This window comes from Corvus hawaiiensis, chromosome 3, assembly GCF_020740725.1.
Source record: "Corvus hawaiiensis isolate bCorHaw1 chromosome 3, bCorHaw1.pri.cur, whole genome shotgun sequence".
NCBI lineage: Eukaryota > Metazoa > Chordata > Aves > Passeriformes > Corvidae > Corvus > Corvus hawaiiensis.
The window spans coordinates 32,803,480-33,091,837 of record NC_063215.1 but is presented as its reverse complement, the minus strand read 5'-3'; the positions used below and the strand labels follow the sequence as shown (position 1 = coordinate 33,091,837).

At 39.1% G+C, this 288,358-nt stretch overlaps 5 protein-coding genes and 1 long non-coding RNA gene across 12 annotated transcripts in view; 4 read left to right on the top strand and 2 right to left on the bottom strand.

Moving 5' to 3' along the window:
* Window positions 1–28,666, bottom strand: part of MYO6 (myosin VI) — a 104,894-nt gene extending 76,228 nt beyond the window's left edge. The window contains exon 1 of the mRNA XM_048297393.1: window positions 28,555–28,666. The gene's annotated coding sequence lies outside the window, so the exon portion shown is untranslated. The remainder of the gene's footprint in view (window positions 1–28,554) is intronic.
* Window positions 28,667–42,206: 13,540 nt separating this feature from the next.
* SENP6 (SUMO specific peptidase 6) lies at window positions 42,207–113,128 on the bottom strand. Of its 3 annotated transcripts, none has more exons than XM_048296516.1 (24): window positions 112,906–113,128; window positions 96,047–96,140; window positions 89,715–89,778; window positions 89,110–89,252; window positions 83,366–83,467; window positions 77,934–77,954; window positions 73,633–73,703; window positions 71,359–71,498; window positions 68,631–69,033; window positions 67,266–67,498; window positions 64,610–64,780; window positions 63,689–63,731; window positions 61,802–61,981; window positions 59,716–59,942; window positions 59,038–59,144; window positions 58,835–58,951; window positions 57,845–57,967; window positions 57,524–57,616; window positions 53,999–54,432; window positions 50,878–50,981; window positions 49,079–49,167; window positions 46,844–46,912; window positions 46,561–46,711; window positions 42,207–44,208 (listed from the first exon to the last, which is right to left on the bottom strand). In XM_048296516.1, exons 1-24 carry the CDS (start codon window positions 112,952–112,954, stop codon window positions 44,008–44,010), a joined length of 3,429 nt encoding a protein of 1,142 aa, XP_048152473.1. In that variant the 5' UTR covers window positions 112,955–113,128; the 3' UTR covers window positions 42,207–44,007. The 3 variants fall into 3 exon arrangements, with proteins under 3 accessions (XP_048152473.1, XP_048152474.1, XP_048152475.1); XM_048296517.1 differs by lacking the exon at window positions 112,906–113,128 and adding an exon at window positions 112,304–112,355; XM_048296518.1 differs by lacking the exon at window positions 77,934–77,954.
* Window positions 113,129–138,825: 25,697 nt separating this feature from the next.
* On the top strand, window positions 138,826–143,303 carry LOC125324090. The gene is made up of 2 exons (XR_007202796.1): window positions 138,826–140,376; window positions 143,136–143,303. It is a non-coding gene; the product is annotated as an uncharacterized LOC125324090 (long non-coding RNA).
* A 3,754-nt stretch (window positions 143,304–147,057) lies between these two features.
* FILIP1 (filamin A interacting protein 1) lies at window positions 147,058–249,770 on the top strand. 5 transcript variants are annotated; one of them, XM_048297593.1, is made up of 8 exons: window positions 147,058–147,548; window positions 175,424–175,562; window positions 189,399–189,677; window positions 206,985–207,158; window positions 209,239–209,417; window positions 232,044–234,849; window positions 241,059–241,116; window positions 248,969–249,770. In XM_048297593.1, the coding sequence occupies exons 3-8, from the start codon at window positions 189,405–189,407 to the stop codon at window positions 249,007–249,009; spliced, it is 3,531 nt and encodes a 1,176-aa protein (XP_048153550.1). In that variant the 5' UTR covers window positions 147,058–147,548; window positions 175,424–175,562; window positions 189,399–189,404; the 3' UTR covers window positions 249,010–249,770. The 5 variants fall into 5 exon arrangements, with proteins under 5 accessions (XP_048153550.1, XP_048153548.1, XP_048153549.1 ...); XM_048297591.1 differs by having other exon boundaries at window positions 241,059–241,282; XM_048297592.1 differs by lacking the exon at window positions 175,424–175,562 and having other exon boundaries at window positions 241,059–241,282.
* A 4,739-nt stretch (window positions 249,771–254,509) lies between these two features.
* Window positions 254,510–266,691, top strand: TMEM30A (transmembrane protein 30A). Its single transcript, XM_048297660.1, has 7 exons — window positions 254,510–254,801; window positions 260,160–260,276; window positions 260,910–261,017; window positions 261,275–261,362; window positions 261,832–261,975; window positions 263,590–263,796; window positions 264,666–266,691. The coding sequence occupies exons 1-7, from the start codon at window positions 254,529–254,531 to the stop codon at window positions 264,857–264,859; spliced, it is 1,131 nt and encodes a 376-aa protein (XP_048153617.1). The 5' UTR covers window positions 254,510–254,528; the 3' UTR covers window positions 264,860–266,691.
* Window positions 266,692–273,072: 6,381 nt separating this feature from the next.
* LOC125323982 (cytochrome c oxidase subunit 7A2, mitochondrial) lies at window positions 273,073–276,965 on the top strand. The gene is made up of 4 exons (XM_048299434.1): window positions 273,073–273,182; window positions 274,265–274,354; window positions 275,810–275,894; window positions 276,751–276,965. The coding sequence occupies exons 1-4, from the start codon at window positions 273,165–273,167 to the stop codon at window positions 276,807–276,809; spliced, it is 252 nt and encodes an 83-aa protein (XP_048155391.1). The 5' UTR covers window positions 273,073–273,164; the 3' UTR covers window positions 276,810–276,965.
* The last annotated feature ends 11,393 nt before the right edge of the window (window positions 276,966–288,358 follow it).

The window sequence follows — 288,358 nt, the reverse complement described above, 5'->3', positions numbered from 1 at the left end:
AAGGACACTCTTGCCCCTCAGAGGATCTGTCAGCACATGCTGCATGACCTGCTTTTTACTGCCTCCAAGGACAGGTTAGAAAATTTTGAAGAGAAGGAAAAGCCTGCCTGTGATCTCTTTGAGAATGCTGCTGGTCTTAGTTAACAGCAAGCTGTCTTGTTCCTTGGCAACTTTAATGTGAAATTACAGAAAACTTGTGATTTACTTTTCTCCCATGAACAGAGCATATAAACTTCTTTTAACTACACACCAAGTTATGTTCTAAAACCTGCAGTATCACATTTACTTCTGCTTACTTCCAGCATTTTGCCACAGCCCATGAACTCTACGAAACAGCATCTTCATCATATGTTGCCATCACCATATAATAAATCCTGTAAACAACATCTGTATTCACTCACAACTGGCTGTTGGCCATTTTTTCTTTAGTTTATGGCACTGAAAAAGGATTTTTTTTTCCCAGCCAGACCTGACCTCTAGATCCAGCTGCCATCGTGGACATAGTTGCTAAACAGCTGAGTTTATTTCTGGATATAACCAAGCCTTCATTTCTTCACAAACCTATCATTTGCTTTTAAAACGCTAGTTCAAAATAGTAGTTAAGCGATATGTCACACAACCACTAAAAACAAGGCTGTCTTTTACACCCCAAGTAGCATGGTCAGGGCTCCGGACATAAACATGTCACACGAGAAACAAACCCTAAAATTACTGCCAAAATTTCAGCAAAAGTTACAATCCAACCTCCCCAGTTCACATCCAGATGCTTCTGCTTTGTTCACTGACAGGGATTTTTGCATTCCTACATATTCTTAAGGCTACTTCATACTTTATTAATAAATTATAATAGGGAAGCTGAAAAACTCCTCTTGAAGGACAAAGCAGTGATTGAATTCAACCACCACCAGGAAATGCAAGTTTAAGAAAAGTACCTGAGGCTTTGCAAGCATCTAAGAAGCTATTGGGTGAAAGCAATCTAAATACAAGTGAAGAAGTTATTCATGGGACAATTACTCTTAATAAACACAGTCTTCTGGCTGAGTAGTGACATAAAACCAGTTGTAACATTTTGGGTTTGGCACCACTCCATCTCTGTCAGCTGGGACTCTGACAGGGAGCACATTGAAATTGGATACAAAAACCTACCAGGTATTATCTGCTCTATTATTTACACCCCCATCTGATGTTATGTGCCACTGCCTTGAGACAAATGCATGAAGCCTATTCCCCAACAAGCTCTTGAATAGCCAGTTTCCAGACCAGCATTTTACAGTGAAGAGAAACTGTAAGTGGGAACAAACTTTTTCCCAAAATGCATCCATCTAAATCCAGTCTACATGCAGTCCACCATATTGCTAAAAGAGCACACTGTTTCTGAAAGCAATGAAAGCAAAGAGACTCATGCCCAGGCTAAAAGCTCTAAGGCAATAAATTTGATAGCAACAGCACCAAACACAAGGAGTCGCCAGAATGACGCTTCCAAAAAAGGAGACCAAAGAAGTTATCTCCCACATTCGTATTTGTATATATGCACTCAACATATTTTAAAGTAATTGATTTTAAGCTGCTAGATCATTTTGGTCTCCACAATTAAGATATCTCCAAAATGAAGAAGAGAATTCACACAGGTTATGCTTAGAAGTGGGAAGCCAGCTGCCCTTTTCTCTTTCTACAGTCCATAGAAAGACATCAGGAACCTGGTACTGGAGTTTTCCTCTCTGTTGAGCAGGAGAGGGATAGTAATAAAATAAGCCTTTGCCTGAAGCCGGTAAACTTAATAGCTATTCCTTCAAATGTCAGATTTTATTTCCTCATAATTGGTATGCAATAACAGACCTTGCCTTAACTACCAGTAGGAGTACTTAACACATTCAGCACTGGCTAAACACTAGAACTAGTGTTCAAACTACTTGCAAGACAAATCACTGCCCAGATTCCAAGAAAAATACCCACCAATATTTCTGTAACTTTTTTCTGCACTATTATTCCCCTTTTTGGAGAATGTTTAATGACATTATTTCCACAAAAAAATTATCTACATAACGAATTGAGTATATGAAACAACTAAGAATTCCTCAGTTGAAAGTTGACACACTATCCTCCCACTTACGTTTACATAGGTAGTATTGATTTTAAAAGAATGTAATACAACTACATTTGGGTGTTGTAGATTATTCAAAAGGAAATCAAATGCTACCATCTGGTGAAAGAATTCCACAAAGGCAAAGTATGGTAATGCAATTCTAAACTTGTTGCCAGAGCCCAGAGGCAGGCATTTGCATGATCTGATCCTACTTACTATCCTATGAACAGTCTGCTATACCAAGGCACTGTACTGATTGCTCAATTAACTAATTAAAACAAATGAAAAATTAGAGTTCATTAAACAACCAACAGTAACTCACTAGAATGGCTAAGTCCAAGGAAAATAAACTAGTTAGAATAGGTATAGTAGTAAATTATCACAGCAAAACATCTAGGTTGTTTTATACTAAAAATACCTTGCACTTGTGTGTTTAAGAGCTGCTCAAAATTCTGCTGATTACAGCAGGCGCACAAGAATGCTCTGGGAATGCTCCTGTAAACATAAAGAAGAGACCAGACAAAAAAAACCATTCATGCATAGTGGTAGCTTACTGTCAGACAAATTACTTTTGCAACCCTAGTTTACTGATCAACTGAAACTTCTCCAAATCAAAGCTCAAGCAGCATGCAGCACTCTACTGCAGGTGACAGTATTTCAAATGAACTGCAGATATAGCAGAGATTTATTTTTATTTGAGCTCATTACAATCCATTGTTTAAGTGAGTATTAAACTGATTCTGTTTTTATTATTTACTTTTCCAATTCACAACAAAACTCTGCTCTAACACATTCTAGTTTATCCATGTCACACTGCAGCTTTTTCTTACCTAAAATAACATCAGCAAGGTAACTGTCAAGCAGAGACTTCTGCCAAATTGGAAAAGAAGAAACAGACTGGACTACAGCACAGCACAAAAGTACCTTCAAAACCAGCTTGCTTTGAAAATCTCAATCTTGACTTGTTAATTTTCACTACCTTTTGTAGATGTATGCATGTAAAATAAAGAGTAATCATTCCACATCTGAGAACTACTAGATAAAAACTTCTTTTAAAGCTACCTGCTCTGACTGCTTGGGACAACTTGAGCACAACAGCTGAGGAAATTATTCTCATGGCATGCTCATTTTCTTGCGTATTTGCATGTATCAGCATGTTTTCAATAACGAGCAGCCAGAAACTGATTTCTGTAGTATTTCCAGATGAACCACTCTTTTGTATTTGTATTCACTTCTATTTAGCATTCACATTGGAAGTACCTCCTCTGCTGTTGTATTTATTATTCAATAAGAAAAGACAAGACAGTCCCTCATGCTTAAAGCAAAGGAGAAATCTTATTTTCTCTACATTAAACATGGCAATTCCTAATCAGTAAAGCACAACTGCAATATTCCATATAATTTCTGAAAACACCTTTGCCTGGAACATCCATGCTCCTGGAAGAACAAATTTTAAGGAGCAAAAGAAGGGGTGTGGTAAGGACAGGATTAGCCTAAGACCTGTACAGCTTCCTCTAAACCATCTCACCTTCCTGTGTGTTAACTGCTGCTTGAGCCATTTCACCCCAGCTACCCTCCTGGCTTTGCTCCCTGCTCCTGCCTCCTCCCCTGCTGACCATCTTGAGAGGTACTTATACAGGGCAGGAGATGGTCTGAGTAAGACCAAGTACTTTGGAAAAAAACCATACTACTTTATCTGCAAATATTTAAATGGCTGTTGCATCAAAATAAGCTGTTAAAAAGAAGGAATTCAATTAATGGCAGGAAATTTCCACTACAGCAACTGAATGCTTCATGTATATCATCATCATCATCCTGAAAATGAGGTGATACAGGCATTGCTCAAGAGCCATCAGGTTTGAAATACGTTTCATGCTTTTTCAAATGCATCATGTTCAGTCAATCAGCACTTTTGTACGTATATGCACCTTTCATATAACAAAAATGTAGCCCATTAAAAAAACACCTCTTGTAGGAAGCTTATCCAACATAATTTGTACATCAACTGAACAGATTTCTGTACGGCCAAGTGTCTTTCAGGTGTTGTTTACTAAAGTGCTAAATTCTCAGTATTGCTCAAGAAATACAAATAAACCTCACATGGACAAGGAAATCTGCCATTGGAGGTTACAATGAAGCTTCAGGAAATCTAGAGGAAGGAGAGTTTAGGCAAATTTAACAAACACACCAACTCTGCAAGTATGGCAGAAGAAATGAGTCCACAAGAGAGGCTGTACACAGTAAAAGATCACTTGTGGCACACCAGCAGAGGAGAAACAGCAAATATTCCCTGAACTGTACCATGTGAGATGATGACATGGAGTGGGGAAGAAGGAAGATCAAATGAGACTTAGCAAAGGAAGACAACAACATATATGTCATGTTAATCAGCAGATTGATATTGGCTCGTATTAAATCCTGAGGTAATCATGACCACGGTTTGTACCTGACCTGATGGAATGGTGAAGCACCAAGGCATATAGAAAGGGGAAGAAAGAAAAGCTAATTTCTATAAACCTTAAAAAATAAATTGAAAGGAACAAGCAGCTTCCATGTCATCAATGCCAATAGATTTAGCTCTCTGCAAGCTGTAGTATGGAAGCATTAGCTTAGACCATTAAAATAACAAGCCATCATCTTATATGAAGCTTTGTTTAGGGACCCTATAAAAATGTTAACAATAGTTCTGGCTTCAAGAATATCAAATCTACCAAAAGGCAACATCTCACTTTTATTAAGCCTAATCAAAACCACTGGCTGCAAAAGCCTCAGTGGACAGTTTTCCAATCTGCCAAAGATGGGGGCTGCAGGACCAAGTGTTTGTCCACTGGACTCTGCTTAACCAGATTTATTTGGGTTTTTTTTAATGCATTCCTCACCAGACCCCATGAGCAACAAAAATGTTTGTGGCACCTGACCTAACTGTCCCCCATGCACACTTTGCCCACCTGCTCACTCCATGGCAAGTACTGACTGGATTAGTCAAGGTATGGCTTATGCAGTAATATCATACTGCAGCAACAGCTCAAAATGAGAACAAAACAAATAAAAAAAACCCCTAAATTTCATGAAAGCTAAGCTGAAACAGCTCTTAGTTGCAGCAAGGTAGTTCTAACTAAGTTATTAACAAAATTCTAGCTAGTTTTAAAATTTTGGTGGACTTCAGTAGCAAGTATTCGTCCAATTCAATTGCTGTTATACAAGACCAAGATGAATTTTGTACAGCTTGGAAGTTTGTAAAATTCTAACCACAGATGTTGTGGTCTTTTGACTATGATACTGAGAAATTAAAACTCAATTTGTATTAGAATCAGCAAGGTCTGATGATTTCCTCTCTGATTTCTGCTCTTCTGGAAGCTTCTTAAGCTACTCTTCTCTCAAGAACATTGTTCTTATTTTAGTTCCTACTAAGAAAATATCTTTGTCCCATTTGTTCATTAAAATAACCTGAGTGGAGCTTCCTGACAAACCAAGAATTAAGTATGCCAAGGGGATCTGCATAAGCATTTTCAACCAACAGCACTGCCTACTCCAGTAATAGCAACAAGCAGAAAGAGGAAAAGTAGCAAAACACAAAACACAATGTCAAATTTGAGCAGAAAAGCTAAAATTAAAGAAAAAGCTCTTCAGTTATGGTCTGGACACTACTTCAGAAGCAAAACAAAAGAGAAATGAGGACTAGAAAAAACAGAAGAAAATTAACAAGGCCATGAGAGAGATTTTGAAAGAGGTTGTTCAACTTAACTCTTCCAGGCTTTGCAAGTCAGCCCTAGTGAAACCAGCAGGCAGCGAGAGGGGAGAAAAAGGCATACCAAGGCAGAAGTCACCCAACAGCAAAGACATCAAAGCAAAATCAAAAGTATCTTAAGCCGTCTCATGATATATAAAGAACACATAGGATGCACTTTTGCAAATCTAGCTGGAGTAGTTCAGGCAGACAAGGTGAACTCTGGAGTTAACTATCCCTATGGCAGTAGTCATGCTGTGTGATCACTGGCAGCAGTGCTCAAGCACGCTGGCTTGAATCATATTCCATGAACAGCCTCAACAAGGTCAAGTAACTTCAAACCCCTTCAGCTAGCACTTTAACAGTGTATTAGTTTATATCCTCATTTTTTAGGTGAAAAAGGTGCCACTTTTTCCAAGTGTAAACATGAGAAAGAACAAACACTTCTTGAAGATTGAGGATGACTCTCTCTAAGCTAACGAACTTTAAATTCTCCTCTGGTTATGTCATTTTCCAGCCTTCCCCACCCATTCATCTTCTATATCTCATACACTCCTATTGTCAAATTAGAGTGCCCTGTTTCCTCACCCATCGTGTGCTGCTGCCAAGCTATTACTCATCTTCAAGTGACCAGTATAAGAACTGATACGTTTATCCTCTTTTAAGACTGTGCAGCCATCGGTCTCTCTTTGAGCTTCGCATACAAGGTAAAACAAAAGCAACCAATTGGCCTAAGTCTACCAAATACAATGGACCTCGCCTCCAGCATAGAAAGTAGAAAATCTAATATGCAAATGGAAAAAAAAAACCCAGTAAGAAAGTCCTTAATTTGATTCCCAAATACTTAAAAGCAAAATGGATCACTTCTCATAAATACTGGTTATTTATCATAGACATACCAATACCTGGCCACTGGCTTCCATAATCTGAACTGCAGCTATATATACCATAAAGATATATATATATATATCATAAAGCTGCCCATTATGATAAGCAATCAGGACCCCAGAACTTTAATCCTCTGTAGACCACTATCAGTGTTGGCTAAAGCACACGTTGGTGTGGCCAGCAGAGCCTTGTACCAGTTAAAGGAAGCATATATTGCATTTTATACCGGCTTCTGTCTAGCCGATTCAAAAAGAGGCTGAGGTAAATTACTATTTACTGAGGTAAATCCCAGTAATTTATTCTAACTCATATGAACACAGATAAACCCAAAAAAGTTCATATCCTCCATACAAAAAAAATCAGAGGAATAGTCCTAACCACCAATTTAAGGGGGGAAAACCCAAACCAAACAGAAAAAAATAAACCACAAAACAAACCCCATTTTTGAGTGCTTTTGAATTTTTGTTAATTCACCAGCAATTCAAGAACTCTGCACAACTTAAATATTTTTTTACCGAAAAATACTTGAAGTAGAAAGCGTACACTACCTAATGACAATATCATCTGTTTTGTACTTTTATAAGAGTGATGCTAAGCCCTTGACACTCGAGCAGCCTTACAATTCCAACAGAGAAAGTCAAGAGCTGAATCATAAACTAGAGCCTATCAGTAACTTTGCTCTCCCCAGCTGCCCCTGCGAATGCTTCAGAAATACCACAGAGTATATCTGGCCACTTCTCTGAATCCATGTCTTGTCAAGTTTTGAACTTCAGCTATATAACCCTCTTGCTGCAGAATAATCAAATGAAACTAAGTAAATACAGAAATAAGCAAGCAACCAACCTGCACTGAGTTTTATCAGTTTGATAAATTCATACACATAAATAACTGAACAGAGACATATTTGCATGATAATTTGTTTTTTGAAGTGCAACAATAAAAAAACATTGCCAAACTCTTCCTGATATAAACCTGAAAATGGAACTGATATTTTAGAAAAATAAGAATACATACTCAGCCAGGATCCAAGTCAAGTCAAATAAACTAAGCATTGCAGATGGCAGCATCAAAGGCTGCTGGGGTGTGTGCAGGAAACCTCAGTTGCTTGACCTCAGACCAATACAAAGAGCCTGGGCTGGAAAAAAATACATTTGTGCTTTCTGACTTACTACCAGTATAACAAATAGCATGATGTTTTTAAATAGTATTTTGATTTGGCCACTTTATTAGAGGAGAAAATACTAGAAACTAATGACAGTCAGCATCTGCAAATTAAAAGGTATAATCCAGGAGCTGTTTACTGCCATCCCTCTCTGTACAGAATCCGTAACTCTTTCAGAGACAGAATTAGTTCCTAAAAATACTTACATTACCAGTTTCAATCTCCTTTTTCCTCTCTCCATATCAGCTTGTACTTATTACAAAAAGTATGGGTGAAGTTTATAGGCAATGAGCTGAAACAGACAATCCGCTACAGACCAGTGAACTCAGGATAAACTCTCCCTTCAGAAACACGCAACTAAAAAAGGAAGATTCTTGTCAAAAATCTACTCAAATCTTGTCTACGAATAAATCAATAATCCATTAAGTAGAACTACTGCCAAGTTCACACATCTCATTGGTAAAAGTAATTCTGAGGGAGGTGACTGAAAGCTTACTCTTTAACATAAAAGATCGTAAGAGTCATTTAAGACAATTTTAACAGCAAAGACAAGAAAGCTATTTCAAGAAGGGACACAGAACATGTTTTGTCAGCAAATCCATTAGTTTCCTTGGGAAGATGAGTATAGCGAGCCCATTACTATGAGACAAAAAAATAGTAATTACAGCAAAAGATCATTTACACTATCTCAATCTCAAAAAAATTATCTGGAATATATGATTTAGGAATAAAATCCACTTAAAACCCATAAAAATTATCGAAGGTCTAGAACATCTCTCTATATATAAAGAAAGGCTGAGAGGGCTGGGGAAGAGAAGGCTCCAGGAAGACCTTACTGTGGTCTTTCCATAAATGAAGGCAGCCTATAAGAAGGAGAGAGACTTTCTATCAAGGCCCCTAGTAACAAGACAAGGGACAACAGTTTTACACTGAAAAAGGATACATTTAGACTAGATGTAAGAAAGAAATTCTTTACAATGAGATTTGCCTGAAGAAGCTGTGAATGCCCCATCCCTGGAAACCTTTAAGGTCAGGTTGGATGGAGCTTTGAACAACCTAGTGAGGACAGAGGGGTTAGACTTGATCTCTTTAAAGATCCTTTCCAACTCAAACCATTCTGTGACTCTAAAATAACCTTTAATTCTTGTACTGTTCATGAATAGTTTGTATTTTCACAGAAGGCCAAGGACAGTAAAGGCTTGGCATTTGACCAGCAACAAATCAGACAAAATCTGCTATTAGCCCTGACAATCTTGGCAGCAGGGAAAAACTGCAGACCACAACAACTTCCACATTAGCCACATCCTGACCACAGCTCAACCCTCTCATTTTTTGGTAAGACACTACTCTCTCCAAAATTTGAGAAAGTTCTAGGCTTCCCTAAACCTTGGTACACGGTCATGCAGATTATAGACTCTGGACTAATCTTTGCACAGATTTCGCCACAGCCAAAGACAAACAGGCTGTTTTTCTTACTACTGATTCAGTATCTCAGGGAGCCACAGAAATTGACTGATGCAGCTCCCATAGCTCCAATACTTTTATGAATCATGAGTTATAAGAAATCCAGCTCAAGTACATCATGCTCACTTCTTGTTCAGAAAACAGTTAGAAGATTGAGATCAAAATCCAACTGCATTTTACCAACTGATTTTAATACCTCAAATACATTACCTGAATGTTTCTGCCCATCCCCATCATGTACAAAATATTATTTATTAATTTAATATGAATGCTGCAAGAAAGAGCATCCCTGCTCATGATTCTGTTAAAATCAACAATGAGTAAAAATTACCAACCAGCAACACCACAAAAATGGCTATAAATTTTCTGCCCAAGTGTTAAAAGATCTACACAAGAGACCAGGCATAGCTGAATGCATATTTTAGAAAAAATATGGGAGACCTTTAAGGTTTTCAATAGCAGGTGTCATCGTGCAGGCAACAGAGCAAACACACTCTCTCTTCACAGGCAGTAGAACCACCCCTGGGGCTGGGAACTGCACAGTAACCACATGCGCACACAGTCTCAATATATCTGATACAAAAGTAAACAGAAAATAACTCATGCAGAATCATGGCTCCCAGGACCAGCCCTTAAGCATAATTACAAATTCTGTACAGAAGCTCATGCAGAGGACAAACCACCACAGTCACATGCTAAGATCAGACTGCTTATTTTGGCAAAGAACCGAGAAGTGGAGTCAAGAAAAGCTTTTACTCAGGTTGTAAATTCAGAAACAAAATGCAGCTCAGGTGTTTTTAAATTCAAAACTTCCTGAACAATTACAGCTGGAAAAAATTTCTGGGAGAATGAGCACTGTCATGCTGCCACTGCTATTTCCCAGTTGGGGTCAGCAGCTCAAAGGTAAGAGCATTTATTCGTGGCACTTGAGCCTTCATTTCAGACTATGTAAAATGTTTTATATGAAAAATACATCTCCAGAGGCTAGGAATGTCACCTAAGAAATAACACCAGGTCATGAAGTCCTGTCCATGCAGTCTTCATTTAAATCAGCTGCAATGGTTTCAATCTAGATGTCAAGAATTGTCCATCCAGTGATAATCTGATGGTTTAGACATTTTTACAGGGGTAGTGGATCTAAGATTAGACAACAGAGTGAAGTTCTGCTAAATAAAAAGATACTGCAATTATCATGGGCACTTTTTCCTTTTTATCTTTCCATTACACAAATATTTAGTTTCAATTCCATTTTCCTCTCTTTAAAAAATATTCAAGAATTTAACATTGTGGTGAGATTAGGATCATATAACAATAATTTTCACCTCAGGAACAAAATGGTAAATGAAAACACCTACATTATTTTCAACTCTAAGTAACACACTTCTTCCATTTTGTTGCTCTTTAGTCCTTCCTACAATATTTTGAATTAAACTGAATGCATTGTAGGGCAAACAAAGTATTACGCTTTCAAAACCAAAGATACCCTTTAGAAGATGTGAATGGTCAATATAAGACATTCCTGGCTTAGATTTTTTTTTCTTTTTTTCCTAATTGTAAAGATTTTAACAATACTCATTATGCCAATAAAAGGAGAATTTCAGAAACAGAAGGCATATTTATTTACACTTTTTTTTCCAAGTCATTATTTTTCCTGACATAAATCTGAAAGATAAGTTTTAAACTCAAGGGATACATCTCCGTTAGCAAGTAACACGGTACAAAAGGAGTAACTGCGTAACAGTGAAACAGCAGCACTGAGGGACCAGTGCCCATACTATGCACATCTTGAGGGTTTTACTAATTCTAGTTTGTACCACGTATCTCTAGTCTGGTCCCCTTGACTGAATATGAATTTACAGCTGCAGACTATCAGGCATTTTTCTAAGGAGCATCTTCCAGTCTGGTTTCATCCAAACAGGATCCAGTTTGGTACCTGGGCCTGCAGTGCCTTAAATGCAGACAACCAGGAGGTTCAGTACAACAGTAAACTCCTAAGATGAACTAAACACTAATGGAGACACACCTCTACTCATTCTTTATCCAGCTGCTGATGGTTACTGGCATGAGAAAAGACTCTTGTTCTAATATAGTGACAAACCAGGTTACGGTACTTTTTCCCCTTTCTTATCTGCACTTCAACTTCATCATCATTTTAATCTAGGCTTTATTCTTTAATACCAAGCATGAGTGATCATATAATACATAGCTACCAATCATACATCATCATTTAACCAGGAAAAACAGTCTTAAAACAATCCAAAGACAGTTTATGTTTTTTACATTTTTCTTCCTTCTTTCCTCCTCGAGGATAGACTATAGCTACTACAACACAAAAATATTGCCTTAGACCTCCAAAGTTCAATACTTTAAATTTATGCTTCTTAGAGTACAAACACCAGCTAAAAATGAGTTCCACCCTTCAGAGCTTATATAACTGTAGTGATCTCACCCTCTAAACACAAAGTATGATTAAAATTATCTTTAGTTCCACTTCAACTGTCCCAAGATGCTTTAGCAGTCCCCATCCTGTGAGCCCCCAGGAGGCAGCTCTCCCCAGCCCACCCAGGGACACTGCACTCCAAGTGCCCGTCAAGCAGCCCTCACCCCAGCTGTGGAAGGACACACAGAGGTACTGTTGTCTAATCAAACAGGTCTCAAAGTCACTTATATGCTCAGCTGGTAACTCACCCCTAGCTCCTCATCAGATGATACTGTGGACTGGAAATGTGGAAGCAACAGCAACAGGAATGCGAGTAAATCCTGTTCCTGCACGTTTCGACATAACCCTGCTCGACAATCCGAACAAAGGCTTGCGCTTATTCAGCCTACAAATAACTTTAATGACTGTGTTTTGTCTAAAACTGGGGTATGGATTCCTCTCTCCGGAGATTAATCTTCCTGCTGCTTGTCAGACAGGAGAGATTTGAATTAGGGCTTTAAGTCAAAAGCACAGTTAGCATCTACAATCGCGCACACCTAACCATGTATCAAAATTTCTGTTCCTGTTCCAACATCACATTATAAAAAGTAAACTTTTATTTCATTTATGGACAATATATAAAACACCACTCCGAATTGTTTCAAAGACACGCTGAAAAATACTATTAAATGTACCCTCAAGGGAAGTGTAAAAAGCTCACACACAGAAGCTTGAAGTTCCCAAACACAAGATTGCTGCAATGTTAACTCTTCCCTACAAAACCACAGATACCACCACCAAAAAAAACCAAGTAAAGCTCCCTCATCCCTCTGCCAGGACAAGAGGTACCCAGGACAAAAGTCCCATTTCCCATTTCTTGGTACTCTTCTCCCCAGCTCAGGCAGAACCAGTCCCAGCAACAACAGAAAAATACCTCTGCCAATGTGTATTATCTGTACTTCTAAGAAATTCTTTACTGAGAGGGTGGGGAGGTGCTGAAACAGATTGCCCAGAGATCTTGTGGATGCCCCATCCTGGAAGTGTGGCTTTGAACAACAACCTGGTCTAGTAAAACAAGTCCCTGCCCATGGCAGGGGGGTTGGAACTACACGAGCTTTAAGGCTCCTTCCAACCCAAACCATTCTATGATTCTATGTTAAAAATAAACAAGGTAAGTCTGCAAGAACTTTGAATTACGAGTAGACTCAAGGAGCATACAATCCTTTTGTAGACATAAGTTTCCCTTTACTAAAAGCAAAATATTTGATACAGCAGTACAAGAATATCCAAAACATTAAGCATATTTTCACAATGATTCAGGTTTAAAACTCAGACCTTCCCAAACCCAGTGTTTTTTCCATAGCTTGGAAAAAAAATTTTAGCAGCTTTTCTCATCTTCCCAACTGATATTACCTGCAACATTTAAAAAAATTTAAAATTAAAAAAAAAAATCTAAACTACATACAAGCATGGCCTGAATTACTTGGACACAACCTGACTTCAGATCTTCAAAGCCTATCTAGAAAACAGTGACTTTGATCATCAGAAAATATTTTTTTTATTTCAAAAATTATTTTATTTCAAAAAGAAGGATGTACATATTGTATTTACCAAACAACTGTATTTTTTGTTCTTGGGTTTGTGCAACATAAAGGGGAAAAAAAGGAAAATGTAACAGAACCTGCAGTAGCAAACCTTCTGGAACTCAGTACCAGAGTTTCCTTGAGCTATCTCATGTCAAGTATGGTTGACATTCATTGTGTTTCTCCACTATAAAAGTAGGGCACTTTATGTGGATCACAGAATTTGGCCCATATAAACTTTAGGATTTAAATAACACTCCTCTAAGAACAGTTAAAAATAACTGCTGGTTTGGCAGGCCCCAAAAAGGAGATTAAAAAAAAGTAATATTTCAAAGACCTCACACATTAAATTTCTGACAGAAATTCAGCAGAATGGTGCTCAGCAGAAATTTCAGGGGGTCCAGAAATCAAAAAGACTAAACGATTTTTTAATGAGCAAAACTGACATCATAGGTTCAAACCATGTCTCAGCTACATGTCTACATATACCATGGGAGGTCATTATACTCAATAGCAAAACCATCAAGAAAGGCAATCAAATGGATTTGCCTAAATGAGTGAGAATGACCAGAAAGCACAAAACAGGCATTTCTGCTTAGTGCTTTAATTGACATTCTTGAAGAAATTTCTGATTTTCTCAACACTGTTTCCAAGAAACAGGCACAGCCCAATTTAATGCAACCTGCTATACATCATTAGGATTCACCCAGGTGACACAAAAGGAAAACCCCAAACTTAATTAGATAATTTCAGATCAGTTGCTATAAAATCCATGGGTTTTATTTGGCACATTTAAACCTATTATCCAGTTAATCAATTAGAGAAGAGGATAACGTGAAATAGTTCTTAAGCATGCTTCAAAGACAGAAAAAATATAAGAAGATTTAAGTTTTAATTCTAACACCTTCCACGATCAAAAGCAGCATGTTTAAAGCCTTCCTCCAATTCTAGAACAATCTAAATCTATAGTTTCAAAATCCTTCCCACTGAAAATACATTTATTACTAATTTCTAACCTTGAAGACACATCCCTTTGTTCTTCTACGGTTAAGGCAAAACATCATCTTGCACATTTTTACAACCTTCCTCTAAATGCTCAGTACCAGCCACACAGAAATTCCATGAGGTTTTAAACAACTCTTTGCCAAATAAAAAATGGTAAGGGTCATGTAATGACAAGTTAAATATATGTAATATTTACATGGAAAACAAACTACAGAATATTTCACTCTAGCAGAAAAAGCAGTGATACACAGTTGGTGGAGAGAGACCACAGACACTACAAACAGGAACTACTTTGAACACAATTTTGAAAATGTTTTGAAGAATTACTTTTAACCACTACTAGTTCAATATTGCTCTGATTTGCAAGATGTCACACAGACACAGCCAAAAGTAAGCACTAGTGCCTTCTGACTCTTGACACTTGCGAGTCAATTCCTGGCTGGTTTCAGCATTTGCAGATATTCCATGGACTCAGAAATGTTAATGATGTCAATCAAAAAGCCTAGGAGACAGTTCAAAAAGTCACACACAAAGTCCTCATGCTAAAAACATTTAATTGACACATTCCTGATTACAGGCAAGACCCTCACCCTGTTGATTACAGAACAGCAAACCACAAAACAGTCGCTGATTTTCTTTCACGGAAAACTAATACATAACTAGTTTTTAAAAGACGAGGAATACAATGCAGAAGAGACTGTACTGCTGTTGAAGGAAAGACTGTGAGGTCATGTGAGACTTATCATCAGCGGACCCACAACAAGACAACCTGATGACTCTCTTTCTCAGGGCTTTACAAAGCATCCTCTTCAGCTTCCTGGACTTGTGGTCTACAATGCTGCAAGCCAAGTTCACTCAAGCATTCTATTTAGAACTCCAGTCTGGAAGTCTTCAGCACTTCCTACATTCCAGCAAATATATTATTTCAGATATATGGATATATGTATTTCCATATATTTTCTTTCACTCAAAACCTGAGCTCCACGGGAGCTTAAGCTACAATGATCAAGAATTCAACACGAAAGTTAGGTATGGCTAATTCAAATTCCTCCTTGTGAACAGAAATCTTTCAAACCTGCTTTCACGATGGATATTTCTTCACACTGTTGAATGACCTGAGAGTTATCTTGGAGGGGCAGGGGGAAGCTAATAGTGAACTCCTCATAGATTTCTTGTATTTCCTTTCTAGAGTAAAAAAATCCGCCTTGGGAATGAGTTTTTGGGTTTGAATTATTCATGGAAACTAGAAAACTAAAAGCTTTCCAGTTCTCTCACATCATCATATGATTAGAGATCTTCGAAGGTCATCTTAGAAAAAATTCAAAACACAGTATAAAAGAAACAATTGTGGAGAATGTGACTACGACGAAGACCCTGGAGGATTATTACACATCAGGCGCTTCCTCAGGAACCCAGAAAACTCCAGTTGCTTTGCTGCTGAGACAGCAACAATCACATGGGATTCAGCCACCTCCCAGCGACCTATATGAAGTCTTGAGGCAAGATCTCAAGAACAACTGAGTTCAAAAAGAGTAAGATGTAGTACAGAGCAGCCCAACTGATACAACTTTAAACACACTGAACTAAAAAAAAAAGCCAAAACAAAACACAACCAACAGACCTATTTTTCAAAAGGCATCAACATATGAATCAGTACCCTCGTCACACCATGTTAATGGAGACTCCACCTCTCTTTACAAGGAGTCCTGTTCCACCCTCCACAACAGCATACCTGTCTTCAATTACAGGGAAGTATGTGCTTCCTTTTATCGACTAAAGGACACAAAGTATGAAGAATTATCTTATTATTTCTATTAATAAATTAAAAACATGACATTGCATTTTGGTATCAATGCCAGGAAATTCACAGCTTCCAGAGTTTCTGCTTTATTTGGGTGATTAGTAAATAGAACTTGCTGGCTATAATAGTTTACTCTAACTTTAAAAAAAAAAAAAAAAAAAAGCATGCCTCTTGAATAACTCCAGTAACTTGGGAACAATAAAGGAAACAAGATTAATCAAATGCCTTCTCAAATGCCTGCACGTCCAGTTTCCATGCTGCCTTCAGACACAAGGGTGAACCATGCTGGCTAACGACCAGTGAAGAACACAAATCTAAATTTCCTAAAATAAAAATATCACCGCATATCTGTTAAGTAATAATAAACATTTCTCAGAAGTGACAAGTTTGCAAAAATTAATGACATTCAAGTACAAGAGAGAACACAATTATATTTCGAAGGTTATCAAAACAGCATTTGTTTTTTCAGCTTCCACTCTATAAAACTCATTCAAGTTTTACTGGATGCTGTAGTTTACCTAATTTCTTCACGCATCCAGCAGCCTGTGCTGTGTGATGATCCTCCTTTGATACAGAAGCTTTTGACAGCAATCTGGAAACGTGTCCCATAATAACAGCATAGGAAATCCTAATACACCAGGTGTGGCTTTAGAGATGAACACCCAGGAAGTGCTCTAATAACTACAGCAGCCTTCTGTAAGCTTTTGCCACTAAGGGTCTCTTGAACTAGATTTATACTGAAAAGCACCAGGGAGGTAGAGGACAGAGGACTGAATTTTTGCCTGACCTGCTCTTCTATTGTAACAGTTGACTAAAAGATGCGCTTTGATTGTAGTGAATGATTTTCATATTCTTTGATACTTGGCTTCTCCCCGTTCTCTAGGAATCCCTTAGTTTATCTTTTCTCTCAGCCTCAAAATGCCTTTTTTAAGAAAAAAGTTCTTTCTAGAAAGAAACTCTCATTTAGTATTAAAACTATCATCTAAAAAACTCCTTGCAATGTTCTGGAGTGCTTTTTTGTTTTGGGGAACGCAGGAGGCCTGGAGCTGCCCATTCTGCCAGTGGAGCTGTGCTAATCCTGCCCTGTGCCCAGGCTCTGAGCCCAGCCAGTCAGCAAGGCTCTGCCTGGAAGGTGAATCACATCTGCTCAGCCTCCCCTGTCCAGCATGCACCCAGCTCAGCAGCAACTGCTCCAGATCATGCTTTCCTATGTGGCTGCTTCTGCCTACACCACCCTGCTCAACACAGCATTAGTAACTTTGGCCCTCTGGTAGTTACTCCCCTTGTCGAACCCTTCTACTCTAAACTGCCTCCCCCTTACACATTAAGCTGCATCTAAAATTAGCCTGAAAAGCAGATCTTCATCTCAAAGCAACAGTACTCTCTCCACTTCCATTTTTTCAAAACAGGAAGACTGACTGCTACTTTGGTTCAGGAATGTAGTGAATTCACATGCATTTTAGGTGGCAAAAGGCATAGGGCTTTCTCTGTGACAGTGCTCTTGGCACAGTGACAAGGGGCTTTGCTGACCCAGAACAAGCTCAGTGTGTTACCATCTGGTGCAAGGACCACTGTGAAAAGCCAAAGGAATCCCCAGCAGAGCAGCAACTCACAATAGCCTGCAACAACAGAAAGTATTCCTTCCTGCTGACTCGCATGGAGAGCCAGCACGTTCTACTGCAGGGCTTCTCAGGCAGTGCTGGGCACACATATGAGCAAAGCTTGCCGTGAGAGGAATGTTCCCTGCAGCAAATGTGTCCTCCACATCACTCTCCAAACCTCAGCCTGATGAGCAGGGTTAACTGCAGGCTGACAGCTTTCAAGTAATTACAGCCACCCCCAATCCAGTGCTAACTGGTATGACACTGGTCATTCTCAACAAGAGAAGGCAGAAAACAAAGAAGAAAATACGGATTTTGATTAAAACTCTCTTCCCAATCTTCAAATTCTGCTTCTACCAGATGTTCTGTCCTGCATCTCTCCACTACCCTTTTGACTAGACACCAAGCCTGGCTGATAAGTAAAGCAAAACCAGCATCTCTTTCATCCTCAGAAAACCATACTGATGCAGCCAGTTTTACTTGCTCTATTGTACAAACTCCATTTGCAACCTGTCTTGGTATATGCAGCCCACAAAGAGCATGCGAAGCTGCATGCTCATCTGTAGGACTGACGCCATGCAAATCCTTCCCATTGCCAGCAAGTTGTGAAACACAAAAGGCAGGATATCCTGGAAGAAGTAACATAAATGAAAAAAAAAAAAAAAAAGGCATGTGTCCTGGGAATAACTTACACAGGGATTCTTTAAGGGCAGAAGCTGATCCTGAAAAAAAAAGTCTGATCCAGAGGAAGACACGTTGTAAAGCCATCAACAAATATCAGCACATGAAGCACTAGCAAGGATCCAGATTGCAATAGAGTGATCCAGGCAGATGAATGACAGGCAAGACACGGTGCAACCCAGGAAGGCAATCCAGGTGACATGCTAACAACCTACACTGGAGCTTTCATTATGTTCTACATTCTGCTGAACTCCAAATGAATGCTATCCCATGCATCTGGGTCAAAATTAGACTGCCATTACATGCAACAGTGCAAAGAGGTGGTATCACTGAACCAAGGTCTGCATCCCCATTACTTGCTACAGCCTGCAGCACCCAAGCTCCACACCATGCCATTCCTGTCCCAGCTGGGTGGAAGCCCTCGGAAGACAGCCTGGTACCTGAAAAAGGGGAAAAGCTCCTCACCTATGGGAAGACTTTTAGAAATCATTCATTTTCCTCCCACATTTTCTTGTTGTTAGCATTGAAACAAAGACCTTGACAGCAGTGTAATAATAGAGAAGGTACAATTTTTCTTTACTTCCCTGGGTACTATTACAAGCTTTTAGCTTATATTAGAAATACAGCATAGTCTGAACACTTGCAGGAGATGCTTGAGGGAAGTGGTGATTTGTCAGAAAAAAGGAAAAAAAACACCCTTGTTTTTCAACAGTAGCAACTTGAAGTCTGCTAAAACACAAACTTCAAAAATAAATAGCACCCCCACCAATCATTGTTTAAATGCTTGCTAATATTACTAGGCTAATTTCTCACAACATAAAATTGATTTTTTTCTGAAAATATGGCTATTACTTCACATTCAACTCAGTTCTCCTCTGTCTTTGCATGTGTGAGTTACACAGCTTTTCCTTACACAAAGGCCTGAAACAAATAAAATTAAATGTGTGGGAAGAGTCCTCTTTATCACACAGATGTGCCTCCTTCATTGTCAGACTGGAGATTATCGGTTAGTTTTGTGGGTTCGCCTGCCTCTAAGATGTTCCTCACAAAATTAGGCCACGAATTTAAAATGAAGCAGCTGATCAAACTGCACAAAACAAAGGTACAGCAGCCTCACACACAGCTGCATCTTGCCCATTCAAATTTCTCCCTTAAGTATGTACAGTGGAGAAACTAACAGCTCCTTTTGAGAAGGCTCCTGTCTTACCTGGATCCCCTAAAAACTTCTTGGACATTTCCAACAAGATGACCAATGGAAATGAGAGGCTGCTAGAGAGCACATGCTGAGTCCTAGAAAAACATAAGCCAATTAGCTTTCATTAATTACCACTAACCACACCTTTGCACACCTTCAGAAGTCACTCCAAAATCTTTACCTGTCTTGGGGTGAAATACTTTACCCAAATTGCAAGGCCTCATGGCCTTACACCCACAGCAGGCACACCCAGGGTCAGTGCCTGGACATGTACAGGCATCAGGCAGCATCTTCCATTCGATGAGGAAAACATGGCTTCAAAGTCCTGCCCAGGCATGGTAGGAAGGGCAGCCCCTGATGCTAACCAGTTTTACATTAAAGCAGTCAAAATAGCATTTTTCTTCTGCTACAATCTTCAAGTGTTTCCACTTGCTGGGATCCCTTTGGTCCTCTCGGCTCCTCAGACTTTCCCACCTTGGCATCACCCTTCAGCCTTCACTTGTTTTTCAAGTAGCAGCTCACCTCAAAATACTCTTCCTCTTCCCAGTAGTCTCCTGCTCCCCTGGTTCTACCTCCATCCTAGGGCGAAAGCAGCAGAGTCACTCAGTAAACAGCCAGTGACATGAAGTGCCTTTTGTCTGCCCTCTTCTCTCCCAAAGGGATTTGTAAAGAGACCAGGATTAATACTGAAAACAACTCATCTCAAACAGCTGGTTTGGTTTTTTTTAACCATATAAATTTCCACTTCCATCCTATGTACTCAGGCAGTCAGTACTTATTACTCACTTGAAATCCCAAGCTTTTATTAAAAAACAACAAAAAAAAATTAAAAAATCAGGAAGTAATAGAACTGTATTTTTTTAAGGCATAATTTTTTTTTTCCTTCTGAAGAGATCAATAACTGATCCCAGACTAACAGAAGCTGCAAAGGGCAATTTAAAATAAGTCTATGAGCCAACTTTACATATTATAACCCCTCTAGGCTGACTACTACATGAACAGACACAGAACTCTGTAGCAACAAAAACAAAGAAGCTAAACTCCAACACTTGCTAAAATAAGCTATTTTCAGTTCAAAGTTAAAAGAAATCTGATGTAATATTTTACAAAAATACATACATGTATGCAAAACTGGAAAAAGCTGCAAGGATTTAAACTGAAAGAGAATAATCTTTAAGAGTATATGGTCAACACATTATTTATGTTTATCATTGCTGCTTTAGTGTTGAATATATATGATTTAGTGTGTAACCCAGAAATACCCATAGCATCAGATGTCATATCATCAAAAGACTGCATGTTCACTGACAATAGGAAAGATTCCTAAGGCCACAAGAAAAGCAGCTACTTAGACCATTGAACTGTAAAAAACCATGTTCTGTGGGTGTTGACCTTTTGAGCAAGACATGACTTGTACAGCATGATAAAAGACTAAGAAACTTCATGGCTAAGATTCTTCTCCCTGGATTAGTAAGAAATAATCTTTTTCCTTTGAAAGGATGTAGAACTTTACAGCAAAATACAGCAAAACATAAAACAAGATATAAAATTTGTTTCAGATTACCATCAGAGTATGACACAAAAGGTATTTCAAAAAACATCCTTCTCCTAAACAAAACTTAGAATTTTTTTTAGATAATTTATGCAAGAATGAATTTTAAGGTGTAAAACTTTTGAGAAAGTGCATGTCCAAACACCCAAAGAAAAAAAAATTTAATAGAGGACATTCATGCAGTAAACCAAACACTATCTCAAGGTCTAAATAATCCAAGATTGAGTGTCTGACCAGAACTAATTTCAGCTGAGAAGATGGAAGAGTACTGTAATAGGCTGACAACCGAAGACAGAGATCATCCCACCATCTGCAAAACTGCCAGTGTACAGAAGAAACAGGAGTGCTTTGTTCCCAACAGCTCCAATTCAACGCAACAGCCCATCTCTCTTCTAGTTCCCAAGAACTTTGAAATCTGAAGCAATGCTCTTAACCACAGCCAAAAGATCAGCTACTAAAATCTGTAAAAACCATTAGAGGTTCTATTTTGGAAAAAAATCATAAGAGGACTAAAAGGCCCAACAGCACAGCCATTGAAAAGCAAGCCAACAAGTATGAGAGAAGGAGAAACAGCATCATTCCTGGCGTATCCACATAAGTAACACTCCTTGCTGTACAGCAGAGATACGATGCCCTGCAGAATGCCATTTGTGTACACAAGCACCTGCCATAAAGACTGCTTGCATGAACACTGCCACAGCTTTAAAGCAATCAGCAAACACTGACAAAATAACTCAATAGGAGCCTAGAAAATGAGACAATGATTTATATCATCAGTTTTCCTATCTTTTTAAAAGATCCCAGGTAACAAATACCAAAAAAAAAAAAAAAACCCCAAAGCCACAAAATAAACTCATTCTCACCCCCAAAACCACCACATGTACTAAACCCAAGTGTTTTTATCTTTACACAGTAATAAAAGTCCATATTACCCTAGGGCCCTCTGAAGTCCATGATCTTTTACAATCCTCTCCCATCCTACTCTATGGCTCTGTCCTTGTGCGTGACTGCGCCGCGGTGTCCCTGCCCACAGCAGGGGGTTGGAACTAGATCATCTTTAGGGTCTTTTCCGATCCAAGCCATTCTGTGATTCTACAGTTCTATTAAATTCCCTACATATACTCTTTACTTCTATATTTCTCTCTGCAAAGGGTTCTGGAGGTATTTTTCTAACTTTTGGTAGAGGCAATGAAGGTTACACAGGTCTAAGAGACTGCAAAAAATGTGGCTTCCTGAGAGAGGGTGAGCTGAACGGCAATGACTTATCACCCCTCATCTGCCTCCCCTCATCTCTGCTGCTCAACCTCTGTAGCATGGATATGGAAAAAAGAAAGGTGATGGGATTTGTTGCTTTCTGCAGAGCCAGCAGTTTGCACTGGAGTGTGAAGGAGCCCCATGACCATCCACACTGCTGGGAAGGGCGCAGAAGATGCAGCCATTAAGATTTCCTCTTTTCAGGGTCCAGCAGGCAATTACCTCAGACCAACTGCTCACAAAACTGCAGCCCAACAGAATTGTTAAAATTGAAATCATCAAAAATGTTTGTCAGATTCTTCATTCCTGAATGCTCTGCTCCCTGACCTGGAAACTTTGCAGTATGTAAGCAAGGCCAACAGCACAAGAGGTTACCGCATACTGTTAAACCTTGAATTGGATGAGCAGCTACAGAGCATCCCTTCCCCAAAACTCTCCAATGCCTCCCCTAAAACAAGCAGAGTGCCACGACAAGCAGGTTTGGTGTGCCTGCACACAGCGCTCACCCAGACAAGACAAAAGGAGACACAGCAAAACTGTCTATCTTTGGCATGCAGGACTTTGTGAAAGAGTTTTATTGCTATCAATTCCCCCACTACAGAGCAGCTGTGATGGGCTGCACTTGAAGAAATCAGGAAAGAGTGAAGCACAGATGTGAACATAGAAGGGGTGTCCTCCTTCACAAGTCACACCTAAAGACTGGAGAAGGACATGCTGTCCTCCCACAGACAGCTTCTTCCTAAACATGGCTACTGCAGTATCACCTTATAGCTGGCTCCTTTGGATCTGGAACACTGAGAATGCACCTGACATGATCAAAACCTTGCTGAGTGCATGGCAACAAAGACAATATAGCAGATGAGAGGGATGGAGCTCTGGATCATACAAATCACAACCTGAACTTGCTCAAAATGCAAAAAGCAACAATATTTCCATGGCTTCAGCTTAGGCCTGAAGGATCCATAGAAACATTTAGATATAATTCAGAAAGTTGCTGCTATTTTTGTAAAATACAGCCAGAGATCTTGCTAATATTGAAGAGATTTTTGTGAACAACTGGCTTTGTTAAATTCTCTACTTCTCTTTTTTTTTTCCACAAATTTCAAATCAGTGTGCTAAGTCTTGTTAATTACAAGAAAAACAAATTTGCTCGTGAAATATGTAAATAATACTCTTAATTCAATTGTCTACCTACCTTTGCAAAATAAATTCAGCAAGCTCTCTTATAAGATGTTGCTTAAAAAAGAAAAAAAAACGTTTTCTTTTGTGATAAATAAGGCCTTCTGTTGAGCATTTACAAATCCAGGGTTCATTCAGACTTTCAGCTCAAGACTGAGAATTTCTCTTTTAATTTCTCTGATCAAGCCCCAAAAGATGTACATACAGATGTGGCCACCCCAGTTCTGACAGTGCTCATGACACCTCCATTCAGCACCGCCAGGACCAGATCCCAGTTTGGAGACCGGCCACATTCCTCACAGCAGCAGCGCTGCAAGCTGTGCATACAAAAAATGAAGTTTAATACCAGATGCCTCATCCATCTCTCGTTCCCTGGACCAAGCAGAAACTGCCCTTCATCCACACACTTGCAGAGCGAGGAGAAGCATTGACGAAGGTCCCTTGGCTTGACAGAAGTGCTTCAGGAGTGACACAATGCCTGGGTATGACTTGCAGCACAGCCACAGCAGCCAGATACCAACCCACACTTAAGCGTTCATGCATGCCCTGCTACTGACAGTAGCTGCAATTTAGCTCACAGAGCTTGCACACGCCTACAGGAGCTGCAGCCAGCACCGTGTCTGCAGGTTAAATGTCATCTGGCTGCAACTCCCTTTTCAGCAGGAAAAAGCCAGCATGCAGCAGGGAGTCCCAAACCACCTGTGTAAGGCCAGGCTATGCTGTTGCCAGATGGCAACAGGCTTTGCCTTGGAGCGGCAGGACCAAACTGAACAAGTCCTCCTCAGCCTCATCACCCCCTGCTCCATTTCTGTACACAGCTCAACAACAACAAAAAAGCAAGAACTTGCTTTGGCTAAATCAGTTTTTCTGAATAGGCATTCTAAGATGGTCACTTATCAAAAGAGTTTCAGCATGCTCTCCCCAGTTAAATACGTATATTAACTCTGTATGGTCATTACTTACAGACGTCATTCTACCAGAGACTAAAGTGCCCATGGATTTATTGGTCCTTTTCTTGACATCAGAGCCTTCGAAAAATCTACGAAGGCTGCTGATGCTTCACATTCAGCTTTGCAAAACTGCTGGTTTTATTGGGATTTTTTTGGGGGGAGGGGAAGATTTATCCACAGCCATCAGTTCAAAAACTACATTTTTCCTATGTGTTTTTTATATTGATACAGCATCTATCAATACTTCAGAAATACAAGTCACTGTCACTAGTATTTACTACAAACTTAAGACAGTCATTCCAAGAAATAACACAGTAGAAACTTAAACAGATGGCAAGCTATGTTAAAATGTTGCCATTTTAAAATGCCTGTGCATGTTTTAAAAAGCAGAAACAAAATGAGAAACATATGATATTTGGCATTTTTTTTTAGTAAGGACTTTGGAAAGTCCTTTCTAAAAGTGTTTCAGACCCAAAGATGCTGTAACACTAGGACACAAGTTATGAAGCCACACACAGTATATTCTACAGTAGATGATGAATACCTCAGGTTTTATCCCTCTGATTTTCCTGGTTTAAATCACAGTATGGTCCTACACCTACATTTCCTACAGTGTTACAGGCTATACTCCTAAACCACAACATTTTGCTGTCAAATGCAGTAGTTTGCCTCAACACTAATTATTTTAAAACCAAATGCATTAAGCTGTAACATGAGATGACCAGCAACTGAAAGATTCTAGGACTTTATCACAGAAACTGTGCATTGTTTGAAGACTGAAATTACTTTTTTCCACATAAACTCAAGCCCGAATACAAACAGCACCTGAAGAAATCATCAAGCTCAAGCCCCTGCGTGAGAACAAGTAAAACAGTTTTGAGAAATGTTTTTAATATATCTTTAACACAAGGCCTATTTGACTTTCAAAAACCTTCACAGAAATGAGATTGCACAACCTCAGTTTCTTTCAGTTTTCCCTAAGGCATAACAGATTTTAAGAACTTCCATCAAGTCTTTGGTGCAAACTACTTTCATCTTTTTCGATACAGTCACTGACAGAAGAACACAGACCACTTCTCACTAATTTTAAGACTGTAGAATCTTCCTGTCCCATCATCTTACCTCCTCTTTCTGCTGAAAATGAGCTTGTATAGCCTTTGCGGAACACACTTTCCAAACACAGTCTCTGCAGATACGTTTTCCAAAACCTTCCTAAACCCTGATGACCATTTCTGGTAGATGGAAACATTGAACTTATCTTTCTTAACAGGCTGTGGCCAAAACTGGACACATTATTCTGTTAACTTAAGCTGCACTAGTACATAAAGCTAAATTCTGAACTTCAGCAGTACTGCATCCCTATGCTTCTTGTGATCCCACATAACCCTCAGATCTGCTTCCACGGCACTGCTGCCAAGTCAACTTTACCCATCTGCATTATGCTATCTTCTTCCAGAAAACAGTATCTTGTACTCATTTACTGCCTTCAAACTTATCAAAAACCTCTTGTCCTCCAAAGCAGAGCATCAAAAACACAGTCTGAAAGCCCTGCTCAGTCTCCTTTAGATTTTGTGCTAATTCTATTGATCAAAGACATCAATAACAACAAGTACAAAGGTACCAGAACTGCCCTAGGCACCGCTTAAACTGACTTCCAGTTTGATGGTGACTCATAATCATTTCCTGAGAATTATCACCTAGAGTTGCTATCTCTAGATGTGGTCCCTTTGGTTCAGCTGTTCTCAAACACTTACTTCAAATGAACAATTTTCCTAAGAGCAGCCCTACTGGGTCTGCTGTCTGCACTATGTCAGTGCTTGAAATTAATATAAAAATTCGATAAATAATTGACGGTACTTTCCCAGTCTATTGTCCCTGGCTCCATGCTCACCTTGGTGACCCCCTGAGCTACCTGAAGTACCCTGCACAAGTCAGCCTTAGTGGATTTTTCTTCCATTAATTTGTCCCGCTGCTTTTCAAGTCCCTGTAAACTTTCAGTATCCACATGCTCCAGAAAGGATTTCCAAAGCTTAACTAACCACACATTGGGTCAAAACCAAAACCACACCCCTTTCGTTCATTTTGAACCTGCCAGCTTAATCGCATGCTTTCGCATTTTGTACTGATAAAAAGTTAGTCCCTACTCAACTTTGCCACATCACTCATATGACTGTCAAAATTTCTAAAACCTGAAATCTTTCCTCAGACCAGTGTTATCAAATACCACAAAAATACAAAGGCTAGATTGGGTCACAAAGCCTTCTCCACCCTGGCAGACCAGGCACAAGGAAGCGCTATTTCACCTTCCTTATGAGAGCATTATTGTTAATGGGTCAAAATACTGACCCATTATCAAAACAAAGGCACATGGCAATGCCGGAGGCTGAAAGACACAGTACTTAGTGCAGATTACAGAGAAATGCCCACTCTGACTAGAAATAATGGGGGTGGGGAAATTAGTTCAACTTAGAATTTCTGCAAGCTAATACTGACATGGTTTTAATTCAGAAAGCTATTCAGCCTCCCAGGAAAGTTTACTGCCTTTATGTTTGCACTGCTGGCTTTATAGTTTTACAGTCAAAGGCATAACTGTACCTTCACTAAATAGTTTATTAACTTAGACACATCAAAAACACATCCAGTAAAAATACAGTCAAGCTAAATCTTAATTTCTACGTTATTAAAAGGTTTGGAACGTGTTCTCTGATAATTCTGATATTTACTCTCCCACCTCAACAACACTGAGATCTTTCTTTTGCGGTTATTTTATTAACCATACATTTAAGAGTTAACTTGTGTGTTAGCAGTTTTATTATATTTAAACAAATACTGCAAGAGATTTGCTTATACTTTTAAATTTTCAAAACGAAGATTTTAAAAACTAGAAGATTTCCATTTTTGTTAAGCTTTTTTTCACTAAAAAACAAAGTTTAAAAGTGCCGATGACATTTAACTCATGAGTTCATCTCCACCCTGTTAATTTGTCACACTTGCAACAGAAGGAAGACTCAGTCCCTTGGCCAACCTTTGCACTCAGATTGCTGTGAACCAGTCCATAGGCCGTCCTGCAGCCCGGAGATGCCAACTGAACTGTAAGAAATTAGGTCGCCTCAAAGGTCTGTTCCCTCTGGGAGCACGATAGGGCACAAGTCACGACATACTACTTCTCTGTACCTTTGTAAGAACAGGGCTGACAGTCAGCAGCATTCGCTGAAACAACAGATAACAACCATCCTTTTACAGAACCAGTCATCAACTAGTTCAGCTAGATCCATCCTACAGGCCTCTGGTGGCATTTACTAGTTCAGACCCTGAGAACCAAGTACTAGACAAGGACCAACAATATATTTGCTGCACTGCAAGTCGTATTCTAGACCATTAAGGGGACGAACCCTTTTAAGTTTTCCTATTCAGTAATGAATGCAAGTCACAGGAATGGGATATTGGTTTTTAGTTGTACATCACAGTGACACACGCTGCTCTCCAAAACCGCAGCCTGCAAAAGTACTTCAAGCAGAAATACTCCAGAAGATGTTTTTCCACTGAGCTACCAGTCATACTGCGTTCGGCCAGTAAAGGCTGTAAAAATTTTATTTTGTGTGACAAGGACAATCCCACCGGCACAGAAATGTTTCTGAAGCAAGGAAGGGAGCTCAGCTGTAACTCCACAGGGATGGGATTTCACAGAGGACACTAAAAAAGCCCAAACAATCCTAACAAAGGAAAGAATTTCCCACGTCAGTTAATTTAAGGAAGTAAAGCACAGCCCAGAGGGATTCTGACCGCAATTCCCCGGGAAGCCCCGGCTCCGGCAGGTCCGTCCCGCGGTGCGCTGGCGGGAGCGCTCACCCGCCGCGGGCCCGGCCCTTGCCTCGCCCGCCCCGATCGCACCTGCCCGGGCGGGAGGGCGGCGGGGCAGCCGAGGGGCAGCGCCGCGGCCGGGTCGGAGGGCCGGCGCCTCCCGCCGCGGGGAGGAGGGGGCGGCGCAGGCCGAGGGGCCGCGTCGTTACCTGCTGATGGAGGCGGTGGTGCTGCGCTCGGCGCCCCGCTCGCTGCCAGCCCTGCTCCTGCTCCTGCTCCTGCCGCCGCCGCCGCTGCTGCTGCTGCTCCCGCCGCTGCTGCGCTGCTCTGCGCCACCCCCGCTGCCCGGCACGGCACGGCACGGCACGGCCCGGGACGTCACCGCCACAGGGCCGGCCGGGGGCGGGGGCAGCTCCGGCGGGGGCGGTGGCAGCTGGGGAGGCCGGCCCGGCTTTACCTCCGCGCAGGGGCTGCTTGGCCGGGCCGCGCCGGTGCCCCTCGGGCGCGCCGAGCCCGCAGCCCGTGGCCTCCGCAGCAGAGGTGGTGCTGAGGGGCTGGCCCGTGGTTATTTTGTGCGAGTTGGGTCTCTTCCTCTATTTTTTACTAATGGGGTTACATATAGCGATTACAACAATAAAGAGTTATTTTTGGGGACTTTGTCTTTACTGAACATCGTGCCATAAAGAAAGGTGCCGAGCAGGTGGCGGCTCTCCTGCTGCACAAACCTTGGAAGTCTGAAGCTGTTTCAGCCCGGTTGCTCCCCCAGGCTCCCCCTGGCCCTGGCCCTGTGCTGTCCGCGTCGCGTCCCCAGGGTGCTGCCTTGGCGGATGTTACACGGGTGGGAACAGCGATGGTCGTACCCTCTGCTGAATACAGAACAGCACCGTCTGCCCCAGCCATGCGCCCCCTGTACCTCCTGCAAGGCAGCCCAGGGCCAGCCTCGGCTCTGCGGGATTTCCCTGGCATATGCCTACGCCCAGCTATTTGTCCCTGTGGCTGGTGCGCTGCTGTGGCTTGGGGAGAGTGGCCCAACTGGACGGCATTGCATCATGCTCAGCCAGGCTGTCACACCGCTGATGCTACCCCACAACCACCCCTCCCGTGCGGCAGCTTTGCGTCGCTTCCCTGTCCCTTGGCTTTACCACGATTCATTCCTAGCGTCGCCAGCTGGTTTGTCAGCTTTCCCATAGCGCTGTGCTTCTCTCCACACAATAGTTCATGAGTAGCACAATGACCCCGACTGTATGTGCAAAGCCTCCTTGTTCTCCACCTGATGGTTCATTCCTACGTATTTTGCTGACAAACAAACAATACATCAAAATGTTGTGTTTTCCTTGATTTTGCAGCCCTAGCTACCTTTCTTTAAGCAGGGTGTGCTTCACTGCATCCTTTTTGAGTGTTTGGACAACACCAGGGACATTGTGGGTACAGCCATTAGCTAATAAATAATTTACACAAATTTCTTCCAGCCATAGCTGCCCATGTAGATGAGATAGTCATAACAATGCCTTGGCCTCTTTTAGAGGACAAAGAGAAATCCCAGGGGCTTCTCTAGGGAGAACCTAGAGAAACTCAGGGGGTTCTGTCAAGGATAAGAGTGGATGTACACACGGAAGGAAAATGGCAGTACATTAGGTGCATGAGTAATCCTGCATCCTGGGCAGAGCATGGGTGGAGTTAAATCCTGTGTCCACATTAACATTCCTACAACTCCTGAAATGTGCTGTGAGCTTGTTTTGGTTTATAAAACATTCCACATGCCTGCAAAGTGGCAAGGTGACTTTGATGGTTGCATCTTCACTTGGACAAATTAAAACATTGTATAACTTCTAGAGAATGGAAGCTTGTCTTTGGCATTACGTTTCAGCGCAGTACTTTGTACGGTCAGCCTTAGCTTTATTTGTGAGAGAGATAAGGATAATTGTTATCTGGGGGAAAAAAAGTGAATGGACAAGTAAATGAAAATGTAAATTTGGTGACTGGCTAAAACCACCTCTTTAGAAAAACAGGATATAATATCAGGAAATGATCAACAAAATACTTTCAGTGTAAACAATCCAAGCAGTGCTGAGCACTATCCCACCCTCTGATGTGCCTCTCCCTCATCGGAAGAAGCATGTCTATACTCTCTCCCCTCTTTTCTCCCTGGAAAATTTAAAAATAACCCAAGACACAGCAACATCTGTTCTGTGAATCTTCAGGGAAAATACAGGAAAGCTCTCAAGTGAAATCTGAGTGCAAGAACTTCAACCTAAGCAAAGAGGGGGGGAAAGTGGAAAGAGAATACAAGGCAAAACATGTTTTACTGTCCTCCTTGCCTGTATGTAAAGAGCATTTCTGGTTTCATTCCTAGGAAAATTGGATGAACCTCTGTCATTTCAGTCTAACCAAGACTTTTGAGAACACCAGGAACAGTGCAGATGGGTTGGAGCTGCCAACCAGTCTTTGTTTAACAGCTGTATAAGGACAGATGCAGTTTGAGGCTGGGAGGCAGAGCAGAGTGCCTTTGGCATCACCCTGTTCCTCCCACACCTCAGTGCACCAGGCAGGGCGGACAGCAGTGGAGAAGCCTCCTTTGGCAAGTGGCAATGCACGGAGGTGGCGTGTCAGCGCTGCTGAGCTCAGGGCAGGCTCACACTGTGCACACCACAGCAAGGGGGGCTCTTGTGAGGAACTAGAGCTATATTAGCACCATCTTAAATGTGCAAACACCGTGTTCTGGATGGCCTACTGGGAATTCCATGGGCATCCCAAAGGCAGAAAGATCAACAATACAAGGCAGTATGACATTTTGATATTGGACATGCACAGGCACGTCCTGTAGCCCTGCGGCAAAGAACTGACAATACTCCAGATGTGCAAGGAGTCTTCATTCACCCAGATATTAAAATGGAACATTTTAATGTGAATGCATGTTGTTATGGATAGTAAACATCTTTTGTCATTAAAGTTGCCAGATATCTTTTAAAAAGATGTGTTAATTGTAGGAACCACCATATTTTGTCAGAGCTGCTGAATGGTAGTTAGGAAAAATGAGCAGGTAAAGCACCCCAGAGGATTTCTCAGAAAACCCTGAGAGGATATTACATCTGTATTCATAGAATCACAGAATGATTTGGGTTGGAAGGGACCTTAAAGATCATTTAGTTCCAGCCCCACTGCCATGGGCAGAGACACCTGCTTGACCAGGCCGCTCAGAACCCCATCCAGCCTGGCCTTGACAAATGGTAGTTTGAAAGGATGAGCAGGTAAAGGACTCCAGGTGACTTCTCAGAAAACCCCGAGAGGATATTACATATGTTTTCCTTTCAAAGAATATCATACCATGTCCTACTTAAATTTCAATGAAAGTGAATTCTTATGTATAACTCAGTGGATCAAACTTCAGACTATTCAAAAGAAATAGGAAAAGGTAAAGGCTCTCACACCTGCATGATTAGAAATTTCACTCCTGAGATGGTTGTGCTTAAATGTTTAGTATCATGACTGTTCAGTTTCTCTCCCCACATTTTATGATGAAAAATTACATGGAAAAATCAGGTTTGACATTGATTACAAGCCTTTACTGTATGCATCTATCCAGGCTTGTGTTTGAATCATGGTGGTATTAGCTGGCTTTCCCTGTGGATTACACATAGCTACAACTGTTTTACACATCACATGTAATGGGTAAAGTTCTGCCTGTTAAAATGTCCATGGGCACTGACTTAAGTCACAGCCAATGACTTAATATGAAGCCAGAAGTTCATTTACTTTACACAGTTTTCTTGGCAAACTCCAAGTGTATATGGATGTGAGGTAATGACACTGTATCTGTGTTATGTGGTCACAGTAAAATACCTCACAGTTTGCCAGCATCAACTCTTGGCGTTTCCTAACAGCTGAGTATTCTGGTTTAGCACTTAAGATACTCCCCAAAAACTATTTTATAGTTTTACAATCAGTTTCTGATAAAAACTAAAATCACTGGTTATGTAACAGTTTTGGAATTACCCATGCAGAGTTTGCAAATGTGGCTATTGAAGCTGCCAGCACAATTTATCTATTATTTGTCTGGATAAAGAATAGCTTGCTCATATGTTTGCAAAAGAACATTTCTAACTGGCTCAAGGTTTAGCAGCTTATGTTCAGAGACAGAGAAAGAACAAAAAAATTTGCTGGGATTTTAGCAGTAGTAGATGACGTTGCTTCTAGGATCAATCTTTGGTTTCTTTCCAAGCAGGCTTATTCTAGATAAACACCATTCATTTCCTTATCATGTAAATTATTTACTGGAAATAAATGTGTAAGTCTTATTTTATCTGCTCCCTTTCACTTAATGTTATGTGCACATACATAATTCTCCAATTTTAACAGTAGTGAAATGATCTTTTTTTTTTCTCTTTCCTGCAGACTTTACATGAACATCTATTTTGACTACACCCAAATTTTTTTTAATATTCCAACTTTTCCACAGGCCCTCTGTATTTCAACAGCTTCATACAAGTTACAAAAAATTTTAGACATTATGTTTTAAGGTAAGAGTTTCTATTTAAAGTCTTTCTGTTTCATTTCAATTCATGAATAGTTTCTTCTTTGACAGCATGTTAGTTTAGGAAGGTTGATGGTTTTACATTTTCACCCCTAGCAATATGTGACTGGTTGCTGAAGCTGTTTTTTAACTGGGAGTAAGTCTCTTGGACTGGCCCCATCTTTCAATTTCTTCTCCTTAAAGGATAATTCAATTAAGCAAATAGATTATTTTGAATTGTGGGTAGCTCCAGAGAATGAGGCTTGCATAAATAATAGCATGAAGGGACGTAAAGGGAATCCCTGACTTGTGAACTTGCAATCCTTCTGAAGTCCACTGCCTTTTGTTTTACTTTTGTGAGCGGATTCATTCTATAAACACAAATGGTGAGGACAGGAAAATGAGATTACAGTACCCCAGGGTAGCTGGAAGATATTCCTGGAGCCATCCCAGTATTTGAAGACAGATGGATTCCATTCCTGGCACAACATGCCCCATGTCTCTGGGGAAAGAATTTCTTTTGTTTCTGCTGAAGCTTCTCTCCGGCAAAGATATCATGGGCCCGCTCTCATGCATATTTAAAAGGAGAATGGGCCCCACCGGTTTAGATACATCATCTGGAGGACAGGGAGGAGCTCTAGTGTAGGAAAGAGTACCCAGGAAAAGCCACACAGATAACACACAATAGCAATTACCATAGGGTTGGCTTTTTTAAATGTTAGCTTCCTGCCCCCACTCTCCCTTGATGCACTCTGTGATCACCTATATGGAATTCCTTTTTGGTGATGAACAGCAGGTGTCAATAAAATAACCACAGGCTCATCTGAAAAACAAAAGTAGCCTGCAGTAAATAGGTAACCTGTGGATGTCAGGAATTGGGCTGTCCTTCCTTCATGGAGCAGGGGCTACTCACCTGCAGTTAAATGAACTTTACGTATGGATTCAGTACTGAGATCAGGGTACTGAGAGCTTCTCACACTTAGCAAAGGGAATTCTATGGGGTTATTAACTAATTTGTAAATCTTTCTGTAAAAGCCACTGTTCATCTGGTCTGTTCCTGAACAATTATGTTCTGTTAAACATACCTTGAGGACTTTTTTTCCATCCCATTTCAGACTGTTCATGTTAGGCATTTTTAACTTTAGTTTTTGAGCTAGTCTTGGGAAAGAAAAGTTTATGACAGGTAAGTAATCCCCTTGAAATTCTAACACAGCTTTCGGCAGGGACCAGAGGAGGTCTGGCAATAACCTAATTCACAATTCTTAGCTTCACGTTGATGTAAGAAGCAAGAAGAAAAAATATACACGAGAAAAATGCTGAAAAGGAAGATTACTAATGCTGCTGAGGTAGGAATGCAAAGCTCTTGCAGGCACCTCCCTCCTGTCTGGCCTTCACTTATCACTGTGGGGTTATTATACAGAACAGAGAGAGTTTAATTTACATTGCTTGTTGAATAAATCCACTCTCAAAGATGTGAACTCTGTTGTTGCTATCCATCTGGGCAAACCACTCAACAAACTTGCTGGGGGACCACTGATTACTGTATGAAGGAATAATGCTCTTTTGCCAGAAAAATAGGCTGCCAAAGCAGCACATTGTTTAAGCTCTCTCTATTCCTTTGCAGCACAGTTACACATGCACTTGAACACTACCAAAAGCACAGACAGACTCAAGTTGCTTCCCCATACCCTTCCCATATGTGGGATAACTAGATTATCTTAAACCTCATCATGAGTGCTTTCCTGCTGGTGAGCAGCCCTTGAGCTGGGTTTTACACCCACATGTAAATTCCACCCCCAGCTCTTCAACCCCTTCTGGTAGGACTTTAAGTGCAAGATAAGGCAGACTTCACTGAGAACTTAAACACTCACTGTAGCATGATGTTCTCTCCTGGCATGCTTATTTGGCCCAGAGAATGCCAAATTGTCCAGCTCTGACTCAGTTACTTAATGTGCTAAAAATCTGAATCACCTATCTATTCACAAACAGTTCTAGGAATTGCACTACTACTCAAATTATTCCAGAAAAATAGCGGGTATCAAAAACTGCTGCGTTTTGCTTTCAGTTGCTTATAATACCTCCACTAACCTTTGGCTGCCCAGTTTACAGTTTTCCAAATTAGGTATTTGCTGCAAATTGAATGCTAGCTAAAATGGTTCTGCTCACACTGTTAAAGAACAGGAACATGGATTATACTTTCTAATAAAGTTGCCTAGAGACTTGTAGCATACTTTTAAATTTGCCAAGCAAGTTGTGTTTTATGCCAGAGATGTGCCTTTTGCCAACAGTCTTGAAATGCAACCAAATGTAGTGAAGCTGTGAACTTCTGATGAGTGTCAGCTGTGGGCTGGCCTTGACCCTGTAGCTTCATTCTCAGAACAGCACACCTGGAACTGCAGCACTCCCACTGCAGCAGTGTCAGCCAGGTGTCAGACCAAGTACAGGAACTCAGAGCACGCTCACAGAATCACAGAGTGGCCGAAGTCAGAAGGGACCTCTGGAGGTCATCTGGTCCAACCCCCTGCTCAAGCAGGGACACTTAGAGCCAGCTGCCCAGGACCGTGTCCAGACAGCTTTTGAGTATCTCCAAGGATGGAGATTCCACAGCTTCTTGGGGCAATTCATGCCAGTGCTTGGTCATCCTCACAGTAAAAAAGTTTTCTCTGATGCTCAGAGAAAGCCTCTTGTGTTTTGGTTAGTGTCCATTGCCTCTGGTCAGTTTGTTACCAGCCTCCAGCCAGATACTGTACCATGGATCAGATGTTCAGCTCTTACTAAATACATCTCCCTACCTGCTCATCCAGCCCATACTTCCTCAGCTTCTCTGCTGATGAAGTTGGCAACACAGGATCATATAGGGAAAAAGCTAGCAGTGGCCATTTTTATGGAGTGTACATTGAAGAACTGAGCTTAGAGACATGATGAAAGATTAACAGACAGTAAGAGCCAAGAGAGACTGGGAGAAGAACCAGTACACAAGGGATCTCATCAGGGGTTTGGAAGGATGGAAAACAGCAAGGGACAAATGGTGCTTGGGTAAAATCTGTAACAACCACCAGAACAAGTTCTCCCCTCACGCGTTTTCATCTAAGTAAGCAAGAAAATGACAACACACTATGACCGCTTATGGAGTAACAGAAACAAGAACTGTGGAAATAGTTCTGTGTGACCATCATATACTGACAATGGAAGTCAGATAAACCAAAGTGTGCACAATGCAAAATACACATTAAACAAGACAAACATAAGCACAAAGAAGGTAGGAAGCATGCAAAAATTGTTAAATTGTACAAGGAGTCTTAATTTAGTCCACTTTCATGTACAAACTTCTACGTGATTGCATATAATGCTTTCTTCAGATACCAATTCTCTCAACAGATGCTAAGTCAGTATTTAGAGAGCTTAAAATTTCACAGTAAAGACAACTACGAGCTATATGATTCCTATTCATGAGAATGTAATGAAAAAAGTATTTTTTTAATCATCTAAATACTGTTTTTCAAACATGAGTACATGACCTATTGCTACAGGAAAATTATCCATTTGGCAAGTTGCTTACAAATATTTTCCAGCTGTCATTAGCTATGTTCTTATTTTCGGGTCCCCAATGTGAGATGTTTAGGGTCAGATTTGCCAGTTTGCAAACCCAGAGCAGTCAAAAACCAGTTCTGTATAAATACAGTTGAAAGCACTTCACTGTGTAAAGAACAGAACAAAAATTGGAAGACAGAATTAAACACTCACTTCAATGTTGGCTTCGGATAAATCTCAGGTCCATAGAATTTCAGTCTAGGCAAACAGTTCTCCTAACCACAAAACTGGTTTCTTTCAAGTAGCTATGTAAACAGCAAGCATCTTTTTAAGCTTACTTTTCAATGCTCACAAGTGAGAGTAGCTGAAGCATGAATTTCAGCAGTTCAGAGTAGCTTAACTTAGTTAAACTAAAATGCTTTTGACATCTTTCCCTGAACTCCAGCACTCTACTTGCAATATGGAGACAATGACGTGGAGCAACTCTGACTGGACAAAATAAGAGCGAAGCCAGGTTCACCCCACCTAGCATCTAACTGGCCTGAAAAAAATCTCAAAAAACTATTTGTGTTCAACAATGTCCCTATGAAAAAGGGAACCTCCGCTGACTCCACAAACTTACTTGCTTTACACAGACAACCAAGACACAGGGATGCAAGCAAGAAAGCAAGTCAGAAATCAGGCTAACTATACTGCATTCAAATTCATTAACCATGTACGAAAGATAGAAAATAACTGACAGCAGAATGAAAAACTCACAAAAAGACCATACTGTAAGGTGTAGTGCAAAAAATTAGTTAATATATTCTTCATTCACGGAACACTGTCCTTGCAAAACAAAGACCTGGCTTCCACGAAAGAAAAAAAAATAAAAAAAGCTATGTGACATTTTAATTAAATATTGCATCGTAACTGTCCGTGCAAACACATTCAACACATTGTTACAGACATTTGCTTAAAAATGTTTTCTTAATTTGGGAATCTAAACATTCATTTGCAGTCCAAATTTTGTTTGAAGTCTAGAAATTTCAGTGGTTTTATAGGATGGGAGGAAGCTGTGCGACTTCTCATGGCCTTTTAATGCCCTTTTGTAATGTGGAGATATTATTACAATACTGTTTACAAAGCAGATTCAGTTTCAGGATTGAGGAACATTAAGTAAGAAACATACTACATTTGTTTGCATTCCAGTACAATTTATGACTTATTTAGTGCCATTTTCTGTGAGAAAAGTGCCATATTGTAATAGAGCTCTTTTGGTGTTAGCCTGTCTGATTTTTTTGTATTACAGAACTGCCACACTATCTGGCATATTACTGATGTATAGTATAAAATAAATTTTCTGGCCTGAAGATGCAAGTAAGAAATTCTCTGTAACTAAAATAATTACAGTTTTCAGTCTGCTACATAAACAGTGCATTCATCAAGGCCAGGTTGGATGGGTCTCTGAGCTGGTCTAGTGGGAGGTGTCCTTGCCCACAGCAGCAGGGTTGGAACTGATGCCATGAAGATTTTTTGCCTTTTCTTTTATACACCTTTTTATAACTTCTGTATTCTTAGTGTTTTTTAGCCGACATTCTTAGATTTATTTGTAAAGCTGGGAGACTAAACATTTTAGAAGCTTCCTAGCTAGGGATCAGTGTGCCCCAGACCCCAAGGTCCTCTCCAGAACACGTTCTGTAAACTAAGATAGAACCATCCACGAGAAGGCTCCTTGGGGAGGGGGGCTCACTTGAGCCTCTCATTGGGGAATCTTTGATAGATATGCTGATTAGTAAGACCTATAAGGTTATATATATATATACACCCAACCTATCGTGTGTGTGCATTGTGGTGTGCATTTTGGTGCATTCAACCTAGACATGTGCGCCTAAGGATCCTTAAAATAAATACAGAGGTAAAATCCATTCTTCCCTTCTGTGTTTTGATTCTTGATTTTAAGACCAGGAAAAGGCATCAGAACGAGATGATCTTTAAGTGCCTTCCAACCCAAACTATTCCTAAATCTTTAGATCCTAGAAACTTGAAATTCCAAAGTATTTCCTGAGAGTTCCTGTAACGAATGTCATAGGTTTGGTCCAATGTATAGTAATGTCCCTGTCCAGGCTACCACCACCTTTCTTACATACACGTAAAGATATGGGAATGTCCCGAGGTGACGCTATGAAGCCGCTTTATTCCTTAACTCAGTGCCCAAGGACGCTGTGCCTTTAAGATGGACCCGGGTACGGGGCAGTGACGGCTCAGCCCAGCGGCTCGGGGGCTCTGGGGCTCGGCAGGGAGGGCGCCAGGAGCGCTGTGCTGCTCTCTGGGTTTGTGTTATGGCTAGTGGGAGAAAGGTTCTGTTGGTTTTTCTTGGTTTTTTTTCCCTTTCCTTCCCCTTGCCTCACTGCCTCCCTTCCCTCCTCGCCAGTCCACGGAGCCTGTGGGGGTTGCCCCGGCTGGTCTGAGACATGTGGTTGTTCCATCTCTGGGCATTTGTTGTATTTTGAGGGGGTTTTTTTATTCTGTTCTACCCTGATTTGTGTGTTAATAAACAGGTTTTTTTTGGTTTTTTTCCACTTTCACTTCTTATGACCCACTTGTCTTATTGGTGGAGGAAAAGGGGAGGCCCCTTCCCCTTCGGAAGAGACACTCATTCTGGAGTATTTCCTCCTGAAGTTTTGTCTCCAAAACCAAGACAGGGGAACACACTAGTTTTTCAAAATTTGTGTTAGGAAGGAGAAGCCTGATGTAAACAGACACTGCCACAGAGCTTGTTTTAAATAGTTACATCTGGATGACAATGAGGGTAGAGGTTTGCTAACAGTTTGCAAACTACTGCTGTGAGACAGCATCAGTGTCTTTAGTTAAAGTATATTTAGTTGACATCAGTGTATGTGCAAAAGTAAACTAAGTTCCTAAACTTAGGAATATGTTTAAACAGATATAGCTTTTTGTAAATAGTTGCTAAATTTCCATAAGTTACGCCACTGAGGAAATCTAACATTTTTTAATCTCTGGGTGTTTAGGCCAGAGTCTACACAGACTCTACATGCAGGAAGCTCAGGCTGGCCAAAGTGCAGTGCTTTTCCTCTAAGTGGATCTTCACAGCTTATGGGGAACAAATACTCAGCTGAATCAAACTGGTCTGGTTCCCATTACCTTATGCAGCCAGCTTACAGTAGAAGAGAACCTGGTCCTGAAAATGGAACTTTTAAGTATCATCTAAAATTATGACACTGTGCAAATGGACAGATGTACTGTGTGGGTTTGATTATTCTATTAAAATAAACCATCTATTTATAAAGCACATTCAGCCCTACTGCTGCAGATATATGAGAATTTTTTATTTAAAAATTCTTAAGTTTTCTTTCCTCCCACTGCTGAACTACTTACTTGATGATTGCTTGGGTAAAGTCATACCCCAAAGAACTGTAGAGAGTTAGATAATAACCAACAAGCATTAACAACTAAGAAAGGAGGGAAGACAAAAATAAAAAAGGCAGGTAAGTCAAGTCTGTCTCATTTACTCGAAATTGGATACTTTTAAATCCAAATAACCCTCTGTTCACATATATTCATGCATGAACATAGCTTATTTAAGTATCACGCATTGCAAATAGCACTGCTTACTCTCCCTCAGGAACATCAACTATGAGTCTCACAGGAAAAAAAAAACCTAAGGAAAACAAACAAACAAATGGGAAAAAAACCTAGCAAAGAAACAGCCTGGCTGTTTGAATCTAGGTTGTGGCTAGCAATTACTCTCACAACTGAGTAAGGAATCCCTAAGGAATGGTGTACATTACCCAGTTTCCTTTTGCAACCACAGGGCTGCACAACTCCAAATGCAAATTTGTTAAAAACAAGCAAAATCAAGCCTATCTGAAAACTACAACAGACCACAACTTAGAGAACAATTGCCTTCCAGATTACATCCTCCCTTAACCAGACTGGAGCCTACAAAACAGACATCTTTCATCACATCTTTGAGCTGGCATTACTGAGTTAAGCAGAAAGGATTTACTTCAAAAATATGGTGAAAGATAAGTAAAATGGCTGTTGCCTCACTCCTACTGTTTCAAAGAGTGGTTTGTAACATCAGCTCCCCTTTGATTTCCAGACGTAGATGGGGAAAGTAAAAAAACTGGGAGAAGTACCTTTGTGAACCCAAATCAGTGCACAGAGGGTCTTCAGTACTGAGCATGCAGCACTAAGACTGTTGAAAGAAGCGTTGTACCAAAATAAAAACATCTTTATCCAGACTGCAGTACCTCTCATCATTCCCAAGAATCAGAACTGCAAAGAACAAGCATCTTTATACCTACTTCTGTTCATATGCTAAAATACAAGTGTCATGTTATTAACGTAAAGCTTTAACCAGAGACCAAAAATACATTCTATTTAAAAATCTGAAGGGAAAAAAATGAATCACTAAATTAAGGAAATTGCTGTTGCTTGTTTGTAAGCGAAGTCTAGTATTTCAGTTTCCAGAGGTACTATATTAATAGAAATGAAAAGTAATACATATTCTGCTTTACTCATTTGCTATGCAAGACATAAAAAAAAAAAAAAAAAAGAAGACAATCAATAGCATCGTTTCCTCATCTTGCTATAAAGCTCACTTGATTTTTCCCTCTTTACCGAATGTTTGGAAGTCAGATTCTTCCAAGACAAGAATGTAGTGCAACCTCAAAAATCACTTCTGTTTGAAGTCTCTGGTCTTTAAAGAGTGTGCTCAGTTTCTCAGCAGGAAAAATAGAAATGTCACAAGGGACTACTTAGATGTCTCTTTGCTTTTGCAGCTATCCTGCAAATGTGCACAAGTACATGCATTTTTTATGCTAAGTAATCTAAAACCTTAGTAAGAATTCTTAACTGTTATTCTACCCAACCTGAAAAACAATACAAACAGATACATTTAATTAGGTGGCCATCTGATCCCTTACACCGCAGAACGAAGTCAGGCTACTCTTAAAATACTTGTAATCCTAAATGGTCTAAAGAAATATACAACGTATACTTTATCCATAGAGTGCAAGTGTTGTCATGTAATTATTAAATAAACTTATCTAGTCCCCACCCTACTAACTTCCATTGAACAAATCTGATTCAGAAAAGGCACTGGTAAAACTTGTTAAGATTGCAAAACACTGCAGCATTGCCCACCATTATGTTAATAAAAAACACTTACCAAGCACATGCAGTAGTGAGCTTGTTAAACCAAGTCAGGAAGGTTTTAAATAACTCATTCTTAATTCTGTAGGGTTTTTTCTATTAACGTCACATTTTATTAAAAAAATAAGTTTCCTGTATTTAACATGTATATTAGCTTGCTGTATGTGACTGAAGATCTTGAGACCTTGAACACTGAATGATAGTAAATCCAGCACTTTCTTCACAGCTTTGAAAAAGGGGAAAAGGGAGGGGGGATGAAGGGGAGGACAGGAAAGAGAAAGGAAAAGGAGGAAGCACCAGGCTATTCCCAGTAAGAGAACCAAAATAGATCTACAGCATCACAATATGAACCTGCATCACAAATATTAGAAAAAGGAAAACTACTGTATTGATGAAATATGGATATATTCCATATAATTAAAACATACCATTGGGAAAGACTAGACTACAAAGGAATACATTCTATTTGCAATTGTCTCTCCTGTATCCCAAAGAAATTATCTTCCTTCCCTCTCTTGTATAAACTACTATTCCAGTATGACAGTTGCACTAAAGCCAGATCCACAAGACCCTGCATTTCCACAGTCTGGAACTATTTTATCCCTAGTTTTCCCCAACAATGCCAAGAATACTGGATAAAAATTTGAAGGAGGAAACAACTCAGAGGTGTGCACATTACGTATTTAATATGTAGTCCAGGAAATTGCTCCCACATTCTTTCAACCAGAAAACTGCAGGAGTCATCTCTAACAGAACACATATATGTGGCGCTTACATATTCTCCATGGGGCTCAGGGTTTATGCGAGAGAAACCAGGGAATGAACAACTCCCCTAAATCGAACAGGTTATCTGTACAAAAGATTAGCAGCCCACAGCTGTATTGCTCTGTGTGCAACACTGTGCCTTGGTGAGAGAACCCCCCTGTAAACAGAGGGTGTCACAGAGAGTCCTCTGTGCAGGAATGCCCTGGAAGTAATGTCATTAGCAGCCGTGTTTTCAGAGTTTAGAGAGAATGAAAACTCATGGAGGCCATGAAGTACTGGGTTAGACTTGATGTTGTGTACAAAAATAAATCTCAAGGGGCCCAGAGTTCAGCTAATGAACTCTCTCCTGCTTCTCTTTGGGAGAAGGGAATGGTAAATGACATTCCCAGTAGAAAAATCAGGAAAGAAAATATTATCTGCAAGGCGAGATAGAAGATCGCTCTCTACCCCCACAAATTCCTTCCTGGGAAGTGACACTTTCTGGTTCCCTTCAAAGATATCTGTATTAGTAGAAAAATGGAGATATATAATCCTTGCACAAATCTTTTCTTACTTTCCCCACTTCAATGCCAAAGCCTTTCTGTAACAGGGATAAAATGCTACGTTGCAGTGTAAGCAACAATGGCATTTTAGATTGTTGTAAAATCAAAATACACTGGAAATATCCAAGCAAGTCCCTACATTAGTCTGCTGCTACTTAAAGCCAGGAACAAACAAGCAAGCAGTGAACACTGGTATTTTGGTTTTTTTGCATGGATATTAGAAAAAATAGTAATCATACACTTTTTTCTTTTTAAATGTTCATTACTTAGATAAAGCACATATGAATGTAACATTCAGAATTGTAACATAGAAAATGTAATGTGGGCAATCTGCTATTCCAAGTACACTTACCAAAATACAATTTTATAATGAAGAAAGTCTCAAAATACACCTGTACAACAATTGGGATCCACAAAATATGATTTAATAGAGTCACTCAAGATCACTTCATTGAAACCACTTTTTATAATACTGTTTGAAGAGTTACCTCTGGTCAAAGAGCACTCTCCCCCTTTCCCTAGCCTGTCCCACTAAAGCAAGGGTGGAATTGTAATTGCAATGCATAACTTCTAAACCCCCAAATCTGGAGTGGTCCTATGAACTATGACACTGCCTACACTTAGATACTGGGAGGATGGAAATCACCCTCTTGGAGGCCATGGTACATTGAGACACCCATATTATTCTTTTGTAGCGCAAGCAGAATAATCTTGTAAAGGGCAACTAAATAGGGCCAAAATATGAATTAATTATCTCACTATCAAATCATTCCCTATGTGTTACTTAAGCCTGTAACATTAAAACTTAACTGAAAAAGAAAAAGGTAACCATTTCATCCTATATTTTCTTTATTTGCTTTATGTTTAGAAGTTGCTATTTAAGTTCTATTAACAGAAATACATAACAAAAGCTCCCTATCAAGTGGAAAAAAAGTAATTACAAATGCTGAAAAAGTTGGCCTCATTAACATATGTACAGACTCACTTAATACACATCTTTGTGGGAATTAAACCATTTTATGACACACATTTATACAGGCATTAAACATTCCCAAGTAACTTTGAGCAGAGAACACACCAAATCTTTAGTCTGGGCAGACAAAAATGTAGGTTTCAATTTTGATTGTGGAGCTAACATGCAACAGATACAACATTCAGTCTGAGCTGTTGTTGATAAGTTGTTCTGTCTTTTCCTGCAAAATTGAATTTGGGTCTTTCTGTCCCTTCTTGTCCTTGTTCTGCTGTTCCTGGAGTGTCAGGATTATTTTTCGTATTTCTTCTCTTTTGGTTTTCATCCTTGGGCGTGGAAACCAGTCTGTTAAGTTCATTGGTAGCTCAAAACTCAAAATGGGATTCTGAAAAGAAAGGTCATTTGGGTATTACAGTAAGGAGTTACAACCTAAATGACTGAAGAAAACTGGAGTGAGGAAAAGTACATTCTTCCTCACGTCATTCCAGCAGCATGGAAAAAAATTTCTACAATTTCTTCATTTTGTACATGTGTAATTATGGTAAAATCACTCAAGCTTCAGTATGTTACAGAGAAAAATCCATCCAGATCAGTCCTGATTATAAGAATGCCTGAACAATCTACTGTTTGCTACATCTTTTAGACAAAGTGTTTGTCTGCATAAGTGTGTAAACTTATTCTAATAAAAAAAAAAAGTGAGCGAGAGAGAAAACTACTGTATAAATATAGGACATTTTTTAAGAATCACTAACATCAAAATCTAGAGCTGATCAGGAATCTGAAACATCGCTGTTTTTATAAATAACCTTTAGGATCATAACCAACTAGGCAAGTCAGTTTTAGATTTCATCCTAGAAAACAAAGCCCCTGCCTACCACCAACACTTTTTATACTTACATTCTGTTTTCTTGCTAGGTATCATTCATCCAAATAATTAAGATAATTATGAGACATTATCTACACCTCTTCAGTGATACTGTACAACCATTCCACCCTAACCAAATGACAATTTGGAGAACAGTGTTGTCTCAAAGAAATTCCTCCCTTTCTGTACTACAGTTTACATCATCAGGGTTATTTAAGAGTGAATTACATTCATCACTGAGGTAAGATCAGCAAGGCTGCTTGTGAAAAAAAACCTAGTGACATTCTGTACAGGAACATTCTGCCTAATGTTGTACTAGCACCATTTTTTGGTGGCTGTTCAATCGGGGAAGACGAGCAGTGCCGCGGTGCGAGGCCCGCTGTGCTGCGCGCCTGCCCCTCCCTCGCCCTGCAGGCTCTGGGGGCGGGCTGGCGCTGCCCCGCCCGCAGCGGCCCCTGGCGGCCCCCGCGGGCACAGCCGGCTCGGGCCGCTGACAAGGCCCGGCTGGGACAGTCCGCCGGGGCCTCCTCACTGCTCACCCACCCTGACAGGCGAGCCTCTGTTTCAGAAGATACACATCGTGATTTTAGTGCTTAAAATAAATTCACAAAGAACAAACAGTTGTGCCTCAACAGTTCGCAAACATCAGATTAAGCACCTGCCCCCACGTACTCCCCATCAAGTTTGTAGAGCTGGTGCAAAATGAGACTGTGGGCAATTTTCCAAATACAAAGCAGCTGAAATTGTTCGCTAACTTCAAGACAGTCTGCAGCCAGCACAGGTTTTCCTTCCTCACTGAAGTTACTTCTGAGAATATCCTGTGATTTGCTCTCTGACACATGTATGTGCCGTGCCTATTCTCTGGCCAACAAAGCTGCAGCATGCTGCCAGCCTAAGCAGGACAAGGGATTCAGCTCGACATAATCCAGCAATTGATTCGCAAAAAGGAATGGGCTAAGATTAATAAAACTTGGTTGTTCCTCATACTCCCAGTGAACAAAACAGGAAGCACTTGGTTATGGTTTTAAGCTTTCGAGAACTCATCAGTAAAGCAAAAGCTTTTGGCTTCCATTTGCATGAATGCATTCTGCTAAAGTTTTGCTGCTCTCATGTACGTATGAACGGAGGGAGGGTCGAGGAATGGATAAGCTGCCAGCTTTTCCAGGAAAGGGTTAGCTACAGGAGAGTTTAGGAACAATGCTCTAAAGCACCAGGAATTCTAAGGAGAGTTACTGTCCCAAGCAGACAGCATCTCAGTTGACCATCACTTCTCCTCCCGACCTAGACCAGAAGGTGCTAATGCCTCCACTTGTGAAAGGAGCTGTAACTTGAAGACCAAGTCAGCTTGTAAGTAAGCAAGCATTCAAACGATTCCTTCAATGGAAACAAGATTTGGCATTTAGCTGTAATGATTTTACTTACATGTTTTCTTACAAGTTAAAAATACCCCCAGAAGAAACATAAACCCCCTACCTGTGGCACATTTCTGAATTTATTCAGGCACAGTTCTTAGGGGAAAAAGAACAAGCTTTTTGTGGTGCATTTTTAGTTTAGATTTTGAACTCAAGCTCTTACTGGATGATTTCAAAGGGTACACAGCAGAAGAACACAAAGGAAGACTAATGTGTTCTCTTTAGATTCTCTTGGAAAATTTCATGGCTTGTGATTTCTTTTATGCACGTACAACTAAAAAGGATAATTAGTTTATTTTCTAAAAAGTTACTCTGTGTGTTTATGTACAAATTAGTTTGTAACACACAATCTCATAAACAGGTATTGAGCTACGCTAGGAACTTTTTATAATTGTAATAATTTTCACAGCTTATATTTGATTGCTGCAGGAATCAAAACCAGCTTCACAAACATACATACCTCAAAAAAGCTCTCCACATACTGGAGGATGTACACTCCACAATCACTGAAGTTGTTCTGCTGTGGCACTTTTGGGTTGGAACCTTTCATGACATCTTTGGAAAAGCTTCTTTTGCTGCCTTTCCTGACTTCCCATTCCACCTCTAAATATCTACAATAAAAGACCACACAAATTAAAACTTTTTTTTTTTCCCTTGAAGAATTTTCAAAAAATACCCCAAACCAAACTAAAAAAAAACCAAGCAACCCAAACCAAAACCTAAGCACCAGATATGAAACTTACTCCCGTAGTGTTTTCACAACATTTGACCGGGAAGGGCCTCTCAGTGAGTCCATAAGCAAAATGCAGGGCCTAACAGAGAACACAAGTTTTAAGTACACAGTACTTTACAGCAGCTTGAAAAACACAATGTTACACAGTAATAGTTTGTGGGGCAGCCATAACAAAACTAGATCAATACTCTAAAGTTCTGCCAGCACGGCTGTAATCTCCTAATTGGGACAGCTAAAAGGCAGGTTATCTTTATAGTTAACCATATACTAAGGACACTTAAGAATGCACTTAGAAAATACAGTACTGTCAGACAATTTGTTACAGTTGCTTAAAACACCTTCAGGTGTCTGATGCTCTTTTACATGCACAAGGTATCTGGGACACTGGCAAGAGAAAGGCAGAGAGCCCACAAACATCCTGCTAGAGTAGCAGCTCGAGGACAGATGGGACACACCACAGCACACTAGAAGGCACTAGGAAAGCATGTTCAAAAAGTGATTCCAACCTGAATCTGAAATCTAGCTGGTAGTTACACACAAAACACCCACCAAATCTATTTGAAAGACTTTAAAAAATAATGTATCTATAACCAAGTATTTACTAGAGAACCAAGTCTGCTCAAGTCCTCTCCTGCACACTACAAATGCTGATATCCTGTCACTCAATCTAAAGCACGCTACATTTTCAGTAGCCACAAGCACAGCAATCTTATCAGCCACCTTATAAGCAAGTTGGATTTATACATCAAAGCTATCTCATACCAGAGTTCAGAATTTCAGCATTATATGTAGCATGTATTTTGAGGAATAAATAATTTACTTTTCACAAATCTCTGCTTTTTCTTTTCTAACAGTAACACAGATGTATTCAGACAAAGTATCATTTGAAGAAACTTCAAACTCGTAAATTCAGACAAAATATCTGCATGCATTTATGTATCGGTGTGTTCGCATTTATAAACTAATTTACATGTATGCAATTTTTTAGGCATAAGCATATAATAATTTCAATAATGTTTGCTTGTACTTGTTTTAATTTCTGATAAAAGTTAATATTTACATAGGTACTGCTCTTTAAAAAAACATTAAATGCCCTTTAAAATGCTCTTTAAAAATATGTAGTACTTTGGAGGGGGAAGATGTGACAGCCTTTTCAAGGTAATTTTCTATTTTATATAGAAGTCATTTTAAAATAAAGTGCCCTTAATGACTTTTGATACTTAAGTTTCAAAGATGTTATGAAATGTCACACTGAATTAAAATACTGTCTGCTGGGAAGTATTATTGTACAGATAATCTGTCATCAAAACGGGACAAATTTAGCCAAGCTATAATCAGAAGCTCATAAATATTCTTAGAACACACAACACAGATGGACTTTTCCTTGAAAACATATTGTCATATATTCCATAACATCTATAAATCTGTAATTCTATACTGCCTCCTAAGAATGTACTGTGAATGTACTGTGAAAGTCTTCACCTCTCTAGTAAACCTTTATTCACAAGGATGGAAATACAAAAATAGATAAATTATGAAAAAAATACAAAGGAAACTGTCGAGACAGCAATACTAGTAACAATATTTCTGGATTTCAAATCATGCACCTGTCACACCATAATGCAAACAACGACAGTCAATGTTTACTAAGAAATTATTCCTGAGTTTCAAATATTAAAAAAAAAGTTCAAATCCAGAACAGATCAAAAATCTAAAAAAAATGTGGAACACTGTTATTAGAGAAAAAAGAACAGAGACAATAAAAACAGCTACAACACGTTTAGGTAAGAAAAGGGGGCAGTTAAGAATTACTCTCATTTTCCTTTACTAATCTGAGTAGTGATAAAGGTTTTCTTAACTATTAATTTAATTATTTAGTTTAAAAACATTAATCTGTTTTTTTAATATAGGATACATTTGAACATGCTTCTGCACCTTGTTTTTGCAGGAATCCAAGTGCAAAATACCAAAGAACAGCCTTATTGGAAGAAACAATGTTCATTTGCCTGATGCAGTACACAGGCTTAACAGAAATCCAAAAAGCTATTATTTCACTAATAGTTTCATTCAATAAATTTTCTGCCCACTGAAGATGATCATATAAACTATAAAATTCTCTCTCAAACTCTAACAGCATGCTGATTAAAGTATTTAAAGAGTCATGTATGACTACTTCCCATAATTACTGCCTTTTATATTTCAAAAACTTTTATGAAATTTCCATTTTAACTGTTTTAATACTCACTGTTTGCAGATAGTTGGCTTCAGGTACCATTGTCCCATTTCTGAATTACAGTTATCATCTGCAAGGCCACCATCATCACTACTGTCTTCCTACAGAAGCAATGTGGTTACAGGTGTTTAAAAGCTAATATTGTTTTTTCAAACAGATGCAAAGGAAATTATTGTAACACTTACCATTTTCATTCAAGACCAATAACTTAGTTTAATAAAGAAATGGTAGCTTTAATCTGAAATGATTCACTGTTATGTTTACCAACTTTTAGTCACATAGGTTCTGAAATTCATGCCAGAATGACAAGGATTGAATGCTGCTATTTATTTAAGGACTGCTGAAACTAGAACAACGCAACCAACATTTTCAAAGCACTGCTGTCTTAGAAGAGGTGAATCTCCATTATTTGGTTATAATCCAAATTATCAATACTTTTTCTTGCCAGTGAATATTAGAAACTTGCTTGGTGGTTTCATGTATGTTATCTTCTAGGTGAAATGAGACAAGATCTGCAACAAGCTCAGACATAAAACTATTTTTGCTCCAAAATGCAACAACTTGATTCTTAGGGCAAGGAAAATTAAACCACCATGATACACAGGATTATGGATTGCAAAACCAGTCACACCACAAGCCTGGAAATATCCTCTGGCCTTTTGATTTCAGTATTGATTTTTATAAACAATATGGAAGTTTTATGAACAAAAGCACTAAGCTGTATCTAAAACAATCCCAGTGATTCATAGTTTCTTACCCTGCCATTGAATTCAGTATTACTACCACAGATCACTGTGTTACAGGGAAAGAGATGCTTTCCAAAAATGAGAACCCCTGTACCAGCATGATTTGTGAATGTTTTCTGTGAGCATTGTGTACACTTCATTAACACACAGGATGCTGGCACTGAAATCCTCAAGCTATTGCCATGAGCATGTTATCATATAAGAAACTACTGCCTAGTTCCTCATACACTTGTTTTTGTTGCAGCCTCAACTACTTTTTTGGCAGATGAAAAGGTTGGTCCATTCAGCTTGTCATGGTCATTTCTACACTTGATTTGTACATTCTAGAAAATATCAGTGATAGGTTCAGCCTGAGTTAAGTTCTAAGCTACACAGCAACTAAGGAGGTTGGAATTTGGTCCTTCTCTCAAGGAACACATCTGGCCATGTACTTGCTTCCCTGCCTTCATGCCATGTACTTCAGATCTGGAAACTCTTAACTGCTACAAAACAGACAGACAGGCAGTTCCATCAGGCAAAACTCAGAATGTTTGCACAAGGTGGCATGACAGGAGAGGTGGGCTAAGTCCAGCTGAAAAGCACGGTTAGGTTTCAACATCAACCAGAGCTTTTATATGTATGTAAACATATACACAGCTATTTGGAAGTCATTACAGATAGCTGCAGACTGAAAAATAATAGTTTGTTCTGGACTCAGAGGTCCAGAAAAGGTGGGGAGACCCTCCACTCCCATACACAGTGGGAGACAAAAGATAGAAATGTATTGACTTTCAGTGTTCCCACTAAAATCACTGTGATATTGTCATTACGCAAAAGACTCACATAATGAAATGCAGGATCAGTACAGCAGTTTTCTATTAAATAGTTAAATGAACAAATGTATAATCCTCTCTGTCAACTAACCTGCAGATTTTTGTAGGTAACCAGTGCTTTGGATTTTACACTCGTAAAGATAAGCAGCTTTAGACAATGCACATTCACAATGTGTACACTGCTTTTAAGCTGTCCATTTAAAATACAACACAACAGTTCACATTTCCTAAATAAAATTGCTAAATTCTTTACCTGGTTATCTTGGTCTTCAGAAAAATCTATAAGCTCATCTTCATTTAGTTTAGTGCCATCAGCTGAGTCTTCACTATAGTTTAGTCTGATTTTGTGCAATCCATCTGTATCAATCACAGACAGTAGGATATTTAAACATCAAATACTATGGCATCACTGAAGACCAAACTCATTTTATACCTCAGATTTCCTCAGGACTGCTCACAGTAACAGTGATACAGCTAATATAGAGTAATTTGCTCATGCATATGAACAAAAGTGAAAAGCTTCTAAGTAGCACAACAGAAATTATTTCTAATTGTATGAGATGCCTAAAAAAAATTTGAGAGACCTAGACTAAAACCCACTATGAAATTGTCCCATAGTTCCATGAAGCCTTTGTAACAGTCTGAATTGGTACTGCTACCAGAAGAGGCACTCTGATATGCTCTCTAGAATAACTATCTATTCCTACCCCTAGCTGGTTCCTTTCATAACACCAAACACATCCATACACACAGCGGACCAGACTGAAAAAGGTAGTCACAATGTTATTATTTCTTAACTGGAATAATTTCCTCCATCAGTCTGCTGTGCAGTTATGTGAAGACTTGTGTTGGTAAAAGGGAAAAGGCAGCTTGGGAACACACTGGTAGGGAGGGCAGAACGAAGGATCAGCTCTCCTGGGAGCAGCAACTTAGAAATATTTTACAGTTGGTTACATAAAAAGATTATCTGTAGATTCAATCCCAACCACCTCTACGTATTTAGTCACATATTTAGTGGGAAACAGCATCAGAAGAAAAAAAATTATGAATGTTCTAGCTGTACCTGTACAAAAAGCAGATACAGACAGCTATAGGCTCACTAGTCTTAATACTACCATACAGGACTTCAGAACAGATTTTGACAGAAAAAATAGTAAACTGTGGAAATAAATGAAGAATGGTAACTCATGCCAGCAAAACTCAAAATCTTCTAGAAAGGGGCCTGTAATATATCGAAACAAAAACAAAAATAAAAGCATTGGTTGTGGTGTCACTGGAGAACATATTACCTATTAAAGGAAACTAGGACTTCTATAAGAAGAATAAATAGGGCAGTGAACTAACTAGTGGAAATAAAAGCAGAACATCTGTATTTGAGAATATTTCAAAAGAGAAGTTGAGGTAACACTTTGGAAAGAGGTCACCAGTAGAGTTCCACAGAGACAAACTTGGGAATTAGTCTTACTCAGTACCTTTGAAAAGACCTTAGCATAAGAAGTAGGTCATATACTAATGTGACTTATTGCTGACAGATTTCTAAAAAATAAAATGGTATTGAGACAAATCCATCTTGTTCAAAAACGGAGCAATAAAAAGATGATTACGTAAGTAACAAAAATAGATATATTTTGGATAGATATATTCTTCAAAGTTATTTAGGCATGAACTTCTACTGATTCACAAGTTCAACACCAGGATTATTTTGAAATCAAGACATCTCAGTTTAGGCTCCCATGTACAGTTAGCACCTAGGGTCTCAATGTTTGGAAATCATAATCAGAGCACAGGAGCTCCTCAACTGAACAGCCACTCTACATCTGCTTTATGATGAGAAGAGGAAGTCTCTTGGCTTCACTGACTACACTATCAGAGGCATGTGCTGTCTTTCAAGATATCCTTGGATATGCAGGACTTACGGATGGATTTGGCACAGTCAAGATCCACACCCTTCTGGAGCAACAGCTGAAGGCCAGTCAGATAACCCAAGGCAGAATGCCCATTTTCCATCTGGTTGAAATTGAAGTTTAAATACAGTGCATCTAAATTTAGCTGCCTAAACATATCCTTGAGGTCAATCTCACTCTTAAATCAAGACTGTGCCCCCCTGAGAACACCCACTTTAATGAAAGGGTGCATCATCTGCAGTAGTTGAGCAGGAGATTCTAAGCATTTAAGTTAGAAAGAGAATGACCATCAGCCGCCAATACAATGCAGCCATAAAAACCCACAAGAAACGCAATCGTAGCAAAAATCTGTCATAACGCACATTCCAACTTATTACAGACAAGCAACAGTAGCAGCATCCAAGACATGACACCACACCATAGAGCAGCAATATCATGAATGGTAACAATCACACATAAAATGAAAAAATCGACTCAAACAAGAACACATCTATGCACACCCCCAGCAGCCCTCCAAGACCTTCTAGTAACAGTGACAATGTTATCACAAATGAATAAACTTAGAATAGATGTAGTGTTTATACCCACAAAGATACTGAAGTTGTAATGGCCTGCAGTACACAGATGAAACCATATGATTGGTAATATTTTCTGACCTTGTACTGTAAGGTAAATGATTCTTTACTCTGCAAACTAAGTCAGTAGGAATACTACTGGTGGCTAAAGTAAAAGCTTTTTCATAATCAGATGTTTCCTAGTCTATGCCTTAAGGAGAGCCAAACATTGCAGTGAACAGAGAAAACAACCTCTTCCTAATTCCTTCACCTGCCTTTGAAAGTATGCCAGCTCCTTTGTTCACGTGGGTACAAACACTGTTGCAGATTGGTGAGCAGTCTCTCCACGGCAGCGATGCACTGAAAAAGCCTCTCTAAATGTAACACAGTGGTCATGGAGGAAAATTTTTTTTTTTAGAATCATTTTCTTCTTACTCTTTTTACATACCTTCTTATCAGGACATTAAAGAAATGAATAATGTTGAAGGAAAACATCAAATGATAAAAGACATCGATATTAAGGTTGCTCACATAATCTTAGCTCAGTGTTCCCCTGCACATACATTGTAAGAATCCATGGTCAGCTACTACTTTTTCCTTAACAACTGCAATCTTGAGGGATGCAAAGTGGTATCTACAAAATGATTTTGTTTGAAAAAAGATCATAGAACTGAAAAATTAATCTGATTTAGGAAAACAGTATTTTATCTCCAGCCTTTTGTCATGAGAGTTATGTCAATAGCCACAAAAACTTTTTTTAAATGCAATGGCTATGAATTACTTATATTGAAAGCACTTGAAATTCAGCCATATACTGAACTTTAGAAGTATGAAGTTTAAACTATTGCAGAAGTAGTAACAGATCTGAAATCTCCAAATATTTCATTAAAAAGTGCATATTTTTACAATTACATACCCATAGATTGGCTAGCAGCTGTGAATTCACCCTGTATACCATTTTCATCCAGAGTTCTATGGTCTAGTTTATGGCATGCTGATTCCACAGTGTTAGGTTCTTCCACATCACTGTCTATTTGATTCAGTTTTTTGAAAGCACTTTTTCCCCTACAAGGACTTCTTCTACAACACGAAGATTCGCTGTCCTCTGTTTCAGTGTTTGGGTCAATTAAAGCTGTACTGTACTTTTTGGTAAACATCTTCTTTGCTGTGGACTTGGAAGGCGAGTTTTGTGCATCTAATTCATTTGGCAAGGGAGATGGTGTGCTGCTCTCTCCATCTGAAGAGGATGATTTCATAGGCATTGCAGCATTTTCATGATAATGGGGATTTGGTTCATATTTGGGTTTTTCTAAACCAGGAAAACAGATAACAGCCAAAAACCAGTGGGCGCTGCAAAGGAAAAAAAATACATTAAAAACTCACAATTACATTAATGCTCACAGTTAAACCTGAAACTGGTAAAAAACAAACAAAACATGCACACATACAATATAATCCTGCCCCATAATCATTCAAAGATAAACTATACTAGCTGTTCACTTTTCTAACCAAGTTTTACTCAAGCCTTCACAGGCTTCTGTAGAAGTACGATTTCTCCATGCAAATAGTCACCAAGAAATTAATATGATGCAGTTAGTTGAAAACAGGCGCTGTCTTAAATATTTATTTCAATTTGCTCACACTCCATACAATTTTTTCTTTTTCTGAATTGAAGCTTATTTATTTTTTTAACATTTTCTTCATTAATGTGTGAATTAGAGAATGTAAAGTTCATGTTTTATGGCTGTTTGAAGTGTTCTAGTAGTTCAGCACTAGCAACACAAGCAGTCAGATCTAATGGTATGGCTGAATTGCCCATACTCTTCCAGTTTTGAGATCTTCCAATTGTATTTAACACTTTACAGAAATCTTGTCAACAGTGAGCTAAAGGAGGAGAGAAAAAGAGTGCTTGTAATGCCATCACAATGTCTCTGTTGTCTTCCTCACCCTTCACAGAACTGACATTCTAACTTTTCCAAATCAAAAACAGCTATATCCCCCAACACAAAGTGTAAGTTTTCCAACAGTTTCCTCCTATTTCCTTGCTTCTTTAGGCTTCACTGACTTGCCACTCAATCAGAACTAGAGCAGCAGCAAATTCAGGGACTGAGGCATTAGAAGTGGATTTTGATTGTCTAATTTACAAATTTTCTGAGGGATCTTTGTCTACAGCAAATAACAAAACAGAAGCTAGCTATGTATTATACAGCTGAAGTCACATTTCAGTTTGTTCTAGGAAACAAAAGAAAAAGCAGCAGCTAAAAATGCATGTCTAACTGACATACTAAAAAAATAATTAGATGGTTATGAAGCCTAAACTCCATCAAAACTTAATGGCAGTTAAAGTAAGTGGCTGTTGAAAGCAGCATGTGAGGTACGGTTTATCTTGAATGATTCACCACACCTAGCAAATGAACATATTAAGTACTGCCCAACCCTGGAATTTGTGTGTACTCTATTAACAGAGACGTTATGTACCAATTACGTCAACAGACCAGCAAATTAACCTGGATGTAAAAAGAAAACGGCTTGTAACTTTGAACAGAATAAACTGGTTTCATTGGAGACTTGAACAAGAAGGACTGTACAGCCAAAGAACACTGATGCAGTCATGGTTAAATCAAGACACACTGTTCTAAGTTGCTTCTGCCCTAGAGTCAACCTCTCAACCTTCAGTTACTGCAGTTTGACAGCTGGTTAGATGATGAGTCTACATTCCCTACACTAGTGGTTATGAGATATTCTGGAAAAACTTGTTGGAAATAGACACCAAAACCCAGCAACTCCCCATCAAACCATCACTTTCTCATCTCCCTGGCTACTTGATTATTTTTCTGCTCTGCAATATTCTTACTGTACCTACCAGGAAACCACTGTTGCAAATGAATGTCCTATCACCACTTAACAAGCTTCAGCTTATGGTGAAGGGACAGTTCCAAAAAGCGTGAACAGGATTACATCCAGATGACAGATGCACACCATGAGTGTACTTTTCATGCTCTAATCGTGACTGGACGAGTCCATGAGACCAAGCTACTCTAACCCAAAATCACCAACTCACACATGGTGTGAGCATTATGCCTTCAGTACAAACTGTTATGTTCTACTTGCTGAGACAGACATTGCTGTAGTTCTTTATCAGTAAATGAACAAGACAATGAAAACTACTGTGTGTTAAGTTACTAGCAACATAAATAATTCTTATAAAACCACAGAACTATTCATTTTCATTTTCAGGTGACTTTTAGGTCACACTCATTTCTCCTCTGCATAACCCACGTGGATATGTGAATGACATGTGAGAGGATGGTGGGAAGTGAACCATATAAAAAACGCAAAGGCAACTTAAAATTTAAATGACGAACACTTCAAAGTTTTGGTACTTGAAGTTTCATGGGAGAGGGATGGCAAGGATGAAGTCTGCAGTGGACAGGGATCTGCAGTGGACCTTACACCTGAGTCACTTAAATCCCCTAGATCTCGATGTCTTGCGAGAGGTCATGGTATGTCAAAAACGGAAGTTAGTGCTTATGAACTCTTTTTTTTGGGAAAATACAACTTTATTAAAAGGACAGACCTATGTATGGCCAGTTATCTTCTAACTGCCTCTATTCAGCTAGCCTCAGAATTCAGCTGGAGAGAAGGCAGGAACACAAGAAGATTTAGAAATTTTCCTCCCACTGCACAATGGCACAGTACCTAGATAAATCACTTTTTATTAAAAAAATCTCTTTTTTTATTTTTGAAATATCAGCTAGGTATGCCTATGAGACATCAGTTAGAAACTTCATATCTATCTGTCCTTACTTTATTATGTTTTTATTGCATACATTCAAAATACAGTACTTTGACTTTCGTAAATATTCTGGCGTAAGAACTGTTTAGATTATTTCTATGAGATATAGAAATGTGTTTGTGACAACTTGCTCTGATCTTAAGGAAAGCAAGCATCATCGAAGTCCTTAGCAACCATTAGAATGCTAATGGTCTGCTTCCTGACCCTTCACAAGTATCAAGGCAAAAGGATATAAAGAAAAAGAATAAAGTTCTCAAGGCAGTAGTGATTTTCAATTAAGTTTTCTTACAAAACCAGTTTCTTGTAACTAAAGATGATCCCACCTATGCGATCTCATTAGAAAGGACTAAAAAAGGTAAATCCAGAAGTTATGTCAAAAGCTTAGACGAAAGAACACCAGAGATTGAGGTAAAACCTAGGAAAAGTAGTCAGAAAAGTTAATTTTTGCTTAGTCTTTAAATTGTCTGATAATTCTTATACTACAACATTTAAAGGTCTTACGTAACCATTTAATTTTTATCAGCTGGAAAAAGATGTTTAGTCTCTTCATTATTAACTTCAATTCACATTGTAATGGAACTTTCAATTTCAGAATTACGAAATTTAAGCCTTCACCAAATGTGATAAAAAAGTAAGTTCACTTACGCTTCATTAAGGGGAACAAAAATGAAATCTTTCTCAAAAATATCAACATGCCGTGTCCACGTTTTTACTCGCCCATGCCGCTTTTGTTGTATTCTGCAAGAAGAAACCAACATACAATTTGTGGTGTGGCTTATTTTATTTGAGGGAGCACTTTCCAGATATTTTCACCTTGACAGCTTGTTAAGATTTTCAAGGCATATTCTATGTTTCCTACAGGTCTAGATGCTTCCTAGAGTTCTGTTGATATTTCTCTCTGTAAGGCATCTGTTCTTAAGAGTCTTCACCTAGCTCTATGTTAAACTGACTTATCAACAGACTTACGAAAGGTTTGAAGTTTCATGAATATTTCTTCTTTCTCTTTGATTAAGGCGTTTATAGAAGAATGAACTGAACACATGTATTCTATCAGCATCTTCTTTTTTCAGCTTTTCAAGTACCAAATACCTAATCAGTTTAAAAAAAAGGAAAGAAAAATTAATGGAGGTTTTAACTCAAAGTACTCAGCACCAGAGTAAAAACGACAGCCAACAGTTTCTCCCCACCAAATTGTAGCAGCTTCTCACAGAATAGCTATTTGGAGGTGACTATCTACAGGAACTAATTAATGCAAAATTTGTGTAAATATTTCAAGGTATTATTTCTCTGCTCAATCAACAAGCTGTTCTGCTGCTGTTGTATTTATTTATATTTCATGGCAGGAAAACAAATTTTCAAAGAGTTTGTTACATAAAGACCTATCTAGGAGACCTGTGTTTTGTATTTGAGCCACCAGATCACCAAACAGTCCCAAGAGTGACACATTCATTTTCTTTTTACTTCTAAAATACATTAATAGACTAAAAAATATACATACGCACCTTATGTGTAGCATAAAACCAGCAGCATGTAGCAATTTAATACATTTCTAACATCTGTAGCATCAGCGACACCACAAAATTAACTTACATATTACATTAATCAAAACTAATGAAATTCCAAGAAACACAAATACTCTGGAAAGAACAACTGAACTTACAAAAAGCTTTTTTTTCTTTCAGTTAAATTTGCTCTTGAGATGTTAAAAAGTTGCAAAGAACCTTTATCCAAGTCAGAACAATGTCACTGTCAAGTAGGACAGGAGAAGAACCAAAACTTCTTGCAAGATTACAAAACAACCTTTAAAATTATAGCTATACATAATTTAGTATATAAATTATATACTCCATAGTTGGGAGACCAAGTGTTATCAACTGACCTATGAATTTTCAATGTCAGAACTTTTCAAGCTTCAAAGTAAAAGATGACTAAAAACTGATGTGAAATAAAACTTACTTTAAATAAAAATCAATAATAACATCATTTAAAAATTCTCCTTCATTTAGACAATGGAGGTCTTCGTTGGTCACAGAAATACCACCTTTAGCTGGAGAAGGTGGATAAACTATCAACCTGAGAAGAAAAATACATTCAATAAGAAGTATGAAATGCCAAAAAACCCTCAGAGAATTATTACAGGGCAAAGATAAGTATCTTACTTTTCTATAGGACCAATAAATACTGTATGTGGTTCACCAATTTCTTCATCATCATCAAAAAATGGTAACTGTTTATTTCGCTGCTGCATTTTGGACTCAGAAGCAACCTTAAGAGAACAGAGTCAATATTAATTTGCATGCTGTGCTCAATTTTACGAAAACGTAATAAACTTTGCGAAATCCAGCAGTGTAATACCCATTTTTTTGAGGACTTCATGTTTGTGGGTAAAGTCATCTATTATATTAAGGTCTTTGCTCATTTCTTGCAGAGTCACAAAACTTTCTAATTCTTTAGAAAGTAGTTTAATGAAAGCATTAATTAAATGTAACTACAACAGTGCAACTTAATTTCTTGTTTGAAATATTATAATTTTACGAGTTGGAAAAAATTATTTTGTCTGATTATAGTAAAGATTTCTCATCCCTTAATAATTTTTAAATAACAACATTATTTGTGGACCACTGTACAACCTTACAATCAAACTAAACCTCCTAAAAAGTACTGTGAATGCACAGACCATTTCCCATAGTTTCATAATCCACCACGGACCAGTCTGGGAATTTTCACATAAAAGCCAGCTAAAGTTGATGGAATTTTTTTTGGCTAACACACTATCCTTAGTGTATTTGTAACCCACAAAATATAACGACTTTGTTCTAAAACAAAAACACAATTACATTTTTAATTTTGCTTTCTCTGTGAGATGGGCTTCCTTTGGAACTGTCCTCCAAGCACTTAGTAAATGCAACAAGCCTGGCATTGGCTTCTTCAAAGGAAATTTTCACAAAGAAGTCAGAAATATTATTTCTAATACCGATGTCCGTAATTATTTTTTCAAATATTGAATTTGCATGAGGATCAAGACCAGTTTCAAAAATCAAAATTATGTACTGTTCTTCCTGACCTGCAAAAAAAGCAGAGAGAAAATTACTCATTTAGGAATAAAATAAAATAAAGCATGCTGTAATTATAAAGAGATTTTATGGAATTGTTGGCCAACATGAGTACACACTGCTGACATTGTATGTAAGAACTAATACAGACGTGAGCAGACAGACGGAAGGACTAACTGCCAAACCTTTCTTATCTGCATTTGCAAAAAGAGTGCATTCAACTTCTACCTTAATCAAGAAATGTTAAATATTACACCTGATAATTTTTTAAATGACACTAAAGCAAAGCTAGAACATATTTTGAAATAAAATCTTCTTCGCTTACTAAGAGTAGGACTCTGTAACCAATACTTTCTCTTTTTCTTACTGCAGTTTCTATTGTTTCACTACAATTCCAAAAATTATATATTCAGCATAATTTCCTCTCTGATCCTAGAAGCTGGAGAGAATGACTCAGATCAATCAGCTATTATATAAATATCATCCACTTATATGATCTGAAAAATCAAAAAGCAGTAAACTGCACTGAGAGGAATTATTTTACACAGTCAGGAAAAGGAATAGGATTCAGGCTGCAAATCCCAGTCTTACGCTGCCGCCCAACACAGAGCTGCCAGGACCTGTTTTTCTGTAAGAGGAGTGTCAGACACAAGCATAACCATTTCCCTTTGGTCATTCTTAACCCAGCATGCTAACTCTTGTGAAAAATAATTCTTCAGCAGCGTAATTCCCAATTCACTGCACACAGAATTTAGATGTCTAACTGGGACTTGGGTGTTCCTATTTTGGGAGCTAGGCATCCACACACAATTGCTTACACAGCTATGGATACAGGCTTAAATTAATTTCATTGCTTACAAAGCAAAGAGCAACTGTGTTATCACAAAGTGCTCCTAAGTATCAAATGCAATAAAGCAGCTGGATGTAAACTCTCAGTGCCACAGCCTGAGGGAGAAGAGCTGGGTCAGAGCTGGGCGCTGTGGCACTGCTGAGAGCCATGCCAAGGGAGGGACTTCTCACACAGAAGCTTGTTCCTTTTTTGTGAACACCTGTGTCCACCTGGGGTCTAATTCCTGCTCCCAGAATTGTGGTCAGGACCCCTGCATGCTCTCCAATTACTTCTGTAATTATAAGACTCCTTACAACTTCTTATAGGAGGTGGATAAAACTATTACACAGTATTATGGGAGCACTCAATTCTGAGATTGTTGAAAGCATTCTTCCTCTGTTTGAATGCATTAATGTACAAAACAGTGTGTAAATATAAATAATCACAAAATTTAACCTGAAGTAAAGCCTATTGAAGAGGAAGATGACTCAATGTTACATTTGACAGGTGTGCATATTAAGATTCTAGGACCTTGAAAATTATGCAGGAATCAAATTTAATTTTAATATACATGAAGATAATCCACACATTCTCCAAGCAGGTATTTGTATATCTCACAACATCATTACAAGTATGCTGGGGGGAAAAAACCCAAGGCAACCTATGCAACAGTTTCTACTAAACCTAAAGCCTGTCAGCAGAACAACACGGAAAGCAGAAGTATTACAAAAGCTGCCATATAAATGTAAAGTCTCATATACAAAAGCTGAACAAACCAACTTGCTTTCATTCAGTACAAATATTAGTGAAAAATTTATACTAAATTCACTAAATGTTTTAACTAGCATGTTTCTGGACAAAGAGAATGCCCAACTGTTCTGAACTGTACTCTTTCTCAGCCTGGGAAGAAAACAGTGTCTGAAAAAACACTACATCATCCCCAGCCAACGATGGCCCTTTTAGTCTTAATGCACACATTCACGACCCAAAACACGAAAATACAATTTAAAGTGAATAGTAGACTAAAATTGTTTTACTTACTGTCTCCTTTACATTCGTACCAGACATTATCTTTACTCATTTTCAGTTGATCTCTCAGACTACTGCAGGTTGAAGGTACTGTTTGCAGAAAAACTACTGGCAATTTTCGGACACTACACCATTCACATTTAGTAAGCTCGGAAGTTTTCAGGTTAATCTCTCTGATATCACTTTCTGATTCTATGAGAAAATAATGACATTATATTAAAATATAATAAAACCCTCTAAGTTTCCTTTACAATTTCCCCCTTGATTTTAACAAGAAATCAGTATGTGCTCACTAAATTTCTTAATGTCAAAGTTTTAACACATGCAAGAAGTGATGGCTTTTTATATCCTAGAAGGCTAAATTCCAATGTCATCTGTCAAGAAAGGAATCAGAAACAAAATGTTTTCTGCCCACCAACTTTAAACTACTTTTTATTCTACATAAAAAACCCCTTTTTTTAAAAAGTCATTTAAATTTGCACTATTGCTATGACACATTTTACAATAAGTTCGTAAAATTTTCTTTGTACATTTATCTTTGACCAAGTTCCCATATGAAAAATAACTTTAAAAAGAAGAGTATAAACATGCAGAGAAATTATCTGATTGCCTGAGGACACAAAGCACTACTCCTAGCTTATTCCCCCCAAAAACCGTCAGTAACACGGTAAATTTTTAACATTGCATCTGATGCTGCCAATGCCAATGTTGAGTATTTTTCAGGTTTTACTGAATTATAAAATTGGATATAGAGGTGGATATACATGCAAAACTAAAAAAAAAAAAAAAAAAAAAAAACAACCACAAGGGAAAAAAAAAGAAATAGTATAGTGCTAAGTGCTCCAACAGACACAGCATTTAAGAAGTCACCATTTTTATGCTATTGAGGGTTGAGGGATCAGGCGCCATGGAAATAATTTCACCATACAGCTGTTTTAACTAAAACCTGATAGCCATTTTCCACAAATTATAGTAAGCTTTTCAGTGTTTTATTTTTAAAAATACATTCATAGCATGAAAGTTCGTAGTTTCTATGCATCTGTATTTTAGATGCAATACAAACTTAAATACTTGACTGAGCAAAGGCTACACTTTTTTTTACAGGCTGTGAGACACCTTTCTGCATGTAATAATGACAAAATACAATAGTTTTCATTTACAAATCATGACAGCAAAATTCAATAGGACTGGATCTCAAGACTGCAACTTAAGATTACAAAAGGTAACAAAGCTTTCCAGGCCCAGAACAAAACTCTATAAAAGAAAAGAAAGGAAGCAGAGCAGGAGTTGTAACTCACCATTTCCAAATTACATCACTATTTCTTTCAGTGACATGAAATATACAACTTTCAGGCCAGAGAAAAAATTACCAAGAGAGATCTAGACAGGAAAGGTCTAAGATACTAGTGTGGTTTTTACTGCCCACTTAACACAATTGAAATAAAAGAACTAATAAAGTGTTAAAAAGGTAACATTTTACAGGATGGTTACTCTTGCTTTTTATGTTTGTTAATCACTTTCAAGAAGACCTTTACCAGTCATCACCACATTATCTACAGATCTTCAAATGAATGATTAGATCAAGCAGAGTCAGACCAGATGAAGCAGAACAACCCGTCTGTACGCGTGTCACGAATTGTGAACTTTCTGTCAGTAGAAGGCAGAGATAATGCAAAAACATTTTGGATTTTATTCACCAGGCAGTTCAGGTCAAATTTGTACTCTCAATTTTTTTTTTTTTTCTCTTATCTGACTACAGGCACCCACCATAATTTTTTGCATAAATGACAAAATGAGAGTGAACATTCAGTTATGATTCACTTGTTAATACCTTTGACAGAGTTACTTCATTCAAAATAAATATATTGAGTGCTAACAAAAAATGAAAAATGTACTCACCTTCTTGACTCTCTAAGCGTATTTTGATATAATCCAGGCAAAACTGAAAGACAACACAACTGTAAGATTTCGCATCTTCTGCAAACTGAAACTGACTGAAAGCCTTTAAACTGTTAGCAAACACATTTCAATTGACATAGTATTTAAGTAATAAACATTTCAAAATTAATATTTAAAATGCAAGTTTTAAAAAAACCAAATGTACATTTTAGCACAACTCGAGGCAAGCACATTCTTTATTACTCAGTCTCTTTCAGTCATACTGACTGTTTAAACTTTAGATCTCTCTGAAGTACTCCGTTTTCAAAAACATTTACAATACCCTGAAAAATACACACATTCTATTTCTTCAAAAGAAAATGTCATCTATCAGCATTTAGGCAAATCAAACAATAGCGTTATGTAGAGAGATGGAAAGAAAAAGTAACACCTCTCTGCTGTTTCTGTGGTTACCCCAGCAATAAGTATGCATTTTATGTGGCTGACTGCATTACAGCTAACATTCAAGGTCTCCTTGAAAACTTCCATGTAACTTATAAGGGTAACAACAAAAAAAAATTCTGTAGAAGTAAAATTATTCACCTCTAGGACAACGATTCTTCCTCCCACCTATCAATATCAATTTCCTTGTAGCTATTGTTTTCAATTTTCTTAACAAATGCATGCTAACCCATAACCTCTCCCCAACCATGCAAACAAGTTTTTCAAGAGTGCTGCAGCACAGTATTAAGAACCAGAGCTAGACTGCATATGTTCAAAAGCAGTAGTAATCTGAGGTTCTTTGGAAATCACGGCCTCTGATGCTAAGAGACAAATTTACTGTTCTCCAGACAGAGGCAAAACATTGTCTTGTTCAAGTATGAAAATAACAATGCCCATCAAAACCTGAAAGGAGAGCTGTGAAAGAACAAGTTTACTTACAATCACAGGTTCCACCACCATTCTGCGCAGCATTCCTATTCGTATACTTCGGCAGTTCAGAATGACACTTTCACAGGAATTTTGATAATTTAGAGGTGCAGCCTCAGTTACCATCTCTTGAGAAATAACTTTACGACGTTTTATTGGAGTGTTAGACACAATGTTCCCAAACTGAAAAGTAATTTTCAAGGTTTCAGAATGTCTCGCTAAGGTTTATTGCTTAACCAAGCTTGTTAAAACTAATGACTACATTTTCAGCTACTTTTCTGTTGGTCAACAGGATTACTTACTAGAGCATCCATCTCAAACATATACAGAAGGTAGATAAAAGACTTTTTGTAACACCTGAGGATGCTAATATTGCTACATTCAAGAAGAAAATAAAAGGTAAGCTGACACTTGTAGACACTTTGTTGGCATTTCCAAATCACAAATAGGGCTTCTAAATTGCCAATACCAATTTACTTTTATCTTTTGCAAACACTATGCAGTCTAGCAAAACAAAGTTATTTTTAATATATTTCATTTAGATAAAAAAGCATTAATGCTGTAAAACCACCACAATACTGGTGGTTTAATTTTTTCTTTCAGTTTTTGTTAATCCAAGCTTTTGGTGACTAATTTTTGAAGTACACTGCACCACCACATTAGCAGAGTACAGTCTTCAAGAAACATAAATAAATAAGCCAAATCAAACTTCCCCAAGGCCTCTCTACAGAACTACTAAGATGTTTTTATGATAGATTCCAAGGTCAGAATACTAAACACTGAAAGAAGGCCATGTGGTGTTTGGCCCCAGTTCAAGAAGTCTCTGGATACTGACTGAAGCTGTAATCTCAATGAGTATCCTGTTAACCAACAGAACGATCTTAGAAAAAAAATCTACTAAAATGAAATAAAGCCTGCTGACAGCCCACAGATCAATACATTTATTTTCTGTATCGCTTCTATTGCTCAATTCTGCTGAAGGATTTTCTGTACACTAGTCTTTTCTTTGGTATTTATATTGTTTCATAAAGCTGTCCATGAATAAACATTCTTTTTGGTTACAAAATGCAATTAAACTCCCACAGAAGAACATTCTAAGGGATTCAGTATTTCTATTAAGACTAAATCTCAAAAATTATTTCGAAGTCCCAAATCACTAGTCTATCTTGGCAATAATTCAAAATATACTTTTGGATGCTTCCTTAATTTAATACACTGGAGAAGGTAGAGATTCTAAATCCCTGTAATTAAGATGTTTTCCTAGGCCTCTTGTTGAAAAGAGCTTTTCCTTTTTGTCTGTTAGACTGGCTAAATATTATTGAAAGTTCAAAACGAATCACAGGAAAAACAATAAAACAGCAAACACTGAAGTGATGCTATATTCAAGTAGCCTCTTCAGTAAAGAATTAATAAATATCTTGAGGGAAAGCTGAATAAAGCTTTTTCTATAATATTTAACAAAACTGCTGCGATATCTCCAAATCTTGGTAGTTTCATTGAATCAATGCAAAATTTGTGTTATATTTCACAAAAAAGATTTTATTTCCCCCGTTTTCCAAAGTAAGCTCAGAACCTAAAATAATCACAACATACAGTGTTATAACTGGTTCGTAAAGACTAGTGAACAGGAACATACGGATATACAAAAAAAAAGTTCATTTGGGAGAGTTTCAGAAGTCAGACACCAGCGCCTTTACAATGCAATGCTTTCAGTTAATTCAGCACATACTGCCAGGCTATCTTAATTCAAAACTATTTATAATCCAAGCTTTGAGCCTCGCAGCTTTATTGTAGGCAGGAGGTTCACAGCTTCTTATTGACAGTGGTGACTAATTATACCACATATTATAAACATCCATAATTTCATCAACTACAGCACTAGAATGCTGGCTTCTGAATCTCAACATAGCAAGAAGGTTTTGGCATCAGTACTTCAGTGTTCTAACGCATAAAGAATTGGAAATCTGATCAGATTCTCCTGTTGAATCAAACTCACAACAGTGAAACTGGACAAGTGACTCAAGAATTATTTTGATCAGCACTATTAATCCACTACAAATCGCCACGTGGAATTTATTCCTCTAAATGGCTCACTATTGAGATAGCTTTTAACACAGTATGAGAAGTGTCCCCTTTAGCCACATTTAAGGTGTGCTCATGGAGTACTTTTTCTCTTTGCTTATCCAATTCTTACAGTAGTACTCAACTAAAAAACACAAGCACCACCACAAAAGCCCTAAAAGAAGTGCTATTAATTGGGACAGCTGTCAAAGTATTTTAATTTTAAAGGGCCGTTACTGATCCCAGTGTCTCTTTTCATGTTTAACTTCATAAAGTCTCAACAAGCAACAGCTGGTACTGACATTCTGCTGCAAAGTAAGACCTTCAGCTTCATAGAGAATCCCTGTCCAGTCTCACAGAGTAAACATTCAACACAGAAGCATTTACATTAACAGTGTAATTCAAATCATTATAAATGCTTGTAAAAATGTAATGAACACATTTCCTTATGTTTCCAGTTTTAAATATACAGAGATACTACTTGATGAGCTGCTGAATAAGAAAAACAATCAAATATAGTCAACTTCTGACAATGCAAAACAAGCCTTTACGTAATTCCATTTATTATTTGATTCTGGTTTCTTTTAAACAAAGCATTAAATAGTACCTGATCTTTCATTCTTGCTTTTCTTGGTAGTGTGACTGCAATTTCTGTATCTGTTGTTATACTACCTATTCTCTGTTCTATTCCACAACTGTTCTCCTTTAATGCTGCTTCCACCTTTCCTGTAGAAGGAGCTGGGGAGGAGCGGGCTGAATCTGCAGGACGAGGTGAAATGCTTTCCATGCTCCTAGTGCTGCCACTATTCTCGTCCTCATCATCATCACTAGACAAAACAACTAAAAGAAAATATTACATTCTCAACCACTACATTTTTCTGTAACAGAAATTTCTTTTTTCATTCTTGGCTTTTCTTGGTAGTGTGATGGCAATTTCTGTATCTGTTGTTATACTACCTATTCTCTGTTCTATTCCACAACTGTTCTCCTTTAATGCTGCTTCCACCTTTCCTGAAGAAGGAGATAGGGAGGAGCGGGCTGAAACTGCAGGATGAGGTAAAATGCTTTCCATGCTCCTAGTGCTGCCACTATTCTCCTCCTCCTCATCATCACTAGACAAAACAACTAAACAGAAAATATTACATTCTCAACCACTACATTTTTCTGTAACAGAAATTTCTTTTCAAGCAATAACTTAAAAGTAACTTATGTAATTGTCCTGCAGTGCCAAAAAAATTCCACATGTATCATCTTACGGATTTACTAATGTTTATTTGGAATCTGGTTGCAAGCACTCTCTGCCTTGTTTTTGATTTCTCATAACTAACTACACAAAAAATGGGCATCATTAATCCACCTCTAGACAGAAGTGAACTTTTCTTGGTTCAGTCAAGACATGACAGTAAGTAATACAACCTAAAAACTGACAAGAGAAATTATGACTGAAATCGTTCAAACCAGTAGGACGTGTTCTAATCAACTCAGCATAGAACCAGAAACATAATTTCCTTCACTCCAGCCTTCCTGCTTATTAAGTTTACACAGAAAAAGCACAGAAATTAACATTTTACAAATCATGAAATTTAAATAGGTGAATAGCTCAGAAGAAAAAAGGGGGGAAAACACAAAATAAAAATAAAATACTGTCTTTCCTCTGGGGAGAATAAATGATGGAATTCTGCTAAGAATACTTTTTTTTCCCCAAAACCCAAATGTAAATATTTTTTAAAAAACAAACAAACAAAAGAAAAATAGTCACAAAATAATTTTTGTTTTCCCCAATGTTCATCCTTCTTGAAGAGAACCTCTGCATATGAAAAGGAAATTATTAAAAGTTCTGTCCCTATTCCCGAGAACATATACATTAAAAATTCCATGCGACATCAGTTATGTAAACCTGCACATACAGTTCCTTCACTATACAATATCCCAGGCTTCCAGCTAATGGCTGTATTCATAAAAAGGTACTTACTTGGATCATTTAGTTCAGATGGTCTTGTACTCCTCTGTCTTAAGCTTCCTGTAATTTTAGGATTTTTTGTCCCAGTTATAAGACCAACTTTTCCATTCTGTCGTAACATAGAATGTCCTACAACCTCGTTACTCAGTAGAATATCCGCTGGACCTTTTCCAACAGCAGAACTATAAAACTTCTTTGTGCTGAACCCTGTACCTGAAGATTTTTGCCCTGTTGAATTCTGATGTATTGAAGAACGCGATAAAGGTCCCACAGATTCACTTAACGTCACAGTTTGTCTAGAGACTCTTTGCAAATCCTTTAGAGAAGCACTTTCACAATGTCGGCATCTGGTCTGATTTTCATTTGCCCTCCCACAATTTGGGCAATCAGTAGAATAATCAATCTGTTCCAAAAGCTAAAGAAGAAACAAACACACAATCAGTAATTGTTCTGTTCAGAATGAATCATACTATCACTTAGGCTGGAAAAGACCTTTAATATCATCAAGTCCAACCATTAATGTAGAACTGTCAAGTCATCACTAAATCATATCCTCAGACGCCACATCTACATGTCTTTTAAATATCTCCAGGGATGGTGACTCAACCACACCCCTGGGCATCCTCTTCCAATACTTGAGAACCCTTTAGCTGAAGAAATTTTTTGTAATATCCAGTGGAGATTGACAACACTACATTAGCAATTACAGTAAGCAGAGAAAGCAAACATTAAAACACAGATTGTTTAATTTCATTTAAGAAAATGAAAAATGTTTTAAAAGGAACAAACGTCATTTGCGGCAATTTTTTTAAGCGGTTAATGTTGGACAATTCAGATTTTCCTTCTTGCCTTTTCTTCCATAATTGAAACCTTGCACACTGTTCAAATACATATATCCATCAGCAAGACGGTCCAGTTACACCATTTCTGTAAAAACAGTTTCATTGGACAGAAATAAAGTAACCTAAAGATCCACAGTGCATTGCTGGAGAGGATTTGAAGAAACCTTGTAGGTCAAATTTATTTGTCCTTCTGAGATATCTTTTAATAGTCCGGCAAGGCATGCATGCAGGAAAGTTCACTCCTTGAGGGAGATGAAGAAAAGGCCAAGTACATATATTGCTCTAGAGTCCCATGTCACAGAGAAGAAAACAGGACTTGAGGAATAGGAATTCCCCAAGCTTTCAAGAAGCAAGCATGGGCTGCAAGGGAAGATGCGTCCTATCACTGCAAAGACAGGTGTCTTTTGTTTTTCTCACATGTACTAGGTCCCACGTAATTCTGTATTACAAGTGTAGAACTTGGACTTCTAAAGGATTCAATACTAACATATAAACTACAGAATGAATACCAAAGTGAATACGGGACATCTCTAAAGATGAAATTTAGTGCATGTTATTGTCTCCTGGAGCACTGAACTCAAATGGCATAACCACTGTACTGTGAATTACTGAAGATAACAAATACCTACATCCCACCAAAAACTTCCGGAATCTACTTTCAAAACACAGCTTTCACAATTTATACCTCCCCCCACTCCCAGATGTGAACACACTTCCAATAGAGGACTTCCTCAGGTGTGGGAAGTAATTTCAAATCCCAAATTTAAAGACGAAAATCATACAGTGAAAATATGTTATTTTTACAAAATTTATGCAATTTAACGAAGATACACATACTGTAGAGAAACAGAAGCAAAAGCCCCCAAGTGTATTAAATATATCAGACCCTTAAAATCTGAGCTGTGGGATGAGATAGCAAGTGACATGAACACCAGTGTTGTGCCACAGTGCTGTTACAGGATGTAGTTCTTAGAAAGATACTGCTGACATTAAAATATTCAAGAGAAGGTACCAAGAGTACCCGGAAGATCTTAAGTAGAGAGTAATTGCACCCCTTTACTTCAACCACATGCCAAAAATTTTAAACCAGTTTCCTTATTAACATCTTATTAATTAACTAAATAAGCAATGGAAATCCGTAAGAGCAGTACCAAGTGTTTCAAACAAAAGCTAAGCATTTATAAAAATCATACATCTATAATTCTTTTTTTTTTTTGTAACCAACATCTCCTTACAGGAAGTTTTGCTTTGATAGTCAAACAGTGTGACCTGTACGTGGGTACTGTGAAACTTCCATAGTAACCTGGGAGGTTGATAAAAAATACAGAGAGCCTTACAACAATTTCCAAAGTATCTTACATCTGATATTCAAACAAGTTCCCGACAAAAACAATCTGGATGGTGGCATCTGGACCAGAGAATGCCATTTGGACACCTAAGCAGCTACTCTCACTGAAAAAGTAAGCATCTTAATAAAAAAGTACTTGCACCTTTGCAGTGCTTTTATCTTTCAGTAAAGATACTGTTTTGAGTACAGAAAATCATGACACTAAAAAAAAAAATTTAAAATCTGTCAAAAAGCAAAATATTGTTCCTTTATTTCAGCAAGCTAAAATTATCAATGTCTGATTTACCACTCAGCCATTCATTTAAATCACAGATTTTTTTCTTTTCAGTGCAGCATCTCTGTTCAAATCAGAGAAGAAATATTTCACAGCTAGTAGCAATACTAGCACTTAAATATCTCTATCACTGTAACTTTAATTATGTAAACCTTCCTCCCAACTCTAAGGATTTTTAAAACATCAACCTGTTTTACTCCTGAATGTCTGTTTTTAAAATATGCAACAACTTTTAAAGTTCAACAAGAGGTTACAGATTTTTAAAATATAACCCACCTTTGACTGAGTTAAGCATTTTTTTGTAGCTGAAGACAGACTCAAGTCAGATTGATATGAATTGCAATGACCTTTCTGTCGCACCTTTCTCTTAATTTCAGATTCTGATTCTGACTCCTCTGTATTTTCCATTACACTGTCTAGGAGGGAAAAGATGCAAAAACATTAACAAGATATGTCCATTCATATACTGTTATAATTATGATCAACTTACTTCTTTACATACACTAACTTGAACTAAACATAAACACATTTTTAAACCTCAAAAAGAGTAAACTGTTTCAAATGTCTCATGATTTGTATGAATTAAAAAAAATTCCACAAAGTAACTGCAAAAATGTTTTACTAATACTATTGCAATGTCTCTCACTGACAGTTTTTATCTTGTATCTTTGCAAGAGGCTTTAGATTTGCAAATCTCTGCTAACTTCACTGCAAATGGAGGGTCTGCTGCCAAAATCAGGAGGAGATGCTAGACTATGCTGATGCAAATCTTTACTACAGAACTACTTGTGAATGCATTTAGAATAATTGGAAATGTTCTGCATAATTAGGATTTCACATAATCATCATGGTTGGAAGAGACTTTCAAGATCATCTAGTCCAACTATTAACCTGGCACCACTATAATCACTTCTCAACCGTATCTCCAAGTGCCACATCCAGAAGCTTCTTGAACACTTCCAGAGATGGTGACCCTGTCACCACCATGGGCAACTTATTCCAATGCCCAAACACTCTTTCAGTGAAAAGATTTTTTTTCTACTAATCTAAACCTCCCCTGGCACAACGTAAGGCTTTTACCTCTTGTACTTGTAATTAAGACAGAAGGCAGAAGAGACTGACCCCTACCTAGTTACAACATGTTTTCAGGTAGTTCTAGAGAGCAATAAGGTCTCCCCCTAGCCTCCTTTTCTCCAGGCTAAAGTCCCCCAGATCACTCAGCTGCTCATGTTAAGACCTGTGCTCCTGACCCTTCACTAGCTCTGCTGCCCTTCTCTGGACACACTCATGTCCTTCCCTAGTTGAGGGGCCCAACACTCGATACAGCACTCGAGGTGTGGCCTTCATCAGCGGTGAGTACAGAGGGACAATCACTTCCCTGGTTCTGTTGGCCACACTACTATTGATACAGGCTAGGATGCAACTGGCCTCCTTGGCCACCTGGAAACACTGCCAAGTATCAAGCAACAGATTTACTCCTTCAGATTTACTCCTTCGACACAAGACACAGTAGTACAGTGAATTATACTGTCATATCCTGTTTTATACTGGGACATTCATTTAAATACTGTAACAGTATAGAAACACAGAAACCCATGAATTAAATCTCACTCTGTGCATTCTAAGAAGTGGAATGTGTTGTACAAGAGTGCCTTGATTGGTTTCATGTTAAAGTGCTATTTACAGTCCTTTAATCGCAGTCTCCATATTGGAAGTTTTTTTAAGACTGTATTTTTTTTAATAGGTATGAACACTTTTTCAATATACATACAGATAAACATCCCACTCTGAGAAGACATCTCAAAACTAAAGACTGGCTCATTTTCAAAAAATAATTACTAATAGGTGGGGCTTTTTTCTAAGTTAACTTTACTTTAGCGTAGTACTGCTGAAAATCTACTTAACATTAACCTAAAATAGCACAGCAGAACCACTTTGCCAGTACAGGTGACTACACAGCCAAATACAGGTTTACAGACTGTATCTATACTAACAAAGCTTAACAAAACACAGGGTATTTTCTTTTCCAATTTCATAATTTCCACACCTCAAACCAAACTGTGTTTTTTCTACTGCACCTCCATCAGCATACAGCGCTGATGCGGGTTCTTTTTATTAACTCCCTCAGTGTATGAATACACTTCATACCAAGTGCTGGCTACTACATCGCATTTTTGTTGTACCAACACTGTTACAGAAGTTCCTCATCAATAATTCACAAACAAGCTGGAGGTTTGGGCTCAAACTAGTTAACTCCAGAGATCAGCTCCATCTCCAATTTTATGGTTCTAGATTTTCCCTATATATGTGGTTTTTAAAGTAACTGAAGCCTAATTTACAAATATTACATGACTGAACTAGCTGCAGAAATGTCATGAAGGGCAAAGTCCTCCCTTCATGCACAAACTTGTACAAAACTAGAATAACACGATGTAAGGCTGTAAGTATATACACTAAAGGTTATATAAGATTTGGCAACACACCTGCCCAAATCAGGTATTAAAAAAATTATTCTGCTTAGAAGAAATGAGAACTCAAAAGATAACTTACCTACTCCTTGAGACCGTGGTAATCTAATGTGGTCTGCCTCTACCTTCTGAAGCTGAGGTGGGTATTCTTTTCTGGAAAATGAATTAGACGTATGGTTGCTCTTTCAACAGACATCATTAAAATTTAGTCACAATTATATACGAACAAAACAAACCTGAAACGTATCTGAAAGCTATGAATAAGTAGCTTCTCCTATTACATGCTATTTGTACACATAAAAAAGCATTACCAGAATGATAGGAACAGCCACAGTAAATGTTTTGAAGTGTTTCTGATCTAAATCTCCTCTATAATAATGAACAGTTCTGGAGTCTGTCACTTTCAGACCCAAGTCTCCAAATACTGAAGCCTGCATCTTCTCCTCCTCATTCACGAAAAACAAGACAGATACTTTTAAAAGCCAAGAATAGAAACAACTATTATTTTAATATTAAAGTAGATTCCACAAGTCCCGCAACTTAAAAAACAGGAAGAGAAGATGCAAAACAGAGAAAAGAGATCCGATGTCAAAAACTGTTGTGACCAAAAACCAGAAAGAACAAGACAGCAGACATGGTTCCTATATATTTGTTTTTAAAATATTGTGATATAGATAAATTACTGGATAATAAGTCTTTTGTTGGTATAACTTGCATAATATAGATATCACATATTTTTGTGCAAATTAATGCAATATATGGCATTATAGCAAGACTTCGCTGAGCCTCCTGAAAGAAGTTTTCAGTTTACACGTGTGTCAAATCATGCCAATACCAAATTAAGATTCCTGAAGCTCAGCGCATGTGGGTTACTGTTTGCAGCACTTTTCTTTCTCAATGCTTACTCAGCCCTGCAGCTATAGATTACTGTTCTTGTCGTAACAGAGGATGGCACACATCTGAAACACAGCAGACCTTGCCAACAAATTCAGCAGAAACTGGTTTTATTGGAAAATTAAGCATTGGGCTGCAAATGGGTTACACATGTCCCACACTGCTACCTCTGATTACAAGGACATTAATCAACAGCAAGGGGGCAAAGCAAACAGCTGTAGGCAGTAACATCTCCACCAACAGCTAAATTTTGAGGACCCATCTGACAAAAACTCGGCTATGGCTGAAGTAGACTTTAGCTCTAGGTATAAGATTTTATTTCTTTCAGCACAGCATTTCCTAATGCATCAAATTGTAAAACCTTTGGATTTTCTGCATTTCTAGGTAATATTATTAACTAACATCTTTGTAACAAGATTAATCTGCAATGCCCTTTGGGGTATTTCTTACCAAATACCAAACACATTTGACTGTGTTGATGGGCTGCAGCTTTAAAGAAAATTCTGGCAGTAAGAAGGATGGAGAAGCAAGCACGGCTACACAGAATGTAGAGATGTCGTGGTACTTAATCACGACTGCTGGCACACATATCACAGATGACAGATTAGGTAGTTTATTTGTTACTGATTGTGTCAAATGTGTTTCTGAAACAATCCTGCTCCCCAGAAGCTTTTTTAATACCTGCATACACAAAAACTGAACCAAAACTGGAAACTCAGTATGAATATTTATTCATAAATTAAACACAGTATTTTTTTTGATCATTCTCCTTAAAAATCCAAATCATATGGGATTACTTTAAGGCAGAATTAGTGGAAATAAAAGGCAGAGCTCAAACTCATCATTAGGTAATGAGAAGCTGTACTATCAAAACCAATGCTAATGACATTCTAAAGGGTAAAAAACCTGTAACATCATTTTAGATTTGAAAAACATTGCAGTAAGGATGCAGAAGCTGCTGTCTCACGTGTCGTAATTATCTTTCACTAGTATTTCATAACAGTAAATTTTGTTTTGAACATAATTTCAACTAGAAAACAAAGTTGTGCCTCTGAGCACAGTATTTGTTTTAGTTAGTTATTTGCCTGAACAGTTGCAGATCCAGTAACACCTTCTCCAGTAAAATACTTAGTACGCTGAGCCATTTAATTGCGTGTGAGTGAAGAAACAGAAAGGAAACGCGGTTGTTTTTTAAATCAAGCATTACGCCTACCTTTGACTATTTGCAAAAGAAAAAAAATCTTAAATTTAAAAACATACAGCACTTCAAAACAAATGCCTTTTTGCTGTTAAACCCTACCCAAAACTAAGTCTTCCATTTCAATGGGAATAACTGTGGGATCAAACAGCTGAGCTGATCAAGATGCAACATTACCCATATACCATGTCTAACAGTTAAAAAAAACAATGTTCAGAGGTGAAACAATTTTAGGCATCTTGTTTATCTCCTAGATTATAAGCACTTCTAATACTTTTAAGTACAAGAGAAGTAGACAAGTATTTGATAAAAAGCAATCTCAAGAAGTAGTAAAGCATCAAACAGCAAAACATCAATTACAGTAGCAAGAAAGATCAAGCTTTTTCCGCAACACACAGGACTGAAATACTGAGGCAGTCTGGACTGTGCAGCATCATGAACTTTTGTCAGATCTTAACAGCTAAATGCTAAAGTATTCTTGACTAAGTGTGTTTTGCCCAGACAGAACAGTGTCACTGATTTTGTATTTTCAGCAAACATTCATTATTACTGCTATATTCTCTTGCTGATGGAATTGGACCTTAGTATCTTCACACTGGCCTGGCAGACAGACCTTTATGAAACACTCCAGCAGAAGTGACATTTTCACTTAAAATTTCTTCTCTAGGAAAACAAAAAACAGAAAAGTGGTGGGGGGAATGAGGGGAAGGGGCAGGCACGTAACTTCTGGCTATGCCAGAAAACAAACATAAAGAAACACCTGGATCTGAGAATTTGGGAGACAGTGCTACCTATGATTTGGCACAAGCCACACTAAAAAGGCTGCACCAACTCCTAATTTTGTTGAGGTGCAGGCTTACACAAGAGCTGTGTTTAATGCAAAGCCTGGCTCTTTGAGAGGCTGCCTACTATTTGGAGATGTACCACTCCATGTACACTGTTGGTTTCTACATCATTATACAAAAAGAGAGTAAAGCACAATAAGATTGAAGCACAAAGCTGCTGAGGTGAGATTTACCTTCAGCGTGTGTTAGATGAAGAGCAAAGTACAAAAGCCAAAGACTGAAAAGAGAAGCAGCAGCACAGGGAATAGGGTTTTCAGAACACAGGTCAGTAACCCCATTTGGCCCAGAAAGTCAGGAGCTGCCGCTGCACTTATCGTGACAGTAATGATTAAAGCTAAATTTAGCAGCTCCTGCCCACATCATCTTCCCCTGCTAGGACAACAACAAAAAGCAGGCAAAGAAAAAGGAACATATCCAGTAGTACTGGATGAAGAAGCAGCAGGTGTCCCCATGAGAAAATTAAGATCACAAAGCATGGAACTCAAACCTTTTCTTCTATGCCACACGGTGACACTAACTGGCTGGTATCTATTTGATAGCTCTTTTAAGAAGTAACAAAAGACAGTAAAACAGAAAGGCTTGATTTTGGTTCTGAATTTGAAATAAATTTAGAAAATCCTGAATTCACAAAGGACTGTGCTATTTATATCATTATTAGTTATACATTATATATACTTCGTAAACAATGCAACCTGGTATCAAGCTCCTACTGCCAAAAGCCACCTATACAGACAGGAAATTCACAAAAACTCAATTAATTCATTACTATCAAGAGAACATTTCCACTAACACATAAATTTGAGCTATATATGAAGAAAAATAAATGTACTGTATTTCATACTGCTAACAAAATATTACCAGCAGTAAACCAGATGCAAAACAAGTGAGAAATGACCCTGAAATGAGCAATGAAAAACCAGTGTGTCAGGTTTTGCTATACATTTTCGGTTAACTGCTTTAACATATGCACTTCATGAACAAAATATATACAGTAATGCAATAAAAACCTTTAATGCTATTCAAACCAAGCTGAGAAGATAGAGTGAAGGCTGTTAAACAGCCTCCTAAGAGCTTCCGAATCATTTTACTATGATGCTTCAGAACCATTCTATTACGCAAAGTTCGCTGCTCTACAAAAAGAATTAGCAGTCAATTCTTAAAATCCAGAGAATGTTGATGCAATTTTGCATTGGATATAATTTCCAGTGGAAAATTACCCAAAATTCACAGTAACACAGCATTACTTAGAGATGGACGTAAAAGTCCTTTTTCAATAAGAGAGTAAGTGAACCATAAAAATGGAACTAAAAACAATCAACCCCTATCACATATGAGCAGATATGATTGACTGGATTGAATAATCTTTAACTAGCATTAATATAGCACTCAATCAGTTAATTTTCTTAATGTTCATTGCCATGCTCATTTGATCAACAGTAAGCTTACCTTTCCTTTCGGTCCAGATTGCTTAAAATATGAAAAAAGAAAAAAACACATAAGATGTAAAGCCCCACATGTGTTGCACATCACTAAATGCAGAAGTTATTAAACATAAATTTTAACTGTTTCATTGTCTTTTGCACTCACCAGTCTAATTTTCAAACAAGCATTATAATTTTTTCACCACATTTTTTGTCAAAGTAATTAAAAATGCACAAACATTACTTCACAGACAGCAACAGTCAGTGGTCTAAATACGACATTGACTTGACTCTTTTTCAATGTGCAAAATTTGATTAATCCTGAACTTAACCTGGTCATCTCAATTCTCTTGCACAGCAAAAGCCAGTAAGATAGAATTCTAATACATGATTATCAAGCCTCATTTCCAATCACAGAATCATTAAGGTTGGAAAACACTTCAAAGACAGAGGCCAACCATTAAAACAATCCCTTATCACCATGGAAAAGAAAAAATAATTATGTAAGAATTTGTTTCCAACTATTCAAAAAAAAAAAAAAAAAATCTGTTTAAATTGAGAAACAAATTCCAGCATCAGTCCTTAAATGTTTAAGAAACCACATGGAAAGGCTAGAGAAGGATAAATGGGAACTTCCTTCTGAGGTTTAGGTCAAAAAAATCTCCCAAAAGAACCTAGGAACTAGGGCCACTAGTTTTACAAGCATCTCCTTTAACATGAGTTAACATAGAAATGAATGTAGCTGATACTCACAATTCTGGTCCTTTGTATACCAAGACTGATATAAAAATAAATCTAACTAAGCTTACCACACAGACAACTTGAAAATAGCATCTACATGTCTTCTGTCTTTTCAAAATTTGTAATATGGAATGCTGTAAGCTTTTAATCTATTTGACTGTTCCTCCCAAACATCAAAAGCCTAACAAACTTCCGACCTACATGCATTACATTAACTGTATTCTAAAACAGAACAAATTCAAATTGTTTCCTGTTTTACTTCAGCCAAACTAAACAGAGTAATGATATTACACAGTAATAAAAACTCATCCTCCTTTCCTTTTCACAAACAGAACACTCACAAGAATAGAGCAAACTAATTCTCTTGTCACTCAGAAAACAGCAGGAGTGGAAGCAAAGCAGGTAAGAATGTAGTCCTGATAATCCTACAGAGTGCAGTATGAAAGTACATTCCATCTCCATAGTGCTCTGGGAAGAGAGTAAATGGACTTCAAAACTGAATGTGACTGTGGCAACTTAAAACTGGGGCACGAGGTAATGAGCCAGTGCTGTGTGAAGGTGGGGAGAAATTGCTCCTGGCTGGAGCTAGCCTTTACAAACACACACTGCTTTTGTGCAGGTCACATCCCAGTTTATCAATCCAGTCATATCCAAACCATGTCTGTATGGAGCCATATGCAGTAGCTTTGCATTCTTGGCATAGTTAATATGTAACTTGGATTAACTGTTCACAGGTGCTTCGAAGTGTCACCACCCTGTTAGGGAACACATACCCAATGCTAAGGACACTTAAAGGCAGGGAGAAAATTTCCAGAATGCCTGATATTATACACTGTCATTACATTAGATGCCTTACTTGTTTGTTTTAAAATCCCTCAAGAATATAATGCATTTAAAGGAATTCTCACTTTTATACCTCAGGAAGATTAAGAGATGAGAATTCTAGATTGATCACTGTCCCTACTGTTTCATGCAGCTCATGCACAAGATTTGTTAAACATGCAGTACATACATGCTATTTCAGTGTCAAGTGCTGAAGAACAGTCAGCCAAAAGCAAGACAGAACTATGCATCCATTAAATGAAGCAAAATAGTCTGAACCAACTACAACACTAGGCCAAGCTACATCTGAAAATCTGTTGTATCAGACATGAACAAATTTTAATTTAATCCCCAGATGCCACTGAAAAAAACCATGAATGTTTATCATAATATTTTGAAATACCGAATTTTGTTGTGCTAGAAACTTGCACATTACATATGAGAGCAACTATATATATGCATACATATATATATACACACACATATATATGCAACTATACTCAGCCAGACTTTAAATTAACATGCATGTGCAAAAAAGTTGCAGAAGGGGATAAGAAATGCAGTACATACACAAATCATACACAAACTCAACTTGACAGAGATTGTAATTGAGTTCATAGTCAGTTTGCTCCACGTGATACCATCCCCACCCAAAGAACCCTGCATAAGTAAACAGAATCTGTAATGTCAGTGCCAGAGACTAAAACTGCTCAGCTGCTTTAATAATGTTTTTATTTTTGGTTATTCTTTCAAGAATCTAGTATAGATTTAAGTACAATATATTAGGTTAGACAAAATTATTTTCCCCATGTTGTTACTGATTATCACACCATAGAACAATCTACAGATGCAAAAAATTAACAGAACACAACTTTGTGTCACTTGGAAATTAGCATAGGAAAACAAAACCTAACACTTCAGAGCTCAATTTCCATGCTACCCACTCTTTTGTCTGTATATATATACACCAAGAATTTCATTCTTGGTTTGCCCCTCACATTTTCTGCAAATAGTCCTTTTTGAGGAATCACCATCAGCATTTACTTTTAAACTCAACTATTGCCTAATGTCATTAAAGACTAGCCAAAAAAGGATATCAAAAAATTCCCACACAAGGAAAAACACATGACCAAAATATATTACCCACTTCATATGGTCTGGAATTTCATATTATGGTCAGTTTTAAACAGTCCTATTTTAGTTGGCTTTTTTCTGACTATTGCCTTCTCACTCAGAAACCTACCTTTTTAACATCAAGTAGTCCTGAAATCCCTCTTCTTTTATTTATTAAAAAAAGCCTGTCAGGAAGCCACATTTTATTAGTTTTCAATCCTCTAACTCAGAAACAGATTTAGAAGCTTTTAGAAAGCAGTCAGTTGAGTCAGAAGCTACTGGAATTAAACATCATTTGCGAAGTTTCTATGTAAAGCTCACCCTCAGTCAATTAGATCATGCTGGTTCTGATATCCTCCAGTAACAAAGCACTGCTTAGGGTTTTTATGGCTGTTTCCTGCCTCTAAAACTCCAAAAATATTCCTAGCATAAGAGTTAATTGTCTGTTGCTAATGTAAATGAACTACAATAACAATCCTAAAAGAAAACACAGTCAGAACACTCAAGATGACTACTACCCAATTACTTCACACAATATTCAGCTTGCCTATGTTGTGCATTAGTTTCCTTCCTGCACGTCACACATGCCAAGTCACTACCTTTTTTTCTTCTCATTACATTGTAGGCTTATAAAGAAGCAAGTCCCACAAGCACAAAAGGCAAGCAGGCAAATCTAACACCCACTGAAGATAAAGAATCTTTGGAGCAGGTTGAAGGAACCTATGGCACTCAACTTAGTAAAATAAATCCATTTTGACTGGCTGCTTAAAGAACCATCTCGCAACAAAGCTCAATCAAGTACACAAGTATTACCAAAGTCAACATTCAGAGCAATCTTGCATGATTTTGTTTACTTCAAATTATTTTCATTAGCACTGCAGATCAGAATTTTATCCCTCAGAATTACAAAAACCCCCACAAACAAACAACTCCTACCCAAAAAACCCCCACAAATAAACAAAAGCAAGCACAAACACACACACACAAACAAAACCCATCAGAAAGGTAAAGGCATGAATGTTTAGAGAAGCTCCACATTTTTCTCAATGAGACACTGAACAAAAATATTCTAAAAAGGATTTCATGCAAGAAAAAGCACAGCTGATTCAGCCTAAACCACAGTGATAACATAAACCCCCACCCTTCAGCTTAACTCACAGTAAAAACTGCCAATCCTTTTTAGTCATCAGCCTTGTACTAATGGTAAGAAATGTAAAGAAATGTAAAGAATTGAAAAGAGAGCTACCTACTACTGCATCTGCTACTACTACAGGAAAGGAAATGTCCATCCTATATACCATTTAAAGATTATAGTACTGTTTGAAATGAAAAGAGGCAACAACCTAAGTCCTCAAGGACAGGATAAGACAGCAACTATGAGGAAAGGCTGAAAGAGTTGGGGTTGTTCAGCCTGGAGAAGTGAAGATTCCAGGGAGACCTTACTGTGGCCTTTCAGTACTTGAAGGGGGCCTAAAAGATAGAGGGGGACAAACAGTTTAGCAGGGCCTTCTGCAACAGGACAAGGGGTAGTAAAACTAAAAGAGGGCAGATTCAGACTAGATAGAAGAAAGAAGAGTTTTACAACAAGGTGGGGAAACACTGAAACAGGCTGACCCTAGAGGTGTTAGCAGCCCTGTCCCTGCAAACATTCAAGGTCAGGTGGGATGGGGCTCTGAGCAACCCCATCTAGTTGAAGATGTCCCTGCTTATAGCAGGGGGGTTGGACTAGATGACCTTTTAAGTCCCTTCCAACCCAAACTGTTCTATGAGTCTATTATTTTGTGACTAAAAAATTCCTTTTTCAGTCTGTTTATTCAATGTCAGATTACTCTAATACATGTTTGGATTACATAATTCATTCACATTAATATATGGGCTTTGTTTTTCTGAAGTTAGCAAATCTAGCTGAGGGAAGTAGAATGAAAAAAACAAAGGACAATGCCTACATATGATTCCCCCACCCTAAAAAAAATCTATGCTAAAAAACAGAGAAGAAAAAAGGTAGCACAAGAAGGAAAATACAAAATGCAGACAGGATAAAGCACTCATGTGGGATAGTGGAAATCCATGGAGTTCATAAACAAAAAGAATTCTGAATGGATAAACTTTGAAAGAAAATTCCTTAAAACAGCTGGTATCTCATATGTTTGTAAATCATACTGGATGTAAAAAACACCTAGAAACTACCCTGCAATTTACAGAAGTCTGAGGGGCTTTAAGTTTTCAAACCAATGAAGTTCAATTCAGCATATTTCAGTAAGATTCACCGGTTTCCAGTCATCCTTTCTAAAAATTATTCACATAGATGCAAAACCTTGCTTCTGTTAGATGTTCCAATTTATATGTTTTATGCTACATTTACAGACCATATACAATAATCAGATCTATAATTTAATGTTTAGATGGATCTTACACAAGCTGGAGTTGCTGTGACTTAGTACTTGCTGATCATGTTGTCAGTTATGCAAATTTCTACTGCATACTATGTTTGTCTATTTCAAAGTATCGTCTAAAAATATTTATGCTAGCAGGTGCTCTCCTACTACATGCCAGTGTTCTTCAAAATGACTAAATTCTAGTATTATATGATAGTAATTCCTAAATTTTAAGTTTTATGAAACTTTAGTAATTAAGGTCAAAGCTCATAATCAAGAATGCACCCATGTGATTACTTACATTTTCTTAAAACGCTTCATAGCATAAGGAAAACTGTTACATACAAAAACAGAGAGGACTTTTAACAATTGAAACATCTGGAGAAACAAATGTAATTAGTCTTACCTTTGGGCTGCTGTTTTTACTACGGTTGTTTGTGCATGTGCGTGGTGAAAACGTCTGCCATGTACCACAGTTACAGGACCAGATATATTCTGAGCATTTTCACTGCAAACATACAGAAAAACATTTAAGAAAAGACTCTGGTGTGTCTGTACAGTCCTAGGTAAAAAATGTGGTGTCCTAATTTTACAAGGCCAACCACACAACACCAAAAATTAAAGCATTTCTGAACCAATAATACACATTGTTAGGATCCTTTTACAGGCATAAAAACATGCAGCCTTATAATAAAACAGACATACAAGAATATACAAAAGGGTTTTTTTCCTGTAAGAAAAGGTAAAGATTTTTTTACTGAACCCTGTACTGCAAAAAGACACTGCGTTTTTTAATGACTTGTAACCATTTATAATTAATTTTATACTTCCATCTCTCATTTTATTAAGGCGTAATATGAACTTCTTGAATATGACTTAAGGGGAAAAACGTGAACAGACTGAATTCAGGAATATCCCTCACAAAAAAAAAAATAAGCACAGCAAATTTACGGACGCAAGATGACTCGTAACTGAAAAAAATCAACATATTTTCAAAAGAAGAAAGGAAGGATTCTCAGGTACTCATACGTCAACAGGACTCTTATTCACCAATGTATTTTAGCATTTCTTTGGTTTCTTCATTTCTTGCTTTTTTGACTTTTATCTCATTATTATGTAAAACCAGTAATTATGGAAAGATTTCTTACCATTACCCTCTCTAGTAAAAGTTGACGTTAAGATACAGTAGATCAATAATACAGTAGTGCTTCTTCAAAGATCATTAAACTCTAAAAATTATCCTGCACGCTGCTGTGACAGGACACACAATACCATGCTCGGAATGTTCAAACAACACACAACTTTTAAAAAACAGCAGGTTGATTATAGGAAGTGTTTCAAATTATGGAAATACAGTGCTTTTTAAATTGTTTGGAAATTTTAGTTGCACTAGAGAAAATTATGTGAAACAGCATTTCTATTAATAATATTTCTCAGAAATATTATCTTGCCATTTTTCCTGTTATGAGCAATGAAAAGAAACCTAAAGTACCAAAATTCAAAAAAAGCTGACAACCAGCTCCTAACTCTCCTTTACATTCCCCAAAAGAAGAAAATGAGTAAACAGTTAGTTTGCTTTTTAATTTTCAGTTTAGCATTACAAACCCTTTTGGAAGCCTTACATAAGTCAGGATTAGAAGCTTTTGGAGCATTTCTGACTGACCCTAACATAACCATGAATATAACAGAAAAAGATTTATCAAAACCCGAACAGTTAAATGCTCTTTTCTAGAATATGGAATTTAAAAACATCATAAACCACCTGTTAATAGTTCAACTTTCTGAAAATTAATAGTATCCATGCAAACACCAACCTCCTGAAAGTAAACACACTCATCTTATGTGCTTCTAAGACTATGCAACTCCAGCTGGTCAGTCATCATCCAGACAATCCACCTTTGTCTAATTTGCCACTTCAGAAATGAAAAGCTGACAACTACTTGCCCTAAATACTTTAGAATGTCTCAAATGCTCTTTGGCTTCCTGTTTAATGTATTCGAAAAAGATACTAGGAAAAAAAACCAGAAGCAGAGTGCAGGAATGCCTTCTCTAATGCTTCAGACCTAAGGACTTTAAACAAGCAAGCAAGTCTATATATCCCCTGTTTTACCATTGTATCTGCTGGATCTGAACATCGCCAAACTATCATGATTGTGAAACTCTGTCTTGCTCTGTCTTGTGCCCCCACAGCAGAAAAAAACTGTTAAGCAGCACTTTTGCTTTTTGCCTCACACTCATGTATGAAAACTCCAGTAGGTGCTGGAATAGAGTATTGCAGACTGCTCAGGGATCAGATTTGAGTCAAAGCAGACTGTTCTAGATGGCACACTTAAATGGTCCATATGGTGTCAGACATGCTTCCAACCAGGACAGCTGTAAAACACAATCTGCTCTATAATCTTGTTCTCTGAACAGATCATACTCTACACAGACAGAAACACCAGAAAATACAATCATAAAATCCTCCTGAGCTGCAAAACAGGCACATCAGAACTGAAATCTGACTTCGCAAGTCTCAGCACAATTTCTTGAAAATTAGGATAACACACTAAAAGCAGGGTGATGTAATGGTCAGAAAGTTCCTTGAAAGAACAGATGTTCTAAAAAGAACTTACACTATATTAACAATAAATGTTTCATTAATGTTAGCTCAGAAACCGCAGAATGATTTGAAGCCTAGGCTCTGATGAAAACAAGGTTTTACTTTCACATGCTATCAGCTGATCCTAGGAAATTCTTAACACCACATAACCAAGAGGCAAAACAAAAAGTCTCGCACTGGGCCAATGGATGGACCTAGAAGTAAAGTAAGAACATTACAAGAACACACAACATAACTATAGATTACATGAATTCTGCTGTTCATCAAATAACTTTTTAAACAAAACATTATCAAAGAAAATCTAAAAGGACTTTAATACAAGTTATTTAAAGCCAGAAAAGCTAAAGCTATTTGAAGTTAAGACCTCATGGTTAAAAAAATACAACCAAAAGGAATCAGGTTAAGAGTTTGATACTGGATTTGCTTAACCAGGTAACAGATCGTGACTTTTTGGTTGGTTTAAATTTCTCTAACAAGTTCAGTGAAAATTTCTTCTCATTGTCCTTGCATATCCCTTCTTCCCATCTCTTATTCTCTGAATTTTAGGGACTACAGTACTACAATAATACTCATTTGAGTCAAGCCCCATTGATTTGAAATTTTTAATCCCTGTTCTGTAGATAAGATGAGAAAAAAAGACTCCAACACTGTGATAAAAATCACCATGAACAGATGAAGAATATGAAGCATCTGATCTCCTTGTATTTAATCTAGCATCTTAAGTGCATGATCAACTTTCAGAATCTTCTCTAGTTGAAGAGTCTAAATATTGAAAGAGTAACTATCAAGCACCTCCCATTCTGCATAACAAAGTGAACATGCCAGCAATCATCACTAAAGTGACTAGATCACAAACCTTTACTGATACATGTTATGAAAGGTACAACAATATCCCAATGGAGTAATTAAATCAAGATAACCACTTGTAGCATAACCACAAAAAGCAGTGACCAAAATCTGAGAAGCAGTCACAGCGTCCTATATACATTCATTATTCACAAATAAAGTCTTTCATTAATGACAGTTTATTAAGAAGAGGGTGGATGCTTATATTTTTCATTTAAATTCAGTATGCAGCTCTGTACTAGACAAAAGGTGGGTGCCCATTTACATGCAACAGATTTTACTCTTTTAGTTGAATTTTATAAACTCTACTATGCCTTAGGTTTAGATTGTGTTATTTGTCAAGAGAAGGCAGTTCCGATCCAGGTAACAGAATGTCTGAACTACATGCTTAGACCATCTAAAAAATCCTCAGTAACTATTTACCTTAAAACAAAACCTGCATACCCTTCTGGAACTTAATAAAAGCATACATGTGTAATATGTACAAACACACATGTACAGTCAAGTATGACTGCTTTAACAGAAAAGTAAAAAAAATTCCATGGTAAGGTTGGATTTTTCTACAAATTTCACAGCCAGCCAAAGGAAAATTCCAGTTACCAGAGAATTAGAGGAATCTTATTTTAAAGGTACACTCAAAACAAAGAACAAGTATAACACAGATGCACAGGTTCCTTCAATAGTAACACAAAGCAAAGGAGCCCTGACAGATTTGCAATAGTTACTTTTACCTTTATGTCTATGTTCAAGAACAGAATCCTAAAGAATGGAAATGACCAGGATGATTCTGTAAGAACTGGTGAATTTGAAGATGTGCAAGACAGAAATATGGATATAATCTTATAAATATGTTGTGTATACAAAAAAAAAATCTAAAGACAAAACACTATTTGCATAGATAAACGAAGGACAATGAAGTACCATGCGAATTTGTGTAAATGTAAAAATAACCTATAACAAAAAAAGCCCTGTCATTAAAAAATTTTATTTTTAAAAAAACTTTTTTAAGTTCCACATAATAGTCCAGTAGTTTATCTCAAGACATGAGTCTTAAAGACCAGAACAGCAGGAAAGAACACAGAACTTCAAGGATTTATTTTCTCAAGTGACTATGATAAGATGGTCCCACTAACCAACAGTGCTTACAGCATACAAGAACCATGTCCTGATTGCAGAGAGGGGCCGGAGCTTGGACCTCTGTGGGCATGGCTATGTTGCTATTCTATACCTCTCAAATTACTGCTGGGAGTTGTGGTGTCAGGGGGAAGAATAAGGACCATATCCCCAGAAGTGTGCCATTCCTTTCTTCATCAAGGCTGAGTTGCTGGAATCAGCCTTGCAGACCCCATCCTCTGCTGCTGCCACTCGCCACCTTCCCATTCCTCTGAGATGTTGACTCCAGGATGTGGTTCTGAAGAGCAGTGAACACGGCTCTGGGATGTGGCTCTGAAGAAGTGAAGTGTCAGAGCCGTGCAGAACTGAGCCCAGTGGAGTGGTCCAAAGCAGCAGTGGAACTGAGCCTGAACCAAGCCGGGTGCAGCGGGGCAGCGGTGCAGCACAATACAGATGATCTCGTTTCCAGGGTTTTGTCTGGCATTGTTTTCCATTTCCTGTCATTATTTTCCACTGTCTCAGGCTTGAGGATGGGGAGAGCCAGCTGCAGGGAGTGTCCACCATCTTGTCTTTCTCCCAGCAGCCACATGGAACTACGTCAAAGTGGCAAATACCTTTCGTGTGGATAAAGCACCTTCCTTTATTTTTTTATGCTTTTGTTATTAATGCTGCTGCTGTCACTGTGCATTTCTTACTCCACTGCTGTTTGCTTTCAGTAAATGGTTCTCTCAACCCATATTCTCTGCCTTTGTCCCTCTCTTACTGGAGGGGACAAGGAGAAGGGAAGTAGCTTATCTGGAGTTTAGTATCCAGATGGTGATAACCCATCACAGATAAAGACAAGGACATCCCTCATGCAGCTACATACACATTGCATATTTGATAACTAGTCCATCTATAGCTGGGTATCTTATGAACTTTTCCTTCCTGCAAAGGTTACCAAACTGAGTGCGCTTTAGCAAGATGAAACACTCCGTGAGAAAGTTAGGTGAATATATCACTTTTTATTATATACTAAATAATCAGTCTCTTACAAGCTAGGGACAGTAGTAACAAGCAAGTACAACACTGAATGCTTGAAGACACTTCCTGTCAGCTCTAAATACAAGTGACAATCTCAAGCTATCCTATACAAGTATGGCTATTTGCTGAATTCTTTAAAAAAAAGTCTGTGGATCCAAAATCAAATTATATCTTGCAGTAAGAAAAACAGAAAATGCATCCTGACTTAACCTTGGCAATTCAAAGTCACGGAAAGAAGCAAATCTAGATGGGGATGTAAAAAATATTTTCCTACCTGCTACCAATGCATAGAGGACACAAGAACACATGCAGGCAACATGGGTAAGGTACTAACAAATATGCTCGTGAATGCTCTAAATCCATTTTAACAGTCTTCTGGTACTTCACTTATGTGGTGTTAAACATTTTGCAAGAGGAAAGACCTTAACAATCTAGTTGTCCATCTTCACTCAGAAGCACAGTACAGCATAGCTTCTTAAAATGAACAGCAGACAATGTAAATGCACTAGAAGGTTGATTTGTATCAATGATCAAGTAGGCAAGGAAACATAAATTAAATGTATTACCTCAGTTTCTTGCTATTTCCCATCATGTTGAGGCCGATTGCATTCCCTTTAAAAAGTTTGAAGCTTCCAGCTTTGCCTCGCCTTGCATATGCTTTTATGGCATCGCGGCTGGTGCCGATAGTTCCAGGTCGACAACGAACTGACTGTCACAACAGAATTAATACATATTAAAATAATCATATAATTGTGTAGAAGTTAGAAGGAGAAAATTAATGCAAAACATTAATATAAATATTACTTTGGCTTCATTTTTGAACTGCTTTTATACCAAATTTCATGGAAAATACATAGTGTCTACACTCTTACTCAACTGGATTCCTTACTAAACAAAACACAAAACAAAACAAAATATCAATATATTTGATATTTGGTACAGTATTTATGATAATTGTCTAAACTCAAAATTAGTTATTCATGCTCATAATTTCAGAATACTATGCAAATCAAGAGAGGAACAAAAACTTTAAGGGTAGGTAGAGAGACAGCTTGAGTGTATGTTCCTAAAACACCACAAAAACTTTAATTTCTATGGCTACGCAATACGGTTTAAGAACCTAAAAAGCTTTAAAGATACATTTTCACCATGAGATAAACAGATTATTTACCTTTTTTTCTTCATTGGGACTGAAAGGCCCATCACTGTCATCTAAACTGAGCAGATTTGCCTCGCTAGACAGGTGTGGGAGAGAAAAGCACATACATTGTAATCCACCAGAGCACCCACAAAACATTTTAAACTCAAAAGGGTTTTTTTTCCCTTTCCCTCTCTACATTTAAATGCATCATATACACATTGTATAAATATGCACAGAACAACGTGAACATGAAATGAGCAACACAGTGATCATACGCATTATGTGAACCTGCACTTGGAGCATACATCAAATTATTTTGCAAAAAGCAAAGCTAAAATGATTAATTCAAAATAGACAATGCTACTGAACCTTCAATATGGTTACGACAATATTACTGACACTATAAAGATTCTATACTCTCTGCATAAATTCAGTCCAAAACTTCATTAACCTTTAAAACATGATCTTAGTTTGTTTATGCCTATCAGTGTTCAAGTATGTAGTTTAAAACTGCAAACTTCGTAGTACTTTAGGAGAACTTAATGTAACTACATTTTACACCACAGCAATTACTACAAAGTATGTCTTCCTAAAAATAACATATTCAGTTTGATTCTACTGCTTATTAAAATGTGTTTCTTTAGTACTTTCAATGTCTGTAATCCCCAACCACTAGAATGAGGAAGAAGATTAAAAAAAAGAAAGCCACTCCATGATACTCTAAAAACATTCTTTTCAGTAATAGGCAATTATCCTCAAATAATCTTAAGTATTTAAATTGAAACACCAATCACGCATTACATACTGACAGCAGCTAGATTAGGCTAACATATTCTTTTTTCCAGGAGAAGAAACCTGCAGATAACCCCTTCTCATCAATCCTGATAAGACTACTCCTATGTTGGCTACAACAAAACAATACAATTTTAGTCAACTTGCAATTGCATGGTTTGAAAAGTTTTAATGAAGATCATTCAGGCAGAAATTACTTAAAAGAAAAGCTGTTATGCCAGGTGTTTAAAGGCAAGAGCTACACAAGAGAAACAAACATTTCTTAGCTGCGTCAGTATGACACGCTGGCTGCAATACATACAGTGACTTTAGCTCTTCATATATAGTTAGTCACTCAGTGCCCCCTCCCTCAGGTTCCTAACAACTTTTTCCATGCACAAGATTTCCCTTCACATTACAATTTATTCTTCCCTATTAAGCAATATAGATATCCCTAGAGCAAATAAAAATAAAATAAAAACATTGGGTGAGATCTACAGACTCAAGATGGTGCACACAGTTGATTTTGAAATGGGAGGAATCATGTAAATGTGAACACATAGCCAGTGGCACTGTTGTATTTTACTTTCGTTTACAGACCACCGCAATTCTAGGTTCTCAATGGTAAAACAAACAGTGTAGTAAATTCATCACTAATTTCAAACAAAGGCAAAAGAGTTGTACTTCTGTACAGACTACACATGGATATCAAAATTTTTAAATCCTGCAACATTTTTTTAATTCTCTTTCAGAAAAAATTATCCCTTCAAGGGATGCCCACTGAGCCTTCTCAAATATTCATCAGTAAGACAGAGTTTAACAATTTCAGAAATTTTCCACATCCTAAAAAATAAACAAAACCCTGCAGCACAGACATGAACAGCAACCTACAATTCTTGCAGCTCTGGCATTTGCCTACTGTGCTGCCCTAGTCAGATCATTTCACCTCTAGTAACGTTTTCGTTCTTTAGCTTCAGTTCATACAAAAATGATGATTGTTTTCAAAACACCTTTGTACTGTGGCAATACTTCTAGGATTTCAACATGCTGCAATACTGCAACTGTTTTAACAAAGGACATTTGAGGGGGGAGGTAAGAGAAGGTAATACACTGCAAACGACCAAAACACTGAGCCAATGCTTAAATCAAAATGAACAAGAGTAACTCTTATCATGCAACATGACTAGAGAAATATTAGCAAATTGGAAGTTTTAAATGAACCGATATTTAGATCTTAAGGAATGTGAAGTATATGCATCAGAACCAGAAAGGCTGTTTTTTCAGAGAGCAGAATACGTAGCAACCGAGCAATGTCTATTTGCTCATGTATCACATGCTTCCACCAGCTGCCTGCTTCAAAGCTGCAATTTATACAGGCAGGAAAAAACCCAAACCAACCCAAAACAAACACTGTACCACACCCCCAACATACCAGTCAGTAACATTTTTAACATCCCTGAAATGAAACCTCAGCTGCCTTGCTGGGAGGATGCCTCCACACTCGTGTCACTTTTAACCAGGGAACCAATGGGGTTCCTGGTTATTTTCACATTGGAACAATAATTGCTAACTTTTTAATACATTCCTTAAAATTTTATAACAAATGAATGTTAAGTCTTCACTAAAATTAAGGGGGGAAAAAATAGAAGTAATTTACCTAAACAGAGTTCTTTCTAAAGGGGAGTTCATAACTACACATTCAAATTTAGGCACGGAACAAGAAAACAAAAATTTCTGTTTACCTACTTCTAATCATCTGCCATTTGTTTAATGTTTTAAAACATTAAGAACTATGCAATAGTTAGTTAGACAGCTCAGATTAACAGGCTATGTTTTCACTACTATCTACAAGCAACCCAAACTTTAAACCTCTGTTGACCATTGAGGTTACACTCTAATAAGGTGCAAACACATTTCTATCAACTACCAACTGATCCAGTCACATTTCAAACATAATTGAAAATTCTTTCTGAAAACTATTATGCATAAAACCGGTGGGTTTATGTGAGAGTATTTGCCCTCACAGCACACTGTCTACATTCTTTGTTTTAAATTACATGGTGGTAGGCAACACACCTAGTATCAGAGGCACAAGAGAAGTATTATTTAACTCAATTCACAATGCCATTCCATTAAAAATAGCCTTAATTTCAAAACTTCTCATCAATTTAAAGGCTACAGTGCACTACTAAAAGGGTCACAAAAGACATATAAAACATATATATAACTATGGGATGATTTTTTGACAAAGTAATATAAATTTTATAAGCAGTGGAAAAAAGCTCAACATAAATATATAACACTGTACAATGCTGTTCCATTTGTCAATACAAGGAAAAAAGAGGTTTATTCCCCTAAATGGAAGGGGCAAAAAATAAAGCTTTTTGAAAGAAAATGGTAGTTAAGTAAGGACACCATCGTGCAAATAAATTAGACCCATTTATTTGTATTCATTGTTTTTGATAAGGCTACTATTGAACAAATCTCAGTGGAAGGCAGAAATCTAAGACTATTAAGAAAACAGTATGACAGCCAAGAGAAAACTGGGCCCATCCATTTACAAAACCACAGTGGAGCATACTGAAATATTTCAAAAACATTTACACAGATATTACAAAGGAAGTAAATATAAATTATCCAAGACACTTCAGGAGAATAATCTGTAACACCAGAAAGCATCTTATAGCATGTTAATTTCATTAATCACTTGAATATATGACTTCGGCCGTGTTTGCTTAAGTCTGCCATCCTTTCATATTTTCTGCTACACAAGATCAGCTTAATTTCCACCATTTGTTCTGTGGTGGATTACACAGGTTTCAGTGTGCTCAACTGACCACTGTATTTTTTTCTATTGTTCTACATAAAGGTAGATCTCCTATGGGATCTCCAATTACAAAGCAAGGAAAGTCTCACGCCACTTGCTACCATCTTGAGTAGATCAAATCTTCTAGAACATCAGAAATGTTACTTTTACTCTTTCAAGTGGACTGAATATTATCTGTAGGTGTTTACTTTGGGATAAGATACTTGTTAATTACCATTCTTAATTTCCATAACTCTAGTTCCATGCTGAGTATCAACTCTAGCATCATATAGTGTTGGGTGATCATTAACTTTTCCAAAACCTTCTTCAGTTTACAAATATTTTTTTGTCTTTTTGTGTTCATTACTTACCTTAAGCATTTTGACTCACCTCATATACTTCCCAAGTAAGTTAAATGACACCCTTCTTTTAAAATAATCTACCTACTCTAAAGATTGCTGTGGTAGGAGCACATTAACCACATACTTTGTGCTCATCTCACTGAAGAAAAGATAATCCAAGCAGACATTCAGTGCTGACCAACATCATTAGTACAGGTCTCATGGGGTAACACAAGAATACAGCCAGTCCTTTAAGCATTGGGGTGTTATGCCTAGGCTAGCTCAAAACAAACTTACTGTGTGTCTGCCATGAGGAGGGCAAAAAGCTGTGATAAAGTCAGGCATTTTAACACCAGTACCTCCACAACAAGCATGAGATGCATCCAGCCGCTTGCTTCAGACTCACAGCTCTCTCCACAAAGAAATCATGTAAGAGTCAAACGTTGTGGTCAGCATCAACACGCTACAGCGAATACTTACTTACTGCAAAACATACTCAAAATACTGGGAGGGACACTAAGCTTTATGCTGGAACAATTATATGAATTAAAGCTGCTAATCTTTGAAATGTTCTACTAAGAGTAAAGGAAACAAAAAAAGAGAGGAAAATTTACTGTTACTTGTTTTCTAAAGATTCCCTTCTGTCAACGTTTTGTTACATGCAATAAAAATGCATCAGAAAAGCAAAAAACACAAATTATTTCAAAATGCTCAAAGCATGCTATGTCTTTAAGACAAACAAACCCAGGTGTTACCAGAAGTAAATATGTGGGCAGCTTAAAACATGTAGCTGTTTGGAGGGAAAAAGAAATTGCCTCAAATGGTATCAGAGAATGGGTAAGTAAAGAAGACAAGATCTCCGGTTTAAATCAATTTTGAACTACTCTTTTATCTACACTTCCAGATGAGATTCTGCATAATTCACAGATAGAAAAGCAAATGAAAAATTATCTAAGTAGGCAATAAAAATTCAATTCTGGCTATGGGAAAACTGCTTATTGTAGAGAATATTTGAAAGGAATGAAAAACCATCCAGACATACAATCTTAAAATCAGATACAATTACATAAAGCATATGTTTCATAATAATTTTTCTAACTTTTTTTTTTTTAGCATCATTACTCTACACATTTTTCATTCTGTATTCTTAAGTCAACATCAGCTGGAGACAGATGGAAAACAGCAGTAAATTACTAGAAGAAAAAATAGCTGCTATGCTTTCAAATGTGACTTATTTCTGAAGGTGAGTAAAACAGAAATAGTAACTGTATGGCATGTACTGCCCTCATACTGAAAACATATTTGTGTGCACTACAAATGGATGTAAAGTTGCTAGGGAACAACATGAGCTTAATTTTATAAAACTAAAATACTCTCAGTTTGTGAACCCTTTAAAAAGTGCTTCTAACTTGTGATACAGTTCTGTTTTGACACGAGCTCTTAGTGCTTACCTCATACTTTAATGAACTCCTGAACTCATTGTTTAATTACTGAAACTTCACATTTCTTAATGTTTTATTAAGATTACAGCATAGCCTGCTGCTGCAGCCTATGTGGTTATGTGTCTACTTCCTAACTCCCTTCCAATGCATACTATTTGGCAGAATATTAGATGATACAAATTCATATATGAATTATTTTTGTACTTAATCACAGGATTCAGTGTCTTCTTAATAGAGAACCACAGCATAGTTTTTAAATTTGCAGGTCCCACTCTCCAAATATCTAAGAACAACAAATAAACCGACATGAATTCTTTGTGCGTGACACTTGTTGTTCTTTTAACAATTCATTAGTCATTTTGGAAGTGAGTACGTTAATATTGAGAAAACATATTAGTAACAATAAAATGTCACAAGGACAAAGTACACAGTCAAATTATACACATGGGATTTAAGTTTTAGCCAAAATCCAAACATACCAAGTAAAGGAATACATTTTAAGGGAAAAAAAGAGCCTTAACTCTATTCAGTGAAATAAACACAAAGAAAGAAAAACCTATGATCTTTAAGATCGGTTTAACTTGATGGAGGCCTAAAGCTACTGAAGTACTTTAACCATACCTGTCAAGTACTGAGTAGCATTATCATTAAAGGAAAAGCTGAAGCTGCTTGGACACCCTACCTATCAACCTATTCTGCATGTTCACATACTTCTTGTCTGTGTTCCTTAGACTTACACAGAAGCTCCAAGGACAACTGTAGCTCTTGTGAAATGTTCTGTGCCCTGTGTTGTAAGCCCCATGTTCACAATAAAACTTACATTGTAATGAATTCCTATATGGCAACACTATTTAAAATAATAACTTATTTGAAATAATTTTTCTCAATCACTGGAAGTTTAAGATATTATATACTGTTTCTTATTCATAAATTACAAAAAAGAAGTATTTAATTATAAATAGATATTTATACTTTCAATAGCCTAGATAAAAGCATCCTTACTCTTTCTCTGCATCTCCTTCACTTTCTTCTGCATGATCAAAGCTCCAATTACTTTTAAAACCTCCATCTCTCTTGGACTGTGATCTATCCAAAGCTGAAATGAGAACAAGTTAAGATAAGTCTTGATTTCAAGCTGAGTTATTAGTCAACACAAACTAGAGGAGTAAACCAGATGCATGTATTTTCCACAGTATTTATTTTACTGATGCCAGTGTTTAACTACCGTTTGATCAGTAAGTTCATCAATGCAGTAGTGATTATTATTTCCCTAAATAAATAAAAGTATCTGCCAACATCTTATTAATGCAGTAAGTTAGCAAGCTATTAAAAATTATGACCTGAGGTAGTGTAATAACTGTTTTCAACTGTTTTAATGATACCCATAAATTTAAGGGTAGTTTCTCTGATACGAACTATATGCCACATGCAGAAAGGGTCCTAAAATGTATTACTTACATGACTAATAACCAAACATATATTGACAGTTCTGAACTGTCCCAAGAACAATTTCAATATAATATGCTGGATTTTCAATTCAACATCTGATGCTGACCTGAATTGACATATGATGCAAATTGAAGTTTCAGTGATAGCATCAAGTAAGTAAAAACCTGAACTTTCTGTCATACTACATAAAATCTCAGATCTCTCTACTACAGTATCCACCACTATGGAGATTTTCATATAATATAATGTAACGGCATGGGGTATTCTTAAGTGAAGGTGTTCCAGAGCCTGGAGACAGCACTCAATAAAGCAAGGTATTGTTCCCCCCGGGCCCTAATTACTGCAACTAAGAGCTGTCTCATACAAATTCTGTATGACAAAGTACACAGCTGCTTTGATTTCGGTATAATTTAAATGAGTTTCTTCTTACTGAATTTTTCTTTACATTGTTGGAAATGCATTTAGAAATAATGAACGAAACTCACATACTCTGATAGAAAAGAGTAAGAAAATCACAACCAAAACCATATGTCTAGGAGGAAGTATAAACAATGCACATGGAAATATTTATTGCATATTCAATCTCTGCTTCCAACTACTTTCATCTACTGCAGGCTTCCTGAGCCATCGGTGATTATGTTAAACACATATTTTTGTGTTTAACAGCTTTTCCTACCTTTTTCTTCTCCCTGCTTGCTTTTTAATCAAGCCTGCTCTATAGAATCAACAGCATCTTGCAGGAGAAAGTACCTCAGCTTAATTACACGAGTATCTCCTTTTGTTAATTCCGATTCAATTGGGCACCTTTTGCTCTTACTACTCTACTTCTTCAGTCCATGTACTCTGGATGACAGTAGTAAGCAACCCTCCCTATTCCCTCATGACTGCATAGATTCCTGTTGTGTTCTTTCATGGTCTTCCCTTCCCAGGCAGAAAAAGAAAAAAACTGAGTCAGCTTAATTTTTCCTCACATGAAAGCTGTTTCATGCCTTTAAATCCCTCTTGATGCTTCTCTTTGAACCTCTTCTAGTCTACTGTACCCCTTTTGAGATGAGGATACACACACTATGAGGAATATTCAAGATGTGTACATCCCATGAATTTCTATAGAAGCAGAATGTTGTTTCTGTTTTTTGATCCTTTCCTAGGAAATCTTTACACTGGATTTGCTGTTTTCACTGCTAAGGAGAACTGCATTGATCTTTATGTACTAGATAATTCCATCTTTCACTCATGATTGGTTAAGAACCACTTCAGAGTCAATCGTTACCTACAAAAATGCTCTTTTTTTACTTCTCATTCGCTTAGATTACTTGACCTTTACCTACACAGAATTTCATGTATGATTTCAACCCACATAACTCAAAACCTGAGCATTTACAATTTTCTTTAAATAGCTAGTCATTATACTAACCCAAGTAAAGTTTAACATCTACAAACTTTGTCACCTGGCTGTCATACATTTTTTCTTATAACTGTGCACCAATGTTAACACATCCTTGTGCAATTCAATTGGTTACCTCTATTAACAAAACAAACTCTTTTTGCCCCCTCTTTCTATCTCTTGCCAATTGTTTCTTATAAAATTTTCCATTTTATTCAGAGGTAATTTAGCCTCTCCCAAAGCCAAATGACTTTACAGAGGGAACAATGAAACCAATTCTGGTCTCCATTATAATTTCCACAAATTCAGGTTGCATGGTCACAAAGCTCACTGATGTGAAGTTCCTCAAATACCTCCGCTGCCTTTTTAAAATGCTGGTATCATGCTAGCTACCCTCCTTACCTGTAGCAGAAAGATGATGCTAGCCACAAGCAACACACTATAGTCATTAGCTCCTTTATCCCCCAGTTCCTCTTACAACCCTTGGATGAATGCTATTTGATCAATCCTGCCTTGTTCAGACTTTGCTCGATGTACTACAGTTTCTTCCACTGATGCTTCATTTTGAGTTGTACACTCTCTCACATTCCTTATTAAAATATATTCTGGCATGAAGAGCTAAGTGTTGCCAAAGTGAGTACAAGCAATTCCATTATTCAGCTATGACCTTATATACACTCCAGAGCCAGCTTTTACAACTGGGTTGTCTCCTGATCCTCCAGTTACTCATCAAACTTTCCTGCTGAGTTTGAAGAAAAAGTTATCAACTGTTTTCATGTCTGTTGGGAGTTACTAAACAATTTTTCCCCACCTCATTATAATTACAGGTTAAATCCACCAGCTTTTGTTATTATTCTCTGGTTTATTATTCAGATAAAAGATCAGATTCAAGAACTATGATGTTTTATTTCAGATATTATACCTCACCCTGCTGTTTAGCCAGGCCAGCATTTGGGGGTCCATTTGAAATCTACTTAAACAAGCAGCATGCCTCCTATATGGTATCTTTAAATAACTCCCAAGCTGGCTACAAGTATTTTACATTAGAGCTGCATCTTTCCTTTCCATTTCAAAAAGTTTCTTAGTATTTTCTGTAGTCCTTTTTTTAATTAAGCATTTCTGTATTGGACAGTCTGTCCACTGCTACTGATCAGTGCAGTCACCCATGGAAAATGTCTTAGTATCCCAGTTCTGCTCACTCAACTCTGGATCAATTTTCACACTCTCCAGCACTCTTTGTCATAACAAAAATGTAAATCTAGAAGTATACCATCATGTTCGATAGAGTGTTTACCTGAGTTGCTTCATCTGAACGGCCACTTCGTATCTGGGTCTATACAGGATTTTTTAGTTTTTTAAGGGGATAACAAGTAATCGTTACACAGGCTAAGCTGCTGACTATTTTGTACGAAGATTTAAATTTGGAACCTGAGCTGGGGCGATCCCAGATATGAGTACAGACTGGGAGAAGTCACTGAGAGAAGCCCTCTGGAGAATACTTGGGTGTTCTCATGGATGAAAAGCTGGGTATGAGCCAACAGTGTTCACTGGTAGCCCAAAAGGCCAACTGTATCCTGGGCTACATAAAAAGCTGAGTGGCCAGCAAGTCGAGGGAGTTGACTCCACTCCTCTACTCTGCCCTACTGAGACCCCAGCTGGAGTGCTGCATCCTGCTCTGAGGTCCTCAACACAAGACAAGGATCTATTGGAGTGGGTCCAGAGGAGGACCACAAAGACAATCAGAGGGTGAGAGCACCTCTCCTATGAAGACAGGCTGAGAGAGCTGTGATTGTTCAGCATGAAGAGGTGGCTTTGGAAAGATTCTACTGCAGTCTTGCAGTACCTTAAGTGTCTTACAAAAAGGGAGAGGGATTTTTTATATGGACAGACAATGACGAGACAAGGGGCAATGATTTTAAACTGAAAGAGGGCAGGTTTGGATTAGATAGAAATACTATCAAAGAAATACTTTGCTGGGAGGGTGGTGAGGCACTGAAACAGGCTGCCCAGAGAGGCTGTGGATGCCCCATCCCTGAAGTGTTCAAGGCCGGGCTGGATGGGGCCCTGAGCAACCTGATCTAGTGAACAGTATCCCTGTCTACAGAAAGGGGGTTGGAACTAGATGCTCTTTAAGATCACTTTCACGCCTAACCGTTGTATGATTCTATAAAGTCAACTCACCAAAGAAGCCAGATGCATTTACTGTCCACACAAAGATCAACTTTTCTAGAAAAGTTACTTTTTCATATGTATCACTGGTTTGCCAGAATAACTCCCTACCATCCCCTGGAATACAACAGCAGAGACCTTAATATCTCTATTGCACACATAGAAACTTCTATAAATCTTTCATCTGCTGAGATGTCATCTATTTCTGTGTGTACAAGAACCATCCTAAACATGAAATCTAAATCAAGTAAAGGTTTGGTTCAGGACCCAGATGCATTTTCAGGAAGACCTGAAGTTTACATTCTTTTTCCCCAGTTGCTGGTAAAGAGCAAGCCTCATCTTACAAATGATTACAACACTGCAACTGCAACCAACTTATCAGATACTGCAGTGTTCACGCTGAAAATGTAAATTAATTTAAATGTACTCAGAATCATTGCCTTCATCCAGACTCATATTTAAATAAATGAAAAAGAATGCTTCTAAGCTTTCTAATCTGTTGCTCATTTAGAGTCATCAGATATATTGTTAAGAGGATACAAGTACTCATAAAACTCTGACACAGAAATATTTTTTCGTTTACTTTCCCCACTGCTTCATTATTTTTCCAGACAGGCTTCTATGCAAAACAGCTTTTTATCTTCTAACTTTGATACCATCAGCTCTACTATATCAACTGTTTAACCACAGTGAGACTGCATTTTCACAATCTGGAGCAGCACTACATGAACAGTTTTACAGGCCTCTCACTCTTCCTAAGAGCTGCAGATTCTCGCTCCTGTCCTGCACCCTGCATTGGTCAGCACTGACAAAAAAGCTGGGGAAGGAAACTAATTCAGGTAAGAACCCCTTGAGCAGCAAGGGAGGGGAAACGTTATTTTTCAACCACATCAGTTTGCTCCTCCTGTTTAACCACACTAACCCGTGCAGCTGTGACAGCACAGCAGAGGTAAGATCCATCCAGGAACTGAAACTATTTTAAGTACTACAGATACCAAAGAAATTTCCATGGAATTGAAGCCTAATCTACATTTATAGGTATAGATCTAAAGATCTAGTGCTTAAAAGATGCTTTAACTTTCCACTCCCTAAATTAGCTGCAGAGGCGAAAAAACCTGTCAAAGCACCTCCAATAACAAGCAGTAATCATAACCTGATAGTAGCTGAGATACTATGTGAAGCAGAGAGTTCAGTAGCGAAGTTCTATGATACCAATGTAATGGATACTAAGCACGGACATTCCTTTGCACATGAAGGGAATTCAGTTTGTCAGCTGCCTAACAAAAACCCCCACACCCTTTCATGAACTTGATGTCAACAGAAAACCAATGATAGAGAGCATTCACTCCTGGACGAAAGTGTTTATATGCTCCTGAAAAGCAAAAGCATTTACGAAAGTTCTGCACTTCAAAGATGGAAATCATCTGCATATTCCGGTAAATGACTAGGGTTTTTTTCAGAGCTTGCATGAACATTGGGCTGCTTACGTTGCAGGATATTGCACTGATTACAGGACTGAAGAACACAGAACTGTGTAAGTTTGATGATTCTCTGAACAATTTAACATTTTTTAAGTATTAACAAGGAATAATAGAGGAGGATAAGAGGATAGAGCTTTGAAGTATGTTGAACTTTTTCTTTGTGATGCCTTTGAAACTTCTGGTAAGACAGCAGTGATAACCACACAATGGACAACTAATCCTTCTTCACCTTTTCTACTGATTCTCTCAACAGAGCTGCAGAGGCATCCACCCCATCCAAGGAGGCCGCCCTTATGACAGCATTAGAAAACAATGCAGAAGTACTTCAAGAGGCCTTCTTTGTTTACATCAGCAGCAAAAGGAATGCTACAAAAAATTGTGGGCATTTTCTGCTCAGTGAGACAGAAACCTAGGGACAAAAGACATGGAAAAAAAAATTAAGAACTTGATCTTTTTTTTGTCACCCCAGATTTCACTGCTAAGTTCTGTCTTCTGACCTCACAGTTCCTCAACTCTATCAGCAGAATCTGCAGGAATGCAGTATCACCCATTGTCAAGGAAGATGTGATTAAGGAACACTTAAGCTAGTTGTACCCAAAGACTGGAAAAACATCATTGCACTTCAAGAAGGGCAACAAGGATGATCTGGTGAACTACAGGCTAGTCTGCTAAAAACACAACTTATTCTATACCATGTGTGTGCTCAAGAGCGGACCAGATTGACCTGAGAGGCAATAGAGACTGGACAAATCCCTGAGCAACCTGCTCTAACTGGGCCTGGCTTGAACAGGATGTTCCAACCCATATGATTCCAACCAGCTGTCAAGTAAAACCAGTGAGTATTCATAGGTATGAAGCATCTCCTAAGGCAACTGCACATCACAAAAACTGCACATCACAAAAACTTCCAAAAAGAAGTAGCTCAGTCACTTTTCTTCTTTTCCCTCTCTAAGTAAGTCTGACACCCACTCAAACTCTCCACACAAGTAAAATAATTTGAGTAACACCAAAAACAGGAACCAACAATAAACAGGGAAAAAAGGAGAAACAAATAAACAAAAAAGTAATTTTTTCATCTCCAGCATCATGAATTCTTTACTTACCTAAGACCTCTATTGCTAGACTGGAGATATATCAAAAATTCAGAAATTAGGAAGAAAGTTTTGTTGTTTTTATAGGAAAGGTAAGTCTAAGAGAGATTTTATAACATATAATATCTTCCTATTTTATAGATTAAAATAGGGAATAAAAGGTGAGGTTAGGCTAAGAGCAATTTCTGAATTGCCAATTTACTCTCAAAATCCAAAAAAAAATATAAAGCTCACAAGCCATTTCAAGGAAGATGAGAGTTGAACAAGAATTCCAGAATACAATTTCTGTGGTAAATCAGTATGCGATGTTAATCACACATGATCTCAAATTCTGAACACTGGAACAGTTTTAGAAGATGAGCAAAACACAGCAGGAAACTTTATAGTGTATTATGCATGTGATTTGCACACTTCGTTATGCACCATGGGATCCATCTTCATATAAAACCTAAGCTTGTGCAACTGAGAATACAGAAGCACTAAACAACAGCAATCTATTTTAAGAAAGTGCTGAAAGGCAGTTACATACAGAGTAAGATTAATAACCCAGCCAAACTACCTGGAAATTAGGCAACTGACACTTCGAGAAGGTTTCCACGCTTGCTGCAGTAATTGGAACACCAGGCTAAAATAAAGCACTGTATCTACATACCAAAAGGAAGAAGGAAAAAAGAACTTATACTACTTAATACTTCTGGATTTATCCTGTAAAGTTTCATAGATGATGTCAGATAGATACTATCCCCTTTGTAAAAACATACAGAAATTAAAACTCCAGAAAGGTTCCACAATCTCTGCAAGAACTTAACTTGCATCTGCAGGACAGAAGAATCATACTCAGAATGGTTTTGGTTGGAAGGGACCTTAAAGATCATCTAGTTCCAGCCCTGCCACCATGAGCAGGGGGGAGACCTTCCACTGGACCAGGTTGCTCAGAGCCCCATCCAGCCTGGCCTTGAACACTTCCACAAGAAATGTTTCTTCTGTAAGAAGAAACTCTAAATGTAATTAAAGCAGAAAAAAAAGCAAGACACCTCTTTGATGTTGTCAATTGTTCAAAATTCACATGAAATGGACAGCAAAAAAAGTATACAAAGAAAATTATCAACAACCTCAATTAAAAAACCTCAAAAATTTGGTCACATGAAAAAAGTACATTTCAGAAAAAAATTGAGTAGGGAAAGTATGATGAAAGAGTTAGTTAAACTAAGTGGTGAGAAAAATATTTCCATTTGCCTTTCTGTAAAGGCTAAATACCTGGGGTTTTCTCCTATTCTTAGAGACACTGGCACGCTTTCCTACCCATACAAGGCAGCAGTCAGCTCAATTGGATTTCTGATATGGCTGAAAAGTAACAGACTAGCTTCACCAACACTTCTCCCCACCCCAAGGACTAGTTTTCTGTCAGTTCAGCTCCTTCAGCCAACTTGCCATGAAGCCAGTGAAGTGCCAGTATTTATTCCAGCACAGCTGTGAGCGCTGTCTCTGGGAGGGGCAGCAGCTCTGTCCCTCTGAGCAGCACCCAGCAGTGGGCCTGGGTGTGTTGTCAACTGCTGGCACAATTCCTTGTGTGGCCATACAGCATGGCCCCACACACAGGGTCTTGCTATGACTCTGCAAATGCACACACAGTTAAAATCTATGCACATTATGTCTGTTAAAAAAAAAAAAATCAGAGAAATCCAACACAAATATAGGCAACAGCCTTCTGCTCAGACTAGATACACTATATAGCTTAACTCCCTTTGCAATTAGCAATCATCAATGCAGCAAGGTATGAAATAATGCAACTACAGACTGCACTAAGAGCACTGAAGTCTTTGCAATGGAAGTACCAAACTTCCCCAGACCTAACAACGAGTTTAAGGAACGCTGACAACTGCTAACTATGTCACAGTATACTAACATCCATTAAGCAGGCTTTATTTTTTAAAAAGCTAAAAAATCACTTTAACATCCCATGAAAAACAAACATTTTCTCAGTAATTACTCATAAAAACAGCAAAAGTGAAGTACTGTCAATCGACTAATTTTTAGTAAGACATGCCAGCTTGCTAACTGAACCTAGTTATAAAACAACTTTTCAAGAAACAGCACTCAAAAGACAGCTAAATCAAAATATCACACTTGTTAAGCGACCATCCTGCAACCAGAGATGAGGTTCAGCTGCATCCATCCAAACATGAAACTCCTGCTTACCTTGATCTTTAAGTTCTTTCTTCCACCTAATGAGTGACGCCTTTTACATGTAACATAGGCTTTGCTACATGATAAAGAACATTTTACTTTATCAATGACAGATAGTTTCTTGTAGTATTTATCAAGTAAAGATTCAGCTATAACATATTTGCCTTATGGCAGAACTATTAAATCTCCATTGAAGCTTTACTGTCCCAGTGAGAGGTATATGCAATTGCAATAACCTGGGCCAGAGCAGTCCTGAAGTCCACTTTTGAAAGTTTACTCCCAGTTGTAAAGGATCCTTAAATTGTCCCTTAAGCAGTAAGCCTTGGTAGAAATAAAATTACAACAAACTCCAGTAAATGTTTCTAGAAGTGAGCCTCAGAAATTACAAAGGCAATTGTAAATATGAAACCTAACGTCTACTGCATAGTTCAAATTCTCATCTAATGGGGTCTTGAATAATCTTTCTGTTAGACTGTCGTATTAAATTCTGTCATCAGCAGGATATTCATATTTTGCTAAATGAGCCATAAAAATTGGACATGTCAAAGGAATACAACATTATATCCCCTGACATTAATAAAAATACATCAGCAGAATGAATTTTATACAAATGAAACAAGTGTATGGCATTGAATAAAAACACACTCATAAAAATAACAAATATTTTGCAGCTGTTTCTTACAGACATAAATTTCTAAGATTACATATTATTAATCATGTCACATAGTAATATGTTTTACCACACCAGCAGAATATTACTGGTATTTTTCGTTCCTAAAACATTGTTGTGGGAAGTCTTACAATAAAAATAAACAAACAAACAGAATCTCAGGGAGATATGAGCAGGGAGACTTTGTTACAGCTCATATGGTCTGAAAACAAACAAACAAAAAGCCAGGGGGGGCTTAACACAGAGTTTCTGAATCATCACTATTCTTTATCTATAATGTCTCAAGAATAAATCAGAGAAAGATACCACAAAGTCTTTCAAATTCTTCTTTTATAGGAATTACTGGGACACACACGCAGAAGTGTTTCCTTGCCTCATGCAGTGCTTACAGCCCTTGTCTGTTAACAAAAACTTTTTAAAGGCCTGCTGATCAACCTGGGAAGAATAACCACAGCCCGTTAATTTATTCCCTTCAGTCTCCAGCCTTCACTATAATCTCGTTCTTCGCAGAAGGTAACCTGCTATTTAAAATAATTGTGTTTCCTTGCGCAGAATAAAGCTGCTCTTACACTAAAATACCCATTACGAAGTTTAAGTTATGTATTACACCTTAGCCTGACTTAACAGATCACCAGGCAGAGATGAAAGAGGGAATGTTCTATTCTTCTCAAATGTAGAGGCTGTATGTTCTCTCCAATCCAAGCCATTGTCCTGCATCTACCAGTTACCCTTCAGTGAGCAAATTCAACAGAGGTTTGGCAAAGGGCCAACCTGGCAAGATAGAACAGAGCAAGTTCAATCTCTCTGGCAAGAAAGTGGTAAGTCTCCAGGGTGGTGGAGAGTACATGCAGATCTGCTTCCAGAATGGAGTCGCACCCACTAACATGACATTCAGACACCAATTACAGACTTTACTACAGCTTAAGGTCAGTTTAACCTGAAAATATTAGGTATGCTAGGCTGCTGAACACAGAAACAGTAAGTTAAGAACAAATGCTTTTAAAAATTATATGTGTAAGATGAAGCTGCCAACAAATTAAATTCTATACCATGTATAAAAACAGTAATATTTTACTAATGCTTAAATTTTCTTCATAGAAAGTAAGTCCAGAGCATTAGACAGATTTTAACCTATGAAAAAATATCCCTACCTTAAAAAAACCTCCAAACTGAAACCAAGTGCCAAAACATGGGCCAAAAGAAAGGAACTTAACAAATGTGCTCCCCTCACCTCCAATGCAAGTGCCTTTTAGAATAACCAAGTTAAAAGAAGAATTACATTTGTCCTTTTTCTCCAAAACCGTAATTTGCTCCTGTTATCTCTACACTATGCTCCACCACAACAGCTCCATTTCTATGTGTTTTCTCAGCCTCCTGCAGCACCTATCCTGCACACTCTTCCACTCCTTCCTTGGCAACACACAGATGAATGCATATGCTGTCCTGTGCCTGAAGTCCTCTCACTGCTCTGACCCCTTGATTCCTCAGCCACTGAAAGAACACCAGTGAGCAGCAAACTGAATCATGCTCAGGCAACACTGAAACCTTCGCTTCATGGACACTAATTTTGACTTCTCTGCTTAATGGAGTGAGCAAGTTTCACAGAACTTCTGTATTTGTACCTGTGAGATCTTTACACCTCTGCAAATAAAAGGGTTTAAGTTCTGGAAAAATAAAAGTTATGCTACCCGTGTTTGTGACTTGTAATAAAGCACCAGCCAAGGACATTAAGGGCGGTGAGGCACTGGAACAGGTTGCCCAAGGGGGTTGTGGATGCACCAACTCTGGAAGTGTTCAAGGCCAGATTAGATGGGGCCTTCAACAATCTGGTCTAGTGGAAGGTGTCCCTGCCTATGGCAGGCAGGTTGGAAATAGGTGATCCTATTACTGGGATGGAAGGACGCAAAATTATGAGGTGACTCAAAAAACCTTCATATTCTTATAAAGCAATATTTAAAAGTGACAAGTTTGGTGGTTACTCTCACATTTGATGGTTAGTCTCACATTATAGGATATCTGCTACAGCACAAAACACCTTGATGCTCCTCAGTTACATCAAATACGAGACAAAGTTAAAACTACAGACTAGGTGAATTCTGATACTGCACCAAAATCCATGTACAGTCTTCCAGGAACAACAGTAATAAAAGCCAAACTTGCTGTTGAAACCATTAAAATAAATAATCTATTTTATCCTCGTACATAAAACAAGAAGGAAAAGGCTGAAATATCTTAACAGGCTCATATCTGTGCAAGCATGACTTCTGCTAACTGTTGGTTTAATGTTTGCTATCAAACCACATATGAATGTTACTATTTTTGTTATTACTTTTACTTTTTTTATTTATACTTACATAAAGAAGAGTGTAAGAGGGTAAGTGTTCTCTTTTAGGAACATTCTCATTTAATTTTTTTTTTTGCCACTAAAAACCACTAGAAATTCTGTACTTTTTCTGAAGAAAGAGTAGTGCTTTACTACCAAATCCAAGTGCCAAAAAATAGTGGATGAGGCATCCCAAACAAGACAGTTACTCTTACGCCAGGAGCTTTTATGTCCCACTTTGTGAAAACTTAATACAGTAGTAGTTGGTCAGGAAAAACTACCAAATAACAAATGCCTCCACAATGAAAACCAGAAAGTTGCACTCAGATCCTTTACACTTCAGAAAGCTCAGGACAAGCCTGAGCTCCTAGAATCCTATGTCTCAAAATTAAGAAAATGATGATGTGAAAGAGGACTGGAGAACAGGCTTTTACCTTAGAATGTGCTCCCAAGCATATTGCAACACATGTTATAGAGCAGTAAAAGATAAATTAGGTTTATATTTAGTATCTTTCTACATGCTTTAAGAAGCACCCTGTCTTTCTTAATATTTCATGCCACCCATCACCCAAGTTAGTCAGGCATGTATAAAAAATAAGACAGTAAGAAATGTTTTCAGTTTGACTTCGTTGAGGAATAGTCCTCAACAAATGAGTTTCATTCATAGAAAATAACCTGTAATTGAAGTCAGTAACAAGGTTTCCTATTCTCAAAGCCACTGGAAAGGACAGCTGGACGTTCTTCAAGTCTAAGAAGATACATGTGCAGTGCTGGAAAAAAAATTCTGAATGCATCAAAGGACTGGGACATATGAACAAGCCATGTCACAAACTTCGCACTTTCTCATAAAAAACACTCCTAAGAAAAACAGAAGAAACGGAACCTGCCTGGACATTGATGGGACAGATGCAAACCAAAGAATTCAACAGGATTAAGCAGGAGTTCAGATAGACACAGAAGATCAATGATACTTGAAACAACTCTTCCCCACACTTTCAAGCTAATCGTAATCTCCATTAGATCACAAACAAAGCACCAGAGACTGATTAGAGACAACTACAACAATTAATAATTAAATTTCACTGTTAAGAGAAAAATAAATATAAGAGTCTTGCAGGTAGAAAAGTCTGGCAGGTAGAGAACACTCAAGTGTTCTACCTGCATATAAACTCCACTCTACCCCCCTAATTCGTATTACTCCAGTCAGAGATTTCTCAGTATGATTAAAAACAGAAACAAAAAAAGAGAGGAGAGGCTGACCACCACTTCAAAAGGTAAATCTGTTAACTCTAAACTAATACACAAAAGCTGTACGTTTCTGTACCACCCCAGAATCTCAGCTACCTTGAAGAAAATATTTAAGTCTACAACTCCTGCTTTAGTGAAGACAATTCTTTACATGTGAACTGAAAGAACAAAGCAGTCTTCTGGTGTCCTCTGGCAGACAACTGTGAAGTTTATACTGCTGCTGCTAACGGGTAGTTCAGATAGTTTTCTCTATTGTTATTAGGAAACCTGTAGCCAAGAAATAGGAATGAAAATCGAGCAAATTCCTGTCAGGACTGCACTGCAATACCTCAACAAGTCTGAAGCTAGGGACTGGCAACGTTCCTTAGAAAGGAGATCCTCAAAATGAAAATTCAATACTGGTTCCCAGTATCACTACTGTAATCAACAGGAGGCTGAAATAAGAAAATAGGAAAGAATAATACATTTCTCCCTTCTTCTGGAAAATATTTTAAAGTTTACCTATTATCTACTGCATAAACATAGGCAAACGTTAAATTTTGTGCTGGAAAAGAGGAATACAATTTCCTTGCAATTCAGTAATAGTGAAGGAGGCAGAAAACAAGAGTTCCCACAATTTTTCTCCAGGGTAATGATCAACAGTACTGTCCATTCCCACATGTTTAACATGCCTCCTACTTTAAATCCAAATGAATTTGCCTGTAATTTTTTATATTTTAAGTGTGACTATCAATTAAGAAACACAGGAACTTCTCCAGACAGAAATCTCTAATCACTAAACTTCTCCTCCTCCACATCAGGAAAGAATTCCCATGTAAGAGAATTACTTTGTTAGTGTGAATTTCTGCATATTTGGCCATAACTTTGAAACAGCAGTGTAAAAAAGCAAGTTCAGAACAGTTTTAGTAATTTCACTTGCATCTAGATTAAATAACAAAAATAGAGTACTTTTCATACTTCTAACAGTCCTGCCACTGCAAGTGAAGTAATCATGTAGGCCCTGTATATCCACGTGTATGTGATCACTATTAGCACTGCTTCAGAATGGTAACAAATGTAGCTTTAAAGAGTCCATTATAGTCCTAGGGATCTTTTCCACATTTCCATTAAACAGTCTATACAATACAGAACAAAAAATTATGCACATTAGATATACAGAACTGGACAAAAAACATGCACTAGTATGAACCACTATGTTCAAGAATGGTATTATTCAGCAACAAATCAATCATTCAAGGAACACCCTTCCAGAAAGATCATTTTGTTTTCACTGCAGAATAGAATAATAAAAATATTAAGAGGAAGCACTTTTACAGTAGAATGACAGACATTATTTCTTCACAGCAACATCTGTTACACTAAATGAAAGAAAAGCAGTATCTCACTGGACATGTGGAACCAAAACCAAAATTCTGAACAACTATCATATGGAAAAGCAATTTATTTCACTTAACTCTACATTTATCTTAAGTCTGACTGATAGTCAACATAAACAGGAGAGCACCAGAAATATCTGTGTACATGTATGTAAACACACACACACACACATATGAAGGTACATATTTAACCAGCACAGTATCCCTTAGACTGAGTTTAACTGGTGATAGATCTAACATCCACTTCACCCAGACTTCTTCCATTCTGCACATTTAAGGCAGGGATGGACAGGGAGTCCTGGCCCGCCCCTTTGCCAGTCTTTAAGAAAACACTTCTGGAAACATCAGGTAAACAATTTTTGGTTGTTGCTTAACAGCCTTTAAAGGACTCCACAAAATATACACTCTCAGAAAATTATAAATACAGCTCTAGGCTCATGGATTAATAACCATCATCCAGCAATAGAAGTTGCCATATTTCCTACTCTACACACTTTCATCCCCTTTTTTTTCCCCATTATACTTGTTTCACAAATCTGGCATTCTCGTGCTTGTCTAGTTTTTGGATAACAGTGGTTCTAACATATTAGGTTGATACAATATGCTACCTTTCCAGATTACAAAAAACCTCAATTATGTATGTATGTATTTATAGATATTCTATACCTGTACTTTTTTCTATAAACATTTCTAGTAAGTACCTATCAAATAACATATGAAAGCCTTTCCCCTTTGCTTCAAATCAGTACAGATTTTACCAGCTCTTACTAAATCTGCCCCAGTATGACTGTCCCATTTGGACTTGGGCCACCCCCATAAATTTTTGTAACCACCATCTACACTAGATTTTCTTCACACGTGGCTGCATATTCTTAGGGTTTCTACCACATCATCAGTCCTAAAATGAACGTGTCCCCAAACAACGGGGAAATACAAAACCAGCTGGTAACTCAGTTCACCCATCGTGGAACACTGAAGCTTCAAATGGAGATGCTATCCAGTGTTATGTTGCTCCTGCTGTTGGAAAGAGAATTTGTAAGCAAAAAAAGTGTGGATATTGCATATAAAATCCGTCTTTTCTTAGCCACCTGTCCAGCCAGTAAGTACTCAAGATGGACACAGAAGACAGTGACTAGTCATCACCTTGACGCTTTTAGCTGTCCGCACAAAACTCACTTAGGCTGTGGAGAATTCAGGAAAAAAATGGGAGTGTCTGCATTTCATCACCAAATCCTTTAAAGGTGTAAGGGAGGTAACATGACAGCTGTTATTAACCAGAGTTTCTGAACATCAGAATTCCAGATTAATTATTCAAAACAACAAGCAGTATTTTGTTCGCACAGTACATCTATTCCAGAACATCTAGTAATAAAAAGCCAATATCCAACATCCTGCAGCAAAAGAAAATCTGCAAGACCTTATGTTCTGTGCAATACAGGTACTGCAAATCTCCAATGCCAAACTTATCCCTGACTTGAAAAACTCTGCTTATGAGTACATAATTTCATTAATTTTTCTTTGTTATCATCATGGTAATTTGGCAGAATTTAGTAGGCTGCTGGCCTATGCCATCAGGACACATGCTTATAGCAATTTTGCAAGATTACAGTAGTACATTTTTTGATGTATCAATGAAACTGTAAAGGCTCAACAGTTTAAAAATATTCCAATTTCAGGAGGCTTTTTCCATTATAATTAAGAGCTTTATAGTGAAAAAAAAAACCTCAAAACACCAAACCCGTATTAAAAAAAAAAAAAAAAAAGTCAGGGCTTTATAAACGCAAAAGGTTTTTTTCAAACGCTGGTAATAAGATTCATCATCACCTTCGTATCACAATTATAAGCATTATCCCCCTCCCAAAATTAAACTCAGTCCCAAACCTTTAAAGGAGCCTTTTAGGAGCAGGCGAAGACTCATTTTATGGTGGGGCCAAAGAATACGGGCTAGGCCGGAGCCTGGGAGCGGACTGAGGGCAGGGCAATGCAGCCCTGGCCTCCCCTCTCACCCAGCGCTAACCCTGCCCGGCGCCCCCAGCCCACCGCGCGCCGGGCCACGACTGAGTCCTGCCGCTGCACCAAGCCCGGGCTGCTCTCGGCGCTGCCCCGACAAAGGAAAGAAACACCGCACTCCCAACCCCTCGGAACAGTAAAAGAAAGAAAGAAGGTGGGGGGGGGGAAAAAAAAAAAAAAAAAAAAAAAAAAAAAAAAAAAAAAAAAAAAAAAGAACCAAATCGCCCTCACTTAAGCCCTCCCTCAAAAGCAGGTCTCTTTTCACCAGACCTAACCACGGCACCCACCCTTCCCCCACCACGAAACCACCTCTTATTGTCGTCGCACCCAAAGGGGACCCATTACCCCCACCCCCATATGAACTCACACGCCCGCCTCCCCCATTCCCCAGTTTGTGCCGTGCCCCTTTACTGGTCGCCAAAAGGGAAACGCAGCTCAGGGGCCACATTTCCCCGGCACAGCCATGCACGCACCTTCCAGAAACAAGCTGTCTCTGCAGCCGCCGCCGCCGCCACCGGCCATCTTCCCGCTGCCGCGCAGCGCTCCCTCACTCCATCGCCCAGCGCGGCGGCGGGGCCCGGCCCTTCCCCCGGCCTGCCCGCCCCCACTGCGGAAGGCTGGATGGCTGACCCGCAACGGCGGCACTACCGCCGAGGCCCGGCCCTCTGCCGCTGCCGGGCCGCGCTGCCTTCCGGCCCCCGCGCAGGAGGAAGCGGCGGCAGCGCGCCCGCTCCTCCCTCAGCGCGCCCGCCGCCGGCACCCCCGAGCGGCTGCAGCCGGGCCCGGCGCGGTGGCCGCTGTTGGCGCTCGTTGGGGCAGGCGGGCCTGGCCGGACTCCGCCGCACGCGCCGCCGAGAATGCGGGGAGGGCGAGGGGACGGAGCGCGCCGCGCGGCCGGCCCTTCCTCCGGGAACGGCGCTTTCCTGCCCGGACCTGCGGCTCTCCCGCCGCGGGGGCCGCCGGCTTCCCCGGCCCCGGGACGATAAAATGGCCGCAGCAGCGCTGCGCCCCGCAATACCTCGGGCTCTCCCGCTCCCTCCTCGATCAGCCTGGAGGCAGCAGCTTTTGGGAGACGAGGAGGTGGCTCGGATAAGATGAATGAAGTTAGAGGAGTGCGGGAGTCCATTGCGGAGTGCTGAGGCCCGCGCCTCTCACCTCGCTCAAGCTCGGGGGAAAAGGTCTTCGTAAGGATCAAAGATTCCTATCAAATCTTAAAATCTTCTGTGGCCTGATCACGGCATATTTAAATCCAAAAGTTGGATTTTGCAAAACGTACAGCGTTGCTAAACCAACTAAAGTGAAATTGCAAGTCATGGCCTCAGGTACATATGACTTTCAGCCTGTAAGGTTTTACGTTTTAAAAAGCTTTCCCATGTAGCAGAAATACAAAACACATGCATCCTTTAAAAACTATAAGATAGTTTATGATAGTGTACAACTCGGGAAAACCAAATACTCCTTTCTTCATCAGGTTCTTTAATCTGGGATTCTGCTGACTCCCCCTTCCCTCCACTTTACTGCAGAATTGGGGAATTTTAATGTCTAAGGTACCTAGTTCCTAACATTACTAATGCCTGAAAACTGAGCTTCCAAAAATGCTTGAACTGAAGAGTTTGTAGACTGAAGTCCTAAATTAGGTAATTTAAAGCGCCTAGTGCATATGAAGATTAAAGGCTAGAAAGAGGAAAATTGTTTTCCTTTAAGTCTTCTAAATTTGTTATTTTTCTTCCCGAATGTACTGTGTTGATACCAACCATATTCATAAGCCAAGTGTGTTCAAAATACTTTTAAGAGTGCTCACTTTTTGTGCAATCGAGAGGCAAAAGGCGGTCTGGAAGACCACAGGAGGTGTCAGAACGCTCCCCAAGTGCTACGTCACACCACCAGAGCTAGCAAGCAATTAGAAAGAATCCCAAAAGCTCGAACAGTGCTGGCAAACCTACGAATCTCAGTCTTCAAAATCTCCTTAGGAAAAAAAAGGCTTCCTGAAAGAGAGATCACAAACTATCCTTGTTTCATTAGTAATGACATTAACAAGAAACGATTAGGAGGAATCGGTCCCAGCTAATTACAGAGAAGCCAGAAAATCATATGTTCAATAGAAACCTAATAGTTAAAAAAAAAAAAAAAAAAAAAAGGAAATTTAGGATCTAATTTTCAAAAATACCCTATCGTATCTCAGAAGGACATTGTCCAGTTCGAGGGTTTACTGCCAAGGTTACAGCATTACTCCACAAAAAGAAATTCTTATTGACAGTTGAGACTAGACTGATCCAGGTCTATGCAATTCTATGCAATTTTTTAAAAACTAAGGATTAGGAGTTATGATTATGAATTATTTGAATAAATGTTTGGTGCACAGTAGTAGACTTATTGATCAAGGTATCAAATACAGCTTCAGAGTTTTAGTGAACTGAGGTGCAGTATGGATTTAAATATCCTTTTAAAGTAGAAAGGATAAGGAAATACACTATCAATCTAGATGCATGATTGATTTTAGACTTTTTGGTTGATAATTTAACATACACTTTTTTATGGAAAAGAGCTGCCCAAAATTGCATCACATTGCACTGTTCTTTTTTCCTTTATTTTGAAGCTCTTTAAGGATGCAAGAGGATAGAATGTAGTCAAAACTCTTACTAATTAAACTTTTATTAGTAGTCTATTCCCAGCCTTACAGTGGTTTGTTTTTTCATTTGAAAAGTATTTGTGAGGGAATGCAATACCGAGAGCACTCAAGTCTTATAAAATCTTTTCAAATCCTCTTAACTTTCCTTGGAACCGGAGGATTTTCTTCATGTATAAGTAACAGAATGAACAATGAGAAAGAGAAAATTGGTATTCTCCTTCCTGCTGAGGGAAATCATAGAGAATTTACTGAGTTTTCTTTCTCTTCTGAAGGAAAAATTTAATTATGTTTGCAGAATAAGAGCCCAGGGAAGACATGCATCAGATCATTGCTTCCTGGCCTTTAGCATCCTCTTGAAGTTGACTAGTCCCACTGTAGGTAGTCGACAATCACAGGCCACAGTGTAAGATCCAGAATTTACAAACACTTGCCTGTGCACAGCTCTGTTGGCGCAGCTCTGTGTAGGGTGGAAAGCTGATTACTTCATTAGGCAGTGATGAAGAATTTTTGTCTCACGTTAGAAATCTTTTTATTTCCTTCCCACAATGAAAAAGTTATTATTAATGAATGTGGCTTAGATGATTCAGTACTGAAAATACTTTACAGAAACTGAAAAGTATTTATTTTTTTCTTTGTATTTCTGATTCTTTCCAGTTACTTCTTGTTTCCTCTATGTTTCTGTAAGGTTAGCCAACAAAATGGGGGTAGCTATTCCTTAGAAACACTAGTTCCTTACTTAAAGAATAAAATGGAACTCAGATTGCAGTTTTGGAGCTTCTGTTGTGGTAGTGTACATTTCTTAGTTTTCTTTACTGGTATATAAACTGTATATAGACATTTGAGAGAATTTATAGGCACCTTGAATATTTTTTTGTTATTTACAACCCATGAACCTGCTCTATAGACTATAAATAACTTATATTTAACAGTCCCATCTTTCAGGAAGTAAGGGTTCTGGGCTGAAGTTAATTTTCACTGTTTTCCATTGTTGTTGTTTGAATTGTTCCTTGAACATATTAATGAAACACAGTCTGTATTCTCAGTTTTAAAAAAGTAACTGTTTTATTGCTGTCATCATGCCCTGCTGCCTAGTTTTTTCCTCTGCAAAATCAGATTTATTTCTTGCCCTACAATATCTTGTTATTAAAGTTATTGCTTTAATTTTAGGAGTTTTTTTACCTCATATTATTCCAGGATAGCTGACGTAGTGTAGGTAGCTCTTCAGGAATGTTCCCAAAGGGAAGAGTTCCATTCGTCCGCTAGGGCTTGCGGTGATACATCAGGATGTGGAAAAGTTTTTTTTGTTTAATTGTGGTATCAAAGATAGATTGTCAAGTAGGTAGTAAATAACAAGAACTGCTTAAGATCATTGGGGCTTTGTCTAAATTGTTTTCTCAACTCCTTCCTTGAAGGAGACCTGTTTTTGGAATCTGATCAACTTACCTCAAAGCTCAACACTGCTGTTGGAAGGTAACCATAATAAACCAATACCTATTAGGTTTTTGCTACTGTTATAAACATTTTGAAATTTAAAATGGCCATTATTCATTGCTGTGGCTGTTGTTTAAGTATCTTTTGCATTTGGTCATTACTGCATTAGAACTATTCAAAGAGAAACAGTTTTGCTTTAAATCTGCAAGTTCTCTTACTGGACAGTGAGATAAAACAACTGTGTTGGGCTAAAAAACATAACGACTAATTAAACATCAAAGTGAGATATATAGGTATAAAAGAGTGATTGAGGGATATGTCAACATTGTTATCCATAACATAGCATTAGATATTACTTTTGGAAATAAACATTTCTTTTTGCAGGGTTAGGCTACATCTTGGGAGGTCATTTTTTATAGAGAAAAAAAACTTAGAGATTTTGTTGCACAGTCTAGAACCATTACATCATATACCTCTCCTAAATAGAAGAATAATTATGATCATGAGAGAGAATGATTTCAAATATATGCATGAAATGATGCTTTAGAAGAAATAGCCAGTTATAAATCGAATATAAAACATTCTATTGGAAAAATAGGGAATAATCTTATGTATTTTAAATATTCCCTAGTGATGTACATAGGGTAAATGTACATTAAATCTTTGAGGCTAAATCTATCTTTAACAAAACCTAAAATGTTGATAGTTTTCTAAGTGTTAAAAGGGGAGCATATAAAAGGCTCAAGAAAAATACATTAGATTTAAGATATATAGAATATACTTTCCAGTGTGTATTCAAAATATATAACTCACTTTATCATATTTTCTATAAGCTTTCTGTAGCAACACTGTTGTTTATCTGAAATAAACTTTTATTTCTCTCTAGTATTTTTATGGTGATGCTCTAAGGGAAATATGTTTTTGCCTACAGACTTATGAAATACATTTATTGATTGTGTTCCAACTTTCAGATTAGGCAACAGCATAAATTTTTTCTTTGTCTTTCAGTATAACTCTTTCATTATTTTACTGATAAGAGCAGAAGTTCTAACTGATTTAAAGAAGGAAAAATAGAAAATGTTTCATTTGTCTTCATAAATAGTATGGCATAATCACAATAGTCTTTCATCTACTAACAAAAAGATATAAAAAAATGTATCTACAGCTTGAAATGCTAAAATCAAAGACTATGTAATGAGGAAAATAAAATAATAGAAATTTTTACTACAATAAAAGTTAAGCATAAATAACAAAAGCACAGCAAGACTCAGACTGTTACTTAAGGCATGTTAGGCATCCAAAAACATCCAGCATACAAAACATACTATGCATTTATGTACAGGGTCAGATCCTGTCTCTAATCTCTTGCTTTTCAAATCAATGGGAAATATGTCTTACGTCAACTTCCAAAGTATGTTTAAACACATTTGATAGATACTGAAACTTCTTTTGTATGAAGTTATACAGAAGTCATTCTCATGATCACATGTGGAGAGAAATACAGGTTCTTAATTGCCAGCTAAACGAACTTGCAGATGGCCTTTTTTTAAAATGGTCTCTTTCACATTAGAAAGGGACTTTTGTAGCTGAAATCTTTGGCGATTGTATGTCAATAACCATTAGCTTAAAGAACTTTATGTTACCAGAGAAGGCTTGTTTAAAGAAATGCATGTAATAAACAGAAAATATCTAATTGATACTGCTTCAGTAGCCTCACACCTCTTGCAGGAGGATCACCTTTTCCCTTCCTGTCTGTTCCATTAGATGGTTATTTATCTAGAGCTTTAAGAATATTTGTGCTTCAAAGCAATTAAGGCAATCTTTTAGCAAAAGTTGTTAAATGTTTCAAATGGGAAACTTTTGTATGTATTGGAATCATGTTTCTAAAAACAAACTACACCAAGGGCTCATACAGTGGTAAATATTAACCTGTACACGTACAAACAAAAATACATTCCAAAGCAAAGAAAACGGTCAAATTTTCATACCTATGAACATGACCCATGGGTTTGTAGCAATCATAATGAAAGCAGAGGTAAAAAAATCACAGCATCCTCCCTGTTCTCAATTTTCATGACTTACTCCCCTACTGCTGGCGAAGACACCAAGTTTGTTCCTCGTAAATTCCCCTTCTAATCAGAAGAACTTCTGAAACCTGTTTCCTGATACATAGGAGATCAGAGATCTTTCTTGGTACATAGGAGATCAGAGATCTGGACTATGAAGGTGGATGTGATCCTGTCAGTGCACTGTACTGGTTAAGTACTGTAGTGTGCTCTGTCTCGTCTGGGAAGTGGAGCCAGTTAAAGCATATGTAGCAATAACCATACTGCAAATAGTGGAATCCACATAATACAGGATTTGAAACAGGTAAAGGGATAATTTCATTTGTCCTTCTGCCTAGAGTTACGACTTAAAATGTCACTAGTATATGCCTTTAAAAGTCCAGTTTAAGACTGATCTTCAGGCTCCACAGATAGTATGCTAGAATGGGGGGAGTAGGGAGGGTGTCCATATTAACCTGAACAATCTTTTCTAGAAATAGGTTTCTTCTTCTTCAGCTGGAATTCACTGTGCACTTTTTAGTAACCTCTCTATACTGTGAGATTGCTGTTGTGTATCTCAGCCTTTTCTCTTCTACAGGTCCTTCAGTCTTCTTTCATTTATTATTTTCAATCTCCCTGGAGTCTCTTCAACTTGTCTGTATTTAAAGGTGGGGCATTCAAAACAGAATGCAGTACTAATGTAGCTCTCTCCAAAACTGAGTAAAGTGGAATGACTGTCTTCTATTTCTGACATACTGCAATTCCTTAAATATATTTTTAAATATTTTTTGGCAAAACCACAGATCATGGTCAATCTGTAAGCCAGTATCAATCCTCAGTCCTTTTCTGTAGTGTTGTTCCCTAGCAGCTGTACCTCAATTTGTATTATTTCATTTGATTTCTCCATCTAAAATGTCTCATTTTCTACGTTTCTTTGCTGCATATCATCTTGCTGGTTTAGGTAATTTCTTTTAATTCTAATCCTCTCCTTAACCCCTTGTTAGGTGTTTGCACCATTTGTGGTCTGGAAGTGAAAATAATGGTAGAATTACAGCTAGGATAAACCTATGTAGATAAGCCTGTAGAATCAAGTGGCTCTCTCAGACTGTCAGGGGAAGCACACTGAGAGTGCATTTTTCCGGCCTATTTCCTGGTTCAGTTTTAAGAAGTCATATACAACAGTGGTTAATATCTTACTGGAGTCAGTATCACCTGCTTTCTCTCCCTATTGATCCTGCATGCCAGCTATTCCAATGAAGAGCTGTAGCATGACATCAGAGCTTTTCAGTGATTCTCAGGAGACTGGAGTACAAGTCCCAGAGATCTGTAAGAAGACATTCATATCTGTGTAGAAGTCCAGAGTGCTTTGATCTTCTCAATCTTTTTCCTTAAGATGAGAATGGCCTTCTGAGACATTATTTCCCTCTGTTAGAAGGATGTGGATGTCCACTGCTATTTTTGAAGATGTCATTTACATTCTTTAATGGAGTTACATCCTAACAGCACCAGTCCACATGAAATACTTTTATACATGCATTAATTGTCAAATGCCAGAAGGTGTGCTTGGAAGGCTGCGACAAGATGAAATTTTCTCCAGAATTATACAGATAACTCAATTAACCCCTGTATAAACCATGTGAAATAAGATGTGAGAAATATTCGCGGCATACAGTGTGGCCCTGATGGAGTCTGTAGAGAACCTTGATTGATGTAAGCAATATGGGCCCTGAGACAGAGGAGGTTAAAGAAATTGGAGTTACCTTGTGTGCCCAAAGTTATACTGTATAAGGACATCTTAATGGGAGGAGATGTTCTAACTCACAGTGACTTGTGAGATCTGGGGTATTTGTTAACAAGTTGTACCAATTTGTAAAGTGGCCTATCACAAGCATTTGTTTCAACTTTAAAGATTCTCCAAGTCTTTATGCTCTTTGATAAATGATGATGTCAGTCATTATGTGTCTGTCTTTGATTCATTCCAGGCATGTATAATCCTTATCATTAGCTGCATGTATAAAAACAAGATGAATCTGGTTGCCATTGGTGTATTATGCCTAATCGGTACCGTTAGGTCATGTTCTTCTTCAAGGAGATGTAGTTGTTAAAAGTTAGAGGCCAAGAAGGTAAGAGACAGTTGGGGTCAGGGAATGGCTGTTACCACTATGAGTCCTGTCACAAATTGTTGGAGCCCCCTAGAGCAGTCATTCACATTAAAATATCAGTGGTATTGCTGTTGGTTTCATCAAAAGCTAAGGGGATCTTAACTACTACGAACATAACTGTGACTGGCCTGCAGACTTTTACAGGAGTGATTTAGGCTGTGTTTATTGTCCTTTTTTGTGCTAAAAATGCTTGAGAGTTACTTCAGTAGTTATTTGTCTTTTCTGGGAGCCTGAGGTCCACATCAGCTTGCAAACATATTGTGAACATATGTAAGCATATTCCTTAGACTGTTTAGTGCTCAGAAGAAAGATAATGTTCCTTTTAAAATTATGGAAACATTAAACTCTATTTCTTTTTGAGAAAACCCTGTAACTTGTGATTAAATTTGCTTACTTTAATATATGGGTCTGTAAATTTGTATGTAAATTACCTAGATCACAAGTACTGTTTTCTTTATTTTCAAACAAAATAAAGATAGAAAAACTAAACAATTTCCATCAGTTTGAAGATATATGTACTTTGACCTAGGGTCTATGGTTGCTAAAACAATGTGAAAGTTTTAACAGACTGTTTAAATTATGGTTACCATATGAGGACATTTAAAGTGGAGCTGACCTATTACTAATGTCTGTCCTGTTTGCTGCCTGGTAGTACAGAAGTTAAATATATTGGTTTTCAGCATAAAAAAGTTTTAAAGTGCTGTATCAGTTTTCATCATAAAAATTCCAGACTCTGTACCACCCATAAAGATGAATAAAGATCGTAATCATTCTAGGGAAAATTCAGCAAGTTAAATATAATCTTCTTAAGAATAGATAATATAATTTAAAGAAAAGAAAATTAAATCTTATTCATTGCCCACAACCTATTTTACAAGAGGAAAATCATCGAAATCATCATCATTGTGACACTTGAAATGTCCTATGAAGTTCAGTGTTGTAGAATGTTTCTTATTGCATGAATTTTTATTGTTTTCCTGCAGCAGAAGATTTTAAGATGCTTTAGAACAATATATATGCTATCTATTCTCATTTGTAGGATTGATTAACAATATTTTCATAATTTGGGAGTATTTTGAGTTATATTACTGTCCTAATTAGTTTATTTTACAGCAATCTGTCAGCTACCATTTTCTCCTCCCCAACAGACAGACTCAGCCTTGTTTTCAGAATCTCTTTATCCAAGTTTCTCCCTGTGGCTCCTGCACTAAATGCAATCCTTCAACTTCTGTCACTGCTCATTCTTCCCTTCCCTTCCCTTCCCTTCCCTTCCCTTCCCTCAGTCTCCCCTAAAATCCTTTCCTCTGGCTCTCCTTTCATTCAGTTTCTGTTTTCGGCTTCTTTCCACCTAATCTCTCCATACCAAAATCCCTTCTATGCTTCCAACAGAGACTTCTCCAACCCATTTCTCCCACAATTGCCACCTCATTTCTGCCTTTTGTTCTGGTCCCCTCCCACTGCTGCTTCTGCTATGTTAGTTTATTAGGATCCATGATCCATATTCAATAATGGAGGATAGTGTTAACTGAAATTTAGCTAGATGAGTAAAAAGAAAATCTTGCCCTTATTTCTTGAGAATATTTTCCTCAATGCCATGACTCAGTTTGGTAATAAAGCACATTCTTCTCTTATGTATTAGCTAACACATGTAATTCTGTTTTTAAAAATGTTGCATACGTACATGTAAGACTGAAACAGCATGCAAAACAAATTTCATACTCAGTGCAAAGAAGCTCAACCAAAACATAATTAATGCAACACAATGTTTGAGATTTTAAGCCAACAAAAGCCAGACCATTTAGAGCTAAGGTTCCCATAGCAACCTTATTCTGTCTCCTCCTGTGTCTGTGTGATAGGGTCTTTTTTTTACATGACCACATATTGCTAGAGAATGGTCTGTATTATTCCATAAATAGAACATCAGTTTTATAGGTGAGTTAACTGCACAAGGTTTTGTCAAATTCTCTGTCTTCAAAGGAAGTTATATCATTGTGGCTTGTAGAGCTACTGTACATATATAAATACTAAAAAAATAATTATGTAATTTGCAACGTTATTACAACATCATTAACATAAACCCTGCCTGCAAGTGAATTTTTGGCATGTTTTTAGTTTCCCAGTTATCTATTTCCCTGTGTATAATGGCTAAATAATTATGGGAAGAAAATTGTTGATATTTCTTAAAAATAATAAAAGGATACTCCTCAATTATAAGTGATTATATTTCAGAGTTGGCAGCTACATAGAAGCATGAGGGAATTCAAAAGGGGCAGACTTCAGAGCCTGAAATCATTGCATTTAACCGTAAGCACTTAAAAAAAGGGGCCAAAGTTATATATACGCCTTGCAATTTCTCTACAATTTAGGGAGGTGGAAGAGCGTCTCCAAACTATGATTCAGCCCTCCTGAGATGTGATGTGCCCTCTGCCTGTCTTACTCTACTGACTATACAGTAGGCCTGGAAAAACCAGTCAAGATTCCTTCCTTGCCTAATTTGTTGCTTCAAGTAGGACAAATCCAAGCTGTGTTGTCCAACAAAAAGGAGTGAGATTTGCAGATAATTCTGAGTACCTAATGTGTCTTTACGGGTTAGATCCAGGAGTCTCCCCAGACTACACTGCTAGCAATGTCTAAATCAATGATGTCACATTCACTTGACAATACAGATTATATTTTGGATTAGATAAGACAACACAGACCAGCTCTTTTGAGCAGATACAAAACAGTACTTTGATTATTCAGGGTTTGCATTGACTGCAGAAAGACAAATTATACCTTATTTGACCTAGTGTTGAAGTGATGCAGACAGTAATACCTGGTTTATATACAAAGACTGTTGGAAGAATTTAACTTCATTTATGTGTGTATTTGAACCAGCAGAAACAGTTAACATTGATTCAACTCTTTACATTCTTCAGTTGTGACGTTTTTGATGCAGGACTGTCTCAGAGAACACAGAAACATATTTTTACAGGCATTGGATAAGGTTCCTCAGCACCCAACTCATGACTTTCGATTTCTGCTCTGGGTGCTGGGTCAGGCACTCCCGCTCAAAGGTAATCAAACCCTAAGTTTTTGTTGGATCTGGATCAAGGTGAAAAGTTGAGATCCCCGGTAATTTTTCTGCACCTTTGAAATGTATGTTTGTAATTGGAAGTGTTCTATGTGACACTGATATAAAACTGTGGCAAACCAGACGTCAATCTGTTAATTTGGAGAGGATTTTAAAGCAAGGATAATACAAAGAAGAAAAAGAAGGAATAGCATTGAGAAAAATACTACCAACACAAAAGAGAGAAATGTCATCCATTCCCTCAGTTGGGCCGCAAAATACATCTTTCCATATTCAGTTTCTTAGTATAAAAGACCTACAAAGACGACCTGGTTAATGTTCTGACAGTTGTTAGAAGCTAAGCAGGTGGATACTGCCGGCATTTAACCACTGTTAGCTCTGAAGAAATCTGACACTCAACAATGAGATGAATGGCAAATCTGAAGTATCTGCTTTCCTGTAATAATATATAGACAACAATGAGACAATGTGTCCAAATAAAGGTGGGTAGCAGTCTGAAATATTCAACAGTTCCCCACAGATGTAGTAATGAGGAACTATTCAAATAATATCCTCTTTCTCACAGGAATGTTACAAAGCAGTAATCCTGCTGTGCTCTGCTGGATTAAACTTTGTTGGAACTAGTACATTTAACTGTAAAATCTTAATTGAAGGTAGTAGTGAGAGAAAGTTAAGATTTTTTTCACGCAGACAAAAAAGCAAATGCATGAGATCCTAGGGATCTGAATGCCCAAAATGAGAAGCTTTCATCTAGACATAGTTTGTTAAGGCAAAGTGAGGAAATAGCTCAGATGAAAACACAACAAGTAGAAGCATAATGGGGAAAAAAGCTTGAGAATTTGAAGTGTACAAGTGTGTGACTGCTGTTAAAAGTCAAGACTTACGCGTTGGAGAGCAGAATGAAATGGTATCTGATGCCATGAACAGGGTAAGTTAACTAAATCCATATATCCCGGGAAGTACAGTCTTGCAAATTCTCTTAGGCAAATGCAGAAGCAACAGGCATATTTGACCTCCTAACCGGTTTGTCCTCCTGGTTGAAACAGTTCAAAACATTCCATATAGCGATAACCTGCATGACAAAGTCCACAGCCAACAGCATATTATTTCCTCTTCCAAGACAGGAATAACTGCAGCTCCTCACTGGGAAGGAGCACCCCACCATCAGCCTCTGCTGGCGTGTGAGGAACGCCATGCTCATGAGCTGGCTGTATCCTGGGACAAGAACCTCAGTCGCCCTGAGGGTCCACAGGCAAAAGTGTTGTTTTCTTAGGGGGTTTTAGGTTGGTTATATATTTAATTTCTTCACACAGTTACTTACAGGCTCATAGCAAGTGCCTGGAGAAAGTGAAACAGGACAAGGAAACATCTTACAAAAATCACCTATTTGGAGAGCCTTCTGGTGGGATTTTCTGGAGCAGCTCCAGGTCATGTCCACTCCTGGCAGCTGCCCAACGTCACCTCAACTGCTGCCTTGGTGCCTGCCAGCTTGAGGGGCACAAGAGCCCTGAGTGGGGCTCAGCACTGCCTTCCTCTCTCCCTGTAAATGCTGGAAAGTGGGGCCACCCCTCAAAGAAGGGTTCTGGCATTGCTCTGCTCTGGCTGCTCCTCTTTTGTGGAAAAGGGGGAGGAAAGATGGAAAGGTCTTTGGCCAAGTGCAAAAATGTGTTTGCGGCTGTCTAATGACTGGGTTACTGCTATGGTTATATATAGACACTGTGTTACTGGTTGCCATGTTGCTTGAAGAGAGCAGTTTGCAAATCTAGTGAACATAAGCATTATTTTCAGTTGAAAACTCACAACCCTTTTCTTTTTTGCTTTGGCAGCTGGTATAATCATTGGTCATAGCGCTTAGATTACTATAAGTAAATATATTAGCCTCCCAACACTTAGGTTGAGATATGTATATGATACTAGTATTGCAAACAACAAATGCTGTATTTCAATTTCTATAAAGCGATAGTAACCCATAAACAAAAACTGTAATGAAGAGTATTTTAAATGACCCATAATTTATATGTACCTGTAAGAAGATGTACCACCCAGGGTAAGTGCAAAGAGATAGTTAGCTTTATTGTCATCATTTGCTTGTCTTAGCCCATTAAGATGTTCTTGATGCTTTTACACTCCAGGTGGACCATCTGCAGGACATTAGCAAGACATAATGCTATGGGAAGTGTTAATGTGTAAGGTACCACAGAACTGCTTTGGAACAATGTAATGGCTTTCTGATAGCGATCTCCTTGGTTTAAGCAATAACCACCACTTCTCCTTAGATGAAGTCAGAAACTGGCAACCTATATTTCAGAGGTAAAAGTTTGTGGATGCCTTTCTTCAGCAGAGGTTAGGATTAGTTTGCTAGAGATCAACCATCAGTGATTGTCTGAGGCACGCCTGCTTCTTAACTGGACCTTCTGGTGCAATAATTACTCTTCTGTTTGTAACAATGACGTAGCTTTTGAATAAGTTGTTTTCTTGTTTATCCAAACGCTAAAGATTAGCAATGAGATATCAGTGCTGTAAGGTAAATTAGCCCGGCACCATGAGATAAATTAACACTAGAATACTACTGCTAAGAAAGCAAGGAACCATCAGTCAGCAGTGGAGTAACTCTTGCTCAATTTTAAATTGATCGCTAGTACCAAATCTTGAAAGAAGTAATTCGGTACTATAAAAATATAATACAAAAATATGGAAGTAGAGGTAATTCGTTCAAGTTTCAGACAGAAGTGGTTGAATGCAACAGCTCTTTCTATGGTGGGAGCAAGGAGTCAGTAGACCCCAAACTGGGAGGGCAAAGATGACAAGAATGAGAATACATGAGAGAGGACCAAGAGATCCAAATAAAGCTTTTAAGTCTTTCATCAAGACCAGTTAGTGAATGTTTTGGAGAACTGGACGATTTATTTGGGCAATTAAAGATGAAGTCAGAAAATTAGTACTTGGTCTTATTCTATGTTTTAAGAGACAGCTGCATAATACAGATAATACTGACTGATGTTTGTAAAATGTGTGGATGAAGCCAGGTATTATTAAGAAGAAAATATCTCACATATATGTAATCTCAAAATACTTGTCCTTAGAAGAATTCTCCTATTAATTCTATTATAGAAATAAGTGTCTGTTACAGCTAGCTGGCCCCTGAGAAGTCAGTCTTTGAACTATTCACAGCTTCTAATGCCCTAAAATTCTCCTAAAAATTAAGAAATACAGTTACCCTCACTTAAAGAAACAAAAGCACAGACAGGGTTAATCTTTCATGTTTTTAGGTGAATGTGGAACTATAGTCTACATCTAAGCAAGAGCTCTGTCATTCTTTTATGTTTAATGGAGAGAAATAAGCACTTCTAAGGTATGAGTCATTTGAGATATATTTAGCCATCTATTTTAGAATGAGACTAATTGCTTCCTTAAATCTCCTGTTTCTTTTCATTTACTATAAAGGATATCGAGATGTCTAGCTCAGATGTAGATTTCTGTAGTGTAGGAGTCCCTATTTGAATAGATGAATTGTATCCTGACAGACTTAGCAGAAAATACAGGCTGGCTATCTGAGTACCTGAATCACACATAAATCCCTACTCTTAAAGAAGAAAATACTGCATAATGTTAGATTTCTGTGCCCTCTGTAATTGTCTCAAGATTAATTTATTTTTTTATTCCTTCCTCACTGATTTTTCTGGGCAGCTTTAGGAATGAGGCCTACTGCCATGAAATATGCCATGACATATATGAAGGGATTACAGTGCTGGGTGTGATGGCCTTCTGATGGGTTGATAGGTTATCCAGCTGAGGCCTAATGACCCTTACCACTGCAATGGAAGAGAGAGGGATACACTCTTGGGCAAGACCCACACCCTTTGTAATCTCTTTTTGTAACTATTTTACGTGTAATAGTCTTCCCCTCCCTTCCCATCTATGATGGCAGTGACAGGATATCTGACTACAGTCTCACCTCCACTTCTCCCAAAAGTGAATTGGCATTTGAAATCCTCCATGCCAGAGGACGAAAATGTGATCACCTTGCAGACAAGTTGATGGGCTTGCTCCTCTCTCTTCCCCAAAGCAGTGATGCCTCTTTGTTAAAATTTGCACTTCTGACTGTGTGGGAGTATACTCCTGAGCACTTTTACATAGCACAATACACTTATATTTTGTAGATCTAATAAATCTGTCACCAGGAATCTTGGTTATAATAATAAATTAAGCTTAGCTACACCCAAACACCTTCAATCTTCCAGCACTAGCTGGAAATCAAGGGGATTTATTTTCTGCCATATTTCTGCACTCTTAATGCAACAACAGGTTGTCCCCTAAGGCTTTTAGAACCTGATTAATGTTCAGAATGTGCCTAAATGTCAGGCTGTGATTAGACTGAATCTTTCTGTGCCGGTGGTGAAAGCTGATTCAACCTCACACTGCAAGTGTTCTGTGCCAGCTGAGAGAGTGACTCCAGGGCCTGGCTTGGCCAGATAACTGTGCCACGGAGCAGCCTGGCTAACCCTGGCATGGCATGACCTTTACTGCGCTTACACATCTCTTGATCAGCACAGAACACAGGCAGAGGGGGCCCGTCCAAAATAACCATGTAGGCAGAGCTGCAGGACACTTCCATCTGTCTTTTTGCAGAGCAGCTGCACAGTCTGCTGCTCACCTGATTAGGATTATGACTGTGTAATGGGGTAGATCATTGCATGTAAAATAGAGAAGGTAGACTGATGCCTTGGAATTGGTAAATTTTTAAAGCTGTTCCTTCTTTCTCCTGTGTGAGCTGATTGAATACACAACTCTAAAGAAAAGAGCGTCCGGCTTTCTATATAGGAAGAACCCAAATTTGATATTACACTGATGTGAGTAACAAGGACTAACGAGCTATTTTTAAACTTGCAATCAGACTAATTAAGATTAGGAGATGTCCTATAGTGGGAAAAGATATTATGTAGAGTTGTTGGGGTATAAGAAGACTGAAATTCTTCACTGAGAATTGGCTTTTACAAAAATGATGTGTTAATCTCCTCAGGAATTTCAAGTGACAACTACACCTCATGCAGTCTGCATCTATAATCATTGCATCCACAGTATCATTCTCCTTTTTTATTAGCTTCATCACTTTCTGCAGAAACAGCTATATGACATTTCCCTTAACTGTTATCTCCTGAGAACAGGGAACTTAGACCAAATTCTTTCTTATCCGGCCTCATATAGATATCATTTTACTTGTGGAAACAGCGCCTTTAATCAATTTCAGTTAGGACTTCTCTCTTTTGTCATCTCTGGAATGAAAATTTTTAAATTCATGAAAATGTGTTGTTATGGCAATGTTTTATAATGCTGAGATATGTATATGAAGAATAAAAATACAAAATTTTAGGCAAACATGAAAATTTATGGTCTACTTGTCTGTGCTTCAGAGTGAAGTGGAAGACTGTCCTTCCACAAGACGTTCACAAAGTAAATTAAAGGATTATGTTTGTTTGAGTTTTCATTCCCGTGTAAAGTTGAAACTGAAGAATGACCCTTCAAATTTTTGAGGGAGTGTTCTAATTAGTGAGCTGAAGAACAGCTCCTAAATACGTCAATAGTTAAGCAGTCTTGGCTTTCTAAACTTTGTACGTACAGTAATAAAAGAGCAAAGCTCCTTAAAATTTACTTTGTCACGTTTTCAAATCATGCCTTTAGAACTATAGTTTTAGGCAGATGAATTGCAGCTGAAAATATTTCTTTTTTATGAAGCTAGTCTTGTCCAGATTGTCCCAGTAACATACAACAAAAAATCCCCGATCTTGACAGTCTTTAAAATAGGCTAAACTAACCATGAAAGTATGTATGAACATTACACTCTTCAGAAGAATTTACAAATTCTGTAAAATACCCTGTCATACCAATGAACTCTGTGACACAAGGGACCACAGTATTAGGATAGAAGTACCCAAATTGGTGTAAGGCATCAGGAGGTAAAGATCTGTTTGGTGACGACCCTCTTCTATGCCTGGCGTTTAGAGGATGCATTATAATGCACTTTTAGCAGGCTGTATTTAGTCATGCTGCATTTTCACAATAGCATCAAGAAGCTTTGAGATAGCCAGGTAACCTTGATTCGAATTTCACCTACTGAACTCTTAATCAAAATTTTAGTGGGAGGACTCCAGATTTTATTAATCTAGCACATTCTGTTAGTCTGCCACAAGGGGGCAGATTCGTGCTGTTGAACTCTGACTTTTTTTTCCCCAGCTGTCAGCAGTACTAGTCAGCAACTACAAGAGAATGTTCAGACTCATCACTTGAGAATTCTTAAAATACGCTGTGGTCCACAGTTTGATTTCCTCATCAATACTGAATTATAAGGGATTTATTTAAATTTTTCAGTTACGAAATGAATGCTCATTCAGGGGGATTGTATTTGTAACTTTTTAATGCAAGAAATGAAATTAAACAATATGTTGTCGTGGATTTTCCATTCTACTCACTACTCACACACTGTTCAGTTGACCATTGCAAATTATTAGCTAGTGGACTTTTATAACTTTTATAACTTAAAAAGACAAGTGAGAGAGATTTAATTAATTAAAGCTTATTTTCAAAACTTTTAACTCATAGTTTCTGGTAATCGTGCTCATACTATGTAGTATCCTTTAAAAATAAAATTTATTTATGAAGGTAAATTAAACCAGTAGAAATTCAGTTCTATAAATAAACCTGTTTCTTAAAAAACCATATCTTTATTGTCTCTTTTAACCTTGTTATGGAATTCAAAGTAACACCATCCAAAATTATTTATGTTACAGTTAGACCTCACTATGGTACCTATTACTGAAAAAGGAATAGTGCTCCAGCTTACAGATTTGTCAAGATAAGTCTGTGCTCAAGACCTTAAACACTTAGTACATGCTAGTGTCTAAGTGAAACGAGCTGTTAAAGGACCCCCAAATTTTGACCTAGAGAATAAACAACAAAAATTTGCTTTGTGTACCAGAGAAAACCAATAATAATTCCATTGAATTAACTGCATGCTGTAAAGAGAAAAAAAAATACATATTTCTGTTAAAATTCTGTTGTAGCATTAGACTATTTTTGTTCTGAGAAATTTTAGACTGAACTTGTACTGTAGTACTTTGAGCAAGCATTTTTAGAACATATTTGTGTTCTAAAGTGTACCTCATTTTGAATACCTATGATTCTAGGAAAATAAGTATATAAATAATAAATCAATAAATCAAGGAGTTGCTAAAAGGATGTAGATAAAAGCATTTTCCACTTCTAACCACATGTAAACGAATTGCTACCACTGACGCCTGCTGAAAAGAAAATAAACAATACATGATGAATTAAAGTACATATAACTGCACTTCAGGGATGAATTTCACCAAAATACTCTGTCTTCTAGACCTCAGTATGGAGGTTAGTCTATACAGACAGAATCTTCTATCTGCAAAGCTCTTAACAAGCAGGTATAGTTTTAAGCACTTGTCTCTTAAGCTTGTGCAAAATGAGATCATTCAGAAGGTTATAGTTTGATAATAAATAGTGGCTTTACATTGTAAAAGCAACCCATCTTCAGAAGTATCAGGTCTCCTATGTAAGACAAGATAGAAAAAAAAAGAATCTTATTTTTAGCGGAGTTGCAATTAATCTTTTCAAGACGATGGCAGGATTTTTTTTTTCCTGAAATAAAACTTCTTGAACCAAATAAAAATAACCTGAGTCTGAAACTGAGATCACAAGTAGAAAATGTCAGCTCAGATGTTTCCGGTATGAGAAAGTATAGGAAATACAATCTAGCTGGTAATTTCACATTCTATACATGTGTGTGTGTGTGTGTGTGTAAAATATATAGATATAGTGATAAAAACTCTGTCAAAGGTAATGGCATTTGATTAAAATACTTGACATATTAAACTCTGCTGACAAATTCAAACACAAATTATTTAAATGGGATTCTATATCTTCATATGTATAAATGCACATCTTCAAGTGTATGGATTTGGTACAAATGAGCGAATGCCATAGACCTCTTTTCTCAGTCTGTGGGTCATATGTATGTGGGATGAAGTACAGAGTGGTGATTGTTCTAAGATCAAGTGAAAGGCATTACAAAGCCTTGTTGTTGAAATTTATGCTTTATTTTTAAAATACCAAGTTGTCAACTTGCCTTTGCCTTTTTCTTCTTAAGAACAGCATTATTTACCCTTCCGTAATTATGTGTACTTCTTGTATTTTTAAGAGCCTCATAGTAATAGTTACTGAGAGAAACAGAAATGTATTTACTATGCCAAATATTTATTCCATGCTACCATTACTCCTACTTGTAAATCTGGTGTGTACTGACCTTATTCATTGTGTCCAGGACATTATGTAAGGGAAAAATATGCATAATGTTGTTGTGGACAGTACATCCCACACTTAAACAGAATGAAAGTACTCTTTAAGACATTTTCTACAATCTAACAAGAGATACAGACCAGATGGCAAACATTCAGCACACTGTGTTTGCAAATTTCAATGTGCCCTTTAAAATCTTTCTGGATGCTGATGGGCTTTTTACTTTCTATGCACTTTAAAGCATCATTCAGGATGTGTATCTGATCTTTTCTCTTTGATTTTGCTTTTAGTAACCAAGTAGAATGACCAGAAACTTTTGGAAAACAGTGACAAAGGTGATGGTAAGAAAGTGGGGGTTTTAAATTCAGTTTTATATTATAGTATTCGTAGAATTAAAATGTTGGAAAATTAATTTTGAATCTTAATTCAGTGGAAAAATGGAATCTACTGATTAATAGCTTTTCAAATATTGACCTCATATCAAACACAGTATGAAAGAAGACCTGATGTCATTTATAATGTTGTTAAAGGTTATATTGTTTGACTTGGATTTTTTTACAATATATATACTTATATATACATATGCATATATGTAAGGTGAATGATAGTAAGACATTTAGTAAATTTATGGCAGTTAGAGAAAATAATTTCACTTCTGATTTTTAGGAAGGTCCTTTTATCACTGTTTTACGGATTTTGTGGCAAAAGATTATACATCTCTACAAGAAGGCAGAGAGCACACATCTGAATGGGATTTGAATTGATTTGATTTGATTTTGTTTTGTTTCTCTTTCTCAAGAACTATTTTCATATTTTGAATGATGGTTCCTATATGTTCCCCGTCCTGGAAACTGTAATGTGTGTTAAATGCAAATTTAGCAATTTAAAGTAAACAAAGACTGAAGCCCTCTGGTACCACTAGATGTCATCCTGTAGTCATTGAGGATGTATGGAAAGGGGCAGACTACTACTAACTCATACAGGCTGCGTGAAAATTGGTAGAAAATTGCAAATGGGTGCACCACAACAAATACTTTCGGTTTCAAGTAGTAATAAAAACATCTCATACAACTTTTAAAGGTATCAGTGTAAGGACAGGACATAAGATATATGTGAATATTGTTTTTGTAACAGCATATATGTAATTGCTAGCTTATTAATTCAGACTAGCAGTAAATGCACACTTAAAATGATCTGTGGGAAATTTAATAATATTAAAAATGGGGACAGACTACAAAGGCATTGTGACTGCAATGTAGTTATACAGTCTAAGGTTTCTTCTGCAGTGCCACCATTTGTATCCAATCTTGATTTACTGCTGCAGATGGGTTTCGCTTAAAACCCTGGAGATTAATAACTCCAAAGTCTGATGATGTTCAACACTCATTTCCAGTTAGTAATTTTGCAAATGTTCCCCATGTTTAGAATGAGGCTAACTCCTGGAACCAATTATACATAACCTTTACTGTGCTTGAAATCCAGTATCAGATCCAAAATTTGCTGCCTCAGTGTATCTCTACCAAGAGTACTGCAGCCCCTGGGGCTTTTTTTGACAAAGCCCATTCAGTTTGCTATTTGCTATGATGGCTTTTTAATGAGAGAAAATATCCATAAGAAGCTGCTTTTTCCAGTGCTTCAGTTCTGCAGACAATGCCCAAAGGCTCGTCTTGTTAGTAATGGCCCCAATTCTGATCACTTCTCTACAGGCATAGAGCTCTTGCTGATTCACCTTTGTAAATTAAAGCAAATTTAGTTTTTTAATTTCTCTCATGACTTTTGATAAAAATTCAAATTTCACTTATCTATGAGTCTTGTTTAGACCTGTTTTTAGTTTACTTCATTTAAAAAATTCTTACTTCTTACTTTCATTAAATTTCCTGTTGGTAATGGTACCAGCAGGGAGTGGAGAGTCTTCAGATCTGTTCTTGGTGGAAAATCTCAATTTGTGGCACTAGTCTCTTTGAGATCCAGGAGGCTGTCAAAGTTTGTAGGCAGCTTTTTTAGTGAATGCCTGAGTAGTCAAACCCATCACTACAGGAAGAAGCTTTCTATCCTCTATGCTTTTAATATTTGTCATTAGAATATGTGAGCAGAAGATATGAAAATATATGTAATTTTGAGTTTAATTCTTTTCAGGATTAACCTAATAAATTTTTATTCAAATAGAGGTATAATAAATGTAGTTTATTATTTCACCACTCACACTCACTTCCTCTGCACTGGATAGTATAATAGAATAAACTTAATATATTATATAATATACTGGGACATATATATATATATATGTATATATATACACACACACAAGTGTATTTCATATAGCCTTTCATATGTAAGTCTGTCTGCTACCACTTTAGGTCTGCCTGAAGTAGTTTGCTTTTCTTTCTTTCTTTCTTTCTTTCTGGTTTGTTTGTTTGTTTGTTTGGGGGTTTTTTTGCATACACTGAGTATGATGTGGCATTCTTTATAAAGATCCAATATAAATAAGGCTTGAATCAGAGTCATTAAACTTTCCTGAGATAATGAGGATGCTTCCAAGAGGTTTTGGTATTTTGTGCTATGCCCTTTCTTGTTTATGCTGGCTTCAGCTGATATAAGCATGACCACAGAGAGAGTTTACATCAGGCTCAAGTTTAAGTAGAAAAGATGGATTGAAACTTGGAGAAAAACATTTATCAGCTTAGCTAAGTATGTCTCTGTTGACCTAGTCAGTAGGTCTCAGTAGTCTTCACTGTCTGTGGCATGATTTTCTGGCTAGACAGAAAAGCTGAAGAAACAATGAAAAACACAAGGCTGCTTAGTGTAATAAAAATGGAGAACAGAAAATTAGCTGTCTAAAATTGCTGTTCGAATGAGTACTTCCAGTCTGTGAAGGAGTTGGAGATACCTGGAGAGAGGAGACAGACACCTGGGATCCCAGAGCAACAAGTTAAGATGGGAAGGGTGAGAGTCGTGTAACCTATTTTCATATGTCATGGGCACCTGATTTAACCTCAGCATCTTATGATCAGTGCAGAGAAAACACTTCTGTGGAGTAATTTCACCAACTGTATTAGCAAGAGAGGAGCTATGCTTTAGAAGTGCTTGTTTCTCTCAATAGCACAGGGAGACTGGGTAAATAACTCAAAAGCATATTAGTACAACTGAATCCTAACATGACCATAATGTACATGACCTGTGTTATGGATATCATAATATAGTGATGGGGCTCTCACTTGCAGCTCAAATCAAAGTGGGGGGGAAAGAACCTCCTTAGCCCTCCTTCCTGTAGAAATTCCTCAAGCTTTGCTTGCAAAACATTTTAAAACTGATTGGTGTTTGGACCAAATCAATAAATCAGTCAGGGAGTTTTTAGCTGCTTTATTGATATCTCTCTACATCTGCAACTATGTAATATATAGTTATCTCAACCCCATTACGGTTGTGTTTTCCTTCCATTTAATGTAAAGTTCATTGGCTGAAGCCCAAAGTTATGAACAGTCCCATGAAGTTTTGCTAGATGAGAGTATCTAATCTGAAGTGTTTTCAGGTATCAGATTTCTCACAGATGCACTCCTTGTATGACAGGCAGTTGTGGGGTTTCTTTTTCTGAACAGTATTAAAATTAAGTATTTCTATGTGACCACTATGAGCATCTGTCCTGGGGTGAAGTGGAAGATAAGATAGAGGAGAATCACCAGGACAGCGTCATGAACTAGTCTCAGAGCTATGGGATACAGTTTAAGCAACATTTTCATATTATAATACACTGAAAAGTTGCAATATGAAGTTTGTTAAATTGATGGAGCTGGACAGGTAACAAAAGTTAACCAAGGAAGTGCCATGCTGTTTTTTTAACAAATAGTGCATTGCTGCTTTAACATGAGGTGTATCTCTGTGGTTCCATTTTTTTGCAAAGGACAGGCAAAGGCTGACCTCATTTTATTGGTAGCTGGTGACAGAAGACAAACCTGTTACGTTCCACAGGAATTAATGTCATGATTGTGGTGAAGTCAAAGAAGAGGAATTTGGGAGAGTTTGCTCATTAGTGATCTTTCTGGGCAACATTTCAGTGTTCCTTCTTTTCCTTCTATATGCTTCATCTCATCTATTTTAATTTTATTCAGACAGTATAGAAAACAAAAATTTGTCTTTGTTTCTGAAATTGTTCTTCATAAATATGGTTTGCTATGCCTGTGCTTATGTCGTTGTTACAAGGAAGTTTTGTAATATTTATGAAATTCTAATTTGTGAAGGGAAGGTTGTTGAGGAATTATTAAAAATACGTCAAAGTTATTCTTCTGACTTCTCTTGAACTTATTTATTCATTGAATAAACCTGAGGTGAGATCTGGGACCTCCGAAATATTTACATAAAAGAATAGAGAGATATTGATATTCAGTTCTATAAATGGGTTTGGAGTTTATATGAACCAGTTATTTTTTGACTAGGTTTTGTCATTTGTGGATTCTCTCAAACGTACAGATCAAAGTATTTGTGGAGTAACCTAGTTTTCCATATATTCTTGTCATGTATCCAGGAAAAAAATCCGGGTAGAATAAAAGGACATGCACTAGCTAGGATTAAATAAAAAAGCAGGTAATCAGTAATAACAAAAAAAGAGTGACTAAACAGCCAGATGGTTTTTTCTAAAGTCCCTCCAGCTTCTGTCCATGACCTGAGGACAGTAGTGGAAGAACTTCTTCCCACAGTCTCCCTGTAAATAAATGTTCTACTAGTTTTGATGGAGAGAGATCTCAAAGTAAGGGGATACTGCTCCTCACTGGGAAGCTAATCCCTTTTTCTTTTGGATGAGGTGTTGTCCTAGAGGTGACTAGTCTTGTCTATGTCCTTGGCAGCATAGTGGAGGCCTTCTCTGGGCACTCAAGTGCTACTTGTAACTTCAAACTCTGGCCATCCTTTGCCTTGCCTTTCTAGTTTACTACAATCAACCGCTGGTAACTCCCTTATATTCAGGAGGAAAAATGTGTAGTGGGGAGCTGGTGAGGAGCTTTCCTACCATCCTAATAAAACTTCACGTGTAAATCTCATTCTACACCTATCTCAGTTCTACCTCTGATGATTTGAGATGATTTGTGATCAGTAATCTGATTGTCCAGGAGTACTGCATAGATTACGAACTGCATTCAAGTGCAGTGTTTGTCCATGTTTTCTTTGTCCCATCAGCTTTAGGTCTTCCCAGGGTATGAAAGGCCTGTGATGTGCTGCTGTGCCCACTTACTGCTACTCTGACTCAGTGCTGCTGCCTGGAGCACTCCATTATCCCTACAACCTACCCCAAAAATGCAGATCAGCAAATGCAAAATGGTTCTTTTCCGTATTTTTTTTTCTATGTTTTTATGTACTCTCTGAAGGAATGTAGAGAATATTTCCTTTGTAGTTTGAGCACAGTGATTTGGCTGATCCTATGAGTGGCAAGATATACAATGCTTATGTGTGTGGAATCAGATGGAAAGCAAGCACTCTGGCTGCCCTTCACCTTTAATGTACGTAGAGGTGGGCTGCCCATTCCTTTCAGTTGCTTTCTTCCAGAAAGAAAATGTTTTGAAGAAAATATTTGTACAATATTTTGGCCTGTTGGAGATGAATGGTCCCTTCATTGAGATTTCAGCTTCTTGAGTTAAAGTGTTTTTCTCAGGCCTGAATAAACCTAAAGTCTTTATAGTAATCAGTGTTCACAGGAAGCTACTTCCTAAAATGTAATGGTTAACTGGCTTCTATTATCAGTACAGGAAGCTAGTTAAAATCCCTTACTAATGTACTTTATTATTTCTCACCATATTTCTCTTCTGACATTTCAATAATCCACAATCATGTCTTTTGCTTTAATGATTGTTGAAGTTTATTTAGAAGTTTGAAGATAAATTGCTTTGTTATGTGTCTTCATATATCTGTATGAAAAAATATCAAATTCCCTTGTTTGCAGCTCAAATTCTATCTTGATGGCCATCTCTTGCTCTATGTGACACCCCCTATTTTTGTTGTGAATGGTAGAAGTAAACCTGAATGCAGGTAAAGGCTTGAAACTCACACTACTATAAAAAAGTGTTTGTTAATCTTGAGTTTGGAGAGACTTACATTTATCTGTGTGTCAGCTGGCAGTGTAAGCCAAACTAATCGCACAAAACAGTTGTTTATGTCTAGTTAGGTTCTTAGACTGCCCTCACCACTGAAACATCTGTATTCCTGCTAAAATATATTAGGTACACTAAACTGCCCATCCCATGTTTTCACTTGTTTCTTTCCGTGTTTGCATCAGGACATTTTTCTGTTTCCTTCCCTCTCCTGGTTAGATTATTTATTTGTCTGTATCTGAAGAGCTTTTTTTCCTCTTTTTTGTCAGCCTATTGCTTAATAGAGAAGTTGCAACTCCTACTAATATTAGCAGTGAAGGACTTCTGCATCAAATTTTGCTCCCTGTTTGACTAGCAAGCAATTCTTCTGGTTTTTGTTTTTTTTTTTTTGTCTTATAGACCACTACAGCCATATGTGACAAGCCAGCCCTGTCTTTCAGCTACAGAAGTATTAATATTTTCTTCAGGTACTCAGGTTCTGCTTCAGTACTTTGTTATCTTCTGTTGAGAATTATTTATTTTACTTGTTCTGCAATGTTTTATTGATTTGTCTTGCTTAAAATGGTTATATTGTTCTATTCTGTTTAATTCCCAACTATGTCACTATGATCTGGAGACTAATAGTTTTTTTTATCTACCAGTTGTTTTCTGAAGGGTAAACTGTCCCTAAAAGAGTTTTAGTTATGATGCCTTGGCGATTTGTTATTTTCTGCAAATTTTTTTATATCCCAACCTATCATAGATGCAGCACTAGTAAAAAGCAAGCAATGCAGAAGCATTTGGTGGATGATCTGGAGGCCATCCTTCTGAAAGAAATGTAGAAGAATAGTTTGAGATGCCTAAGTGTATTCTTCAGTTTCTAGAAGGATTTACTTAGACCTCATGGAGAAAGAAAATCTGCTTAATATGAAAGAATTGTGGGAAAAACATGACAAAATAAAGTAAGCCTCAATTTTTAGCAGTATATATGTGGGAGGGAAGCACAAAATACTCAAAAATCTTGGCCTCCCACATTCTGTAGAGGAGAAATATGGGGGTAATATTTGCCAAAAAGAGATCTGGTTTTGGTTAAAGAAATCTTAGACCTAATGTGGATTCTAGGGATTATCCAACAGAAGTAGCATAAAGTGCATCAGCTTTGAGTATTAATTGAATTGTATGTTTTCTCAGTATCACTGAAATGTGTAGTTCAAGAGATTCTTTGGACTTCTCTTAGGTAGTTAAACTCAGGCTTCTGAAGTTAAACTTCTGAAATTTTGGGGAAAAAACCCCCAAAGAATTATCTGGTTATTTCACTTTCTTGTGAAGCCTAAATTTTATTTACTTCTTAAAAATGTGTTACATGAAATAGCACATGAGAAATACTACTAAACACATTCATGAAAAAACCCAAATCATTACTCTGGGAAAAATATAAGATGTAGAATTGTGCTGCAGACTAGATTCTCCTCAGATTACTTTTACTGTCCTAAAATGAGTGTTCAGTCATCTTCTCTCAATGATTGATGTTGATTAACTACAGAGGAACCAAAACCAACCAGCTCGGACTGTATACCTAACTTCATGTCTGATTTAGGGGAGACAAATCTGCTCTGAGGTACTGTTCATTTACTGTGCTGACTCCGTCTTTGGAGATACTCTGGAGCTGTCTCTAGACATGGTGCTGGGCAGCCTGCTCTAGGTCACCTTGTTTGAGCAGAAGGATTGGATGAGATGACCTCCAGAGGTTCTTCTGAATCTCAGCTGTTGTCTGATTCTGTGACACCCATTAAAAAAAAAAGACATCGTAAGTAGAAAGTAGCAATATGTTAATTTGTAAAGAGAAAGGTGACCTAATAAAATGAATAATGTGATGTAGTTTTCCTACAAATTTCTTTAGGCAGTACTATTTCTGGCTTTCTCTGCTAAGCAATCTTTGTGCTGTTGTTATGCTTTTGATTACTGGAAGTGGGGATCCTCAGGAACTAACTGAATATAGGTCTGCTTAAATTAGTCGGGTAATGAAAAGGAAGGAAACTTATGTGGCTGTCAGTGGTGACTGATGCTTACCTTTAACTCAGTGAGCACCTCATTCTGTTGAGGTTGCTCCTACCCTGAAAGGCAGTACTTTAGAGGATGAGGTGTGTTTAAGGTACTTTCTTAGCTTGTTTCCCTTTCCTTTTTTAGGAAGAGATGCCTTATGAGGAAGCTTTCTGCAGGGCTCTTGCTATTGTAGGTTCAGTTTCCTCTGTATCCCTTCTCTTGATTTCTGCATTGTGCAGTAAAACATTTCCCTGTTGCCTATGGATTCCCTGTCTAATCTCCCATCACTATTTTTGTTTCTCTAAAAAAATTGCATTCTACTTACGAGGACTAAGGAGTCTCAGGTAGTTCTTTTAACTTAGAGGGGTTTTCATCTAAATAATTTGTGTTAGTAGAAAGGCGTTGGACACCAGTTTGTACTGAGATTATCAGACATTCACTGCAGGTTTTGGTTGAGATGGATTTCCTAAGAAGTTGCATAGGCTCTGAATACAAAAGGAAAGGCTTTAGATTTGTTAGTTTGCTCTTTGGCACTATGAACATATGGTTTAAGTAAGTCACATATGATGGGTGATGTTCCAGTATGGTGCTTTGTAGTCAGACTGAAGGTGGCAGATTTTATATTCAGTCCAAACATGCTATAGTTCAAACTTTTTCTGTAATTCCAACTGCTGACTTACTGGTAATAGCAGGAGTAGCATTTGGAGATTTTTTTCACAGAGAATGTTTTCCAACAGATACGATTTAAAAATAGAAATCCTTCTGCTGCTTCCAAAACCAAACCAAAACAAAAGTATTTTTATAATTTTAGTGCCAAAATATACAAAAAGTTTGTATGCTAGTATGGGCAAAACTGACTCTAAAGCAATAAAACCGTTTTTTTTCCCCCAAATTTCCTGTTTCCACCTGCACTTGTTACTATAAATATTTCTTATCTATATTATTCTGCCCTTTCAACAGTCAATAAAAAAGCAAAACAAATCTTTCCTAACACTCCCCAGTAAACTCTGTGCTTAGAGAACTGTTCTAAACATCACTGCTTAAAAATAAGTCCTTTTTAAGTACTTTCATCTATCACTGGCAAGCAATGTCTTTTCAGATGCAAGTGACTGGAACACCAATTTAACTGAGCCCTCTTCATTATTGTTCACCACATCTTAAATAATGGAAAGTAGAAAGCAGATTCCTCTTCCCCACATCCGTGAAAGTAAAACCAGAAAATGTAAATTATGTCAAATAAGCTGTTTTGCATATATCCTCTTTTTCTTTACATTGAAAATGGCATGTGTTTGATACTTCATGGAGATTAAAATCTTGAATTTCAAAACTCGGCCTCTGACCCCCTGTGGAGATGTTCCTCAAGCACAGATTTGTGTCTGAATCTAAACACCTTATCCCTTCTCTCTTCTTCTCCTGTGCAGTTGCACACAAATTATTCATACCAATGCTGTGACTGTCTGAGAGGTGTATGTGTACAGTTTGGTTATGGGACTGGAAAGGCTCTTCATGAAAAAATTAGTTGGACTGTAACTTACATCTGGGATACATATATGGTTTATTTCTGGGGCATCTTGTCCTGAGGCTTCCAGGGAGACAAAACTGGGAAAGACTGCTTCTTCCTAGCCTGGTCGTTCCCAGATGGAGGACTCCAGGCAGGTACCTACTTTTAAACTATTGGGATGCTTATATATGTTTAGCCACTTCTTTCTCCTCATCAGTTCAAGTCCTAGAGATCCACAGATAAGGTAATAAGGAGTTTAGGCTCCTGTCAGTAAAATCTGCAGAAGCACTAATGATGTGAGTGTTGGCTTACAATGTCTTAATTGCAGTAAGGTGTAACCAGTCAGAACTTGTACTGAACCATGGAAATGGCTCTGGGGGGATGACAGAAGCCAGTGTCTTATAGGAAATACAGCTGCAATCTGGGCATGTGCAGTGGAGGAATCCTCCCCCTAGCCCACAGAAAACCAAACACGGGAGCAAGGGACGGTGCAGAATTGGATGAAAAGAGTAGAACTCCCTCTGCCCGTCCTCTCCCATCGCCCACCATGAGTTAACCCTGACGCAGAGATAGGTGGCACTGTGTTCTTGGGGATGGCGGACCAGGGCTTCACATCCAGTAGTGCTTGACGCTGTTTCCAAGGACAGAGCTGCCCTTCTGGGGGAGCTAGCCCTTAGGCAGGTGTTCTGTTTTTCTTGGAGAAAATACTTTTTGCTTCTAGTTTGCATGTTTAATGTTCTTAGTTTACGAAGACTGCCGTGTTTCACCTCAGAGTGCTTCATTTCACTTGAAAATTATTAATTTGTATGGGGCGGGGGGAACCTGGTAAAGACATGTTCTCTTCAGGTTTGTTAATAGCCACAGGGACTTATTTAGGCTTGAGAAAATTGAGAGAGGTTGAAGGCCAGTGACTAACCATCTCATGGTCTAGGAACTGAAGTCAGCCATCATCAAACTGAAAACAGATTGCAAAGGCTGGGTTTGCTTGAAACAGCAAGTGTAATTTACTCTTGGACTGCATTTATACTTTGCTGTGGCAAATTATCCATGTTTAATTTATATAATCTTTCTCAAAAATGTGCTTTAATTCACTGCAACTTGCTGTTTTGCACGAGGAAAATTCCACAATCTTTCCTGTGTTGGAGGCTGTATTAGATTATGAAAACAGTTTATTCTGGCCTTAAAAGCAAATAATCCATTTTCAGCTCATTTTTATCTTAGTTTTTGAGCAAGTTGCATACCACTCCGGGGGTGCAGCAGCAAAGCCAATAAGGTGATTTACTCCATTTCCAGAGGTCTTATTTGGCACTTTCCTACAGACTTGTGCTTGCTACTGTCTCCATTTGACCCAACTGTAGTGAGAGCCATGTTCTGGGGCTTTGGATTCAGAATAGTCCAAACGTGATTCTAAAGTTATCACTGTTTTTTCTGTCATTTTTTTTTTTAGATAGCGTTGTGCCTGCCTAAGTCCAATGGGCCTGCTGATGTTCTTGATGTGGCTGTATAACTAACTTCCCCATATTTGATCTGCACCTCACGTCATTTGAAGAAATGGGATGCCAATACTTTTCTTTGTACAAAGGAAAAATAAGAAATATAAAATAACTGAAGTGGACATGCCTTTTAGTATGTTTCCTTCATTAAAATTACAACTTTAAAAAAAAGCAAAAAATGTTTCTTGAAGACAATATATACAACAAGACAGCATATGAAGAATCAAAATGAAAGACACCCCGGTTTTAGTTCACTAATAAAGCATGCAAAACTATTACAGAAAAGACTATAACATTCCAAATGTTCCTGGAGGTTTGTGACTGTGGTGGGGATATTTTGGCAGGATTATAAAATAGACAACTAAACTGAATCTATGAACTAAATGCAGAAATGTGTTTCTTTCTTTGGTTATAAAAAAGCAGGTGCTGAGATGAAAATATAGTAGACCTAATATCTAAAAAGCAGTGTCAGCTTTTTTTTTAATAAGGTGACAATAGTAGCTGTAAAATTAAAAAAATCAATACCTATCCCTCCCAAAATACAGATTTGAGGAGGTGCAGCCAAGATCATATTAATCAAAACATGATTCAACACCCTCCCTTCCAACAAACTGTAAGGAAGCACAAGTTACACTGTAAAGCCAAAACAAAGCTAAAAGCAGTAGCATGCTTATCTCTAAAATAATAGAGATTTATGGAAGTAAGCAATAAGTATGAAAGCAGGTTATCACAAAACTGTGGCGCATTACCCTTCAAGGAAATGAAAAAAATAATTGGTTAGAAACTAATTATAATATTTATTATTTACTTCAATGCATTTTAAGGAGCAACTTAATGAAGAACTCAGTGGTTGGTCACACAGAATTATACACATATTAGAGCTCCCTAGGACATACAGTTAAGAAACTCTAAGTCTGTTCACGTAGATTTGTTTCCAGTATATTGGTCCAGTTAAGGCTGATGTAAAGTATTTGAAAAGGACAAAGGTAGTAGGCTGTATCTCTGAATACCTCTATGACTAAGAGATATACTTGTACACAAAAGTGATGGATAGCTGAGATAAAAATTACATGGTAATACTATTGTATGTGTTCCAGAAAAATCTTATTTAAAGGCATATATTTTAAGGTCAAGAGAAACCAGTAAGGTCAGAAGAAGACGTCTGTTTTGATCTTCTCTGTAAAAACCATAAATTTTCTGCCAGTAATTTCTGCCTCAAGCCTGGAATTTCTCTAGAACAGCTCACATCATAAAATTTTTCTTCCATTTTCTAGCAATGTAGGTACAAAGAAATATGATTGTGTGAACAGTAACAGTCCCTCATCTGTATTTCTGATTAACATTATCTTTGAAAATGGTAATAGGTCCTGGTGCTGCTCTTCTTCACTGTCTAGTGCCAAATTTTGTTCCCTTTTATTTGCATTGCTCTGGCCTTTGTTGTTTTGATTGAAATAATACTGAGATGTTTGGCCTCCATTACAAATTTTCTTAGAATTATTTACTTTGGACTCTGCTATCTTGGTTGCTTGACTAAGAGATATCAGAAATTATAAGGAAGTTGCTTTTTGGTCTTAGTTGGAGTATGTCAGTAAGACTTTAGATGATGCTCTTTATTGACATTAGGACCTAACATAGGATGCCAAACTAAAACATCTCTTTCATGGTTTTGTTTTTCCTTTTATTCCCCACCCTCCACAACCTGTCTATTTATAACTATTTTTTCCATCATTCAATTGGGGGAAAAGCTTAGATGTGAACCATTTTCATATTGCACAAAGTTAAAAACTTTACATTTCCAGTATCGATGATTAATTACACCCTTCCTATACTAGAAGTCTTTATATTTTCTCTGACTCACTTGCAAAACCTAATCTGTTCTATTTGCCTAAATTTTTTTGCTGAAATTCCTCTTGTGTTAGAGGATTATATTTGTGGTGCACAGCTGGGGAGTGAGTTTGCAAGTGTACAAGAATGAGCAGACTCGCACCAGCAGGTCACTATTGAAACCCACCCACAAGGGCTGGCAGCAGAGAATGCCTCCTAAGAAGTTGTATTGTTTTCCACTCAGTGAATGTGCCAGTAACTAATGGGAGAGAAATGTTGAGAATCATTTGGTTTTTTCTGAGATCTATAAGCCAAGTTAATTGTTTTGTTTGCCTGATTTATTATACTTGAATGAATAAAGTACTGTTAATACTGCACTTTGAGCAAGAAGTTAAAGCCAGAATAGTCAAAAAGTTACTCATCTGGTTGGAGCACCTAAATTTTATGTGAGGGAACTACATTAGAGATTCTTGTAGTGGATATCTGTATCTCGCTTCAGTTCAAAGTGGAAGCGTATAACAGCAAACTTTATGCCAATACATTATCGTCTCTAAAATAATTTTCCAAATAGCTGTTTCTGAAAAACAGAAGTTTTCCTATTTTTCATACATTCTAACTATTCTGTCCAAGTCAAATATTGAAATGCAAATGGAAATTAGTGATTAGTACTTGGTCTCCAAAAAAAAATATATTTGACATGATGAAAGTGTTTGGGGCTTTCATAAATGTGTCATCAATGTCTAAATATCAGTTACTTGAAGTGATACCTAGTATTAACTTCATTTTCTCCTTATGAACAACTTGGGAATGAAAGTATTTTTTCATTGTTCCTTGCTTGTTTAGATAATAACACAAATCAAGCAGAAGTCATTCCAGAGACAGGGTTAGAGCACCAGGCTACAGCTAATCCCATAGATGCTTCCCATAAGGCCTTGTACTCACCCCCTGGTATCTCATATAGTTGTGGCCAGTTATGTTCCTGCATGTTGAAATTGTCACAGACTGTGTGCGATACCTTTTCACTCCCCATCCTACTCCTTGCACAGCGACCCAGCATTGCTGCAGGGTACTGTTATGACCTGCTTGAATCTTTTTTTGCTCTGCAATGTTGGTATGTCCACCTGTATAAATATCAACAAGCAAATTTTTAGCATCATTTTACTTTTTTTCTTTCCTGTGTTCTTTCCTGCCTCTTCATCTAACCTTAGATCAATACCACAAATCATCACTAGAGAAAAGCTTTCCAAAGGAAAGGAGGCTCATTCTGCATTTAACTCTGAAGTACTGCTCAGACGAGAACAGAGTTGTTGGAGTAGGGAATTTTCATTGCCAGAGACACAGAGGCTGCTCTGCCATGAGGTGGTAGAACCTGGTTCCAGAGTCTGAGATCCGCAACATCTTTGGAGTCTTGATATCTTGACAGTCTGTGGGCTGAAAACTGTCCAGTGTTACTGCTGGTCTGTTGATTAAGAGACTTGTGGCTTAGAATTAGGAACAGTAATTTGATCCAGAAGCGAATGTGGATACATCAGAATGTATATAGCCCTGGAGTAATGTGTTCCTAGTACTCCTATCAAACAAATTGTGATATGTGTGGCTTTCCTTTTCTTCAGTGAGAGACAGTGTAGGAATAACTGTAGGAAGCTCTTGGTCTGGGACAAAAAGGTTGTCTTTGGAATAAATATCACAGTGAAAAATTTCCACCCTAAACCTTTCATTAATTTCTCCATGTCATCTTAATATTTAAACTGTAAGAAATTATGCTGCAAAAAGTTCTTCCCACGTGTAATTTTTCCTCAAGTGCATACCTTTCAAATTATAAACTTCCTACTTGTCCTAGGAAAATTCTCACTGTATAAATAATTGAACTCATCTGCAGTGAACACAAGTATTCTTTCTCTAGCAGTCTAAAATATATGCCTAAATACACATCTTGTACTTAGTGCTTTAAATAGTAATTACTCCTGTGAAGTCACTGGAAGCCCTTAAAAGGATTTGACAGTTTCCCCACAATCTTTCAGTGAATGTAGTAGCTGGGCTGTGCAGTGCAACATCCACTGATAATTCAGCAGCTGAGGAACTCAGCAAAGCCTGCTCCAAACTTCTCAGCTGTTGACAGGCTTGACTTGCTGAGAACACTGGTTAAATATAGCACAAGCGAGCTGAGCTCAACAAAGTCATTGCTGTAACACTGTGTGAAGAGACCAGAAGAGGGGAAATACAATCTGAGAACTAAACTGCCAAAGCCTAACACCACCTAGCAACAGTTGAAAAAACTTTTAAACAAAAGTCTGGGTGAGACACAGACGAAGTATACCTCCTACTTCTCCTGCCTGGGATTTCTGCAAGAAGCAGCTCCGGTCTTCTGTTCTCTACCTTGCTTCCTTCATTACTTCAACTGCTGGTAGACCTAGAAAAGTGGACAAAGTTTCTATCTTTGTGCTCTCCTGGGCTGGATCATTCTACTCCTGTGGTGGTGCTGTGGGACGGGCTACTGGAATCTTACAGTGTAAAGGATATTCCTAGGTCCGTGTTGCTGACAGGTAAGACTGAGTTAACCTCTCCATTGCTTCTGGGTTTTTTACAAGAACTTTTATTTTCTAGTGTCTTTTTTACAAAAGATTTCTTTTCTAATTTCTATTGTCTCTTTCCTTCTTTGAACAATCTTCTGAGTGATTTGGAAATGTCAATAGATGAAAGCTGGGATAGAAGTTTTAGAGGTTTTTTTATGTTTCCATGATAGAAAAGCATTGCTTAAATAACTTCTGCAGTTCTGAGAACAAGCATAATGAAGTAGCTAGCAGTAATATGAAAAAATGTGCATAGATTTTGATGTGTATCTTGTTTATATCTGCTTACATGCAGACAGAAGACAAATCAACATTTAATAATAGAATACATGTCATCCCTGACCAGTGATAGTCTAGCAGCTATTAAAAACAGTCACAACCTGTGTGATAAACAAGAGGAAACAGCCATTCAGTAACAGAACTAACCAAATAGTTCCTGACCCAGTGCATTTGTACTTTCTGTTTCCTTACTTTCAGGACACACCTGGTGCCTTTTGTACTACCTTTGTGACAGCCTCTCTTGGTTCTTTCTCTTGTGCTTATTTATATGGAATGAATATTCATCTCCGCTGCTTTGATTAGCAGCATACAGCAACAGTCCTGAGGACTGATCTTATGTTTATTGTACCTAAGTGTGCTTGAGCTGGGTCACTGTTGTTAAAGTGTACGTTCCTTTTAGCAAAATAAATGAGAAAGCAGTTCTTAGATGTTTTACCCTGACAGCAGGATGGAATGCTGTTTGTCAGTTAGAAATGCATATCCTACGGCCCCATAGCGGTCATGTAATTTAGGGGAGGAATTGCTTTGTATGATTTACATTGTCTTAACTGACAAAAGCTGTTTGATCAATTGGAGAATGAATTCTACTCCTCCCTGCCACCTCTTTTAAAGCTGTTTTCTGCAAACAAAACAAATCTAGTACGCTTGAATTTTTAAGAGACATACTGATTATGAGTTCATATGCAATATGATTTCAGTAATGAAGGCAGAGATTTAAAGAATGCACTTACCCTGTGCTAAAACCCTGTTCACAGATTTATGTAGGATTGTCTCAGACAAAAAATATTTGTCCTAAGGAAGGAGTGAACTAACTGAGTCTGTGCTGACTGTCTGTGGTGTTTGACACTCAGTCTGTGGACTCTAGGACTGCCTCAGGGAGATGAGAATGTCTTGCTTTAGCTAAATAATTCTAGTTGCACCCCTGCATACTACATAAATGACATCAATACCACATCTTAGCAGTGGATGGATTGGATGGAATTAAAATACTCTGAAGCAACTTTGACTTGGTGGCTGAGAATGTAACTGCCTGTGAAATGATAAAATAAATTATTAGGATGGAAGAAAGTTCTTAAAAGCAAAAAGTAATACAGTGTACATTTTATTTCCTAGCAAGGGGCACACTGAAGCACTAAACAGAAACACTTTTTGGCAACTATCATTTAATGTGATAATTATTATTGTGGAATTACTAAAGCACTATGGGATCCCAAATCTAAATCTCAAAAGGAAACTTTGGAATTACTTTTTAATAAGGACATATCCTGAGAAAGTTATTTTCTTAAGAAGGCTACACAGTGAGAAATTAATCTGAGACAATATATGTACAGTTTTTGTCATCTTGACATTGGAGTGAAAATTACTGTTTCTTCTCTTTAATGAAGTATTTGGCAAATTAAACTGTGGAGAAATGACAAATTTAACCTTCTGAATAAATAGGGATGGCAAAATCTGGGAAAATACTATGGTAATATTGACTCCTTTTATGGTTTAGTTGTTCCTCAGCGTAAGTGTGGTTTTACAACTTCCCTTTTTTTTGCACAATTTACATTTAGCAAAGTTTTTAAAATCAAAAGGCAAATTATTAGCCTGATAACTATCACATGAAGTGACATTTGAACAGTCTAATAGCAACTTTGAACTCTAACGCACGGAGTTGTGGTTTTACATACATCTGTCTTCCTTTCCATTTCAAAATGGAGGAGGAGGCTAAAATTACTCTTTTCAACAGGTGTCCACAAAGAGGCTCTGGGATTTTCCAATCAAATCTGTGGAATATGTAATGTGGCTATTCAACAGATGGTTTCATATTTGAAAAACAGCCAATTCTTCTAATGACTACAGTGAAACCAAGGTCAATTTTGTATCAAATCAGAAAGTAATTTATGTTTTGGCAATACACTCCATTGTAGTGATTTTTGTGGAAGACAAGTAGACACAGCATATGCATTTATTTTCTCCCTTATGTATCATTTTGATTTTGTTTATATTCACATAACTGTGGAATGAATGGTACCTTTCATGGTGCTAAAGACTATGTACTCCTTCCAATCTCAATCCACTTCCAGACTCTCTGTGGCTTTTTTGATTTTATTATAATATTTTCATAGTAATAGTTTTTATAAATTATTATTTAATTATTATATTAATTTTGTTATAATTTTAGCCAATCTAGCCACAGCTAAAGTCACCATCTTAACTGAGTGTTTTCATCACCTCAGTCTTTCAGTCTTTTTATAGAGGATCTGATTGTTTTTAACACCAAATTCAAAGACCTGAAATCCATCTTCAAAGCTCAGCACTGTTCTGTCCCTGCTTACATATGCCCTGATTTTCCTGAACTCCTCCCGCTCACATCTGGTAGACTATTGACCTTTGGCTCTGGTGTTTACTGATGTTTACTGGTACATCCTTTATGCTACTGGCTTTAGTGAGCTTGACATTGACCTCATGACATCTGAGTTTTCTGTAGTGCAGCTCACTGTCACACCTGACACAAAGGTCATGGAAAGACTAAACATTATTAGAGCTATGTCAGCCAAAGTAGGATTCCTGAAGAAATGGGTGTGCTTCCTGGAAGCAGCTTGTGGACTAAGCAGTAGTATATTAGGAAATCTGTATTTTGCTGGTATGCCCTGTTTTGCTCCTCTGGGTTACAATTTCACCACTGTAGCCATTTCCATACTAAAAGGTTTTTAGTGATAGAGGTGTATCAGTGAAACTCCTCCTGATACAGGATCTTTCTGTTGGCACAGATTCCACACATGCTTAATTTAAGGCTTTTGATAATCTTATCTAACTCAGTTCAGGTACCTCCAGGCAGAAATTAAGAATGTGCCTCAGAGCTGTGCCAGTCAAAGGTCAGATTTATGCCACTGAGTTCAGAGTGAGATTTCCTTTGAATTCATTAAGATCAGGTTTCAGTATTCAGTAATTAGCAGATAAATTTCCAGTCCCCTCAAGAGCGTTTAACAAAACAGATCATCTCTATTCCTGTCCAAATATTTTTGTTCAAAGAGACATTTTATTTTTCCTCCAATTTCTGGTTTCTTCCCTTCCTTTCTCAAGGTCTGTCATTGCAGGTTGCCATGTTATCTAAAGGTATAAACTGAATTTGAGGTAGGGGTTTTGTCCTTCTACATATCTAAAATGCCAGTTGGAGAAATAAAGTGAGTATTTGTGAAGAGGCCAGATGAAACATCATTACAAATGAGAAGGAACTACATCTATTCATACTTACTATTTCTCCAGAAATATTTAGTATATAAAACCCAGGATACTGAAAGCTAGAAAGATAAAATAAGGATATTCTGTTGTATAGAAAAGTTTAAATATTTATTAACAAGAAGACCAAATGTCTAAACTTTTCAGCTTCATTATCTTATTGTGGTAGTTTTCATTTTTAGCCTTTTCTGTTTTAATTTCTCTCATTGCTTTCTACTGAAAGTTGTTTCCTAATTTTATGCAGAATATTGGTAATTATTTGGGGAAGACAGGCTTTTCTTCATTTTGGAGCATATTGGATAGCTGAGAAAACAATCCATTCATAAAATATTAAGATTGTTTAACCTCTCTTTTTCTACTTAGTAGCTAGTATTTATACCAAGCTAGTGACACTAGGACTTGTAACACAGTCCTGTAGTTATGCTTTGAGGTGAAGGGCAGAAACAATTTTGCCTGTGTCCTGTTCAGGAGAGACGATGAGAGTCTCTGATCATGTTGAAAATGTGTGATGCCTCATGTATTTGTGAAAATCGTGTATTTCGGGATACTTGATTAGATTTTCCCTTTTATTTTAGGTCTTTGCACCTACTCCTCCTGCTTCTGCAGATAATCTGTACTTTCTATATTACCTTTTATTCTCAGCATCATAGTAAAATAAGTACTAATATAAGTGCAAACAGAAAGTCTTCCTCCATTGAGAGAGATGTGCTTTTTTTTCTTTTTAATTCAAGATGGCTTTGCCCTATGATTCTCATTCTGCTTTGTCTGGACTGTATCTCTTAATCTTTTCCACAAGTAAAGCACGCAAATTGTATCTCTAAAGGTGATCTGTAAGATTACATAGATTGTGGCATCCTCCACAATGTCTTACACACTCAGAAATACAGAGAAAGTGGCAATTCCTACAATTAAAAGCTTAATTAAAACTTCATTGAAATGGGAGTGTATGTGTGCATGTGCGCATGACTTTTGCAAGAAAGGAAATGCTTTTTGGCACAACAGAATGCTTTGCTGAAGGAGTGGGACAAACACATCCAAAGCACACGGAAATAGGCTGGAGCTTGTACGTTTTCCCTTAAATGGACAACCCGTCTGGTTGCTGTGTGCTGACAGAGGCAAAGGGGGGTGTGAATCTGAAAGATCGCTGCGCTTTGTCCAAGTGAGTTTCATTTCAAAGCTGATAAAATGACAATTAAAATCTTAATTATCTAAGATGTGGCCGAAGTCATTCAAATATAAACTGGTGGGGTTTCAAAACAAGAGCAAAAACCTTGATGAATTTGCAATAAACTTGTCCAGTTTGATTTACACACTTTTAGACCTCTGAATTACAGTAATGGTTACTTTCTTCACTTTTCCTTTTTGGGGAAATGGTGACAAAGAGTGTAATGTTTGGTGATTTATGCTGTCCAAAACTCTGTTCCAGCGCATATGTAAAAGTGATATTTTGCAATCTAAATCCATTTCCTATCTGAAGTCCACAGTATTTAGAGGCTTGTATGTTTGCAGAAGGGAGGTATCTAACTAAATAGTGTGTTATGGTTGTCATCAGCAAGAGCTACAGCTTCGCTAACAAACTTTAAAAAAATGCAACTGATAAAAAATGGATTCTATTGTAGTAACAGAATAGAAATTTTTTTAGAAACTGGTTTTAAGGCTGCTCCTGTTATACAAAAAAGTAATTGAAAATGAACACTCATGTGTCCTTGGTAGAAGAATTCTCACTAGAGTTTATCAGCCTGCTTGTGTTTTTCAGAAAATACAAAGCAAATGAATGCAACAGAAAGCAGAGACTGCTTGCATCAGTGTAATCGAATTGCTGCCAACTTGCCTTGTTTATCTAAGAGATCTCTGTGAAAATAAGGTCTTTCCCACACAGGCATGAGTCACAGGATGTAATGCAGCTAAGCAGACTTGCTTCAGCTTTCTAGTGTGCACAGATCTAAACTAACCTGTTTTAGTGCCTGCTCCTGTAACTAAATGAGATTCAAGTTGACAACAGGAAGGGAGAAGTAATGGTGAATTCATGGTGCTATTTCAGTGTAATAACCTGAATGCTAAGGAAACGATGCAATTTCCATTTATTGGGAAAACTGCAGTTACTGTGACAACAAATATACACTGAAAAAAACATACACAATTTATCCTCAAGTTCAAATCTGTGAACATAGTAGAAAGGATATTCATAAAATCTCACACTATCTAGTTATGTGTCTCAAAGAACATTCTTACTTTTAAAATATATAATCCAGATTGTTGAAAAAATAACCCTTTAAAAGCCATAAGCAAGGGCATAAATGAAAGGGTGGGAAAGCACATGTGGTTAATGATGACCAGTTCAGTGTTGGGCTGACTAAAATTTAATTAAGCATATATTTCTCATGCTGAAGTTATTCAATTCCTGTGTCTGTCTTTTATACTTGTCCCCAAAATCTCACTTGTCTCACCCTCTGTAATTGCAAAACCTCTTGGATCTAACTTTTAAGGTAAATGTTACAGTAGTTCTTCTACAGTGTGTTATTTCTCCTTTTATTTTTCAACAAGGACTTCTGTAATGAAAAGAAACGTAGATTTTATTCCAGTAGATAAGGATTTCAGTTCTTCAGTGTGATCAAATTCTTTAGAGAAAACTATATGTTCCAATTTTTGACTCTGGGCAGGAGATAGCAGGAAGGGAATGGTGCCATGTGAGATGTCCTCAAGCACGGCAAACATAGCGCAGAACAAGATGTCCCTCTGCGCAGAGGGACACACATGGCAACGGAGCTCCTGAGTGCCTGGGGAGCCATGTGTTCTGAGGCAGCTGGCTGTGGGAATTACTGCTGCTTCAAGTGGCATGAGACAGAGGCTGGAATCCAAGGCACAAAAGGCATCAGAGGGCAAATAGTAAAAAGCAGGGTCACAGTAGCACATCCTCTGAATGAGCGGTGCCATTTATTTACAGAACCATAATTCAGGTGAAGGGAACTGGCAGAAGTCATCCAGTCTCCCCCAAAGTGGGACTGTCTCCAGAGTCTGATCAGGTTGCTCTGGGCTTTGATTATTTTCATATATCTTGAGTATTTTTAATTTATAAATATTTTAAGGTCTCTTGTCTTTGTGATCTTTGGATCACAAAGTTTTGGACATAGCTGGCCATGGAATATTTTGCAAGAGATGATAATCAGTGTATCAAGATACATACACTGAATGGCTTGAGAGTTGGTTGATAGGAACATAAATCACAGGTCTTTGGCACGTTCAAAATTGCAAAAGAAACCACCTGTAGTAGGTTTTTTTTGTTTGTTTGATTTTGTTATGTTTGATGTGTTATGTCCTAAAATAGGAATAATAAGGACGAAAAATCTTGTATGTAATTTTTTATCTTAGTTTACTCCAGCTGTCAGAGTGCACACCCTCTTCCTTCTGCCTGCTACATTCTGTTTGAAAACCAAACACTTAGACTAAGGCACCGTTGAGGTGCCATCTTTCTGCAAAAACAATTCTGAAAAATGTTAAGTGTGTTCTATCCAGGTAGTCCAATAAGCTGAAAGACTAGCATTGAGAATGTAATTAATGAGGAAATAAGTATGTAAGGAGGGATAACAGAGTTGATGCTTTTGAGGAAGGGAACTCTGGAGACTGTTTCCACTGCTGAGTTCACTTTTCTCATTGAACATCTCTTTTCAATTGTATCCTAATCAGGAGCAGAGCATGATGCACATATGGCAAACAGGATTCCTAGATGGAGTTCTGGTTAACCTGAGGCTAGTTTAAAAAAGCCCTTCTTGTGGAAGCATCTAAATTTACCTGTTAGTGACTACTGTAGCATGAAACAAGGACAAAATAGGGGCCTTGTGGCACTCAAAGGGATGTGGCCGTCAGTCTTTCCATACAGGATTTCTTATACCTATTAAGAATAGCCACTGAGGACAGGTAATCTTCTTCTCTTTACATAAATAATGTTCCTAAAACTGGAACTCTGACTAGAATATTGTCATCATCAGTACATGTGGAGGGAAAAAGGCCAGGGAATTCTCATGGCTGGTGGTGTACAGAGGTCTCAGATCCCATTGTACCGGTCTAGAGCAAACTCAGCACTTGCTGCAGAGAGGAACTGGAGCAGCTGGTGTGTCTTGCACACACACACACACACACACATACGTCATACAAATTACCCTTGCAGCCTTTTTAATAAAAAAGCTGCCATATGCTTCAGTGGGGTTAAGTTAATGAGAAAGGTAGTGAGATTTATGAAGAAGAGTTCATGCTTTGAAAGACACCAGAACAGGCTAGGACACACAAGAGGTGCTTTAGCAGAAGGCCAGGAAGCTGAGTGTTTTAAAGCTAAACTTTAAACCTCTAAACCATGAGTTACCAAGTTAACATCATCTTTAACTACCCTGACTTGTACCCATATGGGCAGAGGTTTTAAAAGTAGATAGTGGGTTGGAGAAAAAATAAACCTAAACTGATTTTCCTGCTTTCAGAGAACATGTTCTAAAATCCCAAATGATTTTGGAACAGCTTTTTATTAGAAAGATAGAGGGGGTGCCATGTAAGTATCTTTGGTACAGAATTCGATCTATTTGCAAATGAAAATTTACAGAACTTACACAACGGGATTGCTGTGGTACTTGGGGGCCCAGGAGGAGCTGTTCAGAGCCCTCTCTGTGATAATGGCACAGCTGCCTCATCCCAAGAAAACAAATTCCCTGCAGTGATACAAGTTTCTAGCCCCTGTTCTGTATCACTATCAGCCACACAACCTTTATCACTACAGGCCTCTGAGAACTAATGAAGTGCTAGAAAAATATGTGAGAGCTATAGACAGTGTAATGAGTTTCTCCTTAGCTTAGCAGAAAAGAAGCCTAGGAAAATAATCAGAAATAAACTGAATAATCTACGTAAGTGTTCAGTGAATACCCTCAACATAACACAACAGTTTGTAACAGTTTGTTAAGGAATAAGTAGAATGGGAAAAATTTTGCTGGCTATTGGTGTCAGCTCATAAAAATCCCTCCAGGACAGCAGTGAGTATCTAGAAATGAGGCATAATTGCACACAAGGAGGGTTAATTTAGTTACCTCCAGCATTAGTTGTGTAAACAAAGTCTAAATCACACTGCAAGAGTGTGATTGCACTGCAAGGTTGTAAGAGTGGCAGGACATCTGACAGATTCCTTATCACTAGAAACACTTTGCTAAATTCAGGTTCCGTCTCCAAAATATTCATGTCATGTTTGAATTTTGTTGTTTGAAATAATGTTACCTTAAAATGGGAGGTGGTAGTTGTCATACCAGGGAGGAGGAATGCTGGTTAAATTGCTGGCTTTCACACCAGTGACTCCCTGTGTGACTCTAAGCAAGTTACTTGTCCACTTTTAATAACAACCTGGAATGTTACAAGAATAAACATAGTAGTGACTTTGACACTCTGGGATGTTGCAGTATTGAACATCATGTCAATAGCTTTGAATAAGAAGACTTAAATAGCCCTCCTTGGAAACCAGATTCTGCAGGGAGAAGTAGGAATGGAAGTTGAATTAGTCTGAGTGACAAGAATATGTATTTTTAGAGGAGCTAGCCAGAGGGAAGCTTAGCTGTGCCTTGAGTTATAGGTCACATATATCAGCCATACTGGTAAAATACTGCAAAAAAAGGAAGGAGGAGGACCAGGGATGTGACCAGAAAACTTCAAGAACAAAACCATGCCAGGATAGAAACCAAACTAATGTCAATTCTGAGATGTTTCTGGAAAATCAAAACCATTCGCTCCGGTTCAGGTGTACCAAAAGTAATTCACAGAGCAAAGAGGGTGCTGTCAGCTTGTGATCCTGTTGTTATTTTGGGAGTGCTCAGGACAAGCTCTCTAGTACAAGGAGGAGACTGCTGGGAAAAAACTAATCTTGAAGGAAAAAGGACCTTTGAGAGAAGGGGTGAGCCGAATGTGACTGCCCAAATTGGCTGGTGTTGGGCAGCTCCAGAGCCACTATGGGGCTGTGGGGAGGCTACACAAACCCCGTGTGCCTGCTGGAGCAGTGAGGAAGGAGCACCTGGAAAACAGAAATGTTCTGTGGTGCTGCCTGACTCTTATAAGCTCAGCAGGTAGCCAGTGTCTCCAGTTGTGCCTGCTTTGTTAAAGCAATGGTCACAGCTCAAGTAAATCTCTTGGCAACTGAGATTTTTGATAAGAATTTATCGGGGAATTAAGTTACCATTACATAACTCTCAGTTTTAATTAAAACTAGAGAAAATTAGAAAAACATACAGTCCTGATGTCTTCAAGGAAGTTGAAATTTCTGATCTCTAGATGATCTGATGCCATCATATATTGCTTTAAAATCTCCTGAAAAACAACTTTGGAGGATTTTCTTGAGATTTTGAATCTGCATGGTCGCCAATGCCAGTAGACAGAAGGGATGGTGAGTTTGGGAGCAGGGCAGAGTGCCACCCTTATGTATGTGCCACTGCCCAGAAGAGGCCACGGCTGCTGAAACACAGCTGAGGGCAGCGTGGGTGTGCCACACTGTGCCCTGCCACAGTGGAACAGCAGTGACAACTGCGCAGGTGGCCTCAAAACTAGCCCAGATCAAAGCAGGAGGGCTGGAAATCATTTCTTCATTTAATTATGAGCCTTTCCAGATTGGGGAGAGAATGGGGTAGTAAATGGCCCTTCCTTAGATTTCATGAACGGGAGCGCAGGTCTTTATCGTGAGCGTTCCCCTGAAAAAGGATGTGAAGCGTGGAAGTCCAAGCAGCCACCCACATACCTGGGTGTACCAGCACAGAAAGCAGTCTGCATGGCCTGCTCTGCTGGGAGGGGAGTGAAAGCTGTAGCTCCCTTTTGGGAAATGACACAGAGAAGGGTTGTGATAAGGAAAACACACTTAGTAAAAGAGAAAAAAAAATCAGTCTCCTGGGACAGTTATATTCAGATGCAAGAAAGAGGCATGGAAAGGAAAAGAAACCAGTGGTTTCTTTTAAATGATCCTAGTTAATTTCACTTAAAAAAATAGGGACCCACAGTAATGAGGTTTAGAATGCTAAAAAGAATGAAAGGGGGTTGCAGATATACCATGGTGCTGTACTGAAATGTAGCAGCATTTCAGCACATTTTTTGTCACTGTGGAGAGTGGAGCTTCTCTCCATGTGTACAGTGATATCATCCATTCTCTTACAAAAACCTCATACAATACTATAGGAGAATATGTGTTCAAAAGGTTTGTTCAAAGTCTCACAGCAAATTGTAGCACATCAGGGGCGTTTTTTTGTTAGTTGTTGGTTGGTTGCTGTTTTCTTACTGTTGCTGTTGTTGGGTTATTGTTTTTTTATTAATTTAGAGGTATGGGATTGGTGAGTTTTTTGTGGGATTTTTTTTCTTCTTTTTATAGTGAAAGAACAAAGTTAAGCCCTCAGGGTTTTGAACCTACTGTCTCATGACTGAACCTAATATCTGATCTCTAAGCTCCTCTGGACTGCCTACTTCATTATTGTTTTCCTGATGTGAAAACAAGGGGCCCTGAGAAACAGGCAGCTACTGAGCTCTTTTCAGGGTGGTCATTTAGTTGCTTCTTGGATCAGGCAGCTTGAGATGCTTCAAAACAACTTAGTGTGTCTCCTCCAAAGGATGCATATACATCTCATCTCTGTGTGTCTAAGCTCCCTTGGCCTCTGTCCAGGAACATCCACATTTCCTGACTCATGGCAACTGTACCCTGTCTGGTTGTACTTCATTAGCAGCAGCTCAAAAATCAGAGCAATGTTCTGCTGTTGCGTAAGTTTTTCCAAGCAGTAAACAATAATACACTGCCACAAGCTTTATTACATTTATCTTGGAATTCAAGATCCCAAAGAGACCACTGCTTTATTATTTTCTTTAATGACAATCCAAAAAGAATGTAAGATGCTATTCTTTAATAAATACTTTCAGGATAACTTAGTATCTTCTTAATTAAATGTTCTGAAAAGGAAGAATAAATGCTACAGAAGTTATAATAAGCCAATAATTTTTCCTCCAGCTGAGAAACATGGTTATGATTTTTTTATTGTCATATCAGTTTTATTGCTGTATTAGAACTTAGAGAATAAAATGGTGAGGGCAAATTTAAAGCTACAGAAGCATAAAACAATTTGTTGGAAAAATTACATTTTAAAGCTTTAGTAACATACCTTTCAATACGTCCTGTTCTCAATAACTCTTCTTTACTTGCATCTCAACCAGTTGTTTAAAACATTTTAAAAGCAGTAGCATTATCAGATAGCTCAAAGCAGCTTAGAAGATAAATGGTCCTTGACTATTACTGGAGTTCATTAAAAGAAAACTCTCTCTGACTCTAGAATCTATTTTGGAGCTACGGCTGCTCTACTCCCCTTCTTGTGGCATGATGCAGCTGCTATTCCTTTAATATTTTTGCTGACAGCTACAGCTGACAGATAACATTTCAGTTCACCCCAACATCAACTGTGTCTCAAGGCTCCCTTAGGCTGGAAACGCTGCCTTCCTTGTGGCTTTGCCTGCATCACAGTGCAATGCTGCAAGTGTGCAGTTGTGCACTCGTCACTTGTAATGGAGCAGCAGACACAGGGCTGCAGTCAGGTCGTGTGCTGGGGGAGCACATCAGCCATCTCTCATCTGTGAATTGTGCAGCAACAACTCCTTTCCCTTCATCCCCTCTCCCACGTCCTAAAAAACCAGGAACTAGAGCCTGGGAATAAAAATAATTTTGCATCTGTAGCTCTGCAGTATGTCAACTGGTATTTTACATTTTATGTTAATTGTCACTTTATATTTTTGTTTTAGTTATACTTGTTACCATAGATGATATAGAAATTATTTTATCCATCTTAATGTATAATCCCTGAGCAAACAGGCTAAGATTTCTTGGTCCATATAAGTTTTCAGATCATAGTCAATCACTCAGTAATACTGTGGTGATTCACCCACAAAAGGAACTTCTCACAAATGCAGGACTGTTTTCCTCCCTAAGAGAAAACAAGAACATTTACAGTGCTCCCAGTTCTGTCCTTGAACATCCATATCTGTAAGAAAGAAGCAGCTGGAGGATAGGTTTCAAAAGCAGTTGACATGTAAGAGAAAGACACAAGGACAAGTGAGAAGGAGGCATTGCTCAGTTAGTCCTTCAGAGGAATTCTCAGGAAAATTAATTATATCTGTACTTTTTTGATTGATGACTGAATTAAAAAATAAAAACAAATAAATGTTTTGCTATGTTTTTTGGGAGGTTTTTTTCAGGATTTGCGGTGAGATCCATTAGCTTTTGTTTAGATTAAATATTTTGCTGGACTTTAAAAGACTGCTTTTATTATGGGGTACATCTATCAAAATTTAAAGAACAGGAAGAAAAGTGGGAGTTTGGAACCATCAAAAAAACCCATGAAAACAACCCAGAAAGAAAAAGTTTAGAGTACTTTTTTGCAACAGTATAGACATTAAAACACCTCCAAGGAAAATATTTTTGACTGTTTCACTCTTTGCAGAAAAAAGTCAACTTTGTATGAAATATTTAAATATTCACTGGAGCAAGAGCTAACACTTGGGAAGACCCAAAGCTACGTGAAAAGTGATAGAGTTGGTTTACTCCCTGTGACTCAAAATTCACACATTTTTATTCAAATACCCATTTTTTAATCTTGCACACAATTTGGAAAACAGTTTCTGTATTGTAAGAACTTAAGACGCTACTGGGCTTTGATAGAAAATTGGGACTTCTGTGAAAAAAAGGCAGAGAAATAATTTTCTTAAAATTTTTCTACTTCCCTCCCATAGTACCTCTGACTTCCTGTGATCTTAGTGTGGGGAAAAACGTCAGAAATAGGAAAAGGAACTGTTTCTGCAGTTCATATGTTCCATTTTAATTTCTTTTTTCTTTTAAATTTTATACTGAATTTGACCCAAATCTGCTTCAGAGTGCTCAAACCCATTCTTTTAGGCAGAATGAATTGATTACTAGAAGAAATTGCCCAGCATAATTTCAAATGCAGCCTCTAATCAGACTGTTCTGCTTCCAGTTCCCCTGTGGTGGGAATCCACAAAAGGCAAGCAGCAGGATGGTTGCATAGCTGTAACACCAGGGGCTGAGAAAAGCGCATCCTTGAGCCTTTAGAGGTAGTGTGAAGGTGTCCTAACCCTTCTCTAGAGCCCATGGGGCCGGATTTATGGCTGGAGAATATTAGTATTAACCTCATATTCCCATTTCTCTGCAGAGAGAGAACCTAAGCAAGCACAAAGCCATCACTGGAAAACATATCTACCAATACAAAGAAATAATACAGTGTCACTATACTATGAAGAAAGCAGCGAACCTCAGTTTTCTGTGCCAGGTGATGGTGTTAAATTATGTAGTCTTTGACAGTTCAGTAAATACCTAGTGTACATACTGTTGTGTTATACTGGATTTATTTTGTCTTCTTTGGAGCAACTCCCCTTCCACAGGTTTCTCAAGGATGGTAAAACTTCTCAATTCTGTCCTGCAGTTCAGTGGAATCAACTGGATTCTAACTCTGACGAGTGGCATTTCATCTGTACAACTCCTCAAATTAAAACACTTTCTTTGGGGAAACAAGCCTGCCTGAAAAAGCTTGCATTAAAACTCCACTGTAGTTAATAGGTCAAAATTTCCAAGGACATTGCACAAAAGTCTGGCAGTGTCAGACTGGTTCATCTTATAAATGCTGCCATAGAGCATTGTAGGCAGGAAAGCACAAATTGCAGACGTTATGTTATTTTCACATATTTTTTGAGTGCTGCCAAAATAGGCATAATTTGCAGATAAAATAAAGAAGAAAACTTAGAAAGTTTGTCTGAAATAATAATAAGGAATATTTAGAAATTTCTTAGGGCATGTCTGAAAATGTGCTGTGTATGTCATTTCACAGATCATGATCATGTCCCTTTTCATGTATTCTCTAAGAAACCACAAAATCCACCAAGAATAAGACAGTGGAAGTCAGAACAGACACCACTTCTGATGTTTTACTTACAAACAAAAATATATTAATTTATTTAATGAAACTTCTGGTTTTATTTTTAGCATCTTTAAAAATGCTCCTTTTAGAACACAGAAGGGAGGGAATGGATTTGTTGATGAACATTCTTATCATTAGGTACATCTTGAGTCTCTTCAGTAGCTTTCTCTTTTCTTTGTAAGTCCTTCCTTAAAATCAAGAAAAAACTGTTAGAAATCAAGATGTTCCATCTAGATACTTTTATGCAGCAGACAGATTTCTCTTACCTAGACAATAACCTGAAACTCTGTCAATGGTGGCATTTGATGTATTTCTCTTATTCTCAAGTTTTGCTGTATTATTGATAAATATAGCTAATCAACTGGGAATTTGCAACAGATGAAAATGTGAAGTATAAATGTAAGCAGATACTAAATGCTATATCAAAACACTGTAATATAACTTAGGTATAACAACTGATTTACAAACGAAATGTTAAGCTGGAATATAGAAGAGAACACATACTGCACAGCAAGCTGATAACAAAGCCCTATCTAAGTTTGCCTGACATTTTTCATTAAAAATCTAGACGTGTATGAAGCCCAATTGTTTACAGCTTTGCCAAACTTCAGTTGTTCAGGCTGGATGTCTGGCTGAATCTGAATTGTTTTTGGAAGTTTCAACTAGAATGCTTTGAGCATTTCCAAGAATTAGTTGAGAGAAAATTCTTGTTTGCCCATGTGAAAACAATCCCATAACCATTTTGCTGAAGAGCTTTAATGTCTCCATGTTCCAGAGTGATCTACTGAGATTCAGCCAGGAAACTACTCTGTGGCAGCAAACTGACTTTTGCCATTCCTGTGAAAATTATGCTGGGCTAAGAGCCACTGAACAAAGCATTTCACCAAGGATACCTTAGTGATACCAAAGATACCTGGTAGAGATTTGTAACTAACGTCTCAGAATAGCCCACACATGCTAAAAGCTGTCCCAGTTCTTCACCTATTGCAGCTGACTCAGGCACGTGCCATTTCCAGAGAGCACCTCCACCTCACAGTTACTGGGTTAAGTAACACTCTTCCCACAGTTACTTCTTCATCTGGTGCTACGGCCTACAGCACAAAAAAATGAGATGAAAGCTCTTCTTTTTTCTGTTTCAGCAATACTTACTCAGCAGAGCCTATGCCATGGTGGCAAAAGATGTGTGGATAGCATGATTGCTCCTGCTGCTAGGGAGGGTCACTGGTGAGGAATAGCATGGTGACAAGCCCTTTTGTGGTACCTTCGTACTTGTCTGTCAGGATTTCTTTGCCAGTAATAAATATTGGCCATCACCTTTTCTGTGGGATAGAAACATTGCCTTTGGGAAGACAGAGAATAATCAACAATCACACTGACACTTTGCGAGTGTAAATATGCTTTTATTAGGAATTTATCTCAATCTTCAGCTAATTCACATTTGGAATCAGAATTATCCCAGTTTGTTTCTTTCTGTGGTGTGAGATTTGTGCCATTGCACGGTTTAGCATTCATCATTGCCTGACAGGCAAGTTGGACTTTTCTCTGTGTCCCAGCATCCACCTCAGCTCATCTTCCAGCAGTGAGCTTTGGAAGTGTTCAGTCTCCAATCCATCTCTAATAGCTGCAACTCTCCAGCTTCACCCATCTGCATGGCACCACCCTTCCCCGCAAAGCTGTCTTCTTAGTTCTTCCCTTTGGATTTGGGCACAGGGCAGGCTCCTAAGGCAATTTGTTCAACCTGCTTTATTCTTGTAGAAGCAGCTACAGCAACTGCTGTTCCCATATTTTTACCACGCTCACTGTTCCTCTTCTCCCTGCTGCACTCCCCCAGGAATTCATTCCATCTGACTGTGCCTTCTGTCTCAGTTTCTCACTTGCTTGCCCTCCTCTCCAAAGTCAGGGCTTTGCAGTTCCCCTGCAGTTCTGTAAAGCAAAAATCTGTGTTTACACTTCTCACAGTTTGAAAGCCATACAGAAACACTTAAAAATATGTGAGTGACACTAGACAGTGCCAGTGCTGGTTCTCTGACCCTCAGTCCTGTTGTCACTGCCTGGTCATACCTACATTTTTAAGCATAGACTTCAAAACAGGTTGATACCTATGTTCAGACTGCCAAACTCTGCCTGGGCCAATCCCCAGGCAGGGCTAACTCCTGAACCATTCTAGGAAGACCACTGTTTAGCTCATGTCAAACTTTTGACCAAGCCCTGGCACTGCTTAATCTCCTAGTTTAGACATAATCCTCATGTCATACTCATCTGAGCACACCAAGTGCCTGGGATCATCTGAACAATCACATAAAATATTTCTGCATTATAAAGATATACTTTATTATTATTGAATCAGACTTCTCCACAATTACAGCTAGACTGACTCTTTTCCAAGCATATTTTGAACTTCTAAGACTGGAAAATTCTAGCATTGGAAAACATTTTGTGACATGTTTAAACTGATTTTTTGAGTTAGTTCCTTATGCATTATTTTAGTATATCTCCTCTGCATCTTTTTTTACCATCTACTTTCCTTTTCTCTTTTCTTTAGATGAGTAAAAAGGAAAAACAACACAGACAATTTTAATAAAGCTCAGGGATCAGTGTTTCCACCTGAACTATCTTAATTAATGAGCACAGCAGATGATACTTCAGTCAGATGAGTCAAAGCTAATAATACCTCATTGGGTCTTCTTAGTTCCTTATGGACAAACAGTGCTTAGAGCTACAGGCACAATTGTGCACACGATTTCACAGGACTATCTCCTTTTCAAAAGGCAGCATGTAAGCAAGGGAAAAAAAGCCAGTAAAAAAAGTTAATTTTAACCATATGTGGTTTTGGAGGACTGTTTTTTATTGGACAACAGTTCAATGAGTAAGACAAAAAACTCATACAGGCAATTCTAAGCTCCGTCAGAAAAAAAATTCCCAAAACTTGATACATCAACAGCTAAACTGTAAACAGTCAACAAACCAACCAGAAACTCAAAGAACCACTTTGAGCCCTTGGCTTCGGCAGATGGAGCACACAACTCTTACATTGTGGGAATATCAGCCTTGCAGGGCCTTCTACACTGCTCCATGCAGAAGTAGAGCATTGGAATTTGCAGCTCGTGAGGACTGGATGAATTCCTTGGCCTTCCTCTCCTGTGAAAGTCTGTGATGGTGCCTTAGAGCTCTGGTTCACTCCTGTGAGTGAAGCAGAACCTCAGAGGCAACTCCATCCTGAAATGATAGTGTGAAGTAAAAATGACCACCCATTTTCTTCCATAAGTTTTCAATGCCCTGTGTTCAATGCATGTTTTGTTAAAATTTGAAAATCACAGTTTTAGAGTAAACCAACAGACTTTCATCTGCCAACATGCCTGTCCAAATCCTTTTCCAAGAGCTGATGAAATGATCTGACATAAAGCAGAGCAGAGGCTGCATTCTTTACAGAGCTTTGAGTGATGCGTATTTTATCAACCCATCCATAAGAAAGGGATTCCTGAACAAAATGGCTAAGTGAAAAAAGAGATAATTTTACAAATATCCTTAAATGGAATTTTAGTTGTGACATGCACCGTGAACATTGCTAATGATTTCAGATATAAGATTGTTCTGCAATTAAGAAGCAACTCAATGCACTTTTAAATTGTAGCTCTGCAAACATAATTATTGTTTCCATTACTATTATCTTAATTAGTCTTTTTTGGCTTTACAAAAATTTGGATACAGATAGTTTAAAAACTTGCAGCTCCAGCACTAATTCAGCTGAACAGTTTCTGTGGAACAACTGCTACATCAATAAATATCTAAATATACATAAGATTAAGATCCTTCCTCTCCAAGATATTTCACCTTTAATTTTAGGTGCTTGAGGCATTACTGAAAGCTTAAAAATGTTATTGAAAAAGTGCTGTGACATCTGAGCTATGGCATGCAATTTGTTCACATGCTCAGCAACAAGCAACGTGCTCTGCCCTTCTTTTCTGTTTCATGGGAAGAGTTGCTTTTGGATTTCATTTAAGGGTGAGGCAAGTACTTCTGAGATAACGTTTTGTAGTTCCCTGCTGCTCTGTTCTTATTTGCAGGCCCATTAGTTACTGTTTTGCAAGAATAGCTTTCACACTTGAACTGCTTAGTAATAGCAACAAATTTTTGTGGTTTAAGACTAACATAAGTCAGCTCCAGACACCTGCCAGGAGGTATTATAATTTTTTGTGTACCTCAGCTCAGGATACGGTTGGCTTTTGTTGTTGTAGGGTATGAATTACAGTTTTGCTTCTAAAAATACAAGTCTTTTGTATTTGAACAAAACAGTTCAATAAACTAGCCTTGCTGAGATAACAGTATGTTTTTCACATCAGAACTACAGTGGGACAAAGAAGCCTGCTTTCAAGGGTGCCAGCCAAGCCATAGTAATTTAAAATAGCTGAGCATCAAGTCCTTCGGTTTTAGTCCATGTCCCGTCATAAGCAATCAGATGAAGAGAGAGAAGTTTACTAAATTGGTAGTAAGCCACCACTGGTTTTCCCAAAGTGAGGTTTAAGGCTTCTCAGTGCAAGCCCCTGAAATTCAGTCAACTGCAAGGAACTGCACAGCATAATTAGTGGCAGCTGGGGACTGCATTTGCACTCCTCTCTGGGCAAGCAAACAAACCAACCAACCAACACACAAACCAGCAGCTGAAAACTGCCAGCAGGGGAAAGCAAGTGCATGGCAAGGATTTGAAGCTTCCCCTGAGTACTCTCTCTGTCTCCAGCTATTTTCAGTTCAAGAGATTGCTCTAACCCAATGTGGGTTTTTTGTGTAGTAACCATGAGTGAGTATTTCTGCCAAGAATGTCTCTTCCCAAGTCATGTTAACTTCTGCATCCATGGAGAAGGCATTCCTCAGTTCTGCTGTTCAGTGTGTGAAGAACCATCCCGTTCTGTTTGGTGGTGGACACTGCTTCAAAGCCCATGTAAAGCAACAATAACCAGCAAAAGAGTGCAGGTGCCAGAACATGACAGGAGCATAGACAAGTTTTTTACTAGAACTCTATGGGTTTGAAAGATGTCAGCATCACTCACCTTTCTGGCTCCCTTCCCAGACACAACAAGGATGGAAGGCAGGCAGTGCCAGAGCCCTGCAGAGCTCAGCTCCTTAAGCTGTGGATGAAGAAGGAAAGGCAAAGGCAAATGCTCTCTGGCTGCTGCAATGCACAGAAATTATCTGATAGCTGAGAGATCCTTGAGAACAGATTTGTCTTCACTCCACAGGAAGTGAATAAAAAAACTGCACATGAAATTGTTGTCCAGGGCTCTAAACCTAGACTTAGTACCATACACTTTCTGACCATCCTTACACTGTTTCTCACTAATATTTCAAATGGAGCACAGAAACTAGCAGTCCTTACAGAGCTCTACTATACTTTAACCAGTCACAACATGGACTTAAAACCTCCAGTGCTGGAGATACCTTGGTGAAGCTATCTCTTGTTTCTGACAAACAAGCATGAACAAAATAATGTGGCCCATGAGGATTGTATCAGAATTTCTCAGAATTAATAATGTGTGAATCCAGAATCTAGTGTCAGACAGTATATAGCTTTTTCTTTTGAACATAGACAGAGTTTTCTCTTAAAATTAGCAAGGATATTTTCCCCCTGTAAGACAAAATATTTCAGAACATCAGTCCTGAAAATTCATCAGTCTTCATTTACTCATGACCAATTTCTGAAAGTTTCACAAAGAGTTCAAAGTATGTGGACAGTTTCTGTTCAAATCAAGAACTAATTTTGCTTGAGACAAAAGTAGCAGTTTAAGGAGGAAACAAGGCTGTTTTGATGTATATGTGTTATGTGGACTGCTGAGGCAAATCACTTGAAAAATGCGTATCTCTTCTGATTAAATCCTTAATCATATATACTGGTGTCATGGTTTAATCCCAGCTGGCAACTCAGCCCCACACAGCCACTCAATCCCTCCCCCCAGTGGGACTGGGGAGAGAATCAGAAGAGTAAAAGTGAGGAAATTTGCAGGTTGAGATAGAGAGAGTTTAACAGGTAAAGCAAAAGCTGCACATGCAAGGAAGGCAAAACCAGGAATTCATCCTCCACTTCCCATGGGCAGGCAGGTGTTCAGCCATCCCTAGGAGAGCAGGGCCCCATCACGGGTAACAGTTACTTGAGAAGACAAACACCATCACTCCAAATGTCCCCCTTTTACTTCTTCCTCCCCCAGCTTTATATACTGAATGCGACACCATATGGTATGGAGTGTCCCTTTGGTCAGCTGGGGTCACCTGTCCCTCCCAAGTCCTTGTGCCCCAGCCTCCTCACTGATGGGGTGGGGTGGGGTGGGGTGAGGAGCAGAAAAGGCCTTGACTCTGTCCATGTTCTGCTCAAGAGTAAGGAAAACCTCCCTGGGTTATCCGCCCTGATTCCAGCACAAATCCAAAACACAGCCCCATACCAGCTACTGTGAAGAACAGTACCTCTGTCCCAGCCAAAACCAGCACAAATGGGAATAGGAACAGAGGCTATGATGAAAATCACCAGCATTGTCAGAGTCAAAAGTGAAACTGTGATTTTTTACTTGAGAGAAGAAAGTGTAAAGAGGCATGAAGGAAGGATGTTGAGTAAGAAGAGGCTAGAGAAGTTGTTCCTTCACAACACAAGTGAATGTGCAATCCAAGTGAATATGGTAAAAAAAAACCCTTAAAATGAAGAAATTCATGCAAAGTTATGGAGACAAACAAATATGTAAATGGGCTCTTGATTTTCACCACCTTTGATTAAAGTCAGAAACTTAGAATGTTTTCAAAAGAATATGGATATAAGATAGGAAAATATTTTAGAAGTCAGTAATTCAGGTCCTAAGCCATCCATTAACTGATGACAATGGAGACATGTTTTCCATTCTTCTGGATCCTTTCTTCCTGAGTATATAATGCTGAATGTTGAGACCTGAATTCAGCATTGCTCACAAGAAACTGAACAACAGGTGAGAGATTTTAAACTAATTTTTAATGCTGGCTAAAACAGTGAACTAATAAAACCAGGAAACCCCAAGCCATCTTAGGTGAGAGTAGAGTGAATCAGAATTTTATCTTATTAAGTATCCTAAGATATGATATTATAGTAATTTTGGGGCATCTTTGTAGTAAAATTTGCCTTCACGGTGCTAGTATAATTTATATGAAGATAGCATGCTGGCATTTTCATCAAAATTTCAAGTAGGAGCTACAGGAAAGTGAAAATATGTGTAGTACTATCATGGCTATAGTTTGGTCCTGTTCATGGGGGCTCTCTGTGTGAATGTGTATGAGTGTGCATTTAGAAAGAAGAACTTTTAATAAATGATTAATTTTTAGGTAACCATTTTACTGCTTTTGGTGGAAGTAGATTTTTACAAACTATTTTTTTTACCCAAGAAATTTTCTGCTTTGTAGAAGTTCATGGGTTTTTACTTCAAGCTCAGCATAAGAAACCTTTTAAGCATGAAAAAAAATGAAGTATCTCCAAAACCAGACGGCTCTGTTTTTAAAAAAATCTTTCCTCTCACGTGTTCAACCCATGCTATGACCAACATAAATTAGAAACAATCATAATTCTGTTCCTTTGGCTATATCTTTTGGATACCCTCCAACATAAAATGCGTTAGCACAAAAATGTTCTTGTCCTTAATTAATTTATAGCTTAGAGCAGAATACCATAAATAACAGTTGAACTTCAGCTGCAAAGGTTTTAAAGCCATGGATAAAATATTTTATAAAAATTGTAATAAACCTTAAACAGTTCTAGATGACAAGTAGAACTAATTATCAATAATCTTAGGAATTTCAGTGGTGGACAACGAAATACAAAAGATGTTTATTTTGTAATATATTTGGGTTCTATTGAATTTATTGTCGTTGTGGGAGAGAAAATGATTTAAGTTTTATCCGTACCCTGAAGAAATACACTTACTAAACTGAACTATTTGGCTAGAGTTTTTTGTTTGGTTTGGTTTGGTTTGATTTGTTTTTAAATAGCTTGAACCATATAAAGTATGCTGGCATATCTTGTTTTGAAGCATGCATGGTTGAAGTGTACAGAATCTGCATGATATATGGGAACACAGGACTGGAAAGGATCTAATGGGTGATCAAATTTATTGTTATAATATTTCAGGAATCAAGTTTTATAATCCCCTTCATAAACTTATCAAGTTCCACTGTGAGTGCATTTAGGATTTTTGCTGCTGTTTCTCCAACTGGAAAATTGCTCCCAAATCTCATTGCTCCCTGTGAGAACCTGTTTTTGGTTTCTAGCATAGGTTAAATTCTGGCTGATCTGTGCCACTGCGTTCTGTTGCCAACATTGTCATTTAATTGAAATGGCTCTCCCATCTCCCTGATGTTTGCCTCTCTGATATATTTATACACAGCAACTGGATCCCTTAACAGACTTTATTTTGCCAAGTTAAACAAGCCAAGCTCTTCATTCTGTCTTCTCATATGATAGGCTCTCGATTACCCTGATCATCCCAGAAGTCCATCTTTGTACCTGAACAAGTCTGAGGTAATGTGCTACAAATGACAAGGTACAACAGTCTTGTATAATAGAGTAATAAAAGAAACCATAGCAAACAGAGTAATAATTTCAGGCTTGCAAGCATGTGCTGTGCCAAATATTTAGGAGGTTGAGTGAAGGTTTTGAAATCTTCTAAGGGGATCTTTATTAGAAATAATGTGGGGTTTTCTCTCCAAGTTGTTGATTGAAATCACAGTATGAAAGGTTTTAGGGTTTCAATCATAAGCTAGGAAATAAATGAAAATTATTTGGTTGGGATCCTCAGCCACCATTGTATGAAGTTGGTTAGATTTGTGACAGTAATCATTGAAGAAATGAGTCTGGCATTTTGAAAGTTTTTTTGACAATTATTAACTGGGAATATTCCAATGAACACTGTAAAATATGTGATGAACCTTTCCTGGAGAAGCAACAATTGCATTCACATGTTACCCTGAAGAAATTTCAGTTATCAAGTTCAGAGGGTTGGTTCCCTGGAGCTGTATCTGCACAGTGCTCCTGTTGATGTGAGCCAACAGAAAGCAAAAGAGAATGTGGGTACAACTGATCTCACGACCTCCCAGGCCACAAAGAAAAGGATGTTTGGTCAAATCCACTATCCCCTGGTCTCTTGTACCATAGCTTCTTGGAAAACTCCAGGAAACTCCTGTCTGCCGGCTGTTAAGACTGTGACAGCAACCTTTTTTTGGCTGTTTGACTTCTAATTCTTATTGAGTTGATAGTTTAATCAAGTTTCAAAGGGAGCTTCAGAGAGAAACTTTTTTCCAGTCATGCTGAGCCTGACATCCCAGTGCTTGGGATCAGGATCACTGGAGTAGGATGTCTCTATAAGTGTAAAGGAGAGATACTGGGGGAGCATTTGTTTTTCTATAGTCCTTCTTTTCTCAGGAATAAACATGCTGATTTCTTTTTCAGACTTTTTCTGCCCTGTGGCAGAAAGCAAAAAAGCTTTTGTAATATACTATAGGAAAAGGGAAGCACAAATTTAATTTACTACATGCACATATGAAGATCGATGAAAATGAAAAGCTTTTAAAATACAAGCAATTTCTTGAACAAGAGCAAAGGAGAATCCCAACCCTGAACACAAGCAGTTAAGTAGGCAATTGAGGAAATACATGTCAGGACACTGCAGGTGTGGCTGCTCTCTGAGGATGGGGGTATGGGGGGCAATCCCCTGGGGACCAGAGACCTGAGGGAGGCAGGTGGGGACAGCCCCAGCCCCTGGCATCAGGTACACTCCTGGAGATAAGAGGAGCCTGGGATGGGCTGTGGGCCCACCTTGGTGGCATCCATGGGCGAGCAGGGCAGGGCTGGGTAGTGTGGAGCTGGAGACCAGCCCTGCTGTGGCAATCCTGGGGCTGGGGCTGATGGCCCCAGGGGGGTTGGTGTGGGGTCCTGGGTCCTTGGGGCACTGACAATACATTAAATGGAACTGTAATTCTAACAAACATTTCTGATGATAGTCAAAGGGCTGATTTGATAGTGGAAGCTGTCGCACGCCTCCTGCCCCCGTGGTGGCCGGTGGATCCTGGGAAGGCGGTGGCCCTTCATGCATCCTGAAGCCTTGTCCAGTGGTGCTGGTGGGGTGTAGAGTGCTTGACAAAATCAGCTTCATTTTGTGTCCCATTCTGACTAGCTGTGCACAGCCAGATCTTCACAGTAGCCCACCAGACTGTCTATCCAGAAGGACTTGCCCTTTGTTGAACTATCCCCAGTGTGGCCCCTGGGGCTTGGAGCTTGGAGTGAAAAGCAGCTTTGAGAGCTCTTGGCTTTCCCTGGCTTTTCCTTTGAGATTCCTGGGAACAGTGGCTTGTAGATCAATGAGGATAGGGGGACTTTAACTGATCTCTTTCATTAGGGTATCTTGGCAAATGTGCCAAAGAAAACTTCAGCTTTCTGCTAGGTTTGGTTTCCTGATCCCTGCTTCACTGGGGGAGAGGAGCATGTGTATGTGAATGAGGAAGGATGAGAAGCTTTCTCCAAAACAAATCTACAGAGAATCAATGGTTTCTTATTACTCTGCTAAGAGTAACAAACAAAAATTATTCTGTTTAGTGCACATGATAAAACTCTCAACAACTGGGATGCAAAAGGCAGTCCAAGAAGCATCCTGCTTCATCCTTCATCCTGCAAAGGGCTGTGATGTTATTGCAGCCCTGCTGGGTTAAAGTGGCTAGTAATTGCAAAGTCTGCAACCAAAGCTTTGTCTTTCATTAGCCTAACATGGGGTTTAGGAGCATTTTGATGCACCTGTGTGATGTCTGTGTGTGAAATACCAGCTTTATTCAACTCAGCAGCAAAATCCCATGGGCTTTTTAGTACAACACACTGTTGTATAATGGAGAATATTTTAACTAATACAGTGATATTCATCTTGACCCTTTCTTTTGCTCACCATATTTACTGTGGCACCACTTAGTTAATATTAAGAAGACATGTATAGGCATAAATATTATCTTGAGATATTTTAATGTTTAATGAAGAAAAAGGTTTTCCAAAGAATATACCCCATCTACCTTATCCTGCTGCTTGGCCAGGTATCAGAGGATGGAAATAACTTAAGTCCTATCAGTGTTCCAGGATGTCTCTTCTTGGGAAGATATAGGTGCAGTTACTACACTTGTAAAATTATTTTAAAACAATCAACAGTGGAAGGAAAGTACCCTTAGGGGCCTATTTTTATACAATGTCTTCTGTGAACAAGGTTTCTGCGAATTGTGAATAATGCCACTTTTCTGCTTACAGAACATCAGATTTCAATCTCATTTAGGCTGATGGAAATCCAGAGTAACATCTTTAAACTCTGAAGAGTAAAGGCAAATGAAGTCAGAATTTGACCCACTAAGCCTTGGTCCATCCCTTTTGCATCTTAATAATTAGTATGCACTAGTTGACAGCAAACTCTTCTTTGTTTCCTACATTGTGTAAATTGCACTGAAAATTCAGCTCTTCATTGTGAAACATGACTCATTTTCTTTTTTAAGATCTAGATAGTTGCACATTAACTTTTAAAGGCAGTAGTCCTGATCCTTCCTCCATTCAAATTAATGAGAAAACTGTCACTGAATTTTTTTGAAGGATAAACTTTTCAGAGGGCAAAGAATTAACTGCTGTAAATCCCATGTGCCTCATACAAGTTATCTCTATTTTGCTTCTTGTAAATTGTCATGAGAGATGTGATTCAGGGCTTGTGGGTATAACAGCATGTTAACCTGAATTCTTGCACATATAGGAAAAGTTTTCTGCTATTCATAAATAAATAAATAGATGGGTAAGTGCTCAATCTTTTCCAAGAAGTAGTTGCTCAAGACTGAAGTTCCCTAAGCAAATTTTCTAGAAAACAAAAATATTTATCAATAAAATAACCTTCATGTAAAGCTAAGTTTTCCTTAATATGTATGCACCAATTTAACTGTGTTAGAGCTGGTTAAGATTTCATTACTGTATCTCTCCTTATATTGTTCATAATCCAATAGATCTTGTTCTTTCCATTCAGGACAAGAAAAAAAAAAGATACAAATACGAAGTTGATACTTACTATTTTGCAAGAATTCACATACAGTTTGTTAAGAAATAAGGAGCAAATGGTTAATACACAGTTCTGACTGCTATTAACTTAGATACTGCAGTAGTCCTGCTTTGTTCCTTAAATGGTAATGTTCCTTGTATGACTATATTGTTATTAGAATTATATAAATTATTTAAATATCAGTCAGTTTGTAGAGTTGAACAAAATTGTTGCTGTTTTTTTTAAAAAGATGACAGCTTCCCAGAACACCATGGTCTGCTTGCCCAGGAAAGACCTCCATGGTCTCACAGCCCTCAGAAACTCTGTGGCCCCACCAGTCCTGCCACTGAGCCTGCCTGGACACAGCACTGCCCAGACCCACTGGCTGTGATGTTTCCATGCCAGCTGTCTTTGGAGTGTGCTTCACCTGCAAAACTTTGTTTATGCCGTAACCATGCTGCTCAGTCAAGAGGGTCAGGGCAGAATTCAGGGAATCCACAATTCTGTTTGTTTATGCAAACTAATCAAATGCAAGAATGAGCTTTTATCAACATGAGACCCTGCCTCCCTCCAGTGTGATGGCTCTGATCCCCATATGCCCTGTAACATCCCCAGCTCTCCTGGCACAAAGCTCCAAGTTCCCTGCATGTCTTCTGTACCTCCATACAATTTGGAGTTGTCACCATGTTCCCAGCCTTCCTTTGTTTGCTTTGTGGGCTGTGAAAGAAACCAGTCTGCATCTCTTGCTGTGCTGCAGGTTGGCCAGCTCGGCCAGCCACAGGAGTCCTGTGTTCCCACTGAGCAGACAGAATTCTGCAGAGTGCCTGCAGTGTCATTAATACTCTGCTGTCATTTCACCATGTCGTGTCATTGCACTGCACATATTCTGCAGAACTGCTCGACTCAATGAGGAACCCAGCACATCACCTACCAGCTTTTTCCTTCCCTCATGATGGATGCTTTTTTTGGGATGGAGGGGGTTTCTTGGTGTTGATTGCCAAATTACGGCAGAAAGCTGTGACTTGTGATAGCAGCTCTTTGGAGGCAAAGGGAGTGTGAGGTTTCACCACCTGGTTGGTGTACTGGATCATAGCTGCAAATGCCTCACCTCATGTATTCTGGATTCTTCAGGCCACTGTGCACTGTCATGGCTTTGGAAACACATGGATAAAGACAATGGGAGTCTCTAAATAAAAAATATAAGTATTTTCAAGCCACTTGAAATCTGGAATCCTGTGTTTTCTAGCTGGCCTGCTGGCTAGCTGGCAGACAAGCAGAACATGCTGCTTCTCTCTTTGTCCTGGTGTGCGGCCCCTGAGCCTTATCTCTTCTCTAGGGAGCAGCAGGGACCCCAGTCAGCCTCAGGGGAGCAGCAGAGCGATGGCACAGGGACATCTCTACCCTCGACTCCCTCTTCGCCCCTCCGGACCTAGCTTCTAGCGAAGCCCCTGCCCTGGAAGCATCCCTCGACACAGGTATTACTGCACACCATGGGCTGTTCTGCCGACAAGCAGGAGCTCCCAGGTGGAGCCACACTCCTAAAGAAATAACATTCAGGACATGCTGTTGCAATAGCATGGCTAGAAAGCAATACCTGAGCTTTCTGCAGATGTCAGCTCCAGGAGGCAACCAAAAGGACTTATTTCAAAACATGAAAATGTGAACATGAAAACCAAAAGTTTTTCAAAGGCTCATCTGAACTGCAGAGCTGTTAAAGCCCTTGGGGACTGTCGAGGATTCCCAAGGACATCCTGAATGCACATAATTTTCTCTGAATTTTTTTGCATAATAAGTTAAAAATAAGCATCCTGAGGTAAGGACATAGTGTAACAAGGAACTCTGCAGCAGGCACCATGGAATTCTATGACCATATTGCATGTCTCACAATAATCATCTTGGATTTTTCCTGTCTTTTAAAAGCCCCATTGCTAGTATCACATTGGTTATACAGGATTCTTTATTTCCAGTTTTAAAGTTCCTCAAGGTGCTAGAACATACTTTGAAACTGTGAAACCAGCTCAAAAACTGGAAGGCAAATACTAAATGATTTTATAAAAATTTCACAACTTTAAGCCAAATATCATATCATATTTTTAAACGTCTGAGTCATTTGGAAAGCTCGGGACTGTCTGTATTAATTATGGCCCCAGAAGATCTGTCCCAACAGTCAGAAAGCAACTCCATTTGAAGTCAAGGACTGCAAACACAATCTTCCTGGAACTGAAAGTTGTACATTGTGCAATTTTTATGGCTTGTATAACTTTTCTATTTTTAGTTGTTTCAAACCTGCAATACATCATATAATCCTCCTTAAATTGTCATTCATATGCTAATTGACATTAACTTGGCATAAGTTACTTGCTTTCTTAAATTTATATAGTTACTGTCAATGTTATGCAAACAAAACTTTTCTCTGATATAAAGTTGATGTGAGTACAAACTGGTAATGATGTGTTTCTAGTTATGGACTTCAAAAAAATTAACAAAAAAAAAATTACTCCCCCCCCAGTATTTTCTTTCTTTCTTTTAAAGATATGCATGTGTTATGAAGTCCCATAACTGTTCCATTATTTCAGCAAACCATTTATTTAATATTTGCCTTTATAGATATTTAGAAACGTTTCTCTGAGGTTTGAGCAAGACTAATATAATTGCACTTCTCAGCTTTTTTGAATATACAAAGAGAAGAACAATTTTTGGGGTTTATTTCCTTTATAGAAATGCATCATCAAGGTGTAAGAGATCAGTCAGTAACAAGTATTTACACAGAGTTCCCCAGCTTTGTTCTTGCTTACTTGAATGGTAATGTCATGTATTTGGCTACCTGCAGAAATCCTTTGTGAGACCTTGTGTTGCACCCCAGCTGAGCAGAGGACAAGGGACTTGCCACACCAGTCCATGACTTTTGTACCATAATTCTAAGTGTTGAGTTCTCCCAATATTTTTATTTTCTAGGCTTTCCTATCGCTTTAACTGTAATCCTTTGTCTTTGACACATATGCTTATTTCAACAAGTCCAAGGTTTGTCGAATCCTTGGTGTTTGCTGCTTCCGCAGGCTATGGCCAGGTGAATTCTAGTGCCTGGAAATCTGGTGCTGCAGCCAAGTCATTCCACAACACTGGGATGTGCTGCTGAGCACTTTTTCATGCAGGCTTTTGTTTTTCTTGATGGCAAAAAGTAATAACAGTACCAGTAAGTACAATCAGAATAAAGAGATTTTTTGCAAGCCTGACAGCTACCTTAGGTTGAGCCCATGGCCATCTGCTAGCTGTGCAGAGTTTCTCTAAGTTCTCTGGCCATTTCATATCAGGGTGGTTTTGCAGGCCTAGAATCAACTGACAAACTGCTGACTGATTTTTTAATTTTTTGGTTTTAAATTTATGTAGGGGTTTTTTTGCAGTCAGTGGTGTTGCGCAGGATGAATTGAAAAGATTTAGTAGAATACCATGTTTTTGAATTTACTTTGATTAAATGAGTTACACAATTTAATATGGAGGCATAGGGTGTATGTATTCCTCGAATTCAATTTCATTTAGCAGAGTCTTTCAGGTTTAAAGATATAAAATATTCTTAATTACTAAAAGTAAGGCAATATTCATTCAACATGAGGCCTTTGTTCTGACTTTTCTGAAAGCCTTGGGAAATATTTTCAGTATATATACAGTGGAGGCTCAACTGTTTAGTTTGAGCTTGCTTTTTTGGGACAGCTGTGATTACCAGTTGGCTATTGGATGCTCTGGAGAGCTGCCCTTTAACTTTCATCTGGGCAGTTCTGTAAAAAACTCTCTTACCTCTGAAATTCATCCAGTCTGCATATGGACAAATGCAGATAAGGAAAAGCTCTTATCTGTGGTCTCTGCAGTGAGTACTAAGGAGCAAGCAGTGGTACTGAAAGCTCACTTAGACACTTTCACTTGGCATAGAAACCTGAGTGAGGTTTATTCTCACTGGTAATTCTCACAGTAAATGAAATGTGAAACAAACAGACGAGAATACTCTCTTACATCTTGTTTCTTATCATAACTAAGTATGGCACCTTTAATATGACAAGAGGTGGATTTGCTTCCTCAAAGGAGGAAAACTGGCTAATCTTCCTTTTCCCAATCACAGCTTGGTCCCAGCAGAGCCAAGATATGACAGAGCTGCCAGCAGCAACAGCACCAGGTCCTTGCCAAGGCACTGGGTCCACCACACAGGAGAAGCAGCCCAAAGTAATTTCTCAATCACCTAAACTTCCTTGAAGGCACATGAAAAATATTTAAGGGAACAAATACGGAATGCTGAGATATTACATAACTGCTGGGTCAGACAGCTTTTCACTAAATAAAGAAGAACAGTGGTGTACTTATATGCTGCTTTCTTACCTGATCTACCAATAATATGCCATCTCTGTATGCCACCTCTCTCCTCTCTCTCTTTTTTTTTTTTTTTTGGATGGTGACCAAAATTTTGACATTATTGTGAAATGTCAAATTGCTCTTTTAAATTTGTATTCCAAGATCCAATGATGCCTTAATATTTAGAGATACCCACCAATTCCCTTCAGCAACACTGAGATCCCCACTGCTTTTCTGTCATACAGTTCCTCATACGAAATAGGAACTTGAAAATTTTATTATTAAATTTTTTCATATTTTTCATTAATAAAAATTAGTCTCTAGTTTCTCTAACTAAAAGAAAGCTAATGTAGATCCATTTATTATTGCTCTTTCTTAAAGTAGTTGTTTTGTACAATTATGGCCAAATTCCTGCACTCTTTCTCCCAAGAAAAGAGTTTAGCATGAGAGGTTGTGGCTGGAGAATCAAATGAGCTCATTTCCCAGTTAGGGAGCTCAGTAAGGGTCACCTTTTGACTGTTTTCAATGCTTGTTAGAAATACTGGGTTCTCTGCCCCTCTCAGGCAGAAGTATACCTCCAGCAGAGGTCTGATGCCTTCTAGAAAATCCATCCCAACAGCACAAGTCACTTGAGTTCGTGATTTCATTAATACGAAGTTGTCAGGGTTGGTTATAGCAGGGACTGTGAGGGGTGGACGCAGTCCCACAGCCTCTGTCGTGTCCTAAACATTTGCCACCAAGTGTGACACTGTGTCAGATGCTGATAACGAGGTGCCAAATACCTGCTAGTGCCTCCCCACCCATCAGAAAAGTCGGCCTTTGTGATGATGCATTTCTGGATCCAGCCTCAGTTTATCAGTCGGTTCACTGATGTGCCCAAATTAAGGGCACAACCTCTTTAGAGAGACTAGGACTGACTCAGAGGGGCAAAACTGAGACCTCCCAGGGTCAGAATGCAGTGGAATCCTCCAGCCATGTCCTCTTACAGGGAGACTGGAACAACACCATCCTCTACCCAGCACCTTTTACCATGGGAAGAAAATCAGGGGACGCTGTCCCTGATAAAAAGGAGTCATGGTGGGCTTTAGCAGTGGTCACTGGAGCTGCATTACTGAGGAGGACGACAGGCCTGAAGTCCTAACATAGCCTCAGAGAGCTCAGACTCCATTTCAAAGACACTACAGATTATGGATGAGACCTAAGTGACACAAGTGAAATACTTAAAGCTGCTCAGTGTGAATTTATACCAGTGCAGACAATTTTAACTTCACGTAGGCTTGTAAAACACCCACTCCATTTGTTGGAGCTCTTTTTAATATCTTTCCATGGCTCTAAACTGAAATTACTTTCTAAGAAAAGCAGCTGAGGATATTTTACTCTATCCTAGAGGAAAACAAAGAAAATTCAACCCTTTTTTAAAAGTTAAGAAAGGTAGGGTGTTTGGCTAGTTGCAACAAGACAAACACAATTCACTTAGGTTTTATCCCTGGTGAAACTGGATTTTAGACATCACAGACATTAAAGAATCTGGCAGCATGTAATTTTAGTAATGCTAATGCAAGACCAAGCCCATGCAGAGATATTTATTTGCTTCTTCTTTCTCCTTTCCTTCCTTAGTCAAAGTAACTATGCTGTGTTTTCAGCTTAGCCTGAATTTTTGCTCTGAATTAAAAAGCCAGGTGAAGATTTAAGCAGATTAACATTGAAAGGCTGTTAAAATACCCCATCAAAACCAGTTCAACCTGTACATGCAGGATAACTCTTTAACTTCATTCTTTTCGAGTGAAGAAGTTGTTATCTAGGGATTTTGAAACCATGAAATTAGACGAGGCATGCAAATACGGTTTCTAAAAGTGAAAGCTATTAAAGTGGCTGAGGCCGTTCCCAATGCCCAGGTGAGGTATCTGCAGGTTTTTGTGCAGCTCCCTGTCAGCATGAGGCATTGGTATTATTTAAATCAGTTAGGCTGACATTTACTTCTTTACTTTCTTTGCCACAACTTCTGAAGTCAGTGGAAAACCTGCAGGATTACTGGGAAATAATGACAGTCACTGGGCTGGCACTGCCAGGAATGAAGTAAGACTCTCCTTTCCTTTTACCTCTTTGCAAACAGTAATGGCAAGTGAAGGCCAGGGCTTTGAATAATGCAAGGACCATTCTGCAGCCTCACAGAGCTAGTCCCCTTATCAGTGACATGAAGCAGAAGAGCTCAAAATTTGTGCCACCAAGCCCAGCAAAAGCCAGGATAAGCCTGGTGTGAAGTGGGGATGCTGTGCAACCTCTCTCTGCTTCAGCTTCCTCATCTCTTCCCGACTCCTGCTGAACCACTCTATCTCCCAAACATCCCTCAGTAGCAACTTAAAAATATGCCTCTAGAATAAGTAATTGAGTTCTGCGTGCCTTGACCTGACTTGAAAAATTCGGATTTTTTTCTGTTTTCCCACCACCCACTGCTTATTTTCTCTCTCTGGACTGTGTATTTATGGTGAGTTGCACTTTCCTTTTACATGGCTGATTAGTTTTCCATTTCCTCTGTTTGTAAAGGCTGTGGAAAGGAAAAGTTGTAAATTAAACAGTGACAGGGCATGAGCGTAGATACTGGAAGGCGAATGCCTGTACTCATGCTAAACTCTTGGAGTGGTCCTTGGCACTCTTCTGGCCAGGCCATTTAACACCCTCCTGATCCATTTAAGAGCATGTTTCAGGAGTCAGCATGGGCTAGGAGCAATTCCCAGTGGGCAGTGTGGATGCAGCCAACATGTCATGGATGCTAAGAGGGCTTAAGAGTCTGAAGTATTTTCCAGGACAGCTGGCCTCACAGTCGGAGAGGAGTCCTGGACATGGTTAATCTCCAGTATACATGTAGCCAGAGAATTCCTTTTTTTTTTCCCCAGTGGGAAAAATATTATTGTAAAACCACCAAAATTGATAGTGAAATTCAAGGGCAAGTTTGGTACCAGAGACTATTTTTAACTCCCTGTTTTGAAACCAATTAAACTTCACAGAGGAGGAACCTTTTGGGAGGTGGAAGGCAGCCCAGTCTAATGGAGGGGGTTAAATTCACATCTCACCAGATGACAAGGCATTCATGTGCAAGCTGGTACTCCATGTCTATCAACAACTGGAACTTCCTACAAAGGAGTCACTGACAGAGATTTGGAACTTGCTCCCTGCTTTGGTTGACAGTTGAAATTTGAGATGCTGCAGATGGTTTTTTTTTGCACTGTTGTCTCTTGGAGACTATATTTGTAGAAGATACAGGTCCTCTGACGAATATTTTTCCCTTTGCTATGAAATCTTTAAGGGTATCTACATTGTGATTATTTTTGTATTTTTTTTTTTGAAACAACAGAAAAATAAATTATTAAAATGTAGCATTAGTTTACTGGTTTCAGAAAAACCAGAGCTGTGCAAATTATGGCTACTAAAAAGAACACACATTCAAGATCCACATCAGGTCAGAAAGAGACAGCAAAAGTTTACCTCTATTGAAAGCTTTGAGTTTGCTTTTGGGACATTAATATTTTTGTCTCATCTCCTACTTGTGAAAAATATGACTTAATTTTGAAATAAAAAGTAATTTTAAAGTGAAAAGTTGAAACTTATTTTGCAGAGAGCTAAGGGCTTCCTCATTTCCTAATTGTATTTGCTGTTTGCCCCCTGGTTCATTCCTAGGTTAAAGCAGGCTTGCAAGGCCCACGGAATGACTTTAGCTTCCACGCTGTGTTCCCTTAGTGATATATCACTTTTAGGTATTTTGGTCGGTCATAGTAAGGATAGGAAGAAGGCAAGACCTGTGATGATTTTCAACCTGCTCCTGTGTGCTGCTGCTCTCAGCAGTTTTCTACCGTCCTGGCAGGAGACAGTGGTCTTTAGAAACTACAGGAGCAGTGGTCTTTAGAAACTACTTACTAGAGATACTAGAGTGTGGTTCCTATGTCCACAGCGTATTGCACCTTGTGGGTTATCAGCTTGGTTCTCTGCTGCCAGCAAAAAGAAATGATCAGTGCTTACCTAACACCAGAGATTTCCCAACTGCAGGAGTGAAAAATCTTTGGTAGGCCAGCTAATCTGCATCACCTCTCTTACCATTTTCCAGGCACGTTCTGGCTGTCAGGTGATAAAACAAATGTTTAGTAGGATTGGACTGGAACTAATGGTGACATTGCTAGCGTTGTGTTCATGTGAAGTTCACAGTTTGATTTGAAATGGGTTAACTCAAAGGAGCAGAAAGCTGTAAAACAATATGTGAGAAATCATGATTGGGCACAGTGCTCAATCCAGTGCTCTGAGAGTGGCTGTGTCTCAAGACAGGCTTCATCAGCTGGGTGCAAGGCCCCAGAAAGCAGCAGCATTACTTTTCTCCAAAGATCCATTTTCCTTCAAATCAGAGGTATTCCCGGGCACTGGACTCCCCAGTGGGCTGGAAAGAGGGCTGATTAGTCCTTGTCTCCCAGCTCAGCTGAAACGGGCTAGAAAGGCTGCACTGCAGGCAGTTGGCACTGCTGCCACCTTCCTTGCTTCTGGCTAGTCCCTTTCAGCCACACGGCCACTCCAGAGAATAAATGTCTCAGCCCTCATCAGACCTAGCGGCATGTTTGTCTAGTGGTGTCAGCTACTTGAACTGTCTCCTCTGTGACTCCTGTTTGTACTTTTTGGCAGCTGGGAAGCACAGTAATCAAAACATGGGTAGAGTGATATATAAAAGTTTATTTTTTTGACTCAGTGATGATCTAATAGCTTATCATTCCTCATGCCTCATGCATCCAAGATGTTTTTCCAGATGAAGCCTGGGAAACATGAATCTTTGTGAAACAAGTCTATGTTACTCCTTAGTTGGTTAGCATGCATTACTCACGTAAAAGTATTCTGGATGAAACCACAAGTTTTCCTGAAAATGACAAAATTAATGGAATTATACCAGCATAAACTCTGTTCTTTGTAAATCTGTGCCATAATTTAGCTAGAGAAGAGTTTACCTTGGAATTAAGAAAATGGAGTTAAAGTGGTATAAATCTGCCTTAGTGATGACTGGGTTTCCTCTTTTAATATTTGTGAAATCCTTTTCTGCTTTCACACAGATTATACTTATTCAGAAAGACACCTGGATATGGAATTTTCAGAAATCTATTTATTTTCTTCATGAGAGTACATTTGTGCTTATTCCTGTCTTGTCTTTTCTTTTCAAACAACGGAACTAATGTTAATATAGTCCTTGGTGAACATAGTCCATGTGTTGCTATGCCCCACTATTAAAAGAATCAATTTTAGAAGCTAAAAAGTGAGCCTTTGATAAAGCAAAAAGGTTTTGCTGATTCTCATGCTGTACCTCAGCAAGTGTGTCTGCTCTAACTTTGCTATTTTTTACACTACTTGCAAACAGTAAACCCCACTATGGCAGCAGTGGCAACAGGATGAAACAAATATTTCTTTTTCAGTGCAGGAGGCTCAGCACTGAGGTGCTGGGATGCTGCTCCTCCTAACAACTGTATGACAAACACCTTTCCAGGGCAGCAAGCAGACCAGGTGAAAGGATGAAGGCAAGAGTGGTGTTACATAGCTAGACTAGCCACAGGTCCTCTCCTAGTCTGTATAGGAATTACAGCCCTGTGGTTTGGTTATTCAAGCTGTTTACTGAGTATTGTCCTGATTCAGAGAGTATCCATAGCCCTGTGCCAATAGTCCAATAAGAAGGGCAAGCAGCAAACATGTGCTCTCACAAAAGAACATTGGCAAAGTATAGCATTGTCAAAAGGAACAAAGACCTTTTCTTGTTTGCTCAAATCAAGTCATGATGCATATGAGGACAAGAGACTGGGGGAGGGTTAGACAGCACAATGGATTAATACTTTAGGCACGAAAATTTAGAAATTCAGGAAACTCCAGGATTGCTAAGGGCAGATATTTGTTCTGTTCTTCATTGTATTAGTCATTTGGTTTATCACTCTCCTCTGACCATCATGACTGAAACAAACAGAGGAGTCATCTGCAAAAGCAAAACCAAGAATGAGGTCTGCATTCCCTTGGCCTGGTTTGTTCACAATCCAGGTTCTGACACAATCCAGAGCCAGACACAGAGTCTGTCAAATCCAGAGTCTGCTTCATGCAGCATCCAAGTCCAACTGCGCAGCATTGCTCTTTCAGTGCAGCCACAGGTCGTACCCGGTCCTATCACAACCATTTGGGAATGTGAGTCTTTAATTTATTCAAGTCAGACAAAATAATAATAATGAACATCTGCAGAGTCCATGAAAATGACCTGGAATAACCAATACAAAAACTAATAATTTTCATCAGCCTCCAAGGTGGTATGAACAGTTGTATCTCTACCTGATTGTCCTGTGAAAGTCCTACCACTGAAGCCATGTAAACTCAGTTGTGGCTATCCAGATCCCGTGGAGCTAAAGCCATCCTTTCCCATCTGAGGTGGTCCTTGCTGAGGACTTCCAAGCCAACAAGGTCAATTTGATGCCCCCATCCTCCTCTCCTTCTGATATTGAGAAGGTCTTTTTCTTTTTCTTTTTCTTTTTCTTTTTTTTCTTTTTCTTTTTCTTTTTCTTTTTTTTTCTTTTTCTTTTTCTTTTTCTTTTTCTTTTTCTTTTTCTTTTTCTTTTTCTTTTTCTTTTTCTTTTTCTTTTTCTTCTTTTTCTCTTTCTTTTTCTTTCTCATTTTTTCTCCTCTTTTCTTTTCTTTTCTTTTCTTTTCTTTTCTTTTCTTTTCTTTTCTTTTCTTTTCTTTTCTTTTCTTTTCTTTTCTTTTCTTTTCTTTTCTTTTTCTTTTCACTTTCAGATACAGACTGATACTATTTACAATTTTTTCTAGCTCTCCTCATCATTTGTGGGGTGTTTCAGATCTGGTGGAGGTTTTATATTATTTGGTCTCCAGTTTGAGTATATTTAAGTTATTTTTCTCTCCTAGTGCTATATATTGATTGGTAATCACTGAGCAGAGATTTGGCTTGCTTAGTGCTTGAGTTCTCCGCAATCAAACCTGTGTACTGGGAACTTCTGCACATCACTTCGCCTCACTCCAAATTTCTGCACAGCAGAGCCTCTGAAAGATACAGTCCCCAAAGCCACAGCAGAGAAACAAATTCCAGTTTTGGTTCACTAACTCAATTGCACCATCCCTACAACACTTTGTTAGCCTGTCAGAAACCCAGCACTTTCATGTAATATCCTAATCAGTTAGACCTGCAACTGAGATCCAGATGACCAATTTATTGCCAATGGCAACAACCATATCATGGCTTTAAATCAGCTTTTTTGTGTGTCTGTGTATTATAATGTTATTATTATTTTAAGGGAAAGTACTATGGAGCCAAAATCATCATGTCCAATTAGCAAGAGGGACTACACATTAAGTTCAAAGAACCCCTTTGCTGATTCTAACAGCACTAGTAACAGAGCCTTATCTAACCTGCCATTTCAAGAGCTTTAGGGAGAACAAATTGCCATCAGCGGGGAAAAGACTTGGAATAGCATGCAGCCTGTCCTCTCCTGACATCCTACTCAGCAAATTCCTCACAGATTTCCTCCTGATGTCAGTAAAACTAACATAAAGGTTATTTCATAAAATCTTGTGTGGATTCTAACTTGTGAAAACTGAAGGATCCATGCCCAGAACAACAATACAGACTCAAGTAAATAATCATAGCATTTGTCCCTTGTGCATAAAGCTTAACAAATGACTGAACCAGAGGAGGGGCTGAAGAGTTCCCATGCCGAGTACCAGTGCTGTGAGCACATATTGAAATGAGCAGCCAATAAATGTCAAAATCAAGGTGACTGACCACATAAAGTCTTCTTGTTTGACGGGAAACTGTTAGGAAAAGTTTCCAGTTTAATATGCAATACGATAAGGGTTGGAAAAAAAAAAGTAGAGTTAAATGCTAAAACTGTTATAAATCATATGAGCTATTTCTTCAGGGAACACAATCCCTTCAGCAGATCAGGAATGCTGTAAGATACGGACATGTGATCAGGACTGACAGCAGGAGGTCATTTGTTACCAGTGTTAGACTGGCAGTGTCCCCAGAATCAGTTTTGGGACCTGGGTGAAACAACAGATAAGCAAAGTTTTGGGATTTGGATATTTGAAATAATGTCATGCAACTGCTCAGAAACTTTTTTCTTTATTGTGATGCCATCAGAAATGCGGACGGATATCCAAAACAATAATACTAAGCACTCCTTTCCAGCACACAGTATTTCAGCCAAGATCACTGGTATGTCCTGGCTACTTCATGCTGCTCTAATTAAAACTCAGTCATCCTTACAGCTGCTTTATATTCCTAGAGCACTGCACAACAGCTGGATCATGCCATTGATTTTGGCCCTTAAACTCCTTGGAAATTACTGTGTGAATATCAAAACCTTGGCCCTTTCTGTAGCCATACAAAGTTAAGCCTCAGTCACCTGCATCTCTGGCTTCAGCACATGACACCTTTGCATTTGGATAATGAGTTGAAAAAGTATCAACATTGTAAGGGAAGACAGAGTAAATGTTAGAATGACTCTGATTTTGGCAGGCTTTCACACAAAGAAAGGCTGTTAGGGGCAGTGACCCCAAGAGTGGCAGACTGTCTGCCACACTTACTGTCAGGTAAGGCTTGCTGCAAAATAAATCTACAAGATTAAAAGAAATTTTGAAAGAGGACAAGTTTGATGTCCTTTAACAGCAATCATATTTTAATTAGCCAGATGATACGAAACACCAGGTCAGTTGATTAAGCTGCTCTGTTGCTGTTTTAATGAATTTTGAAAAAACATAACTTTGCATCTGTCCTTTGTGGGCCTATGTTGATTTACATTGAGCATAAACACACTTGAAATATGCATTCCTAGTCTCTCTGTTAACAGGTTGAGAAGCCTATAATCAACTGCTCAGTCTTTACATGGCTTCAGGAATTGTTATCTCAGCTCCTACAAGGACAGATGGATCAAAGTGGCTGTCTTGAGTTATGATGCGATTGTGTGACACACTACCTTTCACAAAGCCTAACATATTCAGCTAAGTGCATCTGGCTGATTATGCAATGTTTCAGGTTGATGATGTGTCTCAACTAGTCATAAGTTAAATTTAACATTAATTGTGCACCTTCAGGTCTATAAGTTGAGTCATCTTAATACAGAGAAATCCCTAACACAGCATGTTACTAAGCGGAATATACTGTAATATAATAATCTGTTTTCCACTGAAAAACATATACAAGACAGTTTTCAAATATTTGTTCTTAAAACATGTAGGATGTCCTAGAGCCATGAAGCCATTCACTGTAAGCCATAAAAAATAGGTTTGGTTTAGAGATGAAAGTGGCTGGAGGCTGTGGCCCACAGGGACTCAGAAGGAAACACTTAGAAAATAGAGACAGATTGAATCCCAAGTGCTCTCTCCTGAGAGGAAGCGTGGTTGGAAAGTTTCAAACCCATTAAAGTTAAACAAATTGAAAAGCCCTATCTGAGAGGAAACATAGTACTATGTTTATTTTTCCATTATAAATCTGAAACCTAAAAGATTTCCTGAGGTTCTCAGGTATTGTTCATGCTTATAATGGAGACCTGTTTTTAGAAAGTGTAATTCATGTATTTAATCCAAACTGTTTGATGAAAAACACACTGCATAAGCATTCAGGAAACTAAAGGCCATTGTGTACCTGTATCACATATTGTTTGGATAAGAGCAGACCTACAATGCAAGGAATCTCTTTGTGAAACTCTCTCACTCCAAAATATGGGGTCTAATCCTCTCCCTATTTACACTGCTGGATGAATTCCACTGAATTAATGAAGACATGAGTAACCAGTCATAATAAAAAGACAATCTTCATGCTGAGTGTGAAACTACAAAAGTGCAAGGCTAATTGTGAGCAAGAGATTTATAATGCTGGCCTGAGTCAAGCCATTGCAGACCCAGTGTAATTTAGCAAAGATGATTAGTCAATGTATTTTAGGTTTTGTTCTATCACTAGTGAACTGCTTCTCTGAGCTCCTTATCAGAAGAGTGTGTGATTTTATTGATGTTGAGAAGCATCTGTTTGACTAATGAACAAACTGCAGACTAAATCCAGAGATTAATTTAAATGAGAGGAAATACTTGGAAGCAGTGGACTATTTTTCATTAGATTTATTGCTATAAAAATTTAGCAATACAGTAGGTCAAGTGACGGAGCTATGGAACATTTACTGCTCTTGTCTAAGCCTCAGTGTAGGTGTTTAAGAGGACAGAAATGTAAGCATTGAATAACCATGACCTGACATTTTGGAGAAACCCTGAATCTTCTGGAAAGAGTGTGTTGATCTTGCCCATTTACCTGTCAGTGATTTCATACCCTTTGTGCTCATTTTTCAAACGTCTTTTCAACTTTCTTTTATGGCACTTACTGTCTAATAATCTTGTGCAGTATTTGCCACCTGATTTACTCTGCATTCCTCATTTTTCTTGGTTATCTGCAATAAAATCATTGCTTAATTCAGGGAAAATGCAGACTGACATTTGTAATGCATTGGCACTCCACTTTCATAGAGATTTATACTCCAGGAATATGCTTTTCTAAAATTTAATTTCATTTTTGTTTCCCAAGTAAGCCACGTGTTAAAATAAGATCTATTTGACAACCTGCTTTGTTTTGTAGTGTTGAATTGTGAATGATCAAAATGTCATCTGAACAAAAGGAAACACTGGAACATGTTATTTATCATTTTCCTGCATCACTTCTAAGTTGCATACATTTAATCAGCATTTGGCTTGCTGAAAAAGATGGCTAACCTTACCTTAGGACTTTTTTTCTGCCACACACAGAGTTGTTGAAATGGTTGAGCTTTCTACCACAGTCTCTTGAGCATGACAGTATTTTTAAGTTTTTGGAAGACTGTTGTTCTTACCAAAGGCAGTATTTCCACTGTGGCTTTTTTTTTTTTTTTTTTTAAAGTAATTTTGTTTATAAATGCATCTTTATGTTTGTTTCTTTCTAGGCAGGGATGAGATCCCGAAACCAAGGTGGAGAAAGCTCGTCTAACGGGCACTTCTCCAGCTCCAAGCCTGTCATCAGCCATGCAGAGAATGAAAAACTTCAGGAGGATGCCAAGAAAAAGAACAAACCTCATCGGAAGGAAGATGAGGTCATGGTTTCAGCAACTGTCAAACGGCACTCAAAATCACCTGGTCCTAGTGAGCGAAAGAACAAGAAGTCCATAGAGCTTTCTAAAGAAGACTTGATAAAACTACTCAGTATAATGGAAGGAGAATTGCAGGTAAATGAAGCATCTTCTAAACCATATTTTCTATGTACCTATCTATTTTTAGGTTGTCCAAAGAGCACAGGGCTCAACTCAGAGGGCAGGGACATGCATATTTAAGGCAAAGGACCACAGGGAGAGAGCAGTGGTAGTTGGTGTTTAACAGTCATCGTTTTAAGTAGTGCTTTACTTACCACTGCAGCTACCAAAGCAAAACAAATTATAAACACCTCTCAAAGAAACACCTGAGAAAAATGGAGATCTGCAGGTGAGGCTGAAAACAACCATAGGGGAATCGGTGGTGGGTGGGAAGAAGGGAGGGAGGAAGACAAGTAAATACAGGTAATGTAATTACAATCATTACTGAAAATATACAAGAGGCAAGTCTGCAAGTCGGGAATACTGAAAATGGACTTCAGATGTCTTCTGGAACTTCTGCATATTTAGATGTTACTGATGGCTCAGCCAAAGCTCTGCCTGTCCTGTCTGATTTCTGGAGTTCAGTGCTCTGCACATTCCTTGCCTTTCAAAGATCCATTAGTTTGATTTCCTGGAGCAGTGCTTGCTTGAAAGCATTCTCAGTTGTTCCAGTTTGCATGTTAATTCAGCCCAGTAGTAAGTCCTTGATGGCTGTCAGCCTGATTCTGCACTTAACTTGTCCCTGAATGTCCATCCAGTTTTGAGATTCCCTTTAATGCTAATAAATCATTGAACTCTCAGTAGTGTCAGCCTTCAAAAAATTTCAAAGTAAGAAGTTGAAACATGGTATTTCAAAAAGTCAGTATGAAGACTTGTGGCTTTTCATAACTTATCCTCTTTTGTAGCAGGACTGCTTGTCAAATTCATACGTTCTTTTGGTTGTACTTAGTGATCTTTTTCACTGAACCTACAGACAAGCAGAAAAAAGCTACCTGACCTGTCTGAAAACATTTTGTCTTAATCCCTTTATTCTAATTAACCATTACCATTTAGCTTTTCATATAAGGCTTTGCTTTTCCCCTGAAACCCACATTCATAACATTATTACTTTAATGTTGAACTTGTTACCATCTTATCTGAATACAAGAAGCAATTGTTCTGTTAATTTCTTTGGTACACGAGTCACCATTACTGTAACTCTGAGATTCCATCTCACTAAGTATCATTAAGTATCACTTTTTCTGCACATAATTCACCTCTAGTTTGTCAGAAACTACTCTCAAGTTACAAGAAGTATGCATTCAAAAGAAATAATTTTGTCAGAGAACAGTCATTTTCCAATGAAAAGCTGCAGGAAAAAAAAAAGGAAGAAAATCTGTTGAACGCAATTTTGCAAAGGAAAAAAGAAATTATCACTAGAGAAAAGTAACCATTTTTATAGTGCTTCATTTTACTTTATTCAAAAACTTGTGTATATAATTTCCTTAGAGATGGAGCTAGCGTGCAGCTTCTGTGGTGAACAGAGCCAAACCTCAATAGAAATGTATCATGCTCATGTTGTTCAGAAAGATTTACCCTGAAGTCACCTTTGTGGTCTGGAAAGGAGAGGTGAAGAAAGTCACTAATATTTCCTGTGTGGCAATAAATGTGGTCTTTATTGTTTGAGTAATTCTCCTGTTCTTCACCATACTTTGTGGGGTAGTTACACAACCTTTGAAGAGCTGCCTGTGTTCTCATTATCCCTCTGGGGATGATGGGGATAGGTTCTGGACAATACTTTTAGAGGTTTTCATATATACAGGCCCCAAGGAGATGTTAAGGACTGCTAAAGCTTCCTGGCATGACAGGAGGTTGTGGGGACAACCACACTGGTAGCTGTAGAGTGCATCTGTTTTTCTGCTCCTTGCAGCCAGGCAGGGATGAGAGTAATTATTTTTAATCCACAGGGGTTTTTAATTTCATTTCAAAATCCCCCATTTTAGTTATTTCCCTGGTACCTGTGTTGACCCATTTCTGAAGTGGGCAAGCTACAGCACTTTGGCTTTAGATGAAGAGCCTGGCTTTAACACTACAAATGAAGATGAGCCAAGGAAGACTCCAGCCAAAGTAAATACTCTGGTATTACCTCCTGGCTGTCACAGTGACCTAATGCACTGAGTCATTTCATGGCTTTTTATTTTCAGATCTGTTCAGACATCTCTGGTGGCTAGCTGGCGTTTTGTTGGACTGACAAATCAAACTGTGGGTTTATTTTGAAGTCATTTCAATACTGGCAAAGCAAACATTATCTAGGCATATGTAAGAAGATTTTGTTTTGAGAATAACATCAGGCTGTACCTGTAGGGAGATCCATTATTTTCTGAACAAAAAAATGGGATAAAATACCATGACTGTTTACTCAGTCATGAGCAGGGAGCATCTTATGCCTGTACCACCAGGGTGGCACTGCCTTGTAACCCTCAAACAGTGAGCTAAGCCACAGCAGGTAACCTGGTCATGACAACCATGGGGTTAGCAGGGTAAACTGGTAATGTACTCATATGCATCACGTGCTTTTTTCACTGTTCACATCATCTGGTGACATAGACTCACACCACATTGCTCTTGGTATCAATATTGAGCACTTACTTTATGACTTGATGCCCCAGCTCTTCATTTTGAAGGCAAACCTGCCAGAAAATCATGGAGAGATGCCCTGGCAATATTTTTGTCATAATTTTACACTTGATTGGTTTTTAAAATTATAATACTCTCAGGTAGCTTGCTTGTGCTTTAGTTTCTGTCTCTACCTGTCTTCATGTTTCCTGGCTGGACTCTGTGAATTTACTGAATACAGAGAAGGGAAGCTTTCCATAAACATCTGAGGTCACCGCAGCCTATGCCTTATTTTGTAAGAAAACAAAAGAGAAGAAAAAGTATACAGAAGCTGCAGTGATGAGAATGTGTCCCAACGTACATGGCAGGAGAACTCTTAAGTATGGCCTCTCTGAGGGAGAGTGGGAAGCAAATGAACTGATGACAGGGGTTTATTTTAATGGCCTTATAGCTCAGTGGAGTATATTTTCTCTTGTGAGATCTAACTGCTCATATGAAAAAGTAGTGATTACATGGTCTTTAAATCCATATTGAACATATAGTAGCAAAAAATCCACGAAGGATTGCTTCTTATCCCTGGAAAAAACTTCAATTTTTAAATACTGCAAAGCTGATTTGAAAAGAAAACTTCAAATACCAGTAGAATAAATTAGACCATGAAGGCATGACATTAATTTGTCTGGTTGTTACAGTGATTTCAGTCAAACCCACATGTGAATATTATTAATTGCAGAGCAAGACAGGCAGTATGGATCTTTACAATGATGATATAATCCTATCTGTGGTTCACAGATTTTTGTCCAATGGCCTATGTATTTGTCCTGGCAGGAATATGTTCCTTTTCTGTATGGTTTCTGAGCAGCAGCCATTAATCTTCAGCAATACCAACACTGATTTTCAACATTTCCTGATTAGGGGCCCGAAAGGAAATGAGGAGCAGTATTCCTACATGTTTACGATTCACTCTTTTATTGCATGTTTGGGAAAAAAACCACAGTAATAAAAGTATATTTATAAAGACAGCATCCCACTACAAATCATTAGGTTTTTCAAGAAAAATAATTTCTTATCCGGATTCTGTGCCTATTGCTGGAGGACATTTGAAGGTTGGGAGACAGTTTCCTATATATTTCACACCAATTTAAAAAGGAGCAACTTTTCTGCTCAAGGCCTTTATTATAGTCCATGTTTTACTATGTTTCTCCTGTGCCAACATGGCATTCATCCCCTGCAGCTCAGCCCCCCACTCCTGTTGAGGACCCTTGCATGCTTTAGGGCTGAGGGAAATGTTTCCTGAGAGCCTGGCACTGTCGAGGAGCAGAGCTCCTCAGAGCCATGCAGCAATGGGGTGTAAAGGAAATACATGTTTAGGTGTCAGCTGCACATTTCCTCTGTTGCAGACCTGAAGGTGCAGATGGGCAATATGTGAAATGTGATGTCTTGGGGAACAGTAAGGTTAATATACAAGTGATACATAAATTAATCACAAGACACAATTTCTGACAAGTCCTGACTTCCAAATGGTCAAATATAACACTTGCTTTGGTTTGATATTTGAAGGGAAATACTGTGTAGAAGATATTCAGAGGTAAACCTATTTATATAGCAACCCTCCTTCAAAGGGAGAGACCAAGTGACTCTGCTGTCAAAGAAGTCCATTCCTTATCAGTATTTATTCGACTGCATTTAAGGGTTAATTTGAGTGCTCACACGAGGTGCCAGAGCAATTGTTGTAGGGCAGGTATGGGAGGCTGGGGGAAGGAGTTCTCTCATCCAACAGAGACAGGAGGAGCTCACTTTCAAGACTTTCTTCTCCAGCTGGGTGGATCAGGGAAACGTTACCAGAGGACTCTGTTTTGTTCTCTCTGGTAAGGTCCTTATGAAACACTTAGGTATCAGTGGCTGCACATCCTGCCACGAGGAAAATCCTCTCTCTTAAAGTCAAGTAACTCACATGGATATAGGTGATAAACTAGCCATTGCATTTTAACAATTTTTAAAGGTATTTTAGTATTTTACTGTCTTTCTATCAGAAAACTATGCTTTGTAAATGTAAAGGAAAGGAAAATTCTTTACTGTTTCCATCTTTCTGCTTTCTACTTTTTTTCCCTTTTGTATGGCTACATATTAAAAAATACATTTTTATTCTATAATCACCCTGTTACGTTCTTTTTCCTAAGATCTAAATTTCCCTATTCACTTTTCTTCCCCTCTTTATTTCTCTAGTTGTGACCTTTTTTCTTATTCTACCATTTGTCACTTCCCAACCCAGGCTTTCCTCATCCTTGTACTGCAGATGCATTGACTGACCTGAGAATTCTGGAGATAAAATTGTAGAAGATAAACTGTATATCAAGTCCCAGCATGTAATTTTTTAGGCAAGCACTCCATTCAACCTTTGTTGTTAACTTAGTAAGCTGTGTTTTAAGATGAAGTGAGTTGTTTACTTTGACTACTCCTATTGGAAAGTAGTTCCAGAACTGAAAAGCTTTAATGTTTAGATAACTTCCCCCTTTAATTTCTAATGCAATTTTAATTATATATAGTGAAACCTTTATGAAACTCTGCTATGCAGTGATCCTGTTTTGAAAGCCCACATCTCTCCCTCCTGTCTTTACTGCCTGATGTGTTTGTAGACAGCAGTCTTGCATCCTCTGAGCCTTTGTTTTTGCTGTGCTAGCCGTACCACATCCTTCCAGTTTCCTCTAGGAAAATAGACTCTGCATGCCTTCCATCACCCCTTGACCAGCAGCAGTCACACCCTGGGTTCACCTTTCTGAGTGTCTGTAGCTGGAACTGCGCATGATGCTTGCTGAAGGAGAGAGCTCACTGGTGCCTTGTGCATTTGGTTTAATATTTGCCTTTCTCTTAAGACATGGCATTACTTGGCCTTCCCATCACTTGCCAGTCTGACTAGTACAAGCAAGAGAACTTGACTGTGTAGCTGTTGCAATGTTTTTCTCTCTGTCTCTTTTTTCCTCTTGCTGCATGTAATGCCTCAAACTGCTTTTGTATTGACTTTTCCAAGATGTTGTAACAACATTGTTGGAGGCACCTAGTTGTTGTTTAGTTAAAAACACTGTACAAACTTCTATATTTTTCTTCAGTGCCTTTTCTAATACTCTTGCATTAATATCAATAGATATGGATCTGCCTGAAAGCTCAAGCAAGGAATATGGGATAGATAGGTGGGTAGAAGACAGATGTGTTTCTTGTGCCCAGTACCAAAATCAGAAGAGTAAGCTGGGGCAAGTTGCCTTGGCACCAGAGAAAGCAGTGACAAGAAGGAGTTTCCAAATGGTCATTAGCAAAATAGCAGAGATTAGCAAGCTGCAGGTGAGCCAAGGCAGAAGGAATAGGTAACACCAGGGAAAAGTGCATGTAAGGTATCTGTGAAGTCTTGTTGATTGAATTGAAATAGTTTAGGACTTATGACCATATCATACAGATGAAATACAAATTCCCCAAGAGAAAAACCTTGGCATGTACAGAGCTACAGGGAAAAAGAGAAGATAGGGTTAACGTGAGGAGGGAGGGGTGACTTAAGGAGAATGGAATGAGGGGAAAGAGGCTGGGCAATAGAAGAAAAAGAGTGTAAGCAAAAGGGGAATACAACAGAGATAAATGGAGCCAAGCTAGAGACACGGAAAGTGGGCATAAAAAAGGCAAGAAAATGAAGGGAAAGATGGTATCCACAGTGTAGCAAAATAAGAGCCTAAAAACAAACCCTAAAAATATCAGTCTGGCATATCAGTACAATGAGTTAAAAAATTCTCTCCTCTCTTACTGACCCCTGGTTTGTTTGTGTTTTCCTGGTGAAGAATTCTTTAGCAGCACACACACAAAAAAATGTTTTCAGACCACAGATGCTCTCTTTTATTTTTATTGAATAATTTATAACCAGAGATTAATTTTGTCCAGAATAGTATGGTTTATTTTCTGTAGCTTACATTCACTGCTGTGCAAAGGGCAGAACATACCATAGGAGGAAAGAACTTGTCTAGCAAGTCCCAAAATCATAAAACAGAACCCAGCTGTTTTATGAGAGGAAAAAAAAAAAAAAGGTAAGACAGTATACTGAAATATAGTTAAATTGTGCTATTTAGGCAATTTCCAGCTCCCTCTGAAATTAAGGGCAGAGGTACTATCAACCTTAGTGGTGATAGCCATCCATCTCTTTGGTACCAAAATTGCCTTAGAATTACATGTTTTTCAAAGTAATAATCCTCAATAAAATATCACTGTCATTGGACAGCTGTAGCCTGAAGACCTCTTTCACAGACACTTCACAAAAACATCCTTCTCTATTAATGCCTGAGCTGTACTTAACAGAGCTACATCTATTGTGTTAGTTAGGCTTGAAGGATCAGAAGAGAGAGGAATAATTGGCAAGTGTCTCTGACCCACTGAACATCTTATCTAGAATGGAAGGAAGAGTATGAATAGCTTGGGGTTTTTTTCCAAAAATTCTAAGTCTTCTGTTCAAAACAACATAATTTCCCACAACCACCTTTTTAAAGTTTTGGTCTTGTTCCAAACTGATCCTCTCTTGCAAGATTTAAAAATTAATTTTAAATAACTGATATAAGTTGATTATTTATTTTTCTTTTTATTTACACTTAATAGAAATTGTATACTCAGTGCAACAGTAATGAAAAAGTTTGCATCTTTCTCATTTTTCTTAAGAGAAGGTTCACTCTGTGAGAGAGCACATGGCCAATCCTTTTGCAATCTATGTTAAATGCATGATCTCTCTGGCTTTAAAATATCTGAGATTCTTTGGAGAGCTTGCAATGAGCATATGTCTTATGTGTCATAATGCTGTCCAGTACTCTGAGTCACCAGTTGTTAATTTAACGTTGCAGTGGTAGATGAATCTGTTTTTATTAACTTGCTGCCCCAGTTGTGTATTTATTAAGTTTTTGTCTCTCATTCTCTAGCTGAGGATCAGATAAGGTCTTGACTCTAGACAGATTATTTTTCTCCCAAAATAAGCTTTAATAAAAGCAAATACAAGTCTTTACATAATAATTGTGCCAACACGGCAGAGAAAGTGTCTTGTTTCTAGGGTTAAAGGCTCCACCTATTGGTTGACTAAAGAGAAAGAAATGTAAGATTTTCACATAGAAAACTGTGGGTCCTACTGAACATCCCGTGTCTTGCCACATCTTACAAAATTGCTGGCTTGAGTGCAGAATTTTGCATGATGTCCAAAATAAAGTGAACTCAGTGACTTATTTCAGAGGGTTGTGCAGATGTGACACCCAAAATGATGCACTACTGAGGGAGGCACTATGAAGGGAAGTCCTTTCCTGAGACAGGAAGGGTTTGGATTTTGCAAGTGATGTCTTTCTTATCCTGGAAATTATTGGTTTTCTTTGCAAAAAACCAGCATAAATTCTTCCATATCAGAAAAATGAGTGGAACTGAACTAACTCACAGTTCCATGGTAACTTCCAGACATTTGTCACCTTCAAGTTTAAACAAGTTAGAAAGAGAAATACTGATGTGGCCTCATAATGAAACCCCAATTCTCCTGTATTGGCTCAGGCAATCTCAGCAGTTCAGGTAAAATATCTTTTTGAAGGGCTGCAGAGTCATTCCTGGAAATGCAGTGGGAGGATGGAGAGGGGAAAGGATGTCCAGCTGGGGCTTGGGGAGGGCAAAGGGAAGGATAGACACTGGGGGGAATCAGGGGGATTTTGGAGACTACTGGAGGCTGTGAGGGCATCGTGGGCATGGCTGGGAGCTCTCACTCTGTGCCTTTCATTGCCCACCCTCTCTAGTTGCTTCACACCAAGAGTTTGTGCCACTTCTCTTGTTTCCTCTGACGACTCCTCCGTTCAAATAATTGGCTACGCTGGTGAGTGCTTGCAGTAATGCAGTCCTACTGTTCTTGCCTGTTCATCAGCCACCAGTAATTTGAATGCACGTTGTGTAGCACAGAGTACTCAAAAACATCTTGTTGAAGCCAACAAAATGCTTGGACAAGAGAGAAAGTTGTGTATACAGTTTATTACACATGTACACACACTTAGGTCTGTTAGTGTCCCACATGCTCCTGTCTCCACAAAGGAGGCAGAAGGATTGCCTCTGATTTCATCATCCTGGTGGATACAGCCCTGCTGGCTCCAGCTTGTCTTGCTCCATCCTGCTCCTTGTGTGCTTGTTGCTGCCAGAAGGCAGCAAGATCACTGTGGAAAAAAAATGCCTGGGCTGATTTGTTCCTCTTGGAGACAGGGTACTCACAGCAGTAGCTTCAAGTACATCCCTGAAATTCAGGTCAGAGCACCTAATTTCAGATGCTTCTGTTCCTTATACCATCAATGTAGCACTTGCAAAGAGCAATTTAGACAAGATGAGTTGCATGTCTAATGAAGATCTTTTTAGTTTCCAATGGATTTCAACAAATTGGATGATAGTATAGAAGAGCATGAACCTGGAGGAAATAAAAGAATATAACAAATGGGGAAAAATTAGTAGGAAAACAATTATATTGATGTTAGAGTGCCATATTTTTTGTAGTATTCATAGCATATCTAGATCTTGTATATACTTGGGAATTAAATCTCATTCATGAGAAATATTATTCCCTTATGGAATGGAAATTGGAGCATGGTGGGGTTAATTTTCTGTGTGAAGCACAGGAAAGAGGTCCATGATCCATGGATCACTTGTGTCTTGGTCTAGACTTGTTAATAGGGCCAGATTATAACAGAAGAAAGAGGAAAATAAATGCTTTTTCTCTTATTGCCCTTTCATTAGTCACTTCTTTTTCCTCTTAAAGAGCTGCTAACTGATCACAAAATAAGTTCTGGTTACAAAAGGAGCATGGCAACTTGATGGCTAGTTGGATCAATCTGTGATTTCTGCTTGCTGCTGGGCTTCAGGTCATGTGAAAAATATTACACGGGTAATGTTGGTTGAGACAAAATCTTTATGACTGGATACAGCAAACCCAAAACAGTGGGTTAAGCCATTGTGAGGCATTGCTGGAGCATGTAGAACACATCCCAACATGCAGATTCACGCACTTAACTTAACAGTGGACCCCTCGCCTTGGTGTCTCTGTGCTGACTGGATCATGACACTGTAATTCTATCTGCTGCAGTAACTGCCCCACGGCTTGATAATATCAAGCAAAGCACTCTTTCAGTGTGAAAAGACAAGACAGGGTATCCCAGACCATAATAATTCTGAAAACGTCAAGCAGTGTGGAGTTAATACTTCTCAGGGCCTTGCCATGGGAATTTTGCTGGCTGTGGCCCAGGCTACAGATAATTAATTATGTCAGTGAAAGGCTCTGGTGGCCTGTTTTCTTCAGAAAAAAAGTGACATCATCCATGGAGCGCTCTGGCAATAAAGCAGAACAAAGCTATGTGGGCAGGAAATAACAGACAGATGTCTTCTAGTGCTCATTTGATCTGTTTCGAAGCTTGCTGGAAGAAGAAATACATTGCTCAGTGCTGCTTCTCCTCAGCTCTGCAATCTTTAGCAAGGACTTTTTCAAACATAAGAGGCCAAATTAACTTCTGATGTAATTCTTCTGGAGCCACTTCAGAAGATTTATGCAGTGGATGAGCTGGTCTATCATGTGCCTCTTCTCCAGTATTGATTTTAGAAGAGCTTTCTGAGTTATCACTGAAAGATAGCACACAATAAAATTAAATACAGGGTATCACTCCAAAGGCTTCATACAAGGCCAGAAAGTTCTGCACAGTGTGGAGAAGATAGAACAGTTCTGTTTAATATCCTCAGGGTCATGAGGGATCATCTGTATTTCTGGATGTATATTTCACTTACCCTTTGTACAAAATCAACAATCAACAATGATCACTTTCCATCACTGAAGCCATCTCTTTACCTCCAGAGTACACTGTGTACCTAGACTTGGATACAGAAAAGTTAAAACAAATTCATGCAAGTGAAATTCACAGTTTCAAGTATCAGGAAATTAAGCTAAGATGAAAGGCGAGAAAAAACTTTGCTGTACATAAAGTCCTCTTTGCAAGAAAAACTATGTATTCATGTTGCTGGTGCAGCCTTACTTTGACTCCAGTGTGCAGTTTTGGTGCCACAATATAAGAGCATGTCCAAAATTAGAGCATGTCCAAAAGACAGCTATGAAGATGGTGAAGGGTTTAGAGGGGAAACCATAGAGCAGCTGGAGTCCCTTGGTTTGTTCAGTCTGGAGGAGACTGAGGGGAGATCTCATCACATTCTACAACTTTGTCATGAGGGAGAGAGGAGGGCAGACACTGATCTCTTTTCTGTGGTGACCAGTGGCAGGACCTGAGGGAATGGCCTGAAGTTTTATCAGGGGAGGTTTAGGTTGGATATCAGGAAAAGATTCTTTCACCCAGAGGGTGGCTGGGCACTGAACAGGCTCCCCAGGGAAGTGGTCACAGCACCAACCTGACAGAGTTCAAGGAGTGTTTGGACAATGCTCTCAGGCACCTGCTGTGATTCTTAGGACTGTCCTGTCCCGAGGCAGGGCCAGGATTTGGACTTGATGATCCTTGTGGGTCCCTTCCAACTCAGGACATCTATGATTCTATGATTTTATGTAATTAGCCAGGATTTTACATGGCTATTATCACTGAGCAAGTGATACAAACAAGGCTGCTTCAGATATCTGGTATAGGAGAAAAAAAATATTTACTGAATTTTTAGCAAAAAGGAGCTTTGTATGATGCAATATTCAGGAGAGCATCTGACTTCCCTGCTTTGAAACATGCTTTGTACGGTAAGTATAACTGTTCGGGAAGGCAAATTGCCACCCAGTCATTATAGCAGTATGAAGGGCTAGAGTGAGCAACCAGGCCTTTAACAAAAGTGTCATTCCAGCAGTCAGGAGTAGTTTTGATTATGTTCTGCATGCATACATCTTTAAAGTATTATGACACAAAATTATGAAAGTACACTTTCCTTCTAATTATTTTTGTTTCCTCTTAAGATAAGAAAGAAGGGGAGTTAGTGGTCTTAAACAGGGACAAGTGGATTAGTGTTAGGAAAGTTTTTCAGATACAGGTATTTGAGTACACCTGCCTGAAGATGCTTTCTTTCATTAAAGTCAACTAACCAAGCTACGGATATCCACTTTCTGAGGTCTCTAATGGGACTTTTCAGAAATACAGCTATTCCTGCCCTGATGGCAACACAGCATGTCCTGGATAGCACAGAAAGCAGTGTGAGACCATTCTCCTGATCTCCCTCTGGATGCCTTGAGTGTGATGTTTATTAACTCTGGGTGAAACATTTGTAAAGCCTACTGGAATTTAGGAAATCAGTCACTGGTAAGACCCCAACATTACATGGATAACCTGTGACCTTATCTAGTTTCGGATGCTGAACAGAGCAGCTGTTGCGCTATAAATAACCTGAACTGTGTGCGATGCAAGGAACAACAACACAAGTAGAAGTAAAGGCTCCTCTCTGTGGTTTTGGTGGTTTTTTTTCATCATTAACCACTGGCAAGACAAATACAACTTCATAAATATTAAACATCTGCTACTTAGTGCACTTCCTTGCGTAGGTATGACAAAGTGCCTTCATAACCAGAAAAGAAATACTCAAAAGCTGGAAATATCAGACTGCCCAAATATTACATAATTGCATTTCTTGTAAATGCTGCTCCTGAGTTTTCAAAACTTCTTTCATCTAATTAAGAGGATTGTTGTCATGTTACTGAAATATTGAGGTTTCTCTAAAGTAGTTAGATGCCTCCAAATGTGGAGCTATGAAGGTAATAGTTACCAGTAACTGATTTTGAGAGAGACACACTATGAATTTGCAGGAAGGTTACTTATTAAAAAAAATCAGGAGAAGAGTTTAGGACATGTACCGGCAAATGATCTTGAGTTGGGTTTTACTCTTAGCTGACAGTGATTACTTCGACTCCATTCAGCCCATCTTGAATACAACTGAATTTTTTTCCCGATTTACTAGATGCCTTATATGAAACGAGTTTGATCAGTTCATTCCCATTTCCCAGGTGACAAATGGCCTGCGGCAAAAATTCCCCGTTTAGTGGGTGCTGAGTTTTGTCAGCAGGCTCATGGGAGAGGCCAAAGACTGTGGGAATGGGGAGAGAGGGCTGTAGTAAATTGGCAGGGCAGGGCATGAGGAGGAAGCACGTCTGAACGCCCAGCTTGTGTAACAGTCTTTCCATTGACCAAGAATCTCGTTGCTAGGCTGCCGGACCCCTTTTACAAGCAGCAGAGTCAAGCTATTGTTTCCTAAATAGTTTCAATTTTATGCAGAAACCTCTTTACATCCTTTCTATATCTTTTAAATATTTTACTAGGCACGTAGTAAAGTGAGGTTTGGAACACAGCCCCCTCCTCCGCTCAAGTTGGTGAGCGAAAGAAAGTCCTTCTACTTTAGTCTGCCAAAAAGTGAGTGTTTCAGGATAGCCCTGCAATGAGTGGGCCCTTGTCAGCCTTCCATCTGGGCAAGTAGCATGCACTCATGAGAGAAGGGGAGCATTGTCTTGGATTTCCCAGTTAGTAATGAAGACCCCACCTCTTAGGTAAGTGCACTCATGAGTGGGGAATAGAAGGGAGGGAAAGGAGAGCAGGAAAACTTTGTGGGACAGCAGTGCTCCACAGCACCTCAGCCCCCCCAAGGGTGTACTCAAGAACTGAAGTCATCAACCTTTAGATTTTGGCACCTCCAGTAAAAATAAAACAAGGCTTAGACATAGGTCAACTTTGCAGTTCCTCTATCAGCAGCAGTAACTGAAGGAGTTAAAATAGTACATCTTTGATTTGTCTTTATTGCTTCTACTACTTAGAGAATCAGGTACTTGGGACACTTTATTAATGAAAAAGTCTCTTTATTTCAAGAACTCACAGTCTGAAGAGTATAGATAGAAAGTTAGCTTGGAGTTTTCTGCAGGACAATTGAAGTAATAAAAAACCAATAAAAGTAAATTTTTTAAATTCCGTATTTTGACTTTAAAGAGCTTCTCTAACTAATTGCAGTCTTCTGGACTTTTGCAAATAAGTTTCATTGTGTTACAAGCTGTTGCAATATGTGGTCTTCTCAAGCCTGGATGCTCTTTCTCATCACAGCACCAACAAAACAAAACAAAACAAGAACAGGACTTGAGAGATGGTTTTCCTGTGCCAAACATCATGTTCCTTCTACCAAAACAGCTAAAGACTGTTCTCTGGGTTTCATATGCAAGTTTACTTGCAGTTTGAAATATCTTCCTTGTGTTTGTCTCCTAGCTTATGATTTATGCAAAACAGCACTGTGCTCTGGGACAAGGGAGGCACCAGCAGTAGATGTTCGTCAGTCGAAACAACTTGCCAGCAAAGTCCCCTCTTCTTAGCTAGGGCCCCCCACTTTGAGCCTCTCATGCCTCTTCACAGGTACGAATTTTAAAGTAGCCCCAGTGTTCCTCTGCAGGATTTTTCTGACTTGTTTTCTGAAAATGGTCTGTTTCCCGAAGATCACTATACATTGGAAGAAAACATCTCTATCTGACCTCTCTTCTAGTTGTTTCAGGGGATTAGTCATTGGGAGAAACATGAAATCACAAGATACACAGGCATGCTGTTTCAGCTCCTTCCCTCTATATTATCCTGAGGAGTTTCAGAGAGACTAACTGGGATTCACAAACCCAGAGGCTGATGGAAAATTAGGACATTGCCTGGATCTCTCTCTGGCCTAGGTTATCTGCCATTCAGAATCTCCCTATGATGGAGCTTGTTTCTGACCAAATAAAAGCAAATTTGCCTCCAGTTTATTATTAGCATTAGGTTCCCTTTTTGGTCCAGTGCTTCCTAGCAACCTGTGTGTCTGTTTGCCAGTTTGTTTTTAAAAAACTGTTATCATAACTGAAACAGAGTACTTGGTGAATTAACCAATACCCTTGAAAAGATAACGATAGGAGAAATGGCTGAGCCCAGAAAAGGCAGAAGGCACCTTGCCACATCAACACCATCCAAATCTGAAGGGCCAGCAGAGTGCAGGGTACCAAAGAAGGTGTACAGGAGAGGGCAGCTGACTGTGTCCCTAGTGATGGTGCCACCCAGCCTAATTCTGGGCTAGGTACCCTCCCCATGGGCTGCAACAAGGGGTGTTCAGTGCTGACAGTCCTACCCTGTTCCCTTGGAGCTAGGTGTGTCACTGCTTCCCTTTAAAGATGAAGAAATGAATATGTTCTTTTCTTCAAAGCTCTGAACTGAGGTTGGGCACCTATTTTCCTTCTGGGGGTGTCAGTTCCTCCATTAAGCATCATCCACTCTCCTGGCTTGGCTCCCTCTTGCTTAAGTCCCTTTGGCTTTTGGGGGACCCAAATCTCTAGCATCCAGAAGCCTTTCTTAGCTATCAGGGACATTCTTAGCTGTTTCAGGGACTTGTGCTGAAGTTGCTCCATTTTAATTGTGAGTGATGACAGGCTAATGAGGCCTGAAGGAAAGTCAGGCAGTGCACAACTGAACAGGGGCCGGGGCACTCGCTGGGCAGAGCAGCTGCCTCCACTAGCTATTTCTGTATCAAATAACCATTGCAGGGACGGGAGTCCAGCTCTTTGCTCTGCCTATTCACAATGTTAAATTACCAATCCTGAGCTGTCTCTGTCTGCTCTGCCTAGCCTTGTCAGTGTTTAATTATGCCATCCAGGGGCCAACAGCTTCAACATGAGAGAATAAACTCATCCTCCTCCCCTCCCAAATAGCTTAGGGTCTGAGGTGTGCCTGTCCCTCAGGAATGGACTGTGTGGGGCCTGAAGCTTTGTGTGCTGAAAATCAAAACAAAAAGACATTTCAACATGATTGGCTGTGTGCCTTGGTGCAGAAGGTAGAAGGGAGCTGCTCCCTCATCCCTCTGTGTTCGTGCTCCCTTTGCACAGTGCTTTCCCTGAGCATGCCTGTGGCACAGGGCCCTTGCTTTGAGGCACACAGCAGGATACCGAATTACTTCATAGGGCCAGGATGAAGGTATGGCCTCAAAACTGCCTCTTCCTAAAAGGGCTTAAGACAACACATCATAAAATCTCGATATTTATAAATCCCTCCATACTCCCATGCTTGAACTTTTTTATTGAACTTTTTAAGGGCTTTTTTTTCAATATAAAAGCATTGGCATCATGGTGATGAAGACACTAAGACATCTGTTATCACTACAGGGATAGAAAAAAGTAATACATTCACAAACCTTTCTAGAACTTTCCTTAAATAATATTTTTCCTGTACTGAGAGTGGCACAGTCTCAGGATGTGATGTAGTGAGGTGTATATGCTCTTCTGCCTTTCTTTGGGACTAGCTCACATAATTCACTTAGCTGTAACATCCATGAGTGATGAACCTTTCCCACTCTCATTTTGAAATAACATGAATACCATTCCAATTTGTATTTTTTACCTTGCAGCCATGCGCAAAGATTTTACTTAAGGTTACAAAATGTTATACAGTGTAATTGGGCTAGTTCTTAATTAGATGTCATGATCTTTGCTTCAAGTTCATTATTTATTTTCATGTTAGACTATTTTAAATGAAAAAAAAAAATTAAAGGGTCTGCTATTACCCAAAATTATTTTCTTGCTCATTTTAACAGCAGGTAGTTTTGTAGAGCTGTGATGCCTCTATGGTTCTGGGTAAAGATTTAAGATTTGCTACAGGGATGAATTGAATGCTGTTATGAGTGGCACAGGAAAGAGTGAAGAGTTGGTCAGTTCATAAATCTTAAAACAGTCATTGCTTACATAGGAGCAGAATTTGTAAAGGATTTTTTCCTAAAATGTCTGAACCTTTCCTTAGCCCTTAAGTTAGTTCCCAAGCCCACAGGGGTTGACAGAAGGGCAGGAAAGAGAAAAATGCCCATACTCTTCTCCTCCCCTATCCATTTGCATTTGTGGGAAAGATGGTCTCTAGGGAAATCCAGGAGCTCCCTTCTGCCCACCAAAAACTTGCAGGTTTTACAGTCCCTCCCTGGACCATGGCCTCATAAACATGCCTTGAAAGACAAGCAGGTGCCCTGCCCCCATTTTACAGATGGCTTAACAGGTGTTGGCAAGTATCATTAGAAACAGAGCCCTGGCTTAAGCGTTTGTCCACAGCATAGCCCTAAAATGCCCCTTATTCATAGCCAGGGGGCCTTGCAGAGCTGTCTGGTCATGCTGAGATGTTTGCTCATGCTGCCTGAAACTGGGGGCTTCCACCTGGGGCAGGGAGCAGGAGCTGGGCCCTGGGCCAGCCCCAGCTCCGGCAGCACAGCCATCCTCCACTGCTGGGGGATGTGCTCTGACTTTCCATGTCTGACACCAGTTATGCTGGTTAAATGGGGTCTGCAACATGTCTAGGGTTTTGTTTAAAGAAGAAAACCTAAAAATAATTATTTTAGAAGTTACATGAAAAGACTATTTAGTCACAAATTCAGCTAGGGAGTGACTAGGAAGTAGCTGTCTGAGAAATATTAGTTCAGCTCACTGGTGCTGCTTGTTCTACTCATTTCCTTATCCCCTTCAGGGAACAGCATGGGCAACAAATAAGATCCAGTATATGAAGAATAATGATGTCCCCTGGCTATAGCTGCAACTCAGATAAAAATTCATAGCATTCAAATGTAATGTCATGCAGGAACAGAATAAATCATCCCTTAAAGGACAAAATTTGTATTGCAGAGTTCATGCTTACTCTGATATCTCCCAAAATTTTTATATTTGTATTGACAGCCCATCATTTTTCTAATTTATTTTATTTTTGTGTATGCAGTCTGTACATATGAAATACCCCTATTTTCCCTGCATTCCCTGTTGGCTAATAGGTTGACTTATGGTAGTGATTTGCAATATTACAGGCAAGGGAGGATGTGATCCACATGCTGAAGACAGAGAAAACCAAACCGGAAGTTTTAGAAGCTCATTATGGGTCTGCAACTCCAGAGAATGTGCTTCGAGTGCTACACAGGGATGCCATCCTTGCCCAAGAAAAGTCTATAGGGGAAGACGTCTATGAGAAACCAATTTCAGAGGTAACAACTTCTTGATTGACAACATTATGTATGTGCAGGGGGAAGCCTAACCAGAAGTGAGACTCCATATATTTTGGATGTGTGAAAAGCATGCAAGAGACATATATACAGATATAATACACAGAATTTGTACACTGAAAACAAAATCTTGTTCACTCATATGCAGAATAATTTGTAAGCGAAGTCACTGGATTTGAACACAAACCATAAAGAGGCTGTATGCTTCCTAGGGCTGGTGCTGTTAAGCAAGGCCAAAATCTTTGGGCGTTAAATTTCTGGTTTTTAAATGCCTTTCAATTATAGGCTTCAACCCCTACTGCTCACAGCACTGGTAACTTCTCTTTGATTTTCTTGGCATAGTAGAACACTGTCTTGAGGGTAGTTAAGAAAAGAAGACCTTTAGAGATTGACTTTGACCATATTTATGCAATGATTAATCCATATTCATTTTAGATCACTTACACTCTAGGACTGCAAAGTCAGCTCAGCCTCTAAAGGGACTTACAGGACTCCTTGCTTTAAAATTTAAGCAATAAATGAATGTCAAGTAGACCTGAGAATTAGACTAGACCTGAGAATGTCTGAGGCCAGTGTGAATGCCAAAATAAACAGCCATTGCTCCTGTTCATAGTTTCGTAACAGTCCAGGTCATGGGGAAGGAGCATGCAACAACATACAGTGTAACATACTATAGAGCCCGTCCAAATCTTCATAGTTCATCCAATTAGAACATTAAATTTGTTCACCAGGAGTTGTGTCTACCATGGGATATCTTTGTACTGTGTATTCTCACTGAAACATCTCCTGGAACTTTTGGGATAATAGTAAATAAGGAAATCAAACCTTAGTATGTGGGAGCATACATAAAATACTGTCAAACAAGATTAAAAGAGCTTAGCAAGGCCTTTTCCTAAAGAATATGATAACTTGACAGGAACTTCAGTGTAAAACTTTCGTCATGTGCAGATTCACAAGGCTTATGTTGAAATAATATAGAAAAATTACGTGCAAAAGATCTCAAAAGCTGAACCCGACCTGGCTCTTTTATAAAATGCAATAACTGTTTGACTGCTATGGTCAGCTTTTGGAGAATAAATTGCCATGGTCCTCCTGCTCTCTTCTTTCCCCCAGTTTGCTGAGATACCCTGTGAAAGAAACAACAGCAGCTTGGGGCAGCTGGGGCTGAGGAAGATGAGATTCTCACAGGGTAAGGGTTGGGGGTGGGCAGAGCAGGCTCTGCCAGCCACTGTGCCAGGTGCAGGCAACCAGACAAGCACCAAGGCTGAAGGCTGCTTTGGCAGGGAGGAGGCTGGAGTTTGTCATCTGCACCCAAGAAACAGCAAAAGGAGCAACATGAATAGCTGTGGTGGATTTGGAATGCCATGGCAACTTTTTAGACATACTTCCCTGGTTTTAATGTTTGCTTGAATAATAATTGGAATATTAAATTAATAAAAAAATGCAGAAGACAAGAAAGGTTGTGTATAAAGAAAGAGAATTTCTGTCAAAAAACAGGCTGAGGGGAAACCCCTAGGGCTATAATCAATTGTATTTGGTAATGTAAAACTGAATCTGGACTGAATCTAAATAATTTGGATCTTTTATCTCAGCAGTCTTACAGGTATGTTAAAGATGTATAGCTCAAATTTCAGCCTTCAGACTACACTTTATGCTCCCCATGCAAGTGTCTACTCCCCATACAGGTGTGTGAAGTCAGGCTCCCAGGATCTGAGGTCTGAGCTACAGCCTTTTCCCTGTGAAATGAAGAAAGTGTTCATAGCACCTCACCACAGGGGAAATTCTGCACTGCAACAATATTATTTGTTACGCTAAAGCTAAGTGAAGTTCTGTCCTTTGTGTATCTGAAAACTGTGTAAATGTTTATTGCTAATATGTCATCCAAATAAATCATTACTTTCAGGGGGCAGTTATTCTTATTTCTAGTCACTGCTTTATGTAAAACCCAAGACATAAAATTACGGGACTTGCATTTACCAAACACAACATTGTTGGTTAATAAATCAGATGAAGTAAGCAAGGAGACCTTTAAAACAGTCTGCTCTTCTTTCCTACAATCCAGCTGGACAGACTTGAAGAAAAGCAGAAAGAGACATACCGGCGCATGCTGGAACAGCTCCTGTTGGCAGAAAAGTGCCATCGTCGCACAGTTTACGAGCTAGAAAATGAGAAACATAAGCATACAGATTACATGAACAAGAGCGATGACTTTACCAACCTCTTGGAACAGGAGCGGGAGAGGTGAGTGCAAAGACTACCCCCAGTGTCCCAATGCTTGTCCCTTCACCAGTGACACGGCCTGGTATTTTCTGTGTTTAACCTAAACTTATGCGTAAAACATCTGTAAATGTTGGTCCACTCATCTCACTTGTAAGCATGTTACTGTGCAAGTCTGGAGCTGGAGGAATACCACTGAATGTTCCTGTAGTGTGAGCTTGAATTAAGAAACAAATTTGTTTTGAATTAGTCATGCCTGTTTTGGGTTCACCTCCAGGTAGCTTTTGATCAGATGTTATTTATGCTGGCTAAGGTTGAGACTGGCTTGCTTAGCTAAGCACTAAGTTTTGTGAAGGATGGAGCACTGTTGTCACAGCAGGAGGGCAGGGTAAGGAAAACCACAACACGCATTAGGATACTGGCACACAAGTGGTGGGACTCTGCCATGCCCTTTGCATTTAGGCTTGCAAAGTCACAAACCATTTGCATTCTTTTTCATATTTTTGAAGACGTGTGCCTCAGGCAAGTTATGTTTCCCCTGGAAGAAAATACTATCATGCATTACCAAATGTGCCCAGCCTGTGGTAGACTATCTGCAGTGCTCATCTCACACTCTCATACACACCACATTTCTTTTTTTCAAGTGTTTATCCAGCTTGTTGGACAAGTAATTTGTTCTCTGTGTCTCTAAGAAAAGAAAGATCACCTACCTTAGCTGAAGACTGAGCACTCAGCAACAGTCTCAGTTTTTCAATATGAAATTTTTGTGCTTACACCAAATTGCTTGAAATCAATCCATGTTGTATTTCTTCCTTTTTTTTTTTTTTTTTTTTAAAGGAAAGGCTCTAAGAAAAATACTTAAGGCAAGTTCAAAGAAGAAATGCTTTTGAGGAAACCACAGGCTTGTGGCAGACATTTGCAAAATGCCAGGAGCAAAACTGTTTAGTGTATTTCCTGAACTCAGTTCAGCGCCAGCTTTGAGTAGGTGGCACATGAGCTACAGTGACCATATTTCCTGGTTTAATAAGTTTTGGTTTTTTTCTGTCTTTACTTTCCTGGGTTGGCTGGCAAACTTTAAGGAACAAAAATGCTTCTGCACCTTGGCAAATTGATTCTTATAGTAGAAAATGAAAAATGTAAATATACATTTTAAGAAATAAAAAATGTTGTATTTTCAAGTAAGTACCAACTTCACATAGGATTCTCATAGGTGAAATTTTGTCTCTATGCTGAATATCCATGTATGTGTGGACATGCAGCCACTAAAATGCTACAAAAGTGGTATTAAAATACCATTTACATTTGTCTTTACATTTTTACAGTCACATTAACTTGACAATTGTTGCCTTCTTATTATTCCCTCTCAATTTGTGAAGGCCACTAAACAGTCTACAATTATGACCTGGGTTGAATTGACTTCCTTTAATGAAGTGATTAAAGAGCTTTTTATCTTAATGCAAGGAGTGCGGTATCCTACCACTGCCAAGATATCAAGTCCCCTATCTGTATTTTCTCTTACCCTTCCTGCTCTCTCAAACTTCAAGTTTTCTACATTCTACAATTTTTGGAAAAACAGCAATAAGAAAAGGAAAATTTGAATTTGAATTTCTCTTGAAAACAGATCTTTAACAGCAACTAAATCCACTGGCTTTAGTCACCAGTGTCTTTGTAGTGGTGGCTGCAGGGGAATAATTGCAATGCTGAAGCCCTTTTGATTTATGTTGAGTAACACCAGAAATCTGATGTTTGCTATTTAATCCACTTTGTTTGTGTATGACACTAATTTGTATCAAGTTAGTAGTGACCAAGCAGAGAGAACATGGCATGTAGCTAAACATAGAAAACCAAGATACATGTACCTCCCTCTTCAGGGCCTCCTCTCAGATCACTTACAGAGCAGATTAGCAAAATCAGGACGGGCTGGAAACCACTCATTAGCATAAAGTCTTAAACGATCTCAACTTCTTACCTTTGTTTTCTGAGTGTACATGAAACTGAGACTGCACCCACATCTTTGTAGGTAATAAAACCTAGAAGTAGTATTTTTTGAGGGCTATATTCACAAAGAAAGAGAGGGTGATAGGATGACTTCTTAGGAAAGCCCCAAAGTGGCAATAGATTTTGTCAAAAAGAAAGAGTTTGAAGTGGAAAAATTAAGTTGCAACAGATTAAAGCATACAAGAAACTCATACTCAGTCTGCATATTGGGACAGAGAACTGACCTGCCCAAAGGCATTTTTAAGGTCCTGCATAGGCATTCTTGTTTTATAAGTACCACTATACATATAATTCATTTTACTGTGGTGCTTTGAGGGTTATTTTATTAAGAGCTGAACAGACTTGTAGTTTCCATGAAAACGAAAAGGGACACAGAGCTGAACTTTGCCCGTCAGCCACTCTGCTGCACTCGCAGTTGTAATGTTAATGAGACAGGGTGAGCCAGAGGAAGAACAGTGCTGCAGGATGGCCATCTCACAGGAGTCTGTTACAACGAGAGAAGTAATAACTTCTGTCCTGGATCTAAGTAATTTCAGTAATTTCTCTCCTCACACTATTTTATCAATCTTTCCTAAACATTATTGTCTACATCAACTTTCACAGGCCACATCTGCTTTTGCCGTCTCGTGAAAGTTTGAACAAAGTGAAAAGGGAATTCTTTAAGAGCAGAAATATGCCTCAGTTCTAATGTATGTCTAACACTCTCTTAATGTATTTACTTTGGAATAATTTTTTACATGCACTTTTATACATTATCTCTAATCCATCTACAACAACATGATATGAAAACAAACAGTTCCTATGGGTGACTAATTATTAGATCAGCCTCACACAGGAAGGAAGTAACAGGAAAACACGATTTGTCAAGAATAATGACGCATGAAAAGTATAAAAAAGAGAAAATTGTGCACTGGGATATTAAAAATGTAGACAGCTAGGGGCAGGGGGCAGGTAAATGGAGAAGGCTAAAGGGCCTCACTGTTGGCATTGGCTCTGCAAGACCAAGTGCAACTGACCTGAAGAAAGATTGTGGAAAAGGGTGGCATGTTACAGGAAAAGAGTAGTGATGACCATTTGCCAGGTGGAGATGAAAGAAATATGGTACTTTTAGTGGAAAGTGCTTCTACAGACATGGTGGCTGAAGTGTTTTGCAATTTTCCCTATAGTATGCTATAATAGTATTTAATGATATTTGAAATTATGGGCAGTATTTTCTATTTTTCTATGCAATCAAATTTCCCTTTTCAATGCTTGCCCACCTCAGCTGCTGTTCCTCTAACATCAAGTTGTCCTTGGGCATCTCTGATCCCAGGGAATGCAAAAGCAGACATCTTCCTGGAGCCTCCTGAGGAGGCTGAGGGATATGGAGAAGAGCCCCCAGGCCCCCTCAAAGACTTGGATGACAGATGGTGGTTGTAAGGAGTCTCTGGTCTTACAGGTGGAGAATGAAGGGTCTGGTCAGAACTGCATTGACTTGCAGTGGGCACTTGGAGACCAGGCATCAGCAGACCAGGCATAAGCAGCCTCAGGGATAAAATTAGTCTTCCCAGCACAGGCACCCTCATGACTTCAACTGTGTTTTGAAGACGGAGCTGGTGGTGTGACTTTGGGCTGAGCTGGGCACAGCTAAACCAGTTATTGGTACTTCACTACCCCAAAAATTCTTGTGTTAAGCAGGCTTAACATGAAATTGTACTTGTCTGTTCTCTGTGCTGCTTGGTCCCAGCCTTCTTGCCTTCCCTTTTAGGGAACTGGGGGCAGGGTGGGGGGAAATCTTCAGTTTATCAATTATACACTTTTCCATTTGATCAGCAGGGCTTTTTTTTGGTGGAAAAGGGTCGAGATCTTTGTAATGTCAGCACTTCTTTGATGTTTTGATCGACCTAGGAGATGAGTTTTAAAATGCTGACATTTTTAGTGGTGCTAATCTCTGAAAAATTTTTCATGTGCCCTTCTTTTAATCCTGGTGGTTGACAGCACATTTTGCTGCTATTAAGAGCACTGGAAAGCTCCCATTGATTTTAACGGTTCAGGAAGAGGCTTGCGGTGAGGACCACTGAGCCAGTCCTGCCATCCAGGACAGATAGAAGAAATAGCCTGAAAGCCTGCAAAAATTGGGGGGGGGGGGGGGGGGAATTCTTTTATATGCATGGGATGTGGGTTGCCGAATAGAGGGTGTGATGTGGCAGAAAGGCTTTGTTGGAGCTCTGTTATGGGGGATCCATGTGACTGCCTTGTGAATAATTTGATCATTTCCAGCATGATCTCTGAGACTGCTGAGAGTCTGTCACCCCACTACACAATGGATCAGTAAATATACACCCAGTATCTCAGTGTTATCTGTGCTAAAGGATAGATATTATGTTTTATTGTAAGGCTTCACTGAAGTGATGAGGCTTTAATATTGGTTCTTGCTTTCCTCAGTGCTTCAAATTATTCTTTACAACCACTGCCAGTGTTCTCAGTGCTCTGAAGCATTTCATGTTTTCCTCAACGGCAAGGCTGAGGATTCAGTCTGTACTTCCTAAGCATTGCCCTGATAAATCTGGTTTTAGTTAAACCCTCTTTTTGAAGTACATGGCCATAATTAGATCTGCCTAGAGGAGACAGCAAGACTGTGACCCCAGATCTTTCCTCCACAAAGTTCCCTTTCAGTCTTCACGTAAAATTGTCTCCTCTTTGCCTCCCCCATCACAGCACCCCCAGCAAGGAATGCACTGGCAAGTCCCTCGGAGGTCTGTGATAATACATTCCTCTCAGCTTCAGTCATGCTGGCACCGAGATGCTCTTGGCTGCTCTGCTGGTGATGTAATTCTGGGCCCACATCACCTGCAAAGGAAACTGATCTGTGAGCAATAAAGCACACAGCACTCTTGAAACAAAAATGGGAGTGTTGATGTTAACAAGATTTTAAACTCCCTTTCTTCCCCTTCTTGCATTTCTGCTTTTATTATCAAAGTTTCCCTTCTCCCTTTTCCCACGAGACGGCAGCACCAAGCCTTTCATTGGGAAGGGCTTGCCTTTTTGTTTCCCTGTATTTCATGGACCCAAGCAAGTGTAAAGGCTGGAGTGTGATACAGCTTGGAGATTTTGTGTGTGTTGCCTTTCCAGTTTGTGTTTTCCCTCAATTTTTATGAAGATTGTAAAATAAAGGAGCTGGAGGGAAGACAGCAGGGCAGAGTATCCATCAGTCAGTTACTTGTTTAGAGAACAATCGAGCCAAAAATTTGAAGTGTTCAGGACTTATAAACCTCGGTGATTTACCACCATAAAGCCAAATTCTGTGGTAAGAAGAGGCCCATATAGAAATATTGGGGTGAGGTACACGATCCAAACATATAACACAGATTTTGGCCTGTAACTGTAATCTGTTGGTGATTCCTCTAATGTCTGGAAATTAAGTTACTTTACAGAAAGATTTTTGTTATCTTCTTTTTTTTTCCCCCCAAGAGTTCTTAGCCATATTTGTACTCTGGCTTTTTTTCGCGTATGGTGATTGTTTCTGTGTCCTGTTTTCCAAATTGTGACCAAAAAAAAGGAAAAGCCATCCCAATGGGACTTCACCATTGCCTACAGCGGTTACTCATCTTACCGCACATTACTGGCCTTAGTAGAGCACTGAGTCACTCTCTGTCTACTTTTCAAAAAGAGCATCTCTAAACTTTTAATATTATAATGTAGAAGACAAGGGCAGCAGTGCATTTTTATTCTTTTCTTTCAGGCCGACATGCTATTGGTATGGTTTGGAAAAGCTGGTTATTTTCTGTCAATGTAATATATTCACAGGATCACAGATCAGAAATTCTGTGGTAGTCTATTAAAAGAAATGAATTAAAAAACCTGGCAATGACAAATACAATTTCTGCACAGTTAAGTAAATCTGAAGGTCATCCATTTTTCAGGTCCTGTTTTACAGCTCTAGCTGACAGCAAGGCAGCGACAGCTCAAAGTTTATGTTTTAACTAATGAATCTGGTCCCAACTTCCAACAAAATGGTTCCAAAGGTAATTTGAAAATGAGAGAACAAACAGTAACATCTGACTGTGGAGTAACAATATGAAAGTATTGCAAGTCTTACACAATGTGAGCTGGGACTAATCCAAATCCATCTCTTTACACTTGGATAGTCCTCAAAACTGTCCAGTCTTTCAGTCACTTCTGGGATTATATAAAATGGCATCATGTGTTGTTTCAGCTACTCCTCCAAAATTTTTTCTAAGTAGGCATCAGCTTCACAGCCCTTAAGAGAGAATTATTATACAAAACTATATGTACTTCATTATTCCTAGCAAGTTTGCTTGCTAAAATCATCAATTCAAATGCTCCCAGGGCCAGACAGGGGGAAAAAATTACTTCATTCAAAATCTACTCACGAACTCAATCTCTGTCCAGGGTGCAATAGGTAACAATTTCAACATTTAAGAGGCCTTTGGCATGTTTCAGAGTTATTATACTACTGAAATAAATACCAGTTCACAGCTCTACTGAGGCCATCTTTTTAAGTTGTCATTTTTTTAGGCAAAGAAAACAAGAATTGAATCAGGGTCATGTAGGGAAAATTGCTTCCTCATTCAGAAAGATTAGAAACAGGTTTCAGTTGAAATGCCAGGTTTCAGTGAATTTCTAAAAAAATTAAACAGATACCACTTATTTACAAGTATAAATATATGATAATAGGCATTCATTGAACGTGTTGGATATTTGCTTTATGTTTAAATTAAAGTTTACCTGCGCAGAGATGCACAGACTAATTAGTGAGGTGTATGACCTACTGCCCTAATGCCCTGCTAATATCCAAGACCTGTAATGCATGGTCTGATAACTTCCATTTGTACGAAGAACCTCAAGACATCATCTGACTAGGGGGGTTATTCTGAATCAGTGAGCCTATATGGAAGCTTTCTTAACCCTAGACAGATGTAATATTTTTTACATCTTCGTTCCCCAAAAGGGTGCTAAATTGTGCATTTCTTCTCATTCCTCAATCTCCAGCAGCAATGGAGATTAGCAATAATGAGTTTCATATTTGCATCATTTCAGTTTTCATTTGTTTTTAAGGCTTATATGTGAAGAAATCTTAAAGCAGAAATAAAAAAATTAGGGGGTGCAAATGAAGCATTCTTGTGAAATTTGCCATGGCCTGTTCAAATGTGCAGGGAGAGAAATGCAGAATGTATAATTCACCACATATTTGTAAGGTACCTGAGTAGGTGCCTGATTATAATATTGTGCTGCCATAGTTAGTATTTCAACTAACTTTTTAAAAACTCATTAAGACATACCCTTTTGAGTGTAAGACTGTTATTAATGTCAACAAAGAAAATCTGGTGACCTAATTCACAAGACCAGCTAGTCAAAAAAACATATCAAATAACCCTGTGATTATGCCACTCACCTGGACCATGGCAGACGTTCAATCCTTCTGTCAACTTGTTGGGACCTGAATACACCTCTCAGAGGAGGCCCCCCTGGTCACATCACTGTTTCCTTGGGGTGTCTGTTCCCATTCTTCCTGGGAAAAATTGTTCTACTTTTACAAGTTACTTACATAATTTTAGGTTCTTTTCACCAAAGAGGTGAAAATTCTTGTAGGTCAGTGTCTGAGTATTCAAATTTCCCAGACAGAGGAATCCACTGGTCCAGGCAGATCACTTCTGAAAAAGGGACGATTTTTCACTTGTTGGTTTAGTGAATTGGGCCAAGATAAAGTCCTCTCTATCCCCTGCTTTTCTTAAAATGATAAAAATGGAAATGAAATTACTGATCTGAAACAAACAAATGTTTCACTGAAATCCACATGAAACATTTTTTTCACTTGAATGAGAGACAAAAATTAAGCTTTTTAAAATATTTTTTTAAGTTTTTGGTTTAGCTCTGAAATTGAAAAATCAGTTACACAGCTCTGTTATGCAGTTGCTTATGTTAGGGAATGATTAATAGTAACGTAGCTGAATATGTAATGCCTTAATGAGGAAAGATACAGAAATGAGCAGAAAATGAGGCTAAATTATAGCAGAATGACAGCAATGGTTTTCTGATGATAGCAATTATGTCATAGCTGAAAAAGTATCTCTTGGTGACAAGTATATATATCATAGAAAAAAAGTTCCTGTAATTCCATTTAAAAAGTTTATTTTCAGAGAAACCAGAAAGGCATAGATGTATTCTCTTTCATCATTTGAATGTCAGGCTTTTCCTAGGTGACTTAACTTGTTTTAAAATGATGCATAGCTTTCAACATTTTTTTCATTTTGAAAATTACTGCCTGGGATACAGCCCTGGTTTCCAGAACCAGCAGGGGCAGAGCAGTGCCCGTAGCAGTGACAGGCAGGCGGGCGGTGTGGAGGACAGCTCATGTGACATGGGCACAGCTAATCCTGCAATAGAGGAGAGTCTGTCCTGGTTTGACTGGCTCATGTCCTCACCTGACAGAACAAGTGCTGTTGGTCCAACTTGCTTTCAGTTGCAAGCACCATTGCCTAGTGCCCACCATTAGCACACCATGCATTCTACATCCATCTACTTCAGGTCTTAGGAAATAATTAATCCTGATGCTGGATTTTATGAGCACAAAGCTGGCATTGTTACAATTCCTTTGAAGTCAGTAGAGCACTTCTTGATTAATGGGATTAATGAGAATCAGAGTAGGAACTCTGAAATGTGTGTATGCTTGTACCTGTAGAAGTCTACACATGCATATATAAATGTATTACATACAGCAGTTTCTTGGGTGGAATTACAGCTTCTGCATGGGAGTCTGCGCTCCAGAAAATTAACCCGTCAACAATACATATTTCCCAAAAGATTATATTTTTATATAACTCCTATATGCATTTCAGCTCATCATAGTAATCATAACAATAGTAATAACAACAACAATAATAATAATAAACCATAATAGTAATAGTAACAACAATAACAACAGTAGTTTTAACGACTATAATTTTTTACATAATTTCCACAGCCAAATTATGCCTTTGTGTTTTGAATTATTTTTGGTCAGTATTACCTATTGATTCTACAAAGGAGGCTGTAAACTTTTGCCTCCTTGCACATGAGGTATCATCTGCACTTATGTCACTATAAGATTTCAAAAAATAATAGTGATTTGTAAAAGGGGATGCTCAGTGGAAGGCAACAGCTAATGACTGAATACCTGATTAGAGAACAACAGGGCCAGATTGCATAAGCCCTGCTGTTATTCAGAGGGCAACACAGACATGGAAGAAAGAAATTTTAAGGCAAAGGCAAGCACAGCACCTTCTAATTCACACTTACTGCATGAAACTGACCCAATTTCTCCTTGGTTGCTCTCCATCTCAGAACCTGAGTTTTCCCTGTCCTTTTTTTTTTTTGCTATTCATATACTCAGTAGACTACAGTCAGGACATGATCTTGGAAAGGGGTAGTGCAAACTAGAATTATTTCACACTGAGGAGAGAACTAAAACTACACATGCCGTTTTTGTGGCAAGTGATACACAGGGGCTGGTGCAAGTAAGTGTTTCTTTGAATGGAAGCACTGACAGCTCCTATTCTTGTGCAATGACTGTGCTCAGCCCATGTCTCTCTTGTCCTCAGAACAAGGCCCCTGCTTTTAAAGACATGTATTTAATAAGGCCCAAATAACCTCAGGTGAAGAATGATGTTCGGTTCAGGCAAGATGATGGGACTACCCATCATCAGTGCATCATCTATCAGTGCAACAGCAAATTTGGGCAACCAAAATGAAGATCTGCTCAAAAATCGATGCCTGTGAACATTCAAATTTATACATGAATTGGTTGGTTTTTTTGGTTTGGGTTTGGGTGGGGTTATTTTTGGGTTTTTTTTTTGTTTTCTTTATCTTTTCATTTTAAAATTCTTCATTGATTGCATTCCAGATATCGGTGGGAGTATTTTTTGGATTCTGATCTAAGCGACTAGAAGTAAAAGGTTAAAATAGAAGGCTCAAACCTTGAGTGAGTCTAGGCCCTGTGTGTTGGCTGGGGAGGGGTGCAGTGAGGACAGACTCTTCTCTAATTGCCTCTCAACAGGCACAAATGTAACGCAATCAGCAAACCTAAGAATTGCATGAGCTGTAGTAAATAGCTATGTGGTAATCAAAAAGCTTTGTGTAGGTGTAGGGGGCTTTATTTGGTGGTTTATCACAGTTGTGATGGTTTGTTCTTTCTTTTTTTTCTTTTTTTTTTTTTTCCTGAGGGGAGAGGTGCCCATTTTTGCTGCACCTCCAGAACACAGGCAAAAAGCACTAGCAAAAGTGGGGTTGTGGGATGGATGTGGTGGGCAGACGTGTGCTCCTTTGTGTTCAGGGCAAGAGCTGAGGGTCTTGGCATGAAAATTAATGGAAATACCTTCACAGCCTTTCAGACTGAGAGTTGGGACATGGCATATTACGATGTGGTGTGACAGCCAGGATTACTCAATGCTGATACTAAAATCTATCAGTCCCTCTTTAGATCATAAAAGCAGCTGCTGGCTGCTCTTTTACAGCATTTGAAAATTTTTCTGAGGATTCATTATTTGCTAAATCATTGATATGACACTCACAGAAAGTAATTTAAAAATCAAGAAGGAATCTTCATAAGATTATTTATTTTTCTTTGCTTTCATAGGTGTGTATTGTATTCTTCTTATGTCATTGTGACCAAGGTGGCCAAATATGATATGAACAAGTACACACAAAGGCTGTATTTCTAAAAAAGTCTCAGACCCAGCATTGACAGAGATGAGTTTTTATATTGACTCCACTTGAATAGTTACTTGCTCTCAAGATGCATTGCTGTCATACAGCTGTGTGAGCTTTGCCATGCTTGACTAGCCCAGTGCATGCAATTATATTAATGATGCTATTTCCTAAATCCAGATTTTAAACTTTGTCACTCTTCTTCTTGGTACACTTTCCGATGTTTGCGACCCTCTCGTGGTGACTCCAGACACCATCACTTGTATTGTTTGGTATTAAAATGAATCATGAATTCTTTGGATTCTGTTTTCTCTCGTTTTTCCTGCCCACTAGTTTTACTCACTCTATCAAATACTATATTTCAGTGGTGTATGAAATGGGAAGCAGTGAGGTAGAGAACCTTTAGTTTTAGGTGTAGGACTCAGGTACCTTTCAATCCCAGTCAGTCACTGATTACCTTGCTTGAAGGAAGGGTCAGTGAGAAGAAGCACAAAAAAGAAAAGGAAGTCCAGAAAAGGTCAGCAGGAGTGCGAGCAATGGGGCAAGAACTGAACTGATGGACCTGGACCATAAAGGATGAGAAATAGCAAAGACACAGGGTTAGGCCAACAGAACAAAAGCAACAGAAAGGAGAAAATCAGTCAAGCTTAATTTCACATCCTAGACCCAGCTGGAGCAAAAGAGGCCAAGACACTCCCAAAAGACTAATTCTCCCTGGATAAACTGAGAACAGGCATGGTTCACCTTGCTTTTAAAGCCTTGAGCTCACTCTTCTACCTAATTTTTCCCCATGAACACCTAGCACATCAAAAGCAAGTAATTTAGAAAAACAAGGGTGGAGCCCAGAGCAGGTAGACAGCGTTAGTGAGGTGCTCTGACTGAGCACAGGCAGGTGAAGCAGCCAGCACTAACAACAGTAGGTGCACAGAGGGCAGCAAGTGGCATCCTGCCAAGTGCACTTGTCTAAGATCCTGGACACCTTTTCCCCTGGCTCCCAAGGCGCTCTTGTTGAAGGGCCACAAGAGGCTCTTATGAGACTCCTGGTGCTTATTCACAAAATATGACCAAATCATACTATGAAACAATAACCGTGACATAGACAGGTCCTGCTTCAGCTGTAATCACTTTTACTTAAAACCATCCCAGCAGTATTGGAGATGCTGAGCTTTCCAGCTATCAAAAGGATATACACAAGTGCTAAGAAAGCAGAAAACCAAAAGGAAGGGGGTAGAGTGCAACAGGAAAAAAAAAACAAACCCACAGAAATGCTTTTGTTAAACTTTTGAATCATCTTTCCACAAAAGGCAGCAGATCCCAACGTAGGGTGATTTTCATGCTGTAAAGAGAAAAATAATTTAAAACCTAGGCAGCATGACTTATTTAGAAAGATCTGAGGAGTAATAAAAAAGCCTGTGTGCAAACGTGTGTGTGCGCGCACGGTTTCTTTAACAGCTGCATGGAACAACCTGTTTTAAATAAGAACAAAGGTGAACAAAGCCAGTTGTCAGTGCAGCTCACCAAATGAAGTTTTTTAATGTGCATGACGTATGCCATATAAAATGTATTGCCTGAGATAGCACAGAGTCCAACTTGAAGTCTTTTTCTCAGGCTTTTCTTACAAAGTCATGTTTCAAGAATTTACAGCATTTATCTTCATTATTTATTTCTCTCTCTCCAAAAGGCCCAATGGATCACCTTGCTCACTACATCTTCAGCAACAAATTAAAATCAGCCTCTTCCCTCCCTAAATATTCAAAATTTTCTTGTTCTATCAAGATGACACTGAATCAATTTGTATCTGTTGCAGTCAGGGTAGACAACTGGCTAAGTAGAAAGTGGAGGTCAGATCTGACTTACCAAATGAGTTTGACTTAGCCAAGAGAAGGGAAGAAAAGCAAAACAAAATAATGATGGAGATTTTCAGTGCTTTGAAGCTTTTATGAACAAAAAATAAAAAAGTCTGGCAAGCACACAGTGTACCTTTTCATGTATGTAAGTAAACACAAATTTAGGAAAGCTTTGCTTTGCAGAAACAGAAATATTTGGGCTTTTTGTAACATGTTAGAGAACTTGGAGAGAGTTGCAAGCTCTCTGCCTTCACTATAAATGTTACATGTGTTTCTGCACTGAAGGTAAAGAGAGCAGGGCAGTCTTTTGGAAAGGTTACAAAGCTCTGTTTACAGAGAATTTTATAATCAGGTAATAATTTGTTACAAGTCTCTAAGATCCACAAGGGGAATCTATTGCTATGCATAGTTTAGGGAATTTTTAAAGAGAGCAGCTTATCAAAGAAATGTGTAGTCTATTAGCACATCATTAAATTTTTAAACCAATTCCATTTTTGCTTCCCAGTTACTCTCCTCTATAGCAGACAATTGTGCCAGATGCAAAGTATCATTTCTGACTTTCAGAGATGAGTTGAAATTTGGGATTCCTATCTATTCCCTCTGCTGCTTTTATTTCTCGTTGTTTTTCTTATCTGGTCTCACAATGTTGCAAGTGTTGCTTTACTCAGGAATGCGTTTCTCGGAATACTTCATCCCAATGAAAGCATGAACAAAAAAATTCATGACCAAGTTAAATTTTCCCAGCCTTTGATGTGACTTAAAGTTGATGGTACTCTTGAGAAATAACAACATATAGAGCAAGTTTGTATTTTTATATAGACACATAATGTGATTTCTGTACAGCAAGAAAAAAGCTGTAAATATTAAAGGCCAGATTGACCTTAGCTGTGACATCCTACCTGATATCCCCTGTAGCTCTGGTACCAGTGTAGTGATGGGTACCCGGAGTAGTTGAAATGGTGGTGGAGAATACTTTAATTGTGAAGTCTTATGGTTGTACAGACTTAACTACTGCAGATGTGCAGGCTCACCACTACCACACTGCGTTTTCTCTAACATCCTCTTGACCTCCCTGAACTTTCTGCTCACAGCTGAGCCCATGAAAACACAGATGAGGGCAGATGTGCCGCTTGCAGTTCCAGCCTGGCCCAAGTGTGGCAATACAGACAAAAGAACAGCCAAGGCAGCCCCCCTAGAAGGGCTGTTGATTTGGGAGAAGTGGGGGTTAGAAATAGAGTGCAGCGGTGAGGAGAGCCTGGGACTCCGAAGCGGGTGCAGCGGGACTGGGACAAGCTGTGCCATGAGCTCTAAGCCCAGAGCCAGCTGGGATGGGGGGTGTGAACAGATACCCTTCTGCAGAGCCAGCAGCGCTGGTGGAACAGAGCCTTGCTCTCGGCTGCTGATCACAGCCAAACCCATCTCTCAGCAGATAGTTTTGAAACTTGCTTGCGAAGTGCTCTATGCCTTTCTAGTATCAAACTGCCTCGAGGCTGACACCCTGCTATTGCCATAAATTATTTTGTTAACTTAGAGTGCAGGCTTTTATGCAGGCAATATAAAGGATCTAAACTCTTCTAACATCTCCTAAAGTGCCCGTATAATGCCACAACATTAAATTTCAATGGTCACTATCTTAGTGTTTGCCATTGTATATGCAATTTCCTCTTTTTAAAGAATATTTAGCTCTACCAAACAATTGTTGGGATTGCAAAGGACACAGCAAGTATAATAAGCAGAACACTTGTCTGTCCAATGCATGTGATATTTGTAATCGCACGATCAAACATATTTTGTACAGTATTTCCAGTGTTTCTGACACTGGAAAAACAGAAACATAGCAAGATGCATCAGCTTTGCACACGGGAAGCAACAATCTCTCTATAGAACCTCAACTTCATCTTTTGCAACGTGTTTAGTAAATGAGGTAAAGGAATATGAAATGGGAGAGAATGATTAAGACTAGTATAGAGTTCCCTGGAAAATGTGACTCTACTGTTGCGTTGGTGTGACGGATTTCCTGCATGGTGCTAGTTAAGTCACGGGATGCTCATTTGCATGGGCTGTGAATGTTTTTCACTGTGAGAATGGCTCTCATTTTGGGGAGCATATTGGATCTGGGCTCAGATGTCCAGGAGTCTGGAGCATCCATTCCTGGGCACAGGCAGATGGGATTGTGATCTGCACGCACCACCCATCCTGCAGCACTCTGAAACACACATCTAATGGACCCCAGAGCAGGTGTCCCAAGCAAAAACTTGGTCCCTTTGTGCTTCTACCTCCCACACAGAAATTAATAATTTTGCTCTCAGCAGAGTCTGAAGAGGGTGAGGTAAATAACGTCTTGAATAAAAAGCATAAAATCAGTCTCTAAGCACCTGCTTTTCAAATGAGCTCTGTCCAGCCTGTGTGCTGAATGAGGCTCCTAAGGAAAAGTAATGAAAGAACATGAAATTAGATAGTTTCTCAAAAATGTAAACACACATTGATCCATTTTTAGTGGATAACAATATTTGAAATTATATGCTTTCAGTGTTTTTGGCTATTAAAGCTTCCTAAGAAAGGTGGAAGGTCAACGGGAAGGAAAGAGGAAAGCAAAGGCAAAAGAGAAGGAGAAAGAGAAAGGGAAGGGGAGATGTTTTCCTAGTTCCCCTCACGAAGTCTGAAAAGGTGCTTGTGAGCAATCCAGGGAATCATCAGGGAAGTAGAAGGAATCCCCAAATTCTTTTATGCTGTTTTGGGAACAAAAGGCCTGGTTTAGGACTTCTTTAAAGCAGAGAGCTAGCAGAATGGTGCTTTTCAGACCTCACCAGACTTGGTTAGGCTCGCTACTATGCATGGATTTTCAAAAACAAACACGCCCGTATACTAAATCCCCAGGGGATTTTCTTCATGTATTCATGCCTTTATCATCCGATCTTAAGATCAGCCAGCGCGTACCAACAGTAGTACTTGCACTTCAAACACCGGGAAGACAAGGGGAAAGCAACAGGAACTTTTGTTGAGCCAGAAGAATGAATCGGCAGCTGGGACTTGGAAGCATCGCTTCGTGCATCCCAGTCCAGTTAAGCAAAAGCAACTCCCAGGGGTTCTCTGCGATCAAATTATTACTTCTTAATCGCTCACCTATGAACTGTACCTATAACGAGCCCAGAGGGGCTGTCAATAATAAACCCCGGGAGCGCGGAGGCAGAGGGACCCTCGGCGGTCCTGCCCCGGCCCGGCGGCTCCACCCCCGCCCGCCCGGGGAGCGCGGAGCGCAGCCTCACCTGGCAGCAGCGGCACGGCGCTTCCCCGGCGGCGGCGCGGAGCCGGCTCCCGGCATTTCCCTCCTTGGTTGCTGGTTGCTTGAAAAAAAGAGAAAAAAATACGTCTAGGTACAAGGTAAGAGAATTTTTTTTTTTATTGTATTTTTAATTTGAGCGCCGCTAATTGCTGTGTACATGCGCAATTCGCTGGTTCAGTGAGCGCACCGGGCATTGGCGTAGGCGCGGGCGGGAGGGAGCGAGGCTGGAGTGTGCGGGGAGCGGACGCGCCGGGATGCTCGGCGGCCCCGGCTCCAGGCGGGCTGGACGGAGCAGGACAGCGCTGAGGGGCCGGGCCGGCCCCCGGGCAGATGTAGCGTTGGGCTGGAGCCTTGGAAGGTGCACCTGGTGGGGCTGTGCTGTGCGGCTTCCCCTCCCGGGCAGCGCACCGAGGGGTCAGGGAAGGATAACCGCAGCCCGGAGACAGGTTTGGTAATTCTCATCTCTCAGCTGAGCGCTGCTTCGCCTTCGCTCTCAGATACTGTGTGCCTGCTTTCTGTGCATCACCCCTCCCTTCTTCTGACCTCCGGAATTAATGTGGGTACCTTAACTGGGGGGCTCTGAAAAAATGCCTGTCCGGTTGTGATATTGTTTTGTTGTCTGAAAGGATGTCGGTCGGGTTTTGTTCTTAAAAGATCTTTGGTGCTTTTCTTATGTAAACAGTGTGCTAGAAAGGTGGGGGGGACACTGAATCTAATAAGTGTTCTTATTCCAAAGTACTACGTTTAGTCACTGTTCAGTTGGAGTAAGACACTTTCAACACAAATGAACTATTTCAGTAAACTGGATTTTAATTTTTACAAAATCAGTGTTAGAAGACAAACTGTTGTAGATTACAAGCAATGTGTCCTCCTAAGGAAGAACACATTTCCTTTACTTCCAGTATATTTTGGAACCTATCATGTAGTTTAGAAGTAGCAAGAATATTAATTTGCTTGTTATATGGTTTGATACAATCACTTTCCTAAAGTTAATTCAGCAATGAAGAACATGCACCTTTTTACACTTTGAGTTTGTATATTAGGTGGCCACAAAAAATTGTCTTTAGGTTTACTAGAACCAATGACTTTTATAAACAAGCTTGTATTTGTTTTCAGAGTTGACCCTGAGATAAACTGAACAAGAAATTAGAAAGTTCTGTAGTAAGGTCATTCAAACATTTTTCTCATTCCTTACCTTTAAAATGTAATGGATAGAAAGAGGAAAGCAACACAGATGTGCTTTATTCCTTTTCTTGCTATGGGATCTGATCTCGTTTACATATTTCTTCTCCCAGATGAGATGGATATATGGGAAGTAGTGAAGCTGATGTTTTGAAAGTGTGACCTAATTGCCTAATTTAAGTCTTAGGCCCGATTGTTTTGTTTCCTAGAGAGCCTGACCATCTTTTGGCTCTCTTTGACTTCAGCTGAAGTTTTAAGTACTCAGAACTAGCAAAATTCAGCCTTTGGGTATCTCAGCCTGGCCCCAAACACGGAAGCACTGGGAAGTAGTCCTGACATGTGGAGGATTTCCCAGTGGCTGTAGAAATAATCTTCAAAATCAGCTGTTGTACATTAAACAGGAAAAAAAAAGAGAACTTCTTTATTGAGTTAAACCACCTCTTGCTGGTTTTTGTTGTCCTGGGATTCCAGACTCTCACATCACTTAATGGGCAGCAGCTTTCTAGCTACCACGAGGAAGTTGTCCAGTCTCTCTAACTCTGCATATGCAGTAGCAAACTTTGGGTTTGAAGTGGAAAGATAAGTTTGCGAAGGCATTTGCTTTCCCAGTGGCAATTCCCTTGGGATTGCTGTTTGAGTGGCACAGAAATGCTGTTGGCCCCTCAGGAGGAAGCAGCCTTCTTCAGCTGTCAGTCAGCTGATGAGTGACCAAGTCCTCATTACTTGCCTTAACCCCCACTTACTGGCTATCCACGAAATGGGATAGAAGTCATCACACCTCGTAGCAAGAGACTTTTGGGAATGTAAATGGCAAAATAAGGTACTACAGGAACGGTAAGTCACATGGCTTTGTGCTAGAGCAGCAATGAGGAACTCTGTGGATCTCCAGGCTGTGTATGAACTCAATTTATAAGGTCCTCGAGACCTTACCTGCTTGCCTCCTTCCCATCCTCTTTCTCTTAACTGCTGTTCCTCCTGCTGCCAGTTTTGATAGCAGGAGAAATAGCTCTCCACCTCTCCAGATTGCCCTCTCCATTAGTCCCTCCTTTGAATGCTTCATTAAACACTGGGAGACACCTTGGGAAGCTTGGCTTTGTTTGTTTGCAGAGCAGGGGGCTAAAACAGGCCAACACAGCTGAAATGAGGTGCTGAAATGTTGACGTGTTTGCAAACTATGGGAGCAGTTTATGGCCTTTCAGGGCATCCTCTGGCTTGCCCTGCTTTCCCAGGGTTTCCCTGCATAGATGAGTGCCCATTTCTATGCTAGAGGTGGAAAAGGATGTATGAGTACCTGTGATGTTTTCTCATCTTGATGGAAGTACAAAGAGAAAGGGAGATGCACACACTGGTATAATTTTCAATAAATGTTTGTGGGGTTATTCACTTTTGCATGCTCTTTTTTAAACACTTGGAAGTGAACGTTTTTTTGAGGGGAGCCATGACAAAAGAAATGAAGCCACATCTCTGGAGGGATAGAGTTGTAGCCATCAGCATCCCATTGCACTTCTGTTGATCAATTCATAGCTTGGAAGAGGGAAGGGGAAGCAGAAAGATTGTGCACTGAAACACTTCAGCACCAAACCTAAAGGAAGGAGGAGAGTGACAGCCTGGTTACTGCCCATCCACTCCTGCATTCCTCCTTGCTGGCTGTTTCCAGCACACCATTCATGAAAGTTGTTAAAACTAATTCCATAGTTGCTGTTCCTCCAGTCTGATGTCTGCTTTCTCTGCAACTGAGATTGGTTGTTGAAAGTCTTCAGGCTCCTGCCTCCCCAGCACGGCTGCCAACAGAGCTCTCCTGCTGCCCTAGCGCTGCCTGGTGTGGCTGTGAACGGCTAAGGCTGATGGGGATCCAGGAGAGGCAGCTCCCTGTGCAGCAGTGACCATGTCAGGTGGCATCAGTGGCTTCTGTACTCCAGCATCCTGCACCATGTCGGTCAGGCATCTTTCTTTATAGAACCAAATCGGAACAGCATCGTCCTGGGGTGTTTGTTTTCAACTGAGGCAGTTAACAGTTTGCACACAGTCATCATGCCTAAGGGTTTGCTGCTTATTTGTACAGTACTGCAAGGGATAATGTGACTGTCTTGAGTACTGGACCTGTTCTTCAAATACTGTGGGTAGGACAGATAGCAAGGAGAGGGAGAGACCAGCAGGACCCCCATGGCAGCAGAAGACCATGTGTTCAGGGACTGGCTCGGGCTGCATGCCTTGACATGGAACTTGTGGTAAGCCGTGGGGAAAAGAGGTGCCACACAGGCTGCAGCAGTGCTGTCCACAGAGGAGCAGGCAGTATGGTCCCTCTCTTGGCAGGGAAATGGATCACATCTGCATGTTTCCCTGCTGGGATCTAGATGCCAAACCCTTGAGACTCTTACTGATGAATGCGGGTTATCCAATTGTGTCCAAACATTTCTTCCCATCTCTAAAAAAAACACAAACCAAAACACCACATTCAGGGACTGGGCTAGGGGTATCAGATTGTTGGATTATCAGTGTTTTGGCTGTATCTAATGTTTCATTATTAAGGGTTTTGTTTTGTTTTGTTTTGATTTTGATGCTGAATGTGGGTGCTTTCAGCCTCTTGACAATCCAGAGTGCAGTTGCTTTGGCTAACACGTTGAAGACACTGGTGCTGGGTGTCTGAGGGGCTTTTAGTGTTGCATAGGAGCACATGTAGATCAGTGTTACTTAGCAAATGTTAGCAGCAGCAGTAAGATGAGAAGCCTGATAGCAGCAAATCTGCTGCGAGGGTCAAGAGGGGACAACCTCACCTTGCAGTCCTGCTGAAATTCCAGTTTAACCACTGAGGTATGAAAGTTGTACAAAGATGGAAAAACGGGAGCAAGCTTAAACTCAGCTTAATTTTAGTGTCTAGAAGTGACACTGAAAAGGTGTCAATTTTTTAATTGCTTTGGCAATTAACACACAGATTTGTGTGCTGCCTTCCCATCCCTCCCCCACAGAACCAGATTTTAGAAGCAGTTCCCGTAGACATGGAAAACTGAAGTATTGTCAAGTATCTTCTCTGAAAGTTGCCTTGTCATATCTAAGACATGTAGTTTCCCTGTGTTAAAGCTGAGGCAGAATGAAATGCTGCATGTTGCTTTATTTTCGCAGAGGGGCCAAGCCAGTTACTCCCCACTGCTAGCACTCTTGCAAGGCAGTGACAGGGCTAACATGCTTTCTTCTCTTGCTCAGCCTCATCACTGGCATTTTTTTGTCTTAGTTTGACAGGTATTTGCGTTTTTTCAGTGTCTTTCTCAGCAGTATTCCCCAGTAGACTCTCAGGTAATCACGTGGAACCATGTGTGGCCCATGCATTATTTTGCACTCTGTTTAGCAGCCTGGCTGGCAAGTACTGCCTGGAGCAACTGCTGGGTGAAAATCACATGTGTAGGCCTAGGAATTACAAATCATAGACAGTTTTCTAAGCATGTCTAGGCTTTTGGGTATCAAGCTTTGTTTTTAAAAAAAAAAAGCTGTCTTCTGGGGTTTTTTAATTTATAAGGGTCACCTTAAAATTTTCCTGTGGGACAAGGGAGGCTGGAAACATTCTCCTATGTTTGTGACTTTGTAAGATGGGTCATTTGGAGCACCACCAGGTTAGGCTACAGTGTTCCATCATGGCAAACAATATTTTGTGGAAGGGTATATACTATTCCTTTAAAAATGTAGCCTGGAGGAGATGAGGAAGAGTTCTCGGCTGAAACATTTGCATGAAACAGTGTGATAGAGCAGCCAGGGAATATATTGCATGCTAATAAAGTTCCTTCTTCAGTGTGAAAAGTGCATGCTTTGTGAGTGACACTGGGTCTTTTTTTACCTTTTGACATTCTAACTTGACCCATAATGGGGCATCCACCAGCACGCCTTTTCAGTCCTTTCCAAAGAGCTGCCACAACTAAGGAGATTTTTTTTTGAGAATAATCTGTGACCCAGCAAGGTTGGCTGCAATGTTTGTTTGTTTTTCTCTCTCCTGCTGGTTCCTACTATTCTCTTACTCCCACATCCTATCTGAGCCTTGTTTTCAAATGCATTCTTCAGCCCTCTCCTTCCCTACCTACTGCGTCTTGTGTTGTGCTTTCTTACTTCCTTCTCTTTTCTTATAGTTTTTCTTTCCAGTTCCTTTTGGTTCTGGTCTCCCAGGAGCAAGGAGTGAAACATTAACAGTTGCTGAGTACCGAGTTAATCCGGCTCTTGTTAGGAGTGCAGGGTTCAGGTGAGGGTGCTGAGAGACATCCTCTGTGTATGACATTGTGCCCTGGTGCCCTTAGCATCACTTCATTGCTGGGGTAGCAGAGAGGAATATATATCTGTACTCCACCTGCTATCATCTACAGTCCAGCATTTGAGATAAAAATACTGATAAAATTTGATCTTTGCTAAGATATGGATGTTCCAGTTTTTGCAAGTTAATTACCAGGCATTAACTGCTCTGCTTTACCACCTGGATGTGCATCTCACTTATAAAAAGAAAGCTGAAAAGCTTCAGACTTAGGGAAAGCAAAGCAAAGGTATTTGAAATATCTTGTGTCTTGATAGAGGATATGGGAATTGTAGGTGCTGTGACAGTGGTTTGGAAAAAATACTATTTCACACTAAATTCAGCATGCATACCTGTGTCTTTCTAAGTCAGACTGATGCTTTTACAATAGGGCTCTTAGATTGGTTGGGGATACATCCTTGTGTTATCTGTACCTCTTTGTCAATTGAGGATCACCATCCTCACAAATCTGTGCTTAGAACGTGTGCAGGAACTTCCTGTGTTGATGTCAGCATATCCTGACATCAGGTATAAAATAGTTATATTACTCCATGTTGCATGGGTAAGGCTGGGTAATGTATGTCTTCATTATCTCTCTGAGGAGACACCTAATTTGTAGATGGCGAGCTTTTATACTATCCAAAAATACAGCTTTAGAGACCATGCAGAGAAGAGCATTTTCCACATGAGGTTAGCTGTAGCCAAAGGTTTGACTAGTCTGATCCTTGCGGTTCACAACATCTACTGAATGGAAATGTAGAAGAAGAAACCTTTTTACATAATAATCACTGTGCTGGAAAATTTATCTTCCTGCTAATTTCATATGCCTGTGATGCCCAGATGGTTATCAGTTGTGTGCTAATGTAATCTTGTGTCCTGCTGGTTTATTTGTAACCAGGATTGGTCTGTTTATGTGTGGCTGCATATGGCAATTAATTTAAATCTTTTATCTTATTTTACATGTTTGTCTGTATGCAAGACATAAAGAGGAATGCACCTTGTAAAACAAATTTGGTATAAATGGATTAGTGAGTAGATAATACCTGTCCTGTTGGGATATTACATACTTTTACTATCATCCTAACAGAGAAATAAATGCAAAGAAATTAAAACCTGATGTATTTGTTATTCATACATGTATAAAATGTTACTGTGTTTCAGATTTCTTGATGATTTTATGTATTTTTCATTTAACTTTTGTAATTCAAAATACTTGGTTTGGGAATATAATTGTAGTAGGTAGTTATTTCTTGAAGACTACCATTAATAAAAAAAAAGAAGATAAAACAAAGGTGATTTTAAAAATAGAGAAATGCGTGCGCGCACACACACACACATATGCATATATTTCTATTTTAGTCTAATGCATCTCTTCTAACTTGTTTCAGATTGAAGAAGCTTCTTGAGCAGGAGAAGATCTATCAAGCCCGGAAGGAGAAGGAGCATACAAAGAGAATCAATAAACTAAGAGAAGAACTAGTCAAGCTCAAATCATTTGCACTCATGCTGGTGGATGAAAGACAAATGCATATTGAACAACTTGGTCAACAAAGCCAGAAGATACAGGACTTAACCCAAAAATTAAAGGAAGAAGAAGAAAAGCTTAAAATTATTAGTGCAAAAACAAAAGAAGATGGACAAAAACTGATGAAATTAGAGGCAGAACTTGAACACAAAACAGCATCATTTTGTCAAGAACATGAGGAGATGACTGCTAAACTGGCTAATCAAGAGTCACATAATAGACAGCTGAGGCTCAAGCTAGTGGGGTTGACTCGCAGAATAGAGGAGCTAGAAGAAACTAACAAAAATCTTCAAAAAGCTGAGGAGGAACTTCAAGAACTAAGAGATAAAATAGCAAAAGGGGAATGTGGGAACTCTAGTTTAATGGCAGAAGTGGAAAACCTCCGCAAGCGCGTGCTTGAAATGGAGGGGAAAGATGAAGAGATCACAAAAACCGAATCCCAGTGCAAAGAGCTGAAAAATAAACTGCAAGAGGAAGAGCACCATAGCAAAGAGTTGAAACTTGAAGTGGAAAAACTGCAGAAAAGAATGTCAGAGTTAGAGAAGCTGGAAGAGGCTTTCAGTAAAAGTAAGTCAGAATGCACTCAGCTACACTTAAACTTGGAGAAAGAAAAAAATTTGACTAAGGATTTGATAAATGAGTTGGAAGTGGTAAAGACTCGAGTGAAGGACCTTGAGACATCAGAAAGCAAGTTGGAAAAGGCTGAAATAAGCTTAAAAGATGACCTTACAAAGCTGAAGTCGTTTACTGTAATGTTGGTTGATGAGCGAAAAAATATGATGGAAAAAATAAAACAGGAGGAAAAAAAGGTTGAGGGCCTAAACAAGAATTTTAAAGTTGAACAAGGGAAAGTTATGGATGTAACAGAGAAGTTGATAGAAGAAAGTAAGAAATTTCTGAAACTGAAATCTGAAATGGAGGAAAAAGTCTCTAGTTTGACAAAGGAAAGGGATGAGTTAATTGGCAAACTGCGAAGTGAAGAAGAAAAATCCTCTGAATTAAGGTGTAGAGTTGACCTGTTAAAGAAAAGAATTGATGGTATGGAGGAAGTAGAAAGAGAAATTACAAGAGGTCGAACCAGGAAAGGAGCAGAGCATGGTTCTCATGAGGACAACAAGATTAAGGAACTTACCATTGAAATTGAAAGATTGAAAAAACGTCTCAAGCAACTGGAAGTGGTTGAAGGAGATTTGATGAAGACTGAAGATGAGTATGATCAGCTAGAGCAGAAATTTAGGACTGAGCAGGATAAAGCTAATTTTCTTTCTCAACAGTTGGAGGAGATGAAACTCCAGATTGCCAAAACCAAAGCAATAGAAAAAGGTGAGGTGGTGAGCCAGGAGGCAGAGCTGAGGCACAGGTTTCGTCTGGAAGAGGCCAAAAGCAGAGATTTGAAAGCGGAAGTTCAAGCACTTAAGGAAAAAATCCATGAGCTCATGAACAAAGAAGACCAGCTTTCTCAGCTCCAAGTTGATTATTCAGTTCTACAGCAAAGGTTTATGGAAGAGGAAGACAAAAACAAGAGCATGGGGCAGGAAGTTTTGAACCTGACAAGAGAGCTGGAGCTTTCTAAGCGTTACAGCCGTGCTCTGAGGCCCAGCATGAATGGGAGAAGAATGGTTGATGTTCCTGTGACGTCCACTGGTGTGCAGACAGATGCTCTAAGCAATGAAGCAGCAGAAGAAGAAACTCCAGCAGTGTTTATAAGGAAATCCTTCCAGGAGGAGAATCATATCATGAGCAATCTGCGACAGGTAGGTCTGAAAAAACCCATGGAGCGTTCTTCAGTGCTTGAGAGATACCCTCCAGCAGCAAATGAGCTTGCTATGAGGAAATCTTGGATACCATGGATGAAGAAGAGGGAAGCTGGGGCTCAGACAACTCCTGATAAAGGAGCCCGAACCCACAGTAGTCCAGCACATCCTGGGGAGGTTGTCCTTTCACCAAAGCAGGGTCAACCTCTTCATATTCGGGTGACACCAGACCATGAGAACAGTACAGCAACTTTGGAGATAACCAGCCCGTCTGCAGAGGAATTTTTTTCAAGTACCACTGTCATTCCTACTTTGGGAAATCAGAAGCCACGAATAACCATCATTCCCTCTCCAAATGTTATGCCACAAAAAGGAAAAGGCAGTGACAGTCCCATGGGCCCAGATCGTTCCATGTCTCCAGTCACTATAACAACATTCTCCAGGGAGAAGTCCCCAGAGGGAGGGAGAGCACCCTTCGCCGACAGACCTGCATCACCAATTCAGATCATGACAGTATCGACATCTGCAGCACCGGCAGAAATCTCCGTCTCTCCGCAGTCACAAGATATGACCATGGGAAGGGCTGTCTTCAAAGTCACACCAGAAAAGCAAACCGTCCCGACTCCAATCCGCAAGTACAATGCCAATGCCAACATTATTACAACAGAAGACAACAAAATCCACATCCACTTGGGTTCCCAGTTTAAACGTTCTCCCAGTGCCTCACCCGACGGTGCGAGCCCTGTGATAACAGTCCGACCGGTGAACATCGCGGCAGAGAAGGAGGTTGTAACTGGTACCGTCCTTCGATCGCCTCGGAACAACCTGTCCCCACGACCTGCAGCCAGCAAGGTGACGAGTACTATCACCATCACGCCTGTTACAACATCTTCCACACGAGGAACACAATCAGTGGTAAGCAGTGTAGTCTCATGGTGTGGCCTTCATGGCCAGGAGAAGGACAAACTGTAGCTTGGGTTTGAGACACCAGCAGGGAAAATGGTGGGGGGAGGGAGTGAGCAGAAACTCTTGTCTTCTCTACATTTCTTCTGGCCTCAAGCTTAATTATAAAATTGGAATTTCCCCAATTCATGTATTTTTGTACCAGTGTTGGATGCTGGTATACTTTTGGTGTTATCTCCCAAAGCAATTAACTTCCAGAGGAAGTCCCTTCAAACTTATTTTCATAATGGCAACCCAGTAAAATTGCAAGTGAGAGACAGAGGGACAAAGAATGATGGGGACGACAGAGCAGGAAACAGTATTTTTATTTTTGATGAGTGCAATTTCTGACTTTTGAAAATACTTCTCATGGTTTTTTGGCCCAGCTACCGGGTCTTTAGACTCTAATTATGCAGGCTAGTGTTTCTTTGATATAATCCTGTGATCCCCATATAATTCAGTTAATATCTGCTATATGACTGAACTCCAAAGGAATAAATAAGCAGACATTGTCATTGCTTACAGCTCCAAGCCTCTTTAGCCAGTGAATAGTAGAGCTCTTTCTGTTCCTCTGAACTTCTGTAAGTGCTGTATTACTATAGTGCTTCCTGTAGCATATTTTTTTTGCTTTCTCTTTGGGCTTCTACAGTGGTAACCCGGCTTCTTTTTCATACTGAAAGACTTTTCAACTCTGTCTTTAACGACAGTGGCCAGTATTTATTGATAGTCCTCCCCTAGTTTATTACTGGACATAGATTTTTATTGCTTTAGTTGGAAATAACCTGGGAAAGAAGAATTTAACCAAAACAGAAAACCAGCAGTACTGTGTTAGTCCAAAAACTTACTTAGCTAGACAGAGTCTGCAACAGATGCTCAGGGGAAGATTATTTTGAGTGGGTAAACACACAGTAATGTTTCCCTCGGCATCTGTTCCCAGTTTTTGGCAATAGGTGGGTATTTCTCTGTGAACCAGAGCCTGTAGCCACATCTTTTGTCTTTAATAGACCATGGCAGAGTTTTCTCCTATTTATTCTTGTAATTGCTTTTTGAACTCACTTGCACTGTTGTTTCCACAACATCAGGGGGCAGTGAATTCAGCTGTGGACTTTGGGAAAAGCTCTTTTGTTTGATACCTTTTAAGCAATACCTTCATTGGTTACAGCCTTTTTCTTGTATCTTGACAAATACTGAATAGTCATCCCCTGCTCATTTGTCCATGCTGCTCCAGAGTCAGCAGACCCCTACAACACGCCTCGTCAGCCGTCTCTTTCCAAGCTGAAATGTCGAAGTGTATTTAAGATACACTTTCACACTTTTGGAGAGAAGCTGCCATTCCCATTTAAGGCTTCGGAATTAAGAAAACCTGCATTCATCACACAGATCTGTTTGGGATTGCACATGCGCTCGCTCTCTCTCCACCTATATAATGTACTGTAGACACTTTATTATACAGTGTTTCCCTACATATTAGAGGCAACTGTTCATTTTTTAAAGTCTTGAATTAATTAATTAATTTACAAACTCCTTTGTCTCTCAGAAGCTTGGAAAACTGGGGTTTTTTAACTTTTCTTTTTAACTACATATCTGTCTCTACTGTGATGATGCACTGAACCGTGGCAGACAAAACTTTTTTGGTTTGTTTTTTTCTGGCTAAAAACTGGCTTCTTTCTTCACTTTATTCTCCCTGATTTGGAATGTAAGGAAAATAGTTCAACCGTAAGATTTACTTTATCTTATGCTTCCCTTTGTTTTTTAATGTCCCTAGTCAGCTGAGCAGGCAACTTCGAACAAGCTCAAATGTGCCTTTTCCTCCCCAGCCTCTTGGAAAAAAAAAAAAAAGTGTATTCACCATCTGTTTTGCAAAAGTCAACTTTACAAACACACTTCACTGCCCCTAGTCAGAAAAACCAATCTGTGATCATTTACTCAGTAACCCTAGATGAAACCAACAGATACAGTTTTGAGGGTTTAAATTAATAAAATCTAACAAGACTAACTGATACACAGCTGCTTTCTTAGCTCACTGGTTTTAATTTTTGTCTTAACTCTCCTCACACAAGATGCTTTGTACAATGTATTAATGCCTTTTCCATGGCAGCCTATGGATTTAGATAGTTCCCATAGAAACAGAAAAAAAGTGTGTTTAGTGCTCCTTAGCTTGGTTACAGTCAAACTCACTCCCAGGAAAATACTTGGGCTATCCTAGCAGACCTAGGATATGATTTTTTTATTACAGATGGACCACAGAGACCAGAGGATATGGAGACCAAAATGAGCCTGGTTATTAGTCTTGCCTTAGCACATTGGCCCAAATTTCTGTTCCCAGGACAGTTCATAGAGTTTGCAGAAAAAATCCCACAGAATAAACCCAAGTATTCTTTGTGAAAAAACCCAAACCAGTGGTGACTCTATCCTGTTTTTTGATTTAGGCCTTACATTTGGTTGTAGGATTGCTGGTGAATGTGGATCTTCTTTGGCTACCAGGTTGGGTGTCAGTCCTACACTCACTTAATCCCTGTGCTCCCCACCTCCTACAAGTCTGGCATTGAGTGCCAACTGTTTATGCTGCCAGAGTACACAGTGACTCCAGTGCCATGCAAATCTGCAGGGAGCAGAGGGAATCCCGGCTGCAGCAGAGCCAGCACGGTGGCACAGCACCAACCATGCAGAGCGTCCTGTGACCGAGGCAGGAGGGCCCGGCTGAGAAGCTGTTGGGTGCCAGAGCCAATGGGACAAGTGCTTGTGCAGCTGTAAGGCCACTTGCAAGTGGGCAGCACTTAGTTTGAGATCGGCATCTAAATGTAGCTCTTTGTAAGTGTCCCATGTATGCTCTAAGCTGCAGCTAGAGCTCCTGGAGGTGCAGGGGGCAGCTCACTTGCCCGTGCAGAGGTGTGTGGTGCTGGTTGTGTACCAGTGGCAGCTGAGACGTGTGTGAGGCTGAGAGGGATCACAGACCTGTACCTTTCTGCTGTGGCAGCTGATGGGACACCTCAGATGGCACGAGATGCTTCAGTGTGGGGCGACTGAGTCAGTGTGTAGTCATCAGTCCCCATGTCAGCACTGAGGCCTGTGTGCTGGCTCTGCGGTGACGGCGGGGTGATCCAGCTGAGACATGGCTAGCTTTTGTGTGAGCTGAATTACCCACTGGCTCACTGACTATATTGACTAGATCTCAAGTCCCACCCTTTCAGGATTCAGTTACCTAAACATACTTTATTTTAGTGTCATTTTTTCAGTGCTGTCAAGTATTCTACCTACCTGCCAGCTGCTTTACCAGAAGTTTTAGGTCTCCTTGGGTCATCTGTCTTGTCTACCAGCCCTGAGCACACTGCTTGAGTAGCCCAGGGCATCTCAAATTGCACAATGTGTCTGTTGGTCACTGAACTGGACCATTTCTGTCCAGGGCAAGCTGAGGCCTGATCTGATTGAGAACAAATGCTGAAAAGGCACCTTTGTAATTAAAATATTCCAGAAGCCAGTGTGTGCATGAAAGCATTCTCTTTGTGTGTCAATAAAATGCACCACGCAGGATCTGTTATAAACTATCAAACATGCTACATGTTCTGTATGTTCAGTTTGCTTTTTTCCTTTAATGGGATTGTCCAACCTAACTGCAGCTTCACAGGTTAATACACCTGTGTCTGCAGTGAGAGCTGATTATGACTGCACCATAGCAGCTGCATGTGTTCATCTCACTCTCAGTAATGCCTTGCATAACCTCACTTGGGTCCCTGTGCTGTTGGAGCACCACATCTTGCCCTGCCAGCTCAGATCCAGCTTGTGTCACCCAGTGTCCCATGAGGCTGCATCTCGGGCACTCCATGCCAGCTGCGTAAGGGTTGGTTTCTGGTTGGAGCCACATTCCTGGATCAACCAGAAGACCGCAGCCTACAGACAAACAGGGCTGGAAGGAGAATGGCTTTGAGTTCTTGGAAGAAATGACGGGGAGACAGGCAGTCATATGGGTTCTCTGCCACAGATGCTACAGACGAGGACTGGACGTGTTCTCTGCTTGCTGCCCCTTCCCGCGCCCAAGGGGACAGCTGGCTGGGGAGGCACCTTTGTGCCATCTCAATTGGCAAACACAAAATGCTTTTGCAGCTGCCTGGGAAGCAGGCATTAGCTCCATGCGATCAATACGATCAACATGTTAGTGTGCTGGAATGAAGGCAACTAAGACATTTAAAGCAAGTTAGAGCTCTTTTCAAAGTGCTTTTGAGTGATTTAGGCTTGAAATGAGTAACTTGAAAGCACCCAAATCCTTAGTTAATAATTTACATGTGAATAAAGCTGAAGAAATGCCTGAGATTCCAGCTACTCCATTTGATTGCCTCATGTTTACACACTGTGGAACTCTTTCAGGGAGTACAAGATGTTTGTCATTTGGGTTCCCGGGGATGTTGACATATTTTCCAAGGCTGATGGAATGCATTTGCATGTTTTGCCCTACAGAATTGTATGGGCCTAACTTGTTTTGACATCTACCTGTGAGTTCCATATTAGCCTTTAGACTGCTATTGTAAATGTTGCTTTTAGTTATTGAAAATGGCTTCCTTCCTGTCAGGCAGACAGCATTCAAGTTTTCCAATTGTGATTTTTTTTGAGTGTACACATGGGGTTTTGAACTGTTCTTAGAAGATTAAGGAATGGTTTTCCTTTGCATGCTCAGGATGCAGACAGAAAGCTCTGATGCCACTGGCTGAAAAACATTTGAGAGAGAAAAATGCTCCTTTGTAGAGCATTTTTAAGTAAATGTACAAATGCATGTTGCAGCTGACACGATCCCCTAGTCCAGTCTATTTCAGCAGTTTAGTTTTATTTTGCTTATATGTCATAAGTTGCAGAGTTTAGTCATTTAGCAGGTGGGTCTAGCTAGGATTGCAGGATCTTAGGAGAATTGTCCTCTTTTGTGAGATCACAGTCTTTATCCATAACCTGAACAGAAATGTCAGTCACATATGAAATTCAGCCAAGACACTGAAGTTGTCACCATTATAATTTGTGTCTGTATTGCACACGCAGGAGATAAAGCCCACTTTTCTTTCAGAATTGTCAGGTTTATAAGTATTTTCTTTAAGTCATAATTCACATGGGGTAGCTCCCGTTTTGACCTTGAAGAGTACACACATCATTATCTGGCCAAGAGAGACAGAAAATAGCAGTTGGCCCTTTTTATCCTATCCAAGTATTCCTTGTGCATTTATGCATTTACGGTGAGATTCAGTTGCTTAAGCACATGTGCTGATTGCCGTTTCAAAGCTATGGGATAGCTTTGGCCTGGCCTCCAGCTGGGGCTGGCTCCAGAAGGGCACAGGACCTGTGTTGGGTCTGCCAGCCCCAAGCCAACCACTTAGGCTGTTGGGTTTTTTTTTTAATTCTGAAGTCCTCCAGCTTGAGGATAAAGGTGCTTGCTAGGCTGTTGTCCAGGGCAGAAGACTGGCAGAGATAGTAAAATGAAAATGTCCACACTGCCTTGAGGTATCCCTGGAAATCTGGGTTAGCAACTTCACTCTCACCAGAGTTTCTCAAGTTGTGATTAGGGCTTGGAGGAGGAAAGCCCTTTCCCACATCCCTCCTGCCACAGCCACAAAGGCAATCCAAATCTTTTCTCTGTCTCTTTCTCTCCCAGCCCCCTGCTCTTCCCAGTGCAGAAATAAGTGGCCTCAGCCATGACCTCAGCATACTTCAAGAAGTAAAATTCAATTTTATTTATAATGCTAAGTGATCATGCCCCAGCTCCTAAAATTTGGCAGTTACCTTGGATTTAGCATTATCCTCATGTGACTATGCTGTTCTGAGGGCCCATGCTAGTGTCTGTACAAGATGCTAATAATGTACCTGTCTTGACAGCCAAGCCAATGTTGTGGTAGCCTCTAAGGCCATCCTGCACTATGTCGTGCTGTAGAATGGGAGATTTGCACAAATTCTCATCCTTATGACATCTTGATTCAAAACACTGGACCTCAGCTCTGGGAAACTCGTTTGATCCCAGCTCTACCTCTGGTCCTACTCTAGCAGTATGTCCCATGGCCAGATTCCAAATGTATTACTTTGCTAATAGGTATGATTTGGGACAGTGTTTGAGAGGTAAGTAAAGAACCAAAGAAAAGTATAAGATGAGCATGTATGAGAAGAAGAAGTCCTTAATTCATGTCATTTTTCTCTGTCTCTTTGTTTTGCAGACAGGACAGGATGGGTCATCCCCTCGACCTACACCCACCCGCATTCCTGTGTCAAAAGGTATGAAAGCAGGAAAGCCAGTAGTGGCAGCCCCAGGAGCAGGAAATGTGACAAAATTCGAGCCTCGTGCCGAGACTCAGTCTATGAAAATAGAACTGAAGAAATCTTCAGCCAGCAGCTCTGCCTCCCTGGGCGGGGGTCAGGGCTGATGGCAGTGGCTCAGGGGGTACGTTCTGCAGGTTTTGCTGCTGCCATGGAAGTCAGCTCCCCTGTCTGTGTAGTTGTTCACATTTGCCTGTACTAACAAAGTCCTGCAGCTGTCACTTAACAACAAACTAATAAGTATGTGCACTGACTACTTAAATAACAAAATCCTTTTGTTTTCTTACTCAACTTTAAAAAAAAAAAAAAGCTGTCAAAAAGGCAATTTTATGCCAGGAAGATTTGCAGTCTAGGATGTGAGAAGGGGGTAACTGCACTAGGTTATTAATCTAGTTCAGGAATTCTTAATGATAGACTTGATTACTTTTTAGTAAATCAAAGGCAGTGTGGTCACTTTTACTAGATTGTCTTCCACCTTAACGGATCACTTTCAACATTTGCTGCTGCATGGGCTTACTTTCCTTCCTGCCTTGATCACATTATTGAAATGCCACATGGCCTAGGGAAGCAATGCCAGAAGACAGCACGCTTGAGGTCCTGTTTTAATGAAAGCCCATACCTCAGGTGTGGGAGGGGAAGAGAAGAAGGATGGGCACTGTGTGACCAGCCTTCTCTCCACGAGCCTCCCATCAAAACCACCATTTCTCAGTGGTGAGCTGCTTTCTCAAGATAGTTAGTAAATTCAGGGGCATAGGGATGTTGCACAATGTTTGGCAGCAGCAGTGCTAAGCAGCAACTTAATTCCTCCAGAGAGAGTTAGCACTTGTAGACAGCACTTAGAACCAGGTCCCTGACTTACACACACTGGGATACTGCCAGCTCAGGGCTCAGATGAAGGCTCATGAGCCAGAAGGTGTTTAGTCTTCAGCAAAAGCTTGAGAAACACTATCTGGCAAAAATCAATACAATCCATTTGTGCCTGCTCCAAAGACCACTTAAGGCTGTGAAGCAACTCATTCCATTGACCTGACTAGGTTTGCAGTTTTCCTGGTCAGGTCTTACATTTAAACCTTACTTGCCAAGCATCCTTATGTCTTAGAGGGTAAGGCAGCACAGACTGCTGGTAGCAGGAATTGCTATCTAAAGGCACAGCTCAGGTACAGGCAGTAGAGAGAGGGTTTGGTAAGGAAGTTACTCTCAGTTTTCAGTTGTGTAAATGTTTTGTCATAAATGCAGACTGCCTTACAATACCATGGTGATTTATCATTTTTCCTTCCCTCTTTGTGATTTCCTCATTTGTATGTTCGCATTTTTTAAGCATGTTTTAAGGAATTGTTCCAGCATGGACATAGTGTGGATGCTGATGGTTGTTATGATTGTTTATTTAATAACAGTAAAGTTATTAAAGCACATTTCCATTAAGCGATCAATTTTCACAGAAGAAAATCCCAACCAAAAGAAATGAAGCCGAGCAGACCAATAAATGATGGGTTTAAAGCTGTATAATGCTTCAATCACCTCAGCAAGCTGTGAAGGGCCCAGTGGTTAAAACAGAGCGCAAGGTGGGAAGACCACCAATAAATTAAAAATAAAATTCACAGAAAGGAAAATGCACCAGTGGTTGAAATATGAAATTTGGCCTGGGAGAAGATATTTGATGGAAGAATCTGTCACAGAAGGTCAACAAAATTATATTCAATCCAAGCAATGTTTAGCTTTCAGTCTGCTTTGCATTGCTCTCCAATTTCAGATCCAGATACAACAGTTATCCCATTGTAAAGCTGGGATTTTATTATTCACGTGAAGGGCATTTTTTCTTTGCCACATCAAAAAAGAAGTACGTTGTGTTTTTCTACAAGTGTAGCGCCTAAAATGCCTGTTAAGTTTATGGTTCTGGTTCCTATGGCATCCAAAAATTAGATTAGTATTAGTAGCATTTTTCCTAACTCCTATTCCCAGTACTTGAGATAAAACTTGGAAACTGAAATTAGCAAGCAATGTGAGTTACTATGTCAGAAATACACCAGATCCTCTCAAGTAATTCTTATCACTTAAAAGCCTCAGTATGTCAATAAATTGTTCTTGTTGTAACACAGACTATAACAGATATTTAAAGGGGAAAAAAAGGGTTTTTTTCTGGATATTCACGCTAAATACTCTTACTGAAGGAAGTTGTAAGGTCAAAACAGTAATTTTAAAAATACTGCAAACATGATCCCCAAGCTAATGTGGCTTGGTACTGCTGCCTTAAGCCTTCCTTGTGTCAAAGAAACTTAGTTCCTTAGTTAACTCTTGCCATACTCAATGTTCTATGTGTGTCTGTGGTTGAAAATTTTGTTTTTGTTTTTGTTTGAGGTCTAAGAAACCAATTCACCTGAAGAAACAAGTCAGCCTCCCACTACCTGAAATCTAGGGCACAGAAATTGGCACAACTGTAGAGTCAGTAGGATTTGATGAGACAGACTTTAGAAATTCCAGATAGGTCAGAATTAGGATCCTGTTATTTTTCCCCAGGGGCTGTACAACAAAAAAACGGACTTTTGCTCTGCAGCAGAAGTCTAAAGAGTTGGAATCAGGCAGCTGGTTAAACTGTTAGCTAAAAATAGGTATTTAGTTATAACTTTTGACATCTGTTTTAATTGACTTAATATTCTGGTTTCCTAAAGGTAGAAGAAGGATAAGATGAAGAAAAAAAGAAAGTGTATAGTCCAGAAGTCTTAGAAGTTCAAGCATAACTAAATTTACATTGAAATTTTCTCTGAATCTGAAGACAGTTATGTTTAGTGACTACAGTAAGATTCTCTATTCAGTAGGTCAGCTCCAGAAGGCAATGTAAAAAACCAAATCTAAAGACAGTGCCTAAGCCCAAGAGGCATCCTGAAGATCTTGATGTTCTTCCACAGCCCTTGTCTAGTCAGTGTTTCTGTTATGACTCAACTCTAGCACTGCAGCCTCTGAACCTCACTGAGATCCATAATGCAGGTATTCTTGTATTTCCTCTGAGGCTTTTAAGTCAAGCCACAATTTCCTGGTCACTTAAAGTCAGGATGTAACTCCACACTGGACTGAAAAGCTGTAGTCCTGTCTTTGTCACCTCCAGCCAAGAAAGTACTCACTGACTATGTGGTTGTTCTTTGAGCTGCCACTAGTGTTTGAACTTAACTGGGGAACTGATCTGAATTAAAAGGAATCTGGCAAAAAGCATAAAGACTGGCTTTAAGGTAACTTAGTGCCAGGCTCATGGGCCAGAAAAAGAAAGAAGGAAGGTGCAGGAAACCAGCTGGTGTTTTAAAGTGACTGTAGGATCATGAGTGCCTCCTAGTAGATCAAATACCATACAAACGCAGGGGTAGTGCTGCTTGTTTTCAAAAGCTTTTGATTGATACCTTTTTTCAAAGGTAGGAGACAGGTCCCCCTTCTCAACAGTATCTGAGGAGACTCAAACCCACATCAGCTGCAGGCAGGTTCACTTGTGGCACTGACAGCTGAGGGGGAGAAAGGGCATTCTCATTCCGTTCTGGAAAGGCTGTGCTGTTCTGCACAGAATGCTTCAGTATTCACTGAGCAGAAACAAGAGAGTGGTTGAGGGGTCAGGATATTGAACTAGGAGGGAGCCCCCCCCCTCCCCCCCCCCCCCGATTTGTATCCCTGTTCCAAAGGCTGCCTTTGAGCCTGGCCTTTTTGAAAAGAAGGCTTGTAAGATGAAGTGTCTGTGTTCACCCATCCCTTCATCTCTCCTTCCCTAATGAATAACACCAGACACACCAACCAATTTCATCCGAACCTGACGAAGCAATAGGGGTCTCCAGAATAAGAAGTTTTTCCAGTTTAATGAAAAGGACGGCAGAGAAGAGGAGCAAGACCTTAGCAGTGCCTCACTGTGTGGAAGAGTAGGGCATGAGCTCACCTTCATACAGCATCAAAGAATGAACACAAAAGAGTGATGCCAGAAATGCCACAAGGACAAGCTTTGTTCAGACCTCAGATTTTACTAGGCTCCAAAGAATTAAACTCTGACACATCAATCCATAGGAAAACATTAGGGCTTTATTTACAGGGTTTCCATGTATTCTACATTACTGGATTATAATGTGTAAACCAAGCCTTCCTAAGTGATCATCTGGAATCACTCATCCTCATGCTTTCTCTCTTACCTTTTTCTCAGCCATTTTGTTTAGTTATTCTTTTGGTTTTGTTTTGGTTTTTTTTGTAGTGAAGTTGAACAGTTTCAGTAGCAAAATAATGCACTCAGAATTATGATAGTTACAATGCTTTGTCAAGAACTAAGATGACTGAGAACCAAACTTTTTACTTTTAGTCATATTCAATGTCAGCTGAAGAGAAGCCCTGTTTTGGCTGATGACATGGCCATATAAGCAGTCATGATAACTCAAGGCCAGCAGTAGGAACAAATGACTTAGAACTAGCAGTAAGGTGGAGAAGGGGAGGAGCAGGGAAAATGCCAACCCATTCATGAGCAGCACACATGGACTGAGAAGGTACACCCTCAGTTCTCCAGATGATCTCTCTCATTTCAATTCTACTTCGTAATAAGCTTTCTCCTGTGTTCCCTAAGTTAGATCCCATCACCAGATTGACTTCTACATATGGGTATTGCTAATGTAATCATTAGTAGATCAATACATTTGAGTAAGTGTGACTAAAAAAGAAGGGGCACAGAGCTTCAACTGTAATGCCTGGGGGGTTTTCTCTCAGATCAGTAAACATGCTAAGCAAGTGGTAGAAGAAAAATAGAGATTTTGATTTATTTTGCCCACTTTTTTTCCTTTTGTGACACCCGTTAGTGTGATTTTTCAAAAACCAAACACTTTGTGAGTCTTCTTAATATGCCCATAGAACACGCATGTTACTGTATTTAAACCTCAAATCACTTACAGCACATAGTAATTACCACCATGGGAGTAATCTCTAAAGCCACATTAATATGTTGATCCATGCCAACAGGATGCCAAGTCACATGTCACTTCTTGAAATATGCTACACACATTTCTAAAATATGCTCAATATTTACATGAATATTCAGTAATTCTGATCAGATGTGGAAGAGCATGTCTTTAAAACAGAGTAAGCTGCTGTCCTGCTGGGTTTCAGGTACTTGGCATAAGCTGCAACAGTCAGGACAATTTTCAGACCAATTATATGTTCCCATCACACATCAGTGGCCAATTTCATTGAGTTGCTTTGAAACACGTAGTTTGCTGGCAGGAGTTTCTGTGAGCTCATCTTTCAAACTTGTTTTCATTTAGGAGAATGGTTTTCTCCCCTGCATCAGTGTTAGTTATCCTCTTTCTCTTAATTTTGCTTGAGCTCTCTTAGGCAAAACTATATGCAATATTTCTCATTACAGATACTAATCACATTCACTTTGAAACTTACTCCCTACACTCTTCTCTTACCTTGGTCTTTTTTTTCCTTTAAAATGTAACCAGAGTTAACTACTGCTATCAGCAGAGCTATCAGCTCTCAGGTATGAAACACTCAGGTGTGAATGGTTCTTCAGACAAAAAAAACCTCTCCTTGGGATTTTAAAAATAGAAATACTGATGTATGCTTCTGCTCTGTTGCTTGGGTGTGCATTGTCTGTGGTACATTCATTTTTGTATTATCTGGTGATATTTGTTTGTATATATTGTAAGGAGAAATTAAACTTTGTATGTTAAAATGTCAGTTGATGTGCTTCATTATATGAACTAGTACCCTGATGTGTTTCCTGGAGAAGTTCTGCTTTACATCAGCAGGACTGAAAGCAGAATTAGCTGGTTTACATTAACTTCATTTTCTTTTCCTGTCGTTAAAATAAATTGTTTTAAGTGAATACATAATTCCTTGAAATATTCCCATCTAGAACCCTAGAAAAATTTATTTAATCATATCCTTCAAATATAATCATATTCCTATAGAGGGTGGCCCAAAAGAAATCTGACAAAATCTGCCCTACTCTAATTTTAGTTTAGTAGGTGTCTTAGTTCAGACACCTCTTTTAGTAACTATACTCTGTGTGTATGTATATATATCATATATATATATAAGCATTTCAAATACAAACAACCAAGACAAACATAAAGTGTGTGTTCTCTAGGTGTGTGACAAATGAATGAAAGAGAAATACCAGTGGAAATTATTTGATTTTTTAAAAAATACTATTATTTCTCCTACTCTTTTCTGCACAATTACTGCCTGGGTCTGTAGGAGACAGGTGTCTGATTTAGACACTGACTGTAGTTTTGCTGTTTGTTCAGTGACTGAGCCTTAACAAGGAGTGTGATATTTTTCTGCTACACATTTTTTTAGAATTTTGTGTTTAAACTCCTTATTAAATGTGCACGGTGAATATTAAGAAAATAATTTTCATATAGAGTTCATGTGACTCTCCTTGAAGTTAAGGGGTGAGTTCGCCTGAGGTTACCGTCTGATATTATGTAAATGCAGCTTTTAACATCATACTCCACAAGAGCTTCAAGTTAGAACCGCACTGGCTGTAAGGTAAAATCGTTCAGTAATTAGTGGTTCTTTCACATTCACTGCTCAAATGTGGTAGAACTGGTGTACGTGTCTTGTTGAAAATCAGTTGTTATTGAAAAATTTTATGGAAAATAAATACTTCAAATTCGAGAAATTCTATTATTTCATTTGCCTTAACGTATTTTATTGGACGTTTCCTCAGCCCTGCTCTTGCTTCACCACATATGAAAAGCAGCACTGGGATCTGCCATCTAGTGGCAAAGTTGTAGCACTCAGAGTACATGGAAAATACTTTCATTTTTCTTTCTTCTTATAATGTAACTTCGCGAAACACCTTGCAAATATTAGTTGGGAAGCAGATAAAGGCAGAAGTCAATAAAAATGTGAAAGGCAAAAATAATATAATTGGTATCATTTCTTGGGTCACGTAAATTTTGAAAAATCTTCAGACTGTTAAGAAAGGAAGGAATCTTAACAAAAGTAATTTCAATTAAGATGAATATTTCTGAAAATCTATTACTGTATGCTTTAATTAGTATTGGTACAGTTACATTATTTGAAATGCATAAAATACACCTTTTCAGAGAAAAATATTAATTGACAGTTAAATTCTTGTATTTAAAAGGTTGCCTGTAAGAGCTGTATATATAGGTAAAAGAACAGAAGACCAGGCCATTAGTACTTCAGCAGAGCCCAGGGATTAATCAGGGTCAGGGACCTCTGATACTACACACAGGGCAAAATTAAATACGGCCTTTTGAAGAAAATGCCAGCACTTAGTTTTGCATGCTGTGGCTGAAATTTATCCCCATTAAAGCCAGTAGCAAAATTCAAGAAGACTTGCTTAATAAACCCAGTATAGGTTTCTAAGCCAAGCTTAAATTAAAAAAGTGAGAAATGACCCCATACCTCTTCCTCATCCCCATTTATGAATCGCCACCAGATTTATGATGAATTTGCTTAGACAAGATACCAGACACCCAACTCTAAGTCGTCTTCTACCTAGTTTGGGTGTGGGACTGGAACTTTGGCGTCCCTGTGCCTTAATCCATTCAACTGTATTACTCCTTTTTCCTGTGGACAGCCAAATGATGGTCTTCACATTGAAGTGGAAGCCAAGGGCCTCCGAGCCCTTGACAGGTACTAATTTAGTTTCCCTTTGTAGCAGTAGCCAGGACAGTTTTATCAAGCAGTGATGCGAGAGTAAGTCTGTGAGACATTTTTAGAAAAATGCCTTGCACTGCCATTGTAATTGTTCTTCTTTAAAGTAACTTGCAATGCATTTGTAGTTTCATAAACCCAAATGTTTTGCTCTCTTTTCTTTTAGAGAGTGTCATCATTCACCAGTTACGCGTGAACTCTAGATGAGTTACCGCCCGCTAGAGCTCTCTGTGTGCACTACCCTCCATGCCCGTGGATGGATCACTGTAGAAGCTCTCTGCCATCAACACCAGGGTCACTTGTGCTACTGATTATTTGTGGAAGTATTAGTGCTTCCATTAGATTTTATATTTTTTTTTCTTGGTAGAGCTTTAAAAACGAATGGCCTTGCTGGTATTTTTAAAAGTATCTAATCAGAGAGAGAGCAGCAGCTGAATTTCACTTTTATTTGCAAAGCCTAAGGCACGTGCTTGATTTTGTTTGATATTTGCCATATAATTTATTTTTATAATACACTTTGTAAAGTAGCTGTCCCAAAGTTGCAATTCCTGTTGCTTATGGCACATTTATTTGTAGAATACACTGTCAAATTTGCAATTTGATATTTTTGTAATAGAGAGTATGTGAAGAAAGAAAAATGTAACTTCAGCAATGTTTTCTGTTTAAATGGAAAAGCATTCAGTAGATTTTTTGCCACCTTGAGATTCTGTGAGACTAAATAATCTGAAGACTGCTGTATGGAATTTGTTGCAGAATATTTCTTGCACTGTGTGATGTTTTGGCATAAAATTAAGTATTAAAGTCCAATGCCTTGAAATACAACCAGATTTACTCATTTTAAACAATGTCAGTTTTTAAAGCTGTGATTTTTTTTCTATATAAAGTATGTTTTTACTTCTGCCTGTACCAAAAAAAGTTGATTTTCATTACACTGTAACTAATAAATTTTCACAACTATGCAAATGTAATCAGGTGTTTGCATTTTAACTCCTGTTTCATAAGGCTGGCAGTGCTCATCTATGTATGTGTTCATGGGGACAGAATATGGGTTTGGAAGCTCTTTTTTCTCACTGGTGTCTCATACAGTGTCACAGTGATGTACGGGGTAAAACTGATTCATAGAATCATAGAATGGTTTGGGTTGGAAGGCCCTTAAAGATTGTGTAGTTCCAATCCCCCTGCCATGGGCAGGGATGCCTTCCACTAGATCAGGTTCCTCAAAGCCCCATCCAACCTGGCCTTGAACACTTCCAGGAAAGCTGTTCAACAGCTTCTCTGGGCATCTTGTTCCAGTGCCTCACCACCCTCACAGTAAAGAATTTTTTCCTAGTATCTAATCTAAACCTACTGTCTTTCAGTTTGAAACCATTTCTCCTTGTCCTGTCACTACATGCTCATGCAAATAGTCTCTTTCCATCTTTCTTGTAGGCTCAGAAGTTAAGATACAAAGAAGGATCAATTACCAAGCCCTTAATGACTTAATTGTTTCTAACCTTGTGCTTTTACAGCACAGGCAGAGATGTTCGAGTGGTACTGTCAGAATCTTCAGTCCTGGACTAGCACCTGGACTAGACACCAGGTACTCGGCCACATGCTGAGGGGCCCCTTTCACACTGATGGCTGTAACTTCTGAAATAGCATCCAGAGAGTTCTGTGGCAGCTATACTTAAGATGATTTTTTAATGAATGATATATAAAGGTACATGCAATCCAGGCAGGGTCTTTTTTTTCTTATACATCTCATAACCGATGAGTTTTAATGTAAGTCATTGGCACATACTTAAAATACTGCAGATTTTTTAACTGCAGAAGCTACTGGGAGAAATTACTTTTTTTTTGGAAGGGAAAACAGTGTTGCTTGCAGGAGATGTGCTGTGAGATGCCAGAAAGAGTGCATTAATGCAGCATCCCACTGGGATGGCTAGGTCAGTCCATCTTTGAAGCTGGAATATCACACTGCTGTGTAGTCAATTTGGTCTTCATGGGAGCCATGGGAGCTGTTTTTCCTCTTACATATGAGTTCTGCAGCAAATGCTGACACTCTAGAGAAGCAGGGTATTCTGGGACCTGTATGAACTTCCTTGGAGTTGATCTCCATTGTGAAGAGTTTACTAATACAGCCATACTGAGGAATCAAAATAAGTGCTGCTTATTCTGGCAGAAGAGTCATTTTGTTGGTACAACTTATGCTTAGTTGGTACCCCATGTTTTTTAAGGAGTGGGGTTTTTTTTGTACAGCAGACAATGTATGCCAATAACACCAGTAACATAGCTGTGTCTGTAGGTCATAATTTAGAGCAAGCTGAGAAGAATTCCAGCTTTTAGAGAGCAATACAGCTGAGGTGAATGAAGTTTAGTGTGTGCCACATTTCAGTTTACTGCACAACAGAATGAACATTGTAGTAACCCAGATCTTCTATTTTCAAAACATTACTTGAGAATCCAAAGCTATCCATGTTAAGATCTACACTGAGCTCAGCTGGAATGAAATTCCTGGCTATTTGAAAGTGACAGTGACATGCCTGAAATAAACTTCAGCTTTTAAATATGAGTAGGACATAAGTAAAATTATTCCAAAACTGAGTCTAGATTTAAAAGGTCCCAATCAAAGTAGAAAATATTTTTTCTCGTTTAGATTTTAATATAAAGCCAATTCAGTATGAATGTAACTTTGTGATTCATAAGCAAATACATAAACATTTATGGTTCTGCAACTACATTAAGTTTTTAAGCTTCCCAAAATAAAGCTTTGTTTAAAGCATAAATACAATCATGGTGTACTGAAATAGTTTAAATTTTAAAGTATTTTTTATGAACTTCAGCACTTTGGAGTAGGAGACCGGTGATTTCATCTTGCACTTATGTTCCTGGTCAATTTTTTACATTACCTAAGTTGGACATGAATCTAAGACAAATATGTAAAAAAAGCGCATTAGCCGCATAACTAGCCTGTATTTTGGGGACACTCAGGAAGAAATCTATTAATATAGACTAAAGAAGTGATTAATTTCTACAAGTATTGTAATTTTAAAGGAGGTAATTGGGAAGTGCTTTCACACTAAGACAATGTAGAGGCTACCTTGGGCTATAGATATCAGTAGCTTTTAAGCAATAGAAAACCAGTGAAGATCTACTTTTCCCTTAGAGATTTCTTACTGTCTGAAGAGGACTGAAAGACCTGTGTAAGTATTAATATAGTGATAAAATATAAAGTTTATATCTAGGAAAAAATCTCAAATGCTTAGATTTCTAGAGACAAATTCTGCAGCCTGCGAGTTTTCCTTTTGTCTTGTTGTGAAACATAATTGGACAAATTTAACACTCCCTTTCTTGCCAGTCCTCTCACACCTGGGAGCCTCAGGTCCCAGCTTCCCAATATTGCCCCTTGGTTATCCTGCTTCCAGAGAAATTTCTTGCCATCTCTCACCACATGTTTACAAGCAGTCATGTTCCCTTAGGATCCCAGTTGCATCTCCCTGGATTCTCTGTGAATTGTGGGAATAAAAGTTACTGTAGCTGAAGGTAGTGATTGCAAACAGAATATAATAAAAGAAAGGGTGGTACTAGCGACAAGGGGCTTATCTAGGGGTAATGGCAGCAAAAGTTGGGGTCCACAAGATAGTGGAAAAGATAAATTAAGAATGAGATATAGTTTTAGCACAGATGCCACAAGGAATATGATTAACTTTTGTACCCTATATAATTATTTAGGCACCGAATTAATACTTAAATTTTAGATGCCTATATATCCAAATTTCCTACGCTATCTATGACAAAGAGGCCTTTTGTACCTCCAGAGCAAAATACATTTGCACAAGTCATGTGCTCCCCCCAGTGGTCTTGGCTGATGCTCTCGGTGCTCCAGAGAACTGAAAGGCATTTATTTTACAGAAACTGTTCCACAGCCAGCTAAAAAGTCTTCAGATTGGACTACATGCTTATAAGTTATTTAATTAAATTGTTCTAATTATTTTCCCCTGAAATGAAGTAAATACATAATTGCTTGCTGAATCTAGATTTTGGCAGCACTCTGGAGTGACTGCATAGGGAGGACTAGAGTCCTCACAAAACAGACTTGAATGCAGAAGTGGCAATAAAGTGAGAAACATGGACTTTCAGTTTTGCATCAGCTTGAGCAATGCCTGCTAAAGCAGGTATTCTGGGATACAAGTACATACTCCCACACTGCGTTCCACAGGGTGACTGCTTCTTCACGGAAAGGGTTTTAACCACTGGAACAGGCCACCCTGGGGGGTGGTGGAGTCACTGCTCCTGGAGGTGTTTGAGACTTTAAATGGTACTCAGTGCCATGGTGTAGCTGACGTGGTTGTGTTCAGCCAAAGGGTGGATTCAATGACCTCAGAGGTGTTTCCCAGCCCAATTGATTCTGTGATTCTATTTAGTGCAGTCAGATCAGCTCCTAAGGGAAAAAAACACCCACGTGTAAATATCTAAAGGGTGGGTGTCAAGAGTCTGAAGGAGCCAGACTCTTCCCAGTGTTGCCAACCAACAGAACAAGAGGCAACAGGCAGAAACTGATGCACAGGAAGTTCCACCTGAATTCGAGGAAGAACTTCTTTACTGTGTAGGTGACTGAGCACCAGAACAGATTGCCCAGAGAGGTTGTAGAGTCTCACTGACTAGAGAAATTCAAGAACCGTCTGGATGCAGTCCTGTGCCATGTGCTCTGGGATGACCCTGAGCAGGGAGGTTGGACCAGATGACTCTCTGTGGTCCCTTCCAACCTTACCCATTCTGTGATTCTGTATTCACTGTATTGATTTACTCACACGCTCCTGACAGCAGAGCAGGAATACAGAGCAGAACAGCTCCCAAAAGCAGTGGTGAGTGAGCACACACAGCTCCATTAAGAGAAGCTCTCAAAACTCTCGTGCATTATTACATCTCTACAGTGGCACTGATCCTATTTATGAGGGTAGGAAGCTGAAGCTGACTTCTCCATTTTTGGCCCAATGGACGCTGCCTTGGATCTGCACCGCTCCTCATGGCAACAGGGAGGATGAAGTGCGGGGTAACCCTCTCGGAGCACTGAGCAGGGGTGACAAGGCTGCGGGCCCAGGTCTTACCCCAACCTTGGGCACAAGGCAGCATGACCCCTGCCCTAAGTGCACCAGAGCAGAGCCTGCCTGGCCAGCACACAGAACATGTCTCATGAGGAGCGGCTGAGGAAGCTGGGGGATTTTGGCCTGAAGAAAAGGAGGCTCCGGAGGGACATCATTGCTCTGTACAACTCTGAGGAAAGGCTGGGGTGAGGTGGGGACTGGTCTGTTCTGCCATGCCTGCAGTGAGAGGACAAGAGGAAATGGCCTTAGCTGAGACAGGGGAGATTCAAATTAGATATTAGAAAAAAAAAAATTCCATGTTGGGGTGGTCAGGCACTGGAATAGGTTGCCCAGGAAGGTGGTAGAGTCTCCATCCCTGGAAGTGTTCAAGAGGTGACTGGAACCGGCACTGGGTGACGTGGTTTAGGGGTTACAGTGGCAGTGCCGGAAGGATAATCGGATCGGCTGATCTTGCGGGTCTCTTCCAATCTTGATGATTCCACAATTCCATGATTCCACGACTCCATGACTCGGGGAGGCGCGCGGCCGTGGCGCGTCACCAGGCGCGCGCCCGCCGAGCCGCCGCCCCCCCGCTGCCGCGGCCGAGTGCGCAGGCGCGGTGCCCCCGGTCACGTGTCGCGCGCCGGGGGCGGTGGCGGTGCCATGGCGGTGAATTACAGCGCCAAGGAGGAGGCGGACGGGCACCCCTCGGGCGGCGTCGGGGTGCCGGGCGGCGGCGCGGTGGGCAGCGGCGGCGGGGGCGCCGTGAAGACCCGCAAGCCTGACAACACCGCGTTCAAGCAGCAGCGGCTGCCGGCTTGGCAGCCCATCCTGACGGCGGGCACGGTGCTGCCGGCTTTCTTCATCATCGGCCTCATCTTCATCCCCATCGGCATCGGCATCTTCGTCACCTCCAACAACATCCGCGAGTACGAGGTGCGCGGGGCGGGGGTGCCCGGGCCGGGGCTTTGGGAGCACCCGGGGCCCGCTCGGGAAGGCCGGGCCCGGCAGGGCGAGCGGGGATCGCCTTCCCGGAAGCCGCCTGCGACTCCGGGGAAACCCGGTCCCTTCCCGGCCTGCCGGGACCCAGGCGGGTTCTGTGCGGAGCGGACACGGCGCCCGGGCGGCTCCGATCCGGAGAAACGTCTGTGCTCGTCAGCAAAGCGTCCATTAATTACCCTGAGCGGACACAAGGCTGGCAGTCATCTGCGCATAGGCTGTAGCCCTTCTGCCAGTGCTCCCGAGGGAACTTCCAGGGAAGTTACTGCCAGCATTTAATCGACACAGCCCAGTGCACGTTTTTTTCCTCAGCAGTACAGAAAGTATGCGCGTTGTCCTTGAGATAGCCTGTGGCAGTCCATTATATATCTTCAAATGTTGCAAAGTAATTGTATTTTCAGGACAGAGCTCTGTGGTGAATGTATTGCTGTAATTCTTACCTGCACCGATGATTTAATGTTGCAGGTGTTCTGTGGGAGACCAGGGTGTCCAGAGTAAACTTGGAAACAAGGATTGAAGAGTGTGGCTTTTTCTAATTAACACTTAACAAAACCCGAGTCATTTACATCTGATAATCAGCCATGCTACTGCTGTGAAAAGCTGCTGAGCGTTAGCTGAAAACTGAACTGTGTATCGCAAATGGATCCATTAGATAACAGAACCAGTTTGTGTTGTAAGGAAATAACCTGCAGGGCTTAGGGACGGGCAGCCTTGAAAAGCCATTGACAGCTATTATTAGTTTTGCTGAGCTAATGTGACTGAGATTGATTGTAGGGAAGAAGGTATTTAGTTGTTTGTTGTATTGTTTTATTGGAGAATATGAATTTTTGTGGATCAAATCACTCCAGTTATTGGACTAGGCTGTCACTTTCAAGTAAGTAGTGTTTAAGACAGTAGCTTAGCTGTTGGCAGTAATTTGGCAGTGAAGCTCAATTAGCTAAAGAAATCATGAGGTAGGGAATGAGTGGTATTTTCATATTTTCCTTAAAATGCAAATAATGTTATAACAAAACCAATTTTACCCCCTTTTATGTTAAGATGTACAGTTCCAGACAAGGAGAAAAGCAGAAGGGAAAAACCCAAAAGCTGAAGTGTATTTTACAGCATCCAAATTGTATGTAAGCATATTTTTTGGAAAACAGTTGCTTCTTACATCAAGTGTTGGGGGTATGCTGAACATCTGAAAATTGGCACAAGTGATTCAGAGAACATGGCCAACTTGTCACGGGCACATAGATTTTTAAATTGTCATGTTGTAGCATATTTAAGGTAAATACAATTGCAGGTTTTCAACAGGACACTCAGTGGAGAGAAGTAAAAAAATATCCTTGCTAACCCTGATTTTTGTTGACAACTGCATTTAAAATAGCCTTTTCTATACTAAAGCAGTACGAAGTTTTAGATCATTATAATTGGACAAATACAGCCTTTTTCCATTATGACTGAGTCTGCATTGATCTATGGGAACAAGAAATGCATCAGTTTCATGAGTCCAGATGTAAGTGACTTGTTGTGCCTACATTGCTGCTGTATGCATATACAGAAATGTTGTATACTGTTGTTGCTGAAGCAGCTCAGTCAGGTACTCCTGGTAAGTTCCAATAGAAGCCACAAACTGGATGTTCCCACCTAACATTCAGCACAAAAGTCATAGGTGAGCTGGGAGCACAACTGATGCTCCCCTACACAATCAGGTTGTGTATATACAGCAGTAGTAACCATTTGTACTGGAGACCAGTTCGCCGGCACTGGCCTTCAATCCTCTCCAATTTCAAGATACTCAAGACTGGAAAGAGTTTAGTTTGTTTTGCTGTATGGATTTACTCTTTCACCTTGTGAAATTCTCAAAAATCCAATTGTTAGGCATCTGTGAGGACAGGAGGGACTTTGGAGTCTGCGGTAAGTCAGAATGGGGAAACTTGTGTTCTGTTGCCTGATCCTCATACGTGTCTTACGAAGTGCTTATCCAGTGACATTCAGCAAGTGAGATTATCATCCTAAAGGCAGCTGAATTTAGAAAAAAACCAAGTTTAAATCAAAAAAGGCTTTATAGTTGCAGCGGCAAAATATAGATAAAGCTTTTTACCAATTAGGACCAGCATCTGGGCTCTAAACACCAGTGAGGGGTGCAGTTTAAGACACTGCTATCACATATATGCTTAGCTGACATGTGTCCCTGCTTAGAATGCTGGCTTTTGTTATAACTTCCAAAAGTTATTCACGAATAGCTGTAAGTTTAGCTGTGGGAGACAAGGCATCTAGAAGCTAGGTGCAGTGACTAAGCTTTTTTAGAAATGTATCGGGGGAGGAAGCAGAGGTAGTTATTTACACCTACGTCTTGGGCAATAGCATACCTCCTAAATGTGTGTGCCTGTAAACTTAGTGTATTGGAATTGAATGGGATGTTTAATTTGTGACCCTGAAATACATATTTAATTTCAAGTCACTCTTTCCTGAAACAAGATATGGTAACCATTAGTATCTCTGTGGACTGTGCTGTTCTTCTACAGGTGCTGCAAGGACTGAGCAGCAAGATGTATCTCTTCCACTGATTTCTTTTATAAGCTCTCTTGAATTCAAATGTGGAAGATTTCCAACAGCTTAAGTGTACTAGAATTACCGGGTTTTTGTTGTGTTTTCTCTAGCATTTTTTCATTGTTTCAGAAGGGTATAATCAGTTATTTATCTTGGGTCTGTTGGGAAAATAGTTCATTTGGGTGGAAAATAATTAGCTCTGTAAATGTCTTTTTGCCTGTTATTAAAGAGTGAGAGAGTTCTGTATTTCCTGGGGAGGGGTGGTTTGGTTTTTTTTTTTAATATATACAGAGTGAATAAGAAGCATTGACAGAGCATATAAATATATGATAAAATGTGAGGAATATAGCAAGTATTAAATGTGTAGGAAAGAGACCTTTGTGCTGTGACTGCTGCCGTGAAATGCATAATGGTAGATAAAAAGCCATATTGACTTAAGGCATGGTTAGGAATGGAGAACTGAAAGTATGTACATTGCTGTTGCCTGCATCTTCAGCCTTGTGTGCAGTTCCTGTAGCCCCATGTCAGAAATGATACAAAACTTAGTAAAACGTACAAAGAGGAACAGCAAAGAGGACCAGATTCTGTTACAGATTGCCTTTGATACAAGAAACGGTCAAGCAGAGTAGGATAGATACATGACAAAGTATGAAGTCTACAAAATAACAAATAGTTTGGAGAATATGTGTATGCAGTAGTTATTTCAGTAGGCTGACAGACATCAACAGCCTGAAAAGCCATTGGTGTGGAATAACTTGGATATACCCAATGTCCTTAAATCTTGAGTTTCTGGGAAGGGCTCGCTGTGTCAGGTTGTCAGATGCTGGCCGATCCCAGGGGACAGAACAGTGGGATCAGGCAGGTTCTTGCCCTGGACTCCAAAGTCAGTCCTTAGCTCTCAAAGTCAAAGTGGTTTTGTTACTCTGTCAAGAGCTGAATATGGATGCCTTCATCCTTTTAAATAAGCTCTCTGTTGAATGTAATCTGTAGATGCGGATGCAGAAAAAACCACTCGCGTTGGCAGTTACTGTACAGGAAAGCTCTTTGATAGCATGCAAGCTGATAACTGTCATCAAAAGCATGGTCCTGCTTCAATATACATCAATTTCATGCTCCACAGAATTTAGTCATTTATGTTTTTAAAAGTGAAGTCTTTAGGTCTTTTGCAACCTTAGAGTCTTTAGTGTACGTTCTTGATCTAAAACTTCTCCTCACACTAGCAAGTTCTTTCTAAAGGAAATGCTTACTTCAGCTTACTTTAGCAGAGCACACCCACCCCCGAGTTAGCCTTCAACAAATGAGATGCTTTGTTCATTGAGAGCAGCAGTGGAGTCTGTGTGCTGTAGCTAAACAGAGCTGGTCATGGCTGCTGCAGTAGTGCTATTTCTAGATCAGCATAAACTCAGTATCTTGTTCAGCTGAGGAACAAAGATTGTGATCCTCTGTCAATCTCTCTCTCTCTCTGCCAGCTAATAGCTTCTGAAGCTGTCTAGTTTCAGCTAGGCTCATTAGGATGTAGGTTTTGTCTGTCAGAAATCTGGCAGCAGAGCGATGCCAGTCAATAAAAGTGCTTGCTGATGGAATTAGTTGCAGCTTAATAGATACTGCAGAAATTACCGGAAGAGAGACCCTGAAGAAGATGCAGAGGAAAACAGACTTCAGTTCTTTCCTGAACACACCCTGTGTGTTTGTTTTAGCTGACCTTAATATGGGTATTAGGACAGATCATAAATCACTAGTTCTTGGTTATGCCTTTCACTACAAACATAAATCAGGACAAACCACTTGCAGCAGCCTTTCCTATAACTGTGTAGGTGTTGTAGTTTAAATGCTACTGCTGCTAAACATTTTTTTTGCAATAAGTATAAGGTATATATTTCACCAATCTGAGTCTAAATTCTAAAATAGGTAATTCATGGGAAGTGTAGAAATATATCTTTTATAGGCAGCTGGAAGCTTTCTTCTGCCACACTTGCTGGAGCTACATGTGAGAAAGAGCTAATGTGGTCAAGCTTGGACTGTAGGGTGAGCTTGTGGCTGCTGAGGCTGAATGTACAGATTTTAAAAAATGGGGTTTTTTGGGTTACAGTATTGAAGACAGATAGTATTGTATAAGGCAGAGTAATACAGATCATCTTTCTTGTCCATATCCTGGTTATGTTACCATTCCTGACAAAACAGTATTGGTGTATTAATCTTTCCTGGTTTAGGACAATTTTTGGGCATTAAGTGATTTTTAATTTTTTTTTAAAATCTTTAATTAGGTGGCTTAAAATGGTCAACAAAGCAAGTTTTCTAATGCAATTTTTTTTAATTAAATATCTAGACTTTTAAAAGCTTAATCTCTTTGGAAAGCATGTAAAAGTTGAGATCTGCTTGTCATAGTGTGCGTGTTTGGAAACATAATGTTGTCTGGAGTATCTGCTGGTTTTGTTTTGGTATGGTTTTTGGTTGGTTGGTTTGGGGGGTGGGGGGACTTGTTGGTTTTGTTTGGTTTTGCTCCAGGAGTAATTTCACCTCAGTGTTAAATTTGTCTGCATCTGAAATCAAGCATACAGTCAGAATCAAAACCTCCTTTACAGAGTCATAGAATGGTTAAGGTGGGAAGAGACTTCTTGAGATTGTCAGACAGGCCTGAATGTGTTTTTGGTGCTGAGATAAAATATGATTGCAAAGTAAATGCCACAAAATCTCTCTGGCTTAATAATAAGTTTTCTTTACTCTCTCATTGTAAATTAATGACTGTTTTTCCTGCTACAGATTGACTATACAGGAACAGAACCTTCTAGTCCCTGCAACAAATGCTTAAATGTGTCCTGGGACAGCACACCCCCTTGTACATGCACCATCAATTTCACACTGGAACATTCATTTGAGGTATGCTGCCCTGTATGCAGGATGAAGTCAGAATGGTTTATATGATCTATTTCATATTGAAAATGAAAGTTTTCTCACTTAGGTATTTCTTTTTTTTCTTCCATTATAAAAGATTATTTTTAGTCTTCCTTTGAACTTGGATCTGATTTTTGTGTTCCCTTTTTCATCAGCAGGGATGAGATGTTTCTTAATGCCTCTGTTTATCTGGAAATGTACAACATTAAGTGGAATGCTTGTGTTTTACACATTCAGAGTTACCCTGTGTGTCACATAGCTGGAGAGTAGATCAGCTATTCCTGCATGATTTACAAAAACTCAGTTCAACAGGAATTGGAAATACCAGATCAGTGCTTTCTGGCAGATGGGAGGCAAATGAGGCTTATGGGTTCTGCATCGGACAAGACAGGTGTTGGGATTAGTGCTGGTGAATATCATTCTTATAGTTGGTGACATGTTTTTATTGTTTGACTTCATCCTGCCAGCTTTTGTTAGGATAGTACTTTTATGTACTCACTATGAAGAAAGGATTGAGGTTCTTACTTTATGAATGTTGCTGTAAACCTAAGTTTAAGAGCTTAAAATTGCAGGTTTGTGTGAACGAAAATCCCTCTTTACGCATCTTGCTTCTTGTAGAGCAATGTATTCATGTATTACGGACTTTCCAACTTCTATCAAAACCACCGCCGTTACGTGAAATCTCGAGATGACAGCCAGCTAAATGGAGACAACAGTTCACTGCTTGTAGGTATTCATGCTTGGATGTGAATGAGCAACTAATTTCTGACTATTGCATAAATCACCACATAGAGTATTTAGTTGAACGATAATGAGGTAAAAGAATTTTTGCATAACAGAAGGCAACCATAAGGAATTGATATTTTGTTCACTGAAAATAACTGTAAAGTATTATAAAATTTCATGTTGATCATGTAGTAAAAACCAGGCTAGTTGTTTAAACTAGCACAGACTCATTTGCCTTTTTTCTTTCTAACTATCAGAATCCAAGTAAGGAATGTGAGCCTTACCGCACAAATGAGGACAAACCCATTGCTCCTTGTGGAGCTATTGCCAACAGTATGTTTAATGGTACGGTAACACTTTTAACTTACCATTTAGATGGGTCTGTGATCTAGTGTATGTTTTTTGTTGTGTTGCACATTATTCTGTGTAAAGATACTGTCAGCTTTTTTGTTTTGAATTAACACATTTTCACTGTTCAGAATAAAATAAATATCTTGTACTGCTATTATTTGTTTCAAAATTGCTAGGAGAATTAATTTAATCTCATAGCACACAAAGGATGGAAATACCTGCTGTGAGAAGCTGCTACTGCTGTGATGTAGAAACATAAAAATCATATTTGAATAATAAACTGCTATCTCATATACACTGATTCTTACAGAACAGCTTGTGATTGTGTCAGGCAGATAGTAAATGCCTTGCCTAGTTATTTTTGTTTTGTTTTCTCCTGGAGGTAATTGTTTCACTGCTTATCAAGATCATCTGTGTAATGAAAGCTTCTGCAGCTGGTTTTCTAATTTGATTTTGTCTTTAGATACACTGGAGTTATACCGCATTGATAATGACACAAGGACTCCGATTACTTTGATTAAAAAAGGCATTGCATGGTGGACAGATAAAAATGTAAAGTTCAGAAATCCTACAGGAGATGGAAACAACTTAACTGCGCTTTTCCAAGGTAAAAAAAGAGAAAAGAAAAATTGTAAGAATGCCAAAATGCTTCAAACACCTTTTGATTTCAGTTTTGATTTCAAACACATTTTGATTTCAGAGTTTTGCCTCACTGACAATTTACAGAATGTGCTAAATAAATGCTCTCTGAAGAAATCCAAGCTAAGGACTATTCTGCTATTTGAACGGTTGTCTTTAAGTAATGAAAGCTGCAAGGTTTTAATGAAAGTGTTTGGTTTTTACATTTACTGTAATCATTAATTTGGTAGCTTTAATTTCTGATTTAATTTCTGATTCTGTACCCTGAATACTAAAAAATGTGTAATGTAAGCTGCTGGGGTTTAAGCCCACTTGGCAACTAAGCATCACACAGTGTCTCACTAACCATGCCCTTGCTCAGTGGGAGGGAGAGAAGAATCGGATGGGTGAAAGTGAGAAAGCGCATAGGTTGAGATAAAGAGAGGTTAGTAATAAAAACAAACAACCAAACCAAAAACACAACAAAGAGAGAGGAAAAGAAAAACAAGTAATGCAAAAGAAAAGAATTGCTCACCACCATCTGAGTCCCTGAGCCAAAGCAGGCCCTGCCTACCTCTGCCTGCCTGGGATATCCCTTTGGTCAGCTGGGAACAGCTATCCCATCTGTGGCCCCTCCTGATCTCTCCTGAACCCTCACTCTCCTCACTGGTGGGGTGAGGTGAGGAGCAGAAGAGGCCTTGATGCTGGCAAATACTGCTTAGCAATAACAAAGACATCATTGTTTATCAATACTATGTCCAGCACAAATCCAAAACTTTGTCCTATACCAGCTACTGTGAAGAAATTTAGTTTTGTTCCAGTCAAGACCAGTACAAGTTCTATCATGTGTGGATTTAACTTATAAAGAAATCCTGCAGTTGTTAAATGAAAACTCCGTAGGAAGAGTTTCATTTAAATGTTTCTATGGCTAGGTTGTTCTGTTCTCTAAAAAAACTGATTTTTTTTTTTTTTTTTTGTAACTGGAAGTGACTGTGTGTCTCGTATACAGTTTGGCAAATAAAAGTTTCCTTTGGCTACTATGTCTCAAAAGTCTTCTTAAGGCTCTTAGAATATGTGTGTTTATGCAAGGTATATAATAACTTCAGGTTTAACCTGATGTGGGTTTCTTGCTTAGTCATAGCCAAATTACTTGTTGTCAGTGTGATGGCTATGCTTGGAAAAGCAGATACCTTACCTTAATACAATGTGGAATTGTATTTCCAATAACATTAGCAAAAGCATGTGTACATAATCTGAAATGATGTTTACAATATTAAATTGGTTTTTAAACTCTACCAAGTGAGCAGAGGACCTATCTCACCAAGCAGTGCTTTGAGACAAGACTTTACCCACATGAATTGTTTAGACAAATGGACAGAGCTGTCATGAATTATGTTATTTATTTATAGAGTTTAAACTATTTAAACTGCAAAATAAAAAGTTCTTAAACAGCCCAGTGTGTTGCAATAGTAGTGAGTCAGCCTGTCTGTTCATACTGTTTAGAAGTTAATGTGTTTTTTGTGATATTAGAATGGATTTTGATGAGTCAGTGTGTTACTTAGTCTGGTATGTGAAATACTTTTTTATTTTTGTTTAATCCTAGGCACAACAAAACCTGTGAACTGGCCCAAGCCAGTGTATATGCTGGACTCAGAGCCTGACAACAATGGCTTTATCAATGAGGACTTCATCGTGTGGATGCGCACAGCTGCTCTACCAACGTTTCGCAAGCTGTATCGTCTCATTGAAAGGAAGAATAACTTACAGCCTACCTTACAGGCTGGAAAATATTCTTTGGATATTGCATACAGTATCCTTTGAAAGCACGCCTTAGCTGGATTACACAAGCATATATTTGCAAGTTCAGATTGAACTAACCTTTCTTCTTACCATCTCGAAAAAAAGATGGTATTGAGGTGTGGTTGAAAACTGGCACCGACAGCTAGATAGACTGTTACCATTTTTTACTTCTGTGCTAGTTTTATAGCACTTACAACTTCATAGAGACTGGGAAATCAGATTGCTTGGATGCTGCAAAGGAATTGAGAAAAAAGCACAGGAAAAAAGGAAAGAACAGAGGTAGCTGGTAGCCAAGGAATTTCAGAACTGTAACTTCAAGGTGAAATGACAATATGTAATGCAGGGCAGACTGACTGGAGGTCAGAAAAATGACAGAGCTGCGGATCGGGTGATGGTCTGTCATTCTCTTTTAGGCAGACTAAATATTAGGTAAAAATACTAGAGAAGGAGGGTTGTCATAGTTAATGAACTCTTAGAATTCAAAAGCACCTAATGATACTTTTTATATAGCTACTGCAGTGTTTTCCTTTGCTGTAAAACTGAATGAACGTAAAGAAAAATTTTGTACTACAATACACACAAGGGCTGAAATTTATATTTCCCTCACTTTATTGAAGCTACTTTCATAAACCCACAAAGTCGTGCATTTTACTCTTCTTCAGTGTTAGTGTCTTCTAACATGGCCTTGGTCTTGAAGTAGCTGACAATGCCCAGATTAGTTTTAGCCTAAAAAGAACAGCTGAATGTTTCATATTTGCAATCCCAGATCCAAAGCAGCAGTTCGTATTTGGAACCTGAGTGAAATGACCCAAAATTTTCATGTGCCCACTTCAAGCTAGGTTTGGAAACTTGCTTCTTGTTTTCCTAAATGTTTTTCAGATTATCCTGTACACAGTTTTGATGGACGAAAAAGGATGATCCTAAGCACCATCTCGTGGATGGGAGGCAAAAATCCCTTCCTGGGAATTGCTTACATCACTGTTGGGTCCATATGCTTCTTCTTAGGAGTGGTATTGCTGATCATTCATCACAAATACGGCAATCGAAACACTAGTGCAGACATTCCCAATTAATCTTGCATTCTGAAAATAAATGTACTGCATGTGCATCAAGGCCAGTCCAGAATGGACCCAGTTTTTGAAAGATAAATCTCTGCTTCTGTCACTTCTGAGACTGGGTGCATAATTTTTACCTAAAGCTTCCCTTTCCCATACTGTGGATTAACTCTTGAAAATGACGGGTATACAATTAGCTCTATTGATTGTATCTCTGCCTATGTCAGAAACAATTTTTCTGATGTTTGCCTGTAACTGGGCAGGCCACATGATGCATATAGCTCCCATTCCCTTGATGCATCTTCTGCTTGTTCGTGTGCTGTGTAATGTTGGTATGATTCAGTACATTTAGATTGTGTGGAGAAAGATGGTTAAAAGATACTGTAAATTGTTGACTTTCCAGAATTCAGGTGTCAGTGCTGTTGAAAGAAGTCAAGTCTTAAATGTTTTTTGCAATTTACTGTCTTGTGTGCATGGGCTCCTACATTTCTTGCTGAGATTTTAATATATTTATACAAGTTGTTAAATATTTTTCCTGTGTCCTACCAACCTCTGTTATATTAAATCCTCTAAGTGCTCCGTAAACTTCAGCACTGTGGATTCTTTGTATATTTACAATATATGTGCCTGGCCAGTAAACGAGCATCCTATGAAGATACCAGAAAACCTATTTGTTAATTATCTGCGTGAGACCCTTTAAAATTGGGACATGCTTGTTGCAGGTATAATCTTTTTCTAATTTTCTTTGCTTTAAGTCATATCCCATACTAGTTCACTTTTTGCTGGTTCTGCTTTTTATGAGCAGCACCAAGCATTAATCAAGAAGAACTTAAAAGGGTTTTTTTTCATTCACAGATTGGGGTGAATTCCTTTTACTGAGGTGAATTCCTTTTACTGGAGGAGTTTCCTAATTTTCTTAAAGTATATGTATTCTCAGCAGGCTTTCTTTTAAGGGAATTGTGTACTTTTTCCTTATTTGGAGTGAACACCACATTAATTTTTTGCGGTGTTAAGGAAGTAAACTACAGAAGTTCTGAAGTTAAGATGGCAGTGATATTTTTTCCCTGAAATGCAGGTTTAGCTTGCTGTGAAACATAATTTAAATATTGCAATGTGCAGGTTAGTGTCTTAAATTACAGAAGGATTCACCTTTAGGTTAATTAAAAGTTAACTGCAACCTGTAAAATATTACTTTTTGGTGACTTTTTTTTAGATGATGCACAGAAACTGTAATGTATATGGTGGAGATCACTTTATATGCAACTAGCTTGATAAAATATGGAGTATATTAAAAGAGACCTAATAAATTCTGCAAACCATTTAATAAGAGATTTGGTTTTGTCCTTGAACATACATTTATTTTTATCTGCATGAAAAGACATCATTAAGTGTAAATGCAGTTTTAAATGAGTTGTATTTCTGGGATTGCATATTTATTACAAAAATGCATGGTCCAATAGCTTAATCTACAGGCAACTTTAAACAAAACTATTAATTTATCACGTAATTACATGACTGGTTTTACTTAAATACTTGTGTAGCCTAAGAGTTTAAATGTGTAAGTCTGGATAAACTGTGGAATGAGGCAGCATTTCCACTGTAACTCCATATATTTATTTGTATAGTACAGCCTGGAAGAACAGGGTTTTCAAATAGTACCTTTTAAGATTTTGTTTACAGTGTTGTATTCATGTTGCTAGAGTTACAGAATAAGGGTAATGTACCCTTGGAAACTTGCAGAACATATTAAACTGGCTTTCAACTCTAGAGTAGCTGCTAGTCCAAAATAGAGGAAATGAGCAATGGGATGTCTCACAATTACTGGTTATTAAAATATTTTGATTTTTAAACTTTGTGTTTGTCATTTGAAATGCAAATATATTCTTCATTCATATTTCCTAATTTTTCCAAGTTGGGAAAGGCTGCTTTTTGGGCTGTGCTTAAAATTAAAACAGAAGTATTTTTCTGTCTTTACCTTGTAATATCTTTCAGTGCCTTACCTTTTTCTTTACTGACTATAGCTGCCAGGGTATCTTCAATTTCAGTGAAGTGCACCAGGGTGAGAATTGCTGTCTGGTTTTTGTTGCAATTAAGCGGGTTCTCTGAGAACCTGTAGCAGTAAATACATGGGACAGTGTGCCCATGGAGCTTAAAATGCTTATAAGAGTTTTAAATACTGGTCAAATTTGTAAATTCTTCCTTCATACATGCTCATTTGTCTAGGTGTCATGTTGCTAACAATGGAGATCCTTGGAGGATCCTTGGAATCCTTCAAGGATTTATTATGAATATTAAACCTTGAAGGATGCAAGTCTTGTCTTTTTTAAATAGAAATCTCTGACGGAAGAAAGGCCTTGACAGCATAGGTCAAGTAACATCTGCAAATAGAGCAATGAACATGGCTGGTTGGATTGGATTCACAGGAAGTGTTATTGACTGCACCCTTCTCTCAGATGCCTTACTTGCAGTGGGAAAAGACTTGAGTTGAAGAGAGTGCCTGGTGGAAAAATGTGACAAGTCTAAATCAGATGTACTTACAGTAACTCAAAAAAAGAAGTTAATTACTGGAATGCTGTTGGAACCCTGAATTCAGAGAATTTCAGTCTCATAACATGAAGGTCGTGAGTTCGATCCTCACACGGAGCACCAGATATTAATTTTCTCTGGTTTATATTTTTGTTGCCTCAGTCTCTTGGCTCTTTTACTCAGAGTTCGGATTGAAATGCAGGAGATGCTGGACTTTTCTTTGGACTCAGATGTTTATTATTTCTTATCTATGGTACAGCTGCATGGAATGTGCCTCTAAGTTAACAAGGTGAAAATGGACATAAATTCTTAATGAATTGGGGTATGTGTCACTCCTTCGGTATTCCTCATTCTCCTACAGGGCAAGCAATCATTGAAAGAACACACCACACTTTAAAATCTCTTTTGGATAAACAAAAAAGAGGGAGGCAGAGGCTACGCCTCAAATGCGCTTGAATAAAGCGCTGTACGTTTTAAATTTTTTAAACAGCTCTTTTGCAGAACCAAATCTGCCAATAATCAGACATTTTTCCAACACCACACAGGCAAAGTTAAAGGAAAACCCTTTAGTTTTGATCAGAAATCCAGACTGGGAAAATTGAAGGCCCATTCCCACTAATAACCTGGGGCAAAGGGTACGCTTGTGTCTCTACAGGTGCTGGTCCAAAGTGGATTCCTTCAAAAAACGTGAAGCCCTACAAACCACAGGAATAGGCAGATGCTCCCGGAAGCAGAGAAGCAAGCACGCAGACATGAACTGCAGAAAGACTGCAGCTGATGATAAACATCTTTTATCCCACATGCAGAAGCTGTGAACCTTGGGTTTTGTGCCAGTATAGTAGTGTGGGAATTGTTGGTATCGTAAAGCCTTGTTGACAAGTGCGCGGTGTGGATTGTGTTACATACGAAGTGTAAGATGATTGAAATTTTAATTATATTAGGTCATGAGGAAAGAAATAGTCCTTGTCTCTGCAGTCATTGGAGAGAACTTTAGAGAGAATCTAAAGAGGTCCAAATTTGCAGAATTGAATGCAAAAGAAATAACTTTTGTACCTTAAGCTTGGCTTGTCCCAGAACAAGATTGAGAAAAGAAATCAAAGAGAAGCATGAAACTAAATCAGATATCGTACTTGTGCCTTATTATTTCATTGTTTGCCTTAAGTAACGCAATCCTGCCCATGAGTCAACCAAAAACCAGTGTTTGGGTGACCTTAGCCAATGCCTCAGTCTTGGATACCATTTGTTTGACTTATTCAAGTCCAGAAAAGCCATTCTCAACCTGCTTCGTTGGTTTACCGGTAGACAGTTGGCCAGTACCAAAAAATGTCTCTTCAGATCTTTCATGATTCATCAAGAATCCCACAGAGGAATGGGGTGTCTGGACTAAATTTCTCCCTGAGACACCCTATGAACCTCAAGAATTGGAAATCTTCGGCTGAGTAAAAATGGATCAAAGATCTCATAAAAATGTGAAGTCTGTAATTGTTCCGCATTTTCCTCCTTGTGCCATGTTTGTTCTCCTTTCTGCAAAGGGCCCTGCAGAGGATGACAAACGCTGCATTTCTGGTTGAAGAACAATCCTCAAAGTTGAAAGAGGATCATGGTTGGATGATCTGTTTGATTGGGTGAGCCTCGCTCCATTGTGGAGAGAGCTTTTGAAAGTGGGCATGTATGTTCTGATTGTCATTATAGTCGTCATGGTTCTTGTACCTTGTCTACTGCAGTGTCTCCGACAATGGTTTAACAAAGCAGTTAAAGCAATGTTCATGGTTCAAACAGGAGGGGAAGATGTTGGAACCCTGAATTCAGAGAATTTTAGTCTTTCAGTGCTGGCAGGCAATGATCCTCAGAAGCACACTGCATTTGACCTGAGGCCTTGGGAAAGGCTTCCCAAATTATGTGATAACACCGAGGTTGTTGCTGTGTAATTGAAGAGAAGTTTGTTGTATCACTGGGTGGAATATGTAGAGATACAGAAAATTTAGGTTTATGGAATATAGAAATATATATGTAACAAGATGGAGGATTTTGGGTGTAGGTTAGTTCTTCTTCCTCCTTCTTTTTCACAAATCTGGGTGGTCTGGTATTAGTTCAAAAAACCACAGTGCAGAACATGAATGATTAGTTACTGGATTATAAGTAAAAATAAATTAGTTGGAATTCCATAATCAGATAGATTGGACTTTAAAAGACCTTGGAAGGTAGCACTCGGGGGCCATTTTCACCTTGTTAACGTAGAGGGAGGAATGTGCAGCTGTACCATAGATAAGAAATAATAAACATCTGAGTCCGAAGAAAAGCCCAGTGTTTTCCTGCGTTTCAGTCCAAACTCTGAGTAGAAGAACCAAGAGACTAAGGCAAAGAAAATACAAAACAGAGAAAATTAACAGAGTGTAACAGCTGAAGACAAAGAACATTGCATAAACACAGAGTCATCTGATCTTCAAAGTTCCTGTGACAAGACAATGGTTTCTGATCTTTCCTGGAAATGTGACCTACCCTTGGTATTACATAAGTTGTTTTGGTTTTTTTTTAAATAAAGATTCAATAACTCAAAAAAACCCCCTCCAATACCCTAAAATGTTCCACATATAAAATGCTTGTCTGTATTGAGCAACTTGCCAAAAATGCTCTCTTTCAAAGGAGAAGAAAACACTATGAAAATCTAAGTAAATTTTATTCTTGCTTTCTTAGCAATGTGGCCAGTTTATGGAAGAGACTGCTTCTGGCAGTGTGAAAATAGACTCTGAGGATTATTTTCAGAAAGCCCAATTGTGAAAAGTTGTGGGGTTTTATTTGTTTGTTTGTTTAGTAGTAGTATTAAATTTTCCTCAGGGCAGCCGGAGTATTTTCATGTAAAAATTCCCTATCTTCTAGCTCACAGAATGTTCTGATCACTGTATTGACTTCTGTGCCTACATGTGAAGTCTAATCTTATTTGACAGTTTCAATTAAGACTGAAGACCGTTACGAAATGGCCTGATCAGAATTAGCAGGTCCTTACATGACCTGAGTCTCAAGTAAGAAACTACCTCCCCATAAGCCTCCCATGCAGAACAGCCTTAGCCTATGCTTGAAAGTAGTGATACTGTCTGCTTGAGTTACATCAACTGCTGCTGCAAAATCGGAAGCTGGAAGATTATCTCTCTTATTTTGTGTTGGGGATGAAATAAAGGGGAATAAAAGTGTAAGTCAATCATTAAGGAAGCTCAAGAAGTTTTTAAAAAAGTATAAATTGAAAGAAAGTAGGTGGAGATCTTTCTCACTGGACCCTGGATAAAGATCACGTAAAATAAACAATTTGAGCAAATGGAATACCAGAGTTATGTGCAAATTTAATTGAATTTTTACCTGAGGACTGTGCCCAAATTTTGCAAAATAAAATGATGAGGTGCTTAGTGTTAGAGGTCCAAGAATGTAATTAATGACCTCATTAATTATGAAAATGGGAAAGACTGAACTGTGATATTCTTGGAAGAAATTAAAATCTGATTGTCTCTAGGGTTGCCTACTGAGGCCTAATGTTATGTCATAGAAGTAAGTGTATGCTTCACAATAGATGCTTGTAAACTTAGAACAAATCTTTCTGTCAGCAAATTCTTCTAATGCAGTTTTAGTGTATTATGCAACTCTAACTTAGAAAATGGCTGTATTAAGGTAGAATAATTTTCTCTTTAAACACCATATAGCTTTTAACTGGGTTAGTCAATAATTTTGTTTGCAGGAGACAAAATTTAAACTAGTGAGCAGTCAAGAACCAGAAGGAGGTTGAAAAGATTGCCACTTGGAGCTGCACCAGGGGGTTCTGCTTCCACAATTGGGCTGAATGCTGTCTCCATTTGTGTCATCTCTTTAGCAGGATTTATGTACCCTTGTATTACTGGTTTAAGAGGTAGAACACTTTTTTGTGACGAATGCTTTTAAACAGCTAGATTAATGGCCCTGTTTTCTTTCTGACTTAAACAGAACTGTTCAACAATGAGTTTTGATAAACAATTTTCTTATTCAATGCAATACATGGAAAAGTTGCTCTATTCAGTTGGAAGAAGCAGCGTGTTTGTTTCTAATGAAACATCTTCATCCTAAAGCAGCAAATTCCTGTTTCTCATTCCCTCACGTTTTCATTTCTTCGCTAATTAGTCAACACTGAAGCCCAGCTGTGCTTGCTCTGAGCAGTCATCACATAGCTTTAATTGGTAGGTAACTCCGTGCCAATCCTTAAGTATAGCCTTTCTGTTGTAAAGTGTGTTTTTACAGAAAGTATCCCTGAGGCTTAGATTCAGACGTACCAGAAAGTGGAGCACACAGCAGAAACTAAGGAATAATTTCTCTGTGAATTATGATCCTTTTACCAGTATCTCAATACGAGTGAGTGTATGAAAAGCAGAATAAAATATTGTATACACTCGTAAGATTGCAAGAGGAACGGATGGAAATCTGTCTTGTAGTGGTACTAATGTATTTTTAAGTGTTATTCTGTGATAGCACTGCTTGAATGCTTGAAAACCATTTGTTAAATAATGCATCCAGTTTCCTCCTTTGTTACAACACCTATTTCTCCATGACTATGCTTGCTAAATGCTATTTTTAATATTCTGCACAGCTAAGGCTATACCTATAAATACTTCTTCATCCTTGCATTTTTAGTTTATTTCTGGGACAGCTCATCAGATTGAGAAGTGCTTTGAGAAATGATTCTTGTTATTTTCATACTGGATTGAGCACTAATTTGTCGTGTTTGACACACGCTATTCATCATGAGGTTTGGCACCAGTGAAAAAGTACTGTAATGCCAAAAACTAAGTGCACTTCAACTGCAGCAAAACCAGGAAAGAGCATTCCTGACAACATTTTATTTCAGCATAAGGTTGAAGCATGAGAAGATGCAGTTACGGGACTAGATCTGCAATGCAGAAAAAACACAGGCTTCTCAGAGTAGTTTCTTGAATGGCAAACAGATTCTTCCTTGAGAATCAAATAGGTTTGTATTTCATACAGTTGTGGTATTACGTCACTCTGTGTAGTTACATATCGGGAAACACGAAGCTGAAGTTGGGGCTTTTTTTTCCACATGCAGAGTATTCGGTATCCCCGCTACTAACGGAGCTTGAGGCAGTGGGCAGGTACATGGTGTAGTTTGGGGTTTTCTGAGTGTAGTGGCTCAACAAAAAATGTCATATCCACCCAGGGGTGCAAGACCCCCTCGCCGGGGTCAGACCCAGGCTCTGCCTCACTCGGTGTCCTTGCCTCCACAGAGGATGTCCAGCGAGTCCATACGAACAGGCGCAGCCCAGGGTGCTGCTCTCCCAGGACACGCATCCCGCCCTCCGCAGATCTTAAACTTTTCAGTGAAAGGAGATTGAAAATTCCGTATGTGGGAGCTCTAGGGGACATTTCCCGGATTTCCCAAAGCGCCCTCTGAAGGCGCAGAGAGGCGGCCGGCAACCACAGAATCCCGTGGCAGCAGGCTCCCGCCGGGGCTGTGTGGCGTGAGAAAACAAGCGCTCCCGGTGTGCCTCAGCCGGGCCGGGCTGTGTTCTGAGAGGTCACCCCTCCTCCCTCCCGGTGCTGAGGGCTCAGCTCTGGCTCCCCGGCCCCGGCCCAAGACCCAGGGTGCCTCGCCGTGCTGCCCCAGCCGGGCCGGGCGGACTGGCGGGGGGCGCTGTGGGCTCTGCTGTGGGCTCTGCGGCGGCGCTCCGGGCCGCTCCCTCCGTGGTGCCGCCGCCGTGGGCGGGGCAGCCGCTTCCCCTTCCGCTGCCCTTGTTGCCGGCGGGAGGTGACAGGACCAACAGCCGCGATGTGGCGGAACGTGCTGGTGAGGCCCGGGGAGAGCGGCCCGCTGCCGCCGGGGGTCTGTGGAGCTCGCTCAGGGTGCCCGCTCGGCTGCGGGACTCGGCCGTGGTGGCCGCCCTCCCTGCCGGGCGCTGCGAAGCGACCTGCAGGGGTCGGGGGAAGGTCTTACGCGGCCCACTTGCTCCACGTAGTGCTGAGCTTCAGGGACTTGCGAGAATAAGGTTGAGTCGGGGGGCTTGGATACGCTTAGCTCGTCTCTAAGGAGATAGATTTTACAGCGTGTTTATTTGGGGTGGGTAGGGAGAGGAGACGCTTTGTCCCGTTACTTGCAACCAGCATCACCTGGATGTTTGCCCGCCCCGTGGCTGCGTTTTTAGCAGTGGTAACTTTGTGGGAACGGTGTGTTGTCCATGGTGCTTGAAGGAGGCCGAGGCCGCTGGCAGCTTAGAGCTGCCGCGCTTTTAGCCTTGATATTTTAGCGAAGGCAGACCAAAGAACTGTATACAGGTCATTGATTTTGGCAGGCTACCGTATATGATCAGTCTGTGGAAACAGATTCCAGCTCAGGACACAGCAGGGTGATTTAAGCTGTGTGTGTGGCGGGGTGGAGGTGCCTCCTGAGCACTGTGAAGGTTATCTCCTGTGCTGGTGGCTCCTAGGTGAACTGCAGCAGTGACAGGAATTCGTTGTCCTCACAAACACGTTTGTCATAAATGTTATTGTCCCTTTTCCTGGTTAGACACAGAGAATGGTGCCTAAAACAGGTCTAAGGGGCAGAGGCTGAGATTCCTGCTGAATGGATACTACCTGAAGGTTATGCTGCGGATCCATAAATTTGTTGTATCTTACTGAAAGTAATTTTCCTGAGTTTTTCCTTTTCAGGTAGCTAGTCCTTTACGTAGTCTGCTAAAACAATTACTGGATTCAAAACTAGCATGTTTTGGTGAAGTTTTGTGTGTTTGTTTGTTTTTAAAACCCTTTTTTTTTTTCTTTTTTTTTGCTGTCCCACTTCTACCTTGCTTTTCAAAGAAACAATTTCTACCCTGTGTGGACAGAGCTGTAAAATGTCACTGTTTTTAAAACACTGTTTATCTTTTATTTCAGGCTCTTCGCCAGATTTCCCAGAGAACCATAAGCACTGCTACACGTAGGCAGCTTGAAAATAGAGTTTCTGAGAATCAGAAGCTTTTTCAGGTATTGAGTGAGTTATGTCAGTAGATTAACAAGGTTTTAGTCGATCATAACTGCATGTTTTTTTTCTAAAGAACTGGTCAGGCTCCCCTTTACATCTGAAGAGAGCTCTCAGAATCAGTTGTATGACTAGAGCATTTGCAATTAGCAGTTATTTTCTGCAGAGGTTAAGAGTATTTGTACGTGCATACTTGACTTACTGACTCTTTAGGCTTTTTTCACCCTGTGAAATGATTTGTACCAGAGTTTCTCATAAGTATTAGGCATGGTACAAAGATAAAGTACTCTGAAATGAGTTGATATGGGGGAGTAGGTCCGAAGAACAAGTAGAGAAAAACAGCAAGAAGACAGAAATACAATGAAAAGGTAAACCTGAAATCTTACAGCTCTATCTATAGCTCATAGATGAGCCCCATAATTTTTAATGAGGATGTGGTATTACTGTATTTCTCAGTTATGAAAACAGTAAAGGTCTTAAGTGATTGGATTAATTCCTAGGAAATTACTGAATTTTTACAAATAATTTCTGAATTATTCTGTTCCTGATTGATAGGGCCACTGAGTGAAGTAGTAAAAGCTGAGAATGCTCAGGAGAGTAATCCCAAGTGTGAGCCACAACCTGGAGCTGTAGCTTCATACTGAGCATAAATTGGGCTTCAGCAATGTGAAAGGGACCAAGTATATTAGAAGCCTCACTTAAATAGTTTAGTGTCTTACTGCTTTCCTTTCCCCTGAAAGAGAAAGCCAGTCTTGTTGAGACACTAACTATGGAGCACGGTGTTTATTGTGAGCCAAGGAGAAGGAAATAGGAGGGTGTCATTGGTGATGGGAGGGGTCAGAGGTTCAGTTTCTGCTAGAAGAGATCTCTAGGCGTATCTCTTCCTCCTTTCATTCCTTTCTTGTGGACAGCAAGTTAAGCTGGGCTGGGTTGCAGGTCACCAGCATTGGAGGCTGGCTTGAAGTCCAGAGCAGTGTGATCTTGCTGACAGGCGTAAAGATCATGTGGATCTGGTGCTTAGGAGTTTTACTTTGGGTGGAGCAAAACAATTTCCTGTATGCCAGCAAGTGACAGTACAGACTCCTCCCCTTGTTGCTCCCTGTAGCAGGAATTGGCTATACTGGGAATGGATGGGAAGTTTCTAGGGATGGTAATCACATCCTGTGCACCTGACGGGTCTGGCAGAGGTGTCAGAAGTGCTCAGGCATCTGCCAGTCATTGCTTTAGATATGAATTGTGCACATGATTTATTATACTCCCCTAGTGAATCATCACCTGATACCAGAGTGAAAGCTTTTAAGACAAATTGGGATCTAAATAAGGTTTAGTGTCTTTTGGGAGTCGGAAAGATAGTGTGGGGTAGTAATTTTTCCTCTGGGTAATTATGAAATAATTGTATTGTAACAATATTGCAAGAACTGCATATAAATTGTTTGTTTTTTGTCACTTATTTCCATTAGGAGGATAATGGCCTCCCAGTGCATCTTAAAGGTGGGGCAAAGGATGCTCTGTTGTATAGAACCACCACGGGTCTTGCAGTGTGTGGTAAGGCTAATACTAAAATATTTATGATCTGGTACAATGCTCTGGTACTCTGTGCACTGATATTAAAATCCTTTTTCTTTGGTACAATCTCCAACACGGATGGTGTCTTCTCTGTAAAATAATTACTCAATTTCTTCAGTCTGTTCTTCAGAACATGCAAAGTTTATGTAGAGAAGAAAAAAAAGCACATTTGGCCATGCTGTATATTTATTTGTGCTTTTTCCAAATCTAGATTTTCAGATGGCTTTTTCCGGGACTAAGTACCGTGGGCTGAATACTGCTTCAGGTTTCATGTATGGTGTTAGAGAAAAATAGAACTACTTCGCCTATTCTGCAAAGGAGTAATGTGTAATTACAGCACATACATGAACCAGTCTTTGCACTCACCTGATTCTTCTTAGTGCTAGGTGATACTCAGTGTACTGAGTTTTCATGTGCTGTGAAAACTAGCAGAATTATAACCAAGGTTCATATACTGTATATATTTAACCTTTACGTTACTTGTTACATAATTTTGCAATGGCCTCTAACTTAAATGTGTTGATCAGATTTTCAGTTCAGCTGCTTTAAGAATGAGTAACCATTACTTCATGATTGTGAGAGACATGCCTCTCCCCACATTTTTTTTGCCCCCATCTCTTTATTTTTGTGCAGCCTGTGGAGAAGTATTTAAGGTTTTGTATTTTTTCTCTAAAATATTAATAACCAAAAAAACAATTGAGAGGTGGCTACAGAAATGTTTTGTCTGAATTGCAGCTGCTTATTGTCAGTATTTCTTCTGGAACAAACTGGAAAGCTGACTTGAAAGGAATTCTGTTTGCTAATCTGAAAATATCTTTTCTGTCTCTTAATTCAGGAACAATCTGTGCTTTATATTACCTGCTTCTCTCTTCAATGCCCAAGAAGCCGAACTGATTCCATTTGAGGATGCCTCAGCGATTAACATCTCTTTGTCCGGTTCCCATGTGACTATGGTGGCAGCTTATTATAAGCAGCTGGCTTAATGATTGGAATCATAAGTTAATTGTAACATGTAGACTGCAATCAATAAAGCAGTTTTTACGTGGTGTAGTGGATGTCTGGGCTGTATCATGTGTTTATGTGTGTGAGCATTTTTGGTCACAGGGTTGCCAAGCTGCTGAAGAGGGCTTTAAGGTTGCTGGCAGAGGAGAGCCTCAGTCCGTCCCACTCCTCATCTCAGTTTGATGCCAGTGCCAGCCACAGATGCCCAGAGCCAGGAAAGGGATCCCCGGTCAGCAGGAGCACCTGCAGAGCAGCACAAGGGACTCGCAGACATTCCAGCCAGGAAGTCTGTCTCCTTACAACTTCAGTGCCTCTGTGTGAATGCACACAGCATGGGGAATGAACAGGAGGAGTTAGAGATGTGCTCATACCTGCAGGGCTGTGATCTCAGTGGCATCACAGAGGAGTGGTAGGATGGCTCCTACAATGGGAGTGCTGGGATGGAAGGACAGGCAGGGAAGATGAGGTGGTGTTAACCTCTATGTTAATGACCAGCTAGAGTACCTGGAACTCTGCCTGGGAATGCAGGGACAGGTGATACTGTGGTGGGGGTCTGTTGCTGGGCACCCAACCAGGAAGACTGAGTGGGTGAGTCTATAGGCAGACAGACATACATCTATAGATAGACAGGAGCAGCCCTGGGTCTCATGGGGAACTTCACCCCAGTATCTGTTGGAGGGACAACACAGCAGGGCATAAGCATCACTTGTAAGGTACTGTGATGGCTCTTACTAGCTTGATTATTGCAATTACTGGGGAAAATCATCATGGAAACACATTGTAGCTGTGCATCCCTAGTTCTGTTTTATATTCCTAACAGAATTTTTGCCTTTTTAACCTTGTCAAGTTGCTACTTGTGGGTTATTATGCCCAAAGTCTGGTATTGACTCTGTAACAAATAGAGCTTCTAAAAAAATCCCAAACAATTTCATCAAAATAATCCTTTTGTTTCTCTTCTCAAGGTAACAGTGGAATTTTCAAAATGTGAAAACAAGCTCAAAAATCTAGCCTCCCACTACAGTGCTATTTTAAGCCTCTTGTGGATTTAAGTTTGTTTCCAATTTTTCATTGCTATCCTGGAGAACCAGAGTATGTTTGTTAAACTTGAGGCAAACTGGAAGAGAAGGGTGAGTGTACTCAGAACTCTCTAGTAAAACCAAAAATCTTGAAAAAAAAGGTGGCTGAGGGAATACCCCTCAAGGATAGTAGCTTCTCCGCACAGTTGGGTTTGGCCAACTGCATGACTAAAAGAATAAGAAATACCTGGATGGATTTGTTGGAAAAAGGTTTGGGAAGTGGGGTACAGCCTATCTCAAGATGAACATTGATGCCTACAAAGAAGAGAAACGTCTCGGCACAGTGACCTATACTACACAGAATCAGTCTGCTCTGTGTGATGCTGGTAAGGCTTCTGCTGCCATCATGTGCCCAGGGTTACCCTCAAGATGTGGACCAAGTGATGGGCATCTGGAGGGCAACATAAGGAAAGATCAACATATTTAAGAGGCCCATATCTTTTCCTGTCCACAGGAATTACAAAAAATTTTGAATGGAATAATTGTTCAAGTAGTCCAAATTATAAAAATCCGGGGATGAGCTAGGCAGTAAATACATGTTTGTATGTGCAGCCAAAGCAGAATGTGCAGCTGTTGTTCTTGCACTGAGCCGTGTCTCAAAGTGCACTGTCCCGGGATCTGCAGCAGACTGAGAGCTGTGGTGCCGGCAGCAGCCCTGGAGGGAGTGCACGTGGGGTAAATGCAAGCTAGGAAAAAGCTTCATACCACAAAGCAATCACTATTTATAGTCAGAGCCTTGAAATGTTATTTAAATGAATGTCAAATGGCAGAAACTTGTTCTGGCAGAGTTGGGTCTAGTAACCCCGAGGTCTGTCCCTGGAGTGTGCAGCTGGAGCAGGCGGAAAAGCGGGTGGCATTGCCGGGGCCGCGCTGTGCAGCTGCGGGGCGCTCACGGGGAGGCGCCCGCGATCCGCGGGGCTGCCAGCACTGCGGGAGCTCTGCTGCTGCAGCAGCGGCAGGAGGACAAGGAAACCGAGCAAGACCCGCCGTCAGCTGCTCAGCACCATTTTATGGGACTGCATTACAACACTAGCAGGGAAATTCCCATCTACTGTGCAGTCTAGACATGTATTTCATTGCAGGCTCATCCACATCACAAACTGCAAGGTGTAAACTGGGTGCCTCTATTGCCTATACCGTCTCTCTCTAGGAAAATACAAAAAGAGAGCTATCATCTCTATTGCTAAAATATCTGAAGATCTACCTTCAATCTCCCTATGGGTATTGTACAAGTAGCAGAAAATAAAATAAGCAACATCCATTACTCCTTGCTAATGTGAAAAAAGTTGTAATTTTAAAAGAATAAAATGGTCACTAATATGAAGTCATGGGCTTCTAGCAGTTAGTACACTCAAATTTTTTGCTTTCCTTGTCTGATCTTAGTACTGTGGTGCTTAATTACAATCTTTAAATCACTGTTGTCTGGGATTAGGTGCTATACCTTACTGCAGTCCTACTTTTGATCTGTGTTTAGGCAATACATATAGTATGTCTCCCTCCAAAATCTTTCATGTAAACTGTATTTGCTATTTCAGGTTAATGTAAATTTATTTTTCAGTTGCTGTTATTAAAATTGGTAGCTATCATTTTAGTAAATTTTGCTTTAAAGGATGGGAAAGTCTCCCAGAGCTGAGGACATGGGAATGCTCTCCTTGGCTTCCACTGAGCTGAATTGTTCTAAGTATCACCCCAAAAATTTGGGGGCCAATATCTGTTAGATAGGCAGTGACTACTTCATCTCTTCTACTTTCCTTGCCATTCTACTTTGCATTATATAAGCTTTTAAACTTAGCTGGCTTTAAGGTTAACAAAGAAAGCTTAGTAGTGTGCCAGCTTTGTCAAAAAAAAAAAAATTCTTCATGCTACTGTAAGAGAAATTACTATTAAAATAATAATCAGATGAAACAGAAGAAAATTAAATCCTTAGTACTGCAGTTCCAGGTTCCACAATCCTTTCTGAGACTGCAGATGTACAGACCATGTTTTACTTTCTCCATTTGGAAGGTAGCTCAGAATATCAACTCTTAGAATGGTGCCCTGGGCTACATTTTCTTGGCCACTGAATATATGTATAGATCCAATTAGCCTGACACACACAAAAATTTCCCCAGTAAAAAATCCGAGTACTAATAATAACACAAAAACACAGCACTGACTTCCTAAAACACACTGTGAAAAAGTTCAGAAACTCTCATAAGTAAAAAGAAAACCCCAGGGAGATCTCTAAGTGTATGATCTTCATTGTACTTTTTTTTCCTTTTTCCAGATCCCAGAGTAAAAATACCACTTTTCTAATGTTGCTTACCCTGTCTGTCACTGCTCTGAACTATGAGAAAGCATGATGAATTTTTTTTTGGCTTTTTTCGTATTATGCTGTTGCTCCTTTCTCTCCCATTCTTTCTCAGTTCTTTCAAATATCAGAGCTGGAGGTTAACCTCCATGGTTGCTAGGGTGAATCAGACTTTCAGAGGCAAAATCAATCTGATCAACCTGACTTGACCCTAAATAAGGTATTTAGGGGATGAGTAAGCCAGAACCAATGTATCTTTTCATGTGCATGCTTGTGCGATTATTTTTTTAAAGAAGTTCCTTTTAGCAATAACACCACCTTCCCTAATCTAACTTGCCTGAGCCTTTCCACTTATTTTTTCAGTACTCAGTCAGTTCTGCTGTAAAAATAATGGCTTTTCCAGAAACACAATATGAGAAGAATCTCTTGGCTGGACTGTAGTTTTTCTGAATGTAAGTATTCACACAATCACAGAATTAACTAGGCTGGAAAAGACCTTTGAGATCACCAGTCCGATCTATATTCAAACTCAGAGGGCAACACATACAGTCTGTGATACATGTTTTGGTCCTGCCTCAGTATTTTTGAAGAGTTGCTGTTATTATTCACAGGTTTTCTATTAGACTTTCACAGCTTCCCCCAAAACACATCTAAAGCTAAAAGCACACTTGTATCTATTTCCTCAAAAATATGCATCCTTGCAAAAAGTGGTCATTGGCTGGGATTCCTGTTTATAAATGTTGTTACAAGACAAATTCGTTCTCAGGGGCTGGGGAGGTACTTGAGGGAAGGGGTTATCCCATGGAGTCTCCAGTCAGGCAGTTCTGAGTTTAGATCCTCAGAGAAAACCAGTGTCAGTATACAGTTCACTAAGTTCTCAAAGCATTCACTCCCATTGCATATAGCCTCCTGAGTCCTAGAGAAAACTGCCAAAGAGAGATGAATTTGGCCTTTGCTTATGTGTTTCTTTGAGTTCCCAATCCACTAATCTGAACTTTCTGAAACATAAGGATCTTTTGTCTCTTCAGTCTGGTTTATCAGGTGCAATCTTATCATCTTCCTTCTGCCTCCACGGTATTTTATTCTTTTATTATTATGTTAACCCGCTTTAGTATTTTCGTTCATGAAAATGTCTGTCCTTGCCTTGTTGGGTCTCTGCTGTCTGCAAGAAAAGGCAAGATGCTGTCTGGTGGGCATGGAAATAAATTGAAAAGTGATGATCTGGTAAGATCCAGTAATATTTAAGCTTTACGTATACCAGAACATGGAAGGAGTTACTACAAAAAAGACCACAGGGGGCCTGGAGTTTTAAAGTTACCTAAGTTAAGGTTTCCTAAAGAGAATTGTTGCAAACTAAGTATGAAATGAACAAGTTCACAGTATTGCTTTAAAAGCATATTTCAGCATAAGCACTTTTCTCTGTGAACACTTGTTTGACTGCTACAGAGTTGTAAAAGAGAAGTAGAATGTCTTGTGATATGTCAATCTAATAAAATGGTATCCTTGACCTTAGATATGTAAGACCTTAGACCTTGACCATGACATTTTTGTGGAATACCTCTCTTGAGGCTGCCTGTGAAGCTTACCTAGAGATACAGTCCCCTGTGATTTCACCAGGAGCAGCAGAAGAATGTTTTCCTTGAAAGGAACAGTAGGATGTTCAATGGAGATAATTAAAATGTGCTATTTGGGTTAAACATTTGTAGAGGGCTTCTCAGGGCCAAAGAGACATAGTCCAGTTTTAACAATATCTGAAACAGAAGAAAAAAAAGTTAAATACTTTTAGATGGCTGTCTTATTTTTCCACAGAAGTTTTTCCCTTTTAGCCAAGAAATCTGGGCTGTGCAGGGTGCGAAGTACATGATCTGTCCGAAATGTTCCTTCTTACAGATTAGGATTCTTCTAAGAGTTTCTATGCAAATCTTATGGTATCATCCTCATCAATGTGACTGTAACATGATTCATAGATATTTGGAGATGCCTTTGGAAATAAAAGGGAGAGAGGGAGATTCAGTGCTGTTAGATGTTATTGCAGCTGTTGAGACAGTTTGTTCCCAGTAACTGTGAGCGGCTTCTGTTCCTACAGGGTTCCAAGGAGAAGCTTGTGATTCCATCAGGACCTTTAAGTTACTAATGTGTTCTTAATAATAATTGAGTTATATATGTTTATGTAATATAGAAATGGTTCTACATTGTTTCATCTCAACATGAGCACTTACTCTGGATGACTAATGCTCTGGGACCTGAAGTTTATAATGGAAAGGCTGACACACACTCAATCTTATCTCTCATAGCACTATGCAAAAGGGAATTATATAATTAAAACATTATAATGATCTCTATTGCTCAGTGGGAAGTTACAAGTCCCACAGGAGTCAGGCCAACTGTGTTATCAAGGTTTATTCAGTCATCTCTTAGGAGCAGTGGGCACATTTTGCTAAATATAGTGTGGTGTGCTAGTAAGTGCTCTGTGTGGAGCATTGCACTGGGATCACTGTGCCACAGAGCTGGAGTGCAGTGCATGGGATGTTAGCACACCTCCCTTTAGCTGAGATTTTCAGAAAGAAGTGCTTAAGCTTAGGCTGCTAAATTCATACTCTGGCATTTACATAAATAGCTTGATTTTTCAGAAGAGCAATACCAAGAAATTCTCTTCTATTAAAATAATAAAATAGAAAAATGTCTTACAACAACAAGAAAAAATTTTATGGTTTCTGGAAATAGTGCTCAAATGTATCACCAGATTTCTGGGAAAAGAAGAGGGGAACCACAACTTTTGGTTTCCCCAGCTTAATTAATTGTGGGCTGTAAACGCAGTTTCTGAAAGAAAGGCACAAAACAGGTGTGGTGCAAGAGAGACAACACTATTGGCTGGGCTGTATATGATCTATTTTACAGAGTTAGGCAGGAATCTCTGTCACAATCTGTAAATCTCTGTTTGGGTCTGAGATCCAAAAGCAGAAAAACAGATGAGTAGGACCTGAAAATCACATCTTTTGATCAGCACCAGGCTCATTTACTGATCTTATTCTGGTTCCTGGTAGAGAGGTATTTACATGAGCAGACTACAAAGCTTTGCTCCAGCAGAAGAATTCACTGTCTAAAGTACCAGAGATGAAAAGTAAAAGTGCTTGATCCAGTGCCTAAACTGGGGTGTCCAACACCATCTCAGGTTATACTTGAGGCATTTTCTTGTTAGTAAATACAACGGAGGACCTGCAGGACATTCATACACTTGTGTTATAACAATGAGGGACTATCAGGAGGCCTCTGACACCCAAAACAGCACCAGGGGCTTGCCTCTGCCTCCTGGGTGGTCTGCAACAGTTTGAGATTTGTCAGTGTATGTGGGTCCTCGTCTGTAGCTGGCAGCTCCACAAGAGATCTCTGATGCTGCAGAACACTCAGACAGCTCTTGAGCCCACTCTGATAGCAACAGATCCAAGCCCCATGGATGGTGGGTGGCCAAACTGCTCAGGCACTGCTGAGTTCATTAACTCAGGTCTTCATCAGCCACTGCCGAAGTTTAGATGCTGGGCTCACGTGCAGGCACCTAATGTACCATAACCCAAAGCCAAATGCCACCTGAGGTGACCATGCACGACAGAACAGGGGGCACAGCCAATGTTCCTAAAGAGCAAAGCTGCAATGGTGGGGCATGTATCAAGGAGTACGCATCCCCTGTCTGTTTCTCAGCCACTCTGGAGATTAGAGAAGCAGACTCTGGAGTTTTTATTAGAAAATAAGGTCCCAACAGCTACTCCTAGCATAAAGGGACCTCATCTTGCAGCAGCTGTTCTTAACTGGGGAAGAAGATCATGATGTAGTAAAGCCCCATGTTGTGATGTGCCTTAAACAGGAAATCCCCTAAACACATTTCAAAGGGCACTGGGCAGAGGGTAAAGGAGCACAGCTCAGATTTACCAGAAGCCTATTTTTAAAAAAATGCTAAGCAGATAAAATTATTTATTTATTTATTATTTCTGTTAAACAAATAAGAGACATTGGACCTAGTAGCAAACACATTTCTCTGGGTAAAAAATACATGCAGAAATCAAGACAATGCCAAACCCAAGACATGTTCACTAAACTGGGCTGAGTAAAAGCTAACAGAGTAGCGAGGCCAGCTGGAGAGCATCCAAGAGAGCAGAGGAAAGGGCATATGAGAGGAGACATTTTAACAGCTTCAAGTGAAGCCTCTCAGCAGGCTGTAGGGGTGTTGATATCCGAAAGAGAGACTCAACTCCAACAGGTGAAAAAGGCTGTCAGCAAAGAGTACATGGGAGTTTTCAAGTAACCTTTAAAAGTAGAAACAAAAGCCAATAGTTTTCTGTTTACACAACGGAGTGCTTCTGATACTGAAGCACAGGGCAACATCTATTTATAATCCAAATAAATATTATGTTCTGGTATTTGGAACTGTCAATATTCAGCATACTGGGAAGCAGCAGCCACAAGGCTGCATTAAGAAATGCTGATTTAGATCTGCATTGTTTTGCTCCATGTATTTTCCTCCTTAGTCACTAGCCAATTAGAACTTCTGCAAAAGAAGCAGGTTTCTTTTTCAAAGCTGTCTCATATGGAGCTCATAAACGTTGTGACAGGTGACACCTAGCCTGTGCTTTTAATGCCTGTGAGCTAAACTCTTGCCTGTTTCTTTTTTCCACAAACCCTCAAAACTTCCAAGTGTCCATCAATATCTGTGATAGGTAACATGCAGATGAGAGCCCCAGATGATAGGTCCCAGGAAAGTATATATAATCTAGGCTATCCAGCTCCTTGGGCCTGGTGCATTCCCCAGCTGTGTCCTAGCCCAAGTTTTGCCTCTGGTGCTCTTTCTTTTGCAGAGGAAAAAGCTGTGTTGAATGCCACAATATTCCAGTGTGAATATCAAGGCACTGAGATTGAGAAGCTGGGGAGAGTGTGGAGCTTGGAGTGGTTGGTGGTGACCATGGAGTCCATCTCCCATGAAGTTTAGAAATGATCAAAAAAATTACATGACTGTCAAATGCAGACATACTGTAACAGCAAAAGGGGTTTTAGCAAGACTGGTGGGATCTGTACCTCTGACAGTCACATGCAAGAAGGAATCTCCCAGTCTGGCTTCTTTGCTCTCTGACAGTTTGCAGACATGCCAGTTAAGCAAGCAATTTTTTGCAGTAAACTAAGGCTATTTTTGTGGAATCAAGAGGGCTGGAACTTGATGATCTTTAAGGTCCCTCCCAACCCATATCAATTTATGATCCAAAGATACAGGTTTCTCTGGTGTAGCTGTATTTTTTTATTTCTGATGGCTGTGCTCATAGTCATATTCTGGACAGCTTGCAACTCACCTAAAACAAGTTATTATCTATTGTCAGCTGCTACAAACCAGGTCCCCGAAGTATGCTGTTAGTACTAAGTATGGTATGGAGATTTCTCTTTGAAGTCCTGGTGTACTTGAAATAACAGGTCATGAACTAAATGGCCTCTCGGGATCTTTTCCAGCTTCATTTATTATGGTTCTGTACATTCGCATCAGATTCACCTGTCAGAATGCTTAAGGTTTTGAATGTTTGTCCTTGCTGAACTGAGGGTTTGGGGCTGACCTTTACATACTCTAAACCTTCTTGGAAAGATATGTATTGGGATAGAGTGCAGCAGCTGATTATTCCCCCTTGACAGCTTTCCTCCAACCTGTTCTTCAGTCAGGGGAATCACCACATCCTCAATGCCTTTTGTGTCTGTGGTGGAAAGACAACATCAGGTGGACTGATGACAAGGTATTGAGTCTTAAAATTCCACCCCCTCCCCCCACCCCCTGCATCATTAATTATTCCACTGTCTGCAACATAAGGATCAGGTCAATCATTAGCTAATGCAACCTGAACTTTCAATAGTTTTGAATACTTTGCCTGTTCAGAAAAAAGCTTATCTTCTCCATAAGACTACCTGCCACCTACAGAGACACTGCTGTCCCAATAGATATTGATTTTTTATACATATATAGAAGTACTAAGATGAATTAGCAAAATGTCCCTGTTCAGAGCTTGGCATTGCACCATTTCAGACTTTGTTGCCATTTAGTAGCAAGAGATTCTTTGTAGGAAGAAATTGCTTTGCAATAGTTGAAGGGCTACCAAATATAGGGAAACCCATGGCTATTAAACTTTCAGCAGATGTTGAATCCAATTAGGTACTTGGTGAGCACTGTACTGTAATGTTCTGCAAGTAACAGCTAGTGGCTAGTGATTTCTAAAATCATTTTAATTTTTCAAAATTATGGGTTTTCTCAGTGAATCATCATTCTTTCACTGAGAACCCCTCAGCTACATGAAGATCTGCATTCAGAATTCTTTGTGGCTAGTCCATTGCTGTGACAGGAACAGTTACATTAAAATACACAGTGATACCTGAAAAATATACAGAGTCACTGTCCTCAGTTAATTTATTTTCTTGTCCTCTTTAATCAAGCAAGATTTGTACTGGTTTCACAGAGGAATGCTTCCTGAATAGATCAGGACTCTGTCACAAAGTAATGAACCAGCTTCTTTGAAAGAAGGCAACTTTATTTAGAAATGTTATAATATAAAGTGTGTTTGTGTATATATGTGGAAGGGCTTATAAGATCCTTGCATCTATTTTTTCCAATTTTAGTATTAAAGATCTATATTGTTTTAAAAAATTACTGCCTACAAATTATCTGGATTTTCTCAGACTCCCAAACTCCATTAAATACCAGCTTCTTTCTATTTATATCTCTGCTTTTGAAAGATTTATTTACTTTTCCTCTTCCACTTATCTGGAGCCACAATAATTAACTTTCAGAACATTACATGATGGGAAAAACCAGTTACACAAATTAGAGAAATAAATAGTTGCTAAGGAAAACATACCTGGTAACGCAGATAATTATTTCATGGCTGCCACACTCTCCAGGGATGCTGCTTCCATAGTTGTTCCACTGAATGAGCAGATTTCAGATAGCACCAGTCCTCTCTGAATACTGCTAACACAGGAAGCCAATCCTCATTGTGAGAGGTCAGACTAGTTCTGCTCTCTGAATACCAGCTCTGAAATGGACTTATCCAAATAAACAAACACCAGACCAAGTTCTTCTCCTGTCATTGACTGCAAATCTCTCAGACAAGGCAGAGTCTGGTGGAAGATGTTTAGTGTGTTTTGTCCTTCTGTATTTTATGAGTGCAGATATAATCCTGTGCAATATTAGTCTTATGACTGATTTAATAGGGAATAAAAAATATTCTGGAAAGGCTGTCCCTTGTGCAGTAAGGAATGAATGGGCCTCTTAAATGACTGTACTAAGACAGTGTTTAACTTAGATGCACTGTAGTAATAGATGCAGTGATAGACTGACCAGCAAAATACTTCCTGGGCAGATATACACAAGTCACTGGCAGCAGCAGAATTTTGCTAGTATAACACTTGATGCTTAATCTATATATTGTTTGATGTTCAAACAGCTGACACTTTTTAAAAATTCTTCCTCTGTGCAAAACATATACTCAAATGCATATATACATATGAATAACACATTTACCATATTCATATGTAAAGCAGATGCAACTAACTGTCAGGAAAACACAGAGGCCAAATCTAGTGTGATATTCACATGGAAATGATATTCAAGGTTTACAGTGCTGAAATGCAGAATGTCCTGTTTTACTCTGCCCTGGCAATGCAGTTTGAGGTAACAAAAAAAAAAAAAGATGTGTCAGAAAGACAAAGTTGCCTGAATTACTCAAGACCCAAAAACATGTCAAAATTTCTAAGAAATTCCTGGTTACCTGAAATATTACTCTCACATACCTACACCAGAAATGGACAATATTATTAAAAGTATAAATATGAATTTAAATGTTGATTTTTGTATTTAAATTTGTCACTGTTTCAGTGTATCCAGATTAAATAGCAAAGAAAATTGTCGAGCTGGAGTGCAATGGTCTTAATGTGTTTAACACTTGTCTAAGAAACAAGCAGACAGGAGAGTGTTGGTAAATGTTTATGCATTTCAGAAATGCCTTCTGCATCACATACTATGTACTCAGACTATGAATGTACATAGCAACAGTGCT

Excerpts from the sequence above, each read along its gene's own strand:
- SENP6 (XM_048296516.1), bottom strand. The coding sequence starts at position 112,954 with ATGGCCGGTGGCGGCGGCGGCGGCTGCAGAGACAGCTTGTTTCTGGAA. Across the intron at positions 69,034-71,358 it reads AATGCTTAACTCAGTCAAAG|CTTTTGGAACAGATTGATTA; the intron begins GTGGGTTATATT and ends TTTCTTCTTTAG. Across the intron at positions 57,968-58,834 it reads ATTATTGATTTTTATTTAAA|GTATTTGGTACTTGAAAAGC; the intron begins GTAAGTTTTATT and ends TAAACTGATTAG.
- FILIP1 (XM_048297592.1), top strand. The coding sequence starts at position 189,405 with ATGAGATCCCGAAACCAAGGTGGAGAAAGCTCGTCTAACGGGCACTTC. Across the intron at positions 207,159-209,238 it reads ATGAGAAACCAATTTCAGAG|CTGGACAGACTTGAAGAAAA; the intron begins GTAACAACTTCT and ends CCTACAATCCAG. Across the intron at positions 234,850-241,058 it reads CACGAGGAACACAATCAGTG|ACAGGACAGGATGGGTCATC; the intron begins GTAAGCAGTGTA and ends TTTGTTTTGCAG.
- TMEM30A (XM_048297660.1), top strand. The coding sequence starts at position 254,529 with ATGGCGGTGAATTACAGCGCCAAGGAGGAGGCGGACGGGCACCCCTCG. Across the intron at positions 261,018-261,274 it reads GAGACAACAGTTCACTGCTT|AATCCAAGTAAGGAATGTGA; the intron begins GTAGGTATTCAT and ends TCTAACTATCAG. Across the intron at positions 261,976-263,589 it reads CTTAACTGCGCTTTTCCAAG|GCACAACAAAACCTGTGAAC; the intron begins GTAAAAAAAGAG and ends GTTTAATCCTAG.
- LOC125323982 (XM_048299434.1), top strand. Across the intron at positions 274,355-275,809 it reads AGAATCAGAAGCTTTTTCAG|GAGGATAATGGCCTCCCAGT; the intron begins GTATTGAGTGAG and ends TATTTCCATTAG. Across the intron at positions 275,895-276,750 it reads CACGGGTCTTGCAGTGTGTG|GAACAATCTGTGCTTTATAT; the intron begins GTAAGGCTAATA and ends CTCTTAATTCAG.